The following is a 288358-nucleotide window of genomic DNA, read 5'->3' on the forward strand; positions in this document are numbered from 1 at the left end:
TAACCTATGCGCATTGAATACGCTGCGGTTTCATTATCATCTATTATATCACCCGCCGTGGTTACTTAATGGCTGTGGTGTTGCGCTGCTAAGCACGAGAACCCGCCGTGGTTAATAATAATAATATTTGGGGTTTTACGTGCCAAAACCATTTTCTGATTATGAGGCACGCCGTAGTGGAGGACTCCGGAAATTTCGACCACCTGGGGTTCTTTAACGTGCACCTAAATCTAAGCACACGGGTGTTTTCGCATTTCGCCCCCATCTAAATGCGGCCGCCGTGGCCGGGATTCGATCCCGCGACCTCGTGCTCAGCAGCCCAACACCATAGCCACTGAGCAACCACGGCGGGTCCCCGCCGTGGTTGCTCAGTCGCTATGGTGTTGGGCTGCTGAGCACGAGGTCGCGGGGTCGAGTCGCGGCCACGGCGGCCGCATTTCGATGGGGGCGAAATGCGGAAACACCCATGTACGTAGATTTAGGTGCACGTTAAAGTCTGGAGTCCTCCACTACGGTGTGCTTCATGATCAGATCGTGGTTTTGGCACGTAAAAATCCATGATTAAATTAGTCAATTAATCATCTATTATATCGTTTCCCGAGAATCACAGTTACGCTAACTCGGGGAAACCCCTGAGGGTGCTTAACTTGGGCCTCCGTGCATAGCTCCCTCAAGCCCTTATTTTGACAAAATATCTTTTAAGGGTTCTCCAAAGCATTTATGCGAGAAACTGGTTTTCATGATCACGTGTAGCGATTTTTTGATAGTGAAGGGCGAACTAATGGTAACGAAAAGTGTTATCCACGATTCGCCATCGCAGCTACTGTCGTCGATTATCACAGTTGGGGCTTTCACGAGAGGCAGACGCGCAAACACCGGACGGCCATCGGGAAAACGGTCTTATTTGAAGGGAAGTTTGTGAATACGACCTGGCTTACGTTAACGTTACTCCGGAACTGCAGCGGCATTATATCCGTGGCGTGTACGCCATGTGCGCCTATAGACACCTTGGCCTGGCCAGAGGGCGCTACGACGCTCTCATTTATTATCCCGACGCCACCGACAGTGACCGCTACGGATGCAAAGCAAATTACACATGAAAATAGATAACGACCCACTCTTCATCGTTCGTTTAGGCGGGTTAGGAATCCAGCTTCTGATGTCGATTGCAAGCATGCCGAGTCATTTGGAGCATTCGCACTTGGACAGTTTCACATCTTGGACATTCTTGCCACGTGGTTGATGATAGGAGATGTTACATCCAAAGTTTATCATGTCCCTTCCATTTTGCTTCCGCCGCTCGTCAAGCTCTGTTCTGGCGCTGCTGTCAAGTGTGGAAATTTCCTCAGCGCAAGGTATTTATAAAATCAATAATCAAAAGCATTGGGCTATATTCTTAAAACACGTGGCTGCTGCACTACTGCAATTATCCACCATGTCGGCTCTCTGATTGGCCCTCAAGAGGTCTCGTTTTTTTTTTAATATTTGTACTGGGAAGCGGAAGCACTGCAAAACGCGTTTCCGGGCTGTCATCAAGATGACAAAATGTGCGAGGAAACATTTTTCTGGTCTTTGACAGCTATATTGCGATGTTAGCGCTTAACAAAGAAAGTGAATGGTGTGGCGCTGGAGCCCCTGCAATGTATTTGCATGTTCAAGAATGATCTGCGACGTTCTGAAATAGTCGCCATGTCGGCTTGCTGATCAGCTGAAGAATTTGTCTGGTGTGTAAAGTCGCAGGAAGGGCCGTTTTGTCAAGGTCGGTTTGACATTGCGGGACGTTGCGCTGAGCCGCAATGGCAGATATTTTCCACCATAATTTGTGGTGAGACGAGCGGCGCGACATATGCTAATGAGTGGCAATATATTACCGCCGAGAGGCATGTGTATCGCCGCATTTTCACTGTCGATCGGGCTTGTGAAATTATTTCGCCCATTTTTCATGCCCCAACCATTTGCATAGCTTTCGGCTCAGTGGTGTTGCCATTTGACCTAAGCCATCCTTTCTTTGAAAGAAGCATTTATTTGAAGTAATATTCTTTAACTATTAGAAATTTTTTGCGAATTTTCAAACTTTTCACTGATGCATTCGCATTGTAATCCTGGTTAATTACTTTTCTAATCAACAAACGCTATAACAACGGCGTTTATTTCGTGTATTTTTTTTAATTTGCAACTGCGGTGCATGCATCGGTATCGGTGATATTTGACCGATTTGACCATTTCTTCATCCGCTTATGGTGGCTAGAAGGGGAGATGGAATTATCGGTGGGCGCGGAGTGATGCAGCAGATCATGCTAGTAGCGGTGGCGCTGCTATCGCTACTTAGATCCCCATATTCGCCGGCGAGCGCGTCAAGAGGCCGGTGCTTCGGCGCTACGGCCGATATCATAAGCATATTCAATGTTGTCGTTCAACTTATGGTGTTAGATGCTTGCCCGTAACATTAGGAAGCAGTGCTTGACGACCAGATGCGAATAATCAATTGAGGTCTGCAATAAAGCCGACCACAACGCCGCAACCGGGCGGCAAGGCGCTTCGACGGAGACGGGTGGCACTCCGTGCTGCCGAGCAGCTGGTAATACTTGGCATCCACCTGTGGGTTGCACTGGCTGTGGGACGCTTTATGCGGAGTCAGAAGCAGCGAATCTATCGAGACAAAAGCTATGAGCTATCTAAAGTGGTACACAAGCATAGCAGGTAGCATGAGCAAGCAGGCTTAATTACTTCGCGCTCAGACTGTGTAATCAAAAATTTTATACCGTTTGAAACACAGGCGCAGGAGCCAGTGAATGCGCACTTTTACAAAAGGATAGCACCTTTCCTAAACGTTTTAAACCATTTACAACTTTTAGCTGTACTTTTCTTATTTTTAAGTATGTGGTATTCTCTTTCTGGCTATCATATCAAAGTTCAATAGGTAAGTGCGAGGTGTTCTGACCTAATTGCTACCATATCGAGGTACACCCACACAGAGGGGCCAGAGAGTTGAAAGACTGCATGGTTATTTTGGCATATAATAAACGTTCCGCAACAAGTAGTTCAAAATCCCAATCTGAAGAATCATATGGGCAGGAACATTTATGTAATGCGACAAAGCTTGAAATAGCGCATTTGCTGCCGTTAGGCTTCTGTTGCATTATCTTCTTTTATGAGGAAATGTAGTCTTGTGATTACATAGAACTGATGAGGCTGGTAGTGATGCCTTTAGAGTATTATGTGCCACCAAGTGGGGTGAATCGATTTCTTGTCGATGTAGAAATCTAGTCCAATGTAATATATCCGTGCACCTTAAAATAACAAAACAATGACTTGCACAAACTTACACCCAGGTGCAAAGCAATGTCGTCGGCGTTTTAAATGTTTATCTACTATCGCTTCTGTCTTGAGGGTGCATCTAAGTTGTTTTAAACTAACTGACACGACAGAATAAGACGCCGAGAAAGCAGGAGATTCCACGTCGCAACAGCCAGCTACTGCGGTGCCACTCGAGAATAGGCATCTGTGATGCCGTGCTAATGCCACCCGTCGTCGTCATGAATTACTGGTGCATTCATCGCCATGCACTGCCCACCACGATAATCTCACATTCTAGTGCAGTTACACGCGTTTCAAGAGATGTCGATGACGCGGTGTAGATCACACGCTCTTCACCACTGGTCGGTCGCTTATGTTGTCTCAAGGTAGAACACAAGCGCATTGCACCAATCTAGGACGACGCATTGTGCATGTGGGAAACACGCACCCTGCCTAATGTAGCAGGCGACGGCTGCAAGAGACGCTTCCCAGAGTAATAATTTGACATTTTGAGCTGTCTGCTTGATTTTATTGCCATATAGCAATCATCGATCTCGAGCGCACAAGGGAGTAAGGCGGGGAGGAAGCGCGTCGTCTTCCATCGATTGCATGGCAGCAGGGGGACGTTCTACTCCAGGTACTCCTGCGCATGGCGTGGCTGAGCGCGGTCGCACGGATCCTATGTTGAAAGTGATCTGCGATGGGTACAAAGTCTACGTGCGATGAGTGTTGGTGGCTTCGTGTGCGCTGTGTTATTGCCGCTTAGTTCGCATTGAAGCGAGTCGCAGCACGAAGGGTAATTCGCTCGCTGCTGCTGCCGCTCTTCCTTGCACCAGCGTTCTGACAGCGAGTGTCCGTTGTCGTCGAGTGAGATGTGTTCCCATTTCCCTCTGCGCGCGTGAGGCCATGCTTGTTAATTTAGTTAGTAAGCGAATGTTTACACCTGTTTATGCAGCTGATAAAATGACTAATCTTACGTTGTATAGCTATCTAATAATATGCTGACGCAACCAATGCTTCACTTTACGGGCGAAACTTATTTCTATTCCCCTTCTCCTTTCCGCCAGCGCAAGATAGCCAACAAGACTTTTGACTGGTTAAAATCCATGTCTTCTCTCTCTCTCTCTCTCTCTCTCGGGCGAAACTGTGACTTTTTTTTTTCCTTTTGGGGCACATTGCTGTCCCTTCGTGCTGTTTCGAGACGACGGCAGTGAAACCGCCATAGCATACCTGCTATGACGGTTTCACCTTCCACGGCAGCCCAGTGGCTATGGCGTTGTGCTGCTGAGATCGATGCCGCGGGTTCGATTCCGGCCTCCGTGGCCGTATTCCGATGGGGGCGGAATGCAAAAACACTTGTCTACAGTGCATGGGGTGCACGTTAAGGAACTCCAGGTGGCGATAATTAATCAGATCGTACTTTTGGGACGTAATACCGCTGAATACAATTCAATTTAATTAATACTTGTTTCCACCTGGCATGTGTAGCAACGTTGTTTAGATTCGTTAGAACTTTGTAGGGAGCCATTTTACTATATTTTACCTCGTAAAATCCTACGCTTGGCAAACACAAATGACGCGTAGCAGTACGCGTTGCCCTGGTTTGGAAACACGTCACGTCACAAGGCTTTTTACAGCTTCACGTGACCAGAGAGGAGCGATTCTATCAGCTAAAGTTAGATGCGACATAGTTGCTTGCATCGCTGTGAAAATCCGCCTTTCGCACGCATACCTGCAGAACACGTGCATGATACGGGGTGTTCCCAGGTGGTACACAGAAGCGCGCCCACTTTATTTTTTTGAAGCCTGAAAGATTTCTTCGTGTTAAACGCATTGTTCTCCGAATGGGCCCCCGAGAAAACTCGATTCCACAGAGAAATTGGATTCTGCTAGATTCCACAGAAGTGAACGTAGTCTTGCCCCGAGTAATCAACTGGAATTTCTAAGATGCACTGTACTGTTCGACAGATTGCGACTACCTCCGTAATAATGAAAAAGACGCCCAGGCGGAGCAATTGTTGAACTCCATCGCCAAGCTGAAGTCACCTGTAGCTACAGCACACCACCCCCCACATAATCTACTCAGACAGTTACTCCATCATCCCCCTCCTCACGTGCAGGGTAGCAAACCAAGCAAAGTCTGTTTAACTCCCTGCCTTTCTTTCCTCCCCCTCTCTCTCTCTTTCTACACAGATCACCTCATTTTCACAATTGTGGATATGTTCCATTCGACGATAGCAAATAAGCAACATAAGCTATCGTTGTAGTCATGCTGTCGCTGCATTTTCTTGCTCCGGTCTTAAAATTTATTAACTTATGGGCTACACGCAGAAGAGCAGAGAGGCAACTTGTGTTATAAAAGGAACTGTTCTCTGCAGACAGTGTTTAGCAGACTTGTCCCTGCATCTGTTGACGCACAAAAAGAGAAAAAAAAGGTTTTGCAGGATTCAATGGTCCGCTTTATGTGCAAAGTTAAGTCGCTTGTCTAAGTCACTGTGTGAATGCCGATCTATAGAACAAGGGGCGGTGTCAGTACTCTAGGCTGCGTGCCTCTGGCACAAGAAAGATTGTTTACACCTTCCTAATTAAAATACAGGTCATCTGCTTCTCTGGCTGAGGAATATGCGGACACCTACAAGTTTTGAAAATCTACGGTGACTCCTTGCTTCGTCTTGCCTGCTACGCCACCCATTATGGACGCCTCGTTCATGCAGCGAACTTCGCACAGCCATGTACTGCCTGCGTCGCCGCAGTTCTCCGCAATCTAATGGCATCCCAAATAAGATAATTTCCATCCTGCTTAAGGAAAGAAAGGATAATCTCCTGGCGTTCTTCAACCATATCTCGGTAACTGGCGACGAGCCAACATCTGATATTAGTGACCACTGTCCTGTCTTTCTAAATTACCATGACGAACCACTAGATAAAAATTTACGACAGGCGTAGCTCATTATTCAACAAATTACAACTCAGAGTACTTAATTATTCAAAAGCGGCATAATGGATCAAAGCTGATCCTCTGTAAACGAGAAGAAAACTGCAAATGACGTTTATGATGACTGCGTTAAACGTTTTATTCGTATCTAAGCGAAACATTTTCTTTTCAAAACTTTCAAACCTGTATAAAAGACAAAAGACTTTGGGTCATCTGTGAGCATCTGAAAATGACAAGTAAAAATATCTCTTATTATTCATTCTTGCGCACACGCTCTATGGGAGAATTTAAGAAAGTTCGAAATCGACTAAATGCAGAACTTAAACGTGCTAAAGAAGCCTATTATCGTCGTATTTTTGAAAATGCTAGTCGACAACGATGTAATGCCACTTGGAAGCTCATCAATAATATGCTTGGGCGCGAAAATAAAAATGCCCTGTCTGAATCCTTAACATTTGGCGGTCGGGATTTAACTGGCACATCACTCGCAAATCACTACAACAACCATTTCTTAAACGCAGTGACTCCATGTAATGAACATGTGGAATTGGTTGCAGGACACGGTAATATGAAGCAAAGCATCTTTCTTGATCCAACAGATAAAAATGAAGTGCATCACACTTTAATGTGCTTAAATAATACTAAATCACTCGATGCCGATTATTTGCAGATATCTCCAATAAAACACGTTATACACTTCAACACAGAAGTCCTTGCATATATCTTTAACTTAATTATCGAATCAGGAGTTTTTCCGGAAGCTATGAAAAGAGCTAGAGTATCAGTCATTTTTAAGAAAGGAGATCGCAACATAGAATGTAATTACAGACCTATTTCTGTCCTTCCTGTCTTCTCTAAGTGCCTAGAAAAAGTTATCTTTGTTTGAATTACGTGGTTTTTCAATAAATTTAATGTTCTAACAGACGCTGAGTTTGGCTTTCGAAGCGGCAGGTCTACTGGAACTGCACTGCTGACATTGAAAGAAGCTATAGTTACTCGCATTGAAAAAAAAAAAATTCACACTCGGTATTTTTTTAGATTTGAGCAAGGCCTTTGATTCCCTCGACCACAGTATTTTTTTGCACAAACTAGAATCACATGGCATTCGGGGTAATTTCTTATCCTTACTTGAATCTTATCTTCAAAATAGATTCCGGAGTGTGCACATCAATAAAATTAGCTCGTTGTTGTTACCTATCACTTGCGGTGTACCGCAAGGGAGTATTCTGGGTCCCTTGATGATCAATGTTTATATCGACGATGTCGTGAACATGGACGCAACAGTTAAGTACGTAATATACACACATTAACCTGCATCATTTAATATCCAGAGCTAACGACGTGCTTTCGGATATTTCCTCGTGGTCAAAAATGAATAGACATCAGATCAATCCAAATACAACTAAAGCTGTTATATTTCGTGCTAAAAATAAAATAGTGCCTACTCACTATCCGTTATTTCTTGATTCGCAGCGAATAGATATTGTTGATGCGCATAAAATACTTGGGGTTTACTTTTCATCGAACTAAAGTTGGGATGGTCACGTTAACTACCTATATAGGAAAATCTCGTCTGTAACAGGAGTTGTGTCTCACTGCCGTATTCTGCTGCCAATCAGGGCCAAACTTCAAATATAACACGCGTTGTTTAACTCGCATTTAGATTATTGTACGTTGATATGGGACACAACAACAAAAACAAATATAAATAAAATCCTTGTTCTACAAAAAAGGATAATTCGCTACATTGGAAATATATAACGTCTGGCAAAGACTTGCAAATCGTTTGAAAGGTTCAGTACAGTGCGGGTTGACATTTACTCATATCGTTTGTTGAATACACTCTACTTTTCAAACAGGGAACTCTTGAACTTTATTACAGCCTTATCATGTCTAGAGCGTCGTGTTATTACAGTACCTGCAAGAAATACCCATATATGGTCTGTACGTCGATTTCGTGCAACTTATAAATATCAAACTTTGGCATACAACGTCCAAACAACCCTAAACACATATGAAAACACAACCAGTTGAGGCAAAAAACACTTACATTCTTTCTTTTGTTCTATTGTTTGCTAGTAAAAAATTCAGTATCTCTAAATATCTCCTGTACTGCTTGCAAATCAGTCATTAAAACCATTAAAATTTTTTGTAGCATTTTCAGTGTATTTGTGTGAGTGATAAATATGTTGTACTATGTGTTGTAATTTGCATATGCATTTTCATGTGCATCGTATTTCAAGTGCGTTTGTGTGATTTATGAATATGTTATATTATGCATTGTAGTCTGCATGTTTTTCATTTTTGCCTTTGTCACGGCGTATCTTAGTCTCTACCTGTGCACCTTGTATAGCCGCTGCCATGTAAGGGTCACCTGGGCCCGTCAAGCCGTTTTCACTGCTTTTAGCCCAGCGAACCTTCCAGCGTATTGTCTTGAAAATAAACTTGAATTTGAATTTGAATGATAGAAGTTGACCTGGGAGTACCAGTGCTTAAACAAAAAACCTCATATTGGACAGTTTCTCTGACTTCATGTGTGGCGAAACTGATGAAGAAGCTTGTGTGTGTTAGGTTGCCATGGTGGCTTGAACACCATAAGTTGGTTCCAGCTTTCATGACCGGTTTCTGGCCACGTTTGAGTGCTCAAGGTAGCATATTTTATTTCGAAAGACAAATCCAACAGCAACGGGCTAACGGCTTTTTTACATTGGTCATCTCCCCTGCATTATCGGCCTGTGAATACGTTGTCCAGAACTGAATGATATTTGCTGAGCTTGTGGACATGGGCACTACTGGTCATTGTTTTCGTTTTATGGATATTGTTGAGTATTTACAAGCAAGTATAATTATGGATGCAGCTCAGTGCCGCGAGAGCAATTTCGCGAGGCGTCCTACAGGGTAGAGTATAAGGGTATATGTCCGCATGCCATTACATGTTGCCAATTCTGTATTACCAGGTGCCCTAAGGAGTATATGTAAGAAGCCGTTAACATTAAACTGTGATGAAATATATCTCCTTTACTGTCGTGTTAATTAAAAAAACAAATGTATAAGAGTGCTTATGTCAATATATGCACATGATATCCGCGTTTAGCTATCCGGATACCACTATAAGCACCTGGCAATGATGGCTCGACAGACTGTTAGTTCTGTTCAAGGTTACCTTGCATTAGTAAGCTTAACAAACTCAGCGGACAAGTCTCATTTCATGCTGTTTCTTGGGCAGTGGCGAGAGTAAGACGGATAAAAAACAGTACCGCAAAAAATAAGTTCAACAAGCCAATCAACGCGATTTCAAGGCGTCGTACTTTACTTCAGGATTTACATGCTGGGGGAAGGGGGGGGGGGGCGAAATGCTGTTGACTATAATTTTCTCAGTTGAAATGCGCCAAAACAGACGCTGAGATTGGCTGGGACCCGCTGGATAAGTAATCTTTTTTCGATGTTGAAGTTGCACACTGCACTGATGGTCAGCCGTGTGCTTTCTTAGCTGCCTTGATTATCGCCGTCCGCGTCCCAGTACGAACGCCTGAAGTCGTTGTAATGGAAAGGCCTAAGGACAGCCCATGGTGTGTTTCAGACAGCCGCCAATGACAAGATGTTTCATGAGTCTCAATCATCGTTCCTCTGCCTCGCGCTCATATCACAGAGTAATCCACGAGAACAATGAGCAGAGGATGCAATTTTCTCTTCCTATTTCGCCTGTTCATTTGTCATCAACAAATTCAGTGGACAACCTGACACAACCAAATGTATCTCCAGCAATGAATCTCTGCGGCTGGTGACCTCACAATAACCGAGAACTGGACCACGCTTTGTTTAGGTTCGAAGGCTAACGGGCCGAAGCGGACGAGAATCTTTCGACCCCGGGCCGGGTACGGACCAGTTCTGAAGCCCTCAGGCCAGGCTAGGCTGGGTCAGCGTCCGGGCCCAGCTCGGGCCGGGCCCTAATTGTGCTTTATTTGCGCCCTCCTCCACAATCCTCCCTACTTATCCGAATCCAATCTCCACATTCCACCTGCTCGTATTCGCTCTCTCCGCAGTTTAACAACTGATCACGGCATCAAAGTGCGTCCGACTCCACAAATAACAAAAAACGAAGAGGGAGAGAGAGAGAGATTACTGATAAGAGAAAGGTAGTGAGATTAACCATGACAGACCCTAGTTAGCTACCCTGCACTGGGGCAGCTAACTGGTAGCATTTTCGCTTCTCATCTGTCACAGTGAAAGTTGAGCAGAAAGAGAGAAGAAAACTTCACAATATTCCATGCACGCATGCCGGCCCGCGGATATATGTGCAGATGCACATAATCCATTATTCTCAACCTCAGGGAGGCGAGGCGCACGCAAAAGATTCATCGTGGCATAGAGCAATTGCTCCCGCGGTGGTGGTGGCGCGAACGTCTACCGTGTGCATGGCAATTTCGCGCGTGGTAAACGCAGCCATGCGGCTCTGGTTTGAATCGTCTGCCTTCGCAGGCACACAGGGCGTTCTGCGTTCACTTCGCGCGATGTAAAAATGAGTTACGAAAAAAAAATGAAGTGCAGGTAGCAAGAATGAAGAACAGCAGCCAATAAAATGTTAGTTTACCCATTTCAGCAAAGAACGATCGCGATGAATTCATTGTATTTGAAGTAACATAATATAATCCTTCTTGCGAGCGTTTGATCTGCTTACATTTCTGAGTGAGAGAGAGATGCAAATGAGAGAAAGGCAGGGAGGCTAACCAGAGTTAAAGCCTGCGGTTTACTACCTTGTACTAGGGGAAGAGAAAAGGGAAGTAAATACGGGAAGAAGAGCGGGGATAAAAATAGAGGCGTGAAAAAAGAAAGGGACGGGATGGGATCATTATACTCTTTCTAATAGGCCACTGTCACGTAAAAATGTCAAAAAAGCCTTAACCGGCTTTCAGTGTGACGACTTTTCGTGTCGGCATTCCAAGACTGTCTGTTCTGAAAGTGGCCTGTCATCAAGACGGGCAAACACGGCCGCTACTGAAAGCTGGTGCACGCTGTGTTGCGGACAGTGGCAAAGTACGTGTTCTGTAGTCTCCTCGCCGCCACAGCGACTGCAAGCCGCGCTCTCGTTCATAGCGACTCGGAAGGCGAAAGACCTTGTGAAAGCGACACCAAGCCACAGTCGGCAAAGTACTGCTATCTCGAATCGAGAGTCCAGATGGGGGTCGAAGTAGAAGGGACGGGTCCAGTTGGTGTAAACGTGTGTGCTTCAAGCTTGGTGTGTTCCATAAAGACATTATGGCTTCATTTGCAAGCTCGCAAATTTTCATTGCTGCGTCTGTTCCCGAGAAAGGAATGGAGTCGTTCAGGCCCTCCTCATGCGCAGATTGTGCGGCTGCATCAACATGTTCATTGCCCATTATACCGCAGTGGCTTGGAATCCACTGTAACGTGATGTAGTGTCCTTGCTCGACGAGGTGGTGAAGCAGCAGTCTGATTTCTAGAACTAGTTGTTCGTGGTCCCTGCAGCGTGAGGCAGAAACCAAACAATGAAGAGCAGCATTGGAGTCGCTGAACATGCTCCATTTCTTGGACAGTTCATCAGAAATTATGCGAATCGCAGAACGAATAGCAGCGAGTCCCGTGGCAGTTGATGTAGTCTGATGAGGTAGTATACAGTTTTGCAGGAAAGAGCACCGATCCTGCAGATCCATTTACCCTGGTTGAAGCGTCAGTACATAAATGATGATGCTCGTTGTATGTCTCGTGCAGTAAGAGTAGTGAAAGCTGCTTGAGTGCTGGAGACGAGAGTTGGGCTTTTGTTCGTATTCCTGGTACCATTAGTCGAACTTTTGCTTGAGCCAAGCACCATGGCGGAAACGGAACTCTCGCTGGAGCTGTATAACCTGATGGAAGGTATGCACGATAGGGCAGGACTGTTTCACAAAAGGAGGCACATGGTCAATCCTCTGGCAGTGAGGCTAGATGATGGGCAGGGGATCGAGCAAGGTGTCTTACGTGTCCACTGAGCGCTTCCATGACTTATGGGTCTTGGCTGGGAAATCGTGTGCTATCGCAATCGTTTCAGCTGTTTACGAGCTCCGCGGCAATCCAAGACGCACTCTAAGTGCCTGAGCCTGGTCGCTTTCGAGTGTACGGATATTACTTCTGCAGCTGTTGGTCAGCACAGGCAAGCTGTATCGCAAATACCCAAGAAAGAGCGTCCTGTATAGTTGCATCATTACATGTACTGACCTACCCCAGGCTTTTACTCCAAGAAACTTGAACACATTAGAAACATTCGTCAGACGCTTCTTTAGGTAGGCCACATGAGGACTCCAGCATAGGTCACGATCAATGATTACGCCTAAGAATCGGTGCGTCCTGACACAAGGTATGCTTTGACCATCGATAGAGACATCGTAGGATCTCATAGACTTTCGGCTAGACGCGACCAATGCGCATTTGTCTGGCGAGGTTTTGAGGCTTTGTTTCTTTAGGTACATCGATGTTGACCTCTCAGCTTTTTTAAGCCTTGCGCGTACCGGCAGCCGTGTCACAACACATGCCAGACGCATAAGTCGTCGGCATACATTGATACTTTAACCGTGTTCGGAAGTCGTTTCACGAGACCAATGAGTGCAAGGTTGAAAATCGTGGGAATAAAGACACCGCCTTGCGCAACTCCATGGTCCGTGTAATACTGCTAGTTTGGGCCAGCTTCAGTATTAACAAATAGAGTCCACCTGTGTAAATAACTGCGTGTCCAACGATATAATTGACCACCTAGGCCTACCTATTCCAGTGCTTCAAGTATGGCGTCAAGAAAAACGTTGTCATAGGCTCCCTTTATATCTAAGAACATTGCTACAGATAATCTCTTACACGTCTTTTGGTGTTGAACATAGGTTACCAGATTGATTACGTTGTCGATAGAACATCGGTGGCGTCAAAAACCAGCCATGGCGTCTGGGTAGATTTCATAGTGTTCGATATACTAGTCAAGTCTGGCGAGGATCATACGCTCCATTAACTTCGCAATGCAAATTGCCAGCGCAATTGGTCGGTATGAAGTAATCTCTAAGGGAGACTTGCCAGGCTTACGAAACGGTAAAAAGTGGCTAATCTTCGAATCTTGAGGAACTTTGCCGTCCTGCCAAGAGTCGTTATATGTATTAAGGAGCGCACTTCGTGCCCGTTCACCAAGGTGACATAGTATACGGTAAGATATGTCATCCGGACCAGGTGACGAGGACTGATTACATAGGGCGAGCACCGCGTCAAGCCCTTGCGTTGTGAAAGGCAGATCCATGCGTGAAACTCGTGAATCTGGAATATGGTTCAATGTAAGCGAACCTGTGCAACTTAGCTGGCCCGCCATCATAGCACAGAAGTCTGCCGCCACATTAATGTCTTGTCGGCGCTGGAATAGTGCTAAGGCCTTGAACGGAAAGCGCTGTTCCGGAACAGAACGTAGACCTCGCACAGCTCTCCATGTTTGAGATAGAGGTTTGCGGCGATCTAGCGACGCACAATATTTCGACCACCGCTGAGCCTCTAGTTTATCCATGCGACGTTGTATCTTCTATTGCATTCGCCGGGCTGTCCTTAGATCCTGAATTGACTTAGTGCGTCGGTATCTTCTTTCAGCACGACGGTGAATCGCACGAAGCCGCTCCAATTCCAGGTCGAATTCAGAGTACCTTCGATAACACGTGAGTGTACGCGTGGCCGCCTGTGCCGTTTTCTTGATAGTTTGTTGAAGTCCACAAGAGAGGCCTTTGTGACAAGCGTCATCAATCTGGGATTTAAAGATAGTCCAATCTATTCTTCGTATCGTGGGGGGCGTACACGTGTTAGACATCCCCTTGATCTTGAGGCAAGTGGGGATGTGGTGGCTTCCATGAGTTTCAATGTCCAAAAACCACTTAACATGTGCGGCGAGGCGGCGGGAGACGAAAGTCAAATCGAGGCAGCTGCTGTACGTTATTCCCCGCAGAAACGTTGGACTCGCGTCATTCAGCAGGTAGAGTCCATTGTTGGAAACTAATGAAGCTAGTCGTCGTCCCGTCGCGTTAACCTTTCAGCTTCCCCAAATGTAGATTTCGTAATGTTCGAGGTACCACTCAAGTCTGGCGAGGATCATACGCTCCATTACCGTCCCAACTCAACTTGCCAGCGCAATTGGTAGGTATGAAGTAATCTCTAAGGGAGACTTGCCAGGCTTAAGAAGCGGTACCAGGCGGCTGACCTTCCAATCTTGAGGAACTTTGCCGTCCTGCAAGGGCTTGTTATAGATATTAATGAGTACTTGTGCCCGCTTCGAGCAGATGGTCTGTCAATGCTTGTCAGCATAGCCCTGATGACATTCACAATGGATCGCAGCGCTGGAATCATTTGGAAATCCACTGTTGAAGCCTCACCTACAGAAACAAGCTTCGATGGGAGCATCAAGCATGGAGACTCTTTAGAAGACTGAGAGCTTGCGAGTGCCGGCCACTCTCCCAGGGGGGGGGGGGGGGGAGCCTTTTCAGTTTGAGGTCTCCTTGTGCTCTCGGGCGTTCTATTTGAAGATGATGGCATCGGCTCAAGCGGTGCACGAACTCCACCCTGTCTTGAGCGTTTCCGTCGATGACGACATCGACTCCGGATCTTTCTGAGGCTTCTCTATGGGTTGAGTTCTCCCTGACCATTCGCTTCAAAACTTCGAACTCTTTTTTTGATTCTTGGGCATTCTTTAAATGTCGCTTCATGGGTGCCTTCACAGTTGCCACACCTAAAGTTTGTTGCACGGCAGATTTATAGTGTGTGCGAATCCGCGCACCGGGTGCACATTGTGGAGCTTGCCCAGACGCCTTTAACATGCCCGATTCTGAAGCGACTTTGAGACAAACGGCCGTACGACCTATCGGAAATGACCGACCTTTACGTAGAAAGGGATGGAATCACCCTTGAACACTATCTTCGCGCGATGGCTGTTTCTGAGTCGGCATACGTGCGTGATGCCCACTCCTTCGTATGCCGGTTTTATCGGAAGATGCAGGCCCGGGTTTGAAATTGCGAAGTCAATATCGTAGATTACACCTGCAGCGCAGGCCCCATCCATGGGTATGACCGGCCGTACTTTCAAGTGGCTCCAATCTGTTATCTGTCGTAGCTTCTCCAGCGTGGCCCCACGGATTATGTCGACAGCTACAACATTCTTTCGTGTGTTCAGCTGGACCTCCTCGATTTCTTTGGCGCCTTTCCTTCAAGAAAAACAGAGAAGGCTTGCCTGTTCAATATTCGAACGCAGACGGAAGAATCCACTGTCATGAAGAAGATGGTGTGCAGCCAGCATTCACTTCCTACCGGCATGGTTGACGTACTCACTGGTGATGACGCCTTGATAAGCTTCCTTTTAGCCCTTCGGCTCTTCACCGACACGAAGCTGTGATCTGATAAGTCGCCGCCTGTGATTGATTAGACCTCTGTGTCTTCGCTGGTGCTGGACCAGGTGCCTCGTTTCCTTGAGGAGCTTGTCAATGTAGAGCTCTGGCCAGACGGGCCGGCAATAGGCTCTGCATCCATGGTCACGAGAATAGGAGCTTCTCTTGAGCCTTCAATAGTGGTTGACCAGGTGCCTTGAGTCATAGAAGAGCTTGCAGCCGCAGGCTTCTGGCCGCACGAGCCTGCGGAACGTTCGGCATCCATTGCCTCAAACCAGGACGTGGAAAGCACCCCAGAGGCGGATGAAAATTTGACGAAAACTGGCTAGGCTGGCACAGATGTGTTTTAGCACGGAGTAGCTTCGTCGTCGACACTAAGGGTTCTGACGTACAATTGGCGTGTCTAAGGAAATCGCTTTGGGGTTCTTATCATACCAAATGTCAGCTGCATGCCAGACCGCTTATACATTTCCACTTGAAAGTTTTTGCTGATCATTCGCTTGTTTTCGATACCAGGACAACTAAGTCAGAAAAGTAAACATCTAAATAAGGAGGTTTCTTATGCACCCATTCCCTCTCCCAAATTGCATCTCAAGTTCGAGCGAAACATTTCCGAAATATTCCATTTCTGCAGCCATTATTCGCGACCACTGATTGTGCATCTCCTTCCAGTACTGAAAGCTGGCGAAATGCGTCTTTTTACCGAAGCCCCCTGCGCCGCGGAACACGCTGCTTCGCTCGCTTGCGGAATGCAGGACACGATTGTTCGTCCGTCGCCGAACATGTCGGGCGAACTGAAGCGCGCGATGCTCGCAGCGCCAATTGGGGAAGGCGCCAAAGCTTGATTAAAGGCGCCACTGCGGGCGCGCGGCCCCAAGGATGAACTGTTCGCGCCGCGCTGGCGTCTCAAATGAGCGTCGCCCCAAATTGCGTGTCGGCACGGTCTCGTGCGCGGCCCCCTTGGCCGCAGAAAGCAAATGCGGAGAGGAAGCTGCCTAAGGAATGTGTGTGCGCGCGCGCTCATTCATTCGCTCGCCGGCTAGATTCCGAGTCGGAGTGGTAATTACAAAGCCGTCAAGCGAAACCAGATTCCTCTTGGAGTTGTAACTTAGCCTTTCATTTTTCTGTCTCTGTCTTATCTTCTTACAGTCCTTTTCCTTGTGCGCCTATTACCGCCGGCGCACACCTTTCCTGCCTTCGCTTAACATTTTGTCCGGTGTTTGGACCACGTCTTCAGTCCCGACCATATTTATTTTTGCTATTATAATTTCCTTCTTTTATATTTCCCCTTCCCAGGTGTGCGCTTTGGACGCAAAAGAGAGAGGTGCTTTAGCGGAAACAGACACCCCCCCGTGTTCCGGCGGTAATCAAAATCAGCGCGTGCTAAAACATTCCTTTAATCCGGGCTTCTCGCGGGTTTACGCAGCGGTGCGCTGGCGGCGTAGCACTTCATCAAACACGGGCGCGGAATTAGTGAGCGAAAATCCGCTCGTGGGCATCTGGCCGATGAAAGGGAAAGAAGCAATACTTCTTCTCACGACTGCGGGATGGAGAGAGGCGAAAAATAAATACGCAAAAACGGTTCGTTTTTGAGAACAGCTTTTTCTGTCTTGGTTCTCTTAATTGCTTTTCGTTTTCTTTGTGAGGGTTGCGTCGGTGGAAGTTGAATGGGAGCTAAGGCCCTTTTTTTTGTGCGTGAAAATGAAAACGAAACAAGGTGAGAAGGAAATTTCCAAGGCAGCCTCTCTCGCTTCACATGGCGCAAAGCTGAAATAATTATTCATCCATTCTGTTCATTTCTGTTTTGTTGTTGCACGGCTGCCTTATCCAAACAATCCATATGACGACGCGCGCGCCGGCTTGTTTAATATTCTACACCAAGATAAACCTCGTTCCTCAGGTTCCCTCAGGTTGTGAACACCGGCCCGCGTCACGCGATGCGTGTACGCCATTTCAATTTGAGCACTCTCTCCCTCTTTCCGAATTCTGCCGTTATTTTTTGCCGTCGGTCCGTTTCGGAACGTTCCCATTGGTTCGTTCGGCCACCAGGGCTCACATCGCGCATGAAATGTGACCCAGAGCGCGCGTGTTTGCAGCTCATTTCTAAATGCCTGAAAGGCTGTACACCATGGGCCGCGTCGCTAACGAGATTCCTGAATACTTGAGCAGGCGCATTTCCCAGATCGATTTCATTTATTCGGAATATAGTGCGGAAATCCCACTATGCTTTGTGCAGGGAGCGAACACATAAATATGACTATAAAAGAGCCGAATTATTCGTTCCACCGAGCGTAATGGAAAAGTTGCGTGTGATTTCTTCGCGAGTGGCGCTATGCTGGTGTACGTTTGCTGCAATCCGCTATATTGGCAATGGTGGCTTGACACTTGGAAACCTTGAGTCGTCCGCAGCACGCTTTCAAGTGCGTGCACTGAAATACTTTGGCGCGTTGCTACGTTTTATGGTGTCGTGCGAAGTGAGCGAGCACGCGAGTACGAGCTGTATGGCGCGCAGGCGCGTTCCTCTATACGGAATGACTTGTCCGCATGAAAAAGAAGAATCCCGCAGACCTACGCGGTTTTAACCAGCAGTGCTCGTTCATGCCAGGTTCTTCCAAGAAGTTGCTGTTGTTGGTCTGAGTGCCTGTGGAAAGTGGAATACGGATCGGGTGATTAAATTAGGCGGATAAAAAAGAACGGAATGAAGAATTTGAATTTTTGAACTTAGAAACTAACATTTTTATGAGAGGAAAGAAGCAATGAGAAGGAAACCCGTAAATTAAAATAAGAAAAAGATGTTGGGCTGCTGAGCACGAGGTCGCGGGATCGAATCCCGGCCACGGCGGCCGCATTTCGATGGGGGCTAAATGCGAAAACACCCGTGTACTTAGATTTAGGTGCACGTTAAAGAACCCCAGGTGGTCAAAATTTCCGGAGTCCTCCACTACGGCGTGCCTCATAATCACAAAGTGGTTTTGGCACGTAAAACCCCATAATTTTTTAAAATAAGAAAAAGAAGACTATTAATAAGAAAATAATGAAAGATATACACTAAGATCTGGAGGGGGCGGAGGCGGGGGGCGGTCAGTCTAGCATGGTAATCGATTTCATTAAATGAGGTAATTTTGGATTGCCAAACAAAGATTTCTGTGTCTGGACCCAATAATAGAGATTCAGAAAAATAGGATCACTTGCACAGATACATCTAGGCCAATATAGGAAAGCGGGGTCTCCAGTAATCGTTTCCTTATTGCAGAAAAGTGCCTACAGGAGAACAAGACAATGTCCATTGGCTCCGCTTCGTGCATAATGCTGAGGGGATCAGTCCAGGCCTGTGGAGTTGGAAGTTTAAGGTAGGTATACAACGGCGCAGCCTCGTGAAATGGACACTTCAATTTTTCGTGTTTGGCAAAAACTTCTTACCAGGGGTATAGAAGATGTCAATAATCCATAGAGGTAGTTTTTGCGGGGCTGAAGTCGTGCAAGAGAATGTGATTAGTGGAAAAAAGAAGTGAACTGAAGAAGTGCAAAATGGAACGCCTCATTCGGCTCAACTTCTCGCGTCAGCCCCATTGCATAGCTTCGCGTCGTTGTTGTTGTTCTCTTTTTCTTTGATCTGAACAATCTCAACCCTTACGGCGCTTGACAAGGATACGTAGCCCCGGTCCTGATACCAATTGAAGTGACGTGTTATATATATTGTAACGTTGCGGCAAAAGGGGTGGAATAAGAGAACTAAGCGGATCAGTTGTTCGAAAAGGGAGCACCCGAGGTCTTGCCAAAGCGTCGGGCGAATTTATTTTATTTATTGTTGGTGCCAAGTAGTGTTTCGATAGCAATTTAGTTGTTTGATAGTCAAATAGTTCGATACATGTCAACAAGTTCTCCAGGGAACTGCGCGGCCCTGTCTTCTTCTCAGTCGGCCTCTCTATCACATGATAAAATGGTTCTTGAAGCTTTCTTTCTAGTGGCCTGAGCAACAATCATGTGGCACTGGCGCGTTTGCACGGAGGAGCCATCCGGCTCAACAGGGTGAAAGCAGTGCAGGCGGAACTTTAGGCGGCTGCGCGTCACTGTCTGCACATTACCGACGACCGGCAGTTTGGGAAAGGTGGGATTGTATGGATTATTGTTCGCCAGACCAGGCGCGCGTGTATGACCTTCTTAAGCGCTCATCACTTCGATCACTGCAAGTGAGTGCTTTCATTCCTCCGAATCTTGCTTCCATCAAGGGAATAGTTCGTGGAGCAGACTACAATTTGACTCCGGCTTAGACATTGGATAAGCATTCCGCGGATAGCGTAATTGCTTTTTACCGGTGCGAGAGAAGGGTTGACAATGCAAGTCTACTCACATAGTCGGCAACCGCCACGTTCGCAGGTATTTCTTGCCCTTCAGAGGTAAAATCTAGCCTATAATTTTTAGAATGGAATCACTTGCCTCGCGTCCACGTGAAAACACCGCAGTTGATGGCGGTTTGTCCATAACATCTGAGGTTGTAAAGCTAGCCTTTGTGGTTGTGCTTGAGACGACAATGAGACGACGGTAATGTGTCGTGCCCCTCCCGAAGCAATAATACTTGGGGTATGCTACAGGCCCCCTCGAACTGATCCAGATTTCGCCCTCGAACTTAATGAAATATTATCCCAGCTTAATAAAAAACACCCCAATGCACACATCCTCCTTTATGGAGACTTCAACTTCCCTAGCATTAATTGGCTCAATCAGGCTTCCCCAACTTCAGGAAACACCGAAGCAAGCGAATTTATCAACGTTTGTCTCAACTTTGGCCTCATCCAACAAGTAACAGAACCGACGCGTGTCACTTGTGAATCCTCAAACATTCTAGACCTTGTACTAACGAATAACCCCGAAAGCTTAAAATCTATCGCATATTTACGAGAAATAAGCGATCACAAAGTCATTCATACCACGTTTAACTTCGTCCTCCAAACACGTCCCGTCTTCCGCAAAACAATTCACTTGTACCATAAGGCTAACTATGAAGCAATCAATAATGAATTACGAGATTTTCTGCCTGTTTTCCAATCCAATTTCAGTTCCCGTTCCCTCAATGACAATTGTCTAGTGATTAAAGACAAAATTACTGACCTGACTAATAAATTCATCCCCACGGCGAGCTTTCTTGCCAATAAAAATAAACCATGGTTCTGTAAAAATTTAAAAAGACTCGAAAATAAGAAAAAGCGCCGTTTTCGTACTGCGAAATGTGATGGAAGTCTGAGCGCATGGGACAGGTACCATTCTGCGGAAGACGCTTATTACACTGTAATTCGGAAAGCGCGCGAAACATTTTATCATAACGACTTAGCTAAAATTCTAAAAACTAACCCTAGAAAATTTTGGGAAGCCATTAACCTGCAACAAACACATGACATCACACTTACAAGCGATAAAGACGAAATTATGAGCGACGCTGTTTGTGCTGACACTTTTAACATCGCGTTTTCATCCGTGTTCACTGAAGAAGCCGACTTGCCTCTTCCTACGCCACCTACTGCGACACTGCCAATGATCGCCCCTGTTGAAATTTTTGTCGCTGGCATTTCATCCCTCATTGACAAACTAAAGCTTTCATCATCGGCTGGTGTCGACGACATTAACTCAAAACTGCTAAAAAATACTAAAGAAATTATTGCAGTGTATTTTTCGATGCTCTTTTCACTTTCACATGAAACAGGAATCTTACCAGACGACTGGAAAGAGGGCAAGGTCATTCCAGTCCACAAATCAGGTAACAAACAATCCCCGCTAAATTACCGCCCCATTTCTCTAACAAGCGTCCCATGCAAAATTATGGAACACGTCATATACTCTCACATTATGCACTTCCTTGACACTAACAATCTTTTTCATCCTTCCCAGCACGGATTCCGTAAATCTTTATCTTGTGAAACCCAACTTGCCATATTTCTTCATGATCTACACTCTAATCTCGACCTCAACCTTCAGACCGATGCAATCTTTCTCGACTTCGCTAAAGTATTCGACACAGTATCACACAAACGCCTTATACTAAAACTCTCCCAGCTGAATTTGCACCCTAACGTTTTCGCATGGATCGTAGCATTTCTCAACAAACGCTCCCAGTTTGTTTCAATTAAAAGTAGCCGCTCCAGCTCCCTCCCTGTAACATCCGGCGTCCCCCAAGGATCTGTACTCTCACCCCTCCTATTCCTCATATATATTAACGACCTGCCTGTACATGTATCCTCCCATATTCGCTTATTTGCCGATGACTGTGTCATCTATCGCACAATTACAAAGATTTCTGATCAAACTACACTCCAACATGACCTTAACCTTGTACAACAGTGGTGTGATCTTTGGTTAATCAAGCTTAATCCTACTAAATGCAAGCTCGTTTCCTTTCATCGCAAACTTAATCCCCTATCATTCTCATACCTAATCTCCCACTCCACTGTCGAACAAGTTCAAACATACAAATATCTAGGCATCACCTTATCCTCTGACCTTTCATGGAACGCACACATCAACAATATCATATCATCCGCGAACAGATCCCTCGGTTTTTTATAGCGTCATTTGCGTCACGCACCATCAGACATAAAACTTCTCGCGTACAAATCACTCATAAGATCGAAACTAGAATATGCAGCACCCATCTGGAGCCCGCATCAAGCATACTTAAGAAACGAACTAGAATCTGTACAAAATCGCGCCACTAGGTTCATCCAGTCTTCATATTCATACGACATAAGCATATCATCCCTAAAACGTAAAACTGATCTTGCTAATCTTTCTGTGCGTCGCCGCATCGCCAGTCTTTGTTTGTTCCACAAATTATTTCACAGTCCGCTCAATCAAGCACCGTATATCATCCCACCGGCGCGCATATCCCCCCGTACGTCCCATCCTTACTCAATCGCACGCGCACGTGGTCGCACCACTACTTTTGCTGCCTCATTTTTTCTTCGCACAGCAGTGGACTGGAATGGCCTTTCCAGGAAGATTGCAGCCATCACGTGTTCATCAACTTTTGCGGACAACTTAACTACATTTGTTTCTGATGAAGATCACTCTCTTTAACCTTTATTCTAACTGGGGTCTTTAAGGTAATAAAGTGATGTGATGTGATGTGATTCCGCTGGTGACTGCTCCGCTCAGTCTGACATGTGCTGCCTTTGTGGTGGAGCCTACAAACCTGATTACTCCATTTGCCCTGATAGAAGTCAACAAGTCCAAATACTGGATATTATGCACAGAAAGGTGCTGCTGACTCAGATGCCATTGCCACGGTAAAAAAAGGTTCTTGTATATGCGAGTTTGATAGCACGACACCATGTTGTTGTAGGTGCTACTCTGTGAGAAGCAACCACAGAAGCAGTACAAAAGTCCATGGCCAAAATTATGGAGCGTGTCGCACGAATTGCTACGGAAGGCTTTACTGAACTCGTATCTTCACAATTCGTGCAACCGTTACCGGCTGCTGCTGCTCAGTCAATAGGTCCTGACATGGATGCTGCTACACGTCGCTCTCGGGAAGACGAAGTAAATGCGATATCTCACAGTCAACAAGTCAGCTTCTTTCAAAAAAGTAGACCACTTGCTTAGACACTTTACATTAGCAGGCGACCTCAAGCATGGAAATTGACGCGCGTGCACATGAAATAAGAGATTGTACCCTGAACACTGCCACTTTACACTCAATATTACCCGCCACGATTTCTTTGTGGCTATGGTGTTGGGCTCCTAAGGCCGAGGTCGCGGGATCGAATTCCGCAGGCGGCCGCATTTAGATGAGGCGAAATGCGAAAACACCCGTGTACTTAGGTTTAGGTGCACGTTAAAGAACCCCAGATGGTCCAAATTTCCGGAGTACCTTATACTACGGCGTGCTTCAAAATCAGATCGTGGTTTTGGCTCGTAAAACCCCATAATTTGAATTGTTTTTACCTTACACTCAATATCTAAATATAGGAAAATCTTCTCTGGAGTCTAGTCAGCAGTCAATATTTTTGAGGAGGCAGTTGGCCCTGCGGTGCTCTTGTCACCCAATCGTACATCAGGGTGCTACAATAGAACTGCCGATCAATGTTAGCGGCTTCTGCTGATTTAAGCGTTCTTTTATCTCAGTTTTGTGCAGATGTTATTTTAGTGCAAGAAACTTAGTTATGCACTGAGAAAAAAGTATTTTTGCGTCGTATTGTCATGTTGGAGTGACGGTGAAGAACACAGCAGCAAAACTGTCAATGAAGAAACTAACTCTTTGTTGGGAAAACTTGTGCACCTAAAAGCAAGTGACATTCAAAGCACAACAATAGCGGCGAACACAGTCGGCGATTGTCGGAACTCTAATGAACGGGTCAAGCGCGTCGGGTTTTATACACGAGTCGTCGAAGGTTCCAGAGTAATCGCAGTATTCGCGCCGCGCGTAAAATTAGATTGCACAAAGTTCGGTGACAACAGACAACGAATAGAACCATCGATAACATTCGACAAACTTCCCATACATGCAGCCACGTCGTGCGGTGAGTGATAACATTTAACATTGGTTAGCCAGTGAAAAGCGGTCAGCCGAGAAAGATAAACAGGTACACGTGTCAATATTTAGTTTGGGAGTTCGTCTGCGTGGTCATTCTAGCTAATTTCCCCAAAGTGGGAAATTCTAGTCGAATTCTCCATAGCGGTCGGCCTTTTTCGTTGCCTAATGCACATGTTTTTTTCGGATCTGCAGGATACACATCCGCTAGACTCAGTCATTGTAAAGTGCGGTAAAGAGATTGTATTGTCTCATGACTTTACCTTACATTATATATAATGCGCATTCAAATCAGACCAATGTAGAAAGCTTCTATGGGACTGGGCAGCAGCTAATATTTTTTTCTGTAAAAATTCTGCGTCGCACACATTTCTTTACAGATACTTTACATCTGTACTGGGTCTTACATTTTCGGGTGCAGGGGTGCATGGTATTCTATAAATCTCTGCCTAGTGGACACGTCCCTTTTGTCTGCTACTGAAATTCTCATTCGCTGGGCTGGGGTAGGTCTTAGGTGGAGACAGACGTCTTCAGCCAATGAGCACTTCGGCAACACACAAAATCGACATGTCCACTAAGTGCACACTTACAAAATAGCCCTCCAGGTCATTCCATATCTTCCTGGGAGACGGTGGATGTTAGGACAAACAGTGATCATGTTCCAGCGATTTTTGAGGTGATATTTCACAGTCCATTGTGGAGATTCGAATGTGTTTCTTTGTTCATTAAGAAATCTGAAAAATGCTGACCCGCCGTGGTTGCTCAGTGGCGATGGTGTTTGGCTGCTGAGCACGAGGTCGCGGGATAGAATCCCGGCCACGGCGGCCGCATTTCGATGGGGGCGAGATGCGAAAACGCCCGTGTACTTAGATTAGGATGCCCCTTAAAGAACCCCAGGTGGTAGAAATTTCGGGAGTCCTCCACTACAGCGTGCCTCGTAATCAGAAAGTGGTTTTGGCACGTTAAACCCCATAATTTTTTTTAAATGCTTGCAGACCACTTTCAAATCCATTGAAGCTTATTAACATAGCCCTGATAATATGTTCTCTACCTTAGACAATTCGCGAAAGGAATCAAAATTCGAGATGAAGGTATGCAAATACTTCTAGAAATTGGTGGAACGGCGACTGCTAGCAGGCTAGAAGCGGCGGAAAGCTGCATGGAAACAATTTATGCCTAACTGCTCTCCCGGAAACTGGAAGATCTGTACATTTTTCGCAGGAACATTTAAATGAAGTATATCTAATGCAAAAGATTATCATGAAGTTCGACACTTTCAATTGAATCCAAAGTCCAATAGCAAGCATCGCTTTGGTTTTTAGGGTAACAAACATGATTACACGTCACTTAAACCTAGACTGAATATTGTTAACTACCCGGGAAATAGCAATCTCTCTAGACGTAATTGCGAGATGTCTGGATACCTGATTCCATACCTGTCTTCCCTCCTCTAATCAGAGGCAATGCTCTTAAAAGATTTCGAAGAGACTTCTTTGCCGGAATTTTCCTACGTTGTTTAGAGTTTACCAGCTGCTGCCCCGGGCCCGGACGAACTCATTGCAAAGGTGATTAAAATTCTGTTCGACATCGCTCGTAACCTTTTGCTAGGTTGTGGTAATTATTCTATACAATATGCATGGGTTACTTTTGCGTAGAGGATCGCGAAAGTGATTCCGCTGCTTAAAGACCAAAGCATAGTGCATGTACTAGACAAAATTTGGCCGACTTCTTTAGCATCAACTTTTGTAAAATGTATAGAGCGACTATTACAGGGACACATGATGCAACTAATGACCACAAGAGGCTTATCGAGCCCCTACTAAATGGCGCTTACGCCAAGGATGTCAATCTGGTGCGTACACACTGACCTCGAGAGCAGAATTTCGATGAGGGTGAAATGCAAATACGGGGGGTGGGGTGGCAAAACAAACACGTGTAAACGTGGCTAAAAAATTCACTGACGGTTCCGGTACTCCCTAATGCGAAATTTGAGTGCAGCTTTATGCGTGTTTTCATTTCGCGATATATTGAGGCAAAGAATTTGAGAGAGACATGTAGCAGAGTCGGCGATCGTCGAAAATCTGATCTGCTGGTCAAGCGCGTCGGCTTTTATGCGTGACTCGTGCAGGGTTCCAGTGTAATCACTTGTGCTGCGTGGCTTCCAGAAAGTACTACGCAATTCGCGTCGCGCATACACTCAGATTACAAAACAACGCACACCATGACAATCGAAACAAGCGCGAAAGAGACCAAAGCAAGCAAACCAAACAAGCGCTAGCAAGAGCTGACGCGAGCCGATGATAGTACGAAACGAGCAGTCCGGCTCAGACTAGTTACGAGTACGCATGGACAGGTCCTCCTGATACCAGCTTCCCGCGCACACGGCACAGAAGGGGCCGCTCTCATTTGTCTCCACCGTTCGCGGCTCGCGGCTTTCATATGCCCCTCCGCGTTCGCTCATTCAGCTTTCGCTGTGCTCGTTCGCTCATTTACGCCGCCACCGCCGCCGATGCCGACGCTGATGCTCGCCGCAGAAACGGCCGCCTAAGATGCGCGTTCTAAAACGTATAAAACAACCACCACACATTGTTGATTTTGTGCAACTTGAAACAAGGAAACAAAAATTACGATGGTAAAGAAGCAACACGGCGTACATAAACGAAAAAATACACTAGGTGCAAGGGTTTACAGAAGTAGACTATTGAGAGTGGTTTGTGTTGCATTCTGAAGGGTGAACACTGGGAACAGAAACTTATTGAAAGTGATCTGTTAGGTATTCACGAAATTTTTGCGATTGGTACGGGTAACGAGGTGGTCAGGGAGTGTATTCCAGAAAACGATTGCATTAGGGTAGAAGGGAGTGGTCATGACTGTTGAGCGGTCAGATAAACATGCTATGGCAGAGCTGTGACATATGCGAGAGGAAGTTCGTAATGCTAGTTTAAGGAAGGTGGTGCCTTGAGCGTGGATTGTAAAAGAAAAAGTGAAGCAAACAAAGACGTGATATGATGCGGTGTTACTTCAGTGTTGGCAAACCGAGTGTTTGCTTCAAGGAGGTGACACTAGTGAACCGTGAATATTGTGAATTAATGAAGCGGTTGGCTCCGTTTTAGACGGATTCCAATGATGCAGCTAGGTGATCTTGAGCTATTGCAGATTCCAAGCATAGATGGTTTTTCCAGTAAGAGCTTCTGTGGCATCTTGACAAAAGCCAGAGAACGGAAGCAAATTCGAATTGAGAATGGGCGAATACCGCGTGTGGTACGATAGTCTTTTTTTTTTTTTACTCCTGGGCATGCGTTTTTCAAGTTTCTTTGTAGACACCCGAGTGAGAGTGCCGCTTTGCGACGTATTGTTTCGATAAGTGTTACCCGAGAAAGCGATGACGTCATATGAAGACCGAGGCACTATTAAAATGAAGTGGTGCTGATGTTGATAGAGCTAATGCGATAAGTGGTGTAGAGACGATTGTGCTTTCGGGTAAAAGACATTGATTTACATTTAGATAAGTTGAGTGGCATGTGCCGTTTTTCGCACCATGTTGAAATGGTATCGAGATCACGCTGCAGGCAAATAATATCGTCATAGGAGTTAAGTGTTGTAAACTGCATAGTCGTCTGCAAATAGTCCTACTTTGCAATGTATGCTGGTAGCCAAGGCGTTCACATAGATTAGAAATAATAAAGGGGACAAGGCGTCCTGAGGGACGCCCGAGTTACATCTGTAAGAGGTGAGCAGTGATTGTTTGTGGAAGTGTATTGTGTGCGCTCGGATAGGAATTCTTCGATCCATCTGCTTAATAAGCTATTGCAGATTCCAAGCTTAGATAGTTTTTCCTGTAAGAGCGTGTGTGGCGCCTTGTCAAAAGCATTTCAATAACCTAAGAAAATGGCATCGATCTGCAGGTTCCTATCCATTAAGTGCAGAATGTCGTGGGCGAATTCGGCAAGTTGGGAATCACAAGATAAATGTCTTCGGAATCCATACTGAAATGGGTAGACAAATTAATTGCTTCCAGGAGTGTCGTTAAGCTTGAGGCTTTGACGTGTTAAGTAATATTGAGGGGATGCTTGTAAGGAAAATTGGGCGGTAATTGGCAGGATTCGAGCGGTCACCTGATTTAAAGAAAGGCAGAATATTACCTTTCTTCCAGCCACCGGGAACGGTCGCAGTCTTTAGTGGTTGATTAAATATAAGCAAAGTACTTGAGCTATTTGAATATTTGTGTGTCTTTTGATGTGTTTGAGTATTTGAGAATTATTTGAGAGGTGTTTTTCAGAAGTTTACTGCTGATGCCATCACAGCCAGCGGACGAGACGGTTTAAGGTTATTGATTAGACTAAACATGTCCTCCGCGTAAATTTGTAGTTCTGCAATAGGATGCGTAATAGCAGTATGCGTGAGCAGGTCAGGGACGTCAACGGGAGCAGCAGATCCAGAATAAAAGTAGTTGTTTGGGGCGGTTGTGCATTCTTCGTAAGGAATAAGTTCTCCGTCGAGGTCAATACGTTCCCCGTCGAGGTCAACGAGTTGGATAGTGTCAAATCTGTCTTTCGTGGACAGCATGCGCCAAAATTTATTTGGATTTGATTGGAGGACGGAAACTAGATTGTGAATGTTAAATTTATCTTTGGCTTGACTGACCTCCTGAATGTCGCCATGCAAACGAAAAAGGCGTGCTTTGTTGCACCCACCGGCTCAGTGGGCGCAACGGGACGGAATTGTCTAGTTGAATACGCAGTGGAGTAGCGGTAAAATAGCAGGGCGAAATATTCAGTCTGGCTATTAGGGAATGATTCGAGGTGTGAAATAATGTACGAGGGAGAAGAAAGCTCGTCTCCCATTGAGCCTGCTGCTGCTTCGTGGTCCGAGCTATTTAAGGCCATTGGTGTCGTATTCACTGGGGCATTTGCTTGATTGCTCATCCGCAGTGACCTCCCCTTAAGCTACCTCCTCTATAGCTAGCTTAAATTGGAGAGGAAATGCGTTTACTAATCGAGCGTTAATTGAATATTGGCATAGAATCCGCCTTATGCCATGTAGGATTTCAGTAGTCGAGATACCCGACACGCCCTGCCGACAACATCGAGCACACTTTCGAGTTCCTGACACTATGCCACTCTGACTTCAATATTTGTTCACGCTGATGAAGTTTCGAGACGCGTGCGCCGTGTAGCTGCCGTTTCGTGAGGGTGGGGAATGTTCAAAGAGTACGACTGTGTTATTAACAATAAAAAGTGAATAATCCTTTCTTTGTACTCCGTATCCATTTCCAGCTCTTATTCACTGAGTAGCAAATAACCGTGACACTGGCTGACTGCTGCCGTTCGCTCGCCTTCGATGCCTTTATTTCAGGATAGGCATCTGGAATGGAAGCGTCACGTAATCGCGGATGCCTTATGCCCTACACGGCGCTAAAGCTATAGCTTACCAGGCAGGGCGTAAAGCACCAAGGGTCCGTGCCGCGATAGTATATCCCGGCTGACTTACGGCGGTGGAACGTGAGCAGTGCAGAAGGTGAAAAGAAGAAGGAAGGGGAACAAAAAAGGAGACGAGTCCGGCGGGGTGGTGGGGCGGAAGGGAGCCGAAGAAGGCGGACGGACCGATACGGTTGCGCAGCCAGCAAGCCAACCGTCGGTGCCGTATTCCGGGGCAGCTATGCAGGAAGAAACAGCCATGGGCACACAGTGAGGAGCGGAAAGCGGAGGCCAGCTCCAGTGGCCGGTGCGACTGCTGGCACGGCGCTCGTTTTCGACCTCGCCATTCACGACGAGAGGCAGATGCCGCGCGCATCACTGCAGCTCCGCTGGCCGGAATCGATCATGCACGCAGCGCGGAAGGAGCAGCAAAAGAAATGCAGGCTAAAAATAAAGGGAAGGCACGAGAGCGAAGCGAGCCGTCGGCGCTTGCTGCCGAACAGTGCCCCGGGCCTCCCGAGAACGCGCCGATGCGTGCAACGAGAGAGGCTCGCGAGACGAGTGGCTTCACGCGTGACGGCCGCTGCGTCGGAGAGCCGCCGGAACGGGCGGCCGCGCCTATACAAAACAACGACGAACAAAAGGGAAGCCAGCGGGCGGTCTCGGGCACAGCCCCTTTCTTGGTCGCGAGGGTTCAATTACAGCCCTGGCCGCCTCGGGTTATGCGGCGGACAACTCGGGCTCACAGGCCAGTGTTGTCCCCGGAGTAACGAGTTCTCCGGTTAACCGAATCCAGCCTAATTTTGTCTCATTTGACGCGGCTGACTGTTTCACTGGAACCTAGAATAATACCTAGGCGGAAAATCACGAGTTTCTCCGTTACAATAAATCCCTGCTTACTCGAATAAATGAAATTGTGGCGTTTAAAGTCCCGAACTTCAACACTCGGGCTGTGGGGGATGCCGTAATGGAGGGCTGCGGAATAATTTTGACCACCTTGGATTCCTTAAAGCATGCTGAAAGCGCGGTATACAAGCCATTTGCCACTTACACTCCATCGAAATGCGGCCGCCGCTGTCGAGAATCGAACCCACGACCTTGCTTACTTCGTCCTGCAAGTTGCTTTGGGGGTAGACAAAGTGCAAAAGGCACGAAGGACCAAATGTTACTTCAAAATGAGTTAACTCCCCTCCTCACTCCTTATTTTTTTACTCTTCTTTTTGTATTTTGTTTTTAAGGGCACTAAATTAAGGCTTGCAATAACATCGCTGCTACGGCCTCTTCTGAGTGGTTGGTACTGCCCATAATAGCCGCATTTCTTTTCATTATTGAGTTCTGTATTACAGCGTGCTGCAAGCGGAGGAATAGGAGTGGAAAGATGCCATTGAACACACGAATAAGACTTTTCATACGTGATCACAAGCACTGTACACGATAGTTTTATAAAGGGCAAAACTGCTGCGCACCTAAACCATTTTCTCTCGGAGATTGTCAAAGAATGCTCGATCGGGCCCTTGACTACATCAGGGATCGATTCCAGTAGCTTCAACTTATGTTGCTTGGCAGTATGTCGTTATTATAACGCCGCGATGTCTTTAGAACGCGCGCTCATGTCTAAAACAAGACATACAATGACTCTGCCCTATGCTTCGGCACACCGACCCTGCCTTCTGGTGATACATTATAGCAAGTCTTAAAGGATTTAGGGAAACAAAAGGCGTAGGGCACACTTCTTCTTCCTCCCAGCAATTAAACTAATCCATCACTGTCTAGGCTTCGCTTGAATATTGAAGGTCATGTCTAAGTCATGACTGGTCGTTGTTTTAAGGATAATAGCAACATCTTTGCTCCAACATAGTTATTTCCTTCTTACTTTTCTTTGTCCAGTATCAGATTGAAAATTTTCTATGTATCGCGGAATTAGGTTTTTCAAAGAACAAATTGATTTTATCGATTTATCGATGTTTCATTTAATGCGGCGTAGCAAGCGTGGAGTGCCAGAGTGTTCCGTGCCTCATGTAGGACTCATTTATCTAAACAATCATTTCTTTAAACAAATAACACGTAGGTTGTTCGGCCAGGCAGAAAATGAAAGTACACTGAAAACTGGAATAGTCAAATGGCAAAGATCGCAAATGACACAAAGATAACAGTTTCACCTGTAAGTCTCTAGATAATAACTCGTCACAAAATATAAAATTCTACAGAAGAAAAACAATGGTAGATTTCTAACCACACAAGGACGCTACCGAAATAGAGAACATAAAAAGCAACAGGTGATAAAACTTGCTGGCAGTGCGCACCATGTAATAAATAGCAGCCCAGGTACTTAATATGTTTGTCAAAAAGAGTAACTGATGTTGGGGAATTTTAGATGGTTAATATTGACATGGAGCTATTTGTCGGCAAGTTCTATCGCCTATTATTTTTTGTGTTCTCCCTTTTGGCCGTCTCTTGGGCTGTTACCACCTTTTGCAAAGCTTTCATTTTTATTACTTTTGTAGACCTTTACGTTTGTTGAGTTGTTTGTGAGATTTACATATGTTAAATTATTGTTTTCATGCAATGTGTGATCTTTGCCTCTTCATTATTTTCGTTTTCACTGTGTTTTTCTTTGGCAGCCCAGCAACTTCAGAGAGAGAGAGGGGGTGGAAAGGGAGGGAAGTTAACCAAATGAGAGCTTCCGGCTTTTTACCTTAAACTGAGGTGGGGGAAATAGGGGTCGAAAGGAAGGAAGCCAAAGAGAAAGAAAAAGGAAAGAAAATGGAAATAAAAAAGCTTACTTAGTGTTGTGCTTATGTGTCTAAAACCTCGTCATCTCAGTCTCACGCGTTCTCTACGAGTTCAAGTAAAAATAATCTGGTAGCGCCTCTGTCGTGTTCGTATATCTCCTGTCCCGTCGTCAATGCTGTTCGCCATGAGGGTCATTTTTACCGCTGCGAAGACGAAACAAAAGTATGGAACGAAAATTCCAATTAGTTCATTGAAGAGAGAAACGCCCGAAGGAATATGTGCACAAACAAGTAAAAAGCGGCGAATGCAGCATGGAAATGGAACTGCAGGCCAAAAGGTACAACTATCAATGGATATTAGGACAACCACTTTTCGCGAAACGTGACTTTTGAATCGTTCAGCGTAACAGGATTTTCGATAATGAAGCTCAAGCTTCTCTTCTTAATATTGTTACAGGGTGATGCAGTTATGTGTGCTTAATTTACGTTTGCGCTCTCAAGTGCTTAGCCAGCATACGTAGTGCCTAATACTGCAAAAGATGTATTCTGTGTGCTATGGGTTAGCCATTACCTATTGCGCATCCCCCCTTCAACTCCCTAGCGGAAAATTTTGCAAAAGTGGTCACACCAGACCTCGCCCATGCACAGACTAACGATATTCGTCGCCTTCTCGAGTCTTATTGTGACATCTTTCATTTTGGTGATGGACCTTTGGGCCATGTATCCGTCCTTCGGCGCCACATAAATACTCGCGACGCCGCTGCTATCCGTCGGCGTCTTTATCTGTCTTGTGCACTGAATGTCAAGTCATCCAAATTGAAGTGTACAAAATGGTCAACAAAGGTGTCATAGAACTGTCGTCTAGCCTTTGAGCTTCCCCTGTGTAGTCTTTCTGATGAAAACGGATGGCAGCTGACGCTTTTGCGTTCACTGTAGCCCTGTAAATATTATCACGTGAATAAGCGTCTACCTGCTACCACGCATCGACGACGCCTTGGACTGCCTGCACAGGGCCAAATACTTCTCGTCCATTGATTTTCTGTAGGGCTACTAGCAGATTTTGGCCAATGCAAAGGAGAAGACTGCCTTCATAACTCTTAATAGATTGTACCAATTCGAGGTCATGCCCTTTGGCCTATGCAGTAGCTGGGCGACTTTTGAACACATGGTAGATTCTTTACTCCTAGGCTACGAAGGGCCAACTTGCCTTTGTTACCTGGACAATGGGATCTTCTTCTCTTCCACGTTCTGCAGACATCTAATGCGTATCGTGGCAATTCTTGCATTCTCCAGAAGAGCCGATCTTCAACTGAGTGCTTCAAAGTGTCAATTAAGGTGTTGTTAGATAACCGTAATTAGCCACCTTGTGGGCATTTCCGACGTCACACCAAATCCCGACAAGATTCGCGTCGTTCGCAATTTTCCTGTGCCACATTTAGCCACTGACGTACGCTGCTTTGCCGGCCTATATTCTTGTTTTGCCGCTTGATCAAAAACTTCGCTGACGTTGTCCGACCGCCAATCGGACCTTCTGAAGAAAAAATTCAAGGCCGTTTCGCCCCGTTAAGGTGTATGAACAGGGGAGCTGTAAGAACTGTGGTAAGAAAACTTTTGTAAAACACTTTATTGGCATCCCTCAGTGCCACTTAATAACGACGGTCCCAATGGCTTTGTGGTCGCTATGATATACACTGATCGGCATACTCGCAAGTGCAAACACTTTGTTTGATGATGTCAAATCGATGCACTTACGCCACTGGGTGATTGGTTTTGCCTGATCGCTGTGGTATCGCAAGTAATGTCTGCAGCACGAAACGCGTAAACCACTCCCTTTTCGGTCCCGACACATCCGCATTGAAATCACCGGCAATGACCACAGGAGCAGTGTCATCGCAACTAACCCACGCAAAGTGAGTAGCCATAAACCTTACGGGGCTATGAGCCATTCCATTGCTTACGGGGGTATGAGCCATTGATGACAGTTTTCCACATGCTGGTCTGTATGTTGTATGAGTGATTAGAAAGAATGTAAGCACTGTTTGCTTCACTTTGCTGAGTACATTTTTTGCTTGCTTACGGGGGTATGAGTGCTCACGGGGGTATAGCCATTGATGATGATGATAGTTTTTTCGTGCGGACACTAAAATATAATGGTACCCGAGCCCACGGTGCCCGAGCCATACACAGCCCCGCTGTAAGACTCAGTTCGCTTGGGGCCCGGGGAAAGCACATAAATTTCCTGCCCTCGTCCGCTTCCTGACAACACTTCCCTTACTAGCCCACTAGGTCCCGTCGGCACCGAACGTACAGATGCCAGCGGCCACAGCATAGGCGCTGTTATCGCCCATTGGCAGCACAGCACAGAGCGCGTGATCGCCACACAGTGCCAGTTGAGGGCTGTCCTTTCCGGCAACAAATCATTCTGTTACTGAACGAGAGTGCCTAGCTTTAGTTCAAGCTATCGCTAAGTTCTGGTCGTACTAATATGGCCACAAGTTTTCGATCGTTACAGACTGTGATCTCCTCTTCTGGCTTTCCTATCTCAAGGACCCGACACACCGGCTTGGTTGCTGTGCTGTGCGGCTCCATAAATATTTGTTTGTCATCTTCTGCAAGTTTAGCCATTTGCACATGACCACCGACTGCCCTCTTAGTTATCCGGTGGATCCTTCCGATCGTGCTCTACATGATAGGGCCGCCTGCCTAATGGCACCAATTCAAAGCCTATAGAGCTGAACCTCACAAATAAATGTTTTCTGCTTCTTCGTTCATCCTTTGGCGCGCACGATTGGGAATTCTGTCTTCCATCGTCTCCAACAGGCACACAGAGAAGAAGCGAAATGGCAGGATGGGTTAAAAGAACGCTTTCAGTTTGCTTCCACCTTAGTTTGCAACAGCAATTTCACAAGTAGGTGAAATCGCTATAGGTTTTCTCCGAACAGAACACGTGAGGGGGAAAGCCGCAAGAGCGCCGCCGTTCGCGATGATGGGGCTAACGGCAGCGACTGGGAGCCGAGCCGAATTGCGTAGAACGGGGTTGCATAGAGGTGAGAGGGCACGTTTTTCGGATGTCGCGATTCCACTGTCAGTGCAGCCACCACCACCCGCGAAAAGGGGCGAAGGTAGGGAGCACGGCGTTCTCGCCCAGGCAGAGTTCCAGTTTGGGTCACGTAATAGTCAGACTCGTGATTACAGAAAAACCTCGACGCGCGCCCTCGGGGACTCGCAATCTGCTTGCGTCGAATAGCGCGAGCTCCCGGCAGCAGGATTTAACTTCCGACCCCGCGGGCGTAACGCAATCATTATTCTGAGTTCCTGGGAGTGTAGCCAACGACGCAAGCTGTGCGCGTGTGACGCGAAGGGTCGTGAAACGGGGTGAAGCGGCGGCAGAGCACAAATATACTGACGCGAGCCAAACCGTAGCTTTAAAAACCCCGTTCCTTTACCTACCTTTTCCACTATCTGTGCGCATCCGAGTTCGTGCATAGACGGCATCTTCGGCGTTCCTTCGGGTCTGAAACCGTGCCTGACCCATGTAATCTTGCATGGGTAATAAACCTGGAAATTTAAGCCGGTCGTGTTGTGCGCCAGCGGCCCGGGAGATCACGACGACTAGAATGTGCGCTGCATTAAATGTATCCACAGTACAAAGCGGTATCTGACATTAGATATAGAAGGACGCAAATTTGCGAGGTGAACCGCGACTTTGTTCTTTTTTTCACTGCCAGAGGCTAGTTGAAAAGTGAAATTTGTAGAGTGTAGTCTAGCGTGCAATAACGTTCGACAAGAAAGATAGAAGTAGGAAAAACACGAATGTTTGATTAATTTTCCAGGTTGCATGCATGAATTTTGCACGAATGCAATGCAGCGCAGAAAAACCGACAAGACGCGCCATTTAAATCAACCGCCATATTCGCATTAACGCGTTTGTCAAGAAGCTTTATACTTTTTGAGTCGAGCCATTCTGAAAAAGCGGCTGTGAATTAATGGGATGTCTGCCATTGATTGTTATGATCTGTGCAATTTGTAGTTATGATGCATGTAGATAGTCTATGTAGGTATATATAGGTTTACTTACTGAAGTGTATACATTTAGAGTCGTGTGTATGGGTAGCGTGTGTATAGTCTGTGGCTTCTGGCGCACTTGTCAGGAACTCCGATGAACATAGACTGATGGGACAGCAGCAGCATATCACATAGCAGTTATATTGCGGCAGCAATCATATGGGCACTCCAGGCAAAGGTTTGCGGTCGGCGTCGCCGTGATGTTGCGTGTAAAGTCCAAGTGCGATAAAATCACTTCCGCACTCCATAAGCTGTATAGGTGCGAGGGAAGGCCGCGAAGGATGGTGGCTTGGTGCGGCGGCGTCTTCACGCGCGCGCGTGAGGGCAAGGCAGGGATCGGTGGGCGCCGACTTTTCGCACGAGCTAGGAATGGCGAGCAAAGGGGGCAGCGGTAGCGGGCATCTTCGCTTCCCCTCCGGCCGCGGCTGCTCATGGTGTGGCTGAGAACGGCATGGCGCGTTCTATCTGGGAGCGAATCTGCGATGGGTACGAAGGCTAGGCGGCCAGAGATATCTGATGGCTTAGCGTTCTGTTCCAGCACGCCTAGTTCACGTTGAAACGAGAGGCGGCACGAAACGGTTTCTATATCGTTATTTATTCTATGAGAAAAAGAGTAGCCGTCACCATTATAGGGCGACTACATCTCTTTCTTTTTCATTTCAATAAAAGAAGCAAGGGGGGGGGGGGGGGGATTTGCTTGCCCCTGCTGCCGCTTTTCAACATGCCAGCGCTCTGACTGCAACTGTCCGTAGAGATTGACTGAGATGTGTTCATGTGTGCCTTTACGCGCGTGACACGCTGCTGGTAAATTTACTTAGTAAGCGAATGTTCACAGTAGTTTATACAGCTGATAAAACTGCTAACTTTACTGCATATAGCTATCTGATAGTTTGTTATCGCAATTAATGCTTCGCCTTTCATTTGAAACTGTCACTTTTTTCATCATCACTGCTCCTTCCTTCCTATTTTCCTGTGTTTATCCGTTTACCTGCAGTGCGGAGTATCGGGACAGAGGCACGATACTCCGGCCGAGCTCTTCACTTGTCCTCTCAATAAACCTTCGTCGCTCTCTCTCTTATGGTTAAAAGTGCGCACGCCAAGCATCAGCGGCCAGTACAAGGAAGGACGCAGCAACATGGATGCCGAAAGAAGGAAGACAAGAAATAATCTAGTGATGTCTAATTTCTTATCTTCGTGTCGCCACTTCACTGTTCAAACGAAAATATTTTTTGTGAAGATCCCTTTAGAAAACTTGGCCCGACTTGTTCGGTGGTCCTTACTTTTGATGTTGCCGCTCTGAGACGTTTTGATATTGCCACGGGGATGAGAGCAGCCAAAATGGCTAGGAAATTGTATTTACAAAATATATACAGAGAGAAACGGCTGCAGGCTAGATGGCAGAACACGAGCGTTACTCTGATCATCGTCTTAACCGTCTTTCTGGCGCATTCTTCCATGCTCGGCAGGGTGCGTGCTTCAGTGCGCGGGAATAGCACGTAACATAGAACCCCTGCCGGCGAGAGCGCCGTCTCGGCGGTTAAGGAGCAGTACGATCGTCTCCTGCAACATACGGCTTAAGCCGGGAGATGTGCACAATATCAGTGGCGGACACGGTAGATGATTGACTGTCGAAAGGAACAATCTCATACGTGACGTCAGTCATCTGGTGTAGGACCTTGTAAGGCCGGAGTAGCGGGAAAGAGGCTTGGACGACAGGCCAACGTGGCGGCAAGGCGTCCAGAGGAGGACCAAAGAGCCCGGAGAGTAATTAACGACTCTGTGATGGCGATCTTAGCTGGCCTTCCAGGACAGCTGGGAGGCATCAAGAAGATACCTTGCAATCTGGCGAGCCGTTGCAGCCCGAGAAGCTGTATCGCGGGCGCAGTCTGTAACAGGGTGCACAGGTGATGGTAAAAGGTCTCGAAGGGCAATGTGGCATGGCGGCCAAACAAGCGATAAAATGGGGAAAAGCCAGCGGTGTCCTGGCGTCACGAGTTGTAGGTAAAGGTCACATAAGGCAAGTTGCTGTCCCAATCACGGTGGTCTGAGGAAACGTACATGGAGAGCATTATGGTCAGCGTGCGGTTGAGGCGCTTTGTAAGCCCATTGGTTTGCAGATGGTATGCAGTGGTTAGCTTGTGACGTATGGAACCCGAATGAAGAATGTCGTCGACGACTTGGCACAGAAATCAGCGACCACAAATGTCCATTCGAAAGGATGGTCATTAAAGTCAAAGATGTTGCGGTAGGACTTCAATATGCGCCGCATATCGGCTGTCTGAGCAGGAAGGAGGTCAGACGCTATCACCTTGTCAATAGCACCATCGACGAGATTGTGCGAGGAAGGGAAAGGGCCAGAGGACAAAGAAGCATCGGTGACGAATGCAGAAACGGCACACTCATCGATAGAAGAGATGTGGGCTAGGGTCACGCCGCCTGGGATAAGTTGCATGCACTAGCTAAAGTTCAGTATGGGTAGAGACGGTCGATTATCCGTAACTCTAATAAGGGTGAGAGGAATAGCGACGTATGACGTCAACGATCGGGGTCAAGATGTAATCGTCATCGGGAATGGGAGAAAAAGACCGCAAGTTCACCTATATAACGGCTTGAGGAGGTCGACGAACGTAATCCACTGAGCGCAAGCGCAGTTGGTGTACAGTAGGAGCGTCATGGTAGCACGGTAGGTCTAGCTGAAGCAAGCCGGATCCCCAGTCAATAAGGGCAGAATGGGCAGACAGAAAATCCATGCCGAGGATGAGTTCATGGGAGCACTTCTCGAGCACGGCAAGTAGTATGCTTGTGGATCGGCTAGCAATACTTATTCGTGCGGAGCACACCCGTATCACGGGAAACGTTCCACCATCGGCGACGCGAATGAACGGCACTGTGGGTAGTGTTAGGACCTTCTTAAGGTGGCGACGAAGCTCCGAATTCATCACTGATATCTGAGCCCCAGTATCCACTAGAGCAACAACATTTGCGTCATCCCGTTTAACGTCTATCACATTCCTTTGTTCAGCTGTGTAATCAGAGGATTTGGCAGGCGAGTCGTCGATGCAGCATCACCTCTTGGAGCTGCATCGTCTAGTTTTCCCGAGGGAGTGGTCCAATTGGCGACGTAGGTCGGCGGAATTGGGGCGAGCGAGATGATTGGCGACGAGACAACGGCGAACGGAACTGGTGACCGTGTGGGGTGGTGAACGACGATACTTAATGGAGGGAGAGTCGTCGCCGGTGGTTTGAGGAGCCTCGCAGTAGGGCTGAAATCGGCCATGATACCAGACGGGGCGGCGGTTGTATCCATAGGGCGCCTCATACCAATACCACCGGCTGTTACAATGGCGGGCCACGTGTCCAATACGACGGCAGTTGAAGCAAGTGGGACGGTCATCAGCAATTGTCCACTTGGCTGGATTGCGAGTATGGAACAGCAGCCTTTGACGTTGGGCGTGCGAAAGTCAGGGACGGCGCTCGATCGGCTGGTAAGGAGCTGCGGCGCACACAGAGTCCAGGTCAGCATTGGAGAGCTCCTGATGAACGACAGCTTGGACTAGTGGCACCATCTGGGAGCTATGGTCATAGGTACGGCCGCACGTAGAAGCAGGAGACACTGTGTCAAGTTCACGTCGGATTATCTTCTTCACGTGTTCTACGGTGAGTCTAGGGTACGTCTTCGCATGACCACGTTGCTGCCGTGTTCGGAAGTCGAGCGAAATGATAGGCACTGCATCGACCTTTTGCGGCCTCAAAGGGATTGCAATCTTGGATTATGGCATCGACGGTGTCGCAGTATTTGCAGATTAGTAGATTGAAGGCTTCATCTGCTATGCCCTTTAACACGTGGCCCACTTTCTCAGACTCCGTCTTGCCGTCGTCGGCTTTGCGGCAAAGGGCAAGCACATCCTGTATATAAGTCAGGTGTGACTCTGTCGCTGTCTGCGCACTAGATGCCAGCTCCTTCTTTGCTGCTGCCTTTCTACCTGCAGACTTGCCGAACAAGGAACGCCTCTTTTTCTTGCATGCATCCCAGCTCCCAATTTCGTCTTTGTTATTCTCAAACCACACCTTCGATGTTCCTTTAAGGTAAAATAATACGTTTGCCAACATGCTCGTCTCATCCCAGTGATTATTCTTACTTGCACGCTTGTACAGGGGTAGCCAGTTCTCGATGTCAACATTGTCAGTCCTGCAGAATGTGCCTGGGTCTTTTAGCTGAGCGAGGACGACCGTTGTCGTTGCAGTCGCCTCGGTGGGTGCCGTCCCCTCTTCTGCCATCGTGGAGAAAGCCAAGCGTCGACCGTTGCGAAGCTCCGTTGTACCGTGTGGGTACCCCGCACCTCCACCAAAATGCCACGGTGATGATCGAGAGTATCCAAAAGGGATAGAAAATTGAATTTACAAAATATATACAGAGAGAGACGGCTGCAGGCTAGATGGCAGAACAACACGAGCGCTACTCTGATTGTCGTCTTCACCGTCTTTCTGGCGCATTCTTCCATGCTCGGCAGAATGCGTGCTTCAGTGTACTGGAATAGCGCATAACAATATCAATTTTCTAAACGAGGCAAGAAGAAGTACATTCAAAGTTCTCTCCTTTCTATATTTTCATTTCTGCAATAATATTTAGTTACTATTCGCTTGATATCTCTATCAACTAACTTTTTAGTTTTAAAATTTCCAGTTATTCTTTATTTCTAAAAACTTTTAAAAAATTTTCTTGAACCTCCTTACCGCGCGAATCCTTGCCGATCGCCCAGAGTGGGTTGCGCCACTTCACTAAGGAACAACCAGCTAATGATGACTCGTTCTTCGCCCCCTCATCTTCCCACAAACGGTAACTTCCGCACGATACGACGGAAGAAAAAAGAAACACTTATAAGGGTTGTTTATCATTTCGGTTTAACTGTATACGAGTCAGTCATATATAAAAAAATCATGAAACTCTTTCTTACCGTGATGCTATTTGACGCAACAGCAAATAACCACCACTACCCCTTGTAAAATCACGAAACTCCTTGGTACCGTGATGCTATTTGACGTAACATAAATTAACCACCGCTAACCCTTGTGCTAAGAACCAATTTATGCTGGTGACTATCCGTGAATGTTTCCGCAATAAGTGTATTATAAAAAATACGTGGAGCATAAATTATCACAATGCAGCAGCAGTTGTCAACAGGGCTTGCAGCGCTGCAGTCATTCCCAACATTACTGTCAGAATGGCGGCTCTGTGATATATCGTGTATGTTAGGCAGCGAAGTGTCGTCGCCGTGCCGCCATAGGCGTCGTGGTTGTCACCTACTCGATGTTTTCGAGCTGTTGCTGGCGTCGTTTTGTCGTCTTTTCCTACCGTTGGGAGAGTTTGGAAATAAATGCAGGAGTTTACCGCTAATGGGGGGCGCTTGGCTAGGTAGTAGGCGTGGCCGCTCTCACAGCGTATGAGTTTACTATAAAAAAATAGCGCAGCATGTCTGCGGAAATTTTTTGTTGCTGTTTACACTCTCAGGTACCTAATCTGTCTGAGCGACGTAATGAAGGGCCTGGAGCACTCTGCTGACAAGTGAAAGGGGGCACTATGTGGCCTGTGGGGGATGCCTAATCGCTACACTTGCGCTAAATGGACGCGGACGCTCTGTTTACGTGCCGGCCCTGATCCATCGTACGATTTCCCATGTGGCGCAGCATTAAGCTTACCGGGCAGTGTCTCGCTGGGGCCACGAAAGTGATCGAGCATTTCCAAGCGAGCTGACGCTAGTGGAAGCGGCCCCTTGCAATCCGTCTGCGCAGGCGTCACAGCTTCCTCTTCGGACGACGGGGTCCAGATGGAAGTGGAACCAAAGCTGATTGTGACAAAGCGGCGAATTAAGAAACAAAGAGCTTAACGATGTGTATATGGCTTGCGAATGGATAAGTAAGAAGGATCGCTGACGCGCCGTGCGAACTATTACATTAGATGAAGGAGCATAGTGCACAATAAAAGGGGGTAAAGCGTTAATATAACATCGCATTTCAGGTCATAATAAATGTAAAGATTCTCTCGACGGAAAAGTAGCGCTTGGAAGAAATCCGCGGTTTCGTTACTGCTCTCGTTTGTGGTTACAATGTGGGTATTTACTGTGGTACCGTCTAGAAATAGCGCTATTCTGGTGACTATTCTGGTGGTATATTGGGTAAATTGATTGCATGCACTGGAGCAGAAAAGTGCATTTTAATCTTACGAAACACTAAAAAACTTATCCCATATCTCCTACCAGGAAGAAGAGATATCCATGACATACCTGTTCTTGCATCACAAAATTACCTCTTATTCCTTGCACTGTGCAATAATCATTCAATCGCGGGATCGAATCCCGGCCACGGCGGCCGCATATCGATGGGGGTGAAATGCAAAAACACACGTGCAATTAGATTTAGGTGCACGTTAAAGAGCCCCAGGTGGTCGAAATTTCCGGAGTCTTCCACTACGACGTACCTCATAATCAGAAAGTGGTTTTGGCACGTAAAACACCACAATTAATAATAATCATTCCATCGACTGCGAAAAAAGATGATGCCGGGTTGTAGCTTTTAAAGGGGCCCTGAACCACTTTTATTGCAATAGCAATTATATGAACACTTCAGGCACATTCATGCAATCGTCGTCGGCGTCGCCGTGAGGTTGAGTTTAAAGTCTGAGGGCGATAAAATCGCCACCGCCCGCCGTATGCTGTTGCGTGCTCAGTCTCGCGCAAGCAAGCGAGAAAAGCGGGGAGGAATGGCACCGGCTTCCGTCGAGCGCGAGGCGCCGGGGGGAGGGTAGGAAGGAGGGGCACGTTCTGCTGCGGGCCGCTGTACCTCGAAAACCGTCTGCGACGGGGGCGTAGTCCGTCTGTGCGCTGTGTTTTCGAGGCTTAGTTCGCGTTGATGCGAGACACAGCGAGAAGGTCTATTGGCTCGCTGCTGCTGCCACGCTTCCTCCCTCCAGCGTTTTGACAGCGAGTTTCCGCGATCATCGAGTGAGATGTGCTCATGTTTGCTTCTGCACGCGTGACATCATGCTTGTTACTTTATTTAGTAAGTGAATGTTTCTAAGTTTACACGGCCGATAAAGCTACTAGCCTTAATTTGTATAGTTGTTTACTAATTCGCTATCACAAGCGATGCTTCGGCTTTCGGGCGAAACTGCGACTTCTCTTTATCGAAGTCGAGAAATGCGCTTGAAGTGAAAATTTACTATTTCAGAAATGCTTTGCCGCAGAAAAGTACTTCGATGCGTTCAGTAGAAGCGGAGTTATTGGTAATCAAACATCCCGTTCGCGGTGCTCCCGCTCCTTCTTCAATGTCTTGCACTGCGAAGGCCACGGCGGAGCGGGGCGTGACCACAAAGTTCCGCCTACTGAAAGTCACCGTGTCGCGCAGCCCAAATTTGATTTTCGATGTTCACGTAGACGACACTACTTCCGATTTTGGCTCCCATTACGCGCCAAATGCGGTTGTGCTCAGCGATGTGCACTGCACTCAGCCAGCGGCCGCGATTATCTATATGTACGTAGCAGACCGCAGCTGCATGCAACTGCAGTGCGCATGCGCAGGCTTTGCTTTGAGCACGACAGCGCTTGAGTGCGTGCACGCGTGTATATGCTCCAGTGTGACTGCGCTACGTGGACCGGCTTTTTCACCAGCTTGACCGATGGATAGTAGTTACAACGAACTTGCGCATTTTGAAGCATTATCCATAGCTGAATAGGAAACGAAGTCTGCCATGACGTCTAACCAGGAGCGGACCGGAGTGAGCGCGTGCCGGCAAGTTGCGCGTGGTTCGAGGCTAGTTGAGTGTTCAAAACTAGTACAAATTACGAGACCCGACGGCTACGACGCCGACGAGCAGGGTCGCTAAAGCTTAATATACGTATGTGGCAGTGGCCGAGTGTGAGCAGACGACAGTTGGCCTCTTCCGGAAGTATGTAGTTATTATCGAAATTCGAAAGCAGATTTTCGCTTACTTCAGCCGGTTTAACAAACTTCGTCAATTAATACACATAGTAACAGTAGGAAAAGTGCACTGATCCAAAAACCCTTGTTGATTCATGTCAGCTATTGACCAACAGCAGCCGCGTATAGAAATCTGCTGTGATCTGCTGTATGGAAATGTGATCTTTTTGGGTGAAGGCAACCGGCCAATAAACCCACGCATGCTGGGTTTCGGGCCCCTCGGTTAACCCCCTTTCTTCTAGCTCATTACATAACGAGGGTCTCGAATACGGCAACATTGATGCCTTCAGGTAGCATGTGCGAGTTTATTGACCGGTTGTCTTCACCCAAAAAGATCACGTTCTCGGCATGCCTGCGGCAGAAAGGATGTTCTACACCCGCCTCCAAGGTCTGGGAGTGGCGGCGCTGGCTAACACTCCCAGGTTCTACTAGGAAACATAAATACCGAAGTAAGTGGATGGGGAAACGGCGCCGAGGTAGCTCAATTGGTAGAGCATCGCACGCGAAATGCGAAGGTTGCGGGATCGTTCCCCACCTGCGGCAAATTTTTTTTTCATCCACTATCATTTCCATTAATGTATCGTTTCTTTACTTCATTTACTACACACGAGTAATTTCCCCTATGTTGTACTTGGTGTCGATGTTTATTGGCTTCTTATGATATGACTAATAAAGATCGTGCCCCTCGGTTAATTCCCTTTCTTCTCGTTTATATAATAATATTATTTATTTTAAATAATCAATTTGAAATAAAGAAAATAAAGGCGACACCACTTTAGCTGAGGTACAACTGTCTAGCAAGAGGCGATTAACGTAAATGGATAAAACTTTTAAGCGCTGAACATTGACTTTTCAGAAAAACAGCAACCAAATTTAGAGGCCTTCAGCATTTGTTGCCGAAGGACATGGTTGTCAATTTACGGCAATAGTGAAAAAATTATGGAACCCTGGAACATCTGAAACCTGTACATTACAATGAGCGTTAAGAACTAACCGAACGAAAGTTCACTGTTTTTCCATGACATGAAATTTATTCAGCTCGTCAATATGGATCAGATAATTTCCGGCATTCTCTTCTTATAGTACTCATGGGTATAACTTGACCATTACGCCATAGTTACGGTCCTTCCAGGCTCAAAATTTATTTATTTATTTATTTATTTATTTGTCCTGTACGACCAAATCGAAACGTTATTTCTTGTTCCAATTTTAAGATTAAAAAGAAGACAAATTTTTCATTCGTCCTATACGTGCGCTCCGTTGATGTGCAGCGTCCTCTGGAATGCCGCACGTTGGCGCGCCAAAATTTCTCTCTGACAGAGGAGGAATGCATGGGCCACTTGCTGTCTGTTAGCGATGAGCAGCTTTGAGTTGAGAGAACAAACACGTGAGCAGGTGGTTACATTACTAATTGATGCCGGGAGTATGGGTAACAATAGAGGCAACAGATAGAAGAAATTTATTGTAACTCCACGTTGGTAGCAATAAAAAACACAACGAAATAGACTCTGTGAGAGCGCTACCGGCGCTCTCTAATATCTTTCCCTTGGAGATAACTGTAGTTGTTTAACATGCATATAAAGAGCGCCTTTCAAATCATCTTGGTTCTAGGACTCGGCTGTGGCCCTCAAGAAAGACACAACATCCATGATCTAATGTCCTTCCTGAAGAGTCAGGCTAGCTCTCACCGCTGCGATTTCCGAACACGCGCGCGAGAGCTATCGTCAGTCGTTCTCCCAGCAGCCCGTTAGAGGCATAACTACGAGATGACAACGCAGTGTAACGTTGCCGAGGATTACGAGAAGACAAAAAGGAAGCAAATTGCAATTGATGAGGGGAACGCAAGTGAGGGATTAAGGGGTCAACAACATTTGTCATTTGGTCACTGCACTCAGGTATTTCGGAGAAGCTGGTTGGAGTCTTTAATAAAGCACTAGTACTCAGTCTTGAAGTGTGTAGGGGTTCTCACTCGTGCTCTTGGGACAAAGGAACGACAACACCGTTGTGCAAGCAATCACAAGGGCATTTATTGCACCTTTCATAGATCAATTTCTGCTAGCCGAGTTGATATCCACAAAACATGCCGATGGGCGCGCGACAAATCGCGGAAGTCCGACTCACCGCGACCGGATAGCGAGCGAATATGTTCGCCCCATGCTGGACACTAATGCCTCGTCGTTCGCGTTTACGGTCACGCGAACGGTGGCGCGTTCGAACGATCGTGTTCGTCCATCCGGGGTAAGCCTCGCAAGACGGTCTCACAGAAGCATGGATCGGCGCACGCGCAGAACGCCCGCGCCGCTTTCCGATTCCGAGCCAAAGAGGAAGAGCCTTCTCCTTTTCGCGCCCAAGTAACCCTGTCGTTAGGTGGCGTTAGCAGAGAAACACACACGCCATATCTCGTACTGCCCTGCAAGTATCGCGACTGCAGCCGTAAAGCCACGCCGCGAAGCCACATTACAGGAGACGGGCGCTATATGGTAGGGAAAACAACATACCAGGGAACGCGTGAGCGTCGCGCATCCCCACAAGTGGTGTTCAAACAATGATGGGGAGGGTTGAAATACCCTCATAAAAGTTGCGCGGCAACTTCTGCCATATATGCATTCAGTACAAATTGCTAAGCATATGCTCGACATTTTGCATTGATTGCCGAAGAAATTGCAGAAGTAGACGAATAAAGCTTGAGCCAAGAAAAGTGCACTAGATAGTCTCACCACTAAGCCACGCAAGTAAACACAAAACCGAGTTAAAGAAGGACTTTTATGCTGCCCATCTGCAAACAACATTACAAGAAGTCACAAAAGCATTCCAAGAGTCAAAGGCAATCCTAAATGTGATCAAAAGTTCTCTAAAAAACTGTATGATGAAGCCGACTCCCCCAACAGATGGTGGTGGTGGTGATGGTGTTGCAGCAGGCGGGGTTGGCCTGGTATGCTCGGCCGCCAATTGTTCGGCCTGAACATCTCATACCTTGTTAGCAAGGGTGGGTCCCCAAAGGTTAATCACTTCAGTGTAACGAAGGCGATAAACAGTAGTAGTATACTCCGTTCCTGATTATAACTATGGGCCCTTGAGTGAACACTACGTCTTCAAAGCTCGCGTGTGGGTAACCTTTCGTTGATGGGTAGCCATCAAGCTGCGGGCATAGCCAGATGAAGTGTTCCAGATCCGCGATCTTGCCACATAAAGCGCAGAGGGGGGAAGAGGATTGCCCAGCCTTATATAACCAAGCTGGGGTGCAGTCGGAGCTACAGTTCTAAGGCGAATGAGTAGGGTAGCTTCCTCGAGAGTAAGTTCTTGAACCCCACAGATTTGATATGCAGTTTTGTGGAGTGCCCGAAAATTGTTGCAGATCGCCTCCTTAGTCTCCTGCGAATTCTACGGAGCTCTCAATTTCGTGGCACGAAAGGGCGCTAACTTTCTCATTGCACTCAATTCTGAGGTGTGACACGATCCACTGAAATTTCACCTTATATTTCCGACTCCTGGGTTCATTAAGCAGCGCCAGAGGGTACAACGATATTATGTGCAGAATAGATACTTAGTTTTTGCAATACGGCGGAGATTGCAGTACTTTCTAAAACGCTAAATGAAAGCAATGTCATCAGCGCCTTAAAAAATTTAGAGCAGCGAGCGTGTGGTCATATCACTACAGTGGCCGCAAAGCTAAGCTGCAATTGTGTGGTCATCGGGTCGAAGCTCTGGAGGATGAAGAAAAACTCTACTCCATGCCCTCCGTCCGCTGGAGACGTCTCACAACATGGCCCGGTAGCCGCTCTGGCCGCCAGAACTTTTGAAGGGGACTGTGCGGCAACGACAAGATTTTGTATACTGGGATGACGCAAATTTTAATGGGCTGTTGTGTGTGCACGAATAGCGTTTTATCATTTTTCTTCCGTCTTTGCTTTCCGTTTACCCCTCGCCCAGTGTGTTGTAGCATACCAGATGCAACCTGGTTAAGTTCCCTCCCTTTCTTTCTCTGTACCTCCTGCTCTCTCTCTCTCTCTCTCTCTGAATGGGTAATGCCCTCCCTATTTGTGTACTCTAAAACATTGGCCATTTGGGCCCATGTCATTGAGCCCGTGGTGTGTTGGACCAATAGTGTGGAGGCGTCGGCTAGTAAACTATGGCATATTCAACTTTCTTAATGTGATGGTGTGGGCAAGAACGCTAAGGTGCCGCGGTGCGTCATCTCTCAACAGTGTAATCAAGGTGCTTTCATTTTTTCGTGTGCTGCATGGGCAGCTTTGACGAAACTTTCATTGCCGATGATGTCGCCGTGCCTCGGTAGCACCTAGAATATGTTGTGGCTTCCGTCAACCGCTTGATGCTAACATATCCTAACCTCCAACACCAGTTATTCGTACATAAAATTAAAGCTTTTACACGGTCCTACACGATAGGAGACAGCCTTGCGGTGTCGCCTACGTATATTCCTTTATTTTACGAATGCTTACTCATTCCTAATTGTAATGGCAGATAGGGCCAGTTGTAGCACATGCGGCACAGAAGATACTTTAAGGTACCTATTGTGTCGCGGTCCATCATCTGACGATCAGCGGCTTCCCCTTCGGACTGCTTTAGAAAATTTAGATGACAGGCCTTTTAGAGAAGGAAAGATCCTGAGACGGAGGTATCGTGCATCCATGATGTGCAACTCCACAGAAGTGCTGCTGCGTTCATTGAAATGCAGCAGCCTATATGGCCGCTTCTGACGAACTTAATGATGAACGCTTCATTGAGTTGTTTGTGCATACTGTTAATTTCGCTTCTTCTGATTTTTCAGTCCCCTTTCCCCAGTGCTGGGTAGCCAACTGGGCTCAGACTGGCCACCTTCCTTGCCTTTCTCGTATCACTCCTTTCTCTCTCTCTCTTACACACACACACACACACACACAAACACACACACACACACACACACACACGCACACGCACGCACGCACGCACACTTTTTGCCTGTAGCAGTCTAGTGTTAGAAGCTTCTTGAAGTAAACAGGAGAGAGTGTAGGAGTTAGTGTTACCTTATTTGTGGAGCTACTTCTGGCTCTCCGTCTGCCCGTCCCTCTGTGTATATGTCTATTTGTGCCTGCGTACGTGCGTGCGTGGTGTTTCACTCTACCAGCATGCTGTGCTACTAACACTCAGTTTCCAGAATGGCAGGCCCTCCATGACTGCTGTGAAGTTACCTCACAGCCACACTAGTGTCATGTTAACGATGCCGTCGTAGGCATTACCGCTCAACGGATAGGCGACCAAGGGACTACGGTTTTTGAAAGAGACGGGATTGGACAAGCGGCTGTGAGAGTGATGTCGCGTACCATGCCAGATTGATGGACTCCAACGGACGATGTGTGCTGTGCTATGTGCTCTCTCTCCCTCTCTCCCTTCCCCATCTTTAATCTCCCCCATCCCTCTCCCATGTGTAGGGTAGCAAACCGGTTAAGCTAAACTGGTTAACCTCCCTACCTTTCCTTCTCCACTTCTTCCTTCCTTCCTTCCTCATTTCACAACCAGACCAAATTCACGTGATCACTTAAAATAGTAAGACACGTCAAACATTTTTACGCAGGTTTTATTTCTCTCTCTCTCTCTTTCACTTGCTTCACTTCCCTTGCTGCCACACGAGATATACGCTGTTACCAATTTGTAAGAGTTTTGGTCTTCGGTTTGTTGCGTCTACTCTTGACACGCATTTTCTTCTTCCCTGAACTTCCTTCTTAAGCATCACCATTCGAGTCTGTAAGAAGAATGAGGTGGGAAAATATCTTAGAATGAAGATGAACTGAGTGAGCTGGTACGTATTCTTGTTGAGATTCCAGCACGAGAAATAGACAAGTACGGAAAAGAGGACACGCGAAATGAGGGCTCGGGTCGAGTGGCGTCCTTTCCCTTATTGTCTACATTTCGCGCTGCAATTTCAATTAGAAAAAAATATCGCTATAAAAAAGACTGTTTAAGTCTTACTACGTAAAGTAACAGGGTTCCCCGGAAACAAGAAAGAAATACGCATTTTTTTTACTCAACGGTTTTTGAAGCAGGCGCAGTGTTAACTCTCACTTGCCATCCTACACGGCAACGCCTTTTGTGCTCCACAGTAAAGCAAGTATTGACTGAGTACAACTGCAGAAAAGGGCTGAAACTAGTACACAGTGTTCTGTATTCCTCAATTAAATGTTTGGTACTCTAGAACTTCCATGACATACCTACTCTCCATGACACATATCACAGCTGCGAGGTTATTGTTACGTAGTAGTGACGGTGAAGAAAGCAGCAAAACTGTGAATGACGAAAGTAGCGTTTTATTGGGCGAACTTAATCTCTTTGCAAGCGTACACGATAATATATTATGAGTACGGTATTACTTTGTATACACATAAAAATACGAGCCCTGTGTATTTCTCCTTGTAAAGCATTATTACATTACAAGTTGAAAGTTCAACGATGGTTCGCACCCTTAAAGTGAGGTTTCTTACTCACGTATCATTACTGAGGCAAAGCACGCTTTACGTGAACGCAAACTTTGAATGTCGGGTAGCACGGCCTTTTCCTTATTTGTGCTACTTTTATTAGCGTTACGAGCACTGAGACAGTAATTTTATCCAATATTTAGTTACTGAAAATAATCACAGGGCTAATACAGTGATGTAGTTTGGCAGAGCTTGCGAACTCGATGCCTTGAAACCGCTGGCTTGTAGCGCACTCTCACAGAACGAGGCATATATACAGCGAAAATATATTAATTAACCTGCATAAATGAGCACCGTGCTCGGCTGTAAACAGCACTGGTATCTCGTGACCACGCGAAAGCAGACTTTGGTTTCACCGGCTTTCGCGGCACTGAACATGTAGAGCAGGTGTGAAGACGTTTAGAACAAGAATAATATATGGATAGGCACATAACGGTCCCTAATCATCATCCGTGAATTTAACACAATGCAAAGTAGATTTATCGTGCACTGCCCTTCAAATACCTATGACATAAAACAACCTCGAATTAAGCGTACTTTCAGTGCTCTTAAAAATCCCAAGCGGGTTCTTTTGTTGTCCCCCTCATTGATCGAATATACAATCGCTTATACGTTCTACGCTCGATGTCGGCAGAGCGACGCGCAGACACACACACACACGCACGCACGCGCGCACACACACATAAAAACGCGCTGACGCGCAAATTCACGCACAAACACACTCAAGCTCGCATGCACATACACGCACAGATGCATACACACAAACACATGCACATGAGCGCACGTAAGCATGCATGCGAACACACCCGCACGCACTCACTTACTCGTTCAAAAACACACGCACAGTCACACAAACACACTACCACAAAGACATCCAAACACTACGACTACACACAACTACACAGACGCAGCTACAACTACACATCCACAGAAGGGGCACGCCTCCTATCTCCTGTCCGAAGGCCGTAAGCTCAATTACTTCTTCTCAGTGTCGGCGTACGCTTTGTGGTTCCAGCCGCCAACCCGCAAAACTGCACATGGTTCGCTTCCAAGTCGGCTACTTCGGCAGGTGTGGCCCTCTCTAGAGGGAGCGGCCAAGGTGAACGCCTCTCCTTTTCGTCTCGTCGTTAATATTCCTAACGGGGTCTCGCGGCCGCTCTTGCGGAGGCGCGGCTGCTGAAAAAAAATTCCGCTTCGCCGCCACTGCCACGCTGCGGAAACTGAATAGTTCAGCGTGGTTGCAAGCCCCGCGACACCCGTCGTGGTCGCGGAATGAAGACAAGTGCGCGAGACGGTGACGCCAGTCGCGGCGGAGGACACGAGCCCGCCACCGACGCGGTTTCAGGGGGGGCGCGCGTGCGCTCGGGCCTGCGATACATCATACACGAGAACGGGCACCCGCGGAGAGGCTTCCCGCGGCTCGATGCCGGTGCAGATCCCGATGCCGCCATTAGACGGCGAAATGTGAAACCGCTACGGCGCCGAGAGGCTGACCAAGGGGGGGGGCGAGCAGTTGGAGAGCGGCGCAAAATAACCGCGCGGCTGAGGTTCCGTAGAATGCATGAGGTTCTCAGAGGAAGAAGAAGAAGTGATCAGGTCGCCGCAGGGGGGCGACGCCGCCTGCCAGCTATTATCCAAGCGAGGTTAAACGAGCAACCTGGAACTGGCCTACGTCGCACAGGCTCGAAACCAGCATGTCCCGCTTTGTTTTCTAGGTTCATTCTCCATTCGCAACTGTTCATTGTTAATCGCACGGAGTGTTTTTGAACATCACGGTTCAAAACTTCGTAAGAGGTCGAGGGCCCTTTATTTATTTCTGCCTATACGTCTAGGAAAAGAAGTACATTAAACTCTAAAGCAGCTTAGAGAAAGTATTGCAACCCTGAATGTTCACCAAAGATCAGAAATGTTGCTTGCCTCTCGCAGTATCTGTCCTCGTGTCTTCGTGTGGCTGTGGCTAAGAAAAAGAAAGGCGTGGGAACTGAACTGAAGCTGAGGAAGACAAGGTCGACGTACATGGTATATGTATTTAAATGCACTGAAATTGGGGCATTCGAGATGATGCAATGTTGCGTAATTGCGCGATATTATTGTCTTATTTGCATTAGTTGCTTCGTTGTATTGTTAGATCTTACTTTTTTTTACCCTCTATTTATTTAAGTCATGCCAAATTTTTTCCATAGTTTTCTTTTATACGCGCAAGTACGTCGAAGTGGTCTTTCGCGTCGAGTTTGCTTGACAAGCCTTTCTTGTTGCCAACCGATCCCGTAGATAGTGCAGTCTATGGTGCAATGTGGTTAATTTTCCGCTACATTAGGCTCTAATTACGCCCACACCGTTATTTTTACCTGTTCTGGCCTAATTCCGGCTTCTTGTCTCGTTCATACCGACATTTTGATACCTTTTGTGACTCAATATATGAGCTCTGCAGGCGCAAAAGGGCCCTTGTTTGACCAAGAGGCCAGATTCAACATAAGCCAAACCTGCGTGAAGTCTCTAAAGAAGAGATTATCTTCAAAAAATTAAGCTCCTCGGATCTCCTTATTCTTCTTGCTCATACTGTCTATGTGCAGTATATTGAGAGGCCAACAGACACAGGCTTGTACAGCAACAAAAGCACTGCGACTGACTTGAGGCGCTCTCATTACTTGGCTCATAGTTCCTGCTGACAAGCTCTCGAATGCAAGAAGAAAAAGAAAAGCTTGATTTCAAAAGTTATGCGTCCAAACAAGAATATACATTGAGCCGCTGCTACTAATAAATATGTCGCTGAACTAATGTTGCGCTGTTTTAACACCGGAGTACATTTTCTTGCCTTATTTTACAGTAACCAGGCCCATTGTTACCTAAATATTAAGCGAACACGGAGTGATTCTAATCGAGGGATTAATACATACTTCAGACTTCCCTACCATGCAGCTTTCATCACTGAAAAAGCGGCGTTTATTTTGCCTTAAGCATAAGACAATATATTTCTACATTTGCATGCGCGGCCAGGGGCGCTATAACCTGAAGATATGTCAATCTGTTTCTATTTGATTTCGTTCGTTAGCCCTCCGTGATTGGTCATACATTTTGGGAGCCACGCCCAGTTTCTTATTCTACTCCTTTGTCACCGCTAGCTTTACGCGATTGGTGAAAATGTTCCCACACCTAGCTAGCCTGTTTGTCACGCGTCGTCACAAAATTGTAGGAAATCACCACGTAAAAGGGACGTGTACGCACTAAAGATGGGTTAATATACCCTACAAAACTCAGCTTATTTTTGGAATAGCCAGAGTCTATGGAGGCGGGTCCGTCCCGAAATGAATAGATGATGGCTGTCCACTGATCGCTCCGGTGCTGTGTACTCGGAGCTGCAGGCGAAATTGATTTCTTTGCGTGTAATAAATATTTTGCGCGGCAGTATAACGTTGCCGAGCCTTTTTGGTACGCATACGAGGTACGCTTTTTGGTACGCCCTGCCGAGTCTTCTTCACTAAGCATCTGCTCTGGTAGAGTTTTTAACGCCCCTTTAAACACCGCTTCAATCGTCGACGAGCCACATCAAGCTAATCAAGGGGAAACGGACCAATCAGCGACGCCTACACCGCTCTCCTCAGCCGGTTATTAGCCCCGAGAACGAACTACAGGGGCGCTGCGAGCGCCGCTCGCGTGACGTCAGGGCAAGGACTCGCGCCTGTCGTCTGCTACAGTTCAGGCAGTGACCGGGCGCTTTCTGCGGTGTTTTCGTTTGCTCGCCCTCGTTCTCTCTGCTTGTATACTTATGGCGATCGCTTCAAATATATTTTTACGACGTCTTCATTTGCGAAAATTTCTTCAAAGAGCCTATCTTACCCGACAATGCCGCTCTCGAAGGCAACGCTACAGTGCCAGTCGAAGGAGCGCAGACCAGCTCATTGCGGGTTGTTCAATCGACAACCGCAAAAATATAGAAAATAAGAATCAGTTATGATACCATACCTGCCGCGGTGCAACAAGTATGTCACAGACACTGGCTCTATATGACTTCTACAACAGTTACAATCCACTAAAACTGGTTTGCTCACGACGAGTAGTTCATGGTGTAATATCGAATTTTTGCGTTTCTTCACAGATACGCTCGGCAGTAACACGAGGACTTAACTAATACTGCAGTTAGGTTCTACAAGCACAACTTTCTTCTTTGACTGCTTCTTAAGATTAGGCGGTTCTTCGCGTGTTTATTTTTAGCGGCGGTAATTTGAAGTAAAGCGAATGAAGACTTACGTCTACTTACAGAATACAAAATGGAATGTACCAATTCCCTTTTCTGTGCTACACGTTCAACTCACTTGAGAATTTACTGGTGCCTGTTGCTTGGGGAATATACATGACGAATTTGTACATTTTTTGTAATATATGACACAGGCTACTCGGCCTAAATTTTTTAGTGAAATATGCCTGTTGGACCGCGTGCTGCAGCCAGAAAGAAGTCGAAGCGTCAATGATTAGTAGTATGGGACATATTGAAGATAAAATTCCCCTGTAGAGGGTCAAAAATCAAGTGAATATATATGTAAATCTTGTGCTGTTTTCTTTATGAATGTTTGCGATTGGTTTGGAGCAAACTTAATTTTGCCTGCAGTTGGGCGAGGTTCTCTTTTATGTACCGACGAAGCGAGTAGTTTTCCGTTTGCACAATTAAACGACGCTGGATCGAGACATGGTGAGACAGAAAGTGCTTGAATTTTCCTTTTCTAGGCAATCTAAGCTGCGCTGTAGTAGCTCGAGAATATTTTAGCCACTCCAATTGGAACTGGAAAAAATGCTTTATGGCTTCAATTCGAAATTGTAGTGAAGTGATGGGCTTCACGAACAAAGCGTGCCTCGCCATACCGACAGTCGGTTGCTACCGTTGCGTGCTACCGTTGCGTGATGGCTGTTGCCATGTTGTCGATAAAGGCCACTGAGGGCCACTATGGAACATTTAATCGCTTGCAATTGATTGGCTCTAGATCTTAACAACGAAACTTTTCTCTCAGGTGATTGCTACTATGGTATTTGTGAATTAACTATGTAAATACTCTACATGACGCGCCGCCGTGTTAGCAGCCATGAGTGACTCGTATTTTTGGAGGCCTGTTTCAGAGAGGGGTGAAACTAGCAGCAAACGTTTTCATAAAAATAGGGCGTCTAACTCTTTCTTTTATGCATTAATAAATGACCATACTTGGCCAGAACAACTCACCAGAGTAATAAGAATCATGATGTCAGCTTCGCTGAGATATGTCTTTCTAACCCGGATAACATGCTGACGCCAATTACCACGATTTTTCTTTCATGTAAAATGCAATGTCTCTCATAGCTAAATTCTAAGGGAATGCTAAGTGTTTAGCCAAGCATCGTACACGACTTCGCGTATTGAATTTGCAAACATTCTTCTTACGCAAAATTTATGGACAGACACGGCGCGTATATGCATTGTAAAACCAGTAGCCCCGTTCAACGCTACATAGCTTGCGATATCCAAGCTCCAAATTTTATTGACTCACGTACTTTAGGAGAAGGAACTGTGGTTCCGGCATGGCAGCAGAAAGAGGCCGACATACCCTTCAATAAGTGCGGCTAAAGCCACCCATACCCCAAGCATACACGAAAGGAACGAGCGCGCGCGGCCGCCGAGCGAGACGGAGCGAGCTGCGTCCTAGCCGTGACGTCACACGCGAGAGGGCGCCACTCCTAATTCTCGCCGCTAATTGACTTACACTGCGCTAGGTCGGCCATACCGAAACCCACTCCTATTCTGCGCGCTCCTCGCCTCTCGTCAGCCAATTAGATAAGGAAAAGCTGTGGTGGTAGGCAATATATTTCGCTTTGAAACGAAACCAAAGTCAACTTCTTTAAGCGTGGAGAGCGTTTGACTGGGCTGTTGAAACAACCTTGCGGGGCACCGTCTGTGCTTTCGCCGACGTACGTGCATTTGATGATGAATATAGTGTTTTGTGGCGCAAGGGCCAAATATGACCAAAGAGCGCCAGTACGTGAATTTGACGTCAGTAAATTGGAATAGAGTCGGAATGGAATACCTTTACGTTATAGCGCCCCACAAGTAACGTTGGCGATCCTAATAGCCATTGTAGAACTTGTCCGCTGTTCCATTTTAGGAAATTACATAGCGTCTGCATCACCGGTAGTTCATCAGGCGAAGTCGTGATGGTTATGTGGCACTAAGCATTCTGTACCCAAAATTGGATACGAATTACTACAGACATGCAAGCACGAATCCCACGGGGCAACACTCCTCTCACTCCATCGTTCGTCCCATCTTTTTTTCTTCTTGCATAAGTAAAGCGTTCTAAACAATCTTTGTGTCGCGCGCGAGTTGCTTCACAACTGATCCGGTGATGCATATTTAATTGCCCCAGAAGCAACATGCGATTCCCGGTGGGTAGGGCGCATCTCGGGACACGTGGAGTCGAGCCAGGTGAAATCAGGCAGCTGCTGGTGCCATTACAGGTTGCACGTGTCCCCGGCGTCATCGACTAATGCATCCCTCGCTGTCGCTGTGGCGTCGCCCAAGCGTCATTCTGCCCACACCACAGTGCACTTGCATATTTTACGTCACCCCCGCTGCCAAAGGCATCCCAGTTCGCACGGTGCGTGCTCAGAGGCACGCTGTGTTACACACTTGCTCGCGGGCCTCCGCCTCGTTTTCCGTCCGCGCTCCGAGAGTCTTGGGCAAAGGAGGCGCCTGCTACCGCTGTCTGCTTTTCCATTAGGGGTTAGTTTGTGCGCCCGTGCGCGGCGTATCCCTCGACTGCGATTCCCCCTGCACACTAGAAAGTTTTCGCGAGGTAGTCTTTTTCGCCGTTCTCCGCAGTGTCGAGGAAGGGGGAGCGCCTTGCTGCTTACTATCCAAACTTTCGCCGCTGTTTTCTCGAGAGTAGCGACAGGCACAGAAATAAAAGGAGTGGCAAAAGAAACTGCCGCAGCCTCTCTCCGTTGTTCTGCCTGTGCTCAGCGGAGTTGAGGTGGAAGTTCTAAAACGGCCTGCACGCTACCAGCGGTGCTAAAGAATAGCTTGTTCTGCCCGACACAGTCATTAGAGGGCGCCGCACTATTAACCTACATACAGTGAGTTCGGTTAGCGGTGGTGGCGCACACAGGGGTGCGGCCAAAATAGGCATGTAGTTTTGAGAGGATTGAATATATTAAATGGGAAGTGCGACATTGATTACTCAGTGGAGCGCATGCCAGCCTAAGTTTTAAATATTCGAGTTTAAATGAAGGAAGCTAGCAAGCAGCCAGAGCCATGAGTAGTCGTGATGAGTAGGCAGAAGCATTGCAGTATTTTGCAATGTTTACTGTCTGCTAAAGCAGCAATGCAGTGTACCTGCAGCATGTGCAAACGAAGCTGCCTCTTTTCTGCCCATTCGCAGTATCGTCTGCATGTCGCCGCATGTACACGAAAGCTTAAGCCGCATGCACACTAAATACAGGGCACATATTGCCTAATGTAGAAGCATGGGCGCAAAAATAACGAAGGGACGAGATAGGTGGACACAAGACATGCCCATTTCTCACGCAAAACGTGTTTGTAAGCTTGCTTCTACAAATGCAATTGGTATGTATGCATAAGGATAAGCGAAAACACAATTTGCTGTATGCGCGAAGTCTTGTTTTGGTTAGAGTATGTCGTGTGCAGAAGTATTCCCAGCTGGATTTCCTGTTTCTCGTAAGGACACAAGTATAGGCGTGGTTGTCGCAACTGTCTTTCGGACTCAAAATAGCTCCTCTAGCCACGAAATCTGATATAAAGAGCAGTTAAATCAGCGTAACAACGCCTTCAATGTTCACAAGGAAGTAATATGGTGCTTGGGAAACTTTATCACGCCTCAGAAAGCAGCGACGAGCCGATCAGTAATATACTTACGAAAGTGCTGTTGCGGATACCACAACGTGTGCTTTTAACAGGGGCTTGCTGTCTACAAGCATGAAACTGGGACAATGAACGTGGTGCAAGTGGATTCGAAATTACAGCTTGCTATAGATTTCAGCAAATATTGAGCGAATATTTTGAGTTATTGAGCGATTTCCATAAATATTGAGCAAAAATTGCAAGCGAATGAACAATATTGATGGCCACTTATGATCTTACTTTACGAGAGGGAGAGAGAGAGAGAGAGAAAGAAAGAAACGTTTATTATTCGAAACAGTGTCCCGAGGGAGGCCCGGTATCACCCTGAGGTAGGAAGGCTCCTTAGTCCAGGAATCCTCTGGCTTCGACTGCCCTCTTGGGTCTAGTGACGAGTTGTCGTTGGTCTTCCAGGTCCCCGAGGACGAACTTGGCATCCCACGTTTCGAATAGGTGGTCTTCATTTGCTTGTTGTCCTCATTTCGCATCTATTTCCGGTTGCATTTCGCTGCCTTCCTGCCACGTGCATTCCAGGAGCAAGTGTGCCAATGTGTCGGGTACGTTGCAGAGTGGGCAGAGGCAGCCGTGGAGCGTCGGGTAGAGTCTTGCATATCGTTCCGTGAGTTGTTGCGGTTGGCGTGTTACACCCCGGGCAAAAAGGATGCTCAATCATGCCTCATCGAAACGGAGGGTGGATTACTAATTTGTTATGGTTGTCTCGTGGGGCTCCCGGTCTGGCTGGCGCCCCGCAGTGCTTACAGGCCCTTTTGTGTGCGTGCGACTTTAGAAGAACCCTTTCCACGAACTGTCCAACTCTAGATCAGCCGCCCATCCACAACCAGACGCCCTTTCCGCGAACCAACGTCGCCTAGAAGAAAGGATAAGCGCCTACGATCCCGGACCTGCGGGTTGCCACCTGCGGAGGCGGACCCGTCTAGGCTCACCTGAGAATGTGGGAGCAGCCGCAAAGCACCAACGGGGACGTGCAACCTCGCCCAGGAGAGAAGGAGCAGCCGCAAAGCACCGACAGGGGCATGCAACATCGCCTAGGAATAAAGGAGCAGCCGCAAAGCACCGATGGGAACTGAGTGCATGTCACGTGACGTTGACGTGAGCAAGATCCCGCCTACGATTTTAGTGGGCCTATCTAAAGGGCCCCGCAATGCACTTTTTCGTTTCATTCTCTTCTTCTCATCTTTCTCCAACCATTGAATAAACCGTGCAAGTTTCGTACTAGAAATCGTCTCGTCGTTGCCTGGTGGCCATGGCCTACTGGACGCCTGCAGCCCGCCGACAACGCCACGCCACCCAAAAGTAACGCCGGTCGAGCTGCGAGAAACGGCGTCGCAACAACTGTCAGCAGCGGTGGGGTACGCTACCCTGGAGAGCGCAACAGAGTGCACGTGTAACTTTGTAGGCGTCTAAGGAATATGATTTCTTCTCTGCCGAGTTTTGGGTGCGGTGGAGGGTACACTCGACGTTCGAGCCTGTAGTGTTGTAATGTGGCCGAATTGTTGGTGGGTACGGCCTCCTCCTCTTCTGCCGCGGGTCGGAGAGTGCGTGGGGCGAGGGGAGCCCGGCTTACGTGCTCGTGGGCAGTGGCGTGGGTCGCTTCGTTTCCCTCTAAGCCCCCGTGTCCGGGTACCCACGTTACTAAGCTGCATGGGAGCGGAGTGCTTCGTCACTTTAGAAACTTGAGAGCATCGGCCGAGATGCGGCCGCCTGAGAAGTTTCTACAGGCGGCCTGAGAGTCGGGGAATATAACGGCTGCGTCTGTGCATGCTGCAGCCACATACCCAGGGGAGAGGCCCGGAGGGGCCCGGCCTCGACCCCCCCCCCCCCCCCCCGAAATTAAGCGGCATATTCCCTCCCTCCCGCCCACGCCACCACTTCTCACACACATTGCTAAAGCGCCGCCAAATCAATCTTGAGACTTCGCAGCTATTCGGCGGTCAACATTTTGCTGCCTTTTTCATTCCTTTTAGATGGCGGTAGTTATCGGCATCTCCAGGGGTGTGAAGGCCAGTTTTCTCATCGATTCGGAGCTCGCGCAATTAATTCGAGATGCGTAGCATCTATTCAACGGTTACACGCATCGCTGTAGCTTCGTTAGTTCAACCTTCTTTGTTTAGATTGCTCCAGGGACCAGGAAAAGGATTCGGTTCGTGGTCAGCTGGTCCGTGTGCTCGTGGAACGAGTTGCGGACGAAGAAAACTCCAGTTGCGTTTAACTTTTCCTTTTGCTTCATTATTTCCACGAGTGACGGCTCGCCACGACGATGGCAGATCCTCGGAACCATGCGCCCGCAATATGGGTTAGATTAGGTTAAAAATAAAATAATGCGAGACAGCGTCCATCATCAAACCCCGCCGTAATCCTTAAATCCATAAGCAATATGACTGTCACCCGTTACCTCGTCTGGTTTTTCCCCAATTGTACAGCACTGTTCGTGCGAAATTCACAACTGAAAACAAGAGTCGCAAGGAGTTGAGAAATTAAGCGATCTACTAAGGGAGAGAGCCAAGGCAACAGCCAGACAGGAAGGAAAAGTGAAAATTAACAAATTTAACCATTGTTTAGGAAAATATTTATGGATCAACATCTTTTTATTTAAAAAGGAAGTAGGGAAAACGCCGCCGGAAGTGGAGAACGATTCAGTGTTGTTTTGAATGACGCTTCTACAGTTATCGGTCGAGCCGTCTGACGTAGCCACTTCTGTGATGTGCTTATGTGGCTGTTTTTGTGGGGGCTTAAGCGGGTATGGGGCGCAGTAACCGCAGCGTCCTGCGCTCTACGCGATTATACGGAACTGTCGGCCACGCATCGTTACCAACTTTCCAAATAACAATACCAGTCGGTTTTGGCACTTGGTAGAGCAGTAAAAGAGGGATCCCAAAGAACTGTGATTATTCCGCAAGTATGCATTTCTCTATAATTCTTCCAGAGCTAATTAAAAATGCAATGCTATAGTCGGGTACAACTTAGGTCTGCAGTGAAGCCCCGCCGACGCCCTCATAACCGTCAGCCAGCCACTGTTCCTCCGCGAGGCTGCACATAATTCGTACTTCAAACTTTTCCGGTTACCCAAATAAGGCGGTAATCAAAAAAATATTATTATTAGCGCGTAGTTGTATAGGTTTTCCCTCGCCTTTTATAGTGGAATGGCGAAAGTCGAACTCTTTATTGAACTGAAATAAAATACATTGTGGCATCGTGCACTCTAACGCCCTTCCTCGTGGTGGTGTGGTGGTATGATAGCCCCATGCCGTGTGCGAGGCGTTGAAGTCCCCCACTATGACGAGTTGGTGTCCATTCGTGGATTTCCTGATTTTTCGCACAAAATGATCGAAGTCCGGTAGCTGGTCGCGAGGGGGGCTGTACACGCTGGCCACGAATAGGCTTAGCTGCGTCTTTCGTTCCGGTAAAACCTCGATTAAGGTGTGGTCTGTCCCAGTGTTATATACGTCGTGTTTTTGGGCTGTGAGAGTTTTCGTGACCAGCATGGCATTGCGTTGGGTTTATGCATATGTGGTGTATCCTTGCAGTCAGACGTTCTGAGTGTTGGTTTCCTGTAGTGCTATGACGTCGGTTTGATTCAGCTTGACGAATTCTTGCAGGTTGGCGTGTCGAGGGTTGTACGATCGACAGTTACATTGCCATATGCGCATACTTGAATGCTGGTTCTTTGCCTTGTGGTTAGGGGTCGCCATCTTCGATGGATTCGAATTCGCGTCAGCGACCCGAGTGAGCGATCTTACGTTAAGAAATGATCAAATTATCAAAGTTTCGTTGCTCCACTACTTGTTCGGTATCGTAAAATATGTGACTCTATCGCAGTCTGCTGCTCAGGAAGGAAGGAAAGAAGGAAGGAAAACTTTATTTGGTCCTGCAAGTAGTGATAATTAATCACTAAGCGGGCCGCTCCCACGTCAGGACCGGAAGGCCAAGCCTCACGGCCACATCGTGAGCCTGATGGACAGCCCAGGATTGCTCAGTTAATGTGTTTGAAATATTTGTACCCTAGATGTCAGCCAATATTGCTGAATTATAAATATTGCTGCAACCATCACAAAATGTGCCATTAAAAAGATGCCGCTCGAAGCAAACTGTTAGTATAGGCGTACGTAAACAACAGCGTAATCTACGCGAGACAGCCCGAATGTTCGCAGGGATTTTCAGCTGCAATATCTGGCTGATGATTGGAATCTTCAGAAAGATTAAGGAAGTCTGTACAAGTTTTCATGAATTCTGTTTTGGTATTTGATGCCCCGCTATTATCAATTCATCTGAAGTTCATTGGAACATTGGTAATCAATTACAGCCTTTAAAATATAGGTATGCAAGCTTTGCGGCTTTCACAAGTATGTGCACGGGATCTACTCGGTTTTTTCAAAGATTAATCTCGATGCGCCTTGTCTTCTCAAGGGCAATAGCTGAACATCGACGGCATCGTATGAGGCGTGGTAAATCTGAAGGAAGGGGGCAGAAGAACGATCGGGGATGACCTCTTGAAAACTAATACACTATGTAAAAAGAAAATTGGGAGCGATTAATAATGAAGTGACTTTCCCTCACGCAACTTTGTGGCACGGATGAGAAGTCTAGTACATCGGCTTGTCGTGGTCCATTATTTCTACTAAATTCTCTGAAGCGGTGAAGTCCTACGGTGTAACTGAGGTTTCTACAATAGAAAAGCCACAAACATTTGTTCAACAATGAGACATACACATTTCTAAAAGGAAAATAAGCGACGTTTGTAAATTAGTTTTGTAACAATACTGTTTGTATCATGCTTAGGCCAACAAATACAAATAACTGGCAGAAGGAGAAATAAACGAAGCAAGCCAAACATTTCTCCTTGCCCGACTTGAGGCTATTGCAGGTTGAGTGAGATGTCGCAGGTTCCTCGCGCCGCAACGATGGTCGCACTCGCGATGGTCGCATTCCCATTGGCGGAATGCAAAAAACGTTCGTCTATCATTGTTTGGCTGCACGTAAAAGAACCTCAGGTGGTTAGAATTATTCTGGACGTTGTACGCTGGGGCATTTTGGAGACGTTGCACCCCTTTATAAGTGTAGAGGCAGGATAGCGTTGTACAATGACCGACGATCAATTTCCTGCAAAAAAGCTACAGAATGTTATCCTACAGACTGATTAGATTAGCCTTTTCGGCATCTCTTATTACAAGCTTCGGTTGGTCATCCCTGCAAAGCACAGCTAACAAAATTGCAGATGTTACATAATCAAGCAGCTTATCACATACAGTTGCTTATGCAGCGTTTTTCAACATCTGAAATGCAAGCAACAATGTAGCTATAAGTTTAAAGATATCTTATTTGCTACCTTAAACTTAAACGGTAAGTCATGGAACTGTATGCAAAATTACTTGAGTGGTCGCGAACGGGATGTCGCCTTGGGTGGCTAAAAATAATCTTATGAAATTCTAGCTTCGCTAACACCCCAGCGAAGTTCTAGGTTCACTGTTGTTTTTAATAACGTTCACAAGTTTATACGTATGAATGAAACAGTGCATAACATTCGGCCTGTATAGAACCCTTCGCAGAAAACTTCGACATTCACTGAAAATCCATTGAAAGATTTCGGAAGGGAGCAGTACACTGGTATAAAAAGGTGAATATGTGCTTAAATAGGAAGCAATGTAACCATAATAATTCCCGACTGTTCTTCGCATTACTAACTAAATAGCACTCAAATATTTACCTTAAGGGGGTATGGTAGGGTGCATGAACTATCTTAGTTTCAGCTTTATATCTCAACAACTGTTTTATATATTAGTGTGAAATTCTGCACGCTCAATAGCAATAGCATTGGCCTTAATTGGTGTAATTTTTTACTGCAGGCCTTTTTTATTTTTTGTGTAGTTGAGAACCAAACTTTAAGCTATGATGGAAAATAAAATGTACCTTTTCTCAGAAACAAAAAAACAGCATGACCGCGAAATTTCTCACAATAATTCTGTATAATAGTGGGTTTAGCTGGAACCTTTAAAAAATGCTTTGCTAGATTTACGTCACAAGAAAAAAAATATTGCCGTCACATGTCTCGTACTGTGGAGGGTCTTTCTAATAATCTTTTCTTTTTTTTTAGTTATAACTGAGTGATTTTTTCACACATTTAGGTTCAGATTACTTGCAAGGGATGTGAGTATATTCTGGGAAAATTTCAGCGCAAAGGGCTGAGCAGTTTTCCAGAAAAGGTACATCAAGTTCCGAAAATTTTGAAAAAAGTGATATTGAGAAAAACGCATTTTTATGTTTGCACCTTCACTACAGCCGTTCAACATGCACCAGCAGAGTACAGAAATTTTCTGGCATTTTTGGTGTCTTCCCCAAAGCCTTTCTTCATGTTTACGTAAACGTAAACGTGAAGTAAACATAATTACGTAAACACTGTAAAAATGACGGAAAACAACATATAAACAAACCCTCGGGTCTGTCACGTTTAAATACCAGGCGGCGCGCTTTTTGGCGCCATTTTTAAATGGCTTAGAGCGCCCCTACGCGCTCGCCGCGCCACTGTTTTGCTCCCCACAGTGTGTATTATTTTCTATTGATGAAATCAAAAAATCGGTTTTTTGGACGATTTGCCTTACTATACCCCCTTAATGCAGGTCTCTAGGAATTGACTCTATCGTTTCAAGAGACAGATTTATCAGACAACTAAGAGGTGTGCTAGCATGTTATCGTGAGACCTTAAGTATACCAAAGGACAGCGACACTTTATGCTAATCACTAATGTCAGTACTGAGGGCGTTACGTGCGATCTCTCTTGGAAATTATTCCTTAACAAATGAGAAACTGGCTGACCTATTGGTTAACGTGTTGTGAGCATTCATAAAGCCTGCGTTAATGCTGGCATATTGACTATTGACTAATACTGACCTACTTTATCTCGCTTAGTTTTTAGAGAAACTCTTCAATATTTCATCTGGCGCGTATTTGAGCAATATAAAGAAGAAATAAACCAATAATAATATTCTAGGCCAAGTCCTTCTTATCTTGCCAGTTAAAGGGCTAGCATCTGCTGTTGATTCAGTTCTTGCGCGGGGATTATAGAATGTGCCTGCTCTATTGCTTTTTTTTTTACTATACACCGAATCAAAACCGGGATATAACCCCGACGACTAAAAAAGCCAATTAACCATGCGTTTAAGACCGAACACACAAAGCTATGCTCCGCTTATTGTGCGCGAGGAGCACCGCGAGCGAAGCACCTCGTCTGTGGCTTACAAGAGACAAACAAAGCCACCACATATGCCATTTTACTTGCTCTGCTTTTTACCCCTATACAAAGACCCCGTGTCCGATTGCCGGTCAAGCAAGCGATCCACGTCGACCATTGTGCGGCCTCGGGTCAGCCGCGGAAGAAGGTTCTGTAACTTAGAAGCCGTCAAATCTCAAAACCGATCGTGACAGGCTCGAGATAAGACAGCTCCATCGGCGATCGGAACGGCAGCCGGGGCGGACCACCTTCGCTCCGAGATCGTTTCCTTCTGCGCTTCGAATAGACGCAACACCTCGCTCGAGCTGCGAAGGTTAATCTTGTCTTAGACGTCTATAGGAACGCGTGTAAGAGCACGATCGGAACACCCAGACAGCAGTAGTGACTGCACGTTTAGTATAGGCCGCGTGTGTCTGCTTCGCTCTAAGCGTAACGGTTCGATGGAAGCAGACCGCGTGCAGTTACAGAAGCCGGCGGCGTACGTATATATGTCTTCTCACGTATAAAGCATTGGGCAAGAGGGCAAGAGCTTTGCTCTGAGCAGAGGCAGTCATCATACTGTAAATGTCATTCGCACGAGCAGCTCACAGCCAGGCAGCCGCACATCCACGCACTTTCCCTCGCCCCCCTCTCCCCCTCCCCATCTCCGCCTTTTTCGCTACCGCGACTTCGAAAGAACCGTACGAAAGGAGCCACAAAAAAAACATAAAGCGTTCATATAAGGTTAGCCATGTTCCTAGGCCACTCAAATAATACTGCGAGAAATTTTGATAGCACTTTAACGACAACGTCGGCGCGAATAAGCTTTCTTCGAGGGCATTCTGAGGCCGAATTCACCAAGATTTTCGTTCGTACGCCATCTTTCCAGTTGTCCAGCTGGCTTCGTTAATATGTCTATCATAAGGATTGGCTGGAATTCGCTCTTACGAACACTATTTACATACGAACTTCTTGTGGATATGGGTCCGGTAAAGCAAATCTATCGCAGCAACAAAGCGTTGCCCACTGACGTCATTACAGGCTAGCATAAGCAATTCATGTGGTTAAAATGGCACTACTCGCCTTCATCCCAGCAGGACGAGGAGAACGGCAGAGGCGAAGAAGCACACGCAGACATTGAGTTAGAAGATGGTCGGATATTAGAAAAGTAGCGTAATATGAGCTTTTTTTTTGCGTCTTGATGTCGGTGCTCAGTTTTTGCTCGATTCACTGACACTTCAGTTGATTACACTAAAAAATATTAATAATGAAAATTAAAACACTTTTCTTGCGCTTTTTTAATTGTGATAAGATGGAATTCTGATGAGATTCAAATTTAGGCTGGGTTGAAGCGAAACAACATAGCTATAGAACTTAATCTAAATGACACTTCTACGAACTTCCCATTTAGTCGGCTATCGCGACAATTTCTTTTGTTTCTTAAACATACAGAATGGTTAGTTTCTCATGCTTGCTAGCCCACAGTCGGGCCATTTTTCAACTTACTCGGTATTCGGGCAGCGGAATTCTCAGCTTTCAGTTATTTTAATGATAGCTGAAATCTTTCCATTTATCCTCAGGCAACAGAATGGATACATTTTCAATTTGGCAGGTTGAACGTTTATCACTGTAACTGGAACTCAAATATCCTTCATTTGCATAAGCATGTGGGCCACAAGTACTAGCACCTTTAAATCGTACCGTCTAACTTAACCTCCCCAATGCAGCTGATGCGCATATCATGGCATCGTCTTCTTTAATACATTGACTTTATATTATAGCGCATTTGGCGCCACATTTAACCCGTAGGACAGAATTGTCGAACTGCGTTAGGAGGTCCTTAGGTGGCGCAATAGCATAATATGAATACTATTTTCATTTTGAGCCAATTGCTGCCGTATATTCTTTACTTTCGTAACAACGCAATGTCCATAAAAATTTATGCTTAGGGCTTGCGTGTTGTATAGCCGACGGCAGTAACCCACCGACTGCGGTGAGATAAAGAGGATCCGGGTCCCTAAATTCAGGAAGCATTTCATGCATGCTAAATCAGTTTGCAAGAACAAGGACTGGTCACTCATGATAGCGGAGCTAATACTAGCGAACATGGCCGCAAATGATAAACAGCTCTTATGGATGACAACCTTTGGAAGCTTGGTCAGTTTTCCTCGCAAGTATAGGCAACCGTGAGATACGTGGTAGTGAGCAAGTGGCGGTTTCTAACAGACAAAGTCTGATGCCAACAGAAAGTGCGTTATAAATTTGGTGCGTGTGATGCCCGAGTGTAGTTTTTATCGAGTTGCTTATAACCGTACTACTGAACATTATCAGTGTACAGTACTTATTTGAAAATTATTTGAAAACAACCTAAATGGTGCCATTTACTGGTAGCGATTTCAATGGCGTTTTTAAGCATTTGCTCTCATCTACCATTACAAGTCGTTCTTTCTGAGTGGAACTCCAATCAGTAGTCAAAATAGCTTAAACATTGGGCAACTTGCACACATTTTGCAGCCTGACGAACTTTGGCACTTTTTATAAGGGACACCTTAAGAAGCAAAAAATAATACGTACAAGAGCTCAATAAACGGGAAGCAGGGCTGAATAGGCACCGTCCTCCCCTTTGTCTCCTATCTGCGCGGTTCTTGTGGGTTTCGCATCTATCGGTCCACCTCGGCGCACCTCTAATAAAGCAAACTCGACAGCGTATACTCCAGGGACCCGGGAGGAACGGGGCAACCCAAGAGGGGCAGACAAATGCGCACAGTTTGACGGCGCCTTTTTGCCCTGTTACATGTGCAGGTTGCACTACTCATGATCGAAGAAGGAACACAGCTTGTGCGCCCAATGGACGGACCCTCCCTAAACAGTATATGCGACGGTGGCGCGCGATGGTCTTGCCTGTCGCATAAAGTGTCAGCTTGCGCACTTAGCCACTGAAGAATTCTCGAACTATCAGCAGAGGATAGGATGCCTGCAACACGTGCAATATTCTGACGGCTCTTCGCTCGTGCAAGTCACCGCGTTTGTTTTTGGAGCACTCGAGCGGTGGAATGCAGCATAGAAACGGCAATATTCGAGCATAAATGGCGGTTTTCAGGGAGTGCTTTGTCACAAGGGCACCCACCGCGCTGGCGTAGCGGCTAATGACGTCGCACTGCTAAGCACGAGGTGAAGGGTTTGCTTCACGGCTGCGGCGGCTCCATTTCGATGGGGGGTGAAATGCAAAAAGGCTCGTATACTTAGATTTAGGTGCACGTTAAAGAACCCCAGGTGGTCAAAATTAATCCAGAGTCCTTCACTATGGCGTGCCTTATAATGCCACAGCCGAAGCCACGTCAAGTGATACAGCTGCGCACGGCTGTAGAGCGAACAGCGCGGGTTCCTGACAAATTGCCCGAAGAAGACCGGCAAGTCGTCATGATGCTCCAGTGTCTGATGAATACCCTTCGAATGCTCCTAAATAACCTGCACACTCCGTCAGCGCGAAGTGCAATGCAAGTGCTGGATGCTCTCAATTCAGTACTTGCAACTCTTGAGTAAGCATCATGGCTCACCCGCATCATTATATTCGCACTGAAGTCAGGACGGCTGGGGTTTAGCTTAAATATATACTGCCACGCACTTCAACGTACTGCTGACACCCACCGGATCCTTGGTCTTCACCGGTAACTTCAACGTGACGCTATGAACCAGCAAGATTGACGGCAGCCTAACGTATTGACGGAGCGCTTGCTTTGACTTGACTGATTTCCAAGCACTTTGCTGCGTGCGCAGTGTTCCCTCTATCCCGCTTTCCTCTTTCTGTTCCCCCTTTCCCTTCCTCCAATGTAGGGTAGCAAACCGGACGCTCGTCTGGTTGACCTCCCTGCCTTTCCTCTCTTTGCTATCTCTCTATATATATCGTGATTATTCTGTCACGTAAAACTCCAGCATTGATATGTATATATATATATATATATATACATATATATATATATATATATATATATATATATATATATATATATCAGAAGGGCAGCAACGTGAGCGGGCAGTCCAGATAAACACGAACAGCGCAGCTGGAACGCAGCGCCTCCTACCGACAAACCATAAGTTCAATGCTCTGCTGCGCACCACTAATCTGCACGCTAAACAGGAGCGTGGTGATATGAACTTAGGACAAGCACGCCGCGGCGGGCGCACCCACCGAGCCAAAATTATTTTGAGTGTGCAACGTTTTTGCGCTTACAACGCACACCCGTCAGTGACGTGTCAATGTGCGTTCCTTTTAGTGGACAAATTGATTATAACACAATGCTTTTACAGCCCCGATATTGCTCCTGCAACGTGTGGTAAAAGCTAGTAAGCTGCTTCAGTGTAGGTTTCTCTCCCACCATCCACTAGGTTTCACTTGCAAGGAACTCGATACTCAAATTGGATACTCAGATTGGAATGAACTTCCTTCTGACATTGTTTCCATTAATAACAATGATCATTTTCGAAAAGCACTAGCGAACAATGTACAATAGCAAACATTTGTACGAACTGCTCCCTGTGTTTTCCTTTTTCTTGTTTAATGTTACTTTTATATCTCATGTTCTATTACTGCATTTATCATACTTTCAGCTAACATTGTATAATTAGCAAATATTGTGTATAAGTTCATGATTTATTTCCTCCTTATTTGTTGTACAACCCACTCCCCTCTCTAATGCCGAAAGGCCCTGAGGGTAAATAAATAAATAAAATAAATAAATGAGCGAAAGCCTAAATAGAAGCAGCACCAAATATAATCTTGTTATTACACGTCGGGAAACGGTCCAGCATGCGGCCAACATAGTTTGCATGTTCAAGTTACAATAAGTCCATCAAATGCGCTAGTTGGAAAGTTAAATATCGCACTTTAGTCAGTTAGCTCGGAAAACCACGCGTTAACATGTTAAGGGAATCTTGTAATGCGCGACGTTGTGTTTAAAGTAAAGTAATTGGACCTTGTGTTTCACTAGCCCTATAATCTATCTTCCAGTGCTTCAGCTGTCTCTTTGAATGCGGCTAATTCAGTCACGATCCCGTCGTCGAAGCCGCTGAAATCGAACAGATCAGGTGCAATAAATAAAAAAAAACAGTCCCTGCTTAAATATCAAACGCGGGCAGCGAATATCTCCGATACCATGTGACAACTTAAGGCCGAAGCTATCTCTACCTTATAAAACATAGTAAAGGTTAAACATTATTCTGCGCGCATTAGCTGGTATTCTTTTACCGCAGTTCTGTGTGAATTTTTGAACTTTACGCACTCCGCGGGAGTCCTTTTTCACTCCACCTCGACGGAATCTGTTCGTGACGTTTTGGCCCACTTTCTTTTCTCGCTCGGATGAACAAAGTGTTCGCAGAGCACGCCACGGGTTCTCTTTTGCGTCACAATGAAAACAACGACAGAATGTGCCTCGCCCGTGACTGCCATCATGTTCCCCTAAGGGCCTACTTTTGCGTCTTTATTTGTTTTTCTTATTAACTCTCAGTTTTAGGCTTCCCTGTATCGCTAGTATGCGAAATTTTCGGTAAACGTGACCAGGCGCTGTCTTTCCCAGGTGAAAGACTCACCCAATTATAGGCGGCCGAACCGCCCACGCCTATAGGCTAAGCCTAATGAAGAGTCATTTGAAGGGTTTAGAAACGCGCGCTTTGAGAGACGTCGCGTTCATTTAGTTCAGAAGACATCGTTGTGAGAACACGGTAGCACAAGCATAAGCCAAAGCAGGCACAAAGTTGGCGTTCAACCTCATCACGCTCAAAGACTGAGTGCAAAATATAATGACCGGCGTTGCGCCACACAACCCTCGCGATATCAAGTGCATTTTTTACTTCTTTATTGTCCGCCCGGCCGTTCAATATAGAATTATTTTTTTGGGTAGCCGCTAAAATCATATGCACATATTTGTTAAAGCCCACAGCTTTAGCTTGTAAGTATTCACTGATGCAGCCCGATACCCAGGTAAGCAAACAACAAAAACAACAACAAACGTACAGATCACACGCACTGTGTGAATCGATGTTATGCGAAGCATATTGTGGGTAGCTGGCTGTCCAGAACCTTCTGGGGTTCCGCAAAGCTTTACCACATGGACCAGCGCGTTTGTGTAACTCGAGTATAGTTGTGTGTTTGTGTGACGCGAGCGTGCGTGTTTGTGACGACAGCATCAAGTCGACGATGACGATGATCGTATGACGCCAACGGCGTGATTCCTGCTGGGTCTGTTCGACGCGAATTTACACGGCATGCCAGTTGTTGGGTTTTCCTTAGGTATTTAATTAACTTTTACCGCAAGTTTGACGGCACATTTCTCGAAACCACTGCCATCCTCAGAATACATTTTGAGCCGATGCGCCTTGCAATCTCTCCTGCTATAGTTCTTATTTCGGGTGCTTCAGCGAACACTTTCAAAAAAAGAAAATTTTAAACTTGCCTGTGGCAGATATCCCAATTCTAGTCCATGAGCTCGTCTGCTCGAAAAAACGGCCATTGCTTGTGTAAAAAAGTGAAAATCATTTCAATTTTTTCTGCAAGTAATGTCCACCTCCTCGAGTAGACCAGCTCACGAACTAGAATTGTGCTGTCTGCCCCAGGCAACTTAAAAACAAAAATTGAAAGTGTTCGCATAAACACCTGCTATAATGCAGCATGTGCCGTACACACTAATTAGGAAAAAGCTTAATTGGCGAAATAAGTGATCACCCACTTTGATTTCTTCTGCAAGTAATTTCCAATGCCTGTTCGAGAAATCCTAAGAATGGTATGAACTCGTATATCTGCCACAGGCGATGCTTTGAAATTCTGTGTGATCTTAAAAAAAAACACCCCCTACTAACAGGGTGTTTTTTATATCGTTAACAGATTTATTTTTTTATTTACGCTGCGACAGCAGCGTAGTTTCTGTTTTCACACAGAGATGCTATTACGAAGGCTGCCTTAAACGCCAGAAAGAAACCCACACAGAACGTCTACTTAAAAAATTGACTAATTAACTTCTAAACTACCATTCTTATGGTAATTCCTTATATGGCGAAAATGGGGCGATCGTTTTTTAAACACCAAACCAATCCTTGTAAAGGTCAGATACACACGCACACTTGAAGATGTTGTCAAACTTGACCTTTGTGTTCAGCGTGTATCGAAACCAAGTGTACGAGGAGTGCCAGAAGTGCAACCTATTCTCGCCAAAAGGATGCGCCCGTTGACGGAATTTACGTAATAAATTTGAATGACAGCAACTCACAAACTTCAGCGCTGTCCAGGTAAACTTCCTTGTGAAGTGACGGGTGTGTGCGAGTCAGCTCGCCATGCAAGCGATAATGGCGATGAAATAATTATCGGTCTTATTGACCAGCTGGCTCGAACGCGCCTGTCACTTCCCGAAGGAGTTTATCTGGCCAACACAGAATTGTAGACAGCAAAAGTTTCTTAGTCGCGGTCATTCAGATTTATTGCGTAAATTTCGCAAATTGGCGCAATCCTTCGACGAGAATGCGGAACTGGACTTCCGGCGCTTCTCGCGTGCTCGGTTGCGCCTGAGTAGAAGGGCCAAGTTGAACAATTAATATCGCAACCAACAAACCAACATACCAACAAACAATAGGCGAGGAGTGAATAAACAAGTGATTTATAAAGTAAAAGCTTTACTTTAAGTGGCAACACAATAATAATAATTTATTTCCGTCTTGCAGTGCCGTACATAACATATCGGGCCTGTCAAAGCCAACAAAGAGGCTTGCGTGACTAGGCCCGGCAACATCGGCGAGCGAAAAGAAAAAAATCTAACAAAATAACTCAATTATAATTCTCGAACAAAAATCACATCGTTGCAACTGACTGCAATATTAAGTTAACAAGGAGACGAATAAAAAAAGAAGTCAGGCAGCAAATTTATCAAATTTAACAATAGATTAACTATACTCATTAAGCTACGCTTCGTGCTTATATCCAAAACATTATCATGGATATCATTGATGATTTGGGGAACATAGACACACCTTCTGGCTGCACCACATCTAGCTACCCCATGGGGTACCATGTCACGTGGGACTTTCCGTAATGCTCTGGGAGAAATATAATAGTGTTTGAACTCCAAGTTCCGGAAGTGTCGTAAAACAACTATTTAAATAAACATAGATTTAAGCGAGGGGAGACCAAGAGACAAAAACAAATTAACATTGTCAGTCATAGACAAATTGTGCGCAGAGTTTAGCATACTCTCCAAGATGTCATTACTCCGACACTTCCAAGGAGCAGAACAAAATTAAAATAGTTTAACACTGTAACAAAGTATGCAGTATGCAAGGGCATGTGTAATGCTTGCTTTCACAGATGTCGGTAGGAAATATTTAATGTTAAAGAGTAAGGAAGTGACGCGCCTGAGCTTAGTACAAATGTATATTGTGTGACTGCGCCACGTTAAGTTTTATTCCGCCGCGGCAGCGGCGACTAAGGGACGGACCTAAGAACCGGAATTTCAAACTTTTATTGGTTGGCTTGGTTTTCTTAATTACAGTCTCTTTTGTTTTCAGTTTGCTGCTTCCGGGTGCTGCTGGTTCCTTGGTGTTGCGCCTTATTGGTGCTCTCTACTTTGTAAGTATAGATTCTGTCGCAGCTAGTGAATGTTTGGCTTGTGGTAAAGCAGTCTTAGCCACGGCCTTTTCGAGACGTATAAAGTGCGCAAATGTCTACCACTCAAGTAAATGTTCAGGCTCGACCAAAGGCACATTAAGGATTAAGTCTGAATCTCTTCGTGAAAACTGGAAATGCCCCACAGGTTGCACCAGGTTTAGCAGAGTGCCATACACTGCAGGATGGCCGGTCATGAGTTTGATCTACAAGCCTCTCTTTTAACTTAAAGCTTCACTCCTTAGGCCCACTCTCAGAGAAGGTTGATGCTATTGAAGAAGCCCTGATGTCAACTAATAGGATGAAATAATGAGTGTTAAGGACAGACACGATGAAGACATCAGGACACTCGGCAAAAGGATTGACCAAGTCGAGGTGAAATGTACTACTGCGGAGATCGCAACATTGCGGCGCTACCGTATATGACCCCGAATGACGAGGAAGAAGTCTTAACCTCGAAATTCCCGTCATCCAGAAGTCAAATAGTGAAAATCTGCTCAGTAAGTTTAACGAAGTGGTGAGGGCAATTAACGTACCGAAACTAACTACGAACTCGGTGGGTGCATTGCACAGGCTTCTCTCTAAACAAGGCAAAGAACCAGGTGCTGTTGCGCGATTTCTGCATCAAACCCCTCCAGATGAGTTCTCAAAGAAAACTTCTTCAGATGGCACGGCCATCAGTTGTTTATAGCTGAAAATTTCACACGCGCCAGTCGAGAGCTGCTGACTAATACCAGGAAGTGGGCAAAGGACAACGCATCCATGTACATGTGGCACAAGAACGGAAAAGCTCTCATCCGTAAGGACCCTGCCTACGTCGTTAGTCAACTAGCTGACTTTGAAAAGCGCACCGTGAATCGTATTACAATCTAACATTTCTTGAGCCATTATGACTGGTTCCTGTTTTGCCCCTCGACACCTTGGCTCTCTTGTAGCTGACCGGTACTGTCCCGCCTTTATTTTGTGCATTTAGATAGTCAGTCTACGCGCCATAAAGATGAGTTTGTCATTTTCTGGAAAATTTTGTTTCAAATTTATAGACATCGTACTGACCAAAACATGGTGCTGCGATACGTCTGTTGTCGTGCAGCTTGATGATTGCCAGCCAATTTTTTAAAACCTAAACTCTAAAAGAATCGTGGGGCTTGCCTGTGCTTGAAGCTGGGAGTTACTTTTCAATATTTAGACTACCTCTCGCGTACTACAGCCGAGATTGAAAGTTTCGTTCGGCGCGGTTCACATGCGTTCAGTGTAATATACAGGGTGATCATTTTTATGTTTTGCGGAATTTTTAGAAATAGCCTGTTGCAGATAACATAATTCTAGTTTTTGAGCTCGATTATTCAGAGAGGCGGACATTACTTCCGAGGATAATTCGAAACAACTAGTGAGCTAATTAACAAACATTAGCTAATTACCTACGGAATTACTTACTTTACGGCACGTATTGCAATTTACAAACTGTAGCCTATGAGTTTATCAGCCGTACCTACTTGAAATTAACTTCCAGTATGGCGCCAGATTGAAGATATTGCCATCATACTCGCCATAAAAATGCACTGCCACTGTTACTTTTTTAAACAATACGCTCTTCTATGCATTAAAGAACAAAAGTAATTCGAACCCCCTTGTATTTCTTCCCACACTTTGTGGAAACAAAATCTCCAAACTGTTGTCGTCCTGGAAATTCATTTCAAGTCGATACGTACTGCAAGCTGAATGGTTATACTTCGTAAATTGCAATATGGGCCGTAAAGCAATTAATTAAGGAATTGATTTGTGAATTTTTGTTAATTTGTTGAATATATGTTTCGATTTCTTGCGCTGATAATGTCCGCTTCTTCGAATAATCTAGCTCAGGGGCAAGAATTATGCCATCTGTCACAGGCGATCTTTAAAAATTCCATAAAACTTAAAGATGATCACCCCGCGTAGACCACCTTGTGAAATATAATGAATTTCTTTTGCTTGCAGAAACAGTTTTTTTTTTTATTCTGTTACTGCCAATAACTACACCTGAGTTCTCGGAGGAGATCATAATGTTGATGTGTCGGCAAATATTCTTAAACAAAGAGAATATATGTTTTTGGACTCTTATATATGTTACGTACTGTTATTTTTTCTGCAACACGTACACCAGCAAGCATTGCGACTACTTTATATTTGTTTATAACAAATCTCTCTCGGAGCCGGCTGCTGTCCGGTTTTGTTGACGTCTCTGTTCATGATCACATGCCTGTTTATTTATTCACCAGTAAGCATCCTGTTCAAACTAAGTAGACTTGCTTAAGTACAATGTGTTAGTAGAGCCGCTTGCTGTCCGATGCTGCTGACGTTTCTGTTAAGCGATAAGTATTCTGTTCAAACATAGAAGACATGCTTGAATACAATGTGCCAGCAGATAAGCTCTCGCTCTAGAAAACTTTCATTATGAAATTACTTCAGTAGACTGGAACCTGGTTTTATCTTTCCCTTGTCCTGATAAAGCTTATGATAAGTTTATTTAAATCTTTACTCTGTTTACAAAAAACAGACATTTCCCTTACAAACTATTAGCAAATCACAAAAAACGTACGCAAACCATGGATGACGTCCAAGTTAATTACGATGATAAACGTAAAAAAAATAAATTATACTCATGTTTCCTTACCTGTAGAGATCTCGATAAATTGTGTGCTTTTAAGAAGTATCGCAATGACCTCAACAAAAAATTTGACGGTCAAATCGTAATTACTATGCCCACTTGGTTGATGCCTATTGAAAAATTCATATGCCCTATAACTTCCGTATCCAATAATCCGATATGAAACATACAGGATCCGATACAAAAACACCTTTTTCCTATGTTTTATTATGTTATTGGATATAGGATTTATGGGGAATACTGGGTATTTTCAGTACGGATGGTATAAGTGACAGCAAACATATATGGAGTAGACTAAACTCAATCATAAAACCAGGAAAGTCAGCTCATTATTTGGAAGAAATTATTATAAAAAGTAAAAGATATAAAGGTGTTGAAGTTGCAGTGAAATTCAAGACATTTTTTACGACTTCAGTTCTAAGCAACTGTAATCAAAATTTTATATGCAACATACCTGAACCTATACGAAACTCACTGTTTCTAACTCCAACATGTGAGGACGAGAGAGAGAGAGCAAATGATGAAAGAAAAGTAAGGAGATGTGAAGACGAAGTTTCTACGATCTTCAAAGGCCTTAAAGTCAGCATGCAAGGATTGAAATTAAAATTATGAGTTTTACATGGCAAAACCACAATCCCATTATGAGTCACACCGTAGTGGGGGCTGCTGCAAATTTGTACCACCTGGGGTTCTTTAACATGCGCCTAAATCTAAGTGCACAGGTGTTTTCGCATTTCGCCCCGATCAAAATGTGGCCACCGTGGCCGGGATAAATGCGAAGATATAAACGGAATATAAATGAGGCCAGTAATTTTTGTTATTTCTTTAGTTCTCCCTTGTTTAGTTGTTATTTATAACTCTGTAATATCGGCTGGTTTATTTTCCCAAGGATTGAAAACAGCGAAAGTAATAGTACTTTATAAAAAACGTGATAAAATTTCTCTAAGTAGTTAACGGCCGTTATCCATATCGCCAGCATTTTCCAAAACACTTGAAAAATAATTTTTGTTATGCTTCCCGGATGGCATCTCTAACAGATTGCTTAAGAATTTGGACGACGAGTCAATAAAATATCTGACCACATGCATTAATGAACTATGGAAAGATGGGGTATATCCAGAAGAATGGAGGACGGCCAATACTATCTTAATACCAAAGCGGGGCAAGCAACTCAACTTGAATAATCTGAGGCCAATTTCGTTAACATCATGTCTAGGGAAGAAAATGGAGCATGTCATATTGAACAGGTTAACGAAACATGTGGAGGACAATGACATCCTAGCGTACGATCTGATTGGTTTCAGATCAGGCTTGTGCACACAAGATGCAATGTTGTTAATCAAGCATCAACTGCTATTAGCTAAACCAAAAAACACTCGAGATCTCTTGGGGTTGGATGTCGAAAAGGCTTTTGACAGAATTAAGCATAGAGCAATACTTGAAGTGATTTCCGAACTGGGATCGGGGAGAAAACTCTATGAAGTGGTCAAAACCTTTCTTGGTAATCGTTCAGCTCACCTTAGATTCGGGGATATTGGGATATTAAATCAAAGAAGATGGATCTCGGTGACAGAGGGACGCCACAAGGGTCGGTCTTGTCACCTATGCTTTTCAACCTGGCCATGTGAAAAGTGGCAAAGGGATTAAAAGGGATAGAGGGCATTCACTTTACCATTTATGCAGACGATGTGACTATATGGACCGCTGAAGGAAGTATGGGACATGCGGAAAGCAGACTTCAGAAGAGCATTTATGAGGTAGAGTCTATTTTAGAAGACATGGGACTCAAATGCTCTGCTAATAAGTCTGAACTCCTTGTACGCAAGAACAGAAGAAGGGGTAGAAAGCCGAGGGGATACGTTCCCGAGGAAGAACCCAGGTTAGTACTAACCACGAAGGCAGGCGAATCTATTAAGCAAGTAGAATCCATTAGAGCCTTAGGATTATTCCTGGAGGCAAACGGTGCAAACGGAAGAACAATACGACACATCACAAGCAAGACTGTGGAGGTAATAAGACTGCTAAGGAGAATCACCAACAGACACAGAGGGCTGAGAGAGGAGAGCGCCATGAGACTGGTCCACGCTTTCGCCTTGTGCCACTTCTCATATGTAGCTGGGATGCCTAGTTGCACAGAGGCAGAGCTAAACAAGTTGAACAGATTAATTAAAGGGCTAGTCAAAATAACAGTGAGGTTACCGATTAACACGCCCGATAACAAATTAATGAAACTGGGGCTCCACAACACAATAGCCGAGATAATTGAAGCTCAGCAAATTGCCCACAGAGAGAGGCTCTCTGGAGCAAGACCAGGTAGAGCAATACTAGAAGAGGTAGGGTGGTGCCCAACCAAGTCCAAAATTTCAGGTGACGGCAGAGTAGAACTAAAAGATAGCATAAGAGAGATAATCAAGACGACTCCTTTCCCCCAAAATATGCACCCGGTGCACACCCTGGAAATGCGAAAGGCAAGGGCCAAAGCTCTCCTGCAAGAGATAGAACACGACAGAGAACATGCGGCTTTTGTAGATGCTGCGTGGGTCAGAGGAAAGAAAGTCTTTACGGCAGTAGTAGTAGATGCAGATCTTTTCACTCGGGATGCTATTACAATCATGACTAAAGACACGACAATCGCGGAACAAGTAGCGATAGCATTGGCTTTAACGAAGAATAAGGGGACGAGGATTTACAGTGACTCTAAGATGGCTATTAGACACTTTACCAATGGCTTTGCAACCAAAAGGGCTGCGCAGCTGATCGGTGAGTTGGACAGCCAAGAGATCGAAATCCGCTGGTTTCCTGCGCACATGGGGTCTGTCGATCCATCTCGGAAGAATTTAAACGAGATGGCTAACGCAGCTGCACGAGGACTTACTATCCGTGCACTACGCGACCAGGACGTTAATAATATACAGGAGGAGAACAGGGACCAATTACTCACATTTAATGAAATCACGAGGCATTACTACATGAACAGAAGGGAATTCCCAGTGCCACACGCTAAGCTCAGTAGAGCTCAAGCGGTGACTCTGAGATTGTTGCAAACAAGAACTTATCCAAGTCCAAACTTTATAAACAAGATATATCCTGAAAGAGAGATACCAATCAATTGCGAGAAGTGTAATGGCATCATTACTCTGGATCACATGCTATGGCAGTGTCCTGTGACTTTCACAGACTGTGACAAGGAGAGAGACTGGTGGCGGCGAGTCCAACACAGTGGAGTTCTTTTCGATCAAGTACAGGCCGTCCAGAAGGCCCATGATACGGCGGTAAGGTTAAACCTTACTGTCCCGACGTGGGAGCCGCCTGCGTCAACCTAAGGGTTGATCTTCAGGACATTAAATAAAGTTCATCATATCATACCATACCATACTTCCTCCATTTCAGTTATTATTGAGAAGCCCAGTATATTGTCCAGTATTACCTGCCCAGGTGGTTTAAGGCATAGCCTAAGTACACAAACAGGGCTTTTGTTTTAGAAGGAAACAATTTTAAAAAACATCGATTCTAAAAGAATTACACTTGAAATATTGATTGATTATTCAAACGCATTCGACAGAATCGATCATGGCTTACTATGAAAAAAAATACCTTCCTATGAAATTTGTTGCATTGTACTAGATTTGATAAAGAGCTATTTAAGTAATCGAATGCGAGCTCTTGGTATACAGACAGTTATCTGCTTTTGTTCGAGTAAAATGTGGGGTGCCGCAAGGCAGTATACTGGCGCCATTGTTATTTAATGTCTATGCGAACGACATCACCAAAATAGACGAATCCATGTCGTTTGTAATCTACGCAGGTGACACCACTTTATTTTTCACCGGCTCCGATATTGACGAAATTACAGAAAGAGCAAACGTACCATTACAAAAGCATCGTTCATGGTATCTGCAAATTTTCTAGACATCAAGTGCCCAAAAACAAGAGCAATTGCATTTCGCTCAATATCAACTTTATGCAAGCCTTCTAAGTATTTGCAGCTTTGTGACGACCACATTGAATATTCGCCGATCGCTAAATCACTTAAAAGTTTAAAACTCTAAAATTTAAAATCTTGCTGCAGACAGTTTTGATGTTTTCTGTCTTAATAGTTCTATTTATTTTATTAGTATTGATACTTGTAAACTGCTGCTTCTGCGGCTGCAGCGAGGTAAAGCCCTTAAGAGGTTTAAGCCCTCCTTGTGCTTTACGTTGCGTCCAAACGTCGTATTTGTTTTGCCCAAATAAAGAACTTGCCCTTGAAGAAAAAAAAAAGAACTAGCACTTGGCATAATCTTTCATGAACATGTGCTGTGCGTCTACCACACCCATGAAGTAGTTGTAAAACTCTGTCGAACCTTAGGTGTCCTGAGAAGATGTCAACAATTCCTTGTACTAAAAGAGAAACTCCTTATTTACAACCTCACTTTCTGACCCTCACTTGCGGTATTGTCATTTAGTTTGGGGCAACTGTACACGAAAAGCACTAAGCAAACTTAGTGCTTTCCAGGAATGTGCTTTACCAGCAATTGATAACTTGGGCTACGGCGACCGCACTGCACCCTATTTTTCAAAATACAAGGTAACAAAATTGAATGTACTATGTTGTTACCTACTTCTATCTACTTTTCAAACTGAACTTCATAAGCGTCAGAACATGCGCGACATTGCTAATCGGAGGGAAAGTGTATGCGTTGAGAAGACATAGCGAAAAATAGGAGGACGCTTAAGCTTCACCTTTAAGAGTGGAACGCGACAGCATTCAAAGATACCTGACTGCTTCTCACGCTTCCCGGCAATGGGAGCGTATGTAAACATAATGTTTACCTGGAAACGCTGGCCGCGAACGTTATGCACGAAGGTGAGCTTTGTGGTGCAACTGCCTCTTGCATGGGCTAGGAGATGCGGCGGAGGCGAGCGCCATCTGGAGATGTTGCAAGGAACCGGGTGCGCCGCTCTGTGGCTACCGAGATACCCACGCGCCGGAGTGCGCAAATGGCGGACGCCGCGGGCGGTCTGTGAAATGAGGAAACGCTGGAATAGGGGTTTCTTTGAGTTTTCGCGTAACAGAATTATGTTTTCTCGTATAGTCAAATTACAATCTGGGAGCAATCATGTTTGTAGGCTGTGTGTATGTCGTAGTTTACCATTTTTCCACGTATTTTAGCTTGAGAAATTCGGTAATTTCCTTGCGTCACATGGGTGGATCGAGACACGAGACGCCGACGCCAGATTTTCTGCGGCACGAGCTCCTTAACGTTATCGCGTTAAGAGGAAGCTTTAGCTCGGGCCCAACTCCGACGCGGTCTATTCAAATTCATGCAAAACGCAAAAACGTTTTGCTGAGATAAACACTGTGCCGATTTTAATGACATTTGTTGCACTTGAGAGAGAAAGTTAAATCCTAGTGACTGCTGGAAGCGGATTTTCGATATAGGGCTTGAATTTTGTTGAAAGAATGTTTAAAAATTCGGAAGTATCGAAAAAATAGAAGCACAAAGTTTACACATTGATAGCTCTGCACCAAGAATAGTTATCGAGGTTCTGTAAACGGCGTCCATTAGATCATATAAAGCGGTCAAATTCAATATGTCAACTTATACATGACGCAATTTTTACGTTGTGTACAGAGGCTCTGCGAAAGCTGTATTTTCATGTTACTAATTTTTTCTTCATTTGTCCTGAATTTTGTCCGCTTTAGATGTACTATAAGATGCAATTAACAAAACTGTGATATCATTTTCGCATTTTATCAAATGTGAAAAAGGAGCGGTGATAAAATGGAACCTTGCGCTACACTTGCTGTCACTTGTAATCTCCTGAAAAAGGAAATATCGCTTTCTAAGCATACTTCTTGCTAGCGATTGCTATAATAACCTTTTAGGAAATAAAAGAATGGCCCTCTGAAACCGAGGAAGTAAATTTTTTCCAGTAGAATCTTGTGGCTCAGTGTGTCGAACTATTTAGCCAAATCTATGAAGAAGGCAAATGCAAATGTCTTTTGCTTGAAAGGTTACGCAACTCATAAAAGGATTCCTCAATGTGCGCAGTGGTGCCTCGGCCAGAGCCAAAACCAAACTGGTGATTTCAAATAACTCAATATTTATCTAACAAGAAAGTCATACACTCACACAATTTTTTCCAGTATTTTAGAAAAGATTGACACTTTAGAAATTGGTCTAGAACTTTCCACATTAGCTTCTTTTTGTCTGCTTTAAACAGCGGCCTTACACACTGTAAAATAATTTACACCCTTAGAAGTGAAAAAGGTGTAAATGTGTCTACAACTCACACCCTTGGGGTGTTATCTATATAACGGACACCCTAAGGGTGTGATTTATGGACACATTTACACCCTTTCTCACTTTTTAGGGTGTAAATTATTTTACAGTGCAGTTGCCGTTTTAAATTTGTTTAGTAACGACGCCCTAGCTATAAATCCATTTATCATGAAAGGCAAGATAACAAAGATATTCAAAGTTTTGTTGAAGGAATATAGGCATTCCGTGTATGCTGTAGGATTTGCTCCGTCTGAAACTAAATAACATTTTGGGGTTTTACGTGCCAAAACCACTTTCTGATTATGAGGCACGCCGTAGTGGAGGACTCCGGAAATTTCGACCACCTGGGGTTCTTTAACGTGCCCATAAATCTAAGCACACGGGTGTTTTCGCATTTCGCCCCCATCGAAATGGGGCCGCCGTGGCCGGGATTCGATCCCGCGACCTCGTGCTCAGCAGCCCAACACCATAGCCACTGAGCAACCACGGCGGGTAGCCGTCTGAAACTAACAATTCAACAGTCAATAACGTGGGCAAAACGCAGACGCCCGTAGAGCTTTACTGAGCGTGCATTGACCAACCCTTGATGATTAGCGGTCGGTTGAAACACGTGCAAAATGTCGATAAAAGATTTCATTCGTGTGTGCAGGATCACCCGGAATCGTCTTTGTGGAAGCTTTTCTTTTCTGCCGCACAGATAATTGATAAGCAACCATGTCCTAGCGGACTTTTAGCGGATACCTTGAATTGCTGTTGGAAGGTTTGCAGTACCACCTTATTTGCTACGAGCCATAAATGAAATTTCTCTTTGTTATCGTCGAGAACCGCACAAGAATCGCCGGATTTTGTCGAACTTACTGGACAGACGGTGCGCGGAAATAACATCGCTGCTTGAGAGGTTATCAACTTCTGATTTCCCAGCAAGATCGTTCAGCACAACTGCCAGGCTGTCATTTTAAGATACCAGTAAATCATGTGTTTTCATGTACGATTTTCGGCTGTACTGTTCTGACAGGTTTTGCTCCTGTTGTAACTGCTGCAGGAGCGCCTGTGCAGTCTTTCAGTTTTTCCAATTTCCTTACCTCGAAACTGCATGGCGTTCTCATATGACCTTAGTTGTCCGCATGTCGCTTCGTACTGCTGAGATTGCACCTTATCACAGCACCCTTAAGATCAGCGACTGTTTTAGCCAAATTCTAGAATTACACCTTAAATTAAGGGGTTTTACGTTTTCTTTTTTTTATAAAACCACAATCGGATTATGAGGCACGCCATAGTGGGGCACTACAGAATAATTTGGACCACTTAGTGTTCTTTACCGTTCTCCTAAATCTAAGTACACCGGTCTTTTCGCATTTCGTCCTTATCGAAATGCGGCCGCCATGGCCGGGATTCTATCCCGCGACCTCGTGCTTAGCGGCCCAACACTATAGCCACTAAGCAACCACGGCAGGTCAGAATTACACCTTAAAAAGCAACAATGAGCGAACTTTCACATGAAGAACTGGAAGTGCTTGCAGGTTCCTCTTAATGGGCCATATTTTTTTTTCGATTAGGGCCGAAATTCTTTCATTGTTGGCTCTGAGAAGTGCTGTTTCCGGCTGAGAAAAAGAACCTGGTTTTTTTTTTTCTGCAAATCCAGGCGTCCCGCTTAGTCTGTACCATAGAAGAAGGTGTGTTAAGAAGAAACGCTCAGCATGCTTGTCCTAGATGGTACGAATAATTGCGATTCGCCCATCACTGGGCAACAGTTTCTGGCACGCCATAAAGCAATCAGGCATGGTAGGCACTGGTAGGGCATACGCCGCAGTCGGCAACAATTTAAAAAAGTTAGTGATGTCTCTCTTCGGGAACACGGGTTACGCCTAAGCGTATTTGTGCTATGCCCTTTTTGTGCATTGTGCTTAGAATTTTTTAAAACGCTTTGATTGTGTGTAAGTGTGGCGGTTTCTTCAAGGCCTATCTTTCGTTTTGTATGTTTTACGTCCATTTTTCGATTTTTTTTCAAGTTCAACGTGCCATTAGGAAAGATGTTAAGTTGCTGTAACGAAATGCACAGTGTTTACTATTTCAAGCGTTTTTGTGAGGTACTATTGATACTATTCATTTTCTCCTTCTTCCTCTTCTGTTGTCTCCTGGGCACTCCAAGCGCGCGTTCTTTGCCAGGTTTGTTGAGCTCGTGCCCGGCGCTTGGCGGCGACTTCGGGTTGGTCGACTCGCGCTCGGCCTGCCGCCACTTGCGTCGCGGCTCCGTCCTTCTCGCTCGGCGCTCGGCCTATCGATTACGAGACGAACCCGGTGCGTCCACAGCGCACACAAAACCCATAGGAACTGCCAGAGGAGGTCAACCCAGCACGCCTCCGCACACTTCCGCACACATGTCAGTGGACATTTTGTAAGATAGATGTTTCGCTAATAACACAGTCTCACCTGCATACTGGAACTGCGGACATTTGGAAATTGCCAAAGGAAAGTCATTAACGAAGATGTTAAACAACAATGACGATAAAATTCACCTCTGAGGAACGCCAGCATTGAGCAACAACATAGAACTGAAAACACCCTTATAATCAGTAGCGACTACTTGAAATCGGTCGCTCAAGTAATTTTTGAGAATGTTGTAAAAAGGCCCACCATATCCCAACAAAAACACTTTACTTAACAAGATTTGGTGGTCCAGGGTGGAAAATGCTTTCTCTACATCGAAGAAGAATGTGCACGTGAAAAGGTTCTGAACGATCGCCGAGAACAGTACATTTGAAAATTCCTAAGAAGTGCCACAGTACCACGCCCAGAAACAAAGCCAAACTGTCAGTCACTCATGCAGGATAGAAAATTTCCAAGAAAAGAAGACCATGTGGAAAATACATTTTTCTAAGACCTCAGCAATAGCCAGCAATCTAGAAATTGGCCGATAGTTTTGGATATTGACTTCCCCAACTTGTGTAGCGGTAAAAGAACTGCAGTTTTTATACATTTCGCAATTTCGTCATTTTCCAAAAAACCATTCATTATATTGACACGTGTAGTGCATGTCTATCGGGTGACCGCGTTTCATCGTCTAACAAATGTTATCGTTCAGCGCAGTGCGCGCCTGCATGTGTCGGAAATTTCTCGAATGTTATCGCTGGTTCTATCCGCTATTTGTTGTCACGGAACCTTGTGTAATCCGATTGCATGTATGCGCGACGCGAATGGCGTAGAACTTTCTGGAAGACACGCGAGCACCAACGATTACTCTGGAACCTTCGATGACTGGTGCATAAAAGCCGACCCGCTTGACCCGCTGATCAGATTTCGACGATCGCCGACCATGTTCGCCGCTTTCGTTGTGCATTGAGTGTAACTTGCTTTTGTGGGCTCAAGTTCCCCAACAAAATGTTAGTTTCGTCATTTATAGTATCGCTGCTTTCTTCACCGTCACTACAACGTGACAATACGCAGGATAATAATAAAAAATTAAATTATGGGGTTTTACGTGCCAAAACCACTTTCTGATTATGAGGCACGCCGTAGTGGAGGACTCCGGAAATTTTAACCGGCTGGAGTTCTTTACACGCGCACCTAAATCTAAGTACATGGGTGTTTTCGCCCCCATCGAAATGCGGCCGCCGTGGCCGGGATTCGATACCGCGAAGCCCAACACCATAGCCACTGAGCAACCACGGCGGGTAGAATAATATCTGACAGAGCATCGAAATTCATTCGGTTGATCTGTAATGATATTCCATCATATCCAGGGGACTTGGTAGGACTGAAACTGATGAGAATTCCTTCCAGATCACACCTCAAATTTTCGGATGAAGAGGTTACGCAAATAGGGATTGCACTAACGACCGAGTGTTTGTGGATAGAGAGACAGCCCTTTGGGACGCTCTTATAAAGTGCCTGTTGAAAGCATTAGCCACTGCTGTGCGAGGTTGCTGAAAAGAATAAAAAACAGACCGTTTACTGGAACTCATTCCTTTGAGGTGCTTTACCAAAGACCAAGCTTTGCTTACATTATTTCAAGGTTGCTGGAATTTATTTTTAAAAAAGTAATGGTGTTTGGCGCCACGCAGAAGGGCAACAACTTAATTTCTTGCCGAGTTGTATTCCAATGGTAGTGCTTGGTTTCTCGGTTTTGCTTTGCAGCTTTTCCACAAGGTATCTCGATACGAAATAGTAGCAAGCATTTCCGTGTTCATCCAGCAGGGACCCCTTCTTATCGGCTTAGCTACTAGCCGCGTGCAATGTAATTTAAAAAAATTTAGTTGCGTACAGAACCCTTCATACACTTTGCACGACGAAACTTTTTGGTTAAGGATGCCCAGTCAAACGAAACGATAAGATTATGATGCTTGTATTGATTGACTATTAAGACAATGCATTTGCGCTACCCAGGTGCAGTTCCGACCGACGGCGTTCCAGAGGCGTCCGGTAATACAAGACGGCATGCTGCAAGGTAGTGGTCCGCGAACCTTCGCACAATAGTACATGACCACAGTTGGGAGCTCTGACCGCTAAGTGATCTAAGCAGGATTGCACTAGGCTATTATTAACTAATTTCGCTCTAGTGTGAGCTCTAATTGTACGTTCCGGACCATACGCAGACAACCGGGATAGATAATCGCAAACAGACACTTTTTCAGGGCATAAAGTGTCGATAATAAAGTCTCCGATACACAGAATTGGTTCACTGAGCTCCACTGCCGCAGAGTTTCCTCAACATCTACAAGAAACCGTGAAAGGCTGCATGAGGGTGGTCGATAAATCGATAAGATATGTACGGAAAATGACCCTTTGCAAACTTTGACCATCATGATTTCCGCGTGTACAAAAGAAGCATCAGCACAAGAAACTTCATAGTTGTCCTTTGCCAGCAGAGCAATGCCTTTGACACGACGCCCACTTCGTGTAACACGATGTGCGGAAAAGCCCCGCAAGGTGGATGTATCAAGGCAAGGCAGTAAAACACTGATTTCTATTATTACAAAAATGTCTAAAAAGCCAGCTGCAGGCTCAGCCAGAAATTGAAATTCGGCCCCGTATATCCGCAGACTTCAAATATTAATGCTCACAACGGTGAAATTTTAATCAGAATTGCATCGAAATTCTATTTTCAATGAACTGAAGTCCGGTGGTTCGCTGAAAGAAAAACGCATGCTGGATAAGGAATGATTTCCAGGCGTGCGTGTTTACGGATTCGAAAAAGCGACGCTGTTTCATTCTTTTTCACAAAGATCTTGCAGCGTTTCGTCCAACAAAACCGATAACCCTCCTCCTTTGCCCTCGTTTTGGCTTTCCAGAAGAGATCACGGTTAGTTTTGGTCAAGTTATCATTGAAGTAGATCTTTGAAAATTATACTTTCACGTAGTTGCTTCAACTTTCCCCGCGCTTCAAACCATTTTTCCTTCCAAGTTACATATTTAAAGCACACCAGGAACACAGCTCTAGCATCGATTTTGACTTTCCAGCGATGTACGGCCGCAATGTCGTCAGATGAAAACCCATACAGTTCCCCTCTTGCTGCCATTTGCATTATTTTTTGTGTTAAGCTTTCATTACTTTTCTCTGGCAGACCGTGAATCTCAAGATTCTTTCGTCTGCTGTACTGCTCAATTTCATTTTGCTTTTCTTCTAGTTTTTGTATTAGTGCTGTCTGAGTTAACACAGTTGTTTTCAGAGCTTCCAGTTCAGCACCATAAGACGTCTGACGTTCATGAAAATCCTGCTGCTTTTTCGAAACAGAATTGTACTTCTCAAACAAATACGACACCGATCCTTCAAGTTCCCTAAATAATTTCTAGACCTCCGCGAACTCTTCCTGCAGCAGTAGGAGAGAATCAACCTTCTTATGCAGAACCAGCAAGGATTTCAAACTTTTTTCTGGTTTCCTTGAGCTCATCATACATTGATGACTCTAAACCACTGTTTTGCTCAAGAGCAGTCTCTGTGGCGCTGTTTAATCGCTTGTTATTTCGGCACGTTTTACACAACCACGCATCTCTCATAGCTTGACCCATGTTAGTAAACGTATTAGCTGCTATTCCAGAGCATGAATGCTCGAGATGATACAAAATTCGCGTTCAGCACAGATTATTTTTCCATCGGTAGGCAGCGCCTTATGACAAGAAATGCAGCTGTCACATTTTCCCATTTTTTCCAGCAAACTAATCAAAGAGAAAAAAAAACCAGCCAGCCCAGAAACAAGCCTACAAATCCGGTAGCAGTCCGGGAAATCTGTTCATCAGAGGAATTCTAGCCGAAACAAGCACGATGAGTAACGCTCGCCAGGCGAAGCACCGAAGTGGCCCGAGTCCCGCCGTAACTGTCTCTGAAGCAGCCAGCATGTGTTGTCGCCTCGCAGAGAGCAGGCAGAAGCGACTACTCTAGCGAGCAGGGGGGCGAGGCAGACGCTTTTGCGTTGATCGGCAGCCCGCAGCAAGCAGCAATGCACGCGCACTATAGCGTTGACCGGGGGTACACTCTTAAGCAAATTTACACCCTTTTGCCACAACGATAATCGTCATCTGTCTTGTCCGCATTTCCTTTCTTTAATGCTGCAAGCCCGGTACTTCCCAGTCACGAATGGCATGTGTGTTATCAGCATGACGTAGCATTCCCGACAGGAAAGTAGCGAGGGCAGCGTTTTCAAGAAAGGAAACGCATCAAGGCAGATGACGATTATCGTTGTGTGGCAGAAGGGGCACTCCAAAGGGTGTAAACTTTTCTGAGAGTGTAAGAGCGTAGCGGCGAGCTGGGGTAGCTAGTCTTGCCTAAATAACGCGGTGAGAGTGCTCACTGGTCGACAAGCCGAAGAAGTCGTGTAAGTCCCGCAGCAACCACCGTTGCAATTTCCAGCTTGTGTTGTTATTATTATTTATTTAGTATTATTATTTTAGTAGCAATAATAATAATAATAATAATAATAATAATAATAATAATAATAATAATAATAATATAGCGAGGTGCAGAAGGAAAATCGACAACTGCTGCGCTACAGAACGCTGAGCTCCTATCGCCATAACCTTCTTCAAATTTATACTCTATTTCTACATAATTGTTCATCGGTAAACACCACTCAGGCACAGACGTGCGTGCATGGTGTTTCATGTCGTCAGCATAATGCGACTATATTTGCTAACTGCCCGCTAAACCTACAAGTCGACTTGTGTAATGGTGTCAAAGCGATTATGCAACGAATATGTGCGTGCGGAAATTTCTTCCTTTGTACTCTGCATGATACTCTCGGTCACATATGATACTGATGTACTTTCCTTTTTGTTTAAGCTGCACGCACCGCTCCTGAAAGTGAATTGCCTCCTTAATCTGTCACAAAGCACGCTTGTCCGTGCGACGGGACGTGATTGGACGCGTCGCAGCGTTTTGTGTTTTCTGAAACCAAAGTCACTTTGCCTTATTAGTGATAGTTAAGCGTGTCCATGCGTATGAGGTTTATCGCAGAGGGTTGTAAAACGTTTCAAGTGTTTTTAGGTATTATCGAGTGTTGCTTCTTTCATTATCTGATTTTACTGCCCGGCATGCGGACCTTCCCTTTCGATCTTTTGTTCCCCGTGTTCTTTGCTGCTGGATTACTTTAGCCTTATGTGACTATTTCGTCTCTTTATTTCCCCCTCTTCCTCCCATTCTTTATGTGCCTTCGCCCCTGAAGACTGTTTGATTGACTCATTCGACTTCACGTCCCAGAGCCACACTAAGGCACCGAGACACGCTTTAAGGAAGGGCTACGAATTAATTTGGGCCATCTGAGGCTCTTCGACGTACACCACAATGCAAGCATGTACCCGAGTATTTCAGCCCCATTGAGATGCGGGAGCCGCCAGCGGGACTCGAACGCGCGGCCTCGTGCTCAGCAGCGGGACGCTGTGGCCGCTTAAGCCGCCGCAACGAGTTCCCGTAGACCACGGAAGGCGCGAGGCTCTTACCGCTGGCCGGCCGGCGCCGTGCTACTTTCCTACATTTGCGCTCGACTCACTGAAATTCTTGCACGACATCACTCGTCCTTCATTTCGACTATCAAGCTGTAAGCACTTAACATTCACCGAAAACTTCTGCCAGAAGTTATGATGGCCTTTCTACCACGACCCTCATGCATTAATACATTTACGCAAATGCAGCTTTTATCCCAAGGCAATCGACCTTTGAGATCTTTCCTTTTCTTTAACTTTTATTTGGGGCTTGCAAACCTCTCCGAAGTAAAAAATAGAATTTTAGGGACCCTTTAACAAAATTGTTTGGTGCCAGAAGTGTGTATTTTGTAATTGTATAACTTATTTATTTTAAATAATCTTTCAAACGTTCAATCTAAAAGACCAATTTTCCTGTGATCAAAGCCGTATTGACGTAAATGTATTAATGTGTGAGGAGACAGGTCACGTTACCTTCTAGCAGAATATTTTAGCGAGTGTTAAGTGTCTACGGCTTGGTGGTCGACATAAAGAATTAAGGTGTTGCGTCGGTTGTGTCGGATGTCAATGAATTCTAAGCTACGCTATACTGAACTCATGCTAACAGTTTCGCAAGTGTCAAAGAAACCGCGCCGATGCAGCAGATTGACGAACCTGATTTGGAATTCCGACATGGCAGTATGCGTTCTCTTCGTCTTAATGATTTTGTTTCTGTATTTTATTTTACTGTGTCATGTTCCAAGATGCTATAGTGCGTGTGCGTGTTTGTGTTTGTGTTTGTGTTTGTGTTCGTGTTCGTGTTCGTGTTCGTGTTCGTGCGTGTGCGCGTGTGTGTGTGTGCGTGTGCGTGTGCGTGTGCGTGTGTGTGTGTGTGTGTGTGTGTGTGTGTGTGTGTGTGTGTGTGTGTGTGTGTGTGTGTGTGTGTGTGTGTGTGTGTGTGTGTGTGTGTGTGTGTGTGTGTGTGTGTGTGTGTGTGTGTGTGTGTGTGTGTGTGTGTGTGTGTGTGTGTGTGTGTGTGTGTGTGTGTGTGTGTGTGTGTGTGTGTGTGTGTGTGTGTGTGTGTGTGTGTGTGTGTGTGTGTGTGTGTGTGTGTGTGTGTGTGTGTGTGTGTGTGTGTGTGTGTGTGTGTGTGTGTGTGTGTGTGTGTGTGTGTGTGTGTGTGTGTGTGTGTGTGTGTGTGTGTGTGTGTGTGTGTGTGTGTGTGTGTGTGTGTGTGTGTGTGTGTGTGTGTGTGTGTGTGTGTGTGTGTGTGTGTGTGTGTGTGTGTGTGTGTGTGTGTGTGTGTGTGTGTGTGTGTGTGTGTGTGTGTGTGTGTGTGTGTGTGTGTGTGTGTGTGTGTGTGTGTGTGTGTGTGTGTGTGTGTGTGTGTGTGTGTGTGTGTGTGTGTGTGTGTGTGTGTGTGTGTGTGTGTGTGTGTGTGTGTGTGTGTGTGTGTGTGTGTGTGTGTGTGTGTGTGTGTGTGTGTGTGTGTGTGTGTGTGTGTGTGTGTGTGTGTGTGTGTGTGTGTGTGTGTGTGTGTGTGTGTGTGTGTGTGTGTGTGTGTGTGTGTGTGTGTGTGTGTGTGTGTGTGTGTGTGTGTGTGTGTGTGTGTGTGTGTGTGTGTGTGTGTGTGTGTGTGTGTGTGTGTGTGTGTGTGTGTGTGTGTGTGTGTGTGTGTGTGTGTGTGTGTGTGTGTGTGTGTGTGTGTGTGTGTGTGTGTGTGTGTGTGTGTGTGTGTGTGTGTGTGTGTGTGTGTGTGTGTGTGTGTGTGTGTGTGTGTGTGTGTGTGTGTGTGTGTGTGTGTGTGTGTGTGTGTGTGTGTGTGTGTGTGTGTGTGTGTGTGTGTGTGTGTGTGTGTGTGTGTGTGTGTGTGTGTGTGTGTGTGTGTGTGTGTGTGTGTGTGTGTGTGTGTGTGTGGTCTTTCGAGTTGGGGGATGTTTAACATTCGTGTATCAATCAGCGAATTCTCTATTGTGCCCACTTCTGCCCGTTGCAGGGTTGCAGTATGTAAAACAAACAGATAAATTGATATAACACATTTTTAATTCATTAGTTAATCATGTTACTATTAAAATTAATAATTGCTTCTTACGTAGATAGCATTTGGAGCGGATGATAGCTCCCAAATCATTTTTACGCAGTACAGTGGGATCGATCGAACAATGCTCAGTTCTAGTACACATTTGAGATCGAGCGTTTAGCATCACCATGCTCGTTTGCCGTTAACAGCGCACTACGCAAGTGAAATGGTCGGCCGCAGTTTTGGAAGGTAGAGATCCATACAGCAATTCGGTAGCAAGCCAAGAACACCGCTGGACGCTTGTGAACTGACTAATGCATGACATCTGCAATTAACACGATCCACCAAGCTTGTTCGAAGGGATTCGCGATCGCTGCGTATTGCTCGTGCCGAGACCACTGCCGTTCCCAGGTGCGGTCGATCCGCTGTTTTTCTTTACTGTAACGTTCTTTTTCTACCCGCCTCCATACACGTTGCAGGTTCGTTAATCTGCTACACTCGCGCGGCAAGCTTTCCCTTGACACTTTCCAAGTAATTAATCACTGAGCTCCCCGAGTTAATTTTCCACTTCATTACAGAAATCGTAAGTGAACGACTTCTTTAAAAATAGACTTCCGCCTGCCCGGAGCTCGACTTTACCACTTGAAGGCATGGTATACTCGAGAAAGAGCTGCAGCTACAGCAAATACAGTACGTAAAGAAAGAGGCCTTATGGTGTGGCACAATTTTACGATTAAATAATTACCAATGTGTGGTACGCAATCATCCATATGCCTTCACGGAAACTAACCACATACACTTTTTGCGGGACTTCTCGGTTGAAAAAGAATCTGCCTCTGTCTGAGATTGAACGCGCAAAACCTCTACGAGTCCACTGTTTTTTTTTCTTTTTTTCATCACATTGCAGTTTTGACCGAGCTGTACAACTTTCTACTGCAGCGGCAAGGCTGCCGTCTGGTGGTTGCTAATCGCTTCTTTAAAGAAAGGGAAATCCAGATTTCCAACGTAAGTTGTGGACCATACAGCATCATTCGGTTCCAAATATCCATAAGTTTTCTCTCCAAAGAAAATTTTTTGCGTTTATGAAACAAACCACCCAAGGAGCGCCGTAGTTAGGCGTTCAGGTAACAGTAATTACTTGCGACTCGTTCTCATTGTCATTGAACACACAGACGTAGGGATTTGTTCTGTTGACGCTACAGAATACTTACTAGAGATTGACAAAGCTCCCGAAGTGGCGGTCTTAATGTGCACACAGTGTAGTGGCCGTGATGCAGTGATTTCCTCCATCGTTTACTCACAAGTCCAATAATACTGTGTGCATGGTCTTGCAGGTCCAATTTCATGTGTGCGCTATAATGTCATCATGCCCACTCCTATCATTTTGTTCGTTGAGAGGACGAATGTGAGTATCTCTCACTTTGAGACGAGAAACAGAAAAAAGTGAAGCTCAACTCAGTGGCAAACTGCCGTTTGCTTGAAATGAAAAGAAAGAGCTTGGCTTTAGTTCAAAAAAATTATAGCGATGTTTCAGTTCGTGATCACGAATTACGCGCAAGCGTATGGGTGCTGTTCCAGAGTTTATGAGCTATACCGTCTTGCCTGACACACCCGCATTGTCGCAAGCCGCCTGGCACGTTCTTTGGGAGCCTCCTGGGCACGCCTAGCCCGCGCCTTGTGCCGGTCTCGTTCAGCTCGTGAACGGCACTTGGCGATGACTTCGGACTCGGTCGACTCCAGCTCAGCCTGCGCCGCTTGCGTTTGCGTTTCTGCTCGGCCCCTCGATCGCCAGACGTACGCGATACATCCATAGCGCACACAGAACCCGTAGCAACTGATAGAGGAGGGCGAACCCAGCGCGCCTTCGCCTATGCTTCTCTTCCGCGACGCACTGCCTCCATCCTCCCCACTCCAACGCGTGCTCTGCCGTACCTTCCCCGGCGCATGGTCTTCTCTAACTCCAGGCGCCCTCCTCCTCTGGCGCTCACTTCCTTCTCCCAGCTTGGCGGCCTCCGACTTAAGCTTGCTGATATCATAGACGAGATCATGTACGTTTGCGCCTAAAAGTGAAACTATCTAAACTCTCACTAGGAGTTTGGTAATAAAGGGAAACTGAGGCATCCACCCAATCGTAGCAAGTGCTACAAAGGAAACCCATACGGGTTCCTCAATAAAGAAGCTTCGCAGTTGAAGAAAAATTCGTCCCGGACCAGGACGAATTTTTCTTTAACTGCGAGGCTTCTCTTTCGAGGAACCCGTATGGGTTTCATTTGTAGCAACTGCTACGATTGGGTGGATGCCTCAGTTTCACTTTATTAACTAATTCCCCCCACCTTGCGGGTTTCCGCAGAACTATTACGTCAGGAGTTTGGTAACGTAGCATTGACATGCCACACAATCAACCTGACAGCTTTTGAAGCAGCACTGCGAGCAATACGATGTTTGATTATTTTTAGTGTTACAACTCGAACGAGTGGCAAAAAAAACACCATTTACTTTATCGACGTTGTGCGCTACATATGCGATTCATATCCACAACCTCGGACCTTTAACAGGACAGTTACTGCATACATTATGCCTTGCGCAGTGGTTTTAATTATGCTGCCAGCGATCTAGTGAAAACTGTATTTCATACATCTCTCACTGAAATAGGTGTCGTTGACTGTTATACGAAGAGAAGCAGTTGATTGTGGGATCATACGTTTTTGCATCGAACAACTTGTTACTTCCAAAGGTACAATTTTCATGGTCACTCTGTGGTTTAATGTTCTTTCCTGTGACAAGCAATATACTAGTTGTCTACAAATAAGAAAGTTCAAGCATTACCGCATTTAACAAGAGCCAAAGCAATGTACTTGAAGAAAGAGCCACGCAGGACGCGGCGACTTGAAACCTAGCTTGAGAGCACTTGCCCCCGATCTTCCGCTACCTCCAGGCTACGGCACCGGAAAAATAATCGGGATAAAATGGAAGCCTTGGTTTGTTGGATTCAGCTTTTTTTTTTTTTTACTGCGCAAAGGTAGGAAGATCAAGTGAAGTGAGCGAACGTAGTTTCTAGCCATGCTTCGATGTTTTTGTTGTAGCAGTGGTCTAATCACGCTTTTCCAAGAGGAAGTCGTCCGGACTGATGAAGGAGAGCACGGCGCCTTTTCGTCGAGATCGCCGCTTCGCATTTCGTCATCTGCAGTGTAGTATGATACTCGACACGTCGTCTTGTCGGTCTCTGGATGCTCCAGATTCTCCACCAGTGAAGCTGTGGACAGCGATAACGCCTAAACCATTGTGGAAGGCGAAACAGTGAAGCGAACACATCGAAATTCCCGCTAGACCACTTCCTACAAATTATGCGATTTCCTATATGCCTTTCGACATCACAAAGAGTTTTAATTTCATGCACAGACATATCTTCAATGCTTACTGTAGAAAAGTGGCCCTTGAAGGGATAAACGAAACAAGACTCATTGTCAAGAAGAGTAGTGACCGTAGAAACACCAGCTACTGTAGAAAGAAACTATGTCCATACTCACTCATGTAGAGCTTGTGAATGGCGACTGCACTAGAGCCCGAGTCACTTCGGATGGGGTCAGTGACATTAGCGACAAAAAGTTGCAAGTCAAAATAGTTGGTTTCTATCTCATCGGCCACTCGGCAAGCGTAAATTTCTTTTCGAGGGAGCCGCCCTACCTTCTTCCGTAGTTTGTATAGCCCGGTGCATGCTCATGTGCCCCAATCACTGCAGTGTCGCAAGCACTTTAGTTTTGGCACTGTTAGCGCTGCATAGACTGACCAGATAGCATGCCTCCGCTACACAAGCAGCCACTAGCAATCTTTATGAACAGTAAGGACAGCCAAGTGCTCCCATTGGGGTGACCCGCATGAGGGAAACTCGAAAGATTGTCCCTGGATAAAAAAATGAGATGGCAATGTGGCAACAAATTAGCAGGAACGGTTTGACAGACACAAAGAAGCGGCGCCGTCAATACGCAATCGGAGGAAGCGGCTGTGTCCTCTATATAAGTGAGCTCGGGATCCAAAGCGGAGTCCCTGACTCCCGTTGAGCCGGTCCAGCATCAAAAGGTTAAAGCGATGCCCGATTCACTTTCAGATTTCAGAGCCCACACGTAAAAGCAATAAAGCACAGGCCTGTTCAAGAATACACGGCCACGCTTACCACACGTAACTCGGAATATCATCAGGAACGATGAGAGTGCGTCGAGAAGTCCTTGTCTAGCTTAGTCATCAAGGAGATATCACAGGAAATAATTCATGCCCAGCAGCATCTGCTTTCTCGCTCAAATTTGCCTGTCACGAGAACAGCTCTACAAATCATGCGTCCGATAGGTGGTGTAATGGTTATGCACCAGTAGCCTGGACCCGTCTCTGCCAAAGTTGATGTGCCGTGAAACGTGCACGTACGTGTACGTGTTGTGCCAAAACAGCACTGCGCCGCTGTCATCTTCATAATACCGACCTTCTCAGCCTTCCTACCGTGTCCCTATCGTTCCCTGAAGTACAGACCTATTCCCTCAGCATGTACTTAGGCCGACCTGCTTACCTTTCTTACGTTAGAGTACCTCTCTCTCTTTCTCGCTATGCAAATATAGCATTTAACAGGGTGATGCCACAGGTTACCTGGAGCGAAGCTGATCAATAAAGTATTTCTCTCTGTCTTTCCGAATGAACGACTGTCTGTAAGAGAGGGGATACAAGAACAACGAAGTCTCGGTCAAGGAGAGAAAAAACAACCAACGTGGGATCAAAGACGTGAGCACAGATCTACCTTCTTAGAATCCTTTGCAATCTCACAGACAGCTAAAACGTCGTGTAAGAGCCTTTTTGTTCGCTCATGCTCGCGAAAATGTTTTAATCTTGGAGCAACAAAGCGCTACTGCTGCGCAGAAGAGTCAGTGCCCCTATAGTTGGGAGAAAGGAGCGCGAGGTGCACTTCTAAAAGTCAACCTCATCTTTCAAACGGTTGGCCTTTGAACGACAACATGAGCAGAAAAATAAAATAAAACTTGAGCGAGGCTAATAATTCCTCCACCGTAGTTTCGTTACTATCTGGCTTGTCATCATCCTGCCTCCAAATGCAGTCACATTCAATCAATTAGGTGCGCATGCGACCACTGAAGCCTGCTACGCAAGCTAGGCACAGCCGCGGCGAGCAGCTCGCAAAGAGGAATGCACTCCCCGACGAGCAGGGAAGCTCCGGTATCTCAGGATTGCCGCCCACCCTCCCGTGTGATTTGGCAGCGACGGCAGAATCGGCTATCCACCTCGCCTGTCAGCTAGCGATTAGTCGCACAGCCCAGCTGCTCCCACCCGTCCTTCTCACCGCCGGTCACTCACCGCGGCCAGGAAAGGTCCAGGAGGCAAGCGCGCCACGCCAACTGATGGTGACTGGTCTCTCCCCGGAGGCGGACTTGTGACCCCCGAGAAGCCCAGGCGATAGTGGTGTCGGCGCAACAATAGTGTCTTGTTATTTCGCCGTTATTGTTGAAGAAATGAACGACAGTCTTCTGGGCATCATTAAGGAATGTGCAATAGAAGTCGGTGGCGACTCCGTCAGACAAGATACCATTAAGCTATCGCAGGAGACGAAAGATCTGATCAAGAAACGCCAATGTATGAAAGCCTCTAACCCTACAGCTAGAATAGAACTGGCAGAACTTTCGAAGTTAATCAACCATACGTAAGAGCTGACATAAGAAAGTATAATATGGATAGAATAGAACATGCTCTCAGGAACGGAGGAAGCCTAAACGCAGTGAAGAAACTAGGAATTCGCAAGAATCAGATGTATGCGTTAAGAGACAAAGCCGGCAATATCATTACTAATATGGATGAAATAGTTCAAGTCGCTGAGAAGTTCTATAGAGATTTATACAGTAACAGTGAGCCCCACGACAATAATGGAAGAGAGAATAGTCTAGAGGAATTTGAAATTCAGCAAGTAACGCCGGAAGAAGTAAAGAAAGCCTTGGGAGCTATACAAAGGGAGAAGGCAGCTGGGGAGGATCAGGTAACGGCAGATTTGTTGAAGGATGGTGGGCAGAGTGTTCTAGAAAAACTGGCCACCCTGTATATGCAATGCCTCATGACTTCGAGCGTACTGGAATCTTCGAAGAACGTTAACATAATCCTAATCCATAAGAAAGGAGACGCTAAAAACTTGACAAATTATAGACCGATCAGCTTACTGTCCGTTGCCTACAAAATATTTACTAAGGTAATCGCAAATAGAATCAGGAACACCTTAGACTTCTGTCAACCAAAGGACCAGGCAGGATTCCGCAAAGGCTACTCAACAATAGACCATATTCACACTATGAATCAGGTGATAGAGAAATGTGCGGAATATAGCCAACCCTTATATATCGCTTTCATTGATTACGAGAAAGCGTTTGATTCTTTCGAAACCTCAGCACTCATGGAGGCATTACGGAATCAGGGTGTAGACGAGCCATATGTAAATATACTGAAAGATATCTATAGCGACTCCACAGCGACCGTAGTCCTCCATAAAGAAAGCAACAAAATCCCAATAAAGAAAGGCGTCAGGCACGGAGATACGATCTCTCCAATGCTATTCGCAGCGTGTTTGCAGGAGGTATTCAGAGACCTGGATTGGGAAGAATTGGGGATAAGAGTTAATGGAGAATACCGTAGTAACTTGCGATTCGCTTCTGATATTGCCTTGCTTAGTAACTCAGGGACCAATTGCAATGCATGCTCACTGACCTGGAGAGGCAATGCAGAAGAGTGGGTCTAAAAATTAATCTGCAGAAAACTAAAGTAATGTTTAACAGTCTCGGAAGAGAACAGCAGTTTACGATAGGTAGTGAGGCAATGGAAGTGGTAAGCGAATGCATCTACTTAGGGCAGGTAGTGGCGGCGGATCCGGATCATGAGATGGAAATAATCAGAAGAATAAGAATGGTCTGGGGTGCCTTTGGCAAGCATTCTCAGATCATGAACAGCAGGTTGCCATTATCCCTCAAGAGAAAAGTGTGTAATAGCTGTGTCTTACCAGTACTCACCTACGGGGTAGAAACCTGGAGGCTTACGAAAAGGGTCCTACTTAAATTGAGGACGACGCAACGAGCTATGCAAAGAAGAATGATGGGTGTAACGTTAAGGGATAAGAAAAGAGCAGATTGGGTGAGGGAACAAACGCGAGTTAATGACATCTTAGTTGAAATCAAGAAAAAAAATGGGCATGGGCAGGACATGTAATGAGGACGGAAGATAACCGATGGTCATTAAGGGTTACGGATTGGATTCCAAGGGAAGGGAAGCGTAGCAGGTGGCGGCAGAAAGTTAGGTGGGCGGATGAGATTAAGAAGTTTGCAGGGACAACATGGCCACAATTAGTACATGACCGGGGTAGTTGGAGAAGTATGGAAGAGGCCTTTGCCCTGCAGTGGGCGTAACCAGGATTATTATTATTATTATTATTATTATTATTATTATTATTATTATTATTATTATTATTATTATTATTATTATTATTATTATTTCGCCACCACTGAGATTCAAAGTGCGTTGAACCACATCTCGACGAAGCCATGGTTTTTGTGTTTCTGAGGTTTTCCCGCTCTTGCCATCATTGTAAGAACACTGTAGGATCGTAGGATGCAAGGGTGGACCTGATGCCCCCCGCACAACCTCCATGATGTACGGTCGGTCATGCGCGACAGTGCTTCGCCTTTTTATATCCCGAACACTGCAACATTTCAACAAGAGTGTCCATGCGGGAGGCATTTAACTACGCCTTATAGTTAAGGCATGCCTGTGCAATCACGTCTTTCAGCATCTATCGCTGCTGTTATGGCACATGCAAGGATGAAGAACATTAATTCTAAAAGTTCGAATGAATAAAAAAAATCTCTAGGGTACAAATTTCGAAGCGTTTAATCCAACTTGGACATACCGCGCATATTTGCTAGACCCGGAGCGGTTTCGACGTACGTGCGTGCTTCAGTCTTTGACCAGCGTTTGTAGAAGACGAACTTAAAGTACATTCATATGTGTTAGCGTATTGTACAACACCTCGGTATCGGAATCATGTCGTTGTGCGTATGTGCCATTGCCACTAATTCTATCTGGACCACTGAACACGGTCCTACGTTTTACACATCATGGTAGCACATGCATTGGCATCCCGTGCCACGACTAACTCATGCATACTGCCCCCAGTAGTAGTGAGTTGAGTGCAAGAGAAGAAGCAGGCGAGCCCAAGAATAAAGAAGTGCGCGCTACGCATTCCGCTCGATGACCAGGTCTCCTCAAGACCTGCTGAACACAGTGAAGTATTCTCTAATATATACTTATGTTCCTCCCGAATGGTGGACAGCCAAAAAATTCCACTACTTATAGAACAGGGAGCTGGCTGCAATCTTGGCAATATGGTAAATGGTAATACGGTAAATCTTATTGAAATAATTTTATGTACCCACATGATGGATCATATAAGTGAAAGTGCTTTGCTGAGCCCAAGTCAAACAGGCTTCCGGCCTGGCCTCCGTGCTCCTAGCTGTCGCAGCGCGCTGGCTGCACACTGCTGGTAGACATAGGCAGAACGTCGCCTTAAGGGGCACGGCTTTGTGCTCGCTGCAGCCTCCTGGAGTTTCGGTTTCGCGGGCCCTCATAACCGAATTTCGTCGTGCCACAATTCCGTAGGTAATCGCATTTTTCTAGATCCAAAAGTTGATATGGCTTGTACGTAGAGCTCGCTGCAATTTCCCATTCAAGATGAGGCTGGTGCAGCTAAAGCTTTAAAAGGTAATTAATGGAATTTTGTTAATTAGTGAACTATTACCATGTATCACCCGTCACCTCATGAATGCCACCACTGACATAGTGTCTCTGAAGGCACCGCCCGTTCGTTATGGAACTGCTATTTTTAAATATTACTTAAAGTATAGCAAGTATAACAAGATTATATGTGCTGCGAATGCTACTACCAGCAAATGGGCGTTTTCACCCTTGTATGCTGACCGACAAAACGATCCCGTCTTCTGAGTAATAAAAATAATAAATCTTTACGTAAAAATTGTACATAGAAAGTCGGCTAATTGGTATCTCTAAAACAGACTCACTTTTTAAATGGAACAGTGCACTACATTGAACGGATTCTTTGATTTACTTTATTTTCTTTGATTCAGCCATTCGGTAAGGGCCACTGGGTGTATATGTCCATTCCTGGCTGATCCTCCGGAAAGTGCATGAGCCACTTATGCACAAGAGGTGAAGAATCCTTAAATATAGTGACATGTGTGTCGTACTTCTCTATGCATATACCTGCCATCACCATTCTTCCGTCGACCAGCGTCATACATCGCCTTCGTCTCCTGATGACATCTCGGCGTAGACGTCTCACACTGTCCATCCGCCTGATTAGGTGTTCGGCATAGTTTTCAGCGGGCGTATTGCATCAACATGTAACTAGCATCAGATTAAAGTTGCTACCTTTGACGTGGATATGAAAAAAAACATTTGATAAGGTAGCGCGCTCTATAGAATGAAAGCAAATATGATAGTACGCATTGCCGTAGTAGTATAGGATTTAATACACACCGCTTGACTGAACCTTCGCTTCACATAGATTCCAAGACGTTCGTTGGGTCTGAATAATTTTCTTCCCTCAGATGAGATTTCATTGGGCATCTTGACAGCCAAAGCTAAGTCAGAATTGGCACTGAACAACCGGCTCAGAAGAGCCCCACGGGAGTCGAGGACGGCAACAGCCTTTCGCATTTTAAGATTTTCGATCACATATTTCAGCACCACATTGATGCCTAACAGTTGCGCGGATGTCGAAGTTGCCGTATAATCTATTCTAAGAGAACGCTGCGCTTCAGTCTCTGCCATAAAGCGCCGCAGATACACTGCCTTCGTTAATAGAATAGGTTGTGTAAGCGTTGGTAAAATTTGAATACGAGTCTTCTAGAAGAGACTCTTTCAGTTGGCGTAGATATGCAGGACTTGATGCTGTTTTCTTTTAAACCCATGGAATATTTAAGCGGATTAGCAAGTCAGTATGGTTGTTGTTGTTTTTTTCGTTTTCTTTTTGCACAATGGACGCATCATCTCCGATATTCACAATCTCAAAGAAGGCCGACGTCTTTTTTGTCATTGACTACTCAGCCGCAGAAGTCACTCTAAAAGCTTCAGGCCGTCGTAACATGACGTGACAAATAAAAGCATGTAAGCACACTGCATGCAAGAACTGAGGCTTTATTTCATGATCCTTAATAACGAGGCTGCCCAAATGCTTGCGAGCACGCAAAACCGCACGCCGCGCTCGCTTTCCGACCAACCGGTAGCACCACTGATAGATGCAGACGCAGCTATCTGCGTAGCGCAGACGAAGCAAATGAGAAAAGACACTACGGGACACGATCCCGAGCAACTCCATCCGAAAGGCCTGCCATAGGGGGCGGAAGTCCACAAGGCCCGCACCGGAGCCACCCTGACCAAGGATGTGCTGCTATTTCAGGGTGGCCGAGCGAAACGAAGACGACGCAAGACTGTATTGCTGCCCACGCCGACCTCCTGAACCTCTGCTCGCACTGCAACAATGTCGCCGTAGGACATTAAACACCTTCTGTGGGGACTGCGAGGTCCTCCGCCCTCTTTGGGACAAACGCGCCAGGTTGGCGCAGTCATACGGGGCATAGTCGACCCCCCCCCCCCCCCCCTGAAGCCCAGGCGCACCTAGGGGGTGCTATTCTCCCGGCGAAGGTTTGCCTGCGAATCCGACGTGACAAAGGGAATCGGACAGGTGCCCCCTGGCACGCATCTCAACGCCTCCCAAATAACCCCTCTGTTCACTTAGGCGACAGCCAAGTTCTCCTTGAAAATTCATTCATTCATTCATTCATTCATTCATTCATTCATTCATTCATTCATTCATTCATTCATTCATTCATTCATTCATTCATTCCATGAGCTAATGGTCATAATTCTTAAGTTTATTGGTCCGAAGCCTGCATCTTTTCAAGGATAGTCTTCATTCCAGGGAGCAGTAACAAGATATGGCGAATGTACACTCCACGTATCCGAGCACGGGAACATGGCGAACGACAAGAGCTGTAGAAAAAGCTTATCTGCGAAATATAAAGAAATAAAAACGAAAACAAAATCATTTGAAAACCTATGTGGTGACAAGAACGTTATTGATCTGGCGATGATAAGAAGAAAGCCATCAAGATGATTTCATTCAGGCGACCCTTAACATAGCGTTTAGTCTCCGGCATCATGACAATCATGAATTGTCTAGCAAAAATAAAGGAAAAGAAACAAAGATATGTATTCGAAGAACAAGACTTCTCCTTAGTGCAGGAGAAAAGACATTGTTGGAGCGTCCAAAATGAAATTATTAGTTAAATATTACATTTGGTAGGGGAAGCTTAATCAAGAAATTAAAGAAGCGGTTAAAGATTACCCATCTGAAGATTTAAAAAAATCAAGAGCCTTAAGTTCCAATTCATTTGCGAGGATTAAGGGAAAGAGATGGCAACGCTTTCGCGCTGTTTTCGCGGGAACGGCCTGCAGAATATTTAAGGTTTTGCTCAACACGCATTCAAAATGAACACAAGCAATCCAAATGCGATCAAATACATCAGCAGCAACTACAGAGTGTTTTGCACACTCTTCTTGAAACACAGGCAAGGCACAATCCATCCCAGGCGAGTTTCGCACGTTCTTGCAAGGAAGTACTGTTGAAGTATCTTTTTCGCCATCAAGTAATCCAGCGACAAATGGTGCAGCTGAGAACACTATTCACTGCAAACTTGAGAGCTCGGATGGCCCTACGCGACATAGCAATAAATCTCTGCGCATATGCAGAAGAATGACTCACGTCACGACCGGCTGCATTCTAGTTAAACTTATCAGAGGACTAATTCTGCAGGAGATTCGGGCTCCTACAACCCGCAGTGCACCACGTGGTGACGAAGAAGGGATCCAGTTGCCCCGCGTGCTCCTCCAAAGAATAGTGTGTCTACAAGGGTGACTCATTGTGCAGCACCAGACTACACAAATAACAAAAGGCGGAAGTAGGGGACTGTGAGCATTGAGTCCGTATAGAGACTACGAGGTATACGTCCGTAAAATAGGAGCATGTAGAAATGCCACATAGCATAGTTGCCGCAAGACAGTAGTAGAAAGGACAGTAGCTCTGAAGAAACCTAAAGGTAATGGCCTCAAAAAGCAAAGAACAAAACAGCGAGGAAGATACAAAAACCCGTAACAAGTGAGCATGCTCAAGAAATGGAAATGGGAGCATCGGCATGTCGCCAGCAGCAAGACCACGTGTTGAACTACTAAGGTCAACAGGGACTTGACAACCTGCGCAAAGATAAGCATTGCAATACATCTCCGCAGTTTGCCTCGATGGGGAGGATATTGTGATACAGTAAAAGATAGAACCACAATAGATGGAAAACAGGGGTAAGGTAAACGAGGATAGAACGTGCGTGCCCCGCACAGCACTCCACTTTGATCCGGCATGGAGCTCGACCGGTGGTCGAGCCACACGGCGCGAGCTCCGAGTCACACGGCAGTTCCAACCAGCAGCAGTAGTAGAACAGAAAGGATCAGCATCTCATAATTTTACAGTTGGAAAATATTCCTAATTAGCTGTCAGCTGAGTTCGGCCTCATGTATATTATTAGGTGCATATATATATATATATATATATATATATATATATATATATATATATATATATATATATATATATATATATATATATAAACGAGAAGAAAGGGGGTTAACCGAGGGACCCGATATTTTATTAGTCATATAATGAGAAGCCAACAAACACTGACACCAAGCACAACATAGGGGAAATTGCATGTGCTTAATAAATGAAATAAAGTAATGATAAATTAATGGAAATTAAAGTGGATGATTAAATAATGGAAATTAAAGTGGTGGATTCATCCACTTTAATTTCCATTAATTTATCATTACTTTATTTCATTTATTAAGCACATGCAATTTCCCCTATGTTGTGCTTGGTGTCAGTGTTTGTTGGCTTCTCATTATATGACTAATATATATATATATATATATATATATATATAGCACAGTCGCCGTTCATTCAAATCTCAGCTGTGGGTCAAACGCGTCGGCTTTTATATATTACTCATCGAAGGTTCTAGCATAATCGCTGCTGCCCGCATGCCTTCCAGAAAGTACTGCACTATTCGCGTCGCGCATCCAATCAGATTGCACAAGGTGTGGTGACAGCAGACAAAACCAGCGATAACATTACAGAAACTTCAGATGCATAAAGCAGCGCCGTGTGATGGGCGATAACTGTTAAAGAAATAAATTATGGGGTTTTACGCGCCAAAATCACGATCTGCTTAGAAGGCACGCCGTAGTGGGGGACTCCGAAAATTTTGACAACCTGGGGTTCCTAACGTGCACCTAAATCTAAGTACATGGTTGTTTTCGCCCCCATCGAAGTGCGGCCGCTGTGGCCGGGATTCGATCTCGTGACCTCGTGCTTAGCAACCCAACACCATAGCCACTAAGCAACCACAGTGGCTTTATAACATGTGTTAGCCGGTAAAAAGCGGTCACCAGTGACAAATAAATCAGTACATGTGTCAACGCCCGCTCTTACAAAGAATCGTCCCAACGCTGCAAACATGAAAGCGAAAAATAAAATTATACCCGTAGAAATAAAAACAAAAAAACAGCAACACAACAAACAGTCACAGAATTGGTCAGCGGACATACAAATCACGAAAACGCCCAAAGTTGACGACTTCAAGTCAAACGCGGCGACGCTGCGATTGCGAAATGCTATCTGGCACGACCTCATAGACCAGTGCGTCGGATGATCGTGTAGGGTCCGGAATAGCGTCGCAAAAGCGTCTCACTAAATCCTCGTCGGGGTAAAGGAGTCCAAACCCAGACACGGTCCCCGGGCTTCTATTCCACGTAGCATCTAGTGCGAGCTGCCCGTCCTCTGCTGGGCCTTTGTACGCAGACGGGCTAGTTGTCGCGCTTTTTCGACATAGAATTTCGCCACTTCGGCCGCAGTACCTTAGGGCAGGGGTTTCGTTTCGGCGTAGCGGGTAATGTAGTCGTTGTCCACGACGATCCACTTATTTCCGCATGTTGACGTCGGAAATGGCCCCAACAAGTCCATTCCGAACTACTCGTATCGTCAGGAAAGTGGTTCAATTGGCTTCAGCAATCCCGCTGGCCTTGTTTGCGGTGTCTACCATCGCTGGCACTCTCGGCATGTCCTTACGTAGTGGGCAACGTCGGCCGTCAGGAGCGGCCCGTAATACTTCGCTTGTATCGTCAATAATGGACAGGAGAATTCCAGGAGAATAATGGACAGGAGAACCATATTAATTGAAAAATGGATATGGTTAAAACTTGCCGCTTCATTGCAAGGCCTGCGGAAATGCGAATGAACAAATATGTAAAGCAAGGCTTCACGATACGACAATCATGTATGAACGTAGAGATTCTGTTGCACGTGAATTTTTGGAGGCCAACGAGATTAAGAAAAGAGGGTACAACTGTGTCAGTACCCCGTCTTTGAATATATACACGAATGAAAGCATGTTTTTAGATCAGTTTTAGATTAGGCGTGATTCCCTTCATACATATTTTCAGTGTTCTCGCACGCGCGCATTCACATATTCAGTGTCCCTCTTTTTTCGTTCCCCTCTCCTCATGGCTATATAAGCAGCCACCTGTGACTTCAATAAACAGTTGCAAGTAGCACCTTGTCGTGTCTGTATTTCTTCTTGTGTGCAGTCACTATTGGCGCTTCACCTATTGAAAGCTACGCACCAACTAGCCCCACTACATGTTTTATTGCTTCACAGCCCTCGTCAGGAAACGACCTTTCTTTTCTTCTAGCATGTCAGGGTCAGCATGGACAAACAGGGGGCTCATCTCTCGCTTCAGTAACGATAGCGGCTTTTTCGTTAAGTAGCTGCTTTCGACGTTCTAAAAATACCTGAGTCCTTTCTCTCCGTACGACGCTCGTAAAGGCCTGAAGAGAGCTACTGCGAAACAGATCCCATGGCGTTAAGGTTGGCTCTAGATTCTCAAAGTACGTCCAAGCAGAGTCATTTAAAGAGAAATAGACATGGTGCAGTTTGTCCTCCCAGTTCCAGTCACTGTTCCTACTCTTTCCTAGGTCTCCAGCCAGGTTCCTCGGTCTTCAGCCGATGATCCACGAAAAGTCATTGGCTCCCGAGGTTATTGCAGCAGGACAGGCGACGCGGGAGCTGTCATCATGCCTTCTGACTTGGTATTGGTCTTTCTGGTCTGCTAGGGTAGAGGCCCGTGCTCCAGGGGCAGGTTTTGCAGTCTGCGGTTAGCCCGATGGTCCACGGCGACGTTGGTGTTGTCTTCGGGCTACGGCATGAGATTTTTGCGGCATCGCTTTGCGGGGACGTTCGGCGCATGAACGCAAACGCAACCCCCACGTGATATCACGTTGTAGTGACGGTGAACAAAACAGTAGAAAAACTGTGAATCACGAAACTACTTTTTTTATTGGGCGAACTGGCAAGGTCTAGCCATAAAGGTCGCGAAACTTCGGTCAAAAAACGATTCAGAACATCATGATGCCACCGATATCAGCAAGGGTGGTTATGGGAGGAGCGATTGAACCGCGACTATGTGAGGAAAGAACTAACATTGCGAAAGAAAACAGCGTTTTTTTTTTTAATTAAAACGAGACACCGTTACATTCGTTCAAGGAAAATAAAATTCCTAATCAATTTTCTATACGTGCGACAAGAAAAAAGAACTACAGTTCTATTTTACTTTGTCAATAAAAACCTGTTTTCAGCGCCCACCATAAGAGGGGGCACTGACGTCACTATCATTTTCAATCCAATCAAGCTCTTAAAGTATGCAGAAAGGCGCGCTCGTAAAGTACACTTATTACAACGCCCCCCTCACACGTTGTGCTGTTTTGCTCGTCGACGTTTGTCAGAATTTAAATTAATTATGAGGCCTTACGTGCCAAAACCGTTATCTGATTTTGAGGCACGCCGTAGCGAGAGACTCCGGATTAATTTTGACCCCCTGGGGTTCTTTAACGCGACCTAAATCTAAGTACACTGGTGTTTTCGCACGTCTACCTAATCCAAATGCGGCCGCCATGGCCGGGATTTGAACGCGTGACCTCGTGCTTAGCTGCGCAACAACAAAGTCACTCAACAACCATGGCAGGTCGATTGTCTGAATTTGGTGGCTTGGGTAGTTATACCGTTCCTTAACCTGTTCAGTCGAAAGTACTGAGTTACGACGACAGCCAGAAAAATGTTTGCTTTAGCTGTTTTCATGCGACTGCTCTGGCCAACGGGCTTGGCGTCCGACGATGGTACCAGCACTCTACACCTAAAGCTTTCGTTGGCTTCTAAAGAAAGTATAATCTGTACAAAGATGCATTTCGACACCCGTGCGGCGGTCCTTTTACTGCATTGCTTTCCGCGCTGAAAGCTTGAAACGCCCTTCAAGTCGAATGGCGGGGCACTTGAATGTATGCAGGGTCTGTTCTGAAAGTAGTAGGACCGGTTTTTTTTCCTGGGTGAATGGGCGGACGAGAGGCGGTCTGCGTGCGCAGAATCGGTGAAGGGGTATATTGGGAACGCTGGGAAAAATCGGCAGTCGGCTCTCGACGTTCAAGAGAGCAGGTCGCTTGTACTGTGAACCCCTTTGGAAACACCTTGTCACGGAGAATCCTGGAACGTTTACTGGATCGGCGATACGTGATTAAATTTTATCTAAAGCTTGGTAAAATGGGCAAAGAGACTCACGACATGATTAAGGAGGTCTACGGCGATGCTGCCAAGAGTAGATCAGGTGGTTTTGAGTGGCACAAGCTGTTCTGAGAAGGTAAGGAAAGAGTGGAAGACGATGACCGCTCCAGACGCCCTTCGACCAGCAAGACCAACGAAAATGTGTCCCGAGGGAAAAATTTACTGAATAGTGATCGTAGGATGCCTATCAGAAAGATTGCTCATGACTTGAGCACTCTTCAAGCCCAACTTTTTGAGATCGTGACAGAAAACTTAGCCATCAGGAAAGTGTGCGCGAAGTTCGTACCGTGAGTAGCTGTCAGAGGAGCAAAAGGCCAAACGGAAAGCGATCTGCCAGGATCGTCTTCATCATGTGATTGAGGACCCCGAGTTTTTGGACAATGTAGTGGCCGGTGACCAGACGTGGATGCCTGATTACGACCCTGAGAGCCAGTAGCAGAGCTCAGAATGGCACACCCCTTCTTCCTCACGCCCCAAGAAAGCATGAATGCGCAAATCCAAGCAAAAGTCCATGCTCATTTGCTTTTTTGATCGACATGAAGTCATCCACAAGGAGTTCGTACCACCCGGAAAAACAGTTAATGCAGTTTCTTACGTGGAAGTCCTGAAAAGAGCGAAAACGCATTTTTCGTGTCCGCCCAGCCATCGCCAACAATTGGCGTCTGCATCATGACAATGCGCCGAGCCAAACAGCGTTCCGCACAGTGGAGTATCTTGCCCAGCACATGGTGGCAACGCTGCCTCAGCCCTCCATAGCCCCGACTTGGCCCTGCCAGGCTTTTTTTCTATTCCCGAGAATAAAATCGACGCTCAAGGGGAAGCATCACGGATCTTTAGAGGCGGTTCAACAGGCCGTGACGAGGGAGCTAAACAGCATTCCGGTCCAGGCGTTCCTGGAGGCGTACGAAAACTGAAAAACTCGTTGGCAGCAATGTGTAGATGCGGAAGAGTGCTACTTTGAAAGCATTCTAATCGTTTGTACTATCCTCATATATATATATATATATATATATATATATATATATATATATATATATATATATATATATATATATATATATAGATGAGTCCCACTACTTTCAGAACAGACCCTGTAGCTGTAATGGCATGCCACAAAAACAAATTTCAGGCCTTTGAGACAAAATGACGTGACTTCTGTTTTAAATGGATATAGCATCAGATTTTTTTTTCTTCCGCCGGAAATGTTCCCTCGTCACATAGATGGCCCAGACAAGCCTTACAAACCGCCGATGAACCACCACATGTTGAACGTATGGGCTTCTATGGAAACTGGCTTCGCTACCAGGTATTCTTACCTTAGAACCAATGCCCACAAACGCAAGTGACACTTGAAGCACAACGATAGCGGCGAGCACAGCTGGCAATCGTGGAATTCTGAGCTGCGGGTCAATCGCGGCGGCTGTTACACATGACTTGCCGAAGGTTACAGCGTAATCGCTTGTGCCCGCGTGCCTTGCAGAAAGTACTACACAATTCGCGTCGCGCATACAATGAGATTGCGTAAGGTTTGGTGACAGCAGACTACGGATAGAACTAGCGATAACATTCAAGAAACTTCAGATACATTAAGGAGCGTCTTGCACTGGGCGACAACACTTAGCATATCTTAGCCGGTGAAAAGTGGTCATCGAAGAAAGGTAATTGAGTACACGTGTCAATATTTACGAACCGATCGAGTTTCAGAAAAACACAGGTCATTCTAGGCGAATTAGATCTAGTGCGTGTAGTTTAGTCTTGTTGAGAAACCGCTAGTAAAATTTTAGCCACTGGCATTAAATCCATAAATGAAATCAGTTGTCTAAGTGCTTAATTGTTGTTCTAAATGCCAAGACCACAATTAGGGGGCTGTAAAGATTTGTGAAAGGCATGAAAACGATGTGTTTCCACCGAGGTACACACCGCGTGTTACTTTTTCCAGCAAATGTATAGAGAGCCTGCGAACTATGGGGAAAATACCCCGTTGCCCCGATATCAGCGCCATCAGTCTCAGTGGCACACACACACGCAAAAACACACACGCGCGTGCGCATATACACAGACGTTTCTCTTTTTTTTTCAGATCATATGTTCCGGCGCACGCTGTAGTTTTCGAAGGACTAATTGCGGGGGAGGTAACATGTGAACATAAGTACATGAGTACGTAACGACTAATGACTAAGTTGCCGGCGATTACGCGATGTTGAAAGTAGTGGGTTGCGCTGTAAACGCATTTATCGTCCAGCGCCGTGAGTCGTGCATTTGAGCCCGTTGTGCAGGTAATAAAAGGCAGTTACGCATGAGCGTCGGGAACTGTACCTGACTATTCTACCCTCGCAATAATTCTGCATTTACGCGTTTCCGAAGTAACTACGCTCTTGGCCAATTCTCCCTCATAATTACTGCTGGAAGCCGAATGTGACCTCTAGATAAAGCGGCTTCCGTAGGTTCCGTGCTTCGCTTTCATTAAAGGATAGAATTTATCGGTCCTGAAAGCCGGACACAAGACTTAATCACTCCTTGCTAAGGCCGGAATATATGTCCGCTAGTCTTCTGCAGTAACAGTAACAACGCAAGCGCGCTTCGATCGCATCTCAGCCTTATATATACGGTATATGTTCACTTTTTAGCGCTGTTAACATGCTGCTTGTCCGAGGACATTGTTTCTGTGTCATTCTGACTTCGATCGCATCTGAGCCTTATATATAATGAATATGTTCATTTTGTAGCGCTGTTAACATACTGCTTGTCCGAGGACATTGTTTCTGTGTCATTCTGATTGTTGCATTATGTAGCGCAGAGCAAGAAACCACTTGTGCTCTAGTCGACTAGATTGCCTCTTATCGGGCTACCCGTGTGAGCGACGTCCACATGCCGACGTGTGCTGATGAGTGTATATGCACATTTGGTGGGCAACAGTGTCACGGGAGTATCGTTTGAAATGCTTAGCGGGAGCTGAGGACATCCGCTAACATGAAGAAAAAAAAAATCATTTGTCTATGGACGGTCGGTAAAACAAAGTTAGGAGCTGTCTAAAGAATAAAAAGACGGCGGTGTATATTGTGCAGCTATCTGGCATGTAGGACGAAATGATGGAAACGCTCACAGGTCCTTTCTATACGCGCTTGGCGTATAGAGGAAGAGGTCAACTTACTTGACCTCTTCCTCCACTCTCTCCACGCATTTCAGGTGCAAATACTTGTACACTTTAGCCGCCCACTTATTTTGATCCATGTTCCCGAGTCTTTCTTCAAAACTAATTTTACTCTGCGCTTCTCTGACTTCAAATGCGGCCCAACCCATGTAACCCTGCATTGCCTCATTTGTGATTTTGCCGTGGGCTCTCAAAGCCAAACGGCCTGCCGATTTTCCGTTAACTTCCAGTCCCGACAAGATATCTGATTTTAAGCACAGAACGACATTTGCGAACTTTAGCGCGGCCACCATTACTTCTTTCCTGATTCCATGAACCACCTCACATTTATTGTCAACTCAAAGTGCTCTATGTTAACTTTACTTCTGCATTCGCTTCCCTTTATTTTCAGATTATCTTGGTCGGTGCTTAAGAGGGCCTTTCCTACGTTTATGTATACGCCAAGGTATTTATGTTGCTTGACTACCTGCTGTGCCACTGTCCAAGATATGCCCTAGAGAGACAAGAGCTTGCCAAAGCTTTCCAAAAACTGGACAATCGGCCGCTTTCTGTGCAGGTGCTGCTGGAACACCGCCCCCATCGCCCGTTGGCCCATAAAGCGGTGAAGGCACTTTTGTGTTTCTTAAGGACAACGGATTTGTGCGACCACCTGTGACTATTAAGGCAATTTCTGTAAAACCACACGCGTCAGCGAACTTGCCGCAATTTCCTTCTTTCCTTCCCTCCTCTCTCTCCCTGTGATCTTTGCTTTCCCCTTTCCCATTACCCCGGTGTAGGGTAGCCAACCGGACGTTATTCTGGTTAACCTCCCTGGCTTCTTCTTTTCTCTTTCCTCCTCCTCCTCCTCCTTGACTATGGGTATGACTTGCTGCTGAATTGACACCACGTAATTGCTCATATCTTGATTTAAGATCATAATTCCCGATTTCTCTTTGATAAACTTATGGCCTAGATTTGTCGATGCGTTCCCATACGTATTTGCAAGTGTCTGTAAATATCGTGCATTGCCCGCATACATCAGTACGGCGACTTTCTGTTGCACCGTTTGTCCATTACGCGTGCATGATAAATAAACACTAATTCACTGTTTTCATGTCGTATTTTTATGCCCTTAACACAAAGGGTGAACAACAATGGAGACCGAGGGCATCATTGGTTCAATCCTTGGTGAATTTCCACCACTTCCCTACATTTTCGAACACGCTTCCCCGACTCCACAGCGGCTCCGTGGTTCTCGTTGACTAAAGGTGTGCCTAGTGTGTGCACCATCGCGCACGTCACAGCGCAACCAATGGGGACAAGGTGGCGCCGCGTCACGAGTGTATAAAATGAGGGTTAAAAAAATTGGAGGACGCTTAAGCTTCACCTTTAAGAGTGGAACGCGATAGCATTCAAAGATCCCTGACTGCTTCTCACGGTTCCGGGCAACTGCAGCTTATACGTAGCCGTAATGTTTACCGGGAAACGCTGGTTGCGAATACTATGCAAGAAGGCGAGCTTCCTGGCAGAAACGTGGCCTCTTGCGTTGGCTGATCTTCTGCTTTTGCTTCGCATTTTTGATATTTCACTCTGAAAAGATTTAACATAAAAAGAGTGCGCTCTCGGTGTTTTGTTTCATGGCATTTGTCTATGGGCTGCCATTCTCAAAATTCCGAGGAATAACTTTGTAAAGAACGCAAGACAATTGTCTTACCTTAAGGCATGAGCAACCTTAGTGGTATAAGAATAACTTTAGTATGTATAGATTATGTGCGGTTCGAGATGATTTTCTCGGCCGCGGTCGACGGCGCCGACGCATACACCGACACCGGATTTTCTGCGACACGGGGCCATTAACGCTATAGCGTTAATGGCCCTGATAACGCGATATATCGTGTTAAAACAAAAAAGCATTATGTCCAATTGAACAGCCCTGAACGTTCTTGGAGTTATGAACTCCTCGCGCGCAAGTGAGCACGCTAAGACGCCTGGCGCGTTTTGGTTTGGTCTTACCGAGGCGCAGTGTTAGAACGCAAGGAACGCGCGGAAAATATCATTTCACTAAAGCGACTATAATGCTTTCGCATTCCATCACGTAAGCAGCCTTAAGTGCCTCGGCCGAATTTTTTTCTCTCTCCCTCGACGCGATAAGCCAGCGTTTAGACGTACTGTGTTATTTGCCTTCTAGTACATTACCGCCGCTTACATAGATGCGATGCGATGTGCTACTAGCAGCATTCGCAACGCATTTCAAACGTGTCACGTGCATGTAAGCGGCGGTGTAAGGCACTAGAAAAGCGAATCGCATTGATGCGACAGGAGAGGGTAGCTGTCTCACGTAAAGTCCCTTTATGAGCTTTAAAAGCTAAGTATTGAAAACGTTTGCGGCGCCGCCGCCGCACTTTATTGGACCGCGCCCACTTCCGGCTGGGAGCTGCTTCCGTCCACCATGTTCTTCCTGGGCCGGTCCAGCTGCTGAGCTCGACGGCGCTACCACGCTTGTTTTATTGCTTGTGCAGTTGTGTCGGCTATTGATTTTGTGCGAAGGTGACTTCTGTATATCTGTCGCAGTTTGCTGCAGGTCAGCGTAGCTTTCCGGACGCTTTTGCTGCCTGCTTAAACAATGTTTCATTGTTCGCCTCAAAACAATGACTTACGCATATTAAAGGCACAGATAGCACAACTGCGGGCGCAGTGCACGTTTCGAAAAGCCCAGCATCAGTTGAATAGCGCTAACCAGATTCGGCTATGAACGGAAAACCTGGCTTCGTGGTCGTGGGTTCGTTCCTGAGCCCGAATGACGCGTAACCGCGCAGTGCGACATCCTTCTTAAATTCGCTTAGTTGAGCTATTGTGGAATATTTAAACAGCAACATATAGGCGATTCGCTGGTGGTTTCATTATAGTACAAAACAAAAGGAAAAGACGCTGCCCGCCGCGGCAGTTGCTATCTCAGGTTTTGCGCACACAAGCTGCGGCCGGCAAAGAAAAAAGGGATGGGGAGAAGATGGCAAGGGGAGGCACTGAGGATGGCGAGCAAAAACAGTGAACAGGTATGCGCACTGTTTACGAAGTACGAAAATAAGTTTGCATCGCTTGCACGTGAGTGTTCAGGCACAGTTCTGAATTGTACCGCGGGCGAGTGACCGTTGCAAACATCTGCAATAACACACTTCATATACAAAGCTGCAGGCACAGTTCTGAATTGTACTACGTACGAGCGACTGATCGAAACAGGTAATAATACTCTGCGTATACAAATATGCGCGCGTGCAATGTTATCTCGCGAACTAGGCAGCCACACTACGACTACGCAGTTTCACCGCTCGCACCGTCTACGACAAAACAGCACGTAAATAGCAGCTGGAACGCATTCCTGGCATGTTTCCCTTCTTGTCAGTGCCTAACTCATTTTCCGCGCTTTCTTACTGCCTCTCACCGCAAAGCCGTGACAGCAAATGCATACCGGTTATGTGCATACAGCACGTACAACCGCGTCACCGGAGCGCGTTCATGGCGGCCGACGCGAGCTGCAAGGGAAAGCGTGGTAGGAGAGCAGGCACTTGTCGCTAATTGGCAAAAGCTGATCTAGGGACTTTATTCTCACGCACTAAATGTAAATGCTGTCGTATCGCAATTTAGAGCGAGCAGTCTGCTACCGCTTCTCCTTCTGTATTAGGCATGAAAAATGGAAAGTACGGCCACTATCGTGACCGAATGGCACACGGTGCTGGCGTAAAAGACAGCTTATGTTTGAAGGAGGTTACAATCGGGCGCTGCCATGCTTTCTTTTTTCTTGCGTGGTTACTTACTTCTTCGATAAACTTGATCTGCATTCCGTCCTCAACGCCAGCCCACCCCACAAGTCCTGTAATGCGTATGTGCAACGAACGAGCTTCCAGACAACTGCATTTCATGCTGCTCCTCTCCAACCATCACCCAATACGGCGCTTATTGAAATCACCAAATTTTTGCCGCTAAGGTATGCAAATTACCAGAGGTAAGCCACACACGACACTGTAATATTAGACGCCAAAAGCGGGTGCCGGCAGGCGCTCGCGGGCTTTCCGACGCGGCTCGTAACGTGCGGCGATGTACACGTGAGCGCCGGGCCGCGCAAAGTTCACGCTACGAAGGCTTCGCCCGGCAGAGCGCACCGAGACGGCCGCGGCGCCTATTAGGCCGCGCGCTCTCGCACGCGGCACTTTAATTAAGGAAGAGCCGAGAAAGCAGCGGGCAATTTCCATACGCCCGGTTCGCCGCCGCCACTACGAGGAGGCTTCGCGGCAGGGTCAAGACCCGAGGACGCGCTCAGTAGCAGGCGGGCTTAGACCGGGCTTGGAACACACGCTCATCGTCCGCCGCTTCAGGGAAGCGGCACAGGAAGCAGACAACGTGATCTGTTTGCTCCCACGGGAGGCCACTCCCTCCGTTCTTTTCTTCTGGCCGCGGCAGCCCATGTCTCGCGTGGCACGCGGATCGAAATCTGAAATGAATGCTCTCCACATCTCGACCAGGCCGAGAGAAAACGGGAAGACAGGCGAACAGCGCCGGGGCTCTCAAGGTTTTATCCCGCGCCCAAGATGTGACCGGAGATCAAATCGACCTTCTTAGCCGCGTAACTCATTTGGAGCACAGGGAGCGTCGCTTGCAGGAACAAAAGAGCATTTCTTCTTCTCGCCGCGGCGCCCCCTTTCGTGCCCGACATTGGGAAACTGTCTGGTTCCTCTTCCGGCCCTCTCCAATCTTTGCGTCGCGCCAAGACAAAGTGCGCCCACCTCCTGCCTTATTTTCCAGCCTCGTGGTGCCCACCGGGATTCCGCGCGTCGCGGGCGCGTGCCGGACGCCCTCATGACACGCGCGGCCGCGCCTCCCGAGAGACGCGCCGGGCCGCTCTCCATTACTCTCCCCGGCTGCCGGGGCGCCCGGTTGCGGACTGTCCCGGGAGGGAGTTCCTTTAATTCCACACTTTCCATCACGCCCCCGCGTCTCCCGCTCGAAATGGCCAGCTGCAGTGACCGGACGCGTCGCTCCAAGCGCACAAAGTGCCTTCAGCGGGAACACAGGGCTGGAGGAGCAAGGGGCCGCGCGGGCCATCAAAACCAATAGCGCTCGAAATTGAATCCGGAGCGTTCGAGGGACAGTAAACACCGAACAGAAATCTCATTCTCAGGAGGCAAACAACACGGTAAGGCGAACGAGGGAGGGACGACAGAGTTCCTCCGCGGCGGCTTGACCTCGGCTCGCTCGCCGGTGTGCACCAGGGCGGCGGGCGAAAACGCCCGAGGCGCAGGGCGTTCGTCAGACAAGCCAAGATTTTGGAAGGATGGCTCGCTCTTTCTTCTCGGTCTGTCGCGGAAGGCGAGAGCGCCTACAACGTCTGCCCACGATGGCACAATTATTCCGCCTCAACCGAGCGCGCGGCTGTTGCCGAAGACGCTCGTCCCGCTTTATGAATAATGCATGCCAAGCGATTGGCCGCACCGCACACTGGCGCAGTCGTACGCGCGCTCTCTTCCGGATGAGTGGACATCGCGCAGCGTCCAGACCAGAACACCGCGCTTAGGACAATTAGAGCGCTCGCAGGCCACAAACAAATGCCCCGACGCCGACGTTCCGCGCGGAGAAACGACCGGTCTCTGCTGCCTGTGTTGCCGTCGGTGGTGCTTTGTTCTGTCAGCCTTCGCCTTGTGCCCGCCCCTCCAGAGGACGGGCTTATGCCTGCTGGCTAGTTAATTATACTTTACAAGGGCGCACCAGATTCCCTTATCCCTGAGCAATGGCATCGTGCAGGGACTGTCTTGGCGAGGCTCGGTTGCCGTTGCGGCCACAGGCCATCAGACACTGAGAACGACATGGCTGCAGTACGCGGACGCAGGCAAAAACAGACGCAGGACACAGGAGAGGCGTGGGTCCTGTACCGCGGGTGAAGGTGCATTCTCGCTGCGTGTGCGGTGCCGACTCTGCTCGGTCTGAAATTTGGGTCTCAAAGCAAAGTACATCAGGCGCGTAGCTACAAAGGCACCTCCCTACCATCGCTGAGTCTCTGTAGTCGATCCAAACGCCTCTTGTAATCTGTGCGTCGAATGTGCGATCAAACGCCCTTCTCTTTTACGAAAAAAAAGAAGACAAGAATTGACGATGCCCTAGAAATTAAAGTGCTTCACTTTGCGACTTGCGACCTGTGAGCTTTCCACGTCGAGCCATAAACGTGCCTGGAGGAGTGATAACATAGAAGCTGTACAAATTGTACATTGTTCTCTACTTGGTGGTCTCCTGAGATAAGCGTAATCGCAGGTAATACTTTGCCTTATCAACATCATACTTTTGTTCTCTGAAGAAGTGTGATTTTCTGCACTGAGTGTCTAAAAGCATGCCGCCTCTTATTTTAAACAATAAAACTATCACCCCTTTTTCTGAGTCCTGCGAAGAGCCCTCGCATGTAAAACATTTTCGTTCTTGTCAAAACAGCAGCAATAGTGAGAAAAGCAGATAGATATACGTACGATGGTGCGTAGTATGCTATGCGTACTTCTATATTGCATGGGTAGCGGTTGTGCATCTCGATGCGACCAAGCTCATCGCGCCCTTTTTACTCTTGTAGAGGAAAACTAACTTGGCTTCCCGGTTGCAGCTTATTTTTATTTGTTTTAGAATTACAAGTCCTCATTCACGAGAAGAAAGGGGGTTAACCGAGGAGCCCGATTTTTATTAGTCATATGATAAGAAGGCAACAAACACTGACACCAAGGACAACATAGGGGAAATTACTTGTGCTTAATCAATGAAATTAAGAAACTATAAATTAATGGAAATTAAAGTGGATGAAAAAACAACTTGCCGCAGGTGGGAACCGAACCCACAACCTTCGCATTTCGCGTGCGATAGCCTACCAATTGAGCTACCGCGGCGCTGTTTCCCCATCCACTTTCTAGGGTATTTATGTGTCCTAGTAACACCCTGGGAGTGTTAGCCAGCGCCACCACTCACAGACCTTGGCGGCAGACGTGGAGCGTCTTTTTTGCCGCAGGCGTCACGATTACACGATTTCTCATACACGATTTCTTGTATTTTCTTAACAATCCGTTAGTAGTGCGACCTCTATTGACCGGCGGCACTTGATTATTTGTCAATATATTTCATGCTTTATTCTTCCATATCTGTCATCTTGTTCTTTGTTCTTCCATTCTTACGTTTCTGTCCACACCTTTCTCAAGAGTATACGCAGGCGTTGGGCTCCTTCCGATGGCAGTTGCCACCTTGCTCCTTGCTTTCCTTTCCTCTCTTTCGGGTGTACATATGCAAGCATGATAACAATGGTTATTGCAGTCGTTGTCGCGTCAGCAATCATAGGCGATGTACAAAGTCACTCTGACGCAAGGCCTCTAAAGCTCCAGGAGTTCTGAAGCTCACTAGAGGGAGCGACACCTCCTCTCTCACTGCTTGGGAGTTTGGGGCAATGAAAGTTCCAATGAGGAGCATCAACACACCGCCTAATAGCTGGCCGCGTGACCTGTGGCTAGAAAACTTTTGTCAGAGACTGCATGTCACATCGAGTATGTGTTTCGAGGTGGCGTTGCTCTCAAGCATTTGTATGTTCCCAGTTATTTGTTTCTACTTGTTGCTTTCTCTTCTTTTTTTTCTGAAGTTCGTGTTTTAGCCCTATAGGAGAGCCAGAAATATCTAGGACCAGACTATATAGCAATCCTTATTTCTCAACAATTCGTACAAGCTTTTTTTTCAGGAAGCTTGCTATATTTGTGTGTTTGTCTTATTAAGCGCAAGGTGGTAAAATTATTAAAAGAACACGACCTTTTCTTCTCTTGCTCGCTCGTATTACTCCTTCCTCTTTCTTTCTTTCTTTTTGCGGTGGGTTGAACCAGAAAGTCAAACAAGAAGAAATGTTCTAAGAATAAAAAATATTCGCTTTACATGTAACCAAAATACTGCACAAATTAGCCCTTCACGAACTGCTTTGTTATCGCGGTGCTGGCGCGATAACGAACGAAGACAAGGGCGCCAGCACGATCGAACTGGAAACTCAGCTCGGAGTCGCGCTTTACGCCGGCACACGCGCTTAAGGTGCTGAAAAGCTGTGTCCAAAGGAAAGACAGGGCGAGTAGTAATTGGCATTCAAGCCGATGTCAATGAGGCTAAGCCTGTGCCGTGCGTGAAACAGTGAGCAGACAAGTCTGAAAAGGGCAAACGCCTGCATTCCGGTTCGTTAGTGAAGTGCAGTGTTCAGAAGGCTGCGGATGAACCTCCCCGCTCAGCGTGAAGAGCTTTAATCAGTGCACGTCCTACATTTCACTCAGCCAGCATCTGTGGCACTGCACGGAGCTAGGTAGCGATATTAAAAGAACGCGAATTGTTTAAGAAGAACATACTCTGCCTTTGAGACAGCGACACGTTGCCACTGCTTTGCCTTCACCCGTATCACAGAAAAGCGATGTTCAAGTTTCAAGACTTTACTTAGAGCGAACGACTGCTTAAACAAGGGGGTCGTTTCGATATCTCTCCTCTGCCTCGCAATCACGAGTTCCACAGGGACACGCTCGGGCTGCTAAAGGATGGCCCGCTGGAATCTCGATATATCGTGATTTGTCTGTTGAACCTGCATTTATCCTTCGCGCTTCATGAGCAATATCGGGTGATTTCATTTACTCATTTTCTCTCCGGGCCATTCGGTGATACAGGTAGGAGTGGGTGAAAAGAATCCAATATGTGGAATATTCAAATCAACGCAAGTGCTTGAGCAACGGTGATTCAAACATGGAAGGAACAGTAACATGGAGATGATGGTAGCCGGCTGATGGTTCGAGGCGTCGGTTGTTCCGAGTCGTGGCTTGTTCGATCGCTTTGAACCTGAAACAAAATTTCCATGTTGTCTAGGTCACGTGACTTCTTGATGCAAATATTTTGTGAAAAAAGATAACATATATTTGCGGACTGCTCTGTCTCGTAAGCGCTCAACAAAAGCACTTGCGTAGTTCTGAAGAAGCATGTAGCAGACTGATTCAACCAGCTGCGCGCCAGTTGTGGTCGTAACGGAGGCTACAATTTTGGAATCTAACCAGAACGAACAACGCAAACACCAGCCACACAAGAGCGCAACCTCTCTCGCGCTGTGGATGATTCTGTGGCTTATGCGCCGTGATGACACCTGCGCTCTGTCCGATCTCGTTGCATTCCTCGCCTTTCCGGTTGATTTCGCGAAGCACATCACTTGTGAGAGAAGTGTTCTGTTTAAAATGTGGTTGAGTACGGAAACGGGTGTCGGCTGTATACCAGGCTACTAAGCTCTCATTTCCCACAAAGGTAACAAAAAGGAATGTTTCTGCGAAGCAGCAGGGGGGGGGGGGGGGGCAGCACTAGAGATTTAACGCCCCGCGTCTCAAATTCGCCATGCTTGACGATTTCGTGGTTATCCCACCAGATGTTGACTGCTCAGCCAATTAGCCTTTGAATGATACTGCGATTGTTTGTCGCACCAAACAAAGCACGACTACGTCAAACTACACTGAACACGCTGGCTGTCACCTTGGTCCCAAAGAAATGGCGTCTGGTAGCCCGACTTCCAATGTATCGAACAGATCACCGGCCAAGCCGACATACCAAGGTCCATCATACTATATACCGGATCTTTAAGCGAACACTAAAGATATTTAAAAACTGCCTGTGGCAGGCAGCTCAATTCAAGTTCATGAGCTGGTCTACTCAAGAAGGCAGACATAACTTGCAATAAAGTTGAATAGCATAATCGTCTAATTAACAAAAATGCACTATATATGTTTCAAGCTAATTAACTCGTGGAACATATTGCAATTTACCGATTCTAGCCGGGGAGTTCGCGAGGCGGATCCACTTGGAACGACTTCTCAGGATTACATCGGTTTGACGATAATAATTTCCGAACTTTGCGGAGAAATGCATTGGCGGTGCAGTTACTTTTGTGCTTCAATGAATAAAAGGACGTTTTGTTAAGAAAGTAAGTGAAATGACAGTGCGTTGGGGGGGGGGGGGTGCATATCTGATGAATAGTGGCATCCACAGAATTCTTTTCAAGTCGATATGCCTTGCAATCTCACCCGCTAGAATTTGTAAATTGCAATATGTGCCATAGGTTAAGTAGTTAAAAATGTAATTAGTGAATTATAGTTAATTAAACCATTATGCATTTTAAGTTTTCTTCAAGTAATGTTTGCCTCTTCGAGTGGACCACCTCATGTACCACAATTGCGCTATCTGCTACAGGCAATTTTTAAAAGTGTTTGAGAGTGTTCGCTGAAACACCTTGTATACTACTCAGCATGGACAACTAAAGCGAAACCGCAGAGCTCTTGCCCACTTGTCGGCATCACAAGAAGTGGTGCCGACAACAGACAGCTCTTACGACGGCAAAAGAAGCACATAAGCTGCGATACGGCGGAGAGTGAGAGAGAGAGAGAGAGAAGCTGACTGATTAGCCAGCATATATTGGCCTACATGCTTCATGGTCAGTAGTGACGTGCTCCCAGAGATCGGTAACATCAGTGGCTCGCCTACATGCTACTCTGCAGGGAACGATATAGTAGAACCATTCAAAAATTATACAAATATGAATATTTGTCATAACGATTGCACGCAAAGGCTTCCTGTGTTTTCTCACTGAAAAGAAAAGGATATGTAGGGTTAGTTTTCAGATATAGGCCAGAATAATGGGTGGTTAGCGATAAACACGTGCGAGGTGATCAGGATCCGCGACATTAAAGACAAATAAACGTTGTCTTTGTGCATTCACCAGCAACGTTAGCACTTCGTTCCTCCGGTGTCTACGCCATCCTAAACAGATCGCTCCATGATACCGGTGACGGAAGGACTGCTTAAGTGGGTTCAGTATATAGGAGGCTCGTTTTCATTGGCAGCATACTGGAACACAGAAAAGAAAATGTTACCTGTAATTGCCTATATTCGCCGTCTGTCCCACTATCTCAAGAAAATTGCTCAACGTGGTAATGTCAAAGTTACGTTTTCGGCACAAAATACGTCGAGTTTGGCTCGTGCATGTTAGCCAACCTCACGGCATACGGGTTTACCCTCCTGCTTTTTCTTTCTTTTTTTTTTTAGAATGTAGCTCAGAAGCACTCGTTCCTGCGGTGAGCGTCCGCGTCGGCGTTGTCCCTCGTAACCGAGCGAACGAACACAGCGAAGGGTGAAAGTGGACGCGGAGAGCAGCAGGATATGAAAGACGGCGAGAGAGGGAGACAAAAGAAAAGGGAAAGGCAGGTTAACCAGATGGGTAGATCGGGTTTGCTACCCTACGCTGGGGAGAGAGGGGAGGGGGAGGTAAAGTGATAACAAAGTAGAGATAAAGAAAGAAAGGAGCATAGACATACAATCACAGTCAAATACTGTCACCGTATACCGTCACCACACAACACACTAGCACTTCTTCTTCATCATCATCATCATCATCAGCCTGGTTACGCCCACTGCAGGGCAAAGGCCTCTTCCATGCTTCTCCAACTACCCCGGTCATGTACTAATGTGGCAATGTTGTCCCTGCAAACTTCTTTAACTCATCCGCCCACCTAACTTTCTGTCGCCCCCTGCTACGCTTCCCTTTTCTCGGAGGGAGGGAGGGAAAACTTTTGAGTCTCTCGAGAGTTTCGCGGTTATGAGGTCTCCGTCGTCTTCATCTTCTTGGCGCTGGCGACTGGAGACTTCTCTTCAGCAAGGGTGGGCCCCTATTCCAGGGCTCCACTGAGTCGCGCTGCATCGCTCGCGTGCTGCACTAGGGCCCTTTGGGCCGTGAGCTCGCTGCTGGTGAGCCGACTCTCCCATTGCTCCGCACTCGGGTGTTCGTGTTTGTGGAATGCTTTGTTGCGTTCGCACTCCCAGGTGATGTGGTAAAGTGTAGGTTTGGCACCGCACCAAGGGCAGGTGGCCCTGTATTGTGTCGGAATCCAGTCCGTAACCCTTAACGACCATCGGTTATCTGCCCTCCTCATTACATGTCCTGCCCATGCCCATTTCTTTTTCTTGATTTCAACTAAGATGTCATTAACTCGCGTTTGTTCTCTCACCCAATCTGCTCTTTTCTTATCCCTTAACGTTACACCTATCATTCTTCTTTCCATAGCTCGTTGCGTCGTGCTCAATTTAAGTAGAACCCTTTTCGTAAGCTTCCAGGTTTCTGCCCCGTAGGTGAGTACTGGTAAGACACAGCTGTTATACAGTTTTCTCTTGAGGGATAATGGCAACCTGCTGTTCATGATCTGAGAATGCCTCCCAAACGCAACCCAGCCCATTTTTATTCTTCTGATTATTTCCGTTTCATGATCCGGATACGCAGTCACTGCCTGTCCTAAGTAGATGTATTCCCTTACCACTTCCAGTGCCTCGCTACCTATCGTAAACTGCTGTTCTCTTCCGAGACTGTTAAACATTACTTTAGTTTTCTGCAGATTCATTTTTAGACCCACACTTCTGCTTTGCCTCTGCAGGTGAGTGAGCATGCATTGCAGTTGGTTACTAAGATATTACTAAGCTACTAAAATATTTTCCATTACCTCTTATCCCCAATTCTTCCCAATCCAGGTCTCTGAATACGTGAATAGCATTGTAGAGATCGTATCTCCCTGCCTGACGCCTTTCTTTATTGGGATATTGTTGCTTTCTTTATGGAGGACTACGGTGGCTGTGGAGCCGCTATAGATATCTTTCAGTATTTTTACATATGGCTCGTCTACACCCTGATTCCGCAATGCCTCCATGACTGCTGAGGTTTCGACTGAATCAAACGCTTTCTCGTAATCAATAAAAGCTATATATAAGGGTTGGTTATATTCCGATCATTTCTCTATCAGCTGATTGATAGTGTGAATATGGTCTATTATTGAGTAGCCTTTATGGAATCCTGCCTGGTCCTTTGGTTGATGGAAGTCTGATATATATGAACCTCCTTTATGAACACAACAATCAAACCCCGGCCCTCAGTCCCCAGCAGCTGCGAAGCAACTGACCACAGCGGCGGTCAGACCTGCGACGCAGCAGGGGATGGTAAGAATCCCTGGTTCCGGACAGGCCGCCATTGGAATCTGAACCTGGCAACGTTTAACGCTAGACCGTCATCTATTAAGGTGAGTCTAACAGTGCTATTGGAGGAATTGGTACATAAGGGAAGAAACTGGTACATAAGAAGCCGATCAATGAGTTAGCGGTAAGATAGAAAATAGAGGAATTCCAAATCAAACTACAGAACAGGTATTCGGCCTTAACTCAGAAACAGGACCTTAGTGTTGAAGATATGAACGACAATCTTATGGGCCCGATTAAGGAGTGTGCAATAGAAGTCGGTGGCAACTCCGTTAGATAGGATGCCAGTAAGCTATCGCAGGAGACGAAAGATCTGATCAAGAAACGCCAATGTATGAAAGCCTCTAACCCTACAGCTAGAATAGAACTGGCAGAACTGTCGAAGTTAATCAACAAGCGAAAGACAGCTGACATAAGGAATTATAATATGGATAGAATGAAACATGCTCTCAGGAACGGGGGAAGCCTAAAAGCAGGGAATAAGAAACTAGGAATAGGCAAGAATCAGATGTATGCGTTAAGATACAAAGCCGGCAATATCATTACTAATATGGATGAGATCGTTCAAGTGGCTGAGGAGTTCTATAGAGATTTATACAGTACCAGTGGTACCCACGACGATAATGTAAGAGAGAGTAGTATAGAAGAATTCGAAATCCCACAAGTAACGCCGGAAGAAGTAAAGAAAGCCTTGGGAGCTATGCAAAGGGGGAAGGGAGCTGGGAAGGATCAGGTAACAGCAGATTTGTTGAAGGATGGTGGGGAGATTGTTCTAGAAAAACTGACCACCCTGTATACGCAATGCCTCATGCCTTCGAGCGTACCGGAATCTTGGAAGAACGCTAACATAATCCTAATCCATAAGAAAGGGGACGCCAAAGACTTGAAAAATTATAGACCGATCAGCTTACTGTCCGTTGCCTACAAAGTATTTACTAAGGTAATTGCAAATAGAATCAGAAACATCTTAGACAGTAGCATTTGCAGCACTATAGACATCTGTTCAGGCTACAGCCGCTTGTCCAATCCTGTTGCCCTGAAAAGTGCAACAGTGCCCTCGTCGCCCTCCGCTGCGATGGTTTGTGACTTCGGCATTCTAAAATAAGTTCCTCTGTTAGAGGTTTTTGGTCGAATCGCGCTATCTCGATTTCAAGCCATCGTCTCTGTAAATTGTAGCTAGGACAGTAGTAGGGAAAGTGTTGAAGAGTCTCCTCGCTACCACGGTCATCACACGAGGCGTCGTCGGCCCATCCGATTCGGAATGCAAAGAACTTAGTGAAGGCCATCCCTAGCCATATTCGACAAAGCAGGGTAGCTTCGCAACGGCAGAGGCCAGCTAGAATGCAAAGGCGTAGAGAGGAGTCTAGGTTGTGCAGCCGGTTGTTTTGAAAACTCCCTTCGTTCCACAAGGAGAACTGATATCAGGGGTGAGCATTCGAAGTTTTCTAGCGGCATCTGTCCTTGATAACGGTATTGGCTCCTCTTCGTCACCTTGAAGAGCCAACCGAGCAGCGTTGTCGGTGTGTCCGTTCCCCATGACACCGCAGTCACTTGGAAGCCACTGAAATGTCACGTGGTGTCCTTTCTCAATCAAGGTATGGATTAGTTCTGTAATCCCGAATACCAGTTGTTCGTGTGGTCCAAGCCGGAGGGTTGATAGCAAAGACTGTAGTGATGCCTTCGTTGTCACTCAATATTGACCATCTTCGAGAGTGTTCTTGGCTGACAAGACGAAGTGCAGCGCGAAGAGCTGCAAGTTCCGCAGCCGTCGGTGTCGTTGGGTGACACGTCTTCAAACTGATGATGGTGGCTTTCGCTGGCAAAACCACGGCCTCAGAGGAACATTGGGGAGTTGCCGATCCATCAGTATAAATATGTACGTGGTTGGCGTACTTCCCGTTCAAAAGGAGCAGAGGCGAAGCGATGATACAGAAACTACGAGAAGAAGAGCGGAGGAGGAGGATACAGTGGAACCATGGGGCGGAAATTAGAGGAGGAGTGTATGGCGAAAGCGTGAGAAAACAAAGCCCTTCATGAGCGGACGTCTGTCTGCGGTTGCTGCTCTGAAACGCGCCCGTGCGTCCCCCACGTGCTGCCTCTCGTGATCTCCCGATTAGCGAGACAGTCACGCTACACTTCTCTCCCTCTGCAACGTCCCACACGAGACAGATTGTCCGCGCCAGCCAATATATCGCGAAATGAAAACACGTATAGAGCTGCGCTCAAATATCGCATTAATGAGTATCGCAATCGTCGGTATATTTTCTGTCATTTCGCTCTCTCGCTTTCATTAGGAGCCGCTCGTGGTAACAATTGCGTCATCGTGCTACATTCACGCTCCACAGAGACTGCTGACAGTTGCAAAAGAATTCCTTCACGGGATAATGAGCTTTGCTAGCCAAGCAAAATCGGCAGTCGTGTACGAAAGAGCACGGGCACCGACACATTGGTCATAGAATATGCGTCGTCTATAAAATTCCCCTAAGTTGTGGTCGGATGTATATTGGCCAGATGGGGCACTGGTTCTGTGTGAGATCACGAGAGCATGACCTTGATGTTAAGAAGAAATCAAGGAGGCATCTGGCAGATCACTGCAACCAATGCGGGTGAACACTGTACACTGAAATAAGGTTATCTTAATTCCTAAGACATGCAAAAACAAAGGCAGAAAGAAGGGTATAGTTGAAGCAGCCAGCATAAAATAAACTCGGTGGTCTCGGCGTGAGCGCCCCTAACGTAAATATTAGTGATAAAGAAGTGCTGTTTCTGAACGGTCACTTCTGGTGTGTATTTGTTGTTTTTGATAACATATCTGCATGTACAAAAGCTTGTCTGGCAATTCAAAAATCAAATAGTTGGAAATCAACGCCCGTCTACGTCGTTTGTATTCTTTTATGACATGTCCATTCACGCTGTCCACGCTCAGTTTCCATGAACTCTAACAGTGGGGGCATCTGACTGTATGTACTTCATCTGCGGGTGTGCGTGTTCGCCTGCTTTCAGCACATGCTCAGTGAGGCAGCTGGGAGGAGTGTATGCAGCGCCGTGATCTCGGAAATAAAGCCGTTCTTGAAAGTAACGCGATCTGAACGAATGCTTCACCAGTGCAAACTGGTTTGTTGTTGGTGTTTTGCGTCGCTTAAAATATTGTGTACTTGAAGCAAATGTTCCCGACAGAGCCATCCTCTCCCATGATGCTCGCAAGGAGTTTAGACCGACTAGTCTGTTTGCGCCCCTTGTGTTTGCACCCTTCGGCGTTGTGAGAAACTCAGATGTTCCAGCAGCAGACAACGCTCCCGAGTAAACACGAGTGGAACGAACGAAGGGCGGAGAAATGATCGAGGGAATTGAGGATTTGCAAAAAAAAAAGTGCGCATTACTCCGTGGCGCAGTGCCAAAAGGAAAAAGAACGCAGGAACAAATATATTTGTACAACGTCGGAACAAAGGAACAATATGCACTTTGCCTGTTTGTCGTCTGTCCTCGAGTTGTAGAAATAATCTAAACGGATACGAACAAATCCAAGTATCCGCACAACTTGTATACGAGGCTTTCTTATTGCGAGAAGGACAGGGAAGCCAGCGAATTCTTTCTGATACAACGCAGAGGGCCCGGATTTTCAGCAAATTGAAGGGACGCGCCACTAGAAAAAAATTCGCGCTGGCACCGCAGCATCGACGAATAGCCGTTAGCGTATGTGCGTTTCGTTGAGATAATGTATACACAATACTGAGCATATACAGTTCCTTTTGATTTAGATACACGGGCTAACTTTACTGAGGTTAATTCACTGCCATATTGAAACATGATAATGGTGATGACATGTACATAACATGCCAGTAAACGATTCCATAGCTGCCGTAATGTCCATGTGTAACCGTTTGCAAGGTTTAGAACTTCTAGTGTCGCTCTTGGCCTAGACTGACAGTCATTTGGTGTTTCTTTTGCAGATTTGATATGATGCGACAGAATGTGCGCGATCTGGTCCCAGCCATCCATCTTTCATGGAGTATGTATGTACGTTGAAACATAACCCACCTCACAGGACTTGATCAAGTAAAAGTCGGTGCTGTCACCAACGTTAGTGGTTAGTCTGGAGTATACAGCCGTTTCTAATGGTTTCCTTTCTTCAAGTGCAACAATGGCTTCCCAAAGGTTACGGCGCCCTGTCTTAGATAGCTATCGTGAGTCGCCTCGCTCGTACATTGGATGGGGCTCTGAGCTGGACCGCTCCTATTCGGGGATCAACTTTGTCTGACCTGATACATTTTTCCTTTTTTTTTGTCCTCTTCACAACAGCTACAGGCGCTTGCATATACAGTGTTCTCCTTTTCTTTTTAGACTTTCGCATCCTCTTTACTCCACGATTCACCCAGTCTTGTTCACTTTCTTATCTAAGCAGATGAGAACTTCGGCGCAGTGGCGTACCAGGTAATGTGATGCAGTTATCTTGATGTCGAATCTGCTCAGCATGTAAGGAAAGAAACTGTCATAGCAGTAGCGCAATGTGCTTACCAAAGCAAAGGTGAGCAGAACGAGAAGAGAAACGACACTCACTTTAACAAACGTCAAAGTGGGTGAAGGCGAAAGCCTGCACGCTCAAGAGACATTCATTGAATTACTTGACATTCTCATTCGAATGTGTTGTTACTTCTTATTACTTGTTTTCTCCCACCAAAAGTCGCGGGTTCGAGGGCCTTAGCTGACGCTACCTTAATTACCTGTGCTTTAATTAACGTCTCCCTAATTAAAGGGAAGCTGAAGAGTCTGTCGAATTCAATAAGACGCTCATATACGGATGCGGGAACCTTATAAACCATGTAGGTAAAATATGGGTTTTTTTTTTCAATTAGGAGCGACGTAATCGTTGGTTAAAATCTCGCTGTAGCTCCGCCCCCCATCGAATGCCGCGCGCTGCTGCTGACGTTGACGATGCGAGCGGAGACCGGAAACCGCGGTGTTGTAACGTCAACACTAGTGTTCCGTTCCTTCACAGCCTCCGCGACCGTGCCTGACCGCGCTTGTTTCTGCGTGCGTGCCATCGTAATCTGCTTCGATCGACCCTGCATTCCTTTGTTGGTGCGTCTGCGTGTATGTAGAGTGGTAGTCAACGTGCGCAGCATCAACTGAAGTGGTGGGCCGACGGTTGGCCGACGGCCGACGGTGTGCAGCCTACGGTTGCACGAACACTAGCGGCCGCGACAATGTTGCCTTCCATTACTTCCCACAAGACAAGAAGCTTTTAACGAAGTGGGAGGCTGCTGTGAAGCGAAAGAATTTCAAGCCCTCAAGAACAACAGTGCTCTGCTCCAACCACTTCCGTGACGACGATTATCACCAGAATTTATCATTAATGCGTGCGTTGGGTTTGCCAGCCAAGTCGGCTCGTCTAAGGCCCGGCGCAGTGCCGTCAGTGTTCGCGTTCGGAGCAACGAAAACAAAGACGGCACGAGTGCGGACTGACTGATGATAACCGGTGTTGGAAGGCCTTATGAATACACGAACTCGCCCAAACTTGGATTTTGATTTACTGCGAGCTCCTTAGTGTTACCACGCCGAACGGAAGCTGCCTGTTTATCTCCCGCCCTTGACGCAGGTTTCGTCACAAAGCGCCGCGAATTTTCTATTTGCACGAGTGTTGTAAAACAGCCTGCATGCAGCTACCATAACGCAGTGCAAATGTAGAGTTTGCATGTGCTGGAAAGCCGGCGCACGCCAGGACGCTACGCTCCGCCCTTCTCTCGCGCACAGCGAGAAACCGACCGCCTCACATAGCCGACGGAATTCGCCGCCTTTACGACTTCGGTTACGAGTAGTGTGCGGATGGCGCACAGATGAAGGTCACTACACGTACTGCATGAACCGGGAAGCTTTTCACGCGTTTAAACCGTCTTTGTAGATTGCCGACAGCTTTAGCGCGCAAATGCCGACGATTGCATCCCCGCTTACGTTCCACGAGGAGGCATGCAGGAACACAACACTACAGTTGTTTGACCGGAAACGAGCTCACTAGATCGGCGAAAGATCGGCGAGATCACTAGATCACTTTGCAAAAAACATACTCACCAAAGAGCATTTCCAACACGAGGAGATCCCAAGACTTTGCTTTCGTTCGCGTCGAAAGCACTGCTCGCACCAGCATCGTTCGCTTCTTCGAGAGGCCGGCTCTTCGCAATCGGCTCGTACATGTAGGGAGTAACGCCGAACGCCTCAGAAAAACGCAGTCTCTCTAAATTTTCCATTACCGTCTCAGAAAAACAGCAACAAACTACCTGGCACCGCGCTTCATGTGTAGCGGCAGCGGTAGGTTCGGACGAACACTGGTGTTGACGTCACGAGGCGGCCGACCAATCAGAGGCGGGAACGAGACGCGCGAGCTGGGCGTGTCCGCTGCTGCACTTTTCGTCGAAATAAAATATATTTGCGCTTTCTTTCGCTCAATTTCGATACGATATTCGAATTCGGAGGGTTGAAAACCATTATGTACAGATGTTCAGTCATTTTTTCTGGAAAACCTTTCGGTTTCCCTTTAACAGAAAAGGTCATGCGTTTCACTCCAACCAATGGTAGTGGGTTCGAGTGCCTTAATGAACTCTATATTAATGAACTGCGCCTTAATCAACTTCGCCTTAACACCAAAGGTCGTGGGCTCAACTCCCACACAAGCTCGAGGGTTCGACTCCCACCGAAGGTCGTGGGTTTGAGTGCCAGAATGAAGGCGAGCTCATATGACTTTCTGTACCGCACGCGGTGTTTTCCAGGTCACCATCTGATTAGGCATTTAAGGCTTTCGCCTTAATAAATACATGTATTGTAATTTAGCTCGGTACATAGCGGGGGTTATTCTTCGAAATTATTATTATTATTATTATTATTATTATTATTATTATTATTATTATTATTATTATTATTATTATTATTATTATTATTATTATTATTATTATTATTAATAATAATCATATCGTAAGAAGTCAACAAACAATGACAGCATGGGGGAAATTACTTGTAGTTCTCAATTTAATTAAATAAGTGATAGATAAGTGGAAATGACAGTGAACAAAAAAAAAACAACTGGCTGCAGATGGGATACGCACCCACGTTTTCGCATCACGCGTGCGACGATTTTACCAATTCAGCTACCGTGGCGTAGTTTTCCCATCCACTTTCTGCAGGATATTAGAACTAACCCTGGCAGTCTTAGCCAGCGTCACCACTCACAGCGCTGGCGGCGGAGTTGGAACATCCTTTGTTTTTCCGAGCATGAAAGAAGGCCACGATACACGCAATGTGCCTCGAGCGGCCAGTCGCGCGCCAATTTCGCGTGCATTTGCGGGCTTCACGCTCGGAAAAACACTTTTATGTAGCACGTATCGAGCAACAGAATGCTGTATCGGGAGTTTTTCATGTTGCTCTACAATTTTCTCATTGGCACTTTTAATCGAATTATAATATTAGAGAAGTTGATTAATGAATTAAGACTAATTATCTATTTAGGCAGAATGAAAAATATAGTTTGAGTATCTTCAAGCAACGGCAAACAACATTGCCTTCGTTCTGTCCAGCTACGTGACATTGGCATATCTTGAAACTCTGGCTGAAGTTAGCTGGGACACCCTGTATATATGAACGAGAAACGAGAAGAATGGGAACCGAAGGGCCCCAGTATTATTCATCATATCGTTAGAAGCCAACTTACTATATATATATATATATATATATATATATATATATATATATATATATATATATATATATATATATATATACACACACACGTCACAACTTTGCTAACACGGATACTGGACCTTCTAGCACTGTTGGATTACTGTCATTTCCCATACTTCATTGCCAACATACTCGCGATGACCTTGTTATTCAAGCTCCTTCACGGTATCGTCACCTGCCCCGAACTCCTCAGTTGTATCATATTTCGTATTCCGCGCAAGATCGCCAGAGAACATAAACCTTTCCATGTCCCTGCTTTTCATCATCAACACTCAACCGTCCACAAAACACAATCCTTATAACTTTTATTTTTATGATCTTGCTTTTATTCATAAGCCTTTGACGAAGATAGGTCCACCTATCGAAACGTTGGCCAGCCTGTCTGAGGTACTTCAACCCTGTTTAAAAAATTTTATTCATAAGCCACTGTCATTCTTCTTTTCTGAGCTTTGCATTGTTGTGTTATAGTTTCACATATTATTCAAGCGGCTTTCTCCTCCTTTGTCTTTTGTATTCACCTTGCGTCTTGCTGTATATACACTCTTGTTTTCAAGGTTGTTCTTTTTATTCGTTTTATTTTCTTTAAAATATGCGTGCGCCCGCACTCAGACCTCATGGTTGTATATGGGCACGCTAAAGAAATTATTATTATTATTATTATTATTATTATTATTATTATTATTATTATTATTATTATTATTATTATTATTATTATTATTTTCGCCAACGACACCGTCCCTCCTCAAATGTGACAAATTTCTTGCTTTTCCTTTCACTTTCACTTTATTTCCTTAAAGACCCCTCTTCGGGGTATTACATAAGGGGTGGGTTACAAAGAATATGAGAAACAAAGAATGTCAAAATGTTACAAGCCGTAATGTGAGCCAATTTATTCTATGAAGGCGGATGAGCTGGCTATAGAAACGATGTTGTGCGCAAGGTCATTCAAGTCTTTGGCTGTTCGAGGGAAAAAGGAAGATGCAAAAGTGATAGTACGCGCGTGTGGACGAGCTCCGTTTAAGGGATGTCCTATGCGATGGGATATATGCGGGATGGTGGCAAGATATATGGTGCACGATTTAGTATGCTGTGGTAGAATTTATACAATAATGATAAGCTGGCAATTAAAGGGTGGTGGGAAAGAGTTTGTATGCCAGATTCCGCTTTTAACGAAGTTACGCTGAAATCGTATGAAAAAGCGGAGTGAATGAACCGGATGGCCCAATTCTGAAGTGCCTCAAGGATGGTAATGAGGAAAGTCTGGCGAGGGCTCCAAATGGCTGATGCGTATTCTAGTTTGGGTCGTATTAGTGTCTTATAAGCTAATAGTTTCACATGCTGCGGTGCGTTTTTTAAGTGACGTCGTAGGAAGCCAAATGATCTGTTAGCTGAAGATATAACGTTAGTCACATGCACACACCAGTCCTGATCATTTAAGACGGTAGACCCCGGTAATCATAATTGTTTGCACACTGAATTTGTTCTTTAGCGATTTCGTATTGAAATACCAAGGGGTTAGAACGGCGAGAGAACGACATTGCTTTAGATTTAGTATGGTTTAGGAGCATTAACCAACGTTGACACTAATTTTCAATATTGTTTAAGTCTTCCTGAAGGGCGATTTGATCATTATCGTTAGTAACTGAGCGGTAAATGACACAGTCATTAAGTCATTACTGATACAGTCAGTAAATGACACAATCACAGTCACAGCTAAGCCTTGGCGAATAGAGGGGAAACCCAAACGCTAAATTTCACGCTCGAATTCTCGCAGCAATGCCAACTTCGTTTTCTTTTTAACTTTGCCCTTTGAACTTTCTCTCGCCCCGCGCGTTGATGTTATGCAGTAACAGAAATTCACTTTGTCGTCGGCGGAAAGAAAAACATTACGGGTTCTGAAAACGTGCGATTGGTTCCTTTATATCGGTGTAACTTTCAAGTGGGCAAACGCTCTACCGAGGCCGCGCCTCAATAAATAAAGAGACGGCAGGAAAGGCAGTCCGCCGCATAGCAAACGGCATCTTGAATGCGCCCCCGAGAACGCTTTTGAACGCCGTGCGGTGCCAATGCCAACAAGGGCAGTGGCCGGGTCGACGGACCGCATGGCTGCGGTAAATGCGAAGAACGGTCGCGTGGACGGCGCTTCGATAGCGCGCGCTTGGGAGAGAGTCCTAGTCACGGGGGCAGCCGGGGCGCCGGAGGAGAGACCGCGCGGTGGCCGAAAACACGGTTGTCCCCAGCGGCCAGCTGAGCCAGGACACGGCCGCCCGGAGATTAGGTTACGCAAACATTGACTGAGAAAACAATCCAAGGCGCTGCGTGCTCCGCCAAACAAGAAGAGCATCACCGGTGCCGAGGGGACGGCGCTCTTTCTCGCGCACCACATGCGCGCCGGGGGTGAGGGGAGGAGAGCTTGCCGCGTCAACATCGCAGGACCCCCCCTCTGGACGACGGCTATGGCGCGTGCGCCCTTAATGCAATTGGTGCAGCAGCGCACTATATGGGCGCAGACAGTTTCCGTGGCGGCATCTTCCCTCTTGTCCGGCCGGCCGCGCGTGCAAACGTGGGCCACACGCGTTCCTGCCTTTTATTCTATTTTCTCGTTCCTCCGCAGGAGGGCGGGAAGGGCGGGAAGGAGATCGGCGAAAAAGAGCACATGCCTCCGGTGGAAGCGTTCAATTGCGGAACTGCAACCCCCCCCCCCCCCTTCCCTCCTCGCTCCCTCAAAGGCCGTGCCGCGTTGACCGGAAGCCCGTACGTGTTCCTCGCTACGAGCCCTGGCCAGCGTGTGCCCGCATACGTCGCCTTGTTTACACGTAAGCGCTCTGGGAGAGACATGCAGGGGTCCCAAAAAGGTGAAGCCTTCGCTCTTCCTCTTCACTCTTTCGCTCTGCGCGCGTCCGATGCTACAATTGGCGTGGGTGTTTGCAAACCCGGCGCGTGCGACATTGTCCTCACGGCGCCGAGACCGAGCCGCGACGAACGCGACGCGATAACGTCCGCGCGTAGGCGTTGACACGCTGGGACGCGCGCGCTCGGACTCTGAACGGAGATTTTGCGCCTTAAACTGTAGACCACAGACTGCTGGCAGTCGAGGAGTCTGCCCACAGCGTGAATGACATTGAAAACCACATTTGAGACGTTGGATAAGCTGCGTCTTTAAAGCATCCTAGAGATATAAGCGGTCTTCTTTGGAGCTTCGCGATACCTCCAAATGGAAACGACAAATTTCGAAAGCCGGGAAATGCGAAAAGCGAACAGATAGGCTATCAAAGTACATCGCTTGTGCATTACACTGAACTATCGCGACCGGAGGAAATGTTTAAAAAACCTATTTGTACATTGTGGTCGGCGTAACCAGCACTGGTTCTGTTTGCCCGAAACTGATGTTTGGCAGCTGCCTTGAGAGATAGAGGCGACCGGAGAAACGTTCACTCTGCCCTTTGGAGCCAGCACAATATCTCACTACATAAAGGGAAAATCAGACATCCACCCGTTCGAAGCAATTGCTACAAAGGAAACCCATACGCGTTCCTCGAAAGAAAAGCCTCACAGTTGAAGAAAAATCCGAGACCATCGCCTTTGCAGGGCAGCCGCTCTACCATCTGAGCTAACCAGGCGGCTAGCAAATGGTAGGGCGAAGTCGAATTTGTCGACAACTCGAAGCAAAGGCAAGATATTCACAGAGTATCGTTCTGTGGAAACCCGCAGGGTGGAGAGAAGTAATTCATAAAGGGAAAATCAGACATCCACCCGTTCGTAGCAATTGCTACAAAGGAAACCCATACGGGTTCCTCGAAAGAAAAGCCTCACATTTGAACCAAAATTCGTCCTGGTCAGGGACGCCCGTTCCACCCGTTCGTAGCAATTGTTACAAACGGGTGGATGTCTGATTTTCCCTTTATGAATTACTTTTCTCCACCCTGCGGGTTTCCGCAGAACTACTCTGTCAATATCTCACTTCATGCCAAAGTCCAGTTTCAGACTTCTATGCTTCTTATTTAGCAGTATTCAGCCGAACGTGGCCGAAAGGGTGAATCAGCACAAAATACATTGTCTTTGTGCGTGAGTGTATTGCAAGAACTCAATATGGCTGCAGTGTTAACTTCGCGATGCAAGCGGGCGTCGCGAAAACCTGCACTTGAAAGTTTCAAGCAAGCCGCCTTGAGCTAAAGAACAAACACGCACCGCAGAAGAGCGGATTAAACAAGTCATGTAAGAATTCGCGACCAACAGCGTCAGATATGGCCAACGGTGGGCCATGCCTTTCTACTACGTAGGCTTGCGTCATACGCGCCTATTCACCCACTGGCGCCGTGTCGCTCCCTTCCAGGAATTCACGCAGGTGTAAGGAGTTGCGCAAGACGCAAGTACACTCAACATAAGAAAGTCCGAAAGCCGTTTTGTATCTTTTAAATGCTAAGGTAAGTCGTCCTTGCGTCATGTTCTTAAAGCCATTTCTTTCGGAAGCGAGGAAATATCTTCCTTTAAGAAACAGCCACCCCCCCCCCCCTAAAAAAAGCTGTTTGCCTAAACGAACAGAAAACAGACAGAGAGGAACACCTGCCTGGATATGGCAAGCATTTATTTTATTTGTATTTTCATAAGGAAGTCATATAAGGCTTCCCGAGTCATATACAGCCCTTCACTCAGAGGAGTTTCTCCACTGCGCAACAGTGCAGATAACAGGATATATGGGTGCAAGAGCTCGGATTCTCTCCGTCTTCATCATTTTTTTTTTTTTAGTTCCGGTTATTTTAAGAGAGGCTTGCTTCTGGGCAAGCACCCGAGCTTGGAAGCGACCATAGTAACTCGCCTAAGTGAAAACACTCTACAATTATTAAAGAAAAGAAAGGGATTTCGTTTTGCAACCAAAACCAACATCCTAACTATAAGTTACTGGAAAGCTAAATGACGGCCGTCAAAACGCTGGGACGGAAATTACCTTGCAAAAAAAAAGTGATAAAGAAACGAAACACTCTGCCACTTTAAAGTAACGCTAAAGCAGAATATAGCAACTCAAAGCAACACATTATTGGCCCGGCCAGTCTGTCTTGCGCAGTTTTATTCCGGCCTCCGGTAACCGACAAGATTTCGAGCCATAAAATAGAGAAATGAGAATTGCCGTCTTTGTTTCTTCGAGAAGAAGAGCGCGAGGAAGATTCGAGGGCAGTGAGTGGTCGCAGCGTACCCAGAGAAAACGAAAGAACGTCGTTAAGTGCGCGGGACAAGTCTTTACGATCTCGGTCTGAAAGAGCCATGTCTCAGAGGGAGCCGGCGAGCTCGTGGCATTCGCGAGCTCTGGCGGAGGCTGGCGATAAAACAGCGATACCACCAATACCCTCGGAGCCCTTTGCTTACTTCCTTTCTTCCTACGAGACATCTTGGAACACAAAAAGCGTCGGGTATCGCTCCTCACAGTGGCCCAATTCGGAGGCGACGGGAGCCATATCCGCGGTCGGTGTAGGCCGACGGACTTTCTCTCGGGGGTCGCTTGCAAAACCGTCGGGGTACATTCGCGCATTCGGAAGGACAGCGAATTCCACCGCCGATTATCGGCACCGTATACCGGCGGGGCGGTGAAGCAATGCCGGCCGAAATGGCGTTATTACGACACAGAGACTTGCTCGCTCACTCTCGCTCACAGGCTTGCCCTCGCGTGCCCGCAGCCCCGAGCACGTACGGCAAAGGCATTCTGCTGCTAAACATTGAGTGTCGCCATTTTCAATTGGTTCCCGCTGAACCGCGCACCTTGATGGTGGCGAAACCAACAAGAGATAAACGAAACGGTATAAGCACCCCGGCGCGGAATTAACGTGCATCTCGAAGCAGCGCCAACTGCTATTACAGACCGTAATGGAGGTGATATTAATATCGACCACAAGTCGGACATATTTTACGATGCGTACAAATTTCAGTACGGGCCAAGGGCCATTCCTTGTCGCTTAGGAACAGAACGCATGTTGTGGTGCTGCGAGATTCACTTTTCCTTTTTTTTAATTAGATTTTTTTTTTAATTTCAACGGTCTTTACATTCATAGCTGCCTCATGCCTGAACCGAAGAGCTTCAAAACCCGCACCATTATATACACGCGCGAATTGTAGAATTCGCAGAATTATTTTAATGTTCTGTGCGCGTGAAACTTGAAGCCAGTTATAGCGCAGTTTCGCGCAACATTGGTGCGTGAAAAAACGATTTTGACTACGGCGCGTCATTTCGCCTATTCCTTCTACTGCCTGGTCCTGGCCCATATTTTGGTATCCCTCGTGGAGCACGGGGTCCTGAAGTAACTGCAGTCAAGACTTTATGTTGCTATTTGCCTCAGAACTTATATGCAAGTATTTCCGCCGGCGGAAGAAGCTACTCGCGCACTAATGCAGTTGTTGACGTGCACCAATTTAAGTCCCCGTTTAGTGTGTTCCTGTGCATCTTCCCGGATGCCAGCAGTGTTCACAGTCTCCTCATTTTCCTCTTTCTGTTACCTCTTTTTCTTACTCCCAGTGTAGGGTAGCAAAGAGCACACTTGTCCAGTCGACTTCCCCTACTTTTCCCTCATTCCTTTCTGTCTGTTCTTTCCGCAGCAACAATGCAGAAATGGTAGCGGTCAAGTCTGCTTTGATTCAAAATATCTATGCGTGAACAAATTGTCACAAAAGAGCCTATACACACAAATGCGCCTTATGTATTCTGATATTATGGAAAGAGAATGATATGATATGACATGATGAGAAGTGAACACAGGCAAGAAGTCAGGGATACCCAATTGGCATCTTCTAAAGATGCTTTATATATGCAAATCTGGGAAATATGTACTGGAATAGAGCTGGGTCGTGGATTCGCGGTCGCAGATATGTGTCCAGGCGTGTGTACATATAAGTTTTTGTGAGTTTATGCGTATATGAGAGAGAGAGAGAGAGAACAGTCGTGTTGCGTGCCGTTGATGCTGACACACAGCGTTTCCTGTCACTGTATTAAAAGCGCCCCCTGTTAATGTTTAGAGCCAACCTGCGACGCAAGCACTGCAAGTCGTAAAATCATGAGCACAATTCACACGGAGACAGTCAACGAGAGAGCGAGATAGAAACTATCATCAGAAAGGCCGTGGTGCGCGCATGTATCCTACCATTGCAGGGGAAATGTCCGGCGTTGGCCGCGCAATTAGCTGATGATGAAACAGTCTGGGCTGACGAAGTAGCGCTCTCCTCAAATGAGCCCGTAGACAACTGTGTTCGAAACAACCACAGTCGCACTGCACACTGCGAAAGGCGCGACGCGTGGCATCACGTTGTCTGCTAGATACAGAACACTCTTGGTATAATAAAGGCGCCATTTTGGTATATTCTTCCGAAATTACATCCATTCGATTCAGTTGCGCCGTTCCTTCTGCTACAGTTTTGGCATCTGCCCATGGCCGATTGGTTCATGAAAGTGCCGGCACCCTGCAAACATAATTTGCTGTTCGATCTTTGCGACTACAGAAAGAATTGCGCGCGCTCACAGCGGACAACGTTGAACCAGTTTTTTTTGGTCAGCACGAAACTCTCAATAAACTGTCGGAAGAAAGTTCACACAAGTGAATCAGTCTGATCTGGTGAGAGCAGGTAATAAATAGAAGAGGTGGAAAAGAGCGAGAAACAGAAAGGACGCGAATGCGACCCCCTTGGGTTCGCTCCCTGTCCGGAAGGTGGGAGATTTCGGGTTGAGAGATTATCGAATGGGGTGAGCCTTGCACTCAAACACTCAAGTGCACAGCCGGGCTTCAAGCGGTCACTGCAACCAGTGCGGTGCAACAGTATGGCTGCGTTTTGCACCAGTGATGCGCGAAGTGATACGCCCGCGTGCGTTCGCATCAGTCAACGTTCTGGCCTCTAAACAAAAGGAAACCACGGTACAACACTGTAAAAACGCTGCGCACAGACTTACAGCAGCTTAGATTTATCAATACGAACATTAATGTGGCGAGAAGTGATCCATTGCTGCTACGTCGCTGCGTTGCTATTTTTTTTTCTTTTGTGTCAAGGTACTGAATACATGACAACCGCTCCCACTCTTCTCCGCCAACATTTAATTAAAAATGAGGCTTGTTGGTTTTTCAGGAACTAGAATTTGGGCGAGCTTATAGGAAATCATACTTGACGCGCCGCGATAGCGTAGCGGCTGCGGTGTTGCGCTGCGGAGTACGAGGTTGCGGGATCAAATCCCTGCCGCGGCAGCCGCATTTCGATGGGAGCGAAATACAAAAACGCTTTGTCCCGTGCATTGGGGGCACGTTCAATATAGAAGAGTCTGTTGCTGGGCCTGTTGGTACATACTTTTAAAAACGGTGGAACAGAGCATTTCAGACGCAAACACAAATCTCTCCTGGCGGTAAAAAATTAATGTGTGGCCCCCCACGCATTACAATCAAGTTGAGGTTTTCGCACGTATAACCCTGAATCCATTCAAGAATTCCTATTTGACTTAGAGTGCAAAAAAGAAAACAGAAGGGCACAAGAAAGAAAGACAGGACGAGCGTCACTTCAAACTAAAGTTTATTCTTGGCAAAAACACGCCTATTTATCAGTAGACTCAGATCAAAAGCCATGTACATCATTGCGCAATCGCGCTCCAAACCCTCCCCCTTCCAAAGAAAAGTTGACGAAAGTCGGTGTTTTTCCGAAAATAAACTTTAGTTTGAAGTAGAGCTCGTCCTGTCTGGTCTTCTTTTCTTGTGTACTTCTGTTTTTTGTTTTCTTTTTTTCCCCTCTAAGTCAAATATGAATTTTTTTTTTATTATCCTTGCATAGCCCGCATAGTCACACGAAAGACGGGAAAGGACAGATACTAGCGCTAACGTCTGAGCGTTTTATTCGATAAGTGCATGTTATATTATTTTGAACCTCCGCTATTACGCACACGCTGGACCGTCTTATGAAGCAAGATACAAAAGGAAAAACGAAAACAACAAAAGTACACAGGGAAGCGACTACCTGATACAACAAATTAAAGAAAATCAGTTTACTCGAGTAGCCAAGAAGAGAACCGGAATCCGATATCCAACAGGATGTAACTCAGTCCGTAAGAATGAAGTTTTGTCTCTTTATGGTAAATCACTGTTGCATTCATCATACCACCGCATAACATTCTAAGAACACCTACTCATTGAAGGAAAACTTAGTTGAAAGTGTACGCTGGTCTGACTTCTTTCAGGACCTTCGCCCAGATTTGTGGGCTCATTATTACAACCAACATGTCCAAATGTTTACTTCATTTCTTGGTTTTGAGTCACTAAATTACATGGAAACTACACATGAAACTCCAGCCAGCATGCAACACCACGCAGCAGCAGTGTCTACTGCTCGAGTGTTTTCCTTTGACTTTTCAAAGCGAAACATTCTTTGCTTCTTCCACCGTGTATCGGTCGTTGGTGCGTTTGCCAGAATACGTATGTGGATGTATACCACGTGTTTCAGCAAACATTTACAAAAATTCATAAGAATTGCCTGTGCCAGATAGCACAATTCTAGTCCTTGAGCAGGTCTACTTGAAGAGGTGGACATTATTTGCACGATGAATTGAGACGCATAATCAACTACTTAACAAAAATGTTAATTTTTACTAATTATTTTACAGCACATATTGCAATTTATAAATTCTAGCGGTTGAGATTACAAGGGATGTCGATTTAAATGAAAAGAATAGTGTGGAAGACACCATTTACAAGCTATGCGCCGTCAAATTTGCTGTAAAAATGAACTTTCGTTCCATTTACTTTCTTGACAAAGCGTTGTTTTATGCATTGAAGCACAAAAGTAACTGGAACGTCAATACATTTCTCCGCACAGTTTGGGAATTAATATTTTGAAACTGGTGTCATGCTGCGAATTCGTTTCATGTGGATTCATATTCCGACCTCCCCGGCTAGAATTTGTAGAAAACTTGTAGATATGTGCCATAAGGAAATCAGTTAAAAATTGAATTAGTTATTTTTTATTAATTAGTCGATTATGCGTTTTCAATTTTTTGTGCAAGTATGGTCTATTTCTTCGAGTAGACCAGCTCATGGACCATAATTGTGCCACCACAGGCAATTTTTTTTGAAGATGTTCGTTAAAGCGCACCTGTATAAAACGTTCACACCGCATGCAAGTTCCAGCAAACCGGCTTATACAGCATTGAGCGTTGACTGAAAAGTAGTGCCACGGAACCGACCTCTGCTCTGCCTAATAAAAGGATAAATGATGACATACAATCTATACGTAAAATGACCGCTCAAAAGTATGTCTAAAGCACAGAGACCTCTTAATGGCATAACGCATTACATATTCAACAGCTTCTTTCATTTCCCTAATTTTTGTTTATATTTGGGCCATTCTTGAGCAACTGGATATGTGGCGCCACCGGATCGTACGGCTTGTGTAGCACAGAATTTTGACCGACAAAGTGGGCGCACATTTTTTTTTTTGCTCCCTAATAAAACAATAAATCCCTAAATAAAACCTGCACATGCGCATAACGTAGGCTCATAGGCATCTCTAAAGCGCACAGACCTCTTAATGGAAGAAAGCATGATATTGAGCGCCTTCTTTGATTTTCTATCATTTACATTATGGGTCCTAGGAAGAGGAGGGTGGGGAAAGGGAAAATTAAAGGCAAGAAAATGCATGATCGTGGTATAAGGGGGTTTTGTTTTTAGCTGCACCAAATTTTTATCATTTGCCTATGACAGATAATACAATCCTAACCTTCGATCTAAATCACTCGATGAGGCGGCCATTACTTCTACGATAAATCAAAATGGTTAAGTGAATGAGTAACGTATTTACCCAAATGATTTTTTAATTAATTATTACGCGGAAAATACCTCAATCTACGAATTGTAGCTAGCGCGTTCGCAAAGCGTATCCACTTGGAACGAATTCTCTGGACTGCACCAATATTAAGATAATTTTCAGTGTCTGATGAAATGCATTGGTGTTCAAGTTACTTTTGGTCTTCGATGGCTAAAAAAGTGGTTCCTTGAATGAGCTAACTAGAACGCCAATGCATTTCGTCGGACATCTTGACAATTAATATCTCGAACCTTGCGCACCTCTCAGAATTTGGTCAAAGTGGATACGCCTTGCGAGCTCACCAGCTATAATTTGTAGATTGAAATATCGACCGTAAAGTAAATAATTAGAAAGTGGATTAACGTAATTATGCTAATTATTCAATTAAGTATTCCGATTTTTCATAGAAGTAATGGCCGCCTCATCGAGTAATCTAGATCAAGGGCAACTAGCGGAACAGGCAATTTTAAAGAAATTTGGTGGAACCCTATATACAGATGAGACAAATGTGGCGGTGCCGATAGAAACATGAGAGACGTTGTCATTTAAGCCGAGGTCTTGATGGAATGAGAAAAAAAAATTAAATATTGATGTGGATTTGCCTTAACTGCATGTGTCGTACTTTGCATACGCCTCTTCGTCATTCTTCCCTCGACAAACATCGCCTTCGTCCTGTTTGTGTGAATCCGCATAAACGGCTGTTTGCCCGTCTGCATAGCTTGTGCTTCTCGTGAAGCGTGCTTCACTGGGCGCGATACGGCACTTCCTTCCCCTAGAATCAGTCTGGCGGTTTTCTATTGCGAGTAGAGCGTGAGGGAACGGACCGGGTGCTGGGCAGCCTGGCCGGTGCCAGCCCTTGTGTCCGGTTGCTCGCAGACTTCTTCTGCCGACAGCTGTTCTGGCTGTGAGCCTTCACCGGTGTTTCTCCACTTGGTTGTGTTACGGCGGCTTGCTGCTTGACTTCCCGAGGTCTCACTTGGTGCACATGTCGTCGCTGCGCACCTCCTGCCGTATCCACCATGATCGAGCGTCCTCTACTGGTGGCAGTCACTGTGCCAGGCAGCCATCTACGACCAGGGCGGTTATACTGTCGTGACCAGACTCGTGTTTTTGGATGAAACATCCAGAGAGCTTGTGCCGGGACCTGGCTCAAGACTGAAACGTTTTTGCCATCTTTCTCTGGTCCTTGGTCGGCTGCCAAGCAACACCTGTGCAGGAGATTTGGCGGCCTTCATCGGCGTGGTCCTGTAACGAAGCAAGAATTTCGCGAATCGACACTGCAGCGACCGTACGTTATTCTTCTTCATTGCTTCTTTTATAGTGCCTACCACGCGCTTCGCTGCGCCGTTCGACTGTGGATAAAGAGCAGTTGTAATGCGACGCACATGGTTTTCTTGCAAAGAAAGTCTTTGCCGCCAAGCTGGTGAATTTCGGTCGATTATCGGACGTGACTGTGTGAGGCAGACCAAAACGGGCGAAAATATTCCTAAGCACTTCCACTGTGGTGTCAGCTGTCGCAGTTTCGAGTGTAACCGCCTCTATCCCTTTTGTCTCTGGATCTACTAGGACAAAGAGCATGTGTCCTTCCAACGGTCCTGAAAAGTCTACATGCAGCCAGGACCAGCATTTGTTGGATTTCGGCTAACTTGAAGGAACCTGTGAAGCAAGTAGTTGCAAACGCTGCACATATTTCGGGCAGCTTTTTACAATTGTGGCACAACCAGAGGGACAAAAACAGTGTGAGAGCGAGGCTTTTCATTGCTGCCATGCCCGGATGGTTTCCTTTTATTTTTCAATTCTCGCATCATGAAAGAAAGCGCAAACTGGGGCACAATACACGGTGGCCCCAGTAAATTTGTCCGTCGCTCACTATCAGCTCATGCCCAAGAGTAAAAAAAAGGTTGGAAGCAATGTTGTTCTGAACTCATTTCTCTTGGACAGCCATGCAGAATCCTCGCCTTCACTTGACGGGGCAGTGTATCTGCGCTTGTGTTTACTGCTAACTGCTGAGCACACAGGGAAAATTCGTTCAAAGCTTGTTCAGGAAGGACATATGCCACGGAATTATTTTCTCCTGGACTTTCTTGATTAGTCAAAGGCAAGCGGCTTAAGGCTTCGGCGTTAGCGCTAAGCTGTCCTTTTCTGTACTCGAAGTCATATTGATTCGATCGCTCACAGCAGTAACGCCCAGCGTTGGATCCTCGCTTCGGCCATTAGCGGGATTGGCTTATCCTGATGAAAGACCCGGTTACCAACGTGAATCAGTTGTCGAAAAGATAGTCCCGAAAACTTGGTCACACCTGAGACTATATAAGGCAAGTCCTTCCTTTTCCAAGTGCGAGTAATTTTGCTGTACTGGCCTCAATGTTCTCTGTGGAAAGCTATCGTGTGGTCTTCACCATTTATGCGATGAGACAACACTGCGCTCAAACCGTGCATTGACCTGTCGTATTCCAGTAAACGAGACTATAGTGGGTCATAACGAACTAGAAAATTCGCTCTGTTCACGGCATTCTTCGCTTCTTGAAATGCGCTTTCTTGCACTTGGACTACTTCGGTTTTTGAAAGAGACGGGCTTGGACAAGCGGCTATGACAGTGATGTCACGTACTACGCGAGAGTGATGAGCTGTACTATGTGCTCTCTCTCTATCTTTCCTCGCCATCTTTCATCCCCCCCACATCCCGCTCCCATGTGTAGGGTAGCGAACCGGTTGGGCTAAACTGGTTAACCTCTCTGCCTTTCCTTCTCCACTTTTCCTTCCTTGTCAGCAGGGCCGGCATACAATGGTGCCAGCGTCGTTGAGAGTTTCGGCAAGAACTTAGCACAATACGCCACCAACCCAAGAAAAGATTTGAGCTGGCTCACCGATGTTGGTGCGGGTGATGCAAGTATGGTGTCGAGATCTTTTGCGGCGATGCGGTGCCCCAGAAATGACACTTGTTTTGCCAGGAACCTGCATTTGGGCTTCAGCTTCAGAGCGCTGTCATGCAGTCTGCGGAACACTTGCCCCCGTACAGATATATATCGTGCTCCTTTTCCGGTACAATGATATCATGTAAGTATACCTCAACCCCCGGCAGGCCTTTCAGAACAGATTTGATGCGTCGTTGGAACAGAGCTGGTGCTGAAGCGATCACAAAGGCCCTTGTATGTGTTGAGCACTGCTATCTATCTGGCTTTCGCGTCCCGAGGAAGGTGGTTGCATGCATTGCGTAGATCTAGCGTACTGAAAACTTCACCACAGCTCGCCCGCTCCGACCTGGCAGGACAAAAGTCCTTAATTAGCCAGGTCAGACAGGCGGCAGAGGCCAGTGGGGCCCTGGACTGAGAGGCTCCGACAACCCCTCCTTCAAATCTTTACAATTACAATAAAGTTTCTCTCTCTCTCTCTCTCACCTCCGGAGAGCGCTGCGAACATGTCGACTTTCACCAACGGGTACGGTTCTAAGTGAGTCGCTGGGCGCACCGTTAACTTCAAGTCCCCGCAGAGCGTTATGCCGCCGTTCTTCTTCGCCAGGGAACTATAGGTTTTGCCCATGCCGAGTCGCTGACCTGGGAAAGCACCCGATCTTGCACCAGGTGATCTCTCTGCTGAGACTTGCGCACGGATTGCATAAAGAACGGTTTATGGCTTCAAGAAACGACGTCGAGCACCTTCCTTTAAGTACAGATTCACGGGAGGGCCTTTGCAGCCGCCCAGCTTGTTGTCAAACAGATGCGGAAATTCACTGAGTGGTACTTTTACATGCCCGCCCTCCTGAACCGAATTTACACTGGCCGCCGTTCGGCGTCCAAAAGAGACACACCGGCCTTGCAAAATTCTTCTATTGTAGTGGACCGCAGAGCAGGGATCCTCAACAGTCCACGAGCACTAATGTGCTGCTTACGGGTGTCGCCCCAGATTTTACCCTTATGGTTAACATGCCGACGAGGAGCAAGGGCGCAAGGAAACACGATAGTCGTAGGGGAGCTTTTTCCAGAGCTGGCCACGACCTGCTGTGTCTCTTGTAAACGCTCTTTCTTATCACACTAACCGGCGGGTCCGTGTCACCGATCGTGCGCAGCTTCCGCCCTCCCCATCTCAAATGTCGTTCAAGAGGCCGGGACACGGTTCTCTCAGCCTTGTTATGCGTTACCAGGGCAAGCAGCATGTCACCTCTGCTCTGTTTTTCATCTTCTAAGGCGAATGTGTAGGACCTCTGGGAACGGCCCCTGTGGCACTCCCTACCCAGGTGTCCTTTCCTGCCGCACTGACGGCATGTGGTGTTCCAATGTCCTCGCACGTTGGCAGCGCGCGCGCTGTGGCATCGGTCCCACCGAAGGCGGGTGCTTTCTATGTCGCTGCTATGCGCCTGTGGCATCCAGTGCCGCTGTGGATACGGAACCGCTTCCATTCCCTGTACCAGTCTCCTGCATATTTCGAACGTCTTTCTGCGCCTTCTCTGAAGCCATGGCGAATTCCTCTGTCTCTTCCAAAGTCAGCTTACCGCGCGTCAACAAGGAACGCCGTGCATCGTCATCCAGGATGCCGCAAACAATGCGGTCTCGTAACATACGGTTGATCGTGCTATTGAAGTAACAGCTTTCGGCAAGCCTCCTGAGGTCGGCGATAAAGTCTCGGGCGCTGTCCCCTGTCACTCGCCTGTGCATAAAAAATGAGCAGTGTTTTAATGTGATAGGCTCATACTATAGGATTATTTTGCCCGACCTTGGCCAATTCAGTCCCTGGATTCGTGTACTTTCATTTGAATCCAATCCATGCTTTCTTGTGTGCCCTGATTTTAGTGTAGTTATGTGACCGGACTTCGTGTTTCCTTAGTGTACCTATGTGACTGGATTTTGTGTTGCTGTGTTTCTGAGTTGACTTTCAGTTTTACTATTAAATTAGAGTACTTGGGTGGCTGGACTTCGTGTTATTATAATTTGTAGTTGAGTTTTACTTTTCATGCGTCTAACTGTTGTTTTTTTTTATCTCTATGTGAAGAGGAGTAGCCGGTGCCAACTAAAGGCGAAAACATCTGCTGTGTACCATATAATAAAAAAAGAAAGCATAGCTGGCGGCGACTTCATTAGCTTGTGGGTTGGAGCGATCTTCCCGACATGTCACGACGTCGTCGTAGCTGAGGTTATTGACCGAAGCGGTTGGATGACATCCTTGCACCACGTGTATGACGCTATCACTCAGCGAAGATACCTGCAAGGCGCGGCGCTTTTGCGGTTGTCGTTACTACATCTCCCTCGAAGTAGGCTTCCAAGCGTATGCACTCCAGCTACCCGCGGTTCCGTCGAGAGCTGGTGGGCGAGACGCCATGTCTTCTTCGTCGCCACTGAAGTGTAGCCCCAACGTAACGCACGCTAGATGCGACGATAGGCAAAAGGCGTTCATTTCAGATACGACGCGCGCTTTTATTGTCTCGTAGTTCTGTTGGACGCATGCGCAGTGCTTGTCGTGAGGCGTGCTGCACTGGACGCGATACGGTATGCCTTAACATGCGCATTGTATGAGATTAAATCTGTCACCGGTAGGATGCACAAATATAAACAATGCAGGATATAGCGAGTTGCATCGGATGATATAATAAACCTAATTATACGCGTAGTATTTATTTGTAGAGCATTTAATTAACCGCTTCAATAAAGCTTTACATCGTTATATAGATGCTAACATGTGTGTCGGATCTGCGTTATTTCTTTCTCGTCCGTGCTGCTTGTCATCCATCTATGCATTCACAAAGCGTTCAGATTTCGTTTCTTTCTGTGAAACTAACCATTTTGTTTTCTCACAACGAGCAAATAGCATTCGTGATCCATTTGGCGTGAGAAATTTTGTGCAATACTGTGAAGCGCATGTCACCGACTTTAGGACGAGAGAAGCAGGTTGCTCTCGACCCTACGCCATACCACAATGGACTTGAGGTCAACAGCACCACGTCTGTTGACCAAAAAATGGTTCAGACATCTTTTGAGCACTTGAAGCAACGCGACTATCGTTTCAAAAGCAGGCGAAGGAGAAGATGGGCTCACGTGCAGGTAGCGCGAGAATAGAACGCGCTAGCGCGCTCGACCTGAGGCCGCGGCAACATGGCTGGCCGGCCTAAGTAAACCGTCACTACAGCGGGTACCTCTTCGCGCCGCCTCCCAGACACCCTTTAAGCGCTCTCTTCCTCTCCAGATGAGTGCACATACAATTTTTGTTTAACGGCTTACGGCCGCAAAGGTGGGAAAAGAACTGATGAGGCTCCGAGGGCCGTTATGGTGCTCCAATGATTACAGAGTGAGTGGCACTGCCCCTCCAATGTACGGGTATGCAGCATCGAGCCCCAAAACTTCCATATCGCGCTCCTGTGTGCGGTTTAGATACAGTAGTGCACACTGCACCCGCAACATTAGGTAAATACCGTACGCGTGAACTGTAGGTACGCGCATGCACTTTAATCGATCTCTGTGTGCATGTGCGTATATACATACGCGCTAGTGTTTGTGTGTGTGTGTGCGCGCGCGCGTGTTTGTGTGTGTGTGTGTGTGTGTGTGTGTGTAATAATAATAATATTTGGGGTTTTACGTGCCAAAACCACTTTCTGATTATGAGGCACGCCGTAGTGGAGGACTCCGGAAATTTGGACCACCTGGGGTTCTTTAACGTGCACCTAAATCTAAGCACACGGGTGTGTGTGTGTGTGTGTGTGTGTGTGTGTGTGTGTGTGTGTGTGTGTGTGTGTGTGTGTGTGTGTGTGTGTGTGTGTGTGTGTGTGTGTGTGTGTGTGTGTGTGTGTGTGTGTGTGTGCGTGCGTGCGTGCGTGCGTGCGTGCGTGCGTGCGTGCGTGCGTGTGTTCTTAGCAAATGACAGAAAACGTTTTGAAACCAGCGAGCGTGTAAAACTTCCAGTCCTTGAAAGAATACTCTTTAGAAACCTATCTTCATCCGGAAAGAAACCCTAAGATGAGCTGTAACCTCAACTTGGCCGATGCTGCAGGATAGCAGGATTTAAAGCGAACCAAGCTCCCTATGAGCTCGCCACCCTGAGCTCCTACTGATGTCTCGGCAAGCGTGTTCAGCGTTTCTTAGTAGTTTGCGTATGCATTACACGGCAGTCATCAGTCACACAGAGTGGTTTTCGCAACGAATGCAGTGGAAGTCATCATTCGCAGTGTCGAAGTTTTCCATAACTTTAGCAGTCTTTTTTTATTATGATTATTTTAGCGCATGCGACGAAAAATATATTTTAAAAATTCGTGATTCGAAAGTCATTGATGATTTTGTCACACCTTGCTGTAGCAGGAAAAGAAAAAAATAATGTAAGCTTAATCACCTCTATTTTTAATGGCATACAAGAATTTTTATGGTGCTGAGATTTACACAGGGCCACGATCTCACTCTTGCTCCGTGGTACGGCGCACTCTAGCTTATCTGCTGGCCTTTCTCCTGGGTTATTCATCATCCCTTTCATCGCACCTTAGGGCCTCGCAAAAGAAAAAAGAAAAAGAGAAGAAGAAGGAGAACGTTCGAGGTCTTTCCTTTATCATAATGAATTATTCTCGCTGATTTACAGGTCAGTACTTTCTTCTAGATCCTCATAACCGTTTCATTCACAGTTTTATTCATTTTGTTCGGCGATCGTTTGCGCCAAAACTGAATTCCGCTGCAACGCGCAATTGCCAGTGTGAAACTGCGCCACGAAGAACCGTGAAAGTGCGATCGATGGTGATAAGTCGTCAGCGGCTCAGATCTCGCCCATCTCGCCTACTAATGCGCCGTCGAATCAGCGCAGAACAAAGCTGCGAATGCACGAATTCTCACTTGTGGGAAACGCCAAGTTTTATCGATCGATCAGTCTTCGTAGAAAAAAAAAAGCAAAGCAGCTACGACAGCAGGAATGGCGGAGGCTGTATCAAAACCGCGTCTTTTTTTTCTCCCTCTCTGTTACACTCACACGCACACGCATTAGCCTGGCTCCATCACCACGGAATGGCGAGCGCGGCGGAAACGTTTTTGCTCACACAGTTACGCACCCCATCGAGCCTCCGTTAAAGATACGCCTTGTTTCTGCCCGATGTTTGTTCGGTTCCGCTTTGTCTTCGCACCTCGATATTTTTCTACAAACCCAGCACGGGGGAGGGGGGTTAGTCTATATTCTTAGTTATCGCGTGATTTTGTAGTCTCGCATTTGCGTGTCGAGCGGTTCACGCTACGCACGGCGGCGAAACGGAAATAACCTCGGAGGCATTACCTCGCAGACACGAATAAGAACAAAGCACTGCTGGCTGCCGCTGAGCCCCGCATTCGTAATAACCACCCCGCAGAGGGGAAACTTTTCACGGCGGTAACCACATATTCCGCCCCTTTGTATAACTACGTTGCACGGCGCGCTATCGCGCTCGACGTTTTTTCGGTCATACGGGGCGTGCTACGGCTTTTGTAAAAAGAGCGACCGTGTTACCTACTTGATGCTTCCACGAAACACGCCATCCGTCTCTATCCTCGTCTGTGCTTATGCGTCATGCACAAGCCTCCCATCGCTGCAATGAATTTTTAATAGTTGAATAGCAGTGATCCGGGCCGAAGTTTCACATATTCTTGTATCTCGCTCCCATTTTACGCCCTTTGGTCTAGATCTCGTTAGAATAGTTTGGTGTGGTTGGCGTCTTCGCTAACATTTATGTCAGGTAAAGTTTAGTTCACTGTTTGGCTGGCAGATTAACCCGCCCTACCATTACTTTTTCACTACAGTTTCCCTTAATTAACATTAGCATATAGTTCAAATGCATTTAGTTTACCTTATATTGACGCCACTTTGGTCTATAGCAAAGTGGCGCCTTTTGTTATGACACTGATTCGCTTCATGGCTCCGTCTTTCGACAACGTTTAGACAAGAACCGTACCTGAGCTTGCCTCACGGCCAGCCAATGTTTGAACCACAGCGCATTTTTACCTCGGCATATTCGAATTACCTCGAGATGTTCCGTAAATTCCGATCAGAGTGCGTAACTTCTGATTTCATCTGCTTTGCTATATTATAATTTCACCTGAACTTGCTTTTCAAAGCGAATAGCTTTCTGTGGCTCCTTCGCCCGCATTTGCGGTTGGCGGTCGGAGTTTCGAGCAAATTTAAAGTGCCAACGCGAAGGGCGCTCGCGTTGCTGCGCGCCAACTGTTATAACTATTTGAAACGCATGTGTCGTCCATCTATACTACCGCTACAGATGTGCTCGTTAACGGCTCAGTTACCTGCGGGATTACGCAATGAAACAACGAACGCTACCTAGATTCGCTCACATTGACTATCATCGTCGATGGTTTATGCACTATGTTTTTTTTGCTTTTTTATATTCAATATTGTACAGGCTACTAAGGTTCCAAAGTGATACACGCCTCGAATGGCATCGAATGGGGGCGAAAAGGCCAGCCTCTGTAGTCGTGAAACAGTACCGAAATTTCTATTGGGAGAGACGCCACGTTAGGTGCGCGCCTCGACGGAGCAGAGCGGGCGAAACAGAACACCTGCTGCTGCCGCGCTGGTGTTGCGTGAGGGGAGAAGGCAACGCCGCAACGCCACTTCAGCCTCGCTCTCGGAGACCGCTGTTATCCGCGCATTCCTTGTTCACGCAAGCTCTCGCCTGCCTCTAACTTCGCCTCGGTAATCGCTATAAAGATATTGATGTATATAAACAGAATAAATTCGAAAGGAGAGACGTTGGCGGTAGTGAGTTTCGAGCCTACAGCCCCACGCTCAGAAGCCGAGTGTCTTGCCCATTTGGCTAAACAAGCACCTCCTAGATACCAGGTCTGTGCACCCTGCTTTATGATATCGTGCTACTTTGGACCGAAATTTCCATTGCCAAGCCCGGCATGAATAAACCGGGGACGTCCAAATCACCGCTGCTTACTAAAGAGCGCCCCCATTAGATTTTATGGAAGTCGGGCAAGGTAGGATGACGTTACTGATCGAAGTGCACCAGCCCTACGCTATCTAGGAAGCGTTGGCCAAGCGTCGCAAAGCGTTTGCTTGGCCGCGCGAAGTTCATAACTCGAAGGACCACCCAGCGGCGTTTGATTGGACTTTAATTCATTCGCATTCACAGCTCATAAGAACATTATTTAGCAAACAGCGCGAATGACGGGACACAGAAAAGAGGCACGCGACACAGGTGCTCTTTTCTGTGTCCCGTTATTCGCGCTGTTTGCTAAAGAATATGTTCCCTACCAACAAGCCCAGTTAGCTACCATAGTGAAGTCCATAAGAAGTGCTTAGATGTCCTCGGATTGCAGATGACTTGGCTTCTCAAAATTAAAATTAAATTATGGGGTTAAACCCATAACTTAAAAAACCCAGAAATTAACCACTTTCTGGTTATGAGGCACGCCGTAGTGAAGGACTCCGGAAATTTCGACCACCTGGGGTTCTTTAACGTGCACCTAAATCTAAGTACACGGGTGTTTTCGCCCCCATCGAAATGCGGCCGCCGTCGCCGGGATTCGATCTCGCGACCTCATGCACAGCAGCCCAACACCACAGCCACTGAGCAACCACGGCGGGTATACTTGGCTTCTCTTTGTGGTTGCGGTCCACTCGGGAACGTTCTTGTGCACTCTGAGAACAAGGCGCAGAATGCCGAGCACATGCATACCAGAGTACTTCTTGAAGCGACAGTTGAACATTTCTTGTTTTCTTTTTTTTTTTAGCCTTTCGTCAGAAATTTGACACGTCTGCCGTATGCCACCGCTCAATTGAATGGTTTGTTGTCCTGCTCCAACCATCAGGTATATCGGAAGTGTAAGCCGGTGGCCAAAAAGAAGAAAAAAAGAAGAAGCGAAAATCCCCTTTCGCTCCCGCCGCTAACAAGAAGAAGGCGACGCCGTATGTCATCGTCCGCTCGTCTTTGACGCACTGTTCCCCCCGCGCACGAAAGCTGCCGGAGCATGCAGCGTTCGCCGGGCTCGACGCAGCATCCGCGTCGAGTGTCGCCTTGCCGCGTCCGCCTGCACACAATATGCCGCGGCGCGCAGCTCATAACGCCTCGTCGGGTGAGCAGAACAAATCTATTTGAAGCGGAGGCCTCAGAGCAGAACGAGAGGGATAGAAGGAGCGGATGGAGGATAGACTGACCATGCCGTCAATACGGACAATTGGCCGACACCTTCTTCGCGGCAGACAACCCGCCCTCACCTTTATACACCAGCGCCCTTGTGCGCCACTCGACCGCTAGCTGACCCTGTAGCTCGGGTTACACGACAGCGTACGTCTTGCTTCAGGGTTGCGTCCGAAATATTTCCAAATGACGTGGGAAATACAACGAGTGTGTTGTTGTACCTTTGCATGGCAAGGGGAAGGCCTTCGTATTGCTTCGAGCTGATTCATCGTTTGTTTAAAACGTACCTTCTGATAAGGGGCAATTTCTTCGCCCTTCACTCTTTCTCTTTGCAGATGTGTATAATTGTGTCGCCTATATTATACTGAGTTAACGTTTTGCTTCGGTATGTCTGTGTTTCATTCTTTTTTTCTTGAGCAGCGATTCGAGCAGTGTACACAGCTATGTGGTGACTCAGAACGTGTTCAGTGTCTTCAGCGGCTCTATCCTCGGCGCGAGAAGATTCCCAAGCACCGGTAGCCTTTGGCAGAAGTTGCAAGACATTGGGAGGTACGATGTAACTTGAAGCTTGCCTAGCGTCCCTACGACATTCTTTCTTGCTTACAACATTATTACTAGCGCCATCATCCTAGGCCATTCGGTGACCATTTGCAAGATATAGTACCCAACCGATATTGAATACTTCAATTTACTTCATTCCCAACGAGACACTTCCCTACCCAAACGCATGTGAGTAACCTCTGACGTAGTTGTTCTTGCGTAAGCTTATTGACGGAAGTGTAACCAAAGTTAGATGTGCAGTCGGTTTACCAACGAGGGAAATGCACAACAATGCGCAAGTACTATATACTGACACTTATACGTATGTTAAACAGCTCTAAATCAACGAACTAGATCGCTACTTGGAGTATTTTCGCGCGCTATGTAGCTGAGCCGGAGTCCCTATTTGCGAGTGATTCTCCTTCTAAGTCCTGTTCTGGCTTACACACAATTTTACACAGCTAGGCTAAACTCACAGTCGCGGGTCGTGGGCCTCGGCGTCTTTTGAACGTTTCAACGCCAGCTGCAGAGGCGCTTCGCTGCGTCGTCCCTGACAAAAGCTGGAAAAGGCCAATCGATGCAAAGTCTTTTCTCTGTCTCTTTCGAGACAATGGATTTTTCCGGGATTGGCGTCCGCTTGTTTGGCCTCGGCAGAGCAGCGCCGCCAAGGTGGTGGGACAAAGGCGGGCTGAAGAAGACAAAGTGCGAACGAACTCTATTGAAGTCTCTGCCGATCCGATGCAAGAACAAAGTGCTCGTCCTGAACCACTGCCAGCTGCGTATATACGCCCTCCATCCAGCCTGTCCGGCACACGGAGCAACACCAATTACGGCGTCGATTCCATCACTGCCCGCTTCCTTTCCCGCGATAGCGCCGCTTCGCTCGGCCCATTGCATGAGTGGCCCTGGCCGGGTTTTCGCCGCCGTGGCTTTCACGTGCAAATGAGGCAGAACCTATCGGCCGACCGACGCGGGGCTTCAAGACGAGTAACTTTGCTAAAGCGCCACAGATACGCCCGCGACTTCCGAAAGAGCTCTATCGAACACAATTCGAAGGCATAAAGGGACCTCAAGAAGTAGGAAACACGCTAGAGAAGAGGAGCAAGCCTCTGAGTGGGGAGACAAAGCTGCGAAAATAGTGCTGCCGCATCGCCAATAGAAGCGGCATGCAGAACGAACTCCAAATAAGGCTGCGAGAGGGGACAGGGAAGAACACGCGAAACGAAGCCAGCAAAAAACAAAGAGAGCGCACGCGTACAGCGTCGGTGGCGGCTTTCGAATTGGCGCGATCTGGCCCATTGAAGAGGCAAGAGTTGGCGGCAGATAGCCAAAGAGAAAGAAAACAAAATATTCGTCGACTATATGAGGTTGGGGAGAGAAGCTTGTAGCTGAAAGAAAAAAGGGAGACGACAGCGAGCGAGTCGAAAGTGGCGTCGCCTTCTCTGGCCTCCTATAATTAGGGCCAGGCTGAAGTTTCGCGACAACGGCATTAACGCGAAACGAGGAGGCCTGGAACGCGGCCTCGCGTCGCAGAGGAAGCTAAGGCCCCCGTTGTGTACGAAGCAAGAATAAAACGAATCCTCGCGGCGCAATTAAGTACAAAGGCGAGGCGGCAAAATGAGGAAGAGGGGGAAAATAAAGGCAAAGCGCTTTTGCCGCCGCCCTGTAGCCCGTCTTCTTGGCCTGGTTAGGGCGCGCTCGACGTCGCTCGTTCTTTCTTTTGTCCATTGCGCCGAGTCCGACGTCGAGAAACAGCGGCGATGTGCAAACGCCGAGCGAGGGAATTCGTTTCGCCTAATCCTTTGCGAACGCCGATGGGAAAATCGAGTAAAAGAAAGCGAGAAAAAGCTTCTTTGTCGACTGAACGCGACGGCTCTGTTTGGCGAATGCACAAAGTGCTGCATATATATATATATATATATATATATATATATATATATATATATATATATATATATATATATATATATATATATATATATATATATATATAAAGTGTGGGCCTTTATTGCGAAGGGTGCGCTGAGAAATCGAGTACACGTTTACTTTAGCAAACTTAGCGAGAAAAGAAAAAAAATCAGCTGCACGTAGGTGCACTTTTTCGCTCTCTGACAAAAGGTTCTCTCACCTGCACGTTGAAAGAGCACTTAAAAGTAGAACGTGCGTTGTCGTCTTTGAACAGGATGATAAGTGCAATGTCATTGTGCTTCGAGCGGATTATAGTGTAAGAATTTGAACCAGCAGTCCCGCTGTGGTGGTGGAGAGTGTTACCGCGCAGCGGGTTTTGATTTAACTTATTTTTCTAGTTTGTTTATTAAAGGAACACTAAAGTCAAATACTAAGTCGACGTGGACTGTTTAATTACCATTCCAGAAACCTCGCAATGTTTGTTTCGTGCCAAGAAAAGACTCGGTTTACGAGAAAATTACATCTGAAGGGTCCGAATACCTTTTTCGAAATTCAAATCTCCCGCCACCCAACCTGGGGAGTGGTGACGTTGTGTACGCCGTCACTTCCCTTTGCTGCCGTGGGTGAGTAAAACAGCGCCCGACAGAGGGCGATACCGAGCCAAGACAGAGCCATGGTGAGGATGGAGAGGGCGCTAGAAGGAAGTAATATCGGGTTTAATCTCTCATACACACAGGCGGGTACAGTAGTAGAGCAGCAACTCCGAGGTTTATTTTATCCGGACGACATTGTGTTGCTAGGTAATAAGCAAAGTGATTTGCAACGTCTGGCGAATATCCGTGGACAGGAAGGCAACAATTTAGTTTTGACATTTAGTGTTAGAAAATCAGGTGTTATGGTATTCAATGAAAACAGTGAACAGACAGTGGAGATACAGGGCCAAGAAATACCTCGTGTAACAGCATATAAATACCTTGGTATAAGGATAAGCGAATGCAATAGATATATGGAAACACAGGAAAAAACCATAACAGTAAAGGGAAAGAGAAATGCAGCCATAATGAAGCACAGAGCGCAATGGGGTACAATGGGTACGAGGTCCTCCGAGGTATGTGGAAAGGTGTAATGGTTCCAGGGCTTACTTTTGGAAATGCAGTTGTTTGCTTTAAATCAGGGGTACAATCAGGACTCGACGGGAACCAAAGGTCAGTGGGTCGCCTCGCATTGGGCGCTCGCGGGAAGACTACAAATGAAGCTGTGCAGGGTGATATGGGCTGGACTAGTTTTGAAGTGAGGGAAGCTCGTAGTAAAATTGAGTATGAAGAACAGCTGAGAAATATGGAAGAAAGTAAATGGGTTGAGAGGGTGTTCAGGTATCTGTACAGGAAAAACATTGATTCACAGTGGAGGAAAAGAGCTAGGAAGCTTACCAGCAAGTATGCGGCCTGTATGGTGGGCAACACAGAAACAAAGAAGGTCAAGCGGAAAGTGAGAAAGGCTGAAAAAATTAAATGGGTGGCGGCAATGGAAAAGAAACCTGCCATGATTAACTACTTAAGTGGAAAAAACGAAATCAGGAACGAAACCATTTATGATAATTTAAAGGGAAGCTCATTACTTTTCGAAGCGAGATCCGGATGCCTTAGAACACGCACCTATAAAGCGAGATATAAGACAGAAGAAGAAGCCTGTGCTTGCTGCGGTAAAGCTAGGGAGACTGTGGAGCATGTTTTATTAGAATGTGAAGACGTCCACCCAGCGGTGGATTTAGGCACCACTGGCCTCCTTGAAGCCCTTGGGTTCAGCGTGAGCAGTGGAAAAGTATACATGTCCGCAATAGGCATTAGTAAGAGGCGATTGCAGGATTGGTGGAATAAAAGTAGAGAATCGACAAAATATGGAGACGTACAAAAGCACAGTTCGAGATAGGGGATCAGAAAATTTGGGTGTGGTAGTTGTATGTTTTTTTTTCTTTCTTTAGTGTTTTTTTTTATTGTTTAACCTATCTGGGACATTAGGCAGTATAATAGCGAGAGGTTGGTGGTGCAACCCACTGCACCGTTCCAAAGGGGACGCTTATAACATCCATCCATCTATCCATCCATCCAGAGCGGCGGATTCGCCGCTGCAGCTGATTTACGGTCAAGTGGCGTTGACCGTTCGGGCATCCCGCGACATCACATGGAAGTTGAATTATCTGCTACTTGCAGTTCGTGCGACTTTCGCGGTCGAGTAAGCCCAGCGCACAACTACGCGATAACTACTGAAACGCGAAAGTGTGGACGGCGCGGAGTCGAGAGAAAACGAAACCGTTCAACCGCCCGCGTCGTTGTCAAGTGTTACTTCAATGAGTTCTGTTTTCTAAAAATGATAAAGAACTCGACAAGTAGCACTTTATTTCGTCTTATACTACAATACAAGGATGTTTTGTGCAACTGGTGGTTGAATACTAGCGATAGAATTTAACTGAGGAGTGCTTTCGTCATCGGGCAAGTACTTGAATGCCCCGGGGGAGTCTCTAAATATGTCCTGAATTTACAGACGTCTCCGGCATCGTCCTCAAGTGAAGCGACTATATAGAACAATATACAGCAGCATCAAGACCACAACAGTAGCTTTCATGCCCGTCGACGCGATCGTTAGCTTGAATGCTATATACATCCCGACAGAAACGTGACGATTTCTTCTTCAAATTTGCCCCTGGACTAATCCAAGAGGTTCGTGTGAACCCCTGTAAAAATTTCAATGCCGTTGACACAAAGTTGATAAGCTGGGTAAAACTCTGCTTGGTTTGGCTGAAATATATGGGGTCCACACACGGCCCTACATACCGCAGGGTACACATATAGCAGCTGGTGTCGTATCTTATGTCGGCTTGGATCTCAAAGACGATGTTTTTAAGAACACCGTTTGCCTGCCACCATGCAATATAATTAGCTTCCGAAGGCTGGGCTCGTCAAAGTATGTGAAGATACTTTTTGCCTGTGGAAAGCTGCCTATAAAGGCTCCATATAAAGGCTGGACTTGTGCGCTATCCTGTTCGAACTTTCGTACCACGGCCTTTACAATGTCATAAGTGTTTTAAGATTGGTTATGTTCAGGGCTTTTGCGCCAGAGATCTGGTCCGTGCCAAATGCAGTGGGAATCACCATGCAGATTCCTGTGAAAGTCAGGCATATTGGTGCCCTAACTGTAATGGTGAACACTTGGCAACGGATAAAGGATGTCCCTCACTGAAGAATGAACTAAAGGCACTAAAAGAGAAAGCCAAGAAGAAGGCAGTAGGAGATGCAAGCTTACGTGGCCATAGTGCTGCTCCAGCAACTGGAAAAACAGCGCGTTCAAAGAATGACCAAACACAACAAATCAAAATGTCGGGGGCGGACCTTCTGCCTCTCAGACTCGTCGTGGCCAGCGCTGCCATCGAAATCGTCGGAACAAGTCTTAACAAGGACTTCGACCACAGTGGAAAGCACTGCAAACACAGTATACCTAAACCGGGCTCAGTCAACGATGATGTGAAACTTGTCAATATTCTGACGATACTTGTCAACGTCATCAGATCTCTAATCGCCGGTCATCAGGCACCAGCAGCGTCAGAAGCAAAGCAACTTTTGAGGGCCATCGTTCCAGTCCTAGACGGCCTTCACTAGACGTTTTACCGGAAACAATTTTAACATTTTTCAGCAGCCTCGCTCATTTGTGCTGCAATGGAATGTCAGGTCGATGCGACCACGGAACGCTGATCTAGTTCTTCGACTCATCGCTGTGAAGACTCCTCCAGACGTTATAGCGCTTCAGGAAACTAACGTAAGACGAAATCGATTGCCAGGCTTCGTGGGTGTCCACAGTAACACTCGATGCCGGAACCAGCTTGTGGCTCTTTCCAGTGTGTGGACGTGGCGCATACGCACAATGCTTCAAAAGCATCAGTGTACATTCGTGCCGACTTGGACTTCGCGGTTATTGACACATACGGCATCTGTGACGATGAGTTTGAGTGTGTAGCTGTTACTGTGAGCCTCAGGTCTACGACGGTGGCAAGCATATACAACAGGTCTACACGTTCTTCAGATACCTCACTACTTGAGTGCTAGATGTCTCGGTGTGGTGCATCGTTTGTGTTATGCGGATAGTTTAATGCCCACCATCCGCGATGGTGGGCATTAAGAACGATCTGCATCATCAAGGCATTATCAAGAACGATCTGCAAATACTGAATGACGGTGCACCTACATTTATAAGTAGAGGAAAGGAGCATTCCACTATAGACCTTGCGATAACAACGAGAGATGCTTAGCCTGGTCATGTGAACCTGACCCGTGGGGCTGAGATTACCTACCCAGTTGGTTAACACCGACACATACTGCGGGCCGCCAGGCTGTCGTGTACACAGTGTCAAACTGCGACAAGTTCCGACAGCTGATCTAAGAGGCACCTTCTCAAGACAGCCTGTTCAGCCTGATGAGGGAGTGTTAACGAGAAGCTACAGTACAACGACGACGGAGTATCGGCAAACCAAACCCCGATCTAAAGCTTTTGTGGCTCCGCGCATGTCGACGCCGCGCTTATAGGCGGGTACAACGACCTGAACGACACACTGACTGTATACTATGTATAATCGCATTAATCCAGCCATGCGTCGGCATACAAAACGGCTTCGACGCAAGAGATGGGCAGCCTTATGTAGTTCGCTGTATACTGGAAGCGGTTTTGGAAGTGTATGGTGAATACTGAAGGCTCTCTGCACTCCCGAAATCTGCAAGAATCCTATGGCTGCATTTCGCATAGTGACTGGCCAGTCACCAAAAGTTCTAGCGGAGGCATTTGCAGACCTTTTCGTCTCTCCTGCATCTAGTGACACCACAAATGGCGATCTTCCTTCTTTGAGAAGTCACAGTACCATAACCGCTCCCTACGGTCCAGCCTGCCAGATGGACGAGGCATATTTCACTCTCGAGGATCTGCGACATGCACTCAGCCTGTCAAAATGCCGCACTGCTCCAGGTGAAAATGGTGTGACGTATCAAGTACTGCGGAACGTTGCTAAGAGTTTTCATGACCGTGTATTGGGGCGGTATAATGAAGTATGGAGAACCGGTGTAGTCCCTGCTGAATGGAAATCGTCCGTGGTGATACCAATTTTAAAGCCCGCGCACCCTGCAAGACACCTCAAGTCCTACAGGCCAATATCCCTAACTTCAATTGTCATCAAGTTAATGGAGTGAAGGGTCGTGTTTCACCTAGATGTCAGACTAGAGAAGCTGAATTTTTTCCTCTAATGTCATGAGTGGCTTTCGTCGCCACCGTTCAGCTCTGGACAGCATCTCAGACCTTGTCTCAGTGCTCGAATTTGGTAAAGGAAAGAAGCATTCCGCCTACATGCACCTCCTAGAGATACAGCAAGCTTTAGACTGAGTTCCGCGTAGGGCAATTAATTTCGCTCTTGTAACCGCTGAAATTTCGGGTCATCTGCTCCCCTTTGTGCACAATTTTCTATCGGAACGCCGGATGAAAGTGCATCTCGGAGGAATAACAAGCGAATCCCAAAATGTTACTTGCGGTGTCCCAAAAAGCAGCGTTTTATCGCCGCTTTTCTCTAACACCGTACTCGCTGCGCTTCCAAGTCGTTTGCCTCGGGTCAGTGACTTCCCTGTGAGCAACGCTGTCTACGCAGATGACATTGCTCTGTAGATAAGCTGCCCTTCGCACCTTGGTTCGCCGCTTCGTACAAGCTTGCAAAGAGCTTTAAACACGACTTCGGAGTACTTGGGTGAAATTGGTCTGCAGATACCACCTGCTAAGTCGACCGCTATAGCATATCACTCTAAATAACGCGCTCGTCGAACAATGAGCCGACTTCACCTTGACGCAACGCCTACAAGCTGGCTGCGACAACACCGTTATTTAGGGTTAATTTTGGATGATCGCATCTCTCGGTGTCTTGCCGTTAAATTTGTACGATGCAAATCGCACTCCCTTCTTAAGTATTTAGCCGCCTTGACTGCTAGAGATGCTGGCTGCGACCAAACAACGGCTCTCCAGGTGTACCAGTCATCTGTACTCTCAAGCATGATGTATGCGTTACCAGTTCTGAAAGTACCACCTAGTTTGATTGCCCAACTGGAACGAGATCACCGCGTTGCCCTTCGACTTATGCATCGATTACCTGGTGAGGCGCAATCTGTTGCATTACTCACTGAAGCGCATCAGTAACCACTGAGGCTGCAAACAGACCAGAGAGCTCTGTATCATATTGACCGTCTGCACCGCGCATCGAATGGTCACTCGCTCCGTGATCGTCTCATTCACCGCCCGTTTTCTCACATGGAATAGAATGGCGGCATTATTTAAGAATATCACTCATATTTCTGAACATGCTGCTTCAGTTACGCCTTCGCCTCCAAAAGATATCACGAAACACGTATTCCCCATTTACCTCACAATATCTGACATACACAAAAAGTCTGATATGCCTGTTTCGGCAGTATTCTAATTTGCTCAGTCCGACATGTTCGAAAGATTTCCAGGTTATCTTGAAGTATTCACAGATGCTTCAAGTATTCAAAGATGCATCTATACACAATAATGGTCGAGGCGCCTTTGCGCCTTTTTCTGCCCTTCGACTCAAGTACGACGTATTCTTCAAATACCTCATCCAACTTCGTCAACAACTGCGGAGCTAGCAGCGATTAATGTTGCTCTGAAATACGTGCAAGAGGAGTTAATCACATCGAAGACTGCCATCTTTATGGACTCCCACGCTATCCTCAGCAGGTTACAACGCGGTTAGACTGACTGCCCAATTGTGCGCAGCCTTACTGACTCTGCGAACAAAATTTCATCACGTAGGGTACCTCTCGTTGCTCAATGGATACCTTCACACGTAGGAATCGCCGGAAAGGAAGAGACTGATCGACTGGCTTCAACTTGCGCTTATAACAACTGTGTCTGCCCTGAAATACTGCTCAAGCTTAATGACGCACGTCTGCCGATTCGTCGCCACCTGCTCAAGGAGCATCCAGACCAGCGCATCGCAAATGGAACGTTCCCGCCCGGTGTTCGCTGTCGAGGCTTGCTTCGTCGCGCAAGAGCGCAACTACTCAAGCTGGGGGTTGGCTGCGTGAACGTGCGTGAACGTTTATGCAGACGAGGGCGGGTGGCCAGTCCATCGTGTACGTTTTGCGGCTGCTGCGAGACACTGCAGCACCTGATATTGGAGTGTCCCACTTTCAGTGCGCCGCGCATGTCGCTAGTGAGAGACTATCATCTCCTTAGCCTGCGGTGTACGACACTCGACAAATTTTCGTACCTCAGTGGTTGTGCGTCTCGCTGTGATCCGGCTCAGGGCCCTCTACTTTTCTCAAATTAACTAACTTAGGTTCACGTTTGTAGCGTCGACACTATTTCTTCCATTCTGTAGTTGCGTGACCTTCAGTGACCGACCCTACCGTGTGTGATCTGTACCATGTGTTCTACTTTATTCTTTTAGATTTGGCCTGCTGCTCTTTCTTCCCCTTTGCTCTTTTCCTTCCTCTTCCATTTCTGTGTTGCTGTTTCTTCCTTTCTGAAGAGTAAGCAGGCGTTCTCCCCTTCCGGTGGCATTTGCCAGCCTGCTCCTCGCTTTCCCTTTCCTGTTAAATGTATATATGTTTTCAAATCAAATAATGATAATAATATAAGGCTCTGCTCGCAATAATACTGACGCCGTAGAGATTCTCAAGCACTAATCTATCGCTTTAGCTTGACTTAATATTTGCCTTTAGTGTCCCTTTAAGTCCTAAAATGGAACAATGACAGCAGCGAAGGTCATCGAGATATAGATGTACGAAATGATGTCCTTTGGAGATAATTTGTTCCTAGAGATCTATGATCTCGCTCTATTAAACGGTGACATTCCCCCCTCTCTGTCTCTCTTAAGCACCGAAATTAAAATAAGAAACTAATGAACTTTGTGCCGGTTGCCTAAGATACACGCAATGTGTCAGCCGCTTAGGGGCAAGCTTAGCCGGTTCTTCGCTCTGGCGCTTTATTCTCGCATTTGTAGAACCTTTGAGGGTTCTTGTACCTGTTAAAATAAAGCATAGCAGTGCATCGCTGATGAGGAGCGGCTATCGCAGCAATTTTTTGCGTCTTTCTGCGCTTGACGTCGGAACTTAAGCTAACACTTTTGCTCAGCACATCTCGCACAGCCGTCAAAGTCGCAACGTTCAGGGTAGCGTTAAGCTGATGCTGCTTAGGATGACAGATCTCCAATAAATCGCCGGCGGTTTTGCCAACCTCCGGGACCTGAGAATAGCCCACATAGCCCTGAGCTTCTAACTGACTTCAGCAGTAAAATATCTTCTGCTTTTCAGCTGCAGTGACAATCTCGCCGCGCTCAGGAGATTGATGCTGCTTGGGCAAAGGCATGACTATGCACGCGTAAATATTCAGATAGTTCATACGCTTTGCAACAAGCTGGCGGGTCGGGCCTAACTGGTTAAATCTCTTGGTGAACAGTATATACTTTATTAGCGTAAGTGTTTCGAACGCACTTCTTGGAGACGTTAGGATGGGTAGTTGGGCGTGTTGGTTAAGCATGACCTGAAGTGAAGGCGCTAAAATGACGGAGGACAAAGAAACACACACACAGGGCGCCACTTCCAACAATGTTTAATCAGGAAAAAACTCCACTGATTTATACTAGGAGCGCAATCACAGTTTCTCAGGGCGCATTCGCGTTCAGGTAAAGCAGTTCTTTGCGTGGCAGTGATATGGATGCAACACTTACGCAGTTATCAGCTGCTTCAAAGTGTGTTTCTACTTTGTCCTCCGTCATTTTAGCGCGTTCACTTCAGATCGTTCTTGGAGACGTCACGCCATCTCGGTGCAACATTATGGTATCTTGTGCTCTAGCTGTATACAATAACCTATCCCTCCTAAATCCCAAATTTTTGCCAACTGCGGTACTCCCTGACCCATCGCTGCTGGCACAAAACTCTACTTGACGATTCCTCTTGCTGCTCTTCGTTTCTTCATCAGTGTTAGTTTTTTTTTTATTTACTTTATAAAGTAGCACATGCCTGAGAGAGCAGACAGACTTTTTTATATATAATTTATTTTGTTTGACATATTTCAAATAAAAGAATGGTATTACTTGAAGGAGCCGGCTATTCCATGCACTACTGACGCGAAATGCTCTTGTGTGTTCCGCTTCTGGCAACTAACCAACCCCTAGGTGATAAAGGATGGTCACCTCACAAGGTCGCCCATCACAGTGGGCCCTGGAGAAAATGAGATTCTGCGCCCTCTGGGAGTCAATCAGTTTTATTGCGCGCCACTTCTGTTCCCCTGGTGCAAGAGGCTACACAGGCAACAGCAGATCGATTACCGCAAGGCCAGGACACAAGATGCTGCCTTAGTTTCGCGGATTGCCGGTGAGGCAACAGCACCAGCAATCAATGATAGGCAGAATGTGAAGCAACCTACACAAGTTATGCAATACTATTTCGTCTACAAAACATCCAGTAATCAGGTATATGCTCGCTTCACCGAGTGTCTAACATTTATTCTTACTTCCCTGCGTAGAAGCAAAGGCTTTAGGTCCTCCCCCCACCCAACCCCCTGCAGGTGGCGTTTGGGTAAAGTTACTTCACTGAATTACTGCATACAAAGCCACATTCATTCCTATGCACAAAACAGATGTTTTTCATTCAGTCTCCCTAACTTAACAACCCACGGCGCACCACCATGAGTTGTTTCCATATGGAAAACGGCAAGAATGGCTCGCCACTGCCCTCAGACAAAGCTGCCATTTAACAGAGGCGATGTTGCCTAATCCCTCAATCTCAGTGAGGCATAGACGAGCATGTCTCAATAGCGGCGCATATGGTGCCTTTGTGATAAAGGTTGATCCTACATGGAGCACTCTGAAATATTGGACCCCTTTGGTTCTCCATGTTTCCTACATGAAACCGATTGAAATGTTACTGCTGCAGTCAGGCGACAGGAATAAAGCGAAGAGGAAACATGAAGATGAACTATGCAGAATGTACCCCTATCTATCCTGCTTACTCGTATCTAGGTAAGGCCGCCATGCTAAGGCCACCTTCCAAATTTTGAAGATAAGGAAAATGTTTTCTAGAATGCAAGCTGACCGAAATAATGGTAAACGACAACAGACACAAAAAGTAAATGAAGTATATTACCGATGCCCAGCGGAAGCCACGAACTTGCCCTGCCTCAGTGACTGTAGGGTAGCACTGGTACTCACACCGCGTGCTCAGTGCGATTGTGTCAGCTTCTCACCCAAAGCGAACTTCAAAAGAACAACAAGTCTGCCGGCGCTGCGCGCGTTCAATGCGGTCAAAATTGCGTACAGTTTAAGCATGTTTAAGTGAGCTACAGCAGAGCCTCCTATATTTGCTCGATGCCTGTCCAGTCGCTCCACAATGCATGGGAGCCAAAGGTCCACTGCGGCGGCACCACATTACTAGTCATTATAATGACACGTGTACTTGTTTATCTTGTTTAGGTGACCGCTTTTCACTGTCTAACCAATGTTATCGCTCAGCACGGGAAGTTTCTCGAATGTTATCGATGTTTCTACCCGTTTTCTGTTGCCGCCGAAGCTTGTGTAATCTCATTTAATGTGTGACGCGATTTGTGTAGAATTTTCCGGAAGACACGCTGGCACCAGCGATTACTGTGGAACCTTCGATGACTCCGGTATAAAAGCTGACGCACTTGACCGGTAGATCATATTTCGACGATCGACGACTGCGTTCACCGCTATCGTTGTGCTTTAAGTGTAGGCTGTTCTTGTGGGCACAGGTTCGCCCAATAAAACTTTCGTCATTCACAGCATTGCTAGCGTGTTCTTTGCCGTCATTACTTGTAAGAACATCCCTGTTGTTGCCAGAGCATGGACAACTTTACCTGAGGACTGCTGCCGCTTTGTGCTGGTCCGTGCCCACTCGTGAAAAAGTTTTGCAGTCACTGACCAAATCAAACGAAAAGAAAGACGTTTCGCTACCCGTACGGGTTCCTTGTTCACATAGCACGTGCCACATAGGCCCTCTCTGCGTATGGAGCTCCGCCCAGCCATGAACGTGATCGAGCTTCAGTATAACCTGCAATTGGATATTTTAGAATTTATCAATTTCACCGTAACAACGTGTCAGGCCTGGTAGTGAGGCATACGAAAAAGTACGTGTATGGCAGACGTCGAAGGGAGATTATATAATAATCAAGGATTATTAAAACAATAAAATTAAGGAAACGTCTAGGAAGACGCCAGTTCGACCGAGAACTTCGCAGTCATGGGCGCAATGCTTTTGCACGGCGCCATGGAACAGGAACGGAGAGGGAGCTTTTTACAGAGAGGAAGCTGTATATGGCTAGCCGATTCGTCTGTCTGTCGGTCACCCGCACGCCGAAAACTCCTCCAGCGCAACCCCATGCGCACGCCAAAAAAAAAAGAGAGAGAAAGAGAGGCTCGTGATTAGCCAACACCACCTAGATAGCACAAGGCCTGATTACTGCGTTCCATGACGTCCCGCTACCTGGCCTGAAATTTAGATTGACAAGGCTGGCGTGATGAAAGCGATGACGACAAAATCACTGTTGCCTACTCGGGGGCATCCGCATAGATTATATGGCAGTCGGGCCAGGCAACATGACGTCATGGATCGGAGTGAAAAGACCTTGTGCTAGCTAGGTGATGTTGGATTAGCTGCGCCAGTAGTGACGTCGTTGCTCTCCGTCGCATCCTAGCGCACGCGCAGAGCAGTTTCTCTCCGGTTCCGAAATGGGTAGGCCACGCGTCATGCGTACTCCTTAGGAGCAGGCAACTTTCCATCAGCAACGCCGCGTGCAGAACCGGCAACGAGCTCGTCTATGCTGCACCGATGCTGCACCCTGGGCACAAGAACAGGCTCGTACATCCGAGCGCAAGCAGCGACTGCGTACCGAGGATCCGGCAGACTACCAAGCCGTCGTTTAATGAGCCGTCTAGATTAACTCAGTGATAAACACCGTATCCGCACATTTCAGCTTCGTTGGTTAGCCATCTGTACGGAGTGCTTGGGCGGTGATTTTTTATGGAGTATTTATCCGGCTGTCGCGTAGTGCAGCTCGGCTAGGGACAAACGGAGGAAAGCTCGTCCTCCTCCGTAGTACCCAGAGAAAGGCAGATTTCGAGGAGCAAAAGTCCCCAACTGTCTCAACTCACGCATGCGCACAACGGTCGGGCAAACGCAGGAAAGAAGCTCTCGTCCCGAAAGAAATGGCGAATTCCGTTTTCGTCGCTCAACTAACAGAGGCGGCGGAGCATCGCGTAATCCATGCTCGGCGAGGCGGCCTGATCCAATCGCACGGATGGAACCTGTCGAATATGGGGTCGCATGACTAGAGCGCTTGATAACGACCATCCGTAGATTTTGCCACTGGAAGGAAAAAGGCTTCGGATCATTTTTCGCTAGCGCGTACAAATTCTATTATGAGAACAAGACTACGCCATAGGGCAAAAATGGTATATGCGTCACAGTCTTTCTGACGCGAACCTTCATTTAGTGGGAGAACACTGACTATATTTGTTTACGAAAGTTATTCAAGGTGGCTTGCACATATTCATACCTACAAAAACATTAAGAAAGTGAATTTACTCCTTGGTTTTCTAAAGAACTGAAAACTGCTATAATTGATAGCCCGTGCACACAGAAAAATGGAGCACAGAGGCCTAGATAAGTGGGAACTTGACTTTAGGCGCTGTCGCAGTCTGTGTAAATTTCAAGATAAGAATGATCATTGCAGCCATATAAAGCGTGTATGGCCGCTTTTCTCGAAAAGCGACTATTCTGCAGTGGGTCAGTCACTCGCTGCTCGATTTTTCAGTCGCACGACTGTTGCCGCAAAACTGCTAAACCAATCAGCGGCGCGCCGAAAGTTATGCTAGCATGTGTTTTGTACCGGCGTCCGATCCTGCGTCGCACCAAATAGAAAGTCCACGCCACCATGGCAGACTATATATAGGAATGTAATTGGTGTCTTGCCTCGAGATGCTGGGGCGCAGCAGTTCCAGTAATGTGTCTAATGTACGCGGTAGCATTCGCAGGAAGCTGAACAGCAGCAAAAAAGCACAAAAATTATGCACCGATTCCCACGCAACGCGAACTAGAAATTACAACTTACTCTCGATATTACTCCTCGTCACGCGCGTGGAATTCGAGCAGGAGGCGGCTTGCGTGGCCGGTCACTTGTTGCGAACGGCGGCTCGGTGTTACGGTTGGTGTGTAACACCCCGGGCACAAAGGATGCTCTACCACCATGCCTCATTGAAGCGAAGGATGGATTCCTAATTTGCCATGGTTGTCTCGAGTGGATGACCGGTCTGGCAGGGCCCCGCAGTGCTTACAGGCTCCTTCGTGTGTGTGCGCGAAAACCCTTTCCGCGAACCAGACAGGGCTGCCGCCAGCGGAGGAACGCTCGTAAGGACGTCAACTAGGACAATGGATCAGCTGCCTATCCACAACCAGACGCCCTTTCCATGAACTGTCAAGCTCTACAGGAGAACTTCCGCGAACCAACGCCGCCTAGAAGAAATGATAAGTGCCTACGATAAACGCCTACCTCCGGAGGCGGGCTCGTGCAGGGTCGCCGGGTGAGTGGGTGCCGCCGCCAAGCACCGTGGAACTCAGTGCATATCGCGTGACGTTGACGTGAGCAAGATCCCGCCTACGACTTTAGTGGGGCTATTAAAGGGCCCCGCAATGCACTTTTCACTTCATTCTCTTCCTCTCGTCTTTCACCAACCATTGAATAAACGGTGCAAGTTTCGCACTAGAAGTCGTCTCGTCCTTGCCTAGTCGCCATGGTCTACTGGATGCCTGCAGCCCGCCGACAACGCCACACTACCCAGTAGTAACGTCGGTCGAGCTTCGATAAACAGGCGGCGCAAGAACTGATCGGCAGCGGTGGGGCACGCTACCCTGGAGAACGCAACAACGGGGGGCACACACTAGCGTCTCTTTTTCTTCGGAGCCTTCCGCGCTGCCACAGCTGACACCACGCACGGCACATCACATCAGCAAAGTGGCGACGTCTTCCGCTTCGCTGGAATCTAAATCCATGGCTGGAATCTAAATCCATGGCTTCGCGAAACCAGCGAAGTGCGCGCGAACTGCGTAGATCCCTAGTGTTCTCGCTGAGAACAATAATCTCCGGGATTGCGACTTGCAGGTCCCGCTCGCCCAGGCTTGCCGGTTTGAGCATCGGTCGCGTTCAGTCGCTTCTTAGTCGCCAGTCGCAAATGGTCGCGCGGCCTCCTCAAGTCGCCGGTGTGATTGAGACTTTACTATCCTAAAAGAATTACCGAAGATGTATGTCTTGTTGATGAAAACGGTGAAGTCTCGAACACTGCTTATGCCCTTGCAAAGCATTTCTTCTCTATATGTGGTGTAAAAGATGCTCCATATACAACAAGTAACCTTCCTTCTCAGTCTAGTAGGTAGATCTGGTAGGGTCCGTACACTATCAGTCAATGATGACCTTGTTTTCAGGTGTATGGAGCGCCTCAAACCAACCCTTTCTTGTAGCGCTGATGGTATCCCTCCCCCACTGCTTAAGACGTAAGGAAGTATAACTGTTCCTGTTCTCACACGCATCTTCAACAGTTCCCTAAAGCCTAGTACGCTTCATAGCGCTTGGAAGGTAGCATGGGTAGTACCCGTACACAAATCGGGTGCTAGAATGCAGTTACTAAATACCACCCTATATCGGTCCTCCGCGCCGCGTAAAAATTGTTTCACTGTGAATTGTATTCCCTGCTTTCTGTTAGTGCTAAGAACATTTTAACAAATGAACAGCATGGCTTTCTATCAGTGCGCTCCACAACAACAAGCCTCGTTACATTTATGACCCTTGGTTCCAGTGTGGTACATAGTATAGGCCAATTAGACGCTCTTTACTTTGACCTAAGTATAACATTTGATGTAGCTTGCCATGATCTCTTCATTACAAAGATCACAAAGCTGTCTACAGTATTCACGAGTGCACCGACTTCCAAAGAGTTATTTTTTTCACTCTTCAACTGGTGGAGAACCCCCCTCTCCGGTAAGCACTCTTATAGACAGACTTTAAGCAGTGTCGTATTCTCCTTTCCTTTTTCTCTTTTACTTTTGCTGTTCCTTTTTTTAGTAATAACTCTTTTCTATTATCTTTTATTCCTATCCCCTTTCCTCAGCACAGGGTAGCCAGCCGGTCTGAGAACTGGCTAACCTCCCTGTCCTTCCGTCTATTTCTCCTCCTCTTCTTAAATGCTTCCAAAATTATGGTATATTTTATACGAGGAAAACACACCGTATGCAATTTTCGCACCCCCTTCGTGATGCTCCATTGCGCAGTATCGATCAAGTGAAAGATCTTGGTGTGTACTTAAACAAACTTCTATGCTTCTCTTCAACGTTATATCTACGAGACAACGTGCCCTTCGCGCTCTTGGTATTGTTTGTCGTCCATTGCATGACTTTCACTCCCCAGCTACGTATCTAAAATTGTATTGTACTGTGTGTCTTCCACGTGCAAATCTAATTCCGACCTCACTAAAGGCGTTCAAAATAAATTGGTCTATTTTCAAGCACCGCTTTTGCCATTCTGGTGACCACAGTCCAGCATTCTCTCAAGTATGCCTCAACTCGCACCTCTAAAATCAAAACGTATTAAATCAGACCTTTTGTCCCTCTATAAGGGGGTCTATGACATTATACAGTGCCCAAAGCTTCTTTATCATGGGCAATTTTTCTTGCAGCAAAAGTGTAAAAGGGCAGCATTCTAGATTTTCTGCGAGAACCTGTTGCATTAAAGGCTATAATACGGTTCAACTCCAATAAGCATAAAATAAGTATTCTGCCTGTATTCACATATTTTAGAGTTCATTCCATGTGTGTATAGGCACTGATGTTATATGATTAATTCCCTTCTACGGCCGCCTCCTCGTTTTTTTTCTTATTTATTTCTCTGACTCACATTGTTTTGTCTGCTAAATTTGTCTGTTCTGTACACTGTCTTGCAAAAAAAAATTTCAATGCACGAGGGCTCCGTAGCTGTTTCTGGGCATTGTAATAAACATTTGACTGATTGATTGATTGAATGTTATATTATTATTATTATTATTGTTGTTGTTGTTGTTGTTGTTGTTGTTGTTGTTGTTGTTGTTGTTGTTGTTGTTGATGATGATGATGATGATGATGATGATTGCTGTGGTGGTGGTGAGCAGAATACATCGGAGCCTTCTCCCATATATGATTGTGACACCTGCATTTTATCACAACGCGTTGGCGGGCTAGTTGGTGCCAATCCATAATTACTTTGTTTAGCGCAAAACAACAGACACAGGAGAGACGACAGGACAAGCGCCTTGTCCTGTCATCTCTCTTGTGCCCATTGCTTTGCGCTAAACAAAGTAATGATGAATCTTATCACTTAGCAAACCACCGCGATAACCCAGTGACTAAGGAGTATTTCGATTCGATAGGGAAGAAATGCAAAAATGATCATGTACTTGGATTCAGGTGCACGTTACACTTCCCCAGATTGTCACAATTAATCCGGAGTCCCCCACTACGGCGTACCTCGTAATCATATCGTAGTTCTTGCACATAAAGCCCCAGAATATAATTCTAATTAACGTTAACAAACAACACTACTCGCTGGACGGCATAGCTGCTGCTTTCGCATTTGTTCAGAGGTGGCCTTCCACTTCTTGTGCTGCTACCAGCAAAGCCAGGTATTCGTGTTGACGCTTGCAACAAGCTAAGACTCTTTTTATCAGCAATGACGATGGACACAAGCAAACGGGCGAATAAATATCTAACCCCTGTGCGAAATAGTGGCCGACGTAATTCACGTTGCGTGTACAGGGTGCTGTATGAGCATCTAAAAGTAAGACTTCAGATGCTATGCTCACGTGCCGGGCTCTTTAGAAGGACCTTGTATAATAAACCTTCAAATTATTCTTGCTGTATCAGGTTTGACAACACCTGCTTTGTTTAAAGTTGCGCTGGAGGGCAACGCTAACTTCCATGTAAGACGCTGCTAGAATATAACGTATGTATGTATGTATGTATGTATGTATGTATGTATGTATGTATGTATGTATGTATGTATGTATGTATGTATGTATGTATGTATGTATGTATGTATGTATGTATGTATGTATGTATGTATGTATGTATGTATGTATGTATGTATGTATGTATGTATGTATGTATGTATGTATGTACGTACGTACGTACGTACGTACGTACGTACGTATGTATGTATGTATGTATGTATGTATGTATGTATGTATGTATGTATGTATGTATGTATGTATGTATGTACGTGCGTGCGTGCGTGCGTGCGTGCGTGCGTGCGTATGTATGTATGTATGTATGTATGTATGTATGTATGTATGTATGTATGTATGTATGTATGTATGTATGTATGTATGTATGTATGTATGTATGTATGTATGTATGTATGTATGTATGTCCATGCTCGTCCTCAAGCTTTCGCTGCTTCACCATGCGATGTGCTGTTGAACCGCACGTGCGTTCGTTTTCGCACTTTTCTATCAAACTCTAAAACAACTTTGTGTTTCTCGGTGTTCGGGCCTGCAGTTGAGAAGCCGCGTTTGCAAAGTCGCTCACGTTGTTACACTGTGATTCCAACCAGAGAATCTGTAGAAAGTGAAATCTTCTACTCGGAAGCACAAAAGCAGTTCAAGAATTAAGCACCGCTTAAGAACCCGAATGAGGGAAAACACGTGCAGCGCGCCAATGCTGCCGGCGCACTTGTAGAAACATATAGGAGTTTCGCGTCCCATCTTGCGGACACCAGCTGTGGCGAAAAAAAGCGACACACGGAGCCAAGTCCTGACACCCAACCGACAATTTGTCATCTGTCTTCACAGTTCATGAACGCACTGTTTGTCTTGCACGATTAAAGTTCGCACACCCGAAGCGAGAAGCCAGTGTGACCGGAGCAACCACAGGGCTCATTAGCTGAGTGCATGAAGCATCGATTTCCTGACACACACGACGCGCCTTCTTGAGAGCTCCGTCTTGAGAGCGCCGAAGCGTATGTCGCTGCGGAAGGTGTGTGGGTGTGTGTTTCGGCTTCAAATCACTACGCCTCTTGAGACTGCTCCCCGGACGGATGATTTAGTGTGCAAATCCATTAGTCCGGCTTTGTTGCTTCATGGCAGCAACGTGAAGTTTGGTATTCACGAATCACTGGGCGATGAAAATGACTGTTGTATTTTAGAGCCCTCAATAGCCGCACTGCGACGATCTCTGAGTCTATCAACATACAGCTGCCTCACAATTGTACACTGTAGGATAAATGGCGGAAGATGCCAGTGTAGCCAAGTCACTATGCACTATGAATATCACCTATAGCAGCAACTACATCATACCAATAAACCAATGGTGATCTCCCGCACTTTTATTACTTCCCATGCAAGTACAATAGCGAGAAATTCTGATCCGAGCTGTTGTTAGTATACTCCTTGAATAGGTGGCCTATCTTGCCACTGCACACGTTTCGTTGCTCACGACTTCAATGATCATACATATGAAACATGTACTTCTAAACAAAAATATTTAGAGATCATTGTGTTTCTATGATAGCCGCAGGGGTCGAGCCACCTTAGCAGTAACGATACGTTCCGGAGAATCATGACTTTCATCGAGAATCTTATGAAGCCAGGCCAGGAACGAGACGAAAAAGGGAGCTCCGTCAGATTCGGCAATGGTCTTCCCGTCTGCGGCGGAGCTTATTGGACGTGTACCGATCGAAATCCACGACTGAGCCGTCGGGAGCCGTTGGACTTCCGGGACCAGATGCGGCTAATACTCTCTAACGGAGGGCGGTGACGTCGGTGCAGTATACGCAGCCGACGGCACAGGAAATGAAAAGAAACAGCCGAGGGGCTCGCCACCGTGAAGCTCTCGGGTGTTAGCAAGGGGCCTCGAAACAAAAGGAAGCGGCAGAAAGGCGCTCTGCAGCGGGACAAATCGGCCGGCCAAAATGGTGGTGGTCGCCGCAGTGGACAACGTCTTGCTATAGCGGTGTCGCATCCGCCGAGGCGTCGGCCGCTTATTCTTTCCGCCGTCGCGTGGCTCCAGATATTAACGCGTGGAGAACGAGGCGCGAAGGGACGACAGCGCTGGCGGGACGTCGCTGCGCAAGAAGGGGGGACGGGGGGTGAGTTCCCGTCAGGAAATAGAAGTCCTTTCTGCAGCGACACCATCCCTACCCTCTTCTCTGCTACTCACATCTCGCGCCCTGTCGCCCCTTCCGGGAGCGAGCGAATGTCTCGACTCCAGCGGGCATCTCAGCTGTACTATGGGCTCATAGCTCTATATATCCCCTGCAGCCTTTCTGCCCGCTCTCCCTGCTCGGTGGACCGATAAGCTGCTGACGTATTATCGTTACGTCTGGGCTTCCCAAAGAAACGGGAGGGTGTCACTGCGAAAATAGCCTCGCTTTATCAGTTCTTCGACCCAACTCGCTTGGCAACGCACTCCCTCGCACTCCTCGATTTCATGCTCGTCTCAGAAAAGAGAACGAGAGTCATAAGAATAGGAGAAGGACCGGGCTTGCGCCCTAGTTTTTCACGTATTCCCGCCTTCTCTTATTCTTTCCCATGACGTCGGCCCTAAGACAGCAGGCCAAGGGAGGTGTTTCCCATTTCCTGCACTGTGCGCCTTGAGCGGAAGATGTAGGCGATGTTACGTACCCTGGTACGACGGAACGTCACGGACGATCCTGTCGGAACAAGTGCTTGACAAGAGAATCTCCTCGCGAAGGGTCTAAAAATGCTTTCATTACATGATGCGCACCATATAAACGAAGTACTGCAGCTTTAACTTATACCTTGTGTACCATAACAGTTTCTGCTAATCATAAGACAGTATTTGGACACTGTGATATCGGTTGTTGTTGTTGTTGTTGTTGTTGTTGTTGTTGTTGTTGTTGTTGTTGTTGTTGTTGTTGTTGTTGTTGTTGTTGTTGTTGTTGTTGTTGTTGTTGTTGTTGTTGTTCACCTATACAACGTGGAGACTACGGGTGATATGCCAAATATCGGGATCGAAGTAAACACTCCACCCCCATGTCGCACCTGAGTCGTCCACGATTAGTCTCTGGATTTCATCAACGAACGACATAATCACAGCAAGGTTTTGCCGCAAGACCTTGGAATCTGTTATTGAGATAACTGCACTGTGAAAGGCTTTCGCCTATAACCTTGATCGCCCAGCTAGGGCGTTGGTAATCTTCAATGAATCGCTACCAGGTCTACACTCCCTGATGTCACCGTGCATGCAAGACCAGCCATTAAACGACATCAACAATCAATATACAACGCCCCGTACGTTGAACGCCAGTGATCGGCTGCGGTAGCTGAAAACCCACTGCGCCATAGCGGAGGACGTGAAAACCTATTGATTTGTCGGAACTGGTCACGGTAGTTCCTCTGAGTCGATCCCCATACCGTTCACTCCATGCTACACTGCGCATCCCGTGTCTGCTGTTTATACCGCTGAAGCGATGCGAAAACAGCAGTGCGGTGCCCTTCAGAATAGTGTTCCGAATTGTGACTCTTGCTTGCTGTGTCACTGCGACAAACGTGAGCATGAGTGCTTTTATCTAAAAAGTAAACCACTCCAATGTACCACACGCGCATTGTTGGCGAGAATTCGTCACGCATATTGTGCACTTGCGAGCATTTTATAGCTTCAATAAATCACTTAGATTGCTTGCTTTTGCACGACAGAGGTACTTGTGACAATTTTATGTGATCCGGACCTTCATGAAGTCATGTAGAGCTTGCTCAGTTCGCGTATCTCTTTTGTTAGACAGTGCCCTATTTAAAAACGAAGCTTTTGTTTACGAACCTCGCCGGGTTTTTGTGACCGTGGGTGCTGTGTGGTTGTTCTCTTGCCAAATAGGTGAACCAATCACAGTGGAGGACGCGCGCGACGTAACCGCCGTTCAGTTCCTTGCACCACTACCAGATGGCGCTCGCCTCTGCGCATTCGCGTTTTGGTGGGAAAGTGTCGGGAGAAAAAAATCTGGGAAGTAATTAGTACGACCGGATCTGTTACAGGCAAAGGTTTTGAGGGAGAAAAAATAGAAAGATGTATACTCAGAAGAAGTACAATGCCATCAGACTAATAAAAATAGCGGCCAACCATCAGCAGGGCCTCGGAGAAGATAACCTCGTTAGATTGGTACATGCGTTCATATCGTGCCCTTTCACTTACCTCGCGGCCATGCACGTATGGTAAAGATCGGAGCGGGATAATCTCAACACATTAATGAGGAAGGCAATCAAGAAAGCTCTCGGCCTGGCCATATACGCACACACGGAACGCTTACTTCAACTTGGCATGCGTAACACGCTAGAGGAAATCGCGGAAGCGCAGGAGAGGGCCCAGTTCGCCAGGCTATCTACCACACAAGCTGGAAGACACATCCTACAATAGCTGGGCGTCCCCCCCCCCACCCCATAGTCAAGACAAAGTTCTGCAGCATTTCTCGAGAGCAGCCGGACCGCATCACTGTCGCCCCGATCACATGAAACGTCCATCCGGCACACAACGTGGGAAGACGTCGGGCGCGCGCGAAGGCCCTCCTGAAAAAGGCTCGTGAACGGGTTTCGGAGAACAGTTTCGTAGACGCAGCACACTACGCTGATTGACGGGTCTTCGCTGCGGTAAGCGTAGAATATGAAAGTCAAGTCACGAACTCCATCTCGATTCGGACGACGTCCTCTGAGATCGCAGAGCAGGCTGCAATAGCGATAGCCTTATTGGACGACAAGAGGACAACAATATACAGTGACTCGAGATCAGCCGTTCGGGCATTTGCCAAAGGAAACATATCCCAGCTCGCCCTAGGGATACTAGGAAGCAAGGAGATCAAGTCACATACAGTCATCTGGTTTCCAGCCCATATGGGAGGGATTGAGGGTGCCCCGCCCAACCTCAGCGAGTCGGCACACAATGCTGCGCGAGGGATCATCGACCGCGTAGCTACCGGGCAGCGTGATGTTGGCGGAACAGACAATCTAGACTCTCCTTCCTCGTACAACGAACTTACTAAGCACTTTTACTTAGCCTGAAGGATCTACCCCCTCCCACATCGTAAACTCAGTAGACCTCAGGCTTTAACACTAAGGCCATTAACACACGGGGTCATACGCCAGCCCCCAACTTCTTCACAGGATTTACCCCGTACTTCAGACAACAAGTGCATGTGCACTATGCAATGACTTAGCGAACTTAGATCACATGCTTTCGTGGTGTCCCGCGTTACGCGGAGATGAAAGCACCACTTCTTCGCGCTGGGATGCAGTTCTACGCAGGCCCAACCTCGAGGAACCGTTGCGAACAGTTACATCGGGACGGAGAGGCTCGGCCTCTCCGTCCCGACGTGGGAGCAGCCCGCTGTGGGCTAACGCGCGCCCTAAGTTCATCCATCCATCCATGTATACAAAAATGGTAGAATGAAAAACATGTATGACACACCTTATTCAAGCAAGCTAGGTGACTATTTGTCACCACCCTGTTTCCAAGAGGATGCCAATAAATCATCATCATCATCACCATCACCACGGCAGCGGCTGCGCGAGGGAAAGAAAGAAAATGAACGAGAAAAACACGCGCGCGCGACGTCACCACGGCTGGGCTCCTTGCACCACCACCACATGGTGCCCGTCTCCACGCATACGGGGCACCGGTGGAGGCGGCGAAGCGTGTTGTTGTTGTCAACCGCCGTGGTTGCTCAGTGGCTATGATGTTAGGCTGCTGAGCACGAGGTCGCGGGATCGAATCCCGGCCACGGCGGCCGCATTTCGATGGGGCCGAAATGCGAAAACACCCGCATGCTTATATTTAGGTGCACGTTAAAGAACCCCCAGGTGGTCGAAATTTCCGGAGTCCTCCACTACGGCGTGCCTCATAATGAGAAAGTGGTTTTGGCACGTAAAACCCCATAATTTAATTATTATTTCGTGTAGGAGCCTTCTACGCTTCCTTTTCTTAATTCCTGCGGTTTACTTTATATTTTTCTTTTTAGTTTTTATTTCTCGATTTGTCTTTCACGCTGCCAGACATTGCACGGGCAGTGGGATTTGTTACTTTCCGCATACCTACCGAACGCGTTTCGCGATCGCAGAGGAGTTTTTGTGAGCAGAGCAGCCAGCTTCATGCAGTCTCTTCCTTCCTATTCCTGTCTGTATCACCATCCATCTCTTCCCTTCCCCACACTTCTGGCCAATATTCAGGCGTCAGACGCATGCAATACATTTACGGCGTGGTCAGCAGGCTTTCCTCTTCCCTTTCAACCAATCCCTCTGTCTCGTTGTCTCGCTCTCGGAAGTATCATGCCAGGCATTTGGGTAGGCTAACATCTTGAACTCTAGCTAAAGCATTTCTTTTTCTCCTTCATATGCTTCTCTCTATCTCTCTCTCTCGCTCTTTTTCAATCTTTTCCACTTCTCCATCTTCGCGTGCACGGTTCAGACCCCTTCTATTCTCAAACATTTATACTGCTCCGCGTCTAGCGAATTGGCACGTTTAAACGTCGCGGTTGATATGGATACCGGTAGCGACACAACCCTGTTATGCCAGAGGGTGCTCAAAAATAGGATATACTCTTAGGAATCCATACAGTTTATGTTTTAAACGTCGTCATCGAAGAAGGATGAGAAAAAGAGAAAGCCTCTGTCACTATTGACCTTTGCCGTTATCTTGCGAAGTGCTTCGCCATACAGGCTTCGCCATACAGGCTTCGCCATACAAGCTTCGCCATACAAACCTTCGTTATTTCTTAAATAAAGTTTCACAACTGGACGGTTGCGGAAAGAAACAAGCTCAACGCCCTCATACGCAAGGCGTACAAATATGCGTTGGGACTTGCACCCGGAGTCGGCACCACCAAGCTCTTAGAACTAGGCGTACACAATACGCTCGATGAACTCGTGGAGGCGCAACAAGTGTCCCAACTCGAGCGCCTATCCGAGACCCGGCCGGGCAGACACGTGCTCGAAAAGCTCGGCATCCCATACCACACGCAGCACAGCATCAAAGTAGAAATTCCAAGAACCATACACGAGCAACTTTAAGTAGCCCCATTGCCTCGCAACATGTGCCCCCAACGCCACACGGGGAGACGTAAAGCCAGGGCACAACACATGAACTAAAGTTACTCCAACGACAAGAAGGCGATCTTCACCGACGCAGCGCGTTATCGAGACAGGAAGAGTTTCGTGGCGGCAGTTACTAGCCACCGAAGCAACCACCTCACGAGCGTCACCGTGAACACAGCACATGCTGAAGCGGTAGAGGAAGCGGCCATAGCACTGGCTCTCACACAAACCAAAGCTACATACGTGATCTGCGATTCACAAACGCAATTCGCAATTTTGCAAATGGGCGTATCTGGCAAGAGGCGTATCACATACTCCAGCAACATCCCATACACCAGGGAGAGGCCGACTTCAATAACAGAAGCTTTTGCTATGGATCCCGGCACACACTGGATGGAGCACCCCCAACGAAGCGGCTCACCGCGTTGCTCGAGGCCTCACTCACCGAGCATCATCGGAGGAAGAGCAGGTTCCAGGCATGACCAGGATCCACGACATCACGACACACTACCAGTTATAAAGACGCGTATACCCATTCGCTCACGCTAGGTTAGACAGCACGCAAGCAGTACACTTCAGACAAATACAAACGGTCTCTTACAGAAAACCCAGACTCATGCACGCCATGTATCCAGACATGTACACTACAAACAGATGCACATCGTGTGGCGAGGTTGCCACACTAAATCATATGTTATGGGAGTGTCGGCACTTAACAAACAAGTCGCGCAGTGCCGACCCCTCCGTCTCTTCCACCGCCAGCCTCCGCTCGCGCTGGAAGACCGCACTGCTCAGCTCGAACCTGACAGCACAACTCTGGGCCGTCCAGCAAGCCGAAGAAGGCGCTTCGAGACAAGGTCTCCGGACCGCGTCCGCGGCGGATGCCCAGACCCACTAAAAAGACGCCGGACTCGAATCGCATTGATTTGAAAATAAAGTTTACGTTCTTCTTCTGTCACTATTGAATCATATAGTTGCAGTAACGTTACAGCTGCTAAACGACGACTGAGTCATGATACCACGTTTGGTTTCGTGTTCTATTAGAGTTTTTGGTTTCGCAATATGCACGCGCTGAACTCAAAATGCCATTTGCGCTCTGACTACAATGCAGTGAACACCCAATCTTTTTACATATAGGATTATCTCACCTATTCTCACCTATTCACCTACTACGCAGTTTTCGAAAGGGTGGAGCCCAAGTCATCGTATACGCTCTGTGCCCTGCATACGAAATAGGTTATAGCCCAAGCTGAGTTGGGGTCCTCTGCATGCACATTGTCTAAGGTGCCAGTATTTTGCCTTATCTAACAAATGTAAGGGGAAAGAGACATCAAAGCTGACAGCAAATCATGAGCAGATTCAAAACGCAACGTGTGTCCTCAGAAAACTCCCGTGGTTCGAACTAACAAAACTTCTTCAGGAATTGCAGTGATGATAGCACGCACTGGCAAGACTTTCTTGGCTCCAAGTCGTACGAAATGTTGAAAACGAAGCCTCAACTGTCCATGATTACGAGAAAAATGGCGCTCCGAGTGTGCGTGAGACGCTTGAAAGTTAATATAGCATCTCTCCTGAAGCTTTGATTCACAAAGAGGCCTTTCCTAGTTTCTCAATGACTTGCTGAAGCTTCGAAGTCGCATACGAAAGTCTAACGGCCATCTTGACCTCACTACCGACCATCCCCTTTCGCCGGCCATCCCCCCCCCCCCTGTTGTTTGTTTGTTTTCTTTTTCTTTTTGTTTGTTATCCAGATAGTGATGCTACAGTCCATTCAACCCCATTGAAAGTTTCATAAAATTTAAAATTGGGTTAGTTGGTTTACACTAAGCATGATATAAAGTAGCGCATTGCGTGTGTCCCTTCGTGCTTGTGTGCCTCGCTCTACTTCCCATCGTTCCCTGTTCAAGGTCATGCGAGGGCAGAAAGTGCTGGGCTAGCAAAAGGAAGCAAGTTCGCTACAACGTTGTAAGGAGAACGCTCAAACAAAATTTCGTCCACCTTAAAGCGGTCTGAACCATTGTGCAAAGTACTTAGAACATAGTGGAACTGCTAGATTTTGAGCCGGCCCGTGTACTAGGTGAACAGGCACACTTAACCGCATAGTTGAACTCACAGACGACTCATTCCCCTTGAGGCATAGGATGTTTTGATTCCACCAGCCGTTCTTTCCGGCAACTAAGTACCTACGCTCGCTTCTAAACGCGATGGGCAAAACAGGGCGTAAGTGGCCCCTCCTCGCGAAACTTTGGCGGCGGATGGCGGATGTGATAACACGCAATTCCGGCGCCACTCCTGCCGGCGCACGGAGCAGCCGCGCCGAAGAATGCTCCTGGCGCACGATGCCTGGGAGGCAAAAGAATCACGGCTGACAAGACGTGGAAAAAAGAGGGACTAGAGAGAAGGAGCGTCGTACGGCGAACGGTCGAGGCTATTCGCAGCTAACGGCCGCCGCGCAGCCGACTGCTGCAGAGAAGAGGGAGATCGTCAAGGGCCGGGGAAGATTGAGGACTGCCGGCATTAGGCGGCAGTTGACTTCCATTTGCATGGGTCTCATTTAAATTTCAAATAGGGTACCCCCAGCCACTTTGCTCCCCCCACAGCCTCACGGCCATCGCTTGGTGCCTCGCTGCCGCCGAACGAAGAGAAGCGCTGGCTGCCACTGCGAACGCCCATTGCTGCGGCGAGAGAAAAAAGCCTCCACCTCCGTTTCCCCTTGAATCACGGATCGCAATAAGCCGCCTCGCACGGAAAGGGGACCGGGGCAGGGGGGTCCGTGTAGGGGAAGCATCGTAAGGACATCGAAACAGGCGCCAGCTTAGCATCCCCGGTCGAGCGATCGAGCTCTAATCAAGTGGCCGCTAACGACGGCCAAACAACAGCGGGCGCCGCGAACGCGCACCCGGGCCGCAGATTGCCCCCACCCCCGTTCGGTCGGCGCCTGCGGCCGGCGCGCGAGCCCCGCGCAAGCTCGCTCGTAATGGAAATGAAGCAACGCGCCAAGAGCTGGCGATCCAAGCGGCGGAAAGTCACCAGAAGCCGAGGAGAGCGTTCTAAGCCGCCGCTCTAAAGATGAGGAACGGAGAGGACACCTCACTGGCAACGCCGAGGCTGCTCGCTTCGCGCAGATGAGATCCGGGCTGTCTACCACCATCGGTATCGCGTTAAGGCAATTATTCCTTTTATTTCTTTTGGGCGCAATATCTCGCGACTTCTGGGCCTCCCAACAGCTTAGATCGCTTGCACTGCGAGAATCACTGTTCTCTGAAGCTTGCTTGCTTTATTCATTCATTCATTATATAGAATATATTTTACAAAATACAAAAGCATTACTGGCCCAATGGCTCATAGCCATTGCCTAGTCCCGGGTCCATAGTAAACTTAGGGTATAAAACGCAGCACGCGAGCAAACAAAAACAGTAGACTTAATACATAATAGTAATATTAACATAGATAACTCACACACGAAAGTAAATATAAACTCAGTGTTCTTTTATCCTTCACGCACGCGAGCAAACAGACATAATACATAAAAATGAAATTGACATGCACAACTTGAGCAATTGACATGCATAACTTAGGCAGGAATGTAAATATAAAGAAGTGTACTTTTATCGACAGCATTTTTCAAAAAAGTATTTTTTCACAGCAGACCTAAAGTTACGGGCTTCTTTTATATGTATTGGCAGAGAATTCCAAATAAGTGCGCCGTTAATTTCCACGAACCATTTCCCGTACAGATTATGACATGGAGGCAGATTAAAACACTGATTAGATGCAGCTCTTGTATTTCGTAACGGGATTTTAAACAAAGCAATTGCAAGTGGATTATTGGTTTTGATAATACTATGAATGACCACAGCAATTTTCAATTCATACAATGCAGGCACCACTGGTATGCCTTTCATGTCTACGTTCTAACTCCTGCTATATTGCTTTAGCTCGATAATTTCTTTCTTAGCTTCCACTAGTGCCCTCTGCATCTGCTTAATTTCGTACTGGCATTGAGAATTCTGTGTTTTGACTTCGGTCACGTCGCGATTGAACGCTACGACATCCTTCTTGAACCGCTCAAAACTCTCATTCATGAAACCGATGGCCCCTCGTATACTCCCTCTTGTTCAGAATGGACATCAGTGTGTGATGTTTGCACGGCTGCAATTTCATTCTTCACGTCAACAGCGAAATTGTCAGGCTTTGCTAGTACCTCGGTTAACACTTTCACAATCTCTTTTATGCTATTCGGCTATTTTTCGCCAAATGCCGTGAGAACGTCCCCGAGAATACCAGTGTTTGCCATAATTCAAAGAACAGAGAGCCTCACCGAACCGAACGTATCCTTGAACACAAATTAGGCAACAAGCAGGCAATAGGCTCGTTGCACTCGTTGCAGCAACAGCGACGGCGCGGCGTAATATTTCCGCAAGTAGGAACGGAATTACCACCAACCTGCTAAAGGTAGATCAAGTTGGTTATGACGAGTTTGTACGCCGCCGCTGCTGCTGCCAAAGTGAATGCGGCACACAGGAATGCCGCCCCCTCGATGAAGCCGATAAGCCCAGGAATAGCCTCCGGTCAGCGAAAACAGATGGCAGGGGTGAGTCCTGTTGCACTTGAAGTACTGGCTTTTCTTCAAGATTGGAAATGCACGAAGGCAGATATGTTCCGGGACCCTTGCAATATGCTGGCAGCGCTTTTGTCCTGTTCCTGCGAAAGGTAGACCAAGTTGGTTATGACGCGTCTGTACGCCGCCGCTGCTGCTGCCAAAGTGAATTGTTTATGGGTGTTTCATGCTTGATTTGCTATTCTCTTGGGCAATGCGCGCTTTTTTATGCGTAAATATCATTGTGACAGCAATTACACGGACACTCGTGACGCGTTGGCGGCGGCGCCGTCGGTGTCGTCGCGCTGTCCCGCTTTTGACGGCGCCTGCGCCTCACACGTGCGGAAGGTTAGATAGTCTCCAGAGGCACGGAGGGCGTTTGGCTGCAAAAACGACGCACCGTCAACGCTCCGCTCAATCCGCTGGGTTGCGAAGCCAGGACAACGTTCTGCCATGTCATCAGCGTTGTGCGCACGCGTGCTATAAGCACGCTAGCGTTGCCGCTGAATTTGCTTCGTTATACAGTAAGCGTCAAGCAAATGTTCTCCAACATTTCTATGCGACTGGCTAATGCCGACGGTCCTCTCGTGCACCATCGAGGTGTGGCGCCTCCACCATGCCATGGCGGCGCTCCTCGTCAAGTCAGCGCCGCGCGACTCCCAGTAGATGCCAGGGCGCTGTTCCTTCTGCCCAGCATCAGGGGCCTTGCGTGCTGCGCTGCACCTATAGTAGCCGCGTGCAGTTGAAACGCGGTCCGAGGAGATCGTGCTCAAAGCTAAACCTTTATATCGCTGCCGATGCTTCGCCCTTCGGGCGAAACTGCCATATTTCTTGCGCGCAGTCAAACTTAAGCAGGTTGACGTGGTGTCTATTTGTTCTCGTCTTACAACGTTACTCACTTTGCTCCAATGGCACGTATGCAGCCTTTTTGGCCGTTACCCTGAAAAGGTCCTTGGCCATTGGGACAATAACTCGAAATTTCAAAGGAGTTCTGGTACTTTTGAGCTGCATTAATCATGCTCTTTTAGCACTTCTAGCGAGATATTAAAGGTTGTAGAAAGCCAGCCTTGGTGAGATGTGTTGCTATTTGCTACTATTTATTTATGTGCTACCAATGTGCTATCAATGTGCTACTATTTATTTACGCCTTTCTGGGGTTGTCGGTGGTCAGCAGCATGTTCAGCATCTTCAAGCATGTGTAGTTATCGAAGAGTGCAGCGTTGAGTAGGCCAAAGCGCAGGATGCGCATTATTCAACGCATTCGCCACCTGACAATGTCAAGTCCCGTAAGCTGGAATTTGCGCTTATTCGCGCTCTAGCTCGTATATCTGAGCTGCTGTAAGGTGATGTGTTGCTCTCTGGTATGGTTGGACGACCAAAGTCTCCATCGCGTGTACGATACGATAAATGCCGGGATAAACGGCAGAAACTGCAAGTATGTGCATGGTCCACTCATGCTGGCAAGTACAGACGCGCGTCACCCAGTCCGGAATTGGGGCGATATGTTCAATATTTATTAACCGTTCGCTATGCTCTGTTCTACATTAGGTAGCGTGATCTGAACAAGTAACTGTACCCATATGATGCTGCATATTTATTCGTATTCACCGACAGCGTATCTAGTGTCTGTGTCGCATAGGACGGTGTAAACAGCCTACCGTCCACTGCCGTCCCACTCACTCCTCCAATCCTGTCTTTATCTGATCTTTATGTGATAAAGCAAGGAGAAAGTATTACTTTCTTGACTTGTCACATAAAGACCCTGTAGCCTTTTAGTACTGACGACACCAGAATTGTCTAACTCTGTGTAGAAACCAGTGTAATTTTTGCAATGAGAAACAAACGCCTGTTTTAAGGATAATGTGCACAAATACTAAATATCAGTTTTACAATCAACAACTACTTCACTAATCACCACTCACGTGGGTCCGTGAAAGGGTAAAGTGCACTTCACCAATAGTATGCCGCATCGCAAAAGCCCAACGTGTAATAAGACATGGTACCACAGTTTCTACGTGGTAATGTACTGCATCTACCATTCAGAGGATCAAGCAATGACCTGATTTGTGCCGAATCAACTACCTGTAGACTTTTTTACAGCACTGCAGTCGAGCACCTTCGACCAGAAAGAGGAAAGTTGATAAATCAACTCCTTCCATTTGTCACCATCGCATGTCGCGGCTAAGGTGGCGCTCAGGGCATGAAATCCACCAAGCCCACCGACTACTACGTCACGTTGTAGAAAATGAAGGAAGAAGGGTTTATTTAGCTTGATTACACGGCTCCAGTTACGGAAGCCTACTTCATACAGGAGCAAGTTAAACGTCCAAGTTCACATCAGGACCCTCTGTCCTCACTCTCGAAAAGCCTCCGCTTTTAATACCGTCGTCTTCCCAAGGCAAGTCGACTAGGGAATCTGAAGAGCGTCCAGCAGCAAATCACCATCGTCGACTCCGTTGCGCACCACGCCATGCTCGCAATAACCCGCAGATAACTTCGCCTCCGAAGAGACTGGTTTGGAATATGTGGCAAGAAAGCAATTTGCGCCTCTCAGATCGGTGACGTTGTTCCCCTCCTGTCCATCCTTCGCTAAGACTGACAGGTAAAGGGCGGGGTGAGGGCCTTTTGTGGGACCCGTCAAGAGTTGGTGTCCACGCGGCGTTGACCACTGGATAGGAGCTGATGGATGGACTTGTGTTAAGCGTCTGGACTTGTGGACTTGTGTTAAGCGTCTAATTAGGTGTGACTCCCAAATCGGCGTCGTTGTTCTCCTCATTTCCATCCTTTGCTCAGGCTGCCAGGTAAAGGGCAGTGTGAGGGCCTTTCGTGGGACCCTTCAAAAGTCGGTGTCCACGCTGCGTTGACGTCTGGTTAAGGCTCATGTATGTATGAGTGGTGGTTTGACACGTGGCAATCGTCCAATTAACGCCTTTGTGGTGTTGAGACGTAACAAACACCTCCGCGCCCACACGCACGCACGCACGCACGCATGCACACACACACACGCACACACACACACACACGCACACACAAACACGCACGCACGCACGCACGCACACACACACACACACACACACACACACACACACACACACACACACACACTCGTCGGCATGCCCGAGTGACACGCCTATGGGACGCTATGATCCTCGTATCGTTTACAGTATTTTACCCCTCTCGCTCTGTCTTCCTCCTTTCTAGTCGTGGTCAGCTCTCGACAAGGCAGAAATAGGTGGCTAACTTAACATCACTAGCGATACATAATAAACACGTTCCTAAAAAAACTCTGAGTTCGTGGCCACTGGCCAGCTCATCTGAAGTCTGAAATCTGAAATCTGAAGACATTTGCTTCAACCATGCAACCATGGTCGTTCTCTACCATGAATTTAGTGCCTTGGATAACGCATCCTATCTTTTGGATTGCCTATTCCATGCAAAAACGTTCTTTCTCCGAGGTGCTAAACGCCTTTTCTCGCGGTGTCAGTTTTCCACTGCGGTACGGCACAGGATGCGCTTCACCGCTTTCGTTAATTTGGGCAAGGACGACACCTTGGCCACAACTGCTGGTGTCAAGAAATAAAAATCTTGCGACCACTTATGAAAAGGGAATTCCTACTAAAGCGCGCCCTACAGGTTTCTAACAAATAACCTAGACTTATCGGTGCAAGCGTATAAAAAAAAATGGCCTTATCTGCTAAAAACACGACATATCGAAAAAACAGTTTCCAAACTTTGCGTGCGCGAAAACCGTCTCCTTAAACCGTACTCGAGATGGGCGCTGCCTGAAAGCTCCTGTCAAACTTGTCAACCCGGGAATACACAAGGCTCGACACAAGGCAGAGCCCAGATACCTTACGTACTGTTCACCTGCCTTTCTGGCATTGCCCTCGAAATGCACTGCCTGGCTGGTATGACTACGTCGCGTCACCTGCTGCGTTCTCCCCTGTCAGACCGGCTACACATCGAAAACAACTAAACGAAGGGGAACGTAATTGCCCCCTGGCTTTTGTCCTCCTCCGCTCTGAACGTCGCTTTCTTTTCAACCTCGTCTGACGACTCGGACGCGCTCTGACTGGAAACATTCCAACCGATAAAGGCGCCTTTCTAAATTTTTCATTGCACTCACCACAGGTTTTAGTTATTTGCGATTTATTCGGACGCGTTGCCTTCTCTGCCGCCTTTCTGCTTTTGGGACGCCTTTTTCTCTTAGCACTGCTGGTGCTCATTGCCGAGTGTCTTTTCTTTCTTTCAGTTGGTGGTTCCTCAGCCTGACCAACTTCCAGAATTTCTGTTGGTGAAACCGGAAAGATTTCCTCCTCCGGCTTAACTATGCCTCCCAAGATGGCCGTTTCCTCCTCTTTCTTCGCACTGAGTTCTTCGTCGTAATTAAGCGTCTGACTCTCCTCCCGAATTTCGGGAGGGAAAATCGGAGATTTCCTCCTCCGGCTTAACTGTGCCTCCCAAGCTAGCGGCTTCATCCTCTTTCTTTGTACTATATTACGCGTCGCAACACAGCGCCTGATCTTCTTTCTGATTTCCGTCGAAGAAATCGGAAGGATTTCCTCCTCCGGCTTAACTATGCCCCCCGAGCTAGCGTTTTCAGGCTCTTTCTTTCTGCTATGTTCCACGTCGTATCAGCGCCTGCTCTTCTTTCTGATTTTCTGTCGAGAAAATGGGAAGGATTTCCTCCTCCGGCTTAACCACGCTTCCCGAGCTAGCGGTTTTATCCTCTTTTCTTGCACTGCGTTCCGCGTTGTAACACAGCGCCAGATCTTCTTTCTGAATTTTAGTAGAAGAAATCGGTTCCTCCCGAAATTCATGTATACGGAGGGCTTGTATTTTGCGAACAAACCCGCCTTTACTAAACTGTACATTCCTGCCTCGCCTGTGCTCTGTCGGACTACGACCTGCGCGACTTCTCTCGGCATCAACTCAAAGAACCGCTCTGGTCATGTGTCCTAGTCAGATGATTGCTTCTCACAAATCCATTCAAAATTAATCAGGTAGAGACCGATGTCATCCCCTGTTTGGTACGGCTGAAGCAAACTATTCATTTCCCCGCTTTGCGTTTGTGGCGGCGTCGTATCCGCCCTGCGTGTTAATCTCGTTATCTCTCGTCTTACTTTCGCGAGCTTAATTTCATCCTGCCTTTGCTTTTCTTCCGCTCTTTCTATCGTCTCGCGCTCCTTCTCTTTCTCTCTTTCTTTCCTCTCCCAATCCTTTTATTCGCTTTCTCGACATATCTTTTCCCAGAAATCTGTGAGCGCGTCCTCATCGAAACCCACTTCGTCGATCGCAGTACGAATTACTGGCTGCCTCAACGTATGGTTAATATCCATACCCAGCTCTGCTGCTAAGAGCAACAGCCCCTCCTTGTTTAACACCGTAATGCCCATGCTTTTCGAGAGCTGACCACAACTTCCCCTGTATTGCCTGCACACCCGGTGACGATCAATTACAGCTAATTGCCCGATAGAACCCTGTCCTTATCTTCCGGCAAAACGTAGTCGCTCAAGCACTCACCCAAAGTTGAGCTTGCGAACGTCGTGTCTCCTGGAGCCACATTCTCAGGTCAGCCGATCCCACATGGTGGAACTGCCTTCTTGATCTCTTCCATCCAGATTATTCGAGTCGTCCAAGACTCCACGCCGTTACTGCGACGGTTGTTCCTCCCTGAGCCACGAACAGTACATCTGCTGATTCCGGATCCGCAGAAGTCGCTCTTCCATCCGTAGTTTCCCTCTATCTTGCGAAGTTCGTGTCTCCCAGAGCCACTATAACATGTCCGCCGATCCCAGATCGTGAGGGCTGCCTTCTTGATCTCACTGCTGCTAACCAATTTGTCGCGGCTAGGGTGCCGTTCAGGGCATGTCATCCACCAAGCCCATCGACTACTACGTCATGTTGTAGAAAATGAAGGAAAAAGGGTTTATTTAGCTTAGTTGCATGGCTCTAGCTACGGAAGCCCACTTCATGCAGGAGCAAGTTAAACGTCCAAGTTCACATCAGGACCCTCTGTCCTCACTATCGAAAAGTCTCCGCTTGTAATACCGTCGTCTTCCCTAGGCGAGACGACTAGGGGATCTGAAGACCATCCAGCATCAAATCACCATCGTCGACTCCATTGCGATACCACGCCCATGCTCGCAATAACCCGCAGTAACTCCGCCTCCGAAGAGACTGGTTTGGAATCTGGTGCAAGAAAGCAATTTGCGCCTGTCGGGTTTTCGACGTCGTTCCCCTCCTTTCCATCCTTTGTTCAGGCTGCCAGGTAAAAGGCAGTGTGAAGGCCTTTCGTCGGACCCTTCAAAAGTCGATATCCACGCTGCGTTGACGTCTGGTTAGGTGCTCATGTAGGTACGAGTGGTGGTTTGACCAATTAATGCCTTTGGGCTGCTGAGACGTAACACGCCGTAGCTCTTCGGTGTTGAACAGAAGTGCTGACACGGAGCATAGGCAATAAGCTACGGACAGCTGGGCAGCACATCAGCTACACTAGTTACTCTTCAAGTATCTGGGCCAATATTTGTGCTCTATGGGCTATTCAAGCTGGGTCTCTCAGAGTTTGCTTTGTTTCGCCCAAATGCGCACCAACAGCAGCAACTATTTCACTAATTTCGTTCCAACTAGTACAAACTAACATTGCGGCGTAAGTGTTGAGAGTGAACATTAGGCAATTAAGAGACTAGTTAGGCTAGTCGGTTGCTGGCTTGATGGTCCTCTGTCTTCTGTGCATCCTTTCTGTGTCCTGTCCTCAAAACGCGTTGCTATAACGATGTTCCATCAATCACATTAGGCACTCTGCCTGAGCCCGTTCCCCTTATCTGCAAGAATAGTTTACAAAGTCACCAGTCACCATACTGTGCCACAATCTTTAATTATTGCAAGCCTTCCATCATGCTTCACTCCCGCAACTAAGCCATCGATTCAACATGCAGTGCTCCTCACCACACCAGGAATCATAAAATAGTATGGCTGTCATCTGTTGCTCTTAAACAACTCTATTTCTAACTTCTAGACGAGGAGTACGCGACCATGAACATATTAAACCAATGGCTTAACAACTCTCCAGTGTTCGTCCAGAGCCGTGGTTTTCCCAGCGAGAGCCATCACCGTCACTGTCAAGACGTGTCACTGGCCAACGACGTCGACGAAATGCCGAAGTCGCCGCTCTTCACGCCACACTTTGTCGCGTCAACCAAGAACAACCTCAAAGGCGCTCCATATATTCAGCGACTCGAAGGCAGCACAGCACTATTCAGCACAGCACCCTTCAGCACAACGCTATCAGCCCTGCAGCGCGGACCGCGCGAAAAACTAGTACCCAAATTTGGGGAACTTATCCGTACATCGCCCGAGAAAAGACACCACGCCACATTTCAGCGGCTTCCAAGTAACTGCGAAGTCATAGGGAACGAGCACGCCGATAATGCTACTCGGTTCGCTTTTCAAGTCAGGAAAACGGAATGATTACCATTATAAAAGTGAGATGCCGCTAGAAAATTTCGAAATCTTGCACGAGATATTACGTTCTCCATGTGAAACACCCCAAGTTTTCAAAACAACCGTCTACACCACCTAGGTTCTTACCTCTGCCGAACTATACCAACGGACTATACCAACGCGAGGCCACCTTGTTTTGCCGCATATGGCTAGGAATGGCCTTTAGGAAGTATTTTGTTTTTCGCATTCGAATGGCCGACAACGCAGCGTGCACATGTGATGACTATAGTCGAGAGGAGACCCTCCAACACTTTCTGTATGACTGCCCTCGCTAGTGTGCAGGGGCAATCACTCGCTGCTGCGCCAGCCCACTCTCATCATTACCGGAGAAAATCATTTTGTAATACGGACCTCATAAGCCATCACAGCTGAGGGCGACGAAGTCACTGCTAGAGTTATTAAAGACACCAGACCTGCACAGGCAGCTCCAGTCTGAATTGGCGTTCGTTTTGTGGCGCGTGATCATGTGCGCTGATCGTGACTGGCTGTGATTTTGTGACTATGGTTTCTGTCTCCTTCTCTGTTTTCTTCGTGTCCTACCACCTTTTCCCCGTTCCCCAGTGTAAGGTAGCGAACCGTATTTTCCATTCTGGTTAACCTCCCTGCTTTTCTCCTTTTTTCGCCTGTCTCTCTCGCTCTCTCTTGAAGTTGCTGCATAGACAGTACCATGAATGCACCAGGAACTTCATGTGAAGCGTTCTGTCTTTCCTGCCAGTTGGTGAAATTATGTTCCAACATCGCTGAGCTTTCTCGGTGCCGTCTTAAGATTTTTTAGTCGCCGGTCAACTGTGCCCACTGCTAGACAGTCAACAAACAGAAACGGCTTTTACAGTGCAGACATAATTGAGTCATGCTAAACCTATCACGTTTATTTCAATATGGGGTGACCACGAATGCAGATCGACCAACTGTGCATGAAAGATATAGGTAGAACTGTATTTTTCGAAGCAGAAAAATAAAGCATGAAAATTACTAGGTATTTCTTTCGGCATCCTTCAACGGCAGAGTTCAAGCATTCAACTATCTGTAGACAGAATCTTCTTGCATAACTTGTGCTGCCCTGTAGTTGAACTGGAAACCACTGTCATAGAAATGGAATAAGCTTGCGTTGTTACACGTGGCATGGCCGCGTCATTCAGGACATACGTTAAATCCCACATTGGGGAGGAAAAAAAAGGTAATTCCTGCTCCAAATAATAGCATGCGCCGCCGTGATTTCGCAAAGGAACGGGTCTTTCAACTAAGAATGAACCAATCTCGAACCACACGAGCCATTAAGAGATACCTCTGCTTCGACATCAAGAGCAAGAGCCCTTATTTCCAAAGTACATGTGGATGCGTCTGCGTTCTCGGCCTGTACCGAGTAACAAACGTCGATAGAGAAATCCCATATATCAAGCGCTCTTTCGGTCCCGCTGCCTTGTTCCTTTGTTGTGTCGTGTGCGCCTGTCATGTCTTCCTTCCCTACAGTGAAGGCGCTGTCGCCTCCATTCTTTCCATTGCGAAAAAGAGAAAAAAGATCCTGCGCGTTATACAGTTGCGCAATGACAGCGTCTAAACGTCATTCAGCGTCCGTATAGAGACAGAGTGTGCGCCACAAATGCGGAGCAAACAAACACGCCATGCAGTTCGATAGCGGGCGCAGGGAAGAAGAAAGGCACCCCGACGTGTCCAATCAAGTCCCAATTCCCTGCCAACCGGACAGCAGGCCTCTCCACTCTGATCCCAAAGATCACCAAGCGGCTTTTCGTTTAGACGCAGACCGCAAACCACAGTTTTCAAATGGTCGCCGTAACATCTTTTTTTCCTGCAGAAAGCACTCCGAACGAGAGAAATGCAACTCTTTACAAAGGAAAGCTAATAAAAAGACGTGGCGAGGGGAAAAAGACAGTGTTGCGAAATAACGGAAAAGAATGTCGCCGATTCTCACGTCAACTCTTCTTAAAACAACGTACGCGCGCTTTGAAAAAGAAACACTGTGTGCGGCTCTCAAGACCCGAGAAAACTATGTGCATTTACACTTTCGCTTTCGAGAGGGCAGAAAGAGAAAAAGGAAAGAAAAAACTCCAGAGGGAAAAGAAAAGCAGGAGCGGAAGAGATGGTGAGAAGGGGGTTGGTGACTACAAGTCCACGCGAAGCTGTCAGAACTCGTAGCATTTCAGCTCAACGCGCAGACAGACGAGTGTTGCCGTGTGTAAGGGCGTTTGTCTTTCCCAACTTGTGGGACGGGCGCTGTCTTTTTGTTTGCAATTTCGCTTGCGATTGTTCCTCGGTTTTGACGTTCGCAGAAGGGGCACCGATAGCTCGGGCTTTTCTTCATCCCCGATTTTTTTTTTTTCACTTCGGCAAAGAAAGGACCACTTTTTTCCTCCACAGCTCGTAACAGTTGTACAGCTATCCAGAGCTTTCAAATCCCACGCTTCGCTTTCACGAAACATCCACCCAACTAATAATGTTGTGCAAGCTCGCTGAACAATGTGCAATGAAATGAATAAATAAACTTACTCATGAACTAAGATTGTGGAGGTAAAGAAGCATGACATACTTGGTACCCTGGTAATAACGTAAGAAGCCAGCAAACAAAAGCACCAAAGACAACATAGGGGAAATTACTTGTACTTACTAATTGAATTGAAGAAGTGACAAATTAATGGAAATGAAAGTGGATTAAAAAACAACTGGCCGCAGCTGCGATACGAATCCACGTCTTCGCATTACGCGTGCGATACTCTTACCAATCGAGCTACTGCGTCGTAGTTTTCCCCTTTACTTTCTAGAGTATTTATGTTTTTACTGTTAGAACTAACCCTGGGAGTGTTAGCCAGCGCCACCCTTGACAAACCTTAGCGGCGCATGTCGAACATCCTTTCTGCCACAGGCGTCACAAGTACGTGATCTATTTGGGTAACGGCAACTGGTCAATAAACTCACACATGCTACGTGAAGGTATCAATGTTGCCGGATTCGGCACCCTCGTAATGTAATCAACGAGATGAAAAGGGAACCGAGGGACCCGATTTTTATTAATCATATCATAAGAAGCCATCAATCCCACCGAAAACGGTGCCGCGATAGCTCAGTTGATAAGAGCATCGGACGCGTAATGCGAATACGTGGGTTCGTATCCCACCTCTGGCCAGTTGTTTTTTCATCCACTGTTACAATTAATTTATCATTTCTTTAATTCAATTAGTAAGTACTAGTAAGTTCCCCTATACTGTCCTTGGTGTCCTTGTTTGTAGGCTTCTTATGATATGATTAATGAAAATCGGGCCCCTCGGTTCCCTTTCTTCTCGTTGGTACCCCCCTGTTGTATAACATTATATAACTAATTGTCACCGAAAAAAGAAAGAAAAGTTTGCCGTGCAGGCCTGTGAAAAAATAACTTACTTAATTTGCCCAGACTATACTGGAGGTATCATTAGTTGTGAATGCGCCTCGCTACGCATTTAAATGAATGCACAGCGTATCGTTTTTTTACACACACACACACACACACACAAACACACACACACACACACACATATATATATATATGTATATATATATATATATATATATATATATATATATATATATATATATATATAAAACAGGAAAATAATAACAGCGCCTCAGCAACTTCCGACTCCTGTATTTTATTTTATTTGTGCCTTCTATTGCCCGAAGAAAATGTGCATTTTGTTGCACGTAAGCAAACGGGGGGGGGGAATCTCTTTTGCCATTAGGAAACCCAACCTACCTTCCCACGGAATGATCACATAGTAGTTGGCATGAAAGAATTGATAGAATAGACATCGGCGAATCTTTGAGACATTGGTTCAAACAGCGCTTAATGCGTCGTCGGCTAATTACATTTTCCGCTTTTATAATGGCCCTTGCTCAACAAGGTGACGAAGTATGCACACTCTTCTGTGAAAATGCAGCCAACTGAGAAACACGAATAATACAAAACCCTGGCGATCAGCGGCGTCAAAATGCCAACCGGACAAATTGCGCGGCCGACAAATGGGACTAAATTGTCCTCCCTGTCGGCACGCGCACACACCACAGCCTTGAGACCGCACTACCGAAGGCGCCGCGCCGGGAACAAGCCGGGCGAAACCGCAGGAACCTAGCAGCGACGAAACTCCTTAGTTCGTTCGAAAACTGAAAGAGGAATAAAGAATGGTGCGCGCTCGTGTGGGAGAGATCGCGGAGGGCGGGAAGAGAGAGAGAGAGGGAGGTCGAAGTAATCTGGGCCGCTCCATTGTTTCGAGACCGACGAGCTTTTCCCGTCGTGCGAGAGCACACGAGCGCACAACAAGGCACCCTCACTTTCGCTCGGCAATCGGCGTCGGCCATTCTGAGAAGTGCAACGCAAGCAGCCATAGCTCGGCGAAACAGTAGCACGGGAGAAAGCCGTGTTCAGCTGATGAACGTGCTTCCCCTCCCCGTCCAATCAGGCCGGACCCGCCGAAGTCAGCCGCTGGAAGTGCGGGCGCAGGGGGGGAGGCACCTTTTGCAAGCCTCGCTGCAGCCCATTGAGCCCTGAAAATAAGACGGGCGGAAGGCGAGTGGCTTCCGCAGCACCACGCCGATGGGGGAGCTGAGCCCACAGTCACAGAACCGAAACGAATCAATCAGCCGGCGGCCTCTGGGACGCCGCTCGTGTCGCGCCACATCGCGGCGACCGTGCCGACGTGACTCGGACCAGCCGTGTGTAATACACGCGCGCAGCGAAAGCGCTCTTCGGAGGGCCGCTCGTGTCGCTCTGCACGGAGATCGCACCGCCGGCTATCTCCGTGGATCTCACGATGAACCATCGCCTCCCGTTGGCTGTCATACTAGCCCGATTCTCGGCCACTTTTTCGCCAGTAGAGCCTGCCCAATGCGACTTTACTGAAGCGGCAACTTTCTCGGCAATACAAAATGTAGTCGTGCACCATCGACCCTTGAGCTAACGAAGTAATAAAGAGCAGGTATGTTTTCTTCACCTAACGTAACTACAACGGTTTCGTCATGAAAGCAGCACAATCTACGAGTGAGTCGCAAAATTTCGCCCACAATTCTTGCAACCCTGCATTTATGGACAGCTTTTTTTTTTAACATTGTTTCGAATAAACGCACTGTTTTCTAGCGGCGGTATCGCATTCTCGCGTAGTTTTCTGCATCTTTTGTCTGCAGCAAAACAGCAGGTATATTCGAAACGACAGACAGGTGTAGCAGCTAAGTTTAGCCAACGTTTTAATGCGGCTAAATACCAGAGAAAGTAGACCAAGCTATTGGACCGCTGAAAAGCCTGCTATTCCGCAGCATCGGCCGACCTTTGGGGGTTACAGCTTAGCTCAGCTGATAAAGGGAAAATCAAACATCCACCCGTATGTAGCAATCGCTACAAAGGAAACACATACGGGTTCCTCGAAAGAAAAGCCTCAGAGTTGAAGAAAAATTTGTCCTGGTCCGGGACTCGAACCCGGGAACACCGCCTTTCTGGGGCAGGCGCTCTACCATCTGAGCTAACCAGGCTACTAGCAGATTGCAGGGCGAAGTCAAATTTGTCGACAACACGAAGCAAAGGCAAGAGTTTGACGTAGTAGTTCTGCGGAAACCGGCAAGGTGGAGAGAAGTAATTGATAAAGGGAAAATCAGACATCCACCCGTGTTCTTCAACTCTAAGGCTTTTCTTTCGAGGAACCCGTCTGGGTTTCCTTTGTAGCAATTGCTGCAAACGGGTGGATGTCTCATTTTCCTTTTATCAATTACTTATCTCCACCGTGCGGGTTTCCGCAGAGCTACTACGTCAAGCTTAGCTCAGCGTTTCTGTCCAGACCAGGTGACACTGCGTAACAGTATGAACGCCTTCGCAGATTGCGTGACAGTGCCCACAGAAACAGTTCGTGTGTATCGCGTGCGTGCGTACGTGTGTGTGTGCGTGTGTGCGTGCGTGCGTGCGCGCTCTTCATTGTTTTCTTTTTCATTTTTTATCCTTTTCTCTCTCTCACCTATAGCATCCCTTTGCCCCTCCGCCAGTACAGAGTAGCCAAGCGGAGATGATATCTGGTTAACTTCCCCATCTTTCATTTGCCTTTCTCTTTCTCTCCCTGTCCAGAGGAATACAGGTTTATAAAGAGTATCCTTTCGGGCAAGAGCTGGAGGTTTCTCACGCCCCCTGATTTCAAATCGTTTTCTATCGTTTCCTAAGTACTGCATTGGCGTGTGTTTGTTCTCGCACTTGTAATTAGGAACACGCTGACTGCTGTCTCCAGAACTCGAAGCGTGAGAAAGGCACCTATCGGAGATTCTAATATAAAGCTGCACACGCACGCACACGCAAACATGCACTGGCTACGAGATACGAGGATAAGGGCAACCGCATTTTGTCATCAGAACTCTTCCGGAAACTATTTAGGTATATCTATAGGTATATCTATACCTAATTAGCCAAAATTATTTAGACAGGTTATAATTACTGGTCTAATGACATTTGCTGCTGTCGCGCCCGCAAGCCTTAAGTCCTATGCCGGCGAGCACTGCTACTGTATAGTACAGTGTCACGCGACTGCTTCCTCATAGCAGCCAACGCTGACGCAATGCCACTTTCCCGCGGTCATCAAGTCAGCTATTTAGACAAGCCAGCCATTTCAAACTACTTACCACAGCGCTGCTGCCCCACACGTGAGGCGCACGAGCGAGTGAGCGCTTGCATTGCATTTTTTTTTTCGTATTGCGCGCCACGATCTTCAACGCAGAAAATGTAAATGAGACAACAGAGTGGCCTGGAAACAATTGAATATAATCACTTTGAATGAGAAGAGAAATTCGGCTTTAGAACTTACTGAACTAGGCCCATAATTACTAAATGTAATCATAAATTTCTGGTAATTACCCACTTAAGCATGAAAAGATTATTGATAATGTTTGCGGAAGACTACAGAACAACGTTGCTCCCGTCCTCGTATCTCTTGCACTGTTTTGTTTTATTGCGATAGCAACTGTATGCACACTCCAGGAGCATATCTACCGTCACCGTCGCCGTGAGGTTGCGTATAGGGTACAAGGGCGATAAAATCGTTGCCGGGCGTCGTATCCTGCATGTGCGAGTGAAAGCGTACGAGGGTGAGCCGGCGATCCCGGCTCCATCTCGCGCACGCAAGGGGGAAAAGCAGGAAGGAAGCGCGCCGTCTTCCGTCGCGTACAAGGCTCGGGGGAGAGGCGCGTAGCATTCTGCTCCGGGCGATACGGGCAGCCGCGCGCGCCCGCCCGAGCCGTCTGCGATGGGTACAGAGTCCACCGCGCGGTGTGCTTTCGCGGCTTAGTTGGCTTTGATAAGAGATGCAGCTCGTAGGTCAATTCGCTCATTGCTGCTGCCGCGATTCTTCACTCCACCGTTTTGACAGTGAATTTCTGCAATCATCGAGTGAGATGTGTTCATGGTTGCTTGTGCGCGCACGAGTTTATGCATGTTGCTTAGTATGGCCATGTTTACAAGTTTATCCGACCGATACAACTACTATGCTTACTTGGTGTAACTGTCCCCTAATTTGCTATAATGTCCACTAACTCGCTAATTTTTGTTGCTATTTGCTAACAAAAAGTCGCACTAAAACTGCGACTTTTTGTTGTTGTTTTTTCTTTCTTCCTCAGCATGGACATGCTGTCCATGCCGAAGACAAGGGCGCTTGTCGAAATGTTGGCTTCAACGACATTGCTTGTTCCAGAACTGTTAATCGCTCCAACCTTCCATCTTCCTCTGAACTGTTCTCTTGTCTTCGTGAACTATATAAGCTATATGACTGAAATTGTGTTATTAGCCACTCCATTCAATAAGGTAAAAATTTTTGTTATTTTCTGTCTATTTTTTATCGAAATTAATTATCTTCGCAAGTGTTAAATTGAGAGAAGAACTACCAATGATATATAGTTGTAGACCATTCTAGGAAACATGCGATCCAGCACCTCTCAACTTGCTGCCTCTTACACAGTAATTAATCCCGAGTCATGAACAAAGTCCGAGAAATATATGTGTATGTACGACTGTGTGGTACGATCACAGTGTTCTCAAGTGTGTGGCGCGGAAACGCACGAACAGTGAAAAGTTAGCCAGAATTTATTTTTTTCCGTCTCCTTATCGCTATCAGGACCCCTCGCGCCTGGAACGCAAGCAAGACGGATATGTGGCGTGGATTTCGCGTTTACTGGCCGAAAAGGTTCTCAGCGATTGAAACGCGGTACTCAGACAGCATGGCGGCCGGCGCTTTCTGCGCCACCTGTGATCGCTGGGTGATCGCCGAGCAGGCCGAATGCAGTTACGATGCATCAAAAAGATTCTCGCTTCCATGTGGCACAAGAATGCATCCTCTCAGTGTCACCAGCACCCACCAGTTGCACAAGAAAGTACCGGCCGCCGTGTTGTCCCTAGTATCGCGTTTCAAACGCTGAGTACTGTACGTTGCTGCTGTATTAATATCTAAGCGGTAGCACGCTTTGGTTGACAGCTGTATGTCTCCGAGGCACGGTTTGAGGATGGGGTTTCTTTGAAAAAATTGCTGGAGCGTACTCTGGCGCTAATGCCTAGGCTGGCTGCAAACAGGGCGGTGTAGCCAGCATGGGAACGACGGGTGTTATAGTGCATGGATTTCCCTAAGTTCGCCCTTCTTTCTCAAAGCGGCTTTTTGACTTTGGAAATTGATCAGTTTCGGCAAAATCGCTATAGAGTATGGATGAAACAGTTTCCAAAAATTATGCGCTTGCGCCGAGTCTTATTACGCTGCGTTCATAAAAGTAGGATCGCTTCAGAATTTAGGCCAATCAAGGAAGATAACGCGCAGTAAATAAAGCCACAAGAACGTTTGAAGCAGTACTGAAGTACTGCAGTACGAAGTACTGCAGTACTAGTACGAAGATGAGACAAATCTGTACCGCGACGACAGACAATTTTTTGAGCACCAAATGGACATGATTCGCCACGAACCGTTAACATTACCGAGCATCTTAGGTCCAATGCCCGGCCCTTCAAAACAGCGACGGGTTTTGGATTTATTGTTCAAATACCTGACAGAAATTGGTCAAATAGGAAAACTTTAAAAATTGCATCCTTCCTATACAAAAGCCTAAATTAACCCGCCATGTCACGTGTAAAAATTAGTATCAGGTCCACTCGGACATTTCATATTTATTTTTATCCACTTTTTCTCCCACTCTCTTCTGGAATCTTTTAATCCCATTCCCCATCCATATACAGAGTAGCATGCCAGCGGTTATATACGCGCCGGCAGAATTCTCTGTTCTTCTAATAAAGAGCCCTCTCTCTCTGTGTACTAACCGTAATTCGCATGGTAGATGACCGATCGCAGCTCAAGAGTTCCGTCTAGGGATTTTAGTGGGAAACTGGTTTTGGGAGCATAGTGGTGCGCAAAGCGGTCGTCGCGTGTTTTTGCTTCTTTCTTTCTTTCTTTGTTTCTTTCTTTCTTTCTTTCTTTCTTTCTTTCTTTCTTTCTTTCTTTCTTTCTTTGCTTGCTTGTTTCAAGATTTTGCGAGATTTTCATCGCGCTCTCCTTACTTTTATAGAAGTAACTAACTCAGCTAGGCACACATTCGTAACATACTTTTGTTTTTCAAATGAAAACACCTCAGACACTATTTCTTATATTTTAACATTCTTTAGTAGCGTGACTTAGTGACCCGCCCTATACGGTGCATGACCTGTACTATGTGTGTTCTGCTTTATTCTTGCTGGGTAGCAAACCGGACGGTCATCTGGTTGACCTCCCTGTCTTTCCTCTCTTTGCTATCTCTCTCTCTCTCTCTGCTTTATTTTTTGAGTTTTGTCATCTTGCTCTTTTGTTCATCTCTCCTCCCTTCCTTCCTATCTTCCATTTCCATGTTTCTGTCTCCTCCTTCCTGAAGAGTAGGCAGGTGTTGTGCTCCTTCCGGTGGCGTGTTTCCGGTCACGTGTATATATGTTTTGAAATAATAATAATAATAATAATAATAATAATTTTCTTTTTTTATCACGCAAAACAGTTATTGCGTATTACGTACGCAATTCAAATTGCGGAATCAGACGTTTCCAGAGGGCGCTTTATACTTTCACCGCTGGAAGCTTTCCGCTAAGCTTATGACGGTCTATTTTCCTTTTTAGATGTAAACCGCTTGTGGCATATTCCCTCTCTACGTGGAATACTTGAAGAACTGCACATTACTCGGGGACACGACAAGTAAGGAACTGCATGACTAGCAGATATGCAATAGCTACTTTTTAAATTTTTTTCGGGGAAATCTTGCAATTACTGAAATGCACTCATCTTGTGCTAAAACCGTGTCCATTTGCAAAAAAAAAAAAAAGTCCTGTTAAGACATATCCGTCTGTAAAATTGGTGAGGTCCTGCATTGGCAAACGATGCATTAATATCTCTATATGTCTTCTTCATGCACTGTCGAAGGACAGAGGAACGTGAGCTTAAGTATAAACCCCATGCAAGCGATCTTGCACGCGACAGCGAAAAGCTACGCGATGGAGATGGCTGTCGCGTTCGCTCGTCGCCTACAAGTTGTATCCCATGCGAGCGATGACTTCGAGCGACGTCTCCCCAGTGTTTCCGGTATGAGTGCATCAATATAGGCGCCGGAACTAGCGTGACGCGTACTTTATTAACTTAAGTTGATGTGCTTTACTGTAAAAAGCAGCATAAAATATTTCTGAAAGTCCTGCAGTAGGTTCTTATCCTTGCACGTATAAATATTCAATCGTTTGCTCGTTCCGTGCGACAATCGGAAGTACTTAAGTTATGTACATCCAGTTCCGGCTTCGCGCTATTGGCTAGTCGCTCATAGCACTTCCGGGCGACGAGCGACGAATTCTAGATTTGCAGAACCGAGCGATCGCGCGACAAGACCGAGCGATCTGTTCACGCGACGGCCCGATCCGTCGCTGGAAGCCGTCGCTCGTAGCTGTCGCGCACAAAATCGTGCTCATAGGGTTTAGGCTTTAAACGCGATGTCGCGGTTTAGATGCCCGGCCGTTGCGTTCGTGTTCCGCTGGTCGGAGTGATGTGTAATAACATTCGTGTACCACGTTATGGGCGCACGACGCTTGATTGTGATTCCTGAGCATGAAGAAACTTGGGCTTGTTCCATAGGGGTTGATTCCCCCAACTCCTATACAGAATAAGATATTTTTCTTTATATGCGACCAGATAAACGACGCACATGGGGCGCTGCCCTGACCCCGTAATTCACAGTAGCGCGCTTAAGTCACAGAACGTTGTTACGATACCTTGCGGTAGGAATAGTACAATGAAAGCGCTTCTACCGAGCACGAGGCAAGAAAAAAATCCTTACAAAACGATATCACTGATCAGCTCTCCGCTCCGACAGCGGCGCCTGCTGTCGCATCGCCATGTCGCGCGTAGCAGACTATATATGACGGTCCAACAGTGTGCCTAAATATATACGCGGCGACTGTAGCGGCGGCCTGCTTGTAGCGCAATGTCGTCTTCGGTGCCGTAAACAGCGATCCCGGCCGAACACCCGCAGGAAGAAAGGGTTGCGCTGCTTCTGAACAAAAGAGGGCACTGTGCTCTCATTGCTCGCTTTTTCCCTTCATCCTTTCGGTTCGACGTTCAGCAATGGCATCGTGACCACCCGAAGAAGAGAGCGAAGGCTAAAGGTTCAAGTAAATGGGCAAAGGAAAAACGAGAGGGCCTTGAACTCGGAGCGCCGCACCCCATGTGGCAGTGTGCCCACTGACCTCTTTTCAAGGGGGCCCGCGCAAAGATTCGCCTCCACAGCGAATAAAAGCGGGAAAGCGGGGAGAAAAGACATTTTCGGCCACGCTGGAGTCGCGGCGTGTATTATGTTGAGAAGAAGTGAGGGATTTAGGGCACGACCAATGTCAGCCGCCAGCAGCATATGGATGCCGAAGGTCGAACAACATGCAAGGCTGATTTGCGCCAGGTAAGTATAGCTCTGCTCGAAAGCAGGCGCCGCGGCACAAAAGCTCACGACGGACACGCGCGGAGCCCACTTGGTTAATGCGTAAATTTTTGAAGGGTTAGGGTGCGAGCTAGTTGCTGCGGGTCATTCATTTTAAACATCGCCAAAAAAAAACACGGACAAGGAAGGACACAGGACGAGCGCCATTCCTGACCAGCGCTGGTCCTGTGCTCTTCCTTGTCCGTGTTTCTTTCTTTGGCGCTGTTTAAAGTGAATGCGTAAGCAATCGCACTCGTTTATATGCATGTGTCTAAAGGCAGTATAATGACAGTGTTAAAGCTGAATGACTCTTTCCACCGTGACCCCGTTTTGTTTCTGCGCTGATTAATGACAGGGCCCACGTTCACTGCCCGTGCTAAGTTTGAGGACGCAGTAGTGCTAAAGGAGCACTGCCGAATGGTGAGCCAAAGAATAATGCGGGACGCGGTTCAGTACTTGATGTTGAAGCAAACCTTGATGATCGAAACTTCATTTGAAAGGACAAGCCATTCATTGAGAGGCAATCCAATATTCACGCGGTATCCAAGCGCCGGCGACAAGCGATGCCACGAGCGGGCCCTGTCGCGCTGTCGCGTCACGGTGTGTGGCAACCACGGACATGGACACGACATCTCGAAAAAAAAAAAAAGAAGTGGCCACACATTTTCATTGTGACGCCAGCTGGTAGGTAGAAATAAAAAGTAAATATTTAGCGGCTCGCCTTCGATCGGACTAAGAGCGCATAAACATAAAGCTGATCTCAACAATAACGACAAAACGTCGTCAATATTTTGTCTTCATAGTAAGCGAAGGCTGACTTTACTGTTTGGTGTTACGACGGGGAGCAAGTAGCAAGAGCGAGTTCACATCGAAGACGGCGTCCTGGTTATCCTAGGTGCTGACATGTTACGCAATCACGGTAACGGGCGGAAGCCACCTCCCGGACTTACCAACACGCGAAAATTTCTGGCTGTCCGAAATGCGGCGACAGCGCAAGCCACGGCTGCATATCGCCCTCCGCGACTGCCCAACTTGTCGCTCGTCGCTGTCGCTTGTCGCCGTGGCTTGAAAATCGTGTGCATGTGGTTGAGCCTTCCTAATGATGCGCCCTACCCGCCGTGGTTGCTCAGTGGCTATGGTGTTAGGCTGCTGAGCACGAGGTCGCGGGATCGAATCCCGGCCACGGCGGCCGCATTTCGGTGGGGGCGAAATGTGAAAACACCCGTGTACTTAGATTTAGGTGCACGTTAAAGAACCCCAGGTGGCCGAAATTTCCGGAGTCCTCCACTACGGCGTGCCTCATAAAGTGGTTTTGGCACGTAAAACCCCATAATTTAATTTTTTAACAATGATACGTAACAAAACACGCCAGCATCTCCGACGTACAAAAGCAGGGCGTCCTATAAGCAACTTTGACACCAGCTGCACCATCCTCACCCTCGTTGTTTTATTGCTGTGCAACTACTTCTCAACGTGCGGCGCACGTGACCCCTTACTGTAGGTGCCATGCATAGAGAAAAGAAATTTCAACATGTGTGCCATGTGTCATGAGCTGCGCCCTCTATCAGAACAAGAGTGAAGAACCACTCAGTATGTTAAATTCTGTTGGACAGCAGTTCAGAACGGCAGGCGAAATAGGTTGCTTCGATCCGCCTGCCCTGCCCTTGAGTGTTGGTTCGCTCTGTTAACATGCGGTCTTCCGTGACACTCACAGGTACGCGTGCGTATGCCCTCGTGCGTGCGCTTGTGTGCGCTGTCGTGATTCAAAAATGTGTTATTGCATGCTTAATATTTGACATTATGTGCGTGTTCTTGCTTACTGCTCAGGTAATTGCTTTTTCCACTGTTTTCAACACTATATTCAGCCTGGTAGTGGTAAAGGTGACTTTCATTTTAAACAGCGCCAAAAAACACGGGCAAGGAAAAGCACAGGACCAGCGCTGACTGCCAACAACATTATTATTGAAGCCCGCACGAATATATGCCATTCGCATGCAGGAGTCAAGCATCAAAAAAAGCACAGGCTTTCTCGGTGGACATCAAAGGAGTCATTTTATTCCCTACCTCAAGATTACCTCTTCGCCGTTGTGCAAGAAGGCATTGAGGCGATAGGCGAGGTCCGGTTCCAGAACGCACTTCTGTAGGATCAATCGAGATAACCGTCACCCATATAACGTCACCCATATCCTGGATCTGCGTCACCCATATCTACCCAGATAACGTCACCGATATCCTGGATCTGCTGCAGGTGTACCGAAGATCCACCGTGGCCTTGCATGATGAAGAGTTCTATACGTGCAGAAAAATTGGATATGTATTGGTTGTATTGTATGTATATGTATTGCGCCCGTAATTAGTGATTAATTGTGGGCGCACTACGATAGTCTGCCCCTGTATCACCTCAACACAGCAGGTCCTGTGAAAGTGTGTCGTTACGCTGACGATTTTTTGGTGATCCTTTCTGCCCACCAAAATGAACTTATTTCTCTGTTCGACCATGTTTTTTGAAAATTCAAGAGCATTTTTCGAAGGCTGACGTTGACAAGGGAATTCCCTCAAAAAGGCCAAATCCGCTTCCTTGACCTTGCACTGCACCTTCAGTAGGAGTACACGTGTTACCCGCCATGGTTGCTCAGTGGCTATGGTGTTGGGCTGCTGAGCACGAGGTCGCGGGATCGAATCCCGGCCACGGCGGCCGCATTTCGATGGGGGCGAAATGCGAAAACACCCGTGTACTTAGATTTAGGTGCACGTTAAAGAACCCCGGGTGGTCGAAATTTCCGGAGTCCTCCACTACGGCGTGCCTCATAATCAGAAAGTCGTTTTGGCACGTAAAACCCCATAATTTTAGGAGTACACGTGTTGGATGTATGCCCCATGTTCCAAGAAACACCTTCTTCCCTACACTTCCAATAATTCAAAAGTGGTGAAGCGCTCCATAGCCATGGAGATTCTAAGAAATGCTGCCATTCGTTCTTGCCCCACTTGATGTCCGGCAGTCTTTGCTAACCATGTCCATCGGCTTAAGGCAAGTGGCTATCCAGCACAACTGCTGTAATCCTTGACCGAAGTCTTATTGCAAGAGGGTCATTCCCCCACGAAACCGCGCGAAGTGGTAAAGGACAGAACCAAGACTGCTGCGATCCCGTATGTAGATTGTGTGTCCTACCGCATCAAGGAAGCCGAAGGCATGGCCGGAGTTAAGGTGTTCTTTACCGCTCTTACCAAGTTGGGAAGGCTGGGCCAAAAAGTCAACGATAGTCAGCAAACTCCTCGACTGCGTGGTAAGCGACATACCGTCAAACCCGTAGATTGCAAAACTAATGTAGTTATGCCATTCCCACCACTTGCGGCTGCACTTACATAGAGCAAACGCGACGCTGCCCTAATGAACGTTTACGTGAGCATATGCACTGTGTGCAGATTAAGACGGCTAGTAATCTAGCTGTTCATTGTGCAAAGTTTGGCTGCTCACCCCGCCTAGAAGACACACGTGTTCTGAGAAGGTACTGCGATGAGATGGCCAGGGAAACCTTTGAGGTCTTTTCAATTTGTGAGTTAGGCTCTACTTGCGTAAGCGTCCCTTCTATGGCTATTTGCGATAAGGATGCCTTAGAAGTTAATGACGTTCGATTGTGTCCATATTTTGTATTTCACATTTGTATAGTTTTACGTTTGTGACGCATGCGCAGCAGGAGTTGATTGACAATGACTCGCCTTCCCTTTCTTCCTTTCTCTCTTTCAGCCCGTTGCGAATAGCAGATATTTGTGCGGTCTTCAATAAAGATGTTGTTGGCAGTCAGCACTGGTCCTGTGCGTGTGTCCTGTGCCTTGTCCGTGTGTTTCTTTGGCGCTGTTTAAAATGAATGATCCGTACCAACTAGCTCGAACCCAAAGTATTCTAAGTTAAAGGTGACTTCTCAGGTTTACTATATCTGAGCTTTTCTTGTCAGAGTTAATCCCTACGGCGCTTATTGCTCGCCTGTTACTAAATGTAATGTATAGGAGTATCGACTAATGACATCCCAGCGTCCAGAAGTTTTGGCTTGGCGATGTATAGGCATCGTGCTTCCGTACGATCTTGGGACGCAAAGGCGATCAATAACTTGCTATTTCAAGTGCATTCTATGCCGTGCTCGAAGCCACAAAGCCAACGTTCGCTTCTCACTTCATGCTTGCAACAATACTGGGGTCTCCTCGGCCGCCTTTTAGTATTGACTTGCTTCGTGCCAATATTTAGACTAAGTGGTGTAACCATGGCAACGGACAAGAACGCAAGTCGCGTGTTTTAATATTCAACACAGACGGGTGTGTCCTTTTCTGGATGAAAATGGGCAACAGTGAAACGTGTGGAGAAGCGATTTTATATAGGATTCACGGGCGCCGCCATCTTGGGCTGTTACACAAACAATTTCCGTGTTTTGTCAGACGCACAGTGCCGTAACATGGTCATCAAACGCTGAACGCGTTTATACAACTACTTTCACGCTTGCGAATCGACTGTAGTAACGCACACTTCGTCGTTGAAGACAGAAAACAGCAGCGTTAACAGCCCAAGATGGCGGCACCTAAACGCTTCCGTAAAATAGTCGTGGAAATCAGTTTTAAAACTTAAAGCAAAAAGTTGGTACCTATTCTCTTAGGTTTGCAGGTGGCGTGCTACTTCTTTCATCCTTTCATGAGCAGCCTAGACGCGGTAACTCGGTGGATTCGTTTTATTTTGCATGTATGAATTGCATGTACGAAAACTTCGGTGCGTGTTAAAGAAGCCTTCCACTATACGTCCTGCATAGCACAGCCGCAGTTTGCGATAATGCGAATCAATCACTGAACAGTTCAGTAAATCAAGTCTACATGGTCGCGTTATTGTATATATATATATATATATATATATATCTGACAAGGAGTAACTTTAATCTAAATCATGCACAGAGTTTTAGTCCGACACCGTCACTGACAGCGCGTCGTCGTTCTCAGCTTCCGCAGAAGCGGCAAACCTACAAAACAGCCAGCTGTTATGCACGCGGCAATATTATTCTACAACAAGGTGCAGTCGAATCAAAGAGTTCTGCACATTATTTCAATAAATCCATTGTTTGGATTTTTTTTTTCTCTCGGCCATATTGTAACATTATAGGCTCGAGCGTCGAGTGTACCTTCCACCACACCCTAAACTCGACAGAAAAGAAAGCCTGATCCTTAGACGCCTGCAAAGTAATATGTACACTCACGGAACAATAATGCATCGCCTCTACCCGACGCTCCACGGCTATCTCTGCCCACTCTGCAACGTACCCGACACTCTGGCACATTTGCTCCTGGAATGCCCGTGGCAGGAAGGCAGCGAAATGCAACCAGAAATGGACGCAAAACGAGCACAAGAAGCAAACCACATATTCGAAACGTGGGAGGCCAAGCTAACCCTCGGGAACTCGGAAGACCAACGACAAGTCGTCGCCAGGGCCAAGAGGGCAGTTGAAGCCAGAGGGTTCCTGGACTAAGGAGCCTTCCCACCTTAGGGTGATACCGGGCCTCGCTCGGGACACTGTTTCGTATAATAAACGTTTCTCTCTCTCTCTCTCTCTCTCTCTCTCTCTCTCTCTCTCTCTCTCACTCTCTCTCTCTCTCTCTCTCACGCTTTTATTTTTGTCATGCTCTTCTTTCAGTCTTTACTTCCCATTTCCCTTCCCCTAGTGCAGGGTAGCAAACCGGAGGTTTTAACTCTGGTTAACCTCCCTGCCTTTGTCTCATTTGCATCTCTCTCTCTCTCCCATTGTTTGGTCAATAAATCACCATGTCTCAATGGATACAGGGGCTATGAGAGGCCTCGTAATGAAAAGTTCAGGGTTTTCAAAGAAGAGGTTCCACGAGCGAATCAGGGGACGATGTAACAAAACTTTAGACACGTAAGGAATAGGAGGAGTCTTGATTGGCATGATCCTGCACCAAGGGACCATCACGATTGCCATCCATACGACAACTTGACATGGCCAGTCATAGATCGTTCTTATATGCGAACGCGAGGCTATCAGGTTCAATGACATTTTCATTTTTAAGCGCCTTTAGCCGGACGTGTAATGATTGATAGATAGGTCTGGCTAGGGGATCAGTTCGAGAGGTTTGAAGCACCTGCCTCCTGCTACTCCCTTTCAGTTATATATGGGATACGAAAATACGGCGCTAAGCGTGTCCAACATAACATAATACCCTATTTTTAAAGCATGGAGAAAGAAAAATTTTCCGGGCGAGCAGCGCCGAGAGGCTACATAAATACATACGCGCCGCACTGCACGCTACTATGACGCACTCGCAGCTCACGACAAAATTTTGAAAACGACCCCCAAGCAGTGCAGAGCCAGCAGCACGCTGCTCTTAAGGAGCGGCCCCGAAGCGCTGAAACGAAACGATTGCGCAACCAAATTTCTTGCAGCGGAGCACGAGGACATGGGTTCCATTCGAGCACGGCACGGCCGCATTTCGATCCCAGCAGAAAGGCACGCTCATGTAGCGAGATTCGGGCGCACGTTGAAGAACCCCAGATGGGCTAAATTAATATCAAGTCTTGCAGGGCGTCCCTCGAAGCCCCTGCGTTGTCTAGGGGCGTTGAACTTCAGTCAATCAATATATCCGGAATTACACGCGAGAAGAGAAGCGGCGACATACTGGTAAGTGACGCTATCGAGAACGTAAATGGGATGAGTTGTGCACCTGAAATCTCGAGAAAACGTACGAGATTCTATTACAGGTATATACAACCACGGATACATCTGAATTTGATCAAATTCAGATGTGGTATCAAAAAAATTAATTAAAAATAAAAAAAAACGTTTTGACAACCATGGCTATCTACCAATGCCAATCCGGCTTTGACATGTGATCGTTTTTGCTGCACTCGACATCGCAAAAAAAAGGGACAGGATACGAAATGTCAGATTAGCGCGTGAGGAAATCTAATTCCTTTGCACTATAAAGGGAGACTTAGGGCGGGCTCACGCACATACTTCCCAAACGCGCAATCTCAGCGGCTTCGATTATCTCTCGCGTTATTTGGCTGCCATCTTTGCTCACAATCTTACAATTCTTAAAGACTGGCCGGCATCCACAATCTCTACAATGTATCCCAAGGTGTCCGGCGACTGCTTTTGAAACGTTATAATCATGCTCCTTTAATCTTTCGTTTAAACATCGTCCAGTCTATCCGATGTACTTTCTGCCGCACTGAAGTGAAATGGAATATACCACTCCCTCAGTGCAGTCGAAGAACTTTTTTCTATGTTGTGTTTCACAGCCTCGTTTCTGTGTGACACCTGGGTTTACTTTTGCACACATGCTCAGCAATTTTTCCGGTGCGGAAAACACCACTTTTACCTCGCATCATTTACCAATTTTCTTTACTCGGTGCGCGATCGAATGAATGTACGGCATCACCACTATTTTTTCTCGTGTACTTGGACCGCAAGGCACCTTCGCAGATAACGGTGCCCTGGTTCCGATTTCCTTGAGCAAACATTGTGACACAGATACTAATAGATGGAAAGAATAATCTGCCTCCGTGAGCCTGCGCGTTTACTCCCTAAAGCTGTCAGCAATGCTATGGTGGCACGATTTTTGCAACGCGTTTCTGTAACATGACTTAACTATGGTTCGTTTTACGATTTTCGAATGCGCAGATTCGAAGGGCAAAAGACGCTTATTTGCACGTCGTTCGTATTGCCAACAACAATGACTGGAGCCCAGACTTAGTTTTAAGTCAAGAAACATAATTGCTCCACCGTCTGGCTCTTCACTTGTGATCACCAATGGCTCTAGCCCCTCTCTGAAGATTCTTTCAAGGTGTGTCAACAGCGACTGATTCTTGTTATCAACGTTATCCACTAAAACTAAATAATCATAAAAAAACCTGAACACACGAGCAACCCGTGAATTCATGAGGCGTGCTGCTATTATTCTGTCAATGTTGGCTAGGAACAGGTCACTCAGAATCGGTGCGATAGACGATAGACGAGCCATGGTTGTCAAAACATTTTTATTATTTTAACTATTTTTGTCACTACCGCCCCCCCCCCCCTGAGTATCTTCCTATATTTACTCCACTAACAAGGGAATAAAGCGATAGTTGCAAGTAGCGCTCTGTGATGTGTGTTTCTCTTCTGTGCGTCTCGTCAAAATGTTGCGCAATCCAACCTCTAATATGCAATACCAACACGCCCAGTCGTCAACCTTAGAAAGTTTCACACATGCAGGTTTGAGAAGCGCATCTGGCGCGTACAATTATCACCATGCCACACGATTAGTTTGCATGGCACAGTAAAAATGAGTACATGATTATAAACAGCAGAATGACTTTAAAGAAACGGAAATGCTCAAGAGAATTTAAATTCCGCAGAATTATTTTGGGTACACGCGAAGCATCGGCGACCATGGCGACGATTTGGTCGAAAACTGCTGAGTGGCGAGGTCCTGCTCGAACAGCGATCACGTGTATTCTAGTAGAATTTGCTAGGGCCTGTTCTGAACACCGTGGTGTACGAACCACTCATGCAAATCAGATGCCCGATGTCCCCCGTAAAGTGCACACCCGTACCATCTCTTCTATACTGAGAAGTATTCTAGAATTTCTTGCCCGGACACGCAACCAAAGTCAAGGTTTAGTAGGTCACTCCGTATTGGTTACACTGTTTACTTAGAATTTCACATGATTAAAATATGTACGCACGTGCATGTTTTTTTATTGATTATTATTCGGGTATTTAGGAAATATGTTCATCGAGAAAGTGGCACTGTGGTGTGTTCGCTGCTGCGGGTGCGGACACGCACGTTTAGACAAGAAATTAATGGTGCTCTTGACAAAGAACCCAATTCGACCGGCAGAGGACATTCACCCCTGCTTAAATAGTTTCACCGGGAGAGCAATGATACGAGGATGCCACATCCGAAAACTGCAGTTTTTTAATGATGTCAGGAGACGTGTGACGAATGGAGCGTCATGCGCTGCAGAATAGATGATCGCTCTTAAATGGAAACGATCATTTTATTTCCGTGGGTTGTTTCTTTCGTCTAATTTGTGTCAAGTTCCAGAAATAGTCTGTAAGCTGAAGTGACTCGATACCATTACTTCAATTATTGAGAACATTTATGAGCCCGCGACTCCTAGATAGCTTTAAAGAATACAACGTGATCTGGAGAAGAGCTCCCGGTATACCTATAAAATATTGAGTCAACTGCACTGCCGCCGGAATGTGTCCTAGAATCTCGTAGACAACGCAAGGAGCTACCCCACACAAGCTGAAGTATCGTGGAGCCGGTAAGCAGCTGAAGGCGTGTGTTGTTTGCAGCGTCATCTATTTACAAGCAGGACACGTGAGACACGCCCTGCTATTGAGCCTAAATGACAAAGTTGCCCTTGCTGAGTAGGCCTACAATCCGATTTTTGGCGAATCCCCCTTTGTCGGTACAGACCACTGATAGAGGGAAATCAAATTTCCGCATCTCAACAAACGCACAAAGCGTGGATTTTAACGGTCAGGCACTCTGGTGAAGTAGCCAAGATAAGAGCAACAAAACAAAAACCCGAGGCACCTAGGCACTACTGGGGTGGTGGTGGTGGTGAATTGTAGCAACAGGCGGGTTTAGCCTGGCGAACAAGGCCGGCAATTGCTCCGCCCGAGCGTCTCGCACAATACCGCTGATGGGTTTCACCATATGTCCATCAATCCAGTGTCTCTTAAGAATTCGATCAGGAGACGTGAAGTTTCTTTGCGGGCCATCACTGATCCCTCGGGAAATATAAGGTGTTGCAGGCGCGCATGCGGAAGGTCCTCAAAGAGTGAAACTGATTTTCCAAGCCTGAAGCCTTCTCCAGGAATCCAGGACACAGTGGTGCCATCGCGCAGCGGACCGGCTAAAGCAGTCAAATCAGTCAACAGAGGCCCCGTAGAAGAGAAGACTGCTGACCAACCAGAGCAGCGAAGTTATGTGTCTGCACTGCAGCGACCCCAATCGCGTTGCGATGAAAAAAATCAACAGGAGGACTGTCAGCAGGTGCTACGTGCTCTCTTCAAGGCGATCACACATAGAGAAGATGCCGGCGAGCTCGATGAAGGAAATGCTCGAAGTAGTACTGGCTCTCGAGTCAGTGATTGTAAGCTCTGCCTCTTCTTAAAGCACCAAGCAATATGGATGCGGTCAGGACACCATGTTCACCATCTCGTTCACAGGTGCCACTTATTATGCAATGGAACTGTGCGGGTCTTGCGTGCCACTTACCTGAACTGTCGCTTTTCTTACGCAACATGCCTGTGCCAATATTGGCCCTGTCCGAGGCTGGTCTTCCATGTTCCAGATCAATTGCTGGTTATGTCGCACATGGAAACCAAAGTATTCCGACATTTCCGAACGGAAGCGCCATGCTATATGTGAGACGGGAAATACCACATTACGTTCTACCAGTTCAAGGCACTTCTCATGAGTTGTGAATGTGAAAGCATTCATGTCCAATTGAACGCCGCTCAGCGGTCCTTCGAGTTTTGCGCTGTGAGTATTGTTTTCTAGCTTTTATGCCGGGTATGTTATAGAGTTTTGCGATTAAATTGATACGGATACGTTTTTACAGTTTCTACGTCTGCACTGTAATGCGTGGTCGAGTACGTTAAGCGCGTCGATTTAACACACAAGGGCAGTGCGCATGCACACGTTGTGTTATGGCTGAATTCGGCGCATGATGAACTTGGCCTACACATACAAGCCTAAACAGAGCAGAACGGGCGAAACGGAACACCTGTTGTAGCCTTAGCGCGTCAGGTATCGCGTGAAGGGAGAGGGCTTCGTAGCGACATGCCTCTGCCCCTTCGCTCGTTTCGCTGCGTTCTTCACAATCACAATCTCTCTCTCTCTCTCTTTCTCTCTCTCTCTCTCTCTGCGCTCATCCGCTTCCTTACTTCGTCTGCGGTGTGCTGGCTTGGACGGCCACGTTTCGCTACTGTCGAGGTTCCGTCTGCCGCCAATGTAGATGCTTCCGACTCCATAGCTGTAGGTGCTGCCCGAGCCAGGCAGCAGCAGCTGCCTGCCGTGCCAACGCCGCATGCCACCGACGTCCTGCTCGACGAGAGACCGAGGCAGCTGCGACAGCCACCAAGGCCGGCAGGCGCGCGCAGCAGCTAAGCCCAGTGGAGGTGAGAGAGAGGCACGTCATGGCGATGCCCTCTCCGCTCACGCAACACCTGGCGCACAATCGCGGCAGCATGTGTTCCGTTTCGCCCGCTCTGCCCGGTCGAGACGCGCTCGTGATGTGGCGTAGCAACCTAGTGCCGTTTCGCTGCTACAGGCGCCGGCTTTTTTTCTCAATGGGCCATTTGATGCTTTCGCATCAAGACAAGTTTTGCCTTCGCCCAATGCTAGCATTATCTCTTCGCTTGCGCAAAGTGGCCGGGACGCAGTGGATGAAATTCTCGGCTTGAAATGCAAGTTCGTTGGCTCCACCATAGGCCGGATGTCGTTTCTTTACATGTCGCACTGGGCCGCGCCTGTACCACAGCGTGACGAACGAATGGCGACGAACGAATTGAATTGCAAAGAATTAGTAACTAATTTTATAACAGTAGACTTAAACGCGGAGCCACCCGCCGTGGTTGCTCAGTGGCTATGGTGTTAGGCTGCTGAACACGAGGTCGCGGGATCGAATCCTGGCCACGGCGGCCGCATTTCTATGGGGGCGAAATGCGAAAACACCCGTGTACTTAGATTTAAGTGCACGGTAAAGAACCCCAGGTGGTCGAAATTTCCGGAGCCCTCCACTACGGCGTGCCTCATAATGAGAAAGTGCTTTTGGCACGTTATAGGTGCTCCTTCGCCTCGCCGTGAACGCCTGCTGGTGTAGAGTAGAGTTAACGCCCCTGGCTTTCACTGCAACGCTTCCTCGGGGTGGACTGGTCTTGAATCCGCCTACGGGCAAATGCATTCCGAATTTTCTTTCAAATCTCAAAGTTGATTATACCTGGATATGTCTACATAACCACTTTCCATACCCGTTATGATCTTTTTCTATGTTCTACATCGATCTCATTCATACTATACTCACATTTTAGCGTTCTTATCATCAAATGTAGCACCACCGCCGGACACTGACAGAACGCCCAATGAGCCAAGTAGAGATTTCGCACTAAAAAGTGCGCGAGGTCTAAAGAAGCTCATAAGTAGTATTCAGGCGATTGGCTGTTTGCGCGCTGGGTTGCTATGCCCTCGAGCGTACTTCAACAGAACCATCACTAACGCACATATAGGCAGGATGCATAAATAGACGCTTTACTGCGAGCAGTTCGTGAAGCTGAAACCTTGTGGTGTCATTAGTCTGCTTCGCACCTGCGTCCATCGATGGCTTTGTGTGAGACCGATATGCTGGGTGAGCGCGGGCGCGCACATCACTTGTACCTCTGCATGGCTGGCGGCACCGCACGGTGTTTTCAGCAAAACGGCAAACTAAGTACAGGAGTGTGCGTTGCTCCTTATTTCTATAAGCATTGAAGGCTTATATGATGGGGCGAGGAGCGTGTTCGTGTGCTAAAAATGCAAAGGCCTCGGCTGCATCAAGACTGTTTTCTATTTGCGCCACATAGTAAAAGTAGGAAGCTAACTCAGCAGTGTGTTTTGACAAATAACAAGAAAACGGACTTTGATTGCATCATATGGAAGGCATCTCGCCGTGATATTTTATTTCTAGAGTATGTTACTGCAGGAATGGGCGAGTGGCCTGACCACCGCTGTGATGCCTTTCGCAGCTTTTGTATGCATATTCAAAACATTCGTGGGCATACCACTTTATCAACATATTCAAGTGAAAGCACAGAAAAAATGCCTGTTATAGCATACACTATACCTTGCATCTGAGCTAGTTGGTACGGCGACATTCTAAGGCAGGTAAAGGTAAAGCGCAAATAAGGTATGGACTGTATGTCCTCCTTCTTTCGCTGTCCTTTAATTTATTTGCTCTTTACCTGCCTTAAAATGCTGCCGTACCGAATAGCTCGAATACAGACCCTAGTTTAGTATATTTCTTCGACATCGAGCATCTCTCCCCCTCGCGTTCTCCTTCATCCTTCTTAGCGTTCAAGCACTCTGTATGCTTTCATTGTTTCGGCTATCTGTGTTTTATGTGCGCTTTACGTGCATTCAACAGCGGACACCTTCGCGCTGCAGAAATGTCAGAGTGGAGATATCCCATCATAGGCGAATCCAGTAATATACATCGAGCTCGCCATCAGTACTGTACACAAGTACTATCTATCTATCTATCTATCTATCTATCTATCTATCTATCTATCTATCTATCTATCTATCTATCTATCTATCTATCTATCTATCTATCTATCTATCTATCTATCTATCTATCTATCTATCTATCTATCTATCTATCTATCTATCTATCTATCTATTTGTAGTCTCGGTACGTCCAGAGGTCGGCTCAACTGCCTGCCATTAGTTACGGAGCATAGTGGACTGTGCAGAAAACGTTTTTACACGTTAGAGTTAAAAAGTGCACAGAACAATAGATGATATCCCGAAACTCGTCACTTTAGGCTTACCATCCATACATTTTTCGATCACGCTTTACTGGTCAACAAAATACGTCCTAATTGCGTCCTTGTGACTATTGCAGAGTTTCGTTAATACATGGTGTATGAAAGTGTCATCCGAAAGTACAGCGCATGCAGAAGGCCTCCAGAATGTAGTAATTCATGGTGTACAGTGTAGGTTTAAACATGCATAGGTTTCCCGACTAGCCACAAGCCACTGATCAATGCATAATGACCGAATCCCGGCCATGAGGGCTGCATTTCGATGGAGGCTAAATGTGAGAACACCCGTGTACTTAGATTTAGGTGCACTTTAAAGATCCCCAGGTGGTCGAAATTCCCGGAGTCCTCCACTACGGCGTGCCTCATAATCAGAGAGTGGTTTTGGCACGTAAAACCCCATAACCTTTTAACGTTTAGATATTCATATTTCCTGTGGGTAATCGAAATATGGAATGCGTTCCCAAAGGAAATTGTAGAATCAGATTCTGTGGATGGCTTTGTCGCAAAATTGGAGCCATATTTTGGTTGTTCATGAAAGTATTTGAGTGCGTAGTTTAAAGATAATGAGTTGGTTGAATGATTGGACACTAGTGTGCGTGGGATTGTATACAGCCTTACGATTTCAAATGTAAATATTGCAATGTGCTGAATAGTGGTGTTTTATTGACCCCCGATAACTACAATAATGTTATACGACTAATATTGCAATTGTTTTGGGCACCTTTTGTTATTCCTTGGTTCATGAGAAACAAAGAAAGTGTCTTGTGTTGAATACCAGTGTTGTTGTATGGCAGTTTTCTTGTGTTTTCTGTAATTTTTCTTTTTTTTTCTTTCCTGTTTTTTCCATGCTTATGTGTATTTTTACAATCCACTTCCTGTTTGGGCCTGTGCAAAGGCTTACAGTATTGTTGAATAAATAATAAATTTAATTTAATTTTAATGCATAATGATGAGCAAAACGAGAATAAGGTAAAAACGGGAGCCAACGTTTCGACACGTGGACTTGTCTGTATAAGGCACACGAGTACGCAGAGCCAAGTCAAGCAGAATGAGCCGAATAATGTGCGCGCGCGGCTTGAGGAATGGTTGAGCTTGCAGGAAAAGTACATACGACGCATTATTAGAGCGAAGCTGCATATAGCTGGCCGATTCACCCGTCCGTCCGTCTGTCGGTCGCCTGTACGCCGAAAACTCTTCCGGCGCAACCCCATGCGCATGCGCGAAAAAAAAAAAGAGAGATAGAAAGAGATGCGCACGATTCGCCAACACCACCTAGATAGCGCAAGGCCTGTTTACTCCGATCCATCACGTCACGCTACCAGGCCCGAAATTTGACAAGGCTGGTGTGATGAAAGCGGTGACGTCAAAATCACTGTGGCCTACTCGAGAACATCCCCATTAGATTCTGTGGTAGTCGGCCCACGTAACCCGACGTAATGGATAGGAGTGAAGAGGCCTTGTGCTATCTAGGTGGTGTTGGATAAGCTGCGCCAATAGAGAATTTTAGTGCGTCCGGTATTCCTGCATGCTCGGGAGGTTTGCCGGTTGAGCGGGGGGGCGTAAACGTGAGCGGCCAGATTGGTGGCGCCAGCTGGTGGTGCAAAGCTCAACCACACAAGTACAAAGCTAGCTACTATATTCTGCTTAGCTGCTGGTGTAAAGTTTCGACAGCGGCGTAATCGTGTTCACAATTACGCCGCTGCCGAAAATTTGCATCAGCGGCGAAGCAGAATATAGTGGGTTACTGCAGTTTTAGATCCGTGTTTGTCTGATGAAACTCTACGCCACCAGGCGGCTGCACCGCTCCGGCCGCACACGTTTACGCCCCCGCAAATCCGGAAATCCGCACAAACCGCCCCGTTTGCCGGAATAGTGGACAGGCTAGAAGTCTCTAATATTGACGTCGTTGCTCTCCCTCGCAGCCAAGCGAGCGCGCAGCAGTTTCTCTCCGGCTCCGCAATGGGTAGGCCACGCGTCATACGTACTCCTGAGGAGCAGGCAGCTTTCGATCAGCAACGCTGATAGCGGAACCGGGAACGAGCTCGTCTACGCCACGCCGATGCTGCAGCCCTGTCACAAGAGCAGGCTCTCGCAGCCGAGCACAAGCAGCAACTGCGTACCGAGGATCCGGCAGCCGACCAAGCCGTCATTTAATGATCCTTCGGGTTTAACCCAGTGATAAACACCGGGGCCGCACGTTTCAGCTTCGCTGGTTAACCATCTGTACGGAGTGCTTGGGCGGTAATTTTTCGCAAATGTGACCCAGGAGCACGGGACACGCGACACATCGAGTTCAAGGTGGTTTCTAAAGAAGAACACATTAACGCGCCAGGTGCAGCAGCTACCACTTAACTAGCTTGATCGAATGCACGGATGCCTTACGAAGACATATTGCAAGCACTATCAGACGGTATGTCAGCCTTGTAATGATGAATGATTCAATAATTGCATGTTTTGTACTAACCTATTCCGTGCCACGCTATTACCCTGAATTGGGATTAATGACCGAACTATTTTTAAAACCCCAGTTACCAACATGTTTTACCTCCCAAAAAAATATAGCATCTGCTTGCGCTGTTCCAAGGATTGTGCGCTGCCATCTTCCAAAAGCACGGCTAAGCACCGAGATAAAACTAGGCTCTTTCATGGCATTTCTAGAAAATGCAAGTCACATTGACGAGCTGAGCCTGTCCTTCTTTTGACAGAAGCGCGTGGGCGAACTCGGCTCGTCCAAGACCCAAAAGGAGTTTGTTTGCCGTGCCGCGGCGACTTGGCCACGTTCAAGTAGCGCGCCCTTTTCCCTCCGCTTTGACACCGTCAGCCGCTTGCCTTGGCGCAGTTGAGCAACAACAGGCAGGGTTCATCGCGGCACGAGTAGCCAGGTGCACCTGCAAGCGTTGCACACCGCACGAGGCACCATGCGACGAACTTGCCCAATCGGAGGGCACCGCGTCTGGGCTAATCAAGAAGAGGGTATGTGCCAGTATTTCCCAAGGATCTACATACGCAAAACATTGGGCAGAGGGAAGTTGGACGCCAATGTCGACCAATTTATACTACTCTCGAACTCGGGACTCGAAAGTCCTCAAGACAAAAATAGCCCAAATATAGCCACGTAGCCAACTCGGGACTTTCGACGCCAACCCGCATAAAAAGTAGCCCAATTCGGCTATTAATAGTCCTATCTGGCAACCCTGGATTATGGTCGTTGTCATAGATGTACTGTCATCTGTCGTCAAGTCTCATCGGACCTAGCACATTCTGCGAAAACGCTAGCATTTGGCGTGCTATCGCTATGTCCACGATTGCAATATCCCACGGCCAAATTAGTTAATAAGGCAAGTTGCCTGAACAAAATTGGAGGCGAAGGCTGCAATCCAATGTCAGTGCTTGCTACCTATAGCGCTATATGCCGCCATTTGTCGTAAAATATTGCTCTACCCTGAATCGTAAGCCGACCAGTGGAAAAATAAATGCCATAGAAAAAAAATGAAAAAGACGTAAGTTGAAAAAGGAATGCATCTCACGCCATGTAACATGGGTCAGAAACGAGAAGGAAGGGGGTTAACCGAGGGGCCCGATTTTTATTAATCATAAGAAGCCAACAAACAATGACGCCAAGGACAACATAGGAAAAATTACTTGTACTTAAGAAAAGATAAATTAATGGAAATGAAAGTGGATGAAAAAACAAATTGCCGCAGGTGGGGAACGATCTCACGGCTTCGCATTACGCGTTCGATGCCCTACCAATTGAGCTGCGGTAGCTCAATTAGTGATTGTATTCATGGACGTGTTTACGGACATGCTAGAAGAACGAAAGAAGCCTTACGGGACAATGGAAGGTTTCGAGTAACATATATATACGACAACAGCTGACTATACACACGCATAAGCGGCTACGGCAGCAGCTCAGTGCGCAATTCAACAAAATAAGTGGTTCACCGTCACTTTTTCAAAGCGTGAGTAAATATTGCAGAATAACAATCTTGGTGACATGATAGCACTTCTTCTTACATCAAACATACAAATACTATCAAATATTCAAACGCTATACGAACACTTTTCGTCAAATGAGAAGCAAGATAACTTTAGCGCAAAATAGCGCGCACCCCAACGAAAATGAAAAAAGGAACAAAGGACGCTAGATTTCCGCATGAAGTTGGCACGCTGTACCGCTTTCATAAAGAAAACACTGAGATGATCTTGTTGTCCAACATTTACAATACTTTTTATCTTTCGAAAGGATACATCGAGATGACAATTGATACTATAGCAGATCTGTGCTCAACTTCATCCCAAAGACACGTCAAGGGGCGCCTGCTCTTTATCTTTCGCAAGAACAAGGTTTTCTCTACATCCCAAGTGACAATGTAAACAGCGCGTGGCGAAATAGACCGAGTTTGCTCATGCAATATATATGAAGCCCAGGCCGTCTTTCATCTTCCTGCGAATCCTCCTCTCCGCTCGCGAATAAGAGTACATGGCTTATGTAGTTCACTTTCGTTTTAAACTTCTTCATATTCTTCGAGGTGCCTTTTTTTTTTCACTAGCTTTGCGACCATCCTGGGAATTTCGGTCGGCAACACCAACTCCGTTAACTCACTGCGGCATTATTTGTCTTCCGAGAGGTGGTCGTTTATTTTTTCAGCGCTGTATAAATACCAGGCCACCATTCCCCCCTCACGTTTGAAATATTATCTGAATTTCGTAGAGTTCTGCCTGTTCTTGGCGCAATGTTTCGATTGTTTAGCCACGCCATCTTCATAAGCGACGTTCAGTATTGTAACTTAACTTGGAATATAAAAAGACCGCTCGCTATCAGGGACACATTCACCGCTTCGGTTTAGAGCGCACTGTAAAAAACAAATCGCCTAACCCCCGGAAAAAGGCGGGCGTTTGTTTTTCTTCTTGCCAATTCTATTTATCAGCGAATGAGGCGACCAATTTCGCCATGCGTAAGAACAAAGCCGTAGCAGAAGCACGATCAACTCCTTTTCTTTTCTACCTGTACTGTGCCTCGTACCACGTGCGTAGTTTTGGGGTGGACACTTTCAGCCCATTTCATACAACGATTGATCGCACTAGAAGCCAGCCGTAAATTAGTGTTTAGTGCGCTCGGTATGACATCGCTGCACCGATTGTTCGCACTAACGCGTAATGTTTTTAATGTGTCCCGAGAATAGCTCGAAATTATTGCGAGCGGACGGACACGTTCAGCTCGTTTCCTAGTTGGTAACCACTCCTCGCAGTACATAAAAAAAAAGAAAGCACACTCTTGACCTTGTCATGTTTGTCCACATGTCATCGAAGTTATTGCTGATCCGCGTGTTTATCTCCAATTGTCACGCTCAGAAAGTAAATAAAAAAATTAACTAGTATTCGTTCAATTTACCATATTGATTAAAAGTTATTGAATTGTTTGTTCGTTCTGCGCTGTGCGGTATACTACAGATACGTACATGACCTCAAGTGTATAGGTATAATATAGCGTTTGTGGGGTATATCGTTACAAGAATGGAGCGTGACTTGCGGGCCGACAGCATTGAATGTTTGCACCAGGGGGCGACTAAAAGGAAGACGTGCAATTTCGTGCATAAAACGCAACATACCGCAGAGTAAACAATTGTCATCAATGGAAATAGCTGTAGCGTAGAATGCTGTTCCTACTTCCTCCGAGCCGGGCAGATGGTGCTAGCACGCATGAGTTCGGTATACATCTTCCTGATTCGGTTTATTTGACGGTTAGTTACACTAATTGCAAATTTACGCACTTGAAAATTGCACTACTTTTTTACGAGCAGCACTCGCTGTCACAAAGAAAGTCCGTTTCTCTTGGTGCCTCCGGCGCGAAATCTCCCCGGGCACCTCGGGTACCATCCACTGAAAAACTTGGAAAGTTAGGAGAGTCTGTCGCCAGTACAAAAGCAGGACGACAACGCGTTCGTCCGGCTGGACCCTTATAGGTGCATTGGGTGGTGCGCCGCCTGGGATCCCGCCAAACTAGCCTCCCTAATCGGGCGAGAAAAGCCGTCTCTAGAGAAAAAGCGATATAAAAGAAAAAAAAACACTGCTACACAACACAGGCGATGAAGAAGCGGAAAGCCAAACAGCTACTCGACACAGCGCTGTAAGATACGCATATAACTGAAAAACAGGAATAAACAAAGAGAAAGAAATTTGGAGGACGCTTAAGCTTCACCTTTAAGCCTTTAAGAGTGGAATGCGATAGCGTTCAAAGATCCCAGGCTGCTTCTCATGCTTCCCGGCAACTGCGTCCTATATGTAACCATAATGTTTACCGGGAAACGCTAGTAGCGAACGCTATGCACGAAAACGAGTTTTCTGGTAGAAACGCGGCCTCTTGCGTGTGCCAATCTTCTGTTATTGTTTCGCGCATATTATATTTCAGTCTGAGATGATTTAACTTAAAACGCATGCGCTGTCTGTGTTTTGTATTTGTTTGTGGGCTGTCATTCTCAAAATTCCTAGGAATAACTTTGTAAAGAATGTAAGACAAGGTATGATCAACTTTAGTGATAGAAGAACTTTAGTGCCGTATATAATACATACCGCTATTTTCGTTCACCGGATGCCCAGCGCCGACGCCTGACGCTGAACCCGGGTTTTTTGCCAAACGGGCCTTTAACGCTATCCCGTTAAAACATGAATTCGGAGGATTTTACGTACCTTTTCTTTATGAGAAGTGCTGCCCTTGCCTTCTTCTTTTGCTTTATTTTGTTGTTGTTTTTTGTTGTTTTTCGCTTTCATGCCACTGTCATGTAATGCGAATTCCAAGAAATTGACCCGTTCGAACTCGCCAGCAGGAGCTGGTACAACAGTGCATAGCAGCCCAAGTCTGCGATTGCAAGCCGCCCCCCCCCCCCCCCCACCCCTTGTCGAGCTCAGAAACAGACTGAAGACGAGTGCACGGTTAACGTTACGTCAAACACAGCGAGCACGAACTATCAATTCGTACCGATGACCACTGTTTAAGTTGAACGCGCAGCGTCCTGGCGTTTACTTCGTTGCGGCAGTTGACATCTGACGAACACAAGCGCCACAGCGTTATTAGCTAGACATCTTACATGCACTACTTCGATGAATAAAGGAGGACATATAAAGATATTCGACGGTGATCACTTCAGAATAAGAGGCTTTTTGTTTATTTTCTTGAAGCGAGCAGGCAAACGTCTTTGTCCTAAATTAAAACGACGTTCCAACGATCTACCCTGACTTGGCCTACACCATTTGGGCCGTATGGGAATCTAACTGAGCGAGTGATGAAACAGTGAGTGAAGCAAAAAAAAAAAGAAAGAAAATCCACATCGGTAATAAGACTAGACAAAAAAGACGGAGAAGCGATATCGCAGCAGTTCGCGAGTGATACTATGAACGCAGCAAGCATTCTATGCAACAGCGCCAGTAGAGCGGCGGAAGTGAGCGGGGGCGGGAGGGCGAATGCGGCGGCGAAATGAAACGCGCCTGGGAAACAAAGCCAAAGAAGAAAGCCCCCCCAAGACTCGCTGCGGGAAGCAAGAAAGACGTAATGACGCCATCGAAGCCCGCAGCAGCAGCCGTATAGTGCGCCCGCAGGGTTCCGCGATCTGCCGAGGCAGCGCGGAGCAATCGAACACACCTGGCGTCCTCTAATAACCAACGCAGCTGCACCTTTCCCCCGTTCTCCGGCTTTGCTCCTCGACTACACCGCACCCCGGCTCCTTCCTCGGTTCTCTCATTCCACGACGCTCGAGAAACAATAGGGCTGCGCTGTTTCGTCGGCGCAGAAAACAGTTTAGACGACGACACCAGAGAGCACAAGTCTCCGGGCCGAGAGAGAGCGCGCGCGCGAGCGGAGCGCGAGGCCGGGCAGCGACTCTCTAACAAATCCCATTTTTGGAACTTAATAATTGGCTTTTCCGAGGAGCGATCGCGCGGGCTCAGCGTGCCGAGGGCACGCGCACGCTGCTCCGTTGACTCATTCAGAGGAGTCGTCGTATTTTCTCCTCCGTTTCTTGCGCCGGCGCATGCCTGCTCCGGCAAGGAAGAAGGGTTAGTGGACGCGACGCGTACACCGTTTTCTCGCAGCGTGACGATGCATGAATGAGCATGCGCGCACATGGACGCAAGCCCTCACACGCAGCGACGAGAAAAAGTCCGTTTCCTGTCATACGTGTGCTGCAGTGTCAGTGCTGGAGTCAGTAAAGGCACAGCACTGCCAATTTGCAATTTTAGTAAGTTCTGTTTGCGGACATAGAGACGCACGGAAGTGACCATATCCCCACGTACATCAAGATCAGAGGATTGTCCCCTTCCAAAATACGGGATACGATCCAAAGAGTGGACTGGCCTAAATTTCAGTCTATAATGGAAGACCACTGCGACGCCAATCCATCTTTCGACTTGGAAGAGGCAATTAAGAGCGCGGTGCAAGACACTATGCGCACTCTCACATGCTCTTCGAAACTGAACGAATTTGACGTGGAACTAGAAAGACTTCGAGCAATCCGACGACGTGCTGAACGAAGGTACCGACGTACGAAAACAATGGACGATCTACGGACCGCCAGGCGCACGCAAAAGAAGATACAGCGCCGGTTAGACAAGCTCGAATCGCAACGTTGGGCTGCCTTCTGTGAGTCGCTAGATCCACGCAAGCCTTTATCGCAACTATGGAGAACGGTGCGCGGACTGCGGACACTTCCCGTACAGCGATTCCCATTCAAGGCACTTGCCCTCTCTCAAAAGAGATCGGAGATTGACGTGGCAGAGGATTTCTGCGCCAGATTATCCGGCCAACTCATAGCTACCAACACTTCGTCGCCTTCGATCAGCTGTCCGCCACCACGTGATCACCGGTTGGATCTACCATTCTCGATCCACGAACTTAAGGCAGCATTAGCTTTGTGTAGCCGCACATCAGCGCCAGGACCTGACGGAATTTCCTACCGAGCTCTGTGTCACCTGAGGGAGCGAGCGAGAGGTGTTCTTCTTGAGGTTTACAATGAATCTTGGAGAAATGGCACGCTACCAACAACCTGGAAGACAAGTCGCCTTGTTCCACTGCTGAAGCCTGGCAAGTCGCCGTTGGAGCTCTCATCATATCGCCCGATCGCGTTGGCGAGCTGTGTGGGCAAGGTAATGGAGAGGATGGTCCTAGGACGCCTGGAGTGGTACTTGGAGTACCACAACACCTACCCAGATGCCATGGCGGGCTTCCGACGCGGTCGATCATCGATCGATAACGTCGTCGACCTGGTCACCTACATTCAACATGAGAAATGCCGTAAGCGTCTCTGCGCGTCTTTATTCCTCGACGTTAAAGGGGCGTATGACAACGTTACGCATGAAGCCATCCTCTCTGCTCTCGCAGAGGTAGGAGTGGGTGGGCGGATGTTTCAATGGATACGGAGCTATCTATCCATGCGATCCTTCTTTGTAAGCACGGAGGAAGGCCATACTTCTCTACATTATAGCTACCGCGGCGTCCCCCAGGGCGGTGTACTTAGCCCCGTGTTATTCAATCTAACACTAATTGCTCTCCTTGAGCACGTGCCAGCCACAGTCAGGGTATCAATGTACGCGTATGACATCTGCATATGGGCATCTGCAGTAACACGCCTACAGCTGCGAGCGAGAATCCAGAAAGCCGCCACACAAACTGTTCTCTACCTTCGTAATCGAGGCCTGGAAATTTCCTCAGAGAAATGCGCACTAGTGCCATTTACGCGCAAACCCATGGCCAACTACAGTGTAATGATTAATGGCCAAATAATACGACGGGTCCGATCGTACAAGTTCCTAGGTGTAATAATCGACAGGGACTTGTCATGGAGCCCACACGTATCATACATGAAAAAACGGTTAACAGGCATCTGCCACCTGTTCAAGTTTTTCGCTGGCAAGACCTGGGGAATGTCGCCAAGTGCGATGTTGCAACTGTACAGGGTGCTTTTCCTAGGATTTCTGCGATACAGCTTGCCAGCAATAAACAACACTGGTAAAACAAATCTACGCACAATACAAAGTCTTCAGGGTCAAGTGCTCCGGATCTGTCTAGGCCTGCCTCAGAGTGCTTCAACAGTGGCTACGATAGCAATCGCTGGAGATCACCTTGTCAAGACCCACATTGAAATTGAAGTGCTCAGGACCCATATAAGGCATCTGACCAGGACTCCTCGTCACCACTTGGCCTCCCTAACAGCGGACAGACCACACACATCTTTCAGCCGGACGATAAACGCATATGACGAATCATTGCCAGCTTGTTTTACCCCGGCTGCGAGACCTTCGATTCCTCCATGGTGCTTCGCTCAACCAAAAATCAACCTCACAATACCTGGTATCTCGAAAAAAGCTGATCTATCATCGCCAGCCCTTAGACAACTCACGCTACTACATTTGTACGAGAACTACCGTGATTCTACGCATATTTACACTGATGGATCTGTCCTTCCAAGTAGCACCGCGGCGGCAATCGTCATACCGGCGAAAGCTACAACAATCAAGTTTAAGACGACCCACGCGACAACATCGACGGCAGCAGAGCTCGCAGCGCTCTTTACTGCCCTTCATCACATTGGTGATGAACCACCACATAAATGGACAATATTCTGTGATTCGAAGGCGGCACTGCAGTCTCTACTGTCACCTCTACGACGTGGACCAAACGAGCAACTAATATTCCATATTACAGAGACTTTGCAACATATAAGTGAAGCAGGCCATGAGATAACCTTTCAGTGGCTTCCAAGTCACTGCGGGATTATCGGCAATGAACGGGCGGATCACGCTGCCCGCTCAGCCCATACTGAGGAGCGCTGCGTCCCGATTCCTCATTCTAGACCTGACGCAGCACGGAAGCTCCGCCTACTTGCTCGGCAGTGCACCGCGTCGCAATGGAATGAGCCACATTTAAGAAACACGCGACTGTACTCACTTGACCCAACATTAAGTCTTCGAGCGCCATCACAGCTTCGCCGTAGAGACGCCACGCTTTTATATCGACTTTGGTTGGGCGTTGCCTTTACTCAAGCCTATGCATTCCGCATAGGGATGACCGACAGCCCAACCTGTGACCACTGCGGCCATGAAGAATCAATTGGCCATATTCTGTGTGCCTGCCCGCAGTACAGTACACAGAGGGCATGCCTTCGCCACGAACTTGACAAACTGGACGACCAAGCGCTATCCGAAAACAGAATTCTACAACATCGAAAGGACCTACCGTCACAGAAGGCCGTGCAAGCGCTATTGCGCTTTTTGCGATCTACCGGCCTGAGTGAACGACTTTAACTGGAACACCTTTTTGTGTGTGTGCCTCCATGTGTGCGTGTTTTTTTTTCCTTTTTTTTAGCGTTTTCCTCTCTGTCATCTTTCTAACCCCTATCCCCCATCCCCAGTGTAGGGTAGCAAACCGGAGACTCATATCTGGTTAACCTCCCTGCCTTTCCTCTTCATTCTCTCTCTCTCTCTAGTAAGTTCTGTTGCGGGTGAGTGCCTCAAAGACAAAGAGTGCCGGTTAGCCACAATTGATCTGGAGAACGCTGCCTTGGGTCTTTTCTCAGGCAAGCGAGTGAGATGGTGGTCAGGGACTCTGGATATATGGCGAACATGCGCCCGGAGTGCGTCGATAGCTATATAGGTAATTATTGAGTGGTCTCCCGCGGTGACAATCGTTGCCACGATTGAAGCATTTCGAGGTAGCCCCAGACATGTTCGAAGGGCTTGGCCTTGAATGCTGTGTAGGACATGGATGTTAGTTTTGTTAGCATCGGACAGCACTGGTGTGCTATATCGCAAGTATCCTAGGAAGAGCGTCCTGTATAGTTGAAGCATAGATGCCACGGATGTGCCGCACGTTTTACCGGCAAGAAACCTTAGTATATGGGAGATAGAAGTAAGCCTCTTCTCCAAGTATGAGATGTGGAGGCTCCATGAAAGGTCCCTATCGATAATAACGCTTAGGAATCGGTGAGTTCCAGGAATAGTGAAGAAAGCTAGCCTAACGACCGCGGCTCTCAAGCAGATCACATTGGAACTTTTTCATTGTTCATACGCTAACCGAATCCATGTTTACACGGATGGTTCCGTCTCGGAAAATTTTACGGGCGCCGTTGTTCTAACATCTCAATCGGTCGCCATTAAGTTTAAAACTTCACACCTAACGACATCTACAGGTTCCGAAGTGGCCGCTCTTCGCGCTGCTACCGAATACATTGAAAAAGAACCGCCCAACAAATGGGCAATATTTTGTGACTCGAAAGCAGCCCTCCAGAGCCTGCGAAGTTTACGACGTGGCAATTATGAACAGCTGGTGTCACAAATCAACGAAACCTGCCATTGCGCTTCTGAACGAGGACATGATATCATATTTCAGTGGCTGCCGGGATATTGTGGCGTCGTTGGTAATCACCTCGCCGATGACGCTGCCCGACATTCCTAGGCTGACGCACCGACACTCCTTATACATTTACCGAGAGTCGACGCTGCAAGAGAGCTTCGTAGTCTCGCTCGTACCATCACGTTAAGTTACTGGCATACACCACAGAACTCTAAGTGTCGTTAATAGAGCCTCGACCCATCACTGAAACTTAAATTGCCAGCGAACCTTTCAGGACGTGACGCAACACTGCTGTGTCGGCTGTGGGTAGGAGTAGCATTCACCAACTCCTACAGCTATCGTATTGAAATGGCGGATTCACCAATGTGCGCTAAGTGCAAGTGTGAAGAGACCATCAGTCATCTTCCGTGCCACTGTTCTCGCTTCGATAATCAACGTGAGACTCTCCAGTGTCCAAGATCTTGGGAGCCTGGCCTCACAGGCTCCAAGATCTTGGGAGCCTGGCCTCACAGTTCATTAGCCCAGAAAGCAGTTCGAGCGCTTTTTCACTGCCTGAAGGCAACAGACTTGAGTGCCCGACTATAGACATCCTACACCTAAGTTTTCTTTCTCTCTCTCTTTCACTTCCCATTCCCCTCCCCACATGTAGGGTAGCAAACTGGACTCAGTCTGGTTAACCTCCCTGCCTTTCCTTCCTCCCTTCTCTCTCTCTCTCTCTCTCTCTATAGTAAGTTCTGAAACGGTTCCTTTATTGTGAGATATTGTCTACTAATCTGTCAGTATCTGATCATTTACAAATTTTTCGGGTTTAGCCAGCACAGTGGCGCGTTTTTACGAGACCTCAAAAAATTATGGGGTTTTACGTACCAAAACCACGATCTGATTACGAGGCACGCCGTAGAGGGGGGGGGGGGGTGACTCGGAAATTTGGACCGCCTGGGGTTCTTTAACGTGCACTTAAACTTAAGTACACGGGTGTTCTCGCATTTCGCCCCTATCGAAATGCGGTCGCCGTGGCCGGGATTCGATCCCGCGACCTCGTGCTTAGCAGCCCAAAACCTAGCCACTAAGCAACCGCGGCGAGTCAAGAGACCTCGCCGCAGGCCATTGGCATAATCCTCGCTGAGAGAGGCGCAGTGCGGGAGCTGCTAACGTGAACTGAGCAACACGCTGCGGTGTCTAAACTGCCCGTACATATGCATGCACACAATCACCGTATGTGTGAAGTGCTGCCAGGAACACCAAAATTTAAGCGAGGTTGCCTGAGGCACCACTAGGTAGTCGGTGATCGAGTGGCGCGCGCGAAGCCTGCTGTAAGCGATGCACAACGAGTAGCCACAATACTGGATAATGCAGCGCGTGGTGCCCGCGTCGGCACATAAGCTAGAGAGTGAGGTTGGACGCGGGGTAAGTGGCGTAAGGGAACTCTGAATACTTCGATGGTTATATGTGTAGACGCCGAATGTTCTTGGGCAACAGCAATCACTGCGGTAGAAGCACACCGAGAAAGACCGAGAAAACCCCAATCTTTCAACCAAGCTTCCCCAAAACTGCTCATCTCTCCTTGTTACTAGCTTCAAGATGTATTCTGTACTGAATAGCTTTGTCTTTATATTTGCGTGTACTTGTTATTTTGTTTTCTCCTCTCTCCCTCTTTTACAAATGCACTTATCCCTGTATACTAACGACCTTGTTAAATTATGGCAGTAGACTAAAGGCAATACATAAGTTAGCATATGCCGACATGTATCTTTTTAAGCCAGCGTGGAGTCGTCGCCCGTTTGCGTAACACTCGCTGCATTCAACTTCAATTGAGTAGATATCCCTTTTCGAGCCCACAAGAAAGTAGTCTTCCCTCACAAGAACTCCGAGGTGTTAAGAAACTTGGCCTGCAATGAACACCAGCCGGGATATGTTCGCAAAGACCGGCATCCCTCCGGACGCGTTGCCGCCTATAGTGGTTGTGGAGGGAGCAGCAATCTGCGACGAGGTGATTAGGCCTCTTTTGGGCCTCTCTGCGTCTGCAGTGTCGAAACAGGTCGCCGCCGACAGCTCCTTGAACAAAGCAAGAACCTTGACAAGCCACGGTGCTGCAATCGACCGTTGCCAGGGGCCCCAAATTAACGAGCAGGATATCTAACTATCTAGCACCGAATTTTTTTTTTCTTCGCTGATTGAAGGCGTTGTATTTCAGTTTGGTAAATTCTTGCGCCGCAGTTATCTGCCGTATAGTGAGCGCCTACTGCTAGGAAAGGATATTAAATTTGTTCCTCTAGAAACCAACTTTAGTTTTCCTTCTATTAGATTCAGTTAGGCCCTACGTTTTTGCGTTGTACATATATTGTTAGACGCAAGGACTCCCTCCAGTGGTGGCATTACGTAGGATGCTTCCAGCGCCGTTATCAGTCTGCATGTCAGCGAGGAGTCTTTCCAGCGTAGTATTTGCCTGTCCGTAACTATGTATGCAACGCTTGAGAGATGAGGTGTCCTATTTTCTTATTGACTGCTCAGCCTGTAGTGATCAAAAACAGGTGTGATTCAACGGATGGAAGGACACTTTCATTAGGTGTTTAGTGTTCCATTTGTGAGGCATGCAAAATAGAGAGACGGTAAGCCACACATGTAGCGCTGGCTTGTTAGTAGGACATCTGCGTTTCAGACGCTACAATGAACGGCTGCTGCGGAATTCAATAAAGTGCACCTCTTTCGGCGAAAATTCAGCTGACCAAAATATAAATAAAACAGAACAATGCGAGTGTTACTTATCCTTTTCAACAAGTTTCTCTACATTCACCGAATGCTCCTCAAGAGACATCAGATTACAGTCATTATGCATCACGCGTTCTCCGCGAAGCTAGGCAGGCTCGCGCGCCATTATACGAATAAAAGCCGCACGCTGACACTGACTAATTATGTCATGTGTGTCTCTAGTGCATGGATATCCTGCGCGTTTAACGCTCGTGTTACTTGGTACAGCAAGAAGAAACGCTTGCCGCATGCAAACGGCGGTGGTTCTAATAAGATGAAATCTAATAAGGCGAAATCTGCGACGTCCTTAAAACGTCCTCGCTAAATTTGTCGAGATGGCTTACGTTCAAGCTGTGGTTTCTCTGCATCCGGAATTTTCTTTCTTTCTTTTTTCTTTCTTTCTTTCTTTCTTTCTTTCTTTCTTTCTTTCTTTCTTTCTTTCTTTCTTGGATAGTACAGATCTAAAAAGGCCTGACATGTGCAACCACCGAAATGTACGCAGTGCTGTAGCTGCGTGCGGCTCTTTTCTTTCTATGCGAAGCATTCTTTTCCTCACTGTAGGCACTTTGCGGTAGACAGGTATGCTGCGGTATTATTGCACCATTCGGGGCCTCTTTGGTAAAAAAGAAATGTCCGGTGCTGGCTATACTCCAATGCTCTAACCACTCGCACGCATACATCTTTCGCGTCAACATCGACAAGTTCTTTAAGACGACTGGCACGTACACCACGTTGAATGGCGCGAGCGTGAGAACGCGCATGGGAGAGTACGCGCGCGTGGCTTTCCTTTAGACCACAAAGGCAGGAATGGAACGCGACAATAATAGCTAACCTTACCAATGCCTTTCGCTTGCGTCACGTCGCATAGCAACAAGTCGCTTATGAAAGCGAAAGCGTACCAGCGTCTCCCAACGTTCCCTCGTGGCAGCTACCGCTTTGAGATGCTGTGTTAGGCTGCATCGCCTTTGTGATCGGCCCATATTCCCCAGTCATTTCCCTACGAAGACACTGTGCCCCATTCGACCACCTTCAGTATCGCACCAAGTAAGGGAACATGTTGTGACGCTTTTTTTCACGGGAGAGTAAAAAAAATATCTTCATGCCATCGCTGTGATGTCATAATTGTCACCACCGTTGTCGTCCTGCTGCAACTTTCATTCACACACTCGCGTCGCAAACATACAATTTTTCGCCTTACACAAACGCACATGTCCATCTAGTAACGATTTGCACAAACCCAAACTGTGCTGGATAGCAAGCAACCTGCAAACTGTTTCGCATTACATCGATTCCCAGAGTGCGTATGATACGCATTTTTCTTTTCGTCATTTTGTCGATGTCCTTGTCTGCGCACCTGTATTCTCCTCTGTGGCAAATTCGTGAATAGTGGCTTTAATTTTTAGTGACGCAAAAGAAAGTATCATAATGCAACCGAACTGATGAACGATTGCCAAATACCCGTCGTGGTTGCTCAGTGGCTATGATGTTGGGCATGCTGCGCACGAGGTCGCGGGATCGAATCCCGGCCTCGGCGGCCGCATTTCGGTGGCGACGAAATGCGAAAACACCCGTGTACTTAGATTTAGGTGCACGTTAAAGAAGCCCAGGTGGTCGAAATTTCCGGAGTCCTCCACTACGGCGTGCCTCATAATCAGAAAGTGGTTTTGGCACGTAAAACCCCATAATCTTTTTAACGATTGCGAAGAACCAAAATATGGAAGAATGAGAAGAACGTTTTTATTGCGCTTTTAGCAGGAAAAAAAAGAAAAAGAAGTGGCTGAACCCATCTCACGATGACTGTCGACTGTGAAGCGTTAGCATTGAATCAATATAGAGACACAACATATTGCCACCATCGAAACTAGTTATATGTGAGACGTTTAGTGCAGCTGGACTCCTCTTTCGCGCTTTCCTGAGAATACACGGCGCCATCAGGCACTGCTGCCGCTAAGCCTGCACGTAGCCTCCGAAATGCATGGCCCGCGGGTGCCTGCGAGCGCTGAGAAATGCGTCATACGGCAACCGGGCTCCTCTCTCGCGCTTCTTACTGAATACACGGCGCCCTCTAGTGGCACTGCCGAGAAGTGCGCGCCTGGTCTCCGACACAAGAAGCGTGGCGCGCTGGTGCCGGCGAACACTGAGAATTATTCTCTCGCTTGCTGCACACATACTCAGCGAACTAAGTTGGCGAGAGGTTCATTGAAGAGCGGCACACAACCAGTGCATTCATAGCACAGCTTACTAAAGCGTTGGCGTGAAAGACGTTCGGTAAAAAACGGCACACGCCCAGTGCTTTTGTAGCGCAGCCTGCTAATGCGTCGGTGTGCTAGCCTTGGGGAACCTTTGTGACGTGTGTTCGAATCCACTCAGCAGCGGATAAATTTAAGGGGTCTTTTCCGTCATTTTGTTTCGTCATTTCGTCATATTCCAGTGGCACCTACCTATAATTACCCAAGTTGGCGCCAATTAGGTTCATCAACGCGCGGCAATCACCTACTGGCAAATACCCAAGTTGGCATTCAAGAGGTTCATTGAAGATCAGCACGGACCGAATGGCACATACCCAGTGCTCCAAGTTGGCGTCATAGATTTTCTTCGAACAGCGGTACCTACGCAGTCCCGCGTTTACAGTGACCCATGTCGGCATGAACGAGGTTCGTTGAAGAGCGGTACGTATGTGTACACGTTGGGACATATTCAGTGACCCGATTAAGTTGGTCCAATAGCTGGTCTCGAACCCTGTTACAACCGCACAGCAACCGTTTGCAGCGTGGGCTGCACATGCGATCACTGCAACATGTCGTAGCCCACCTCCAGCATTGCTCGAGGCGATGCAAGGTCTTCCGAAAGCAACGACTTCGCGACAATGCAGAGATTGGCTCGACATAGAGCGTTCTTTTTTTCTTAATGCGAAACTTTGAGTGTCCCTGAATGTCTGAGAATTACAATGCTGTGGTTGCGTATGAGGGCATCCAGGCCCGTAATTCGCAGAGGGTCGCCCACAAGTAATCGTGTTACGTGACACGGTGTTTTTTTTTATTCGTTACTACCATGAAGTGACATTATCCTTTCGGGACATACACTGTCAACATATACGTCGACAGATACTCTGTTGACTGTCATGTTTAAATGGATATCCATTGGATTAAAACGGCACGTTACACGTTTCTAAGTAGAGAAAAACAGTTATTAACTCACCCATTTAATACACTCAACAGTACATTCGCAAGACATAATGCATGCTACAACATATGGTCGGACGCCGAATGAATCGGTCGCAACGCTCTAGACGGCCCTACATCGCGGTTATAGTTGCACCAGCAGTCCTAGAGGGCCGTGTCCTCGCATCCCTGGCGCAGTAGTGACGCAGCGCTGGCTCCTTGAGGGCATTCCGCACACGTCCCAACACATCAGAACCCCAGTTGGTAGCGAGGCCATCTTCCAACCCATACACTATTCGAGCACCACCACTATACCGTTCCAGTCACCAGCAGACTTTCACTGTCCGGTGTCTCGTCCTCCCTGTTCATCGTCTGCATCAATAGAATGCGAAATAGTAAAAAACAGGCATCGGCGGAGCGACGTTTTCGATGTTCTTCGATGTCGCCGCCTTCATCGTTGTGAAGTGTCTCCGTGACTACTCTGTCAACGGCGCAGACATTGCAATACAGAAAACGAGGACACAGTGCTGAAACAACAAAGATGTCTCGAAACGCGGACACGGTGTCTAAAAGAGAGGAGCCAACAAAATTCCTTAATGGGCTACCGATGACAACATTTCGTTTGCATTTGCGTAAGGACACCGGCATATTTTGTTTTCTTTTTTTATAATTTTATACCATTATGTATACATCAGAACAACACTTGTCTTGTGAGCTATGACAGTAAATTGTAATTGGGCAAATACCAATCTATGCCGGCATATAGAATAATTGCTTTCGACCTATTCTTCTCCATTCATGCCAATACTGGCTGATTTTTGTGACTACGTACCCGCAGTGCCACTCTAGTTTTCACTTGGAAAACACGGGGAAGGCGGGAGATACAAATTCAAGACGATGAGCAAAACGAGAACAAGGTATAAGTTTAAGTTTAAGTTCATCAAAGGTATGACATGGTTGGTTGAAATGCTCGGCGACGGCTTTGGGAAGCTTTTTAGCTATATTCGCGTGATGTCCGTTTAATCAGACGTTCATTTATTGCCCTGTTTCACCGATATAATGTTTCTTACAGAAGGAACATCCAAGCATATAAATCACATACGAACTTGTGCAAGTGAAGCTAGATTTGACTTCGTGTGTATAACTATTTGCGGTGCTTTTAATTTTAATGTCACTTTGAAGGTGTCTGCAGGTTTTGCACTTGGGACGACAACACGCTTTTATTAAGGGGGAATGCTGTTGGCTGACCTTGACGCGCACTAACATGCCTTTAATCTTCCTGTTGCGACGAAAGATGAAGGAACAAGATGAGCGCCCTCTGCTCTCCCTGTCACACGTAGCACTAATTGGAAACAGTCACTACAAGTACATGCACGAACACTTCCCACCAGGCCAACACTCACCACACATTAGCTTTAAGAGCGGTGCCACAACACACACCATCAGAGATCTCATTGCTGCAGCACCACAGCACATCACACATTTCTTCATTCACTGCGGGACTAATGACCTTAACCACGACACCGGTTACAACACAGTTGAGGCCATGAAAACGCTCATAAACGATTTGCACGCCAACAGACCAAACGCAGAAATCACCCTGACAACTGTGCCTCCCAGGATCACAAAGAAACACAGGCCACTTACTCAACAATCACAGACACTCCTAGCTCACGCACTATAGGGACACGTAAGCTCAATGATTTACTTCTGCACATTGGAAACCAACACGAAAACGTCGATGTCATCCACCACGCTGAAATACACCAGGACCCCAACATTCTGCTCACCCGGGACGAACTAAACCCCAATTTTTTGGCGTCAAAGTACTGGCTAACAACATTAAGTACAGGCTCAGGAACCCTTTTAAGTCGACGCAACCAACAACACCAATAAATCCTGCGTCCCAGTAAGCTTCAACACAGAAACACACGCCTGACAATTTCAACACCAGCTCGCACGCACGTTCCACCAAAGCTAGAACCCAAGAAGCATCTACACGGACGGTGGACGCGGAACCAACACCACCCTCACAACACCCGCTCATACGGAAGCCCACAACCACCCGCGAAGCCTTCACGCAAACAGCTGCATACACTAATAAGCAGACCGATACGCAGACAGATACAGAGAGAGACATCGGTGCAGGCCTCGATAAGAAAATTAAGCGTAAAAAGACACCACCTGAAGATTTTTCGGACCGGAGGTCTGCCCTAACCAAACAGCAATGACTACCACGCACTAGGGACAGCACACGTAATAACAAATCTTGCCCTTTTCTCCAATCCCGCAAACTCGCCGCGAAACAAACAAATTACAGATTTCACCTAAAACCTTACACTAGTTGCATTAAACAGAGGAAAATCTCAAATGTTTCAGAATTAAGTATCGCTCCCTCCAGGCTATTATTGAAGTTGAATGCTGTCCTAGAAAATGCATCGCTCTCTCTTATTGATATTCTCGAAGAATATTACAAGGAACAACTTATGATAATTGCTGATAAACTCGACAGCATAAATTTATCTGCACCAGAAAGAAGAGAACTTGAACAATTCGTCCAAACTAGAGAGGAAAGATTACTAGAGAAATACCAGCACAAAGATATTAGAGCTGCAGATCTACCCAAACAAACTAATGTAACCCCTGCAGCACGTAGCTCCACCGATAGTGCTACAGGCGAGTATCCAGAGCACTGCAGCAATGTAGTAGAGATATCCCAGAGTCTAAGCTCCGAGGAAGTTGATCTCCTGAAACGTGGTCTAACGTTTTGTCCGACGAACAACGCAGTAAACGTATGCGAACTCCACAAAGATATAACAGAGTTTTCAAGACGCATGCGCATCAAGGAGTTCTTTTTCGATAGACCAGACGTAGGAAAACAAGATAGAGACTCTCTTAGACCAGCTATAGCACGTGGACACCGGAAACCGAACAGTGCCCAGACCTGGATTTATACATAAAGCTGATATCAAAGGAAATTCTAGAGTCAGCGCGGCATTGCCGGAAACGCAAAAATTTGTCCCCCGCTCAACGCCAAATCCTTAAAGAACTTGCGAAAAAGAATGATATTGTAATAAAAACAGCAGACAAAGGCGGCAGTATAGTAATCTGGCCTATAGAAAAGTACAAGAATGAGGTCTCTAAACAACTGAGCAAGCACACGCATTACAGAAAACTCGACTCTAACCCCAACTTCAGATTACAGCAATACTGTGAAAAACACAATTACGGAGCTTCTGTCCAGGGAACTAATCAAGCAATCTGAATATCGCTTCGTGATGCCCAAGAACAAAAAAGCAAGTCAGGTCGCTTTTGTCTTTTTCCTAATATACATAAAGTTCCGGTCGAAGAAATGTTTACACCAGAAATCCCAGGTCTGCCTATTGTGTCTAATAACAACACACCTACTGAGTTACTATGTAAATTCTTAAATCACCACCTGTCAAACATCCCCACCACCCTCCCATCTTTCGTTCAAGACATTAACATTAACATGTCGCACTTCCTTCGAATTATAGACGGCATCAACGCCAACCAAATCCTTTCCGACCGCGCTAGTCTAGTCACTTTGGATGTCTCTGCCCTTTACACTAACATACCCATGAGTGAAGGAATTGAAGCTGTTTCTAAATATCTCGCAATCAATCCCCAAGCGCACGCTCCTGAAGTTTACCTGTCGCTCATTAGGTTAGTTCTCACGCTCAACTATTTCGAATTCGATTCTATTCACTACGTGCAAACTTTCGGCACTAGCATGGGTACACCATTCGCTCCCACGTATGGTAGCATTTTCGTGGGACAGCTTGAAGCAGATCTGTTGAAATCCTACCCACGAATATCCCACGCCTTTCTTCGTTACATTGACGACATATTCATAATATGGGAACACGGCACAAGCGCGTTAACCGACTTAATTAGCCATCTCAATCGCTTTCACCCTAGTATTAAATTTACGGCTCATAACTCTCCTTGTCAGATCAACTTCCTGGACACGACAGTCTACATAGAAAACGGAAAACTGAGAACGACACTTTACCGGAAGCCCACGGATAGCCAGCAATACATAGACTACAACAATCATCACCCGCGACACTGCAAGCAAGATATTTTTGTCGGACAAGCGAAACGAATAAGAAGAATCTGCAGCGAAGACCACGATTACATTCACCACCTAAATTACCTTAAAACAATGCTAGCATAAAGTAACTATACCCAAGTTGCTCTCGATAGAGCTTATGATGCCGCGTCAAGATTGGAGAGACAGTCGGAATTGGCGAAGAAACAGCCCACACCAGAATCTGGCAGACCACCTGCCTTTATAACAAAATATTCTAATGCACTCCCAAACATAAACAACATCCTACGAAAATACCGCCCAATATTATCAAATAAAGAGCGTCTGAGAAAAGCGTTCCTGGATGTACCTAGGGTTACCTATCGCCGCAACAGGAACATTAAACACATGTTAGTGCACGCAAAAGTCAGCCAACAGCATTCCCCCGTAATAAAAGCATGTTGTCGTCCCAGGTGCAAAACCTGCAGGCACCTTCAAAGTGACACCAAATTACAAGTACCGCAAATAGTTATACACACGAAGTCAAATCTAGCTTCACTTGTACAAATTCGGATCTGACTTATATGCTTGAAGGTTCCTTCTGTAAGAAACAATATATCGATGAAACAGACAATCAATGAACGTCAGATTAAACGGACATCGCGCAGACACAGCTAAAAACTTCCCAAAGCCTTCGCCAAGCATTTAAACCAATCAGGTCATAACTTTGATGAACTTATACTCTGCATCTTACAGTCAAATTTCCGTTCTGAACGAGAAAGAAAATACAGAGAATCATACCTTATCCAGAAGTTCAAGACATTGGAACCAATAGGCATAAACGTTTCAAAGGGAGCTTTAGAATCTCTTCGCTATGCCAAATTTCAACCTATAGGCAGCAACACTTACTTTGGTTTCTTAGCGTTCTCATTTTTTTTTTCCAGCCGGCGTGTTAGACGCCGTTGACACGCCAGCTAGCCCACGGGCATTGACATGTGATTGACAGACGGCCGGGCCCCTGGCCGTGTGCACAGTATTCCTTTATTCTCAATTCGACACGCTAAAACACCTTCGCTCGTCGCCGCACCTACCTGCCTTACACCCTCTCCCCTTTAGAAGAACCCTACCTATATATACTGTGGCGAGTAAAGCATATGTCGCTTTGAAGAAGCCAAGTCCACTTGTCGAAACGTTGGCTCCTGCTTTCACCTTGTTCTCGTTTTGCTCATCGTCCAGTTTTGCAATATCTTGCAATATCTCCTATGGCGGAATTATCGGCTACAGTGGCATTGCCCCTTGGTGTGTTTGGTATCTTCGCCGCAGTAACCATTAGAGTGAGGTGGTGCACGCTTTACGTGCAGAACACACTACAAAAGTGCTGGCGAACTTGCGATGCCTAAAGGCAACCGACATGCTAACTAAAACGTGTCTCCCGGAAGCAAACTTGAAAAAACATAAAATTGGACGCGCAGGAACAACCTAAACTATAAATAACAAGAAGATGGCATAACCAACGCTCTTGTTGGAATCTACGTTAACCAATACTTTGCAGAGATGTTTCGAATAAATGATATGCAAAGAGGCACATAATGCGTACAATATTATTTCGAACTACACACAAGGGACTGTTCACGTTCTTCTCCCATCGCATAAGTTTTTTTGTGATTTGGCTTGGTGGTAACACGCACGTTGCTGTTAATATTCTGCACTGTATTGTTCAGCATAAAGAACATGTACTTGCTCGGCAAAAACGCCTTTGCTTTGAGAATGCGCTTCACTCCCACGACATAGGTTCAAACGCCACACGCTCCCACAGTACGGGTTTTTATATGCCCAGCCTTACCCACACTCTCCCACCCTTGCTCCCAAGTGACCACGCAGTCATCCCACCACGTGACCATGTGAGCGACGCTGGTGAAGATCACACAGTCTCCGGGATTGGCCCACTCTACTCTGTGAGGAGCCAGTCGAGCAGACATGCCAAATCCCGAGTTGCAATGAGAATATTTGGGTACCACTTGTTGTTTCATAGCGTGATGTCGGTCACCTGCACATCTGTAGGGCCTGTACAAATGACTACATAAGCTGATTCGTCGGCCTCGCCACCTTTCCATCGTTTACTTGGTGAGAAACGCACTCACTCACGGCAAACTCGCCCTTGCCACATGTTTCGGCCAATCAGCTGGTTTTAGATTATAAGCGTCATTCCCAGCCAATAACTACGGAAGGTGGCTTCAGTGGCAAAATGGCAATACGAGCGTGACATGTACATTGGTTGGTGTAGCATTCATAAATACCTACTCCTTCTTCATCGGAACGGCCAAAAGTACCGAATGTGAAATTTCTTGGTACAAAGAGACGATTGCGATTTTGTAACATCGCCTTCGTTTCAGTGCACAAATAAAATTGTTGTGCACCACGCTTGACAAGCTTGACTACCATACCCTTACATAAAGAAGAGACAGAATTCTTGGATCTTAGTCCCAGTCGATTTCATTCTCAGTTGCTTTAAATACACTAATACTTTTTTTTAACCAGCGTGGTTGAGTGGAAGTTGAAAACAGGTTGTGCAATGCATTAAGCCACAAACAGTTGAAGCGATAAGACGCTCGTGTCCTTTACGTCTATGTATTCGAGTTAGAGAACCTACTGTATAGCGGTCTTAAGTGCCAGGGCTGTTACCTTCTCTAACTGTGACGGCCCCGTTATATCAGCGTGCCGCTGAGGCGCCGTTATTATCCCTGGAAAATAAGCAACAAGTTTGTAGTGTCTCACATGAAGACATCGATGGCGACCAAAGCTTGCCACTCTCCTTACTGCCATTAATTGTGTCACTGAAGAACCATCAAGAAAATAGATTGCCATTTGTGATTACGAGCCAGCCCTGCAGAGCCTGCTGTGAAGCCTACGTCACGGAACCTACGCCCAGTTAGTCTCCCAAATCCGCAGGCTCACCATCATGCTCTCTAAAAGGGCCACAACATCGTTTTTCAGTGGCTGCCGGGTCATTGCAGCATCGTTAGCAGTGACCTCGCTGATAAAACCGCTCGGGCTGCCCACGACATTGCCCAGACAGTTTGGATACCTCTGTATGGCATGGATGCTGCAAGAGAACTCAGACAAGGGGCTCACAATGCCACTCTAGCTGACTAGAACTCCCCCTGGCTCTGGAACTGTCACCTGCGAAATCTCAACCTTTCACGGAAGCTCCAACTACCGGAACCTCTTTCACAGTGATGAAACGCTATTGTGACACTTGGGATTGGGTCTTGTATAGCTTCACAAAGACCTACTCGTTCCTCATTGGGATGGGTGACACACCTTCGTGTGAAAGCTGCGATCGTAAGAGGTCTGTCGAACATTTTTTCTGCGTCTACAATAGCGAATAAAAAGGTATGGTATTCTTCGTTTGGGTCCTGTGGGCTAATCTGCTCAGAAAGTCAGTGCTGCGTTACGCAAGATTGCTAGCCTAGATCAATAGATTCCTAAACACGCACAGGCGTGTTACCTTATACATATCGCATCGCCCACCCACTGTGCCCAAGAACTCGTATGTGTCTCAAGAAAACCGTATACATCAACCAATATGTCACAATACCTGCGCGTTGGTAAGAGACATCTTAATGATAGGTTGAGGGGTTAGCCGAACAAAAAGTTTGGCATGCGGTGTATGCATGCTTATAAACGAAAACCTTAATTGTAGGCAGTTTAGTGAATGGTGTATTATGCCGAATGACGTTGAAATGGTGTCCTGTATAATGAACAACGATATCATGCAGGGTGATCATTTCTAAGATATATGGACTTTTTAAATATAGCCTGTTGCAGGTAACATAATTATGATCCTTTAACTAAATAATTGCGGACGTTGCTTGCACGAGTAATCGAAACGCATATTCAAGTAATTAACAAGAATGCACTAATTATGTCTAGAATTACTTTACGGCACATATTGCAATTTGCGAATTGTAGCCGGTGAGCTTTCAAGGCGTATTCACTTGGAACGAATTTCCGGAATCACACCAGTTTGGACATATGCGCTATCAAATTTGCCGTAAAAATGCGCTGCTGTACCACTTAGTTTTTCGGCAAGACGCTCTTTTATGCATTGAAGAACAAAAGTAAATAGAACGCCCATGTATTTCGTCCCACACTTTGTGAAATAATGTCTCAAAACTTGTGTCACCCTGGAAATTCATTTCGAGTGGACACGTCTTGCAATCCCACCGGCTACAATTTGTAAGTTGCAATATGTGCCGTAATAACATTATTAAGAAGTTAATTAGTGAGTGTTTGTTAATTTATTTAATCTGTGTTTCTATTTCTCGTGCTAGTAATGTCCACCTCTTCGAATGACCCAGCTCAAATACAAGAATTAAGCTATCAGCCACAGGCGATTCTAAAAAAATTCCATAAATCTTAAACATGATAACCTATCTGTATTCTATAGATAACAGTCGGGTGGAATATCTTCATTCCTTGATACAATTAAATCTAACCTTGCTTTTGTAACAGTAAATGAGTAAGATGACTTTATAAGTGGCGACATAGATATCGCACGTGCTACATCAACTAGCGTCGGCTTGTACTATTTAATTAGATGCTTAGGAATTAATACCAAGAACACAATACCCACAAGCATTGTACCTGTATCCCGCACATGCATTTATTTATTCTTGACAAATATTGAGCATGATGTTATGCATACAGGAGTAACCTGCTGTGATATAGGTGACCACATTGTGATTTAGCTGCTTGTGAAAGAAAATGATCTGAGAACTTCGCAGTCGTGACACACACTTAGTCCAGTGCGTAACCGATAATTCCCTATAGAAATTTTATGTCGATATCCTTAGTGTTAACTGGGACGACGTTCTTGTAGAAAAAAATGCACTTTTAGAAAAAATTCTGCCTCTCCTACAGGAAATACTTCTTTCCAAAATCAAAACGCAAATAAAAAAAGCAAGCCATGGATATCACGTGAGCTTCAGGCACAGGTAAAACGAAAGAAACAGCTGTATTATTTATTTCCAAACTCTAGAGGTGTTTCGATTATCGAGTAGTTCAGACAATACAGAAATAAGTTGAACAATGATCTGCGAAAGGCTAAAATGCAATATTAAGAAGAAGAATTCGAGACCAAATCTGGTCGCCCTGACAAAATTTCGAGCAAGCTTCGGTCTCCTGATGGCCAATGTCCAGTCAGAAACCCAGACAAAATTATTATTAATGGTAGTGAATAAGTCACCGCGCCGATGAATTTATTAAGCTTTTCATGCAAGAGGTGACTCCTACTACTAGTATACCTGACCTAAAATCAATAGGTGTCCTTCTTTGTTTTTAGAACCTGTAACCGCATTGGAAGTTGTTTCAGCAGCCCTAGAACTATAGAATGGTACCTTATACGATACTGACGAAATACAGATACGTTCAGTTAAGCATTTCATTCATGCGATTTCCACACCTTTCCAGCACATTGATAATCTATGCATAGAAAATAACACTTTCCCACCAAGAATGCAAATTCCAAGAGTTGTGGCTATTCATAAAAAAAGTAACAAGAGTGCCTTGGGTAAATATACATCTATTAGCATTCTCACGGCGTTCTCAACAGTTTCCAGAAATTTAATTCAGAAACGATTCGAACGGTTCTCAGACAAGCGCAGCACAATTACCGACTCTCAGCATGGCTTCCAGAAAAACCGATCAACATAAATGGCACTGTTACACCAAAAAGAATATATAATAAGTATCTTTGAGCGCAAGAACATAGCACTAGGTATATTTATGCATTTTACGAAGGCATTTGACTGCATAAGTCATAATATTTTTTTGAAAAATCTAGCACATCGAATAAGAAGCAAAGCGTTATTTTTAATGAAATTCTTCTTGTCGTTCAAGCGGCAATGTATACAAACAAATACAAGTCAACAAGGCGAAATGTTTCCCGTGGCCTACCTCAAGGGAGCATTCTAGGACCGCTGTTGTTCACACTGTGCACTTATGACATCGTTAACATGAACTCTAATTATCGTGTTATAGTTTACGCTGACGGTACAACCTTGCTCCTCTCTGGAGATTCTGGCAATCATCATTGCAAACATTTTGCAAGGACCGCTAAAAGTTTGGTAACATGAAAATGTACTCACAGTCACTGTCGATAAACCTAAGACGATACTTTTTGTCCCCGAAAATAAGAAGTGGAGTGAACTTGGTTCTTTATTTTATAATTCGCAAAACAAAAATGGATGCGTAAATTTGTTTAAATTATCCGGGTAACATCCTCAGAAAGTATGCAACGAAACGACCATGTAAACCATATAGCATCGAAATCTTCTAAAGCCATATCATGTCACGTGACACTGTTATTTATGCCGAAAAAAAAAAAGCTAAGTTGTTACTGCATCATGCTTGGGCCTGCTCGCACATGAATTATAGTACACTGGTATCCTTTAATATCTACCTTTCCTTGAGAAACTTGCTCTTCGTGTTGTTCTTTACTATTCTGCAGACACTCCACAAAACAAATAATTAGAGACCTAATAATTAGTATCGTATTCAACTAGCACACGTGCAAACTATTACGCATGTATGGAAATGAACAAAAGGGGCATTTGGAAAATATTTCTCGCTTAGCTCCACTGCATTTGTGTGACTCGCCCGTACCAACTCCGCTACAAACCACAGTGGTGGTTGCCAGAAGTCAGAACAAACTATAGATGTCAAACATTAGCATATCAATTACAGAATTGACAGCATTAAACAAATTATCAAACGCACACATTATTATAGATAACGCCAGTAACTCGACACTGCATGAATTCTATACTTTATAAGGTTAGCAAACTCGGGGCCACTTTGTTGAATATAATAAGTCCAAAATGTCATTAGTCTCCTTTGTAAACAATGTTCTTAATAATGGCGTGCTTGTTAAATACAAACTAGCCATACGTATTATTTATCTTCTTCTTATTTTATTTTCGTCAACTGCGCTAGCTGATACGTAGGGGTTTCTTTTTCACTATTATTGTATACTATGCAAGTTCAACTGTATTTCCTTTGTTATTCAGCGCGAGAATGTCAATCGTTTCCTGCCGCTTCCTGCTGTAAAAGGGGTGAGAACCTCGTCACTCGCTTTAGTTTTTTTTCCCACCTCCTCCATCCTAATGTATTGAGGCAAATAAACTGTATTGAATTATGCTATATTGTGTTGTATTGTATTGTACTGTATTTTTTTGTGTGGCATTGTATTGCATTGTATTGTACTGCAGGTTTGATATATAACAAGGTATCTCAAGAAATGCTATCCATATCTGTCTATAACCATGGAGATGGATAGTATTTTACTTATTGACGATGCCATATAGCTCCACTTTCCACTTGGTTCATTTCATGCTGCTCATAGCTGCCCCTTTCCGAGTTTGTGTGCACATGGATGTATGTGCGTTTTTCTTCCTCTTGCCCTTTGATCTATCTTTATATATTAAACCTGTAGTAGCATGTCAAACCATTTGCTTGGCTAACTTCTCAACGTATTATTAAAAGTTCTGTCACCATCGCGCACCCTTTTCGACATACTGGTTGATGTACACCATTTCCATGTGAAACATATTGCAATACGCAAATTATCTACGCGATGAGTGGGCTATGCTGTGTGAATCGTATAATATTGACAGTGTGTGTTCACGAGACTATTACTCTAGGCTAGCGGTCTGGCATGAGGCAGCACCAACACTCTCAGCAGTTAACCCCACAGTACCCAAATGCAAAATATCATATCTTTTTGTTGCCTACTGTTTCCCCACCATGATAACCAGCGCCGTCTACTCCACACCACTTTATATCGCCTGCATTCAAGACTATTCTCGATGATAAAGGTACTTGGACAGCGGCCACCGGCGTCGTAAGACCCTAAAGCGATACGCGTGTATTACTGCAGTTCCCGAAGTCGGCAGACCTCAGTGAGCGACTGTAGTTTCGACGTGCACCGCCTGATGAAGCGACACGCTCAACGTTTTCTCTCCATTCTTTGCTTCTTTTTTTCAGTATTTCTTCCTTCTCTCTTCTTAACGCCCCCCCAGAAAAGGGTAGCAAACCGGAGTTGCGTTTTCTAGACCTTTCCCTTTAATCGTGATAGCAATAATTCGGAACCTACAGGTACGTTCGCCAGGTCACCAGGTCTAGGCCACCGAGTATGCTGAACCCGTGAGTCGAGGGTTAGATGCCACGTAATCTGCGGCATGTGCCGGTGAGAGTATGCGAAGGCGAGCCGAAAAAAGGCTGACGGCCCGAGGAGAAGCGTAGTTGAAAATGGGTAAAAGAGCGGCAGCAGGAAACGTTCACTTGGCCACAAGCACGCGCGCTCCCCGCAGCCGGTGCTCCTCATCACGCGAGCACTGTGGCCAAGAGTGCTCGCGGTGATCGAATGAACTCTGTTTGTGTAAGTCTTTCGGAGCCATTACACCACGCGTGTTGAGCTATTAAAGGGACCATGCAACGATTTTAATGATTTTGTACAAACGTACTGACTCGTTAGGGTGGGTCCTTCTGATCGTTAAGTGACGCACTTAAAGGGACCGTGAAACGATTTTGATGGTATTCTATAAACGTACTGAGCCGTTAGGGTAGGTCCTTCTGATCATAAGTGACACATCTAAGCGTTCCGCTTAAAGCGTGTAGTTTATTATAGGGTTTCGAAAATGTGCATCGCTGCCGATCGCAGCAACGCCGCTCCCCTGAGTTTTCAGCCACCCCATACCAATTTACGCGTTTGGCCCAACACACGTAAGTTAGGCGAGCTATCCGATTGGCTACGCAGGTAACGTCATTCATCATTTCTCCCACTTCATGGTGAACAAATGTTGTTCGTAATAGTGGGAATGTTGGTTAATTTATTTCTATATAAGAAAAGTAACAGAAAGCGAATACACAACGACAATTTATCACTACACTCAAATGCCTCCGTCACACAGCAACTGTCGTCTGCTTGTGTTACAACATGCTCCGTGTTGACGCGAGCTGCATGTTGAAGGCCGGTATCGAGCTTTGTTTTCGCGAGCACCATGATTCGCCCTTGTTGCATTGTGGTCTGCAAACTTAGCGATCGGTGATATGTCAAGCCGCGACATCGTGTCCCTCTGCAAGGCAGCAAGACGGCGGAGTAACTGCAGCGCACCGGACTGTCGGTACCCGATCAGCGCCAGCATCTACGCGCTTGCGGCAGTCACTTCATGCCGCAGGATTACTAACTTGCTAGAGAGTTTTAGCGCGCCCGGTATTCGGGTAAACGCAAGCGCAAGCGGACTGGGTGTTTTACTGGTGAGCGGAGGCGCGAAGGCGAACGGCCTAAGAACGGCCTGCACGGTACAGCCGCCTGGTGGCACAGAGCTCAACCAGACACACAAAGAGCTAATATAGCAGTAATCAAGCATATTCTACTTTGCTGCTGGTGCATATTTTCGGTAGGAGCGGTATCGCGAACACGTTGTCTTTTTAAGTGTTTCAAATGTTTTACACCATGGTTACAGCAATAGTAGCTCTGTGTTTGGTTGGTTAAGCTCTGCGCCACCAGGTAGCTACACTGCACAGGCCGCTCTCGCTTGAGCTAAATCTTGTTTATCACAGCGGTAGTAGTATGGAGGCGCTTCAGCTAACGCTTCCGCCCAGCCGCCAAAACGCGCAGCTCGCCTGCGGTTACCGGAATACAGGATACACTCGTCGCTGCGAAAGAACGCTCCCAGTGCACGCTGTTTGGGTAGCTCTCGCGAGGGATCGACAGCCAGGCTGCTAGCGGATAGGTTGGAGAGGCTTCGCGACTGCCAAGACAGCCGGAAGTGGACGACACCATGTCACATCAGGTCTATTCGATTCAGCCAAGTTTCTCTGCACCTTCTGCACCTATTCACGGTGCACTGCACCTAGGCCTTCGATTCCCCGAGGTGCAACGGTGCATCCTGCACCCCCGTTCACGCTTGCACGGGGTGCAAGGCAAGGTGCCGCCGCGGTGCAGTGCACCCTCGAACCCTGCAGCGAGTGGGTGCAGCCCGGCACACCATAAGTGGAACCCCCTACACATTTTTGTTCGTAGTGCCGTGCACCTTTTTCTGAATCGAACAAACCTATAATGACAGAGCCAGTGAAGGCGGAGCTTAGCCCCGATCACTCGGCAAACGAGTTAAGGAGGAAAAGCATGGCTAGAGAGGAGGGTAACCTGTAATCGTCCGTAGTTTTCTGTCTTCCTTAGATCACTCGCTAGGGAAACGGGTAATGTGCCAGCCAACCAGTCCGGTGGTTCGTATCGGCACAGCAAACTACAGGAGGAAATGGTCTACACAAAACCCACGCGCCTCCCCCAAACTGATCCTGGAAAGAGGGAAGCAAGCTTACGATACAAAGTGTTTCACTGACGATTGTGGGCACGTCAATAAAGAGCTATATTAGGGGATGCATGCCGCCAGGCGTACAAAAGAACTCAAAGCGAGTACACAAGAGTGCGAAGGGCCCGCAGTGGAGTTCTCGTCCCCCAACGCTTGGGTGTGGCTTGCGTCCCTTAGTATAAAACTCTCTAATGGCCCAAGCTCGCCACAAGGTAAAGCTACTTCAGGTCCTGGTATCGCTCGCTGAAGTCCTGCAAAACCTCCGCCGTCTCGCCACCATGCAGAAGTCCACCATCACTGAAAGATGCACCTTCTGGTAGGAACGCCGAATATTTCAGCATTACAGTGTCCATGTTGACTTGGTGGAATGCTGCTTGACATCGAAATCACAATGACCCAGGCTTCCGCTCTTTGGCAAATACGGCAAACCTAACAACGGCCACGTTAAACGCGACTCTGTGCTAGGGTTCTAGCGCGGCCGTCATCTACGATCACGGAAGAGCTCCTGAGCAAGAGGTCACCTTCACCAACTATTCAGTGACCTTGTCACTTGGTCAAAGCGCATGTTTTCGCAAGGTATCCTCTTGGTATCATCTTTGGTATCCTCTTTTCAGTGATTTGTGGCTCACTTTTCCGTCGACCTCGCGATCTTTTTCGTAAAACATTCGACGGTTTCCAGCTCTTCACGAGGGAGTGAGTGGAAAGAGATTTTTGCTTCGCCAGATTATGACCAATAGCCATGACGAGCCGCAGTGCGCGTGCAGTCTCAGAGAGAAAGCGATCAACTTTATTGTCCAAACAGCTTATTGTCCGAGTCGTTATTGCTTGTAACATATCAGGAATTGCTTTGAGGTAGGGAAATTCTCTGGATGTACTGGATGTGCTGCACGAAGAGTCCCCATGGCATGGGGCGGAGCTATCTTAGTGGAGTGGACCAGCTCACGTACAAGTGGGGAAAGGAAGGGGGCAGGATAAAGAGATGGAGGAAATGCGTCTTTGATTTAGCAGAAGGACATGTCCCGTACGTGTCGAGGACAGTTGGGTAGCCCCCGCACACCTGGCAAGACTGAAGCCCTTTCAAGCGGGTGACTCCGACGACGATCTATAAGGTCTCTCATCATGGCATCGTTGGCAAGTGTGTGTTTGTGCTTCGCGAATGACAAAAACGTTGTGAAATTGAATGTATGTGGAAGCGCAAGGAGGGTGCGTGTCGGCCGTCGCATGTCTCTCAGTCTGGATCAAAGCTGTTTTAACGCGACATCGTTAACGGCCCTACCCCGTCTCGCAAGAAATCCGGTGTCAGCATCAGACGTCGTTTAGCGAAAAATCATTCCGAACCACAACCACGCAGGCCCTCCGCGTGGTGCAAAGGGTTTACTGAACTAATTGAATTCCTCAAAGCAAGATACGTCAGGAAAATAATAAAGTACAGCATAAACACAACCTACAGACATGATAGCATCAGATTGTAGTTTGAATATACCAGAAAAACCAATTATAGTACGCGGGAGCTGAAACATAAACCTATTTTCTAGCGTTTCTACCATTGACTACTTGTCTGTCGCTATCAAGAGCCCTGATGCCGGGGTGCAACTATGGGCTGTCCAGAGGGCCCACGATGCGGCGGTCGGGCAAGGCCTGACTGTCCCAACGTGGGAGCGGCCCGCAGCGCGCTGAGTCGCGTGCCTCAGGACCTTATTAAAGTTTCGCATCCATCCATCCATCCATTTCTACCATTGACAGAGTGGCGCGGCCCGCTCGGTTCTTTGCGACACCACCACCCAGATGGCGCTCGCCTCCGCGCATCCGCGGCCCGCGCAAGAAGCCACGTTTCAATAGAAAGCTCGCCCGCTCGCCTTCGTGCTTAGCGTTCGTAGCAAGCGTTTCCGTGTAAACATTGCAGTTACATAAGCTACAGTTGTCGGGAAGCGTGTGAAGCAGTCAGTGATCTTTGAATGCTATCGCGTCCCACTCTTAAAGGCGCAGCTTAAGCGTCCTTCATATTTTTGGTGCTCGGCACGACGAGTCCTCGGGCAATGCACCAGGGTCACACACTGGGGGTATTCAGCATCTGCGTCTCGCGGGCGAGGGCGTGACCGAGCTCGTTCTCCTGCATCCCCTGGTGTACCGGCACCCACTCGAGCATGGCGTGTAGCGTGGTGTGAAGTTTCATGTGTGATGAAAATGCTGTTTGGGTGTGGGGAAGGAAAGCGTTGTGTGCGAAAGCGCGATAGCAGCTGCGTTGGCTGTCTGGACGAATAGTGATGGTGGGTGTGGTGTGTGAGGGGAGGGTGACGGCTTTGAAGTTACTATAGAATCCCTACATCGGTAGGTGTAGGCACTGCCTCGTGTATTCGGGTAATGTTTTCTTGGGGACCAATTACCGCTGTGGTTGTTAAGGTGGGCGCGTGAGCGGTGGACGTTTCGTAAATATTGTGCGGTGGAGTGGATAAGTGGTTCGCGCGGGCTTGCCGTCTTTCAGCGGCGCGTTCGAAGTCCATATTGCGGCATATCGGCCAGGCCTCGATTCCAGGGATGGCATATCACGGTTGTGCGTCAACAGGAAGCGGCGCAAGTGTATAGGTTCCGTTCCCCAGGTTGTGCAAGATGGCGCGTTCTTGAGAGGAGAGGCTCTGATGAAACTGTTGCGATCAGGCATTGGGTACGGTGGGCGCAAAACCGCGCCACGCGCAGTTTTGGAGATTACTAATATTCCTACTTAGACGCACCTGGGAAAAAAATTGTGCCAGAAAGGGAGTCAGAGGGGGACGGTGAATGTTGTCTCCCCTACCAGGTTTCCAGCTTAGGGACTCCTGGATGTAATTTTTTCAAAAATGATAGATTAAGAAGAAAAAAATTACAACCATTCCGCTCTGTGAAGATGGTATGGCAGCGAAAGCTGACGACAGTCAAAGCTCTCAATCGAAAAGCAAAGTGCTTTCGCTGTCATTCCGTCTTCACAGAGTGGAATGGTAGTAATTTTTGCGTTGCGCGTCTGGCGTCGTTGCTCGTTCAGAGGTTCCCTGGCTCGCGATTGTCGTTTTCGTTCAGCATCGCGGGGACCTCCTTCGTCGGTGGTCGGCGCCATTTACATTCTCGTTGCTGTTCCCTCCGGCGCTCCTCGTACGCATGTGGTTCTTCAGGTGTGGGAACTATAAGTGTCCGCCCCATCGATAACGCAGCTGTTTTTATCGCGGGTGATACCTCTCCTGCTTATATACTGCGATAAACTTCACGTCACGTTATTGTTCACGGCAAGCTTTCTAATCTGTTCCGCATTTTGACATCTGCGCCACCCCACTGCACCCGTATGCGTTTGTTGGAAATCGCTAAATCCGTTTCTGTTGCCGGACGCCGAAAAAACTACGGAAGATGAGTCATATCCAGCTTTCGCGGTAAAATAAATTAAATTTTTTCCTTCGATGTAGACCACACAAATCTAAGTACATGCAAATCATTAATCCTCTTCATATCTGGTCACTGAAGGTCGCGTACCTACAAATTCCTTGCTACCGCTAAGTATATCTTGAAATGAGCCATATAACAAATAACAGATTTTTTGTGTTCCTGCTGCACGTCATGAAAGATTACTGCAGGTCCTTTTTTTACTTGTTTGTGCTCTTAACACGTAATATGGGAGTGGATGTCCTTCGAGGCGCAAAATGTCGTTCAATTAGCGTATTCGCCGGTGCACTTGCAGACACACCCTCAATACTGGCATGCCATGTTCAAACGCCTATGCGCGTCGCTCGCGTGTTGCCAAAAGCGACGATGGCAACTCTCCTACATGCCAGCCTTTACGGGCTCAACCTGCAGAGTCTGACACTGTCTCGCGCTTTATGATGATAGATTGCCGCCTCTGGAGTAATCGCTGCTTCTCGCTACGAGCACTGCGATCTGAATTTTCTGTAGCTTCGATTGGCCCGAGGGCAACCAGGAAAACAATTTTGCGCGTCGACTCTCGCCGAGCTTTTTTGTTTTCATTTTATGCTTATCTTTTTTGTTCTTCTTAGAACTAGACCTAAATATCATGCAAAAAGGTAGTGTCTCAAGAAGAGCGTTCGCTTCGGCTACGGGCTCATTAGCGGGGATAGAGGCAAAAGCATGATCGATGACCTGACGCTCAGTTTTCTCCATGCGCTCCTATTGCGTAAACAGAAACAGACAGAAGAGAACCCGGTGTGGGAGCAGAGAGGAAGCGCTAGGGTGAACATGGGATGCAGAATGAAAAGAATCTCCGGTAACGTATCCGCAGTCGCCAACACATGTCGCACCCGAATCGCTGACATCAGTGCGCCTCTGTGTGTCTCGTTCGGATTGGATGAGTGGCTGCGCGTCGTGTCAAACCATCCCTAGAGCATGATGAAGAGGGAAGTGGGAGCAGAAGTTAGTAAAAGCAAGAAGCACAAACTGAACAAGTGCATTTCTACAGCTTCAGCGAGGCATCGCATGATCGATACGCTACGCGCCCAAGCAGTTTACAAACTCCATCACATCCCCTCAACCTACCAGCATTCCTCCAAGAACAGAAGAACATGTGCCTGCAAGTTTGTTGCCGCAGCTCCACTGGGGAATTTCAATCGGCGAATCGAGCGGCGTCGTCCCCAGCACACAACCTGGACTGCTGCCCATTTTCGTAGGTATCTTCACGCAAAAGGTTGTTCCTTGAGTACGTGGAACTATTTGTGGAAAGCCGCTATGCTTAAATGAAAGCTTTTGAAACTATCTAATTTCGAGCTTCTGAAACCAATCACCGCGGTGGCTTAGCCGCTATGCATGTTGCGCTGCTAAGCACGAGGTCGCGGGATCCAATACCGGCCACTGCGGCCGCATTTCGATGGGGCTGAAATGCAAGAACGCCCGTGTCCCGTTCATTGGAGGCACGTTAAAGATACCCTGATGGTCAAGATTAATCCGGAATCCCGCACTACGGCCTGCCTCATAATCAAATAGTGACTGTGGCACGTAAAACCTCAGAATTCAATTCCCGTTTATGCAACCACAGCGTAAAATTTACCATGTTCTTGCATCTAGGTATAGCACCGGCGCTCGATGCAAAGTAGCATCGAGATACGTTTGTAATAACGGCCACGTTTCATTAAAGAAGGAAAGGGAAAGACTGCAGGTATCATATAACCTTTCAGTAAGCGCCTGACATGTATGTTGGGCACGGAGACGATAAATGTAAAGAGTACAGACAGAAATGCCACTGTAAGGGGGTAGTGCAAGAAGGAATTGTAAGAGAAAATGTACAAGCAACACAAGTGCACTACAACGCATAACAGAACTTAGAATATACTAGAATGAGCATAAGCAAATTGTTGCCTGTCGAACGCAACGGCGCGCAGCCATCTCCTGTCAACTTTCAGGAGCTTGACACTGTGCTGCTCTTCCTCGCCCAGGGTGCCACGCGACCTCATGACGGGCCCCCGCCAGCCTTGTGCTTTCCTGGAGGAGATGCAGCTGGCATTTATTTATGCACTGCACAGCGAAACCAGAACACCAAAGACGGCAGAAAAGACTGGATAGTCTCGAATGTTCCGGTTGCGTTATACTTTACAGAATGGCACAACAACAAAGCCAATTATGGACTCGAATCTTGATACTGTAAAAGGAGTTTTATTCACGTACTTCATACTGCGGGTTCTTCCCCCTAATTAAAATTTTCGAATAAATTTCACAGAAACATTTCGCGATAAGAAAGGGCCTACAGTCTCCTTGAAAGGAACGTGGTGCAGGGTGCCTATACGGAGGAACTAATTATTCGTTTCACGGAGTACATACAAGAAGACTTAAGAAGTCATACCTCCACGATAATTATGTCTTCCACAATATGTCAAACTTGGATATATCAGTTTCCGAAGTCCAACCAATTCAAGCATTTGTTTAAACGATTGGAACGCAGTTGTTATATCAACGAAATGAGATTTATAAAATCCACAATCGCCTACAATGCGTCTCAGTATTTAAGGTGACAATTAAAACGAGCCAGTTGAACGCCATGCGACCTTCACAGTTTCCTTGCTCCCAAATGGCTTGCACTCACTGGAGGAAAGAGATAAGGAGAAGGCAGGGAGGTTAACCAGAATAACGTCCGGTTTGCTACCCTACACCGGGGGAATGGGAAGGGGGATAACAAAGATAACCGGGAAAGAGAGGAGGGAAGGAAAGAAGGAAATTGCGGTGAGTTCGCTGACGTGTGTGGGCTTACAGAAATTTCATTAATAGTCACAGATGGTCGCACAAGCCCGTCGTCCTTAAGTAGCACAAAAGTGCCTTCACCGCTTTATGGGCCGACGGGCGATGGGGGCGCTGTTCCAACAGCACCTGCACAGAAAGCGGCCGATTGTCCAGTTTTTGAAAGGCTTTGGCAAGTTCTTGTCTCTCAGGGGTGTATCGTGGACAGTGGCACAGCAGGTGGTCGATGTTTTCTTCGGTGCCACAGACCTCGCATGCTGCGCTGTCAGTCATTCCAATTAATGTAGAGTATGCCTTTGTGAAGGCAACTCCTAGCCAAAGGCGACAGAGAAGCGTAGCTTCACGTCGAGGAAGTCTGAGTGGAGGTCGGAGTTGCAGGGAGGGGTTTAGTCGATGCAGCCGTGTAAGTCGCAGGTTTGGCGAGTTCCACTCGGTCAGTGTGAGACTGCGTGCCAGGTGTCGAAGCTGCATTGCGGCGTCTGTCCTCGAAAGCGGAATTGGAACGCTGTGCTCGTCATGATGTACTGTGCGAGCAGCGTTATCGGCACAATCATTGCCACTGATTCCACAATGGCCAGGTACCCTTTGAAAAACGACCTCGTGACCTTTTTGTTGAACATGATGGTAAAGTTTCGCGATGTCATATGTCAATTGGTCATGGCATCCGTGTCGGAGAACTGACTGCGTGCACTGTAATGCCGGTTTCGAATCACAGAACACAGCCCATTTTCTAGCTCTTTCACATTCGATGAATTCCAGTGCTCGACGCAGGGCCGTTAGTTCTGCCGCCGTTGAGGTCGTGACATGCGATGTCTTGAAGCGTAGTGTCATTCCTCGCGTTGGTATAATCACGGCACCACCAGAACTGCACGACGTAGTCGATCCATCGGTATAGATGTGCACATGGTTCCTGTACTTTTCATGTAAAAGAAGTAAGCTCAGCTGTTTTAGAGCAGGGGCCGGTAGATCTGTCTTCTTCTGTACTCCTGGAATCATTAGATGTACTTGTGGACGGCTCAAACACCACGGAGGAAACGCTGGCTTGGCCGCAGGTGCGTACCCTGAAGTAAACGACGCACGATGTGCACTGACAATGCCACTAAATGTCGAGCAGGGCCTTGCAGCAGTGAGGCTTGCCAAGTGGTGGGAAGGGGTCCTAGCACAATGCCTGAGATACATACGCAGTGTCTCAACGGTAATGTGCGTCGTGATTGGGTAATCCTGCGCAAGGGCAATGGTTTCAGCCGTTGATGCACTGCGTGGTAAGCCAAGACATATCTTAAGGGCTTGGGCTTGAATACTCTGAATCATACGCAGGTTAGTCTTGCAGGTGTTGGATATTGCAGGCAGGCTGTATCGCAGGAATCCAACGAACAACGCCATGTACAGCTGTAACATAGCGTGTACAGATACTCCCCAACTTTTTCCTGCAAGGAACCTGAACAGGTGACAGATAGCAGTCAGCCGCTTTTTCACGTAATTCACGTGCGGAGTCCAAGATAGGTCTCTGTCAATTACGACTCCCAAGAACCTGTGACTTCTGCTGTATGGTATAATTTGCCCGTCAATAGATACGCCGTAAGCAGACATTCGCTTCCTCGTGAATGCCACCATTGCGCACTTCCCACATGAAATTTCAAGTCCTTGTTCACGAAGGTAGCAAGATGTCATTGTGGCAGCCTTCTGAAGTCGAGCGCGAAGCTGAAGTCGTGTCACACCTGATGCCCAAATGCAGATGTCGTCCGCATAGATGGAAAGTCGTACGGTGCTTGGCAGGTTGTCAACTAATCCACAGAGGGTAAGGTTGAAAAGAGTCGGGCTAAGCACTCCGCCTTGAGGGACTCCTCGGCTACCGTAATGCTCTGATGTCGGGCCATTTTCTGTGTCGACATAGAATGGTCTTCTCTGTAAGTAGCTGCACACCCACATATACATCTTACCACCAAGTCCGACGGCTTCTAACGTGCTAAGGATGGCTTCATGGGTGACATTATCATATGCCCCTTTAACGTCTAGAAACAAAGCAGCAGATAGTCGCTTACAGGCCTTTTGGTGTTGCACAAACGTTATCAAGTCAACAACGTTGTCTGTTGACGAACGGCCACGTCTGAATCCAGCCATTGCATCTGGGTAGATTTCATAGTACTCTAAGTACCATTCCAGACGTGTTAAAATCATTCTTTCCATTGTTTTTCCGACACAGCTGGCAAGTGCTATCGGACGGTATGAGGAAATGTCCAAAGGCGACTTGCCAGCTTTCAGAAGTGGAATGAGGCGAGTTGACTTCCATTCTTGCGGAACCGTACCCGTCTGCCAGGAGTCGTTGTACAGGAGCAAGAGTGCCTTCCGAGCTTGGTCTCCTAGCTTACACAGGGCACGGTATGTAATGCCGTCAGGTCCTGGCGCTGAAGAACGCCTGCACAAAGCCAGCGCAGCTTCTAGCTCTTCCATAGAAAAAGGGCATTCCATGCGGGGATCGCGTGAGAACGGTGGGTGGTCGAGCGTTCCCGTACCCGTCCCATCGGAATTTGCTTCGCCAGCAATCTTTCTGCAGAAAGATTCAGCGACGTCAATATCTCTACATTGTAGATGGAGTGCTAGAGATTTAAACGGGTGGCGCTGACCAAAGGTTGTGCGAAGACCACGAACAGTCCTCCATATAAGCGACAAAGGTTTTCGCGGATCCAGGGACTCGCAAAAGGATACCCATTGCCGTGAAGCCAGCTTGTTCATGCGACGCTGTATTTTCTTTTGTGTTCGTCTAGCCAATCTCAAATCATAATTGGACTTCGTGCGTCTATATCTTCGCTCCGCGCGACGGCGAATTGCTCGAAGTTTCGCTAGCTCGATGTCGAAATCGGTGCGGGAAGAACTCTTCGAAAGCAAATGCGTGGTTGTTCGTATGGCATCCTTTATCGCGCCCTGTAGGTTATACGAGGTGCCGTCACGACAACAGTCTTCCATTATTATTTTGTATTTAGGCCAATCGGTGCACTGGATGGTTCTGGAGGACTTGGAGCTAGTGAAACCTTCAATCTTCAAATAGGTTGGGATGTGGTCACTACCCCGCGTTTCTAAATCCGAAAACCAGTGCACTTTTCTCGTAAGCGAACGTGAAACGAAGGTAAGGTCCAAGCAGCTACTATACGCTGATCCACGCAGATAGGTAGGGCTTCCATCGTTTGACAGGCAAAATTCGAGGTCATTGGCAAAGGACACCAACGTTCTGCCTCTAGAGTTCACTTTGGAGCTTCCCCATAGGTAATGGTGGGCGTTAAAGTCACCAGTGAGCACCCACGGCTGTGGAGTCGATGTCAAAATTCCCCGTAAGCGCTCACAATCTAGACGGCTTGTTGGAGATAAATAAGCTCCAAGAATTGTGAACGTGAGCTTTTTCTTCTTCACTGTTAAGCAAACGTATTGATTTGCTTCGTCAGGAGGCACTAGGTGATGTACATAAGTCAAGTCACGGCGTATAAACACAACGACCTTGCTGTACTCTCCGTGGGTAGAGGACATAAAGCACTCATTCCCGGACAGTCTGATGGGAGCTGACAGGTGGGGCTCGCAAATCACGATAATGGGGAATTGGTGCGTAAATACAAACTGTCTGAAGTCGGACATGCGTGACCTAAGCCCTCTGGCGTTCCACTGAAATACAGATGCATTCTTGACCTCCTCTTGAAACGACGGTGATTCTCGGGCCGTGGTTTTACCCTAGAGCCGCAAGCACCGGACTCAAGGTGTCCAGCACCTGCAGTGCGCTCCGTGCCGACGGGGTTTTCATGTTGCGTAGTAGAATGCGCATGGCGTCCATAAGTGACTTTAGCATCACTACGACTTGGCGATCCTCAGTCGTCGTCGCATCCTCGGTTCGTGAGGTCATTGAGGGCGGCGCACTTTGATGTGACACCGATGCAGGTTGTGCTCGTGGAAGTGTAGGCCACTCTTCAGGAGGTGAAAGTGTTGCCCCAGTCTTCGTTTTCGCACTGTCGGTTTTTGTGGAAGTTGGCGTTGATACGATAGCCGCTGTGCCGGAAGAGTGCGTATATCTCTCAGTAGACGTAACTCTTCGTGCTGCTCCACGGTGCCGATGTCGTCGTCGCCTGAGAGTAGCGGCAGCCTCTCTGTGTGTTGAATGGTCCCGTACCATACGTTTGAGTACTGCACGCTCGTTCCTCACCCGCGGGCAATCATTGGATGAGGCCTCATGGGTACCATAGCAGTTACGGCACTTCAACACAGTTGCGCGGCAGGCATCCGCTGAGTGAGATTCGGCGCACCGTGGGCACACGAGGTTATTCCTACAGACACCTTTTACGTGTCCCATCTTGCAGCATTTGTAGCATTGCAGGGGCTTCGGTACGTATGGGCGGACTGGATGGCGGACGTGGCCAACTTTGACGTGTGAGGGAAGGCTGTCTCCCTCAAACCACAGCTTCAGGCAACGTGTGTTGCCAAGTCGTGTGATGTGCGTGATAAGGGTGCCTTCTGTACTTGGCTTTATTAATATAGGTAAGTCGTCGGTTGGTATAGAAATATCGACATCATAAATGACGCCGACAGTGCCATTGCAGCCTGTAGGTATCATGGATCGCACTTGTACTTTGTCGATCTCCGTTACGTGCCGTAGGCTTTGCAGCGCACTACGGTGTAGCACATCGACTGCTAGGATATTCTTCCGTGCATTTATTCTCACGTCCTTTATCTCGTTTGGCGCGATTCCCTCAAGAAACGCAGAAAGGACTTGCCTGTTTAGAAGTCGAAGATTGGACACTGGGTCCACAGGCATGAAGAGTATGGTGTGCGGCCAGCGCTGAGGTGTTGTCTTCACGGTGGAGACACTCGGCGACGATGACCTCCGTAGCAGTCTTCTTTTTGTAGTTCGGCTCATGACAAGTGTGAAATCATCGTCCGACGAGTCGACGCTGTCCGAGTACAACTCGGTTGCCTCGCTGTCCGTGTCACTTGACGCATTTCCACGTTTCCTGGACGCGACACCACGTGATGGCTTGCCTCCAGGAAGGTCTTCGAGGGCTTCTTCATCCATTGCCGCAACAAGGGAGCGGCAGCTCCCAGAGTTTCGAAAGAAACAAAGCGAGACAAAGGTACAAGCGTTCTATGATAGAAACACTTCGTCGTCGTCCCAAATGGCTTGCAAATGCTGGCTAACTGCTGCAGCTGCGGAACCAGTTTTGTTCATGATTTTCAAAGGCCGGGCTTTGTAGTTCTGTTTTTTTTTCTTGAGCCTTCTTGATTCCTATCAGCAAATGATATAGCCTCTAATTCACTGTAAAGCCTTCAAATCATCCTTAGTGTCAAGGATGCTCGACTGGACTGTGCTAAGCTGCGATCAAAAAATTAGGATTAACCACTACAGTGTCACTCAACACCATCGGCACATGCGTAACTCCAAATTTGGTGTTATTGTTGATGCATTGTTTAAGAAGAGGTGATGGAGAAGACCCTACCACGGGTTTCGCAACTTTGTCACCTATCGATGGGCACAGTGCACTGTCCCGCGGCCAAGCAAAGGACACAGGAGACAATGACACCACCAGCATGCGTGCGTGCGTGCGTGCGTGCGTGCGCGTGCGTGTGTGTGTATGTGTGTGTGTGTGTGTGTGTGCGTGTGTGTGTGCGTGTGTGCGTGCGTGCGTGCGTGTGTGTGTGTGTGTGTGTGTGTGTGTGTGTGTGTGTGTGTGTGTGTGTGTGTGTATGTGTGTGTGTGTGAAAAGAAGCGAAGTATCATCGGTCATACCTGCGCTCACGCGGTTACAACGCTACATCGAGCGATAACTAAAGCGCTATACATGGCGTCATAAAGGTCCCTGTCAAATCAGTTTGTGTGCGCGGATCACGTTTGTTTCCAATTTCTTATGCACACATCAAAGTGCTCCCCTCACAGAAGACCGGTCCCTTTGTCAAAACGCGAAAGACGCGCCAGAAGCAAAGACGTTCCGGCAACTCGCTGTGAGAGAAGCCTTTGAACGCGTCGCCTTTTGCCGTTTAGTCAGATACGACGCAAGGTACACGAAGGCCGCACTACCACCAACCCCGGCCTTCAGCTCCCAACACCTCGACGGGGTGGTCAAGACGCAGGTGGGACGCTCCACACGGTCTGTCCGATTCGATTTCAAATTTGCACGGGGCACATACCGATAAAGGCAAAATATAGAGACGCTTTGGTGCCTAGATTCTCGCTGCCACGTTGAAGAGCTCACCTGCGGTCTAAATTAAATATGGGTCCACCATGAAGGCGTCTCTTACGACTTGCGTTTTTCATGAGGACACTATGCCGTGCAGCTTAATACTCTTGGTTTCTTCTGCACAGAGATCAGCTGGAACGGGTGAGCGAAAAGTTCTGCGTAATTTCTTTGGCAAGCGGCATCGAACGACTCGCCATTGATGTGACCGCTGTTTCGATACGTGCTCGCAATCGCCAAGCGGCCGACAGAGACGCGACCTGCCTTTGCGCTGGGTGCGCGCCGAGACCGCTAGAAATCGAAGGTTTATCATTCGCGTGCGTGCTAAAGCTGGACAAGAATTATATCTCCGCCTGGCCATTCTCGCTCCGAGACCGCGCTCGTAGTGTAATTAAGTTAAGGAGTCGACAGTCGGCGCATTTGGGAATCACTTTTTAATACCGAGAGCGATGAAAAAAAAGTACAAATCGTGTGGATTTTGAACGAAGCCCGCAGAAAGGCTGTGGCTGGCCGTGATACGAATACCGGTTGATAAAAAGCGACGGTACTCTGAGCTAAATTTTATGACTTGGGACGACACTAACTTTTGTCATGTTCAGAAAGCTAAAGTCGCACGTAATAACTGATTCTGAAATTCCCGAAATGTTCCAACCACTGTGTCTAAAAGAAGTAATAAAGATGCAGCAGAGAGTTCCCTGTAAAAGCACTTGTCACTGATATACGAGCACTAATCACTAATGCTCACTAGTCTGAGCACAAAGCGAGTGCTCATGCTACAAGAAATAAAATGCCCCTGCAACTGTGCCTCGAGCTGCTTGAACGTGTTCGGAGTCGCCGTCGTCTCCCTTAGATACAGATACAGATTATTCCTACCAGCGCGTGTCCATACTCCTTTCTTCTCACGTCTCATGCGAGCGCTTTGCGGGCCTCAGAGAAGGAAGCAGCGCGTTTAGGTGAGTCTTACACTGATTGTAGAAGAGAGAGTTGCCAACGGCCACTCCAAATAGTCCCAACGGCAACCCAACTTTCCACCGCGAGAAAGAATAACAGTCACAACACAGTAGAGGTCGCAGCTTTCATTCAAGGCTCCGCCGGGTGAAGGGGAGGCCCCGCAGCACTCCTTTTATGGCCTCTGTGCCCACGTTTCAGTGGGTGACGAGGTGTCTTCCTATATAGAGCAGTCCGGAGAAAAACAGCTAGCACTCGTATTATGAGTAACGGGAGAATATCCCTGCAACTCGAGTCGCGAGGACGCTGGGTGTCTGGCGTCGCGCAAAGCAAGGGGTAATGTAGCTATAGTTGCTTCTCTTTGCTTAATCATATCCCTGCTCTATGGGCAGCTACAGAAATAAATGCACCATATGCATGTCTGTATCACCAAAATAAAGACAACGTCAGAAGGCGCCATGAACCTCGCATACAGCTAGCGGCAGAGACAGAGGCTGCAAAGTGGGGAGTTGTGCATGGCGACACGCCTATAGCATGCTACTCGGAGCAAGTGCAAATTAAATTAAATGATGCGCACATGACATACGAGAACAAGGGGAAAGCGGGAGCCAGCGTTTCGACAAGTGGACTTGTCTTCTTCAAGACAAGTCCACTTGTCGAAACCTTGGCTCTCCTTTTTACCTTATCGTTTTTCTCATCGTCTTGAATTACCATCTCCCCTCTTCCCCACGCATGACATACAACATAACACCTACGGTTGTATCACAGGATATATATGACACATAGAAAACGTACCAGATACAACATACAGAGTATCATCAATTTCTTTGAGATCAGTGTCTCGCAGGAAAGCTAAAAGCAGACTAGCGCCTTTTGTGCGTTTGGCCCCACGCTAGGACGTGCTCCCTTTAACACGTTGCGTTAAAAACAATTGTTCTTTCCGTTCAAAGGGCATACGTGCGTTATGGTGGTACGAGTTCTTGCCACACTATTTGGCATGAATGACTACGGTCTTTCGTTCTTATTTTTTTTTCTGTTTTTCAGTGTAGGTACAAATTTCTCTGAAAGTACTTTTGAGCTATCTATGGAATGCGCAAATATTCTGGACATAAACAACCATCGCCTCGAGCAGAAACGAGCACGAGACCCGCACTGAGACCCCTAGACGCCGTTTTTCGCAAATAACTGGTCTCGCAGACATTGAACTGAAGTGTAGGCGAGTAAAAGAATTATGCTTGACCACTCAGTGATTCGGCGCGTATGCGTCACTACAAGTTCTTGTGATCGACATTTTTCGTCCAACCGCTCACAAAAGTCCAACAACAGGAGCCTGAAGGACGCATCAAAGCGTACGCACAAATAAATCTGATTTACGATAACAGCTCCGCAGTAATTATAATTTAGAAGTATAGTTACGCATGGAGTTCAGGGTATACGGCTTTCGTTTTCGTCAAACTTCACAAACTGTATTTCCAGATTACAGTTGTTGTTTCTTTAAGTACAGACGGATAGTCTTAGAGGAAGCGGAGATATAAGCCTGCCCTCACGAGAAAATAAAGAGAAAGACAGACATTTGCCCAAGCAATGGGAAAAAGTGTGGTTTTACGCTCGCATATGTACTTTTCTCACAACGCGATCATAATCTCGCTAGTTCAATTCCAGCACAGGTCTCTTGTTCTTTCGCCGCCTGCGTGTTTAAATTCAGATCTTGGCTGCACTGGCAATGTTTGCGTCTTCTCGGGAATTTCAAATTATAGAACCCGAGTAGTGGTAGTGAACGGTCGCGGTACGCCGCACTGTATAGCGGAGCATGCAAGGTGAACGCAAATCGGTATGATTTTATGCGATGACTTCGCCCACAGTGTAAGCGTGCCTCCGTTCACCGTTATATTTACGCATGTTCTGTGGGTGAAATGAAAACAATTGTCACCTACCCGAATGTGCCAGAAGCCTTAAAGGAAACAGGTACATGTTTCTGAGAAAGCAAACTTCGCAGGTGAGGAAGAATTTGTCCTGGCCCGGGATTCCCTGACCGGGACAAATTTTTTAAATGCTTCCAGATGTCTGTTGGGCTCTATCAGTATGTGGAATTCAACATAGGCGAGAGAGTGTGAGTGAGTGAAAGCGAAAGATAGGGATTGATGGAGGAAGGGGAGAAGGAAGGGCAATGAAGTTAACCAGATGCACGTCCGGTTTGCTACCCCGCACTGGAGCAGACTGTATAGGGATGAAAAGTGAGAAAAAAGAGAAGAGAACCAGAAGTCGCACGGCACTCTCGAAGGAGCGCACAGAGTCTAAAAATGGTCGTAGAGAGCTATCGGCTTCAAATATACTGTAACAACACCTTCGTTGCTGTCTGCTCCAGCTATGACCACGGCCATGGTCCAAGAACCTTGGCTTTTGAAAACGGTGTTGAGCCCAGTCGGTTTATGCTGTCTGGAGAGGGCGGTGCTGGACGTTATGTTGAGAACAAAAGCACGGGAGGTGTTCAATATTTCCTTTGGTGCCGCAGAAGTCGAATGTAGATGCGTTAGACATTCAAAGGTGGAACGAGTATGATTTCGTGAATTCAACCCCGATCCAGAGGCGGCATAACAACGTTGCATTGGAGTGGGCAATTCTCGATGGCAGTAGCAGCTTGAACGAAGGATCAAGTTCATGAGGGAGGCACTTCGGGAAACTAGGAGATGACCAAAAAGCGTACGTGATAGTCCGAGCTATGAAATAAATTCTCCTTGCGGCGTCCGTTCATGATAGTCGGATCGGAACCGCACGGGTCCCTTCATGGCCAGACCGGGCCGCCTCATCGGCGAAGTGATTACGAATAACACCAGTATGACCTGGTAGCCACTGAAATATTGTTAAATTAAATTATGGGGTTTTACGGGCCGAAACCACTTTCTGATTATGGGGCACGCCGTAGTGGAGGACTCCGGAAATTTTGGCCGCCTGGGGTTCTTTAACGTGCACTTAAATTTAAGTACACGGGCGTTTTCGCATTTCGCCTCCATCGAAATGCGGCTGCCGTGGCCAGGATTCAATCCCGCGATCTGCTCAGCAGCGCGACACCATAGCCACTGAGCAACCACGGCCGGTAAAATATTATGTCGTGTCCTTTCTCACGAGCTTGATGACGATCATTTCTTGTCTCCTGTACCCGGGACTCTTATGGCGTAAGAAGGAGGGGGAGGAGGAGGAGGAGTAGAAGGAGGAAATAAAAAGAGAAGGCAGGGATGTTAACGAGAAAGGCGTCTGGTTGGCTACCCTACTTAGGAGGACGGGAAAGAGGAATTATAAAGATACCATAGAGAGAGGGAGAAAGGGGGAGAAAAGCCGCAGTAAGGCGTTCACATGGGGTTCACATGGGGTTCACATGGGGTTCACATGGGGTTCACAGTCGCCCTCAAGAAAGATAAAAGTGCCTTCACAGCTTTGTGGACCGACTAGCCATGAGAACTGCAAATTCTGAAGTTCACAAAGAGTCACAAAATATGGCCCATTTGCGTGGCCGGTCTTGTGTTGTACAACAGCACGCATAGGCGAGCGCAGCGATATTCATGAGGGGGGACAAACTATCTTGCAACGCCACCCCACATTCACTTTCATTTTAGTGCGCTATCTGGCCTAGGACGTATCGAAGACATTAAACTGAAAAATAAAAAGTCCCCATAGAGTATAAATGTATTATTTATTCAGTGATCACGTGTTCCACATCTACATTGTAATGGGCTATACTGTTGTTCAAAGTGTATTTTGCCTTCTTATAAGGTAAACAAAGATTCTTAAAACGTTTCATCTTTCTAGAACTAGAAAGCAACCTCCGCAAACGTCTTGCATTAGAGTTTTCAAGGAAGCAGGCATTAACAATTCACGATGCTAACAAACGGCAATAATCGAGTAAAGATAGAAAGAAAGGATGCAAAGAAAGGCAGGTGCACGGAGGGAGGGAGTAGGTGGATAAAACGAGAAAGAGAGCGGATACCCGCCGTGGTTGCTCAGTGGCTATGGTGTTAGGCTGCTGAGCACGAGGTCGCGGGATCAAATCCCGGCCACGGCGGCCGCATTTCGATGGGGGCGTAATGCGAAAACACCTGTGTACTTAGATTTAGGTGCACGTTAAAGAACCCCAGGTGGTCGAAATTTCCGGAGTCCCCCACTACGGCGTGCCTCATAATCAGAAAGTGGTTTTGGCACGTAAAACCCCATAATTTTAAAGAGAGCGAAAGTGAGAGAGAGACAGAGAAAGAGAGAGACGATCACGAACAAACCGAGTACACTAAGAGCGATAGGGGGGGGGGGGGGGCTTATTAAAGTTTATAGTGAAGCCCCGTAGACTGCAGGAATCATAGTAGCGCGAATAAGGCGTTCTGCCCCATTGATCTTTGGGAGAACTGGCCTAGAGCTTCAGTTCTGATAGTGGACAATTATCCAAATGGCTCATAACTCTGCACATCATTTGCCTCTCGGCACTATAGCATGGGCAGACACAGATAATGTGTGCGAGCGTCTCTTCACAGCTGCATGTGCCGCATGTGGGGCTGTTGGCCATTGCACTAAGGAAGTCATAAGAGTTTGTAAATGCTACGTCTAGCCACAGACGGTACAGCATGGTCTGTTCATGTCGTGGTAACCCAGGCGGCAGATTGATCTCTATATCCGGAGGCAACGAACGCAAACTACACATTGGGAAAACGTTCGAGTCCCACAGGGGAAAAGTACATTCATGAGACATAAATCGCAGCCCAGCCGCAGCATCTGCTCGCGAAAGCGGAATCAAGACACGTTGGCCACTTTCATGTGTAGATCGGGTGGCGTCCGTCTGCGTGGTCATTCCCGCTGATGTTGCAATGTCCTGCAAACCATTGAAGGATTACGTTGTGTCCCTTGTCATGGCTGTGACGACATATCGGTCGAATTTCTTAGTCCATTCGTTCATTGGGTCCGTGGTGCACAGAATGGCTGACTTGGAACCAGCAAAAACTGTCCATTGTTGCGGTGGTTCCTGATTCATGAAATGAAATGCAGCACAGTGTGCAGCACAGTGTGCGAATGCTGCAAGCGCTGCATTCGTCGATGTGGTCACACATTAAGTTTTCCACTTGATTTCTTCAGATTTCTTGGCGTCGAATAAACGTGTAAACGCTTATACATTGTGTCCTCATGTATTTGAAGTAAAGTCTGTGTTCTTTGGACCAGTGCTGAACTATCGAAACGTAACTGGTATACAGCGCAATGCCTTGCTCAAAAACCCTCGAAGGCGCTCACGGAACATAGAACTAAGCACAGTTTTGTTTGCTCGGCGAACAGGAGTAGCCGGCGCAAATCGGTGCCAACCTCTTCTTTAATTTCACAATAATAAAACAAAAGCGACTGTGCATGAACTTCCCTTTCCCGTCACCGCTTTCTTCCGGCTACTGTGCAGAAAAAAAAAACAATAACGAAAGAGTAGGTTGCTCCACACGTCCCCGTGCACCACATCGACAAGCAAACAAGGGATCATTTCCACCACAGTAGAAGTGTTTGTACTTATTCTAGAAGAGAAATGCAGTAGAACAACGCAGAGCAAGGACAAAGAGAAAGCAAGGATGGGTGGGAGAAGGACTGGGGCCACACGCACTGACCGCACTGCCCTCAGCCGACGCGCCCGGCGGTCAATTCATCACGCTCGGCAAGAGCAAAAAAGAACGGGGCGGGCTATAAATCTCGCGCGAGACGCAATTTCAATCGCCCAGTGTCACGCGGCGCGCTAGTGTGCAAACCAAACGTTGTCGCGATAGCGACACGTGCTGCCGCTATTCCGTGCGGCTGACACGGTGCCAGCCGCAGACGTGGAAAAAATACCGGATCTGACACCTCTGCGGAAGAAGGCGATAACGTATCAACTGCACAACCTTTTCACGTTGGGGCAGCCGGGAACAGAAGCGACATTGCCGCTGAAAGGCGCATACGGAAGGCCGTCCATAGGCAAACCCTCATTCATTTACACGTCTTCTGTTTTTTGTTTATTTAGAGTTTTTTTTTCTCTTTCTCTTTCTTTTTTGTTCCGGACATTTGTCATACAGAACAAAGCCCCAATGTCAAGTATTATCAGAGCCATGGCGTAACCCACCGATAGCCCGGCCCACTTTCTCTTTTTATAGAACAGAATATTGTCGCCGTAAGCTGTTAAGCAGCCCTGTGTCGTGAGGAACCGCTCGTCCACATAACGGGTCACAAGAACAGAACTTTCAGGCGTGCAAACGCATATTGGCGCCATTATTACCACGGGTTTTCTGCATTTACATACTGTCAAATGTTTTCCCAGCAGCTCAATTCTCGTCAGAGCTAGCTGCTGAGCGAGTTGTCGCATTGTCGCTGCGGTGGAACCAGAGAATAAGAAGAAGACACAAAAAGGAAAGGTACATGCTCGTCAAACACAAGTTTATGTCATGATGGCCCCTCTTCTCGGAGTACGCATCTTGAATGAAAAAATTTAGAAAAAAGGAAATAATTATGATATGAGCAGTGGACAGTGTCCTCGCTGAGCACGCTCTCTGCTTCACAAGAACACCGAAGAAAGCAAACGTACATAAAGAAGCGAAGCATGCTTGAAAGGATCATTCGATTCAGCACTTCATCGATCCTTCGAAAAGATCAGTTTTCCTTAGTGCCGCATGGTTCGATGGCATTTCATTTCTATAGCTGTCATGTGTTTTGTAAAAACTACAGAAGACGATGCATCGCTCTGCATTGTAGTAAAACCAGTGCGAGAAACCACTGCATCGGAAACGACATTACGTCGCAAGGCTTAACTGTTTCACTGCTCATCAAACATGCATATCGACAAAAATTTCCCTAAGCAGCGTTTAGAAGCATGCCTATTGGCACGGTTGGCAAGCAGCATAGCATGTTTTGCATACGACTACTCCTTTAAACTGCTCAAGAAGATAAAATAACTGATAATTTTAATATAATAAACTGATAAGTAAAACTCTATAAAATCTGCTGTAAATTAACTGAACTACATTGCTCTGATAGAGAGGAACTATAGGTTCATGGGCACACAGTCAGCTTTAGAACGTTCTAAACGTTCCTGTAGATTCTCCGAGAATTGACATCTGCTACTTCGAAAGTAAGGAAGACGTGCTTGTAGCCTATGCGCACGCAGGAAACTCAGTTTAATTTATGTCGTTTTCAACAGTGCACTTGGCGCTGTTGCAAGGAAGGTAGACAGCGCACCTGCGGCCTTGACTGTATACGTATACCTGACGTAGGCGCAGCGTAAAATTTAATTCAAGGATGTTTTGTGAGCTTATGTATATGAGCCTTTGTGAATTGAAAAGACCATAAAGGGCATTATGAAGAAGGACAGAAGATTGCGGCACTGTTTATTGCCTGAATATCTTTTTGATCGTTGGGAGTGAACATTCCCCGAAACACGCATGTATACCAGAAAACATAAGATGTAAAATTTATTGAAATAATATTTGAATTTTCACCATTTGTTCGAAGTTTTCAGTTATTTATAATCAAGTGAGAACCATGGCGCCGTCCGTCTACGCATAACGACGTCTGCTTCCTGACAAAGCACAGAAGACCCTGCGCCACTCCAAACGTTGCAGTGGGGCGCTTGTGCCTTTGGCTGTTGCAGTTTGTCAGAGTTCTGTATCTCTCATTAAGATGATTTTACAAAAAGTAAACAAGCTGCAAACATGTTGGTCGTTATGCACTTCTTTCTTGCTCGATACGCGATTAACACAAACATTCTTCATATATCAATTACTTAGCGAAACAAAAATGCTTACAACCAATTCCAGATTTAACGAAAAAATTGACACTTTCACCTGAAGGCGAAGCATCGAAAGCCATAGTAAAGCTCAGCGTTGCGCTGAAGGCGTCTCGGAACGTGATGGCGAGCGCCACAGCGACCGGTGAAATATTACTTGCCGTTCCGCTCCGACCAGAGTATGCACCGCGGTGCGGTGTATGCCCACAGCTGCTCAGCAGGAGCCCTTGCGTGTGCGCCCAACAGTCCTGTCAGCAGCGAAAGCCAGAACGTAGCCTTGGCTATGGCAGAGCCGTTTCAGTGCAGCGTGACTACAGAGTTTCCTACAACATACTACAGGGAACTCTGTCGCTGCTATCGGTAGGCTACCATGAGAATGATGGGAAGCACATGAATTTGTCTGATCTTGGGGCGCTTGATAGATTCAGGCGTTCACGTGGCTTTGTTTATTACGCTTTATACTCCTTCATTTTCGTAAATTTCAGAGAAGTCTATACTTTTCGAAGTGCGGAAGACGCTGCGAACACGCACGATCGCTACTGATTGCAACGATTGAACTTGTCGAGGTGGCGAAATCGAAACGCGCCAAGCGTCTCAACACACTGGCTTGCCCGCGATGAATTCGTAGGGCGTTTCATATGGATTGATGACGCATGCGTCTGTGGTGTAATGGTTTCAATATCTGTTCTCTGTGCTTAGAAGACCTGTATTCGAATTCTGCCGTCGGGCAATTTTAATGATGTTTATTTAATTATTTATTACGCAGTACATTGTTGAAAATGACCAGCTTATTTTACAAAGTCCCGAAGCCGTTTCAAGCCGGAAGGACGAAGTTTAGGCAAATCCATGTACTTTCCATAATTGCCATGCTGGCTCAAGCGCTCCCACAGCAGCTCCAGAAGACACTAGCGCCAGAGTTCCCTCTGATAATTATTGTATGAAACTCTACGAGCGTGACGGTGTGCTCACTTGGCTCCGTCTCCTTTACGGCCAAATGCACTGCCAGTCTCGAGACGCTCTCATCCTCCACGCACAGGCCGCGCGCCGATACTGTGACAGCACGGCGGACGGCGCGGATGCGCTGATCGCCAGTTATTCGCGGATGCGCTTGTCGCGATGCCGGTTGCATCGGTAATGGTTCGCTCCCTCGACAGAGCGGACGGCAGCATGGATCATCCGCGCGGGTGCGGCGAGTGCCGCGGAGGCGCTCGCACTCCCGGAGCCACGCAAGAAGACGGGCTGGACGCCGCAGCGGGTTGCGGATGCCGACGAACCTTGCAAACAGGCGCCAGTAGTGATTATGAACCGCCAAAGCGGTCTATGAACAACGGGGTTCCAGTAGTAGTAAGAAAAAGAAAACGAACGTGCCGAAAATCCGGAACTACGGAAAAACACGTCCAAGCAGAACGAGCGATGGCAACGCCCAAAGTGTGCTTTAGTGCCTTCTTCCTGCGAACTATAGTGCTCGTTAACGCTATTTGGGTATTGCAATCTTTGCTGTACTGTTTTACGGTATCTGTATCTTGTGCGAGAGCTTATATTGCTATGCTTGCATTCTTTCGTACTCACCGCCTATTTTACTTTGATCTACTGTGCTTACTATGTCACGATCCGCCCGGGTTCATGAACGAGGGGAGGCTCGAGGCACCCACCGTTAGAGTGACGCTACGCAGCGTGGTGGTGGTGAACGATGACTGACCGCGAGAAGCTGTGCTCGTCGGTGTTTACTTGGTGCGCTCACCAATGTTGCCCTGCGAGCCTGACAGGCCACCGAGCCTGGCCGGCCAACGAAGATTATGCACGAGGGGGCGTCACATGCAGGGTAAATATACCTGGTAGTGAAGCTTCCATAGAACCTCATACGTTCAAAACAGGGCAATTCATCGGCGGATGGATGGATGGATGTTATGAGCGTAGCCTTTAGAAAGGGGCGGTGGGTTGCGCCACCAAGCTCTTGCTATTATACTGCCTAATGTACTACCTAGGTTAAAAAAGCAAAAACAAGACAAAGAAAATAAAAACCCACAATGCATTCCCATAACCAAATTTTGTGACCCCCTATTGTGAACTTTGTTATCATACGTGTCCGTTTTTTTTTTCATTTCCACCCTACTTGTCCGTTTTCATTTACTTTTCTTCCACCAATCTTCCAATCCCCTCTTACTAATCTCTATTGCAGACATGTTTACTTTCTCCTGCTCTCACTGAACCCAAGAGGCCAGTAATGCCTAAATCTACCGCTGGGCAGATATCTTCACATTCTAATAAAACATGCTCCATGGTTTCCCTAGCTTTACCGCAGCAAGCACATGCTTCTTCCTTCTTATATATCGCTTTATAGGGGCGTGTCCTAAGGAATCCCGATATCGCTTCGAAAAGTAATGAGCTTCCCTTTGAGTTATGATAAATAGTTTCTTTCCTGATTTCGTTTTTTTTTTCCTTTTAGCTAGTTACTCATGGCAGGTTTCTTTTCCATTGCCGCCACCCATAAAATTATTTCAGCCTCTCTGACTTTGTTGCTGTGTTGCTCACCCTACAGGCCGCATACATGCTAGTAAGCATCCTAGTTCTTTTCCTCCAATGTGGATCAATGTTTTTTTCCTGTACAGATACCTCAACACTCTCCCAGCCAAATTACTTTCTTTCATATTCCTCAGTCGTTCTTCATAATCAATTTTACTGTGAGCTTCCCTCACTTCAAAACTTGTCCAGCCCGTATCACTCTGCACAGCTTCATTTGTAGTCATCCCGTGAGCGCCCAATGCGAGGCGTCCCACTGACCTTTAGTTGCCATTGAGTACTTAGTGTACCCCTGATTTCAAGCAAACAACCGCATTTTCAAAAGTAAGTGCGGGAACCATTACACCTTTCCACGTACCCCAGAGCACCTCGTACCTATTGTATCCCCATAGCACTCTGTACTTCATTATGGCTGCCTTTCTCTTCCCCCCTTTACTGTTATTGCTTTTTTTGCTGCGGTTCCATATATATTGACACGTGTATTTATATTTATCGGGCGACCAGGTTTCGCCGCCTAACAAATCTTATCGCACAGCGCGGGACGCGCTTGCATGTATCCGAAGTTTCTGGAAAGTTATCGATGCTTCTATCCGCAGTCTGTTATCGCCGAACCGTGTGTTATCTGATTTATTCGCCTGACGCGAATGATGTAGAATTTTATGGAAGGCACGCGGGTCCCAACGCTTAGTCTGGAACATTCGACGACTCTGTATAAAAGCCGACGCGATTGACCCGCTGATCAGATTTCCGACGATCGCCGACCGTGTTCGCCGCTATCGTTGAGCTATAAGTGTAGCCTGTTTTGTGGGCACAGGTTCGCCCAATAAAAGCTAGTTTTGCATTCCACCGTACTGCTTCTTTCTTCACCGTCACTACCACGTGACAATATATTGCTTTAGTTTATCCATATACCAAGATATTTATATTCTTTTACTCGAGGTATTTCGGTGGCCCCGCATTGCCACTGTATGTTCACAGTTTTCATTGAATACCATAATACCTGATTTTCTAATGCTAAATTTGAAACCTAAATTCTCGCCTTCCTGTCCACTGATATCAGCCAGACGTTGCCAATCACTTTGCTTGTCAGCTAGCAACACAATGTCGTCCGCATAAAATAAAGCTGGAAGCTGCTGCTCTACGATACTGTACCCGCCTGTTTGCATGAGAGATTAAACCGGACATTACTTCCTTCTAGCACTCTCTCCATCCTCGCCATGTACAGTCGCGTTCAATATGACTTGCAACACCCTTGCTCGCGGTAGAAGGGGCTCCAGGGCTTCGCGGCGGCTCTGACTTGCGAAAGAGCGGTTTAATAAATACCGCTACTTGAAGCTGTGTTTAGGCCTGGAACTTATCAGCCTTGGAGCTGTTTCGACCACGGGCACCCGTGTTGCAGGTTATATTGCACGTGACTGTACATCCTAAACAGTAGTGGGGATAAAGGGCACCCCTGCCCCAGTCCCTTGTTGATATCAACTTTCTCCTCGCTCCTCATCCCTTCCCATTCAACGCAAACTGTATTTTGTAGGTGAATATCTCTAAAAAGCTGCAGACACTCGTCGCCAAAGTCTTCCCCTTCCAGAATATCCCACAAAATGTTGCGGTCTACGTTGGCATTCACTCCTGTAACGTCTAAAGAAGGTCACATATAATGGTCTGCTTATACTCTTGATATTTAAATGCACTGAGTAAGAACAAATAAGTTATCATCCAAAAGCCTATCTATTATGAAGCAGTTCTGAAGTTCTCCCAAAATGCCATTATTCTCTGCCCATGCTTGCAGCTCTAATTTGATTGTCTGCATTGCTAACCTGTATATTACCTATGTAATGGTGAATGGTCTATACGAGTGAACTCTATCTTTCTCCCCCTTACCTTTATAAATTATTTCTACTTTGTCGCCAACTGTCTGGTATTCGTCTATCTTTTAAAGTTTTTTCCACTGCTTTCACAGAGTTTCCTTACTTTTTGGTCCTAGTTCATTATTCATCTGAACGAGAACCTCGTCTAGCCCTGTGACTGCGCGCTTAGGAATTCTCTCTTCGGCTTTCTTCCAGTTGAAATTTGTCAGCACCAGTTCTTTTTCCATCTGGTTCTCTTTCATTCTCTTTTTTTCTTCAAATACAACCTTGTCATTGCCTTGGAAAGATTCGGCTGTTATTTTTCGGATGTAATTTAATGCCGCTTCCCCATCCAGTTTGTTTCCATCTTCGGCTAGGATATGTTGTATTGTTCTTGACTTCCTGCCTAATACTTTCATGTGGTTCGTGGGCGGTTCGTGGAGCTTAGAACAATATGTATGAGGAGGGAACACTTCCGGCGAAAGAAAAAGCAATGTGACGCCATATCCGTTAAAAATAGAAGTGACCTCATTTTGTTCTCAAAGGCGCGAAATTTGTTTTGGTGGTCTGCCATTAGAGCTGTATATTTAAATGCCCCGCCATTCGACTTGATGGGCATTTCGAGCTTTCAGCGCGGAAATCGATTCAAGAAAAGATCAGCCGCACGGGCGTCGAAATCGCACCCCTGAACAGAACATACTACCTTTGGAGGCCTGCGAAAGCTTAGGTGTAGAGTGCTGGTTCTATCACCGGACGCGAAGCCTGTTGGCCAGCGCAGTCGCTCGAAAACAACTAAAGTATACAATTCTCTGGCAGTCCTAACTCACTACTTTTTACTAAACAGGTTGAGAAACGATGAAGCTACCCGCGTCACCAAATTCAGACAAACGTCGACAAGGAAAACAACACAACGTGTTAGGGGGGCGTATTGCAACAGGTGAACTTTACGAGCGCGCCTTTCTAAACACTTCAAGAGCTACATTGCTTTGCAAGCAATAGTGGCGACGACGATCGGCGCTGAAAAAAGGTATTTATTCATAATGATAAAATAAAATTAAGTTGTCTTTTCTTTACTCGTCACGCATATATAAAATTAATAAAGAGTTTTATTTTTGTTCAATGAATTTGTGTCTCGCTTTAATTAAAAAACTTTTTTCTTTCCCAATGTTTGCTCCCTCCAAACGTAGTCGCGCTTCAGTCGCTGCTCCCGTAATCACCCTTGCTGACGTCGGTGAAAATTTGTTCTGAACCGCTTTTCGCCCGAAGCTTCGCGATCTGTTTGGATCGGTCTTGTCACATGCTTGTCACACCCCTTACCCCTAGTCTGTTTGTTCCATACAAGATATGCCCAGGCTCAATGTAAAAACTAACGAGTTTACACCTGGTCGAGGCTCTGCCACCGTCCCAGCCGGGTCCACGGCGCCTGTTATCCACGTGAGTAACGGTCCGGCGGCCTCCGTGGTCGAGTACTTCGCCTAGGCACCGGTGTTGACAGGCCGGGCGTGGCAACGCCCAGTGCTGCCTGGGCCAGCCTCTCTCCGTCCAGATGGTCCGCAGTGGCCGGCCTTGAGAGTGGTGCCGGACTTGACACCGGCCCAAAGGGCGCCGCACAAGTGGCAACGCTTGCCGCCTCTGAGGTGGGCGGTGCTTCGCTGGCAGCGACTGGTCGTTGGTCAGGCCATTGGTCCCCCTGAGGGTTGGACTTCTGAAATGGCAGTTGAGGGGGCAAGCAAGGTCCCGAGATGAGGCCTAACATGGTCGGCGTACCGGTGCCAGGTAGTCCCGTCCGGCATGCGGACGAGCAGCGATGAGGCGCTGGCAGGAGATACCACCTGTGCGGAGGACCAGCGTGGGCTAGCACGGAAGTTCCTGGCGAAGACTTGAGCTCCCGACTCCGGCAATAGTACGGGACAGCACCCTCGGTCAGCAGCCAGCTTCTGCTTCAGCTGCTTCAGGAGCGCTGTGGATCGGAGGTCCGGATGCAAGACTTTCAAGGGTGTCTTGACCATCCGGCCCAGCAGGAGCTCACGGGGGGCACGGCTAGGGACCTGCTGGGGCGTGGTCCAGTACTGGAACAGTACCCGGGCAACCTGCGTCCGGAAATCCCCAGCCTGCCTCTTCTTGAGCTTGTCCTTGATGATCTGTACCACCTGCTCGGCCCCACCGTTCAAAGCAGGGTAGTACGCTGGAACAGTCATCCGGCGGATTCCGTTCTTCCTCAGCCAGGCCAAGTAATTTGCTGGCGAAAGCGGGGCTAATGTCGGAAAAGATGACGTCCGGCAACCCCTGGACGGTGAAGACCTGTCATAGTGCTGCAGTGGTCGCACCTGCTGACGGAGTGGCGACATGCAGAACCTCAACCCAAAAAGCATCCACCACCACCAGGAAGTAATGGCTCTTGAAGCCCCCCCCCCCCTCCAAAAAAAAAAATCCGCATGCAGGCGGGACCAGGGTCTCTGTGGGAATGGCCAGGGGCTGATTTCCACATGACGTGAGGCCCGCTAAGGCTCCTGGCAAATTTGGCAGCTCTGCACCATGTGAGCGTTGTTCTAGCTCTGACATGCTTGTCACAGCTAGAATTACTTATTCATGTTACCCCTAAAGGCACTCTCTGGGATGGCATTACTAAGGCGATACAATCATTAATAACGCTGTAGATGTTGGAAAGAGCAACAATACATAGAGCAATAATAAAAAACAGCAATGAAAACATAAAGCATAATACGAAAGGAAATGATGAGCAACAGAACAACCAACAAATTATTGTTACCCATTTCCGTCACAGCGAAGTAAATCTTGGAAATTTTTTTGTGTCAGTTTCTGTGGCGATGTGCGATGACAAACTGTTCCACTGAATGATCGTGCGAGGAATGAATGAGTGAATGAGTTAGCATGAGAGGGTGAATGGCACTTTACGCGCCTCATTATGAAAGTATCGTCACGTTGTGGAAAGATGACATGGGGTGACTGAAATAAATCTTTGTGAAGGGTGTAATGGTTGGGGTCTGGCATGAAATAGATGGTAGCTGGCCCATGCCGTCATCCAACTTATCCACGCTGAGGACGTTGTTGAAGGGAAAGACTTGTTCTCATCGAGAACGAGGAATATGGGATTTATTTACAGTATCTACATGAGAACGTTACAGTTCATCAGTCTAACATGACTGCAAGAGGAATGCACACCGAAGAGCCGACAACGGCTGCTTATGAACACTCTGTCCTCCCTAGATCCCTATGTGAGGGAAAGCGGCCGTTCGACCAAACTGAGCGTTCAAAGTCATCGTCGTCGACCCGTCTTTGAGGGGGAGGGACTACACACTCACTTCTGCACAGGTTTCACTGAACACACTAAGGTGAGAGGGTTTCTTGCAGACAGGGGTTTTGACCCGAGCAGGCAACTCTTGATCCAAGAACTGACCCCGCAGTCGATGGCCACCGCGTCTGTCCATTGTCCGAGGACTTCTGGCGCCCGTAAGACTGCAGCTGCAAAATATCTCTGTCCAGGAATTCCCCCGCTCCAAACAACCCGTGGCGGTCACGGCGAATCCACTAACGATACTTGGTCCGCCGACCGCGTTTAGTCATAGCGGCGCCGAGGGGGTGTTGATGCGGCACATCGTCGTCCCTACAAAACTAGTCGCCGCAACAGGTGGGGAAGGGTTCCAAGGTCGCTCCTGGGAAGCTCGCCACCCTCGCAGCTGTGGCTGGCTGGGAAAATTTTGTAGGTCGGTACCCTTGCAGGCCGTTCGTAACAAGGTATGGATGATGATAAAGGTTATGGAAAAGTGTTAAACGAGCAAGTTTACGGCGATACGATAGGTCTTACAGTTTGGCACGTGTCTTAGTTCTGGGACGCATGTGTAGGATGAGCAGCCTGAAAAAATAAAACGAACAGCACGGCTCTGCAAGGATTCGATGTTAGTGATAACGTAGGACTGATCGGGGTTCCAAATCAACGCAGCATATTCAATTTTAGGGCGTATTAGAGTAGCATAAGCAAGCTTTTTTTACGTGGCCAGGGGCATGTTTGAGGCTACGTTTAACACCAAGTGAGCGGTTAGCAGACGCAAGGGTGAGGTAGATATGGTGACGCTATGTTAAATCACGCTGAAGGTGCACCCCGAGGTACTTATGTGTTGTTGTTGTTAGCTCCACAGCATTGCTATTAAGGATGTAAGTGGTTGGAATACGAGATGTGCGACGAATGAAACATATATTTTTTTTTGTTTTAGAAACGTTAAGGGTCATTGACCCGGATGAGTACCATGTGCTTACTGCTTTGAGGTCAGCTTATAGGGATTGGCAGTCAGTGTCATTGGTAATGTAACGGTAAATTGCGCAATCATCAGCGAAGAGTCGAACTCTGGACCCTACACGGGCAGGCAAATAATTAATATAGATTAGAAAAAGTAGGGGGCCGAGCATGCTTCCTTGAGGCACACCAGATGTCACATGAGAAGGTGAGTTAGAATTGTTAACAGAGGTGAACCGAGTTCTTGACGATAGAAAGCCTTTGATCCAGGCAAGCACATTAGGGTGGATGTTAAGCTGTGCTAGTTTCAGCAGAAGTTTGTGATGAGGGACCCGATCAAAAGCCTTTGCAAAATCCAGAAATACTGCGTCGACCTGAAAGCCTGCGTCAAGTGATAAATATAAGTTATTAACAAAGCCAGCGAGTTGAATGTCACATGAAATACCCTTGCGGAAGGCGTGCTGATATTTGAAAATAATGTTATGATCTTTGAGGTAGCTAATTACTTGGCTATGAATGACATGCTCAAGAAGATTGCAAATGGTGCGCGTTAGTGAGATGGGTCGATAGTTAAGAGGGGCAGAACGCTAGCTTGACATGAATATAAGTATTACCTTGGCTACCCGCCAGTCATCCGGAATTAGCCCTTTTGATAATGATTACGAAAAGAGACACGACAAGACAGAACAAATGCTTTCTGATGTACTCTTAAGTGTCTTATTGTTAAAGCCAAGGTGATCCGAACTGCTAGTAATTTTAAGGTTGTTTAACGAAGCTAAGATACCAGCTTCATTAATATCTATTGCGAATATCATCAAACATATTTAATTCGAGAGATAAGCTAACATCTTCGTTGGTAAAAATTAATGAGAACATTTTCTTAAAAATTTGAGCACATTCACATTCATCAGTTACGACGCCGTTACTGTCGGTAAGCAAAATGTCGGAATGAAAGCAGGTTTATCATGCGCCAGAATTTACGAGAGTTGTCGGTTAACAAAGATGACAAGTCGTCATGATTGAAAAACAGACGCCGAGTGGATTTTAGGAATGACTGGTACTCTTTATCATATTGCTTATACTTTTCCCATGAGCTCAACCGCGCGGTTGTTGTTGGGTTTTTTTTTTTTAACTGCTCGCCGGTACAATCGCTTTTTCTTGCTGTTCATGCGCCGCAACTTCTGATTAAACCACGGTGCGCTGCTGTTACATTTAATGTACATGAGAGGCAGAAAGTCATTGATGAAGTTAATAAGAGCATCTTTAAACAAATCCCAATTTTGCTCAACGGTGCGCAAGGAATACTGATTCAAGAACTTGGCAGAGAAACAATCCAATTCAGAATTAATTTTGTCATAGTTAGCTCTCCTGTAACACCTGATTTGTTTAATAGTGGTTTTCTTTTCGTTAAAGGAACCTGTAATGCGTCCTGTTATCCCATCGTGTGCTACGAAATGCGCTCTAAGTGAATTATGTGTGAACAAATGTCAGGATTATTTGTTAACGTTAGGTCTATAATGCTAGAGGTGCTCGATGTGCGACGCGTGAGTCAGTAATAAGTTGCGATAGTGAGGCATCAAGACATGATTGAAGAAACATATGAGCTTCGCTTTCACTCGCTGTGACGGACTGTGTGAACCAGTTTATACTAGAGAAATTCAAATCTCCGAATATGTATATCGACTTTGGTTGGGCGTTGCCTTTACTAAAGCCTATGCCTTCCGCATAGGGTTGACCGACACCCCAACCTGTGACCACTGCGGCCATGAAGAATCAATTGGCCATATTTTGTGCACCTGCCCGCAGTACAGTCCACAGAGGGCATGCCTCAGCCAGGAACTTGACCAACTGGACGACCAACCGCTATCAGAAAAAAGAATCCTGCAACATCGAAAGGACCTGCCGTCACAGAGGAAGGCCGTGCAAGCGCTTTTGCGCTTCTTGCGATCTACCGGCCTGTGTGAACGACTTTAACTGGAACGCCTTTTGTGTGTGTGTCTCCGTGTGTGCGCGTTCGGTTTTTTTTTCGTTTTTTTTGCGTTTTCCTCTCTGTCATCTTTCTAACCCCTATCCCCCATCCCCAGTGTAGGGTAGCGAACCGGAGACTCATATCTGGTTAACCTCCCTGCCTTTCATCTTCATTCTCTCTCTCTCTCTCCGAATATGAATAGAGTTTGGAAAACGTGTACATATTTCACGCAGAACTCGATGAAATTCGCAAGAAAAGCAATCACTCATATTAGGACGACGGTAGATAGCACCAATAAATATATCAATAGAACAGCACTTTAGCGTAACCGACACACATTCGAGTAAGGAACTAATGATTACCGGCATGGTCAGCAAATCATCTTTCATTGCCAAGAGTACACCACTTCCTCTATGGTTTGATCTATCACATCGAAAAATATTGAAACGTGTTTCGTTGACAAAAATTGTGTTATCTGGTATAACACCAGGGAGCCATGTTTCCATTAGTGCTAATAATGATGCCAAACATCAGTCGATTAGCGAAGATATTTCGACACTCTTTGGTACGACACTTGTAATGTTAGTGTAAAGGGAAAAAATGGTTTTATCGGTATTATACACCGAGATTTGTGAAGGATGTGAAACTGGGGTCTGATCTGAGATAAAAACAGGAGCACGTCATTCGGCTGTGGAGCACTGAGAAACACAAACTAAGCGTCCAGCCTCATTGTCCCACACATAGGCATCAGCATTAATGTGAAGCTTATTCATGACGAGGCGAATGCGGTCTCCGTCTTTCCTTGCGGATTTTGCGTACTGCCATCGGTGACGGTGCTTCACTCGGACGGCCTCGGAATAATCGTGAGTGATGCTGAAGTCTGTGTTCCTGAGCCTGGGGCTGTTTCCTATCACAGATTCAACTTCTTTATCATTGTAGAAGTTGGCAATGATTGGCCTCGTCTTATTAGTCAAAAAGCGGCCCAAAATATACGCTCTCACGATCGAGGTTACCACGGCACCAAGCTTATTAGAACAAAAATCGCGCACGAGCTGCTCCGAAGACGCCCATGGGCGCTATTCTGGACATTCCGCCATTTTCTTCAGTGCGTGACGTAGGCGCGACGCAAACAAAATGGCGCTAGTGGCCCAGTTTTGCTGACGTAACGTGACGCCAACGCAACGTCACGCATCGTCAAAATGACGATTACGAAACAGCCCTTCCTGTGACGCTCCTCACGAGATATTCATTCAGCCAATCAGCAAGCTGGCATGGCGCATATCTTGGATCGCCACCACATATTCGCGCAATTTCAGATGCATTGCACTGGCTTCTGCACGCTACCGCTCACATTTTTTTTGAAGCGCTAACATCACAATATATCTGCCAAGGACCACAAAAATGTATTAGTCCATAAAATTTGCAGCCCCACGTCACGTTTCGTCATCTTGATGAAAACGCAAAATTGCATTTTGCAATACTTCCGCTTCCCGGCACAAATTTCAAAACACGTGACCTCTCGACAGCCAATCAGAGAGTACACATGGCGGATAATGGCGGCCGTGCAGCCGCCATGCGTGTCCAGAATAGAGCCCCAAGTCTCCTCGACTGTATCAGGAACGCCCTAAAAAAAGAAAATTGGACGGTCTAGGCCGATTTCCCAGATCGTCCATTTTGTCTTGCATCTTTTTTACTAAATTAGGCGTTAACCGAGACTGTGCAGTTGGCACCATATTATTTTCAACCCATTAATTCAACGACACGCTTTGTTAGCGAAACCAACTCATGTTTGAGATTAATATGACTGTTAAGGACCTTATTTACTGATTCCAAGACTGTATCGTTGCTAGTTGCCTTGTATCGCGCTTTTTTCCCCATTTATAGTGCCGTTACGCAGTTAACTTCATCAATTTACCATGTGCTGTCCCTTTATTATTGTTTCTCTTTCTATGTAATGCCCTCACCGGGCCTTTAGGGTATCTGAATAAATAACTAAATTAATAACTAATTAATTAATTAATAGTCGTATTTTACGTTTCTATTTACCAAAGGCAAAGGCGTTAGCTCGGCTGCGTAATGCCACAGCTTGTATTTCCGACCACGGTGGCCGCAGGCCGAAAAGGGGAGCATGCGAAACCACTCATTCACTGGGTGCTTGTTATAAGGACGCCGAGCGATCACAGTTTAACTCCCCTACGTCCCTCCTAGCGAGGTGCAGCTTTGAGAAGACCGACTGCTCGACCATTGTTTACACCAGCACCGCCTGAACGACCTCAGTAAACCGCAGGCTCAATTCAGTTCTCAATTTATTTCCTATACGTCCTGCCTGGAAAAAAAAAACAATGGGGCAAAGCAAACGCTGCGATAATATCGCAGTGACATTGAATCTATCAAAGGCAAATATCGGCCAATGGACGACTTAATCGCAATCACTCAGAACCATGTCAGAAGCATCGCTTATCAAAAAAGAAAATCGACGTCGGCAATCTTTTACTCGCCTGCTTGACAATTTTTATCAGTTGATCGCGAGTAAAATATTTAAATAAAGAGGTTGCGGAAATACCTCGCTAGGCCGAGATTTCGCTATGGATAAAAAAGAATGTGCCTAATGCAATCGCAAAGTCTGAGAAGCTTGGCGTCGAGCTACGCTTTCAGAACACGAAACCATTTTTTCACTCCCTATCATGCACCTGAAAAGCACAAAAGGGGCAAGATCGTTTAAAGCCACGCGTTCCGTTACCCTCGGTTTACGTCCTGTTTGGGGCGATCTTTCCGTTTCTTTCGCCCTTGATTTGAATATTTTCTTTTTCCTTCTTTCTTTTTTTTTCTTTTTTTCTTTTACAGCTCTGTCACTGCAGTCGCCCAAAGGGGACTGAGAGACAGCGTTTTGGTGGGTCCCGTTCATTCGGAGAAGAGCAAAAATAAATAAAATAGGCGAGGACAGAAGTCTGTTTCATGACTTCTCTCTTGTCTCTGGTTCTGTCGAAAGGAAGCAAGCTCGCCTTCAAAGGGAAAGAAAAGTGAAAAAAAAAGTGAAGTAGAACAAAAGACCGGCAGTGCAGCACTTTGCTGCGCACAGGACACGACGCTCACGCGTACGCTTGCCGGCTGGGCAGGCAAGCATCTGCAAGGGAGAGAGACCCGTACACGCAGGGGTGCGTACCGGAAAACAATCTTTTGGCGGGCATTTTTTCGCCCCGAAAGCCACCGCAGCACGGCATGGGAACTGGCACTCGTCTTTCAATACCGCCTCTGGAAAAGACGAGCAATGCTTCGCCTCGGATCTTTCTGTTGTACTTCACCTCTGCAACCCTTTTATTTTCTTCTAACACTCGTTCAACGTCTTTTTTTTTTTTTTCGTCGGAGCTATCGGTGAAGAAGACAGCGAGGGCGACGACGACTCGCTCGAGTGTTTAGGCACGGAGAGAAAGGGGAACGGCGCAAGAGAGAGGGCGCCCGAGAGGGTGGGCTAGAAGAATAGGATCGAGAGCGAGAGTGCAAAAGCGAGGAAAAGCGGCTCGGCGTCATTTTTCATGGCTCACGGCCCCTCGAGCAGAACGCCGCGACAGCCCGTGCGACACGGGAGACGTGACAAGAGCAGCGGACCGTGGCAGGGTCGGCGGGCGCTGCACGAACGTCGCGAGAACGCGCGACACAGAGCGGCAGCCGTGCTTTGCTCCGCTTCAAAACGTCATTTTACGCGCCACCGG

At 46.9% G+C, this 288358-nt stretch overlaps 1 protein-coding gene, 1 long non-coding RNA gene and 1 other non-coding gene across 3 annotated transcripts; all 3 read right to left on the reverse strand.

Moving 5' to 3' along the window:
* Window positions 1-49932: 49932 nt before the first annotated feature.
* LOC135915185 (uncharacterized) lies at window positions 49933-187373 on the reverse strand. Its single transcript, XR_010568541.1, has 3 exons — window positions 186957-187373; window positions 147791-147878; window positions 49933-50067 (listed from the first exon to the last, which is right to left on the reverse strand). It is a non-coding gene; the product is annotated as an uncharacterized lncRNA (long non-coding RNA).
* A 12798-nt stretch (window positions 187374-200171) lies between these two features.
* Window positions 200172-200246, reverse strand: TRNAS-AGA (transfer RNA serine (anticodon AGA)). Its single transcript has one exon. It is a non-coding gene; the product is annotated as a tRNA-Ser (tRNA).
* Window positions 200247-279853: 79607 nt separating this feature from the next.
* LOC139048808 (uncharacterized) lies at window positions 279854-280625 on the reverse strand. Its single transcript, XM_070523590.1, has 2 exons — window positions 280182-280625; window positions 279854-280132 (listed from the first exon to the last, which is right to left on the reverse strand). The coding sequence occupies exons 1-2, from the start codon at window positions 280623-280625 to the stop codon at window positions 279854-279856; spliced, it is 723 nt and encodes a 240-aa protein (XP_070379691.1).
* Window positions 280626-288358: the final 7733 nt, after the last annotated feature.

The sequence above is a fragment of the Dermacentor albipictus genome, chromosome 1, assembly GCF_038994185.2.
Source record: "Dermacentor albipictus isolate Rhodes 1998 colony chromosome 1, USDA_Dalb.pri_finalv2, whole genome shotgun sequence".
NCBI lineage: Eukaryota > Metazoa > Arthropoda > Arachnida > Ixodida > Ixodidae > Dermacentor > Dermacentor albipictus.

Excerpts from the sequence above, each read along its gene's own strand:
- LOC139048808 (XM_070523590.1), bottom strand. The coding sequence starts at position 280,625 with ATGACTGTTCCAGCGTACTACCCTGCTTTGAACGGTGGGGCCGAGCAG. Across the intron at positions 280,133-280,181 it reads GGCACCGGTACGCCGACCAT|AAGTCCAACCCTCAGGGGGA; the intron begins GTTAGGCCTCAT and ends CTGCCATTTCAG.